At 41.2% G+C, this 288,358-nt stretch overlaps 13 protein-coding genes and 3 non-coding genes across 27 annotated transcripts in view; 10 read left to right on the top strand and 6 right to left on the bottom strand.

Annotated features, from left to right (window-relative positions):
• The first annotated feature begins 16,634 nt into the window (after window positions 1–16,634).
• lzts1 (leucine zipper, putative tumor suppressor 1) lies at window positions 16,635–32,256 on the top strand. 4 transcript variants are annotated; one of them, XM_068703180.1, is made up of 10 exons: window positions 24,127–24,285; window positions 25,722–26,068; window positions 26,171–26,308; window positions 27,565–27,724; window positions 27,829–27,996; window positions 28,096–28,220; window positions 28,347–28,520; window positions 29,162–29,293; window positions 30,135–30,329; window positions 30,848–32,256. In XM_068703180.1, the coding sequence occupies exons 2-10, from the start codon at window positions 25,838–25,840 to the stop codon at window positions 31,394–31,396; spliced, it is 1,872 nt and encodes a 623-aa protein (XP_068559281.1). In that variant the 5' UTR covers window positions 24,127–24,285; window positions 25,722–25,837; the 3' UTR covers window positions 31,397–32,256. The 4 variants fall into 4 exon arrangements, with proteins under 4 accessions (XP_068559279.1, XP_068559281.1, XP_068559278.1 ...); XM_068703178.1 differs by lacking the exon at window positions 24,127–24,285 and adding an exon at window positions 16,635–16,844 and having other exon boundaries at window positions 27,829–28,220; XM_068703177.1 differs by having other exon boundaries at window positions 27,829–28,220.
• A 15,173-nt stretch (window positions 32,257–47,429) lies between these two features.
• hspb11 (heat shock protein, alpha-crystallin-related, b11) lies at window positions 47,430–49,345 on the bottom strand. Its single transcript, XM_068703906.1, has 5 exons — window positions 49,201–49,345; window positions 48,960–49,066; window positions 47,786–47,854; window positions 47,645–47,688; window positions 47,430–47,546 (listed from the first exon to the last, which is right to left on the bottom strand). The coding sequence occupies exons 1-5, from the start codon at window positions 49,290–49,292 to the stop codon at window positions 47,445–47,447; spliced, it is 414 nt and encodes a 137-aa protein (XP_068560007.1). The 5' UTR covers window positions 49,293–49,345; the 3' UTR covers window positions 47,430–47,444.
• A 61-nt stretch (window positions 49,346–49,406) lies between these two features.
• On the top strand, window positions 49,407–53,110 carry smn1 (survival of motor neuron 1, telomeric). Its single transcript, XM_068704210.1, has 8 exons — window positions 49,407–49,526; window positions 50,010–50,081; window positions 50,170–50,289; window positions 50,512–50,703; window positions 51,452–51,631; window positions 52,197–52,274; window positions 52,485–52,592; window positions 52,845–53,110. The coding sequence occupies exons 1-8, from the start codon at window positions 49,479–49,481 to the stop codon at window positions 52,899–52,901; spliced, it is 855 nt and encodes a 284-aa protein (XP_068560311.1). The 5' UTR covers window positions 49,407–49,478; the 3' UTR covers window positions 52,902–53,110.
• Window positions 53,111–56,043: 2,933 nt separating this feature from the next.
• Window positions 56,044–111,219, top strand: rtkna (rhotekin a). Of its 5 annotated transcripts, XM_068703399.1 has the most exons (12): window positions 56,044–56,432; window positions 101,691–101,952; window positions 102,662–102,715; window positions 104,345–104,462; window positions 104,549–104,773; window positions 104,935–105,029; window positions 105,620–105,726; window positions 105,922–106,053; window positions 107,013–107,178; window positions 107,344–107,448; window positions 108,099–108,195; window positions 108,699–108,782. In XM_068703399.1, the coding sequence occupies exons 1-12, from the start codon at window positions 56,322–56,324 to the stop codon at window positions 108,703–108,705; spliced, it is 1,479 nt and encodes a 492-aa protein (XP_068559500.1). In that variant the 5' UTR covers window positions 56,044–56,321; the 3' UTR covers window positions 108,706–108,782. The 5 variants fall into 5 exon arrangements, with proteins under 5 accessions (XP_068559500.1, XP_068559495.1, XP_068559496.1 ...); XM_068703394.1 differs by lacking the exon at window positions 108,099–108,195 and having other exon boundaries at window positions 108,699–111,219; XM_068703395.1 differs by lacking the exons at window positions 56,044–56,432; window positions 108,099–108,195 and adding an exon at window positions 71,952–72,431 and having other exon boundaries at window positions 108,699–111,219.
• Window positions 111,220–111,280: 61 nt separating this feature from the next.
• On the bottom strand, window positions 111,281–115,214 carry mblac2 (metallo-beta-lactamase domain containing 2). The gene is made up of 3 exons (XM_068703400.1): window positions 114,660–115,214; window positions 112,711–112,925; window positions 111,281–112,300 (listed from the first exon to the last, which is right to left on the bottom strand). The coding sequence occupies exons 1-3, from the start codon at window positions 115,099–115,101 to the stop codon at window positions 112,127–112,129; spliced, it is 831 nt and encodes a 276-aa protein (XP_068559501.1). The 5' UTR covers window positions 115,102–115,214; the 3' UTR covers window positions 111,281–112,126.
• A 152-nt stretch (window positions 115,215–115,366) lies between these two features.
• polr3g (polymerase (RNA) III (DNA directed) polypeptide G) lies at window positions 115,367–119,669 on the top strand. Its single transcript, XM_068704031.1, has 8 exons — window positions 115,367–115,606; window positions 115,782–115,913; window positions 117,255–117,384; window positions 117,954–118,019; window positions 118,108–118,167; window positions 118,246–118,310; window positions 118,519–118,638; window positions 118,759–119,669. The coding sequence occupies exons 2-8, from the start codon at window positions 115,803–115,805 to the stop codon at window positions 118,846–118,848; spliced, it is 642 nt and encodes a 213-aa protein (XP_068560132.1). The 5' UTR covers window positions 115,367–115,606; window positions 115,782–115,802; the 3' UTR covers window positions 118,849–119,669.
• On the bottom strand, window positions 119,022–122,949 carry lysmd3 (LysM, putative peptidoglycan-binding, domain containing 3). Of its 3 annotated transcripts, none has more exons than XM_068704028.1 (3): window positions 122,836–122,949; window positions 121,361–121,641; window positions 119,022–120,614 (listed from the first exon to the last, which is right to left on the bottom strand). In XM_068704028.1, the coding sequence occupies exons 2-3, from the start codon at window positions 121,625–121,627 to the stop codon at window positions 119,919–119,921; spliced, it is 963 nt and encodes a 320-aa protein (XP_068560129.1). In that variant the 5' UTR covers window positions 121,628–121,641; window positions 122,836–122,949; the 3' UTR covers window positions 119,022–119,918. The 3 variants fall into 3 exon arrangements, with proteins under 3 accessions (XP_068560129.1, XP_068560130.1, XP_068560131.1); XM_068704029.1 differs by having other exon boundaries at window positions 121,361–121,636; XM_068704030.1 differs by having other exon boundaries at window positions 122,900–122,942.
• Window positions 122,950–123,692: 743 nt separating this feature from the next.
• Window positions 123,693–230,381, top strand: adgrv1 (adhesion G protein-coupled receptor V1). Its single transcript, XM_068703403.1, has 95 exons — window positions 123,693–124,033; window positions 134,904–135,091; window positions 135,928–136,077; window positions 138,584–138,679; window positions 139,748–139,852; window positions 140,337–140,450; window positions 140,708–140,938; window positions 142,211–142,548; window positions 142,679–142,949; window positions 144,389–144,715; window positions 145,281–145,457; window positions 145,890–146,113; window positions 147,310–147,436; window positions 147,597–147,782; window positions 148,004–148,184; window positions 148,594–148,757; window positions 148,847–148,970; window positions 149,085–149,345; window positions 149,929–150,055; window positions 150,210–150,433; window positions 151,007–151,741; window positions 153,724–154,097; window positions 154,811–154,990; window positions 155,630–155,810; window positions 156,106–156,299; window positions 156,433–156,562; window positions 156,886–156,966; window positions 157,763–157,902; window positions 158,052–158,417; window positions 158,591–158,834; window positions 158,928–159,143; window positions 159,248–159,463; window positions 159,545–159,789; window positions 159,892–160,073; window positions 160,199–160,697; window positions 160,794–161,103; window positions 161,239–161,448; window positions 161,848–161,978; window positions 162,145–162,244; window positions 162,355–162,534; window positions 162,650–162,813; window positions 162,929–163,016; window positions 163,991–164,069; window positions 164,161–164,299; window positions 164,595–164,736; window positions 165,356–165,621; window positions 165,702–165,877; window positions 166,060–166,187; window positions 166,338–166,519; window positions 166,809–166,955; window positions 167,068–167,148; window positions 167,302–167,566; window positions 168,255–168,377; window positions 168,506–168,728; window positions 168,830–169,034; window positions 169,216–169,362; window positions 169,498–169,753; window positions 170,281–170,483; window positions 171,334–171,510; window positions 171,736–171,918; window positions 172,043–172,222; window positions 172,447–172,611; window positions 172,746–172,866; window positions 173,023–173,146; window positions 173,279–173,417; window positions 173,555–173,740; window positions 173,868–174,103; window positions 174,287–174,420; window positions 174,598–174,796; window positions 175,045–175,264; window positions 175,392–175,631; window positions 175,818–175,967; window positions 176,421–176,641; window positions 176,718–176,997; window positions 177,097–177,240; window positions 177,874–178,045; window positions 178,389–178,530; window positions 178,798–179,366; window positions 179,477–179,740; window positions 180,156–180,273; window positions 180,366–180,537; window positions 180,688–180,930; window positions 182,182–182,589; window positions 183,436–183,608; window positions 183,737–183,983; window positions 184,109–184,248; window positions 185,473–185,633; window positions 185,844–185,944; window positions 203,232–203,348; window positions 206,997–207,175; window positions 210,113–210,270; window positions 217,573–217,694; window positions 223,319–223,504; window positions 226,006–226,183; window positions 230,124–230,381. Exons 2-95 carry the CDS (start codon window positions 134,906–134,908, stop codon window positions 230,240–230,242), a joined length of 18,609 nt encoding a protein of 6,202 aa, XP_068559504.1. The 5' UTR covers window positions 123,693–124,033; window positions 134,904–134,905; the 3' UTR covers window positions 230,243–230,381.
• Window positions 230,382–251,343: 20,962 nt separating this feature from the next.
• Window positions 251,344–259,120, bottom strand: arrdc3a (arrestin domain containing 3a). The gene is made up of 8 exons (XM_068702881.1): window positions 258,599–259,120; window positions 256,464–256,545; window positions 256,180–256,327; window positions 255,863–255,965; window positions 255,416–255,672; window positions 254,670–254,826; window positions 254,431–254,573; window positions 251,344–254,320 (listed from the first exon to the last, which is right to left on the bottom strand). The coding sequence occupies exons 1-8, from the start codon at window positions 258,876–258,878 to the stop codon at window positions 254,252–254,254; spliced, it is 1,239 nt and encodes a 412-aa protein (XP_068558982.1). The 5' UTR covers window positions 258,879–259,120; the 3' UTR covers window positions 251,344–254,251.
• A 1,450-nt stretch (window positions 259,121–260,570) lies between these two features.
• On the top strand, window positions 260,571–264,267 carry arsk (arylsulfatase family, member K). Its single transcript, XM_068703432.1, has 8 exons — window positions 260,571–260,783; window positions 260,996–261,125; window positions 261,217–261,376; window positions 261,645–261,927; window positions 262,036–262,207; window positions 262,858–263,082; window positions 263,284–263,499; window positions 263,620–264,267. The coding sequence occupies exons 1-8, from the start codon at window positions 260,676–260,678 to the stop codon at window positions 263,892–263,894; spliced, it is 1,569 nt and encodes a 522-aa protein (XP_068559533.1). The 5' UTR covers window positions 260,571–260,675; the 3' UTR covers window positions 263,895–264,267.
• Window positions 264,268–264,390: 123 nt separating this feature from the next.
• Window positions 264,391–278,829, top strand: skic3 (SKI3 subunit of superkiller complex). The gene is made up of 41 exons (XM_068703070.1): window positions 264,391–264,423; window positions 264,782–264,882; window positions 264,973–265,116; window positions 265,254–265,345; window positions 265,507–265,582; window positions 265,671–265,817; window positions 265,994–266,092; window positions 266,239–266,347; window positions 266,492–266,632; window positions 266,761–266,859; window positions 267,058–267,182; window positions 267,591–267,677; window positions 267,860–267,963; window positions 268,457–268,583; window positions 268,795–268,974; window positions 269,163–269,287; window positions 269,384–269,634; window positions 269,737–269,839; window positions 269,979–270,161; window positions 270,322–270,469; window positions 270,548–270,626; window positions 271,365–271,426; window positions 271,516–271,572; window positions 271,663–271,731; window positions 272,080–272,154; window positions 272,400–272,541; window positions 272,646–272,739; window positions 272,862–272,939; window positions 273,044–273,168; window positions 273,245–273,368; window positions 273,480–273,704; window positions 274,183–274,255; window positions 274,421–274,474; window positions 274,969–275,080; window positions 275,442–275,570; window positions 275,667–275,791; window positions 275,943–276,107; window positions 276,827–276,979; window positions 277,457–277,587; window positions 278,352–278,475; window positions 278,660–278,829. Exons 2-41 carry the CDS (start codon window positions 264,793–264,795, stop codon window positions 278,738–278,740), a joined length of 4,707 nt encoding a protein of 1,568 aa, XP_068559171.1. The 5' UTR covers window positions 264,391–264,423; window positions 264,782–264,792; the 3' UTR covers window positions 278,741–278,829.
• A 1,530-nt stretch (window positions 278,830–280,359) lies between these two features.
• gig2p (grass carp reovirus (GCRV)-induced gene 2p) lies at window positions 280,360–282,256 on the bottom strand. Its single transcript, XM_068703081.1, has 2 exons — window positions 282,150–282,256; window positions 280,360–281,683 (listed from the first exon to the last, which is right to left on the bottom strand). Exon 2 carries the CDS (start codon window positions 281,646–281,648, stop codon window positions 280,971–280,973), a length of 678 nt encoding a protein of 225 aa, XP_068559182.1. The 5' UTR covers window positions 281,649–281,683; window positions 282,150–282,256; the 3' UTR covers window positions 280,360–280,970.
• Window positions 282,257–282,299: 43 nt separating this feature from the next.
• Window positions 282,300–282,373, top strand: trnai-aau (transfer RNA isoleucine (anticodon AAU)). The gene has a single exon. It is a non-coding gene; the product is annotated as a tRNA-Ile (tRNA).
• A 1,533-nt stretch (window positions 282,374–283,906) lies between these two features.
• The window catches only part of fam81b (family with sequence similarity 81 member B), a 17,279-nt gene continuing 12,827 nt past the window's right edge, over window positions 283,907–288,358 (bottom strand). For 2 of the 3 annotated variants that reach the window (XM_068703078.1, XM_068703079.1), the window contains 2 exons: window positions 288,067–288,268; window positions 286,790–287,004 (listed from right to left, as the gene is read on the bottom strand). In XM_068703078.1, the coding sequence (XP_068559179.1) occupies window positions 286,883–287,004; window positions 288,067–288,268 (324 nt within the window). In that variant the 3' untranslated portion in view covers window positions 286,790–286,882. Of the gene's footprint in view, window positions 284,115–286,789; window positions 287,005–288,066; window positions 288,269–288,358 lie in introns of those variants that run through there. The other variant, XM_068703080.1, reaches the window with a different exon arrangement.
• trnai-aau (transfer RNA isoleucine (anticodon AAU)) lies at window positions 284,928–285,001 on the top strand. Its single transcript has one exon. It is a non-coding gene; the product is annotated as a tRNA-Ile (tRNA).
• trnaf-gaa (transfer RNA phenylalanine (anticodon GAA)) lies at window positions 286,108–286,180 on the top strand. Its single transcript has one exon. It is a non-coding gene; the product is annotated as a tRNA-Phe (tRNA).

Below are 288,358 nucleotides of genomic sequence, written 5' to 3'. Positions count from 1 at the left end.
AATGTTTGATATAGACTCCTGTTTATCAAGTTTGATACACAGCCTGGATGTGCTGATCCTTGATAAATATGTATGGCATGCACTAATGGCTCTGAAAACCACTGCGATATGAGCTGAGAATAATAGTTATGTCGATGCCTGGGCAGAAAAATAGCAGCGGCATGTATCTTTAGCACTGTAAAACACTGTGAACAATCACAGGGAGAAATATTGGAAAAGAAGAAGGGGCAGCAGACAAATAAAAGTAATGTGTGTACATACACACACATATATATATATATATATATATATATATATATATATATATATATACACAGTATATGTATCAGTGTGACGTAAAATATTACTTTAATGCCAGCACAAAATGTTCGGATGTTTTTGTCATGGGCAGCAAGCCAAGTAATTTTATTTTCTGCTTTCATTTGTTCCAGTAAAGGTGTTACTATTTTACTTTTATGTGAGAAGTCCATTCTGATTGATAAATTTGAAATACGGTATTAATGGCAGCTGTAGGGAATTAAAGTGATTAGAGAGAGACAGATGCAAGACCAGTGAGTCTAGCTTTCTCTGGATAGACTGCAGTGCTCACCTATTAAGTCAACACTACTTTTTGCCTTTCTTAGGTCATTCAGAGAAAACAGAGATGGGAAACATAAAAAAGAGGGATGTGAAAGTTGATTATGTTAAAGCCCAGCACATCACAGTGACATAACACTGGTTAAGTTTATTTTCTCTTAAGTTTGCATACAATTTACTGTAGGAAGAGGATTAATAATACCTACAAATTAAAAAGAACAAATCCAAGGAGTTTATACTGGGCAACATGAGAAGCTCTTGTAGATGTACTTTTCCACTCACTTCTCCAACATGTTTTTATATTACAAAATCTTGCTTATAAGAACATTTATTTGGAATTCCACCATGTGTATTTTTTCAAACACTCATTAAATAAAACAAAGGCAGGCCCAAAGCAGTACCAAAGTGGTGGCGGTTCCAGATGGCGGCGAGAGGTAATTGAAAAATTTGAACTTCAATCCCTTTCATTCCCTCAACCCTGTGGTGGATGTGCACACATATTTCTACCTCTTCAGTGCATTTCCTGTATGACAAGACAAATTTGAGCATTATAAATGACTCATCTGCGGTACAACCTCGTTACTTAACAAACAAGCGTGAAAGGCGGTTTTCTATGTGAAATATTTTCATTTAACCTACACTTCACATCTCATTCCTGAGAGACATTTTGATCACTGTCTAATAAATGGTGTCTAGTTTGAGGTCATTCATGATATAATGACAATAGCACGAAAAAAAAGTACTTTGAGATTCAAATCACTGGCAAACTCATATTAGATGCTCTAAAGGCCTATGAATTCCTCGAAGCAAAATGTGTTTTACGTCTGATGCATCTGAAAAAGTTAAATTGTCTGAGAAGTTGTAAGAGTCCTTGAGACTTTTGTATAACTCTGTATTATTCTGTTGAAACATAAACTTTCAAGGAGGATGACACCTCTTGTCCTTTCTGTCTATTCAGTGTCCAGTGAAGTTGGCTGACCTTGCTAAGACTTTAGTACGCATGAGCTCAAGTATCTCTGATGGACTGAAGTGTTATTTTAACAGTTTCTATCAGTGAGCTTCAGCAAAATGCTATTACGAAAACAACTAGTTTGTCAGCTTAGCGCACTATGAATAGGAGACGCTAGTTTTAGAAGTGACGGATGGCAAAATCTTGCTTGTATGTTATTGGAGAAGAGCCAACAAGGGCTGCACCTCCTTTTATGCTGACATGCAGTAAATGAGCAGAACACGTGCATTTAGATTTTTCTTTAAGAACAAAAAGGTTATATTTTTTCCATTAAATTATGTTCTTTTAATGAATTGTTAACTTGTCTCTGTGGTTGCCACGTAAGAAATGCTGTGTTATACTTATGACACGCTGTTTGACAAGTGAAAATGTTTCAGCGAGGAGGAGAGAAACACAGAGGCAGAGTAACAGACTGTAATTGGAAACCAAAACAAGAGCCATATATATATATTTTTTAAGCAAACATCTTCGTTGTCTGCAGAGGAGAGTGGACAGCAGTATTGAACCAGACCACTTGAGATGTAATTCCTTGCTCCAATGAAGAAAGACTGGACATTTCTATTGTCAAGACAAAAAAAAAGTGAAGGTGAAAGAAAGCAAGGGGGACCGAGAGAGAATGAAAGAGAGGCATCAGCAAGAACAAAGACACATCGGAGAGAATGCAGGGAAGGAGGGAAAAGAAGACTCAAGCTATTGGAGCTGTGAAACAATCCGATATAGATTCTGCCATGGCTGTGCGACTTTGACTGCGTCATGCTCACCCCTCTGCCTCTCACATGTGGGATGGTTATTGATGGAGCCGTCATATCCAGGCTGAACATCTGTAATGAAATTCTACTCTTCTTATTGGATTTGGCGATGGGATCTCTGTCTCTCTCACAGCTGTAGTCTGGCCTTTATTGCCATTCTGTGGAGGGCACATACTGTATGTACACACACAGACCTGCGCGTAGGGATTATGTTGCTGCTCACCACTGTAGCTATTGTTAAGCCTCTCTGGATTGGTCTGTCAACACTGCATTTTTTACTCTATTTTAATACTGTTTTCTTTATTCTCAGAAGAATGTTGGCAATTGAATCAGGAGTTACAATTTGTTTGCGCCTTTTGAAAGCCTATTATTCTTGCAAAAAGAGAGGGCAGAAGGCAAACATACTGGACAGAGGCTCCCAGAGAAAAAAAAAGCATGACTGAAAACTAGAACCAGAGTTGGTATCAGCAGTGGCTGCAGGCGGCATGCAACAATAGTTGGTTGGTGGGAAGAGCTCTGCAATTGGCATTATCGAGGGAAATGAAGAAATGAGGCAGAATACAATAGATTTGAACAGAATGGAATAAAAGAAATGGCTTAATGCAAAGCAAATTTATGAATAATTTATCAATAACTTACTAGAATGGATTCTAAATATTACTGTGGCCCATGAAGAGCGGTCGTGGTCACGGGAGAGGCTTTCAGCCGAATTTCCAAAGGGAGGAAAAACGAAAGGCAAGAGAGCAAGAAAGAGGGACAGCACAAACAGAGCGAGGAGACAGAGTATAAAATTCACATGACAGGTCTCGTTATCTTGAATGCAAATGCCGTCTGTGTGTTTGCCAGAGTGACACATTGGTTCTTTTATTGATAAATTGAGGACCGCTATGCTATAATGCTACCAATATACTTTGCAGGGACCCGAGTAAAGGACCCACTCTAAAGGCATAGATGATGACAGACTGTTTAGACTGCCTCTCATTACTCTTGCACCTCCCGGCCCAGCGAGTTTACATGTTTATGACGTGCACACAGCGAAAGATTCATTATTCCTCCTGTCTGTGGTGATTTAGAATGGTATGGGTGGATTTTTGGATTACAGGAGCCCTCAAAAAAATTAGCCTTGGTTTTTCTCACTTTGCTGAAATATGTGAATTTAGAGCAGATGACCCACCGAGGCACCCCTGCGAATGAAACAAAACACCAGCAATACACCAATGATTTTCGTTAGTTTCACTTGGCTTTTACATTCAACCATTTCACAATTCTGACTACATGATCACAGTATAAATGAGGTGGTGGGAGGAAGGAATTGTTAGACAGCAACCTCTTTGAAACTCTATTCATTACACTATCTACACTTCTTCGGGGATAGCCATTTATCTTGTGCCAACATATTCCACCATATAGCATTTCTACACATTTTTGACCTAATCCCACAACTTCAACCATTTGAACCATCAGACTACATTCATATACTGTGAGATGTGAAAATCCATTATGCAAATATATTCAAGTCATACCTCTGAGTTGAAGGGAAATATATAGGATTGCATTCTCTTTGCGGACATGCACACACTTCACATAACCTGACTTGTAATCATATTTACATGAGCTGTACATATTCCAGCAGGAGTGCTGTATGAGACCCGATCACTAGGGAGGGATTTTGAAGGCCAATCTCAGTAAAACATCACTATTATAAAGCACAAAAGGCACAGCAAGCAGTCCAGCAGTGTACAGCGTAAAAAAAAAAAATGTTCATTGAAAATTCAGAAACTCAGTTCATGCTGCATATCTTAAGGAAATTCACATTTCATTAAATTTCTTTGCCCCTTTTTCTTTCTCTCTGATGAGCAAGTGTTTCCCCTCACTGAAACTGCTGCAGGGCTGCACAACAACTTGCTACCCCTCGACCAATTAGAAAATTACTCAGCATGTGAAATACTGTACACTGTGCTTCATCAATTACCGTAAAAGAGAGTATTTTGCTGCACCAGCAAATCTGCCGCAACTGTGGCGGTGGCCTTATTTATGTCCTGGTGTTAACATTCATATCATAACCAACTGCAAAAGATATTAATGAATTATAAATAATTAAGTGTGCTGCACAACAAAAAGCAGGGGGGAACGTATTTCTCTGGACTTGTTGTTGGAATGAAGTGGCCATCATTGGGATCAGTCATTATGATGACAGGTCAACATATCAAACAGTATCGATAAAAATGCATTATCGTAATGAATGTTACATTTGTTAGTATCAGCAGCCAATGATATATAAGCTGTAAATAGTGATGTAGTGTTTCACAATGTATTAATTAACTTAAAGGAAAAAGGGGTTAGTGTAAGCTTGTTGCATGGATCAATAATAGATAATTAATTGGCAATAAAATTTTCTTCAAGGGAGGTTGGTGCCCTGCAATTCTGTCATTTAATATAAAACAAATTGTTTCTGATAGCCCAAGTTGAGTGCAGTCAGTCTCTTGGATCTTTTGTTTACGATGAATCATTTTGCATCGTTAATTATCATTACATATTTTGGTATTAATGAATTAATCTAGTCTCATAATTTGAAGATTGCTACGACTTCTTGACACACTGTACTTTGGCATAATATTACATGCACAATTCACAGAATCAAGTTCTTTATAACTGAAATATTGACCTGCTGAAAATATTTTCACAATGAATATAACGATTAACAATCTATGAATATAAGCAGATCAACGAGAAGATCGGGTAGAATCAGTAAGCATATCTTTGTTTGATGTTCACCAATTAATTTGAATGTGACTATATTAATGCACCGTTCAGCAGGTGAGTTGCACCAGGGAAGAGTGTGAAGCAGAGCAAGAGGAAGAAGAGTCAGAGGAGGAAGAACAGAGTGATCTGTGGGTATAGTTTTATAGACTTCTGTTCAGAAGTTTGGTGTCACTGGCACTCCCATCATTAACTTTCTGGTTTGATTTTTTTGATATTACACATCTCATTAGTTCATATTTGAAAGTTGTGTTTCTTACCTACGGAACGATACTAGAGACTTGATCTCAATCACTAAATAAAACCTGATGAGTTGAATAACAATGAATAAAACAGGCTTATAGATGGCACTTATGTTATGACGTGTTATAATGACAGTTGAGGTTTGCAATTATTACAACATGCATGCATATATACTGTATGTAAGTGTGCCTATATGGATGAATGAATGGAAAAAGCAAGATGAATAGTCCCTCTAATGAGGGGCAGGATAAGGGGGAGAGAGGGTCACCACCCAGACTTGGTTTCTGCATCAAAATCAGCATATTAAGGCAAAACTTCCTAAAATTATACATGTTAGCTCAGCATAACAGATCAATTAAAGCATCTTTATTTTGAATTGAAAAGCCTCCTGTGTCTTATCTTGTCTCAGGAATGTAGATGGTCATAAAATGAGGGGAATGGGGTCAAAACTTGACCAGTTGGTAGCTTAGCATTCTTTTTTCAGTTTCTTGAGTCAGTGATCAGCATTGTCTGTTGAAGTCACCACTTTATAAGCTACAGTGGGAAGAAAGAGAAAAGAAAGGTTTAGACATTTAACCACATTAATGATTTGTAGTCCAGCTAAGAACACAACAGAGTTATGTTCAGATTAAAAACTACAGTGAAGGTGTGGAGAGAAAGTCTAGCACGGTGCAATAGCACACAGCAGCTCTGGGAATGTCAGTGATATCGCAAACACATGTATGTGTGTGTGTATGTGCGTGTGTAGTCTCATGTAAGGATGTGTTGAAGCCAGTATTTTTAGGTCTTTGCCCAGGGCCGTTGTACTACCCTGAGTCTGTGTACTTTATGTATGCATTGAGGCAGAGAAAGAGAGAGAGAGAGAGAGAGAGAGAGAGAGAGAGAGAGAGAGAGAGAGAGAGAGAGAGAGAGAGATGGGGGAACAGAGAAGGAGGAGAGGGGATGAGAGGGAGAGAGCACATGAAGGTGGGAGGAATGAATGGGGGGAAGAAGAGGTGGTGTTGCATCCCCTCTCCCCCCTCTTCAGAGGTGAGCTCCAGGTTTGTATTCTGAATGAGGGTATTGGCTGGAGAACTGCACTCCACAACCAACAAACCCTCGACCCCAGAGGAGCCCGCAGGTCTTCCAGCAGCTGTGGACTGACGTGCTGAACAAACCCAATGTCAGGTCAAAACACCTCCTCTTACAAGCATCAGGCAGGGCTGAGATAGAGAGAGAAGGTAAAAAAATGAGAAAATTAGGGGGGGGGGGGGGGGCAAGTGGGGGAAAGGTGGAGGAGAGATATAGACAGTGATAGATAACGAGAGAGTAAATGAGAAAAATGAAGGTGGTGAGGGGGGGTGATGTCTTACAGATAGTGATGAGAGGGGGAAGGCCTGTATACAAAGTGTGGATGTGTGTGTGTGTATGAAGTGGATTATTGAATAGAGGGAACAAAAGAGGGATATGTAGGGGGGAGCAGAGACCAAGAGAAAAAAACACAAAAAAGTGAGTTTTTTGTGCTCTCTTTCTCCCACTACAGCAGTTTCTTGGTGAATACTGATACAGTAGAAATACATAGGCTACCAAGTGCTGCACTTAATGTAGTTACAAACTGACAAAGATCTGAAGATGGGGCTGAATAATAACTTGTGATTAATAACTAGTAATAATAACTCCTTTTGCAGAAAAATGCAGCTCTGTAAAGAGGGACGGATAGAAAAACAGTACCTTCAATGATTGTGTCTTCTATAAATCTTTATATATTTAACTGCAAACTGCATGAAATCGCTTGTAGAATATTTCCAGTCATTAACTGGGCACCCTTTGAAATTGTTAAAAAACGCTCGACCACGTTCTTGCCGAGAGTTAGATGAGAATATCAATACCACTTTCATGTCTCCACGGTAAATATGTGGCTGGAGCCAGCAGCCAGTTAGTTTATCTTAGCTCAAAGACTGAAAACAGGGAAACAGCTAGCCATGTTTGTGTCCAGTGATAACTAGATAAATATGTCTACCAGCACCCCTAAAACTCACTCAGAGAGTTTGTTTAATCCATAGCAATATATATATATATATATATATATATTAAAATGTCAATATGATGGGGTTACGTGCTGGTTTATTTCTCAGCTCAGAGCAGCAGCTGGCATATTTAGTTACCTTTGGAGGGAGCCATAGCTGTTTCCCCGGTTCCAGTTTTCATGCTAAGCTATGCTAACCAGCTGTAGCTTCATATCTAGTGGTAAGTGGTCTTAGTGGCATTAACCTTCTCATCTAATTTTCCGACAGAAAGCGAATACGCGTATGTCTCCAAGTGCTGCACTATTTAACTTTAACAGCCTATAATTCATTTCATAACAAAGATTTCTAGTTTAGCACAAAGACTGGAAACAGGAGTAATCATGTAATCATAACATAGCCCATCATAAAATGGAAAATTATATTGTTTATACTTTTTTTTTTATATGGATAAACAATCTACATATATGTTAATTAGTGATCTTTAGAAGAGCTTGACGGATTATGTAACTGTTGGACAAAGCCAGGGAAGATGTTTTGTTGTTTCCAGTCTTTGTGCTAAACCAAGCTATCTGGCTGTTGGCTGAAGCCTTATGATTAAAGGACAGATATCGATCTTCTAATCTAACTCTTGCGGAGAGTTAGATTAGAGCATTTCCAAAAATGTTGATGTTACGTTAAAACAGCACAACTTGTTCATAATGACGCGGATCAATGTGGTATATCTTCAAGAAATCTACATGCCGTTATCATAAATGAATGCTGGCTCTCCATTACCGACATGATGACTACTCCATCTTTTACAAAGATATCACTGGAGACTTCGTGAGATGGAAAGAAATGATAGAGCGAGAAAGGCTGGACAGAGTGGAAGACGGTAAACATTTAATGGAAATTGTAGGGAGGAGCGGTGATTAATTGTGGAGGTCAAGTACACTGAAAGAGAAGACGACTTCTTGTTGATGCTTGCATCTAATGGGGGAAGGCAATAAGACAGTAATGGAGAAACACAAAGCTGATGATTTGTTCTCGTAGAAATGGTTCCTCCAAATGCTTCCTGTCAACAGAAGTGCTGCTGTGCTTCTGTTTTGCTCTGATTTTAAATCGCGATTTTTGGGCAGACGGCAGCATTAAGGCTACTGTTTGAGATCCAAGCATTTTAAAAGCTAATACACTGTAGACCACATCATCCAAGGCCGTGACACTCAAAACCTTTCATAACTCTTGATGGCCTTCTGATCTAAATGATTCATTTAAGTGGCTAAATAACCATTAAAAGTGTGGATGTATGGAATATATTACAGAGTCAGCAAGTACAGCAAAGGTAGTCTGTAGCTTTTGAGGACATGAACTCCAGCAATAAGATGTAAATGTTACGATACAAACTATATGATGCATAATCAGAATGCAGAACTTTTGGCTAGAATTGTCTTTTTTGTGGGTAACTTTTCTTTTAATCTTCTGCCACTTGGGACACTTCATCCACTGATACGGGAATAATGATGCATCTTTGGGAAAGGGATTTAATCTGTGAGGAGGTGAGGAAAAAATCCCAACACCCAAAACTATGGTATTCAAGTGACAGTGACAGGTTTAGCGTGACAGAGCCTTAAATTCATTATGATATTTATTCTCACTCACTGTCTCTCCTCATTTTTCACTCTCCAAGCTCCGACATCAGCAAGTCACAAAAACAAGTGAGTAAAGCTGAAATCCACTATTAACTGTTTTCATTTTAAGAAATTTTAGGTCTCTACTTGCATGAGCTGCAGCTCTATATGGCTCTCAGCTCCGTCCTCCCCGCAGCACTCAGGTCTAATGAGTTGTAACGTAAAGGAGACCAGCTGCTGACGTTAGTGGCTGAGCATTAGCTTGAACCAGGCCTCATGCAGACCCACTTATCTGTATATCACCTGTGTTCTGCAGACCGTGTGGCCAATTATATTGAGCTAAACCAGTACGCCAGAAACAAATCAGAGCAGTGTTGTCATCCGCTTATTCCCGATCCAGAGAGAATTCCTGTTATTTTATTTAACCTTTATCTACTTATAGACGATAACCATATTAGGACATAATGCATTTCTCAAGATCTGGCTTCTTCCTCACTTGCCCGCCAGGGTCAATCATCACTGCAACAGGGAATATAGTGCAGTGAGTATGTCTGTGTGCGTGAAGCTTCTCCAAGACATTAATAATGTTCTTTTGGTTTGATACTATTGAGTTTATTTGAGTTTACCGCACAGAACAGCTGGGCATCAATTCAATCTCTACAGGATTTCTCCAACAAGATATGTGGAATAAAATAGTACATTTTACTTTTTAAGTTCATAGGGCATATGACCGAATTGAACTTCTCTCAGCACTGCTGGGTCAAACTGCTTCTGATCCAGGATCTGTTTTAACTTTTGACAGCCAGCCTTAGTTTTAATGATTACAATGGAGTCCCCTCAAACACAAAGGAATTGGCTGCAGTATTGATCTGCATGTAAGAGCCCGAGATAACACTGACATGACATTATGTCGAGTAAGTTATCTTTCAACTTTTTGATAAAATGATTGACAGTAGAAGGGGATTCTTATCAGGGTCGAGTAGCCTTCCTATTCATCAAAATTATAAGTCAGTGCATGAAAGTGCTAGTGTCTGTGCTGATAAATGGACTCTCTCAGAGCGTGTTTGATGTTGGACTTAACTATGCCTTCTCACAGAGACAATTTAAAGCAACCCACCCAGCCCCAAAGAAGCTGCCTTTAAAATGATTGACTCAATAGGGAGTGAAACATGTTACATTCCTGCACAGCCTCAACTTCTATTTTCTATCAGCGTATTTGTTTGTGCATTTGTGTGTTCATGTGCACCTGTGTTCACTGGTGTGCACGTATTTGTGTTTGTGTCCACTCTCCTGTTCTGCCTAGTGGTCCACTCAAATTACACACTATATCATATTGGTCTCTCCAGCCAGCAAGCTCATTTGGAAATGAGATTTAAAACAACAATAAATACAGAATTATATTGAAAAAATAGAAAGGGGAGTGATTTTTAAATTGTTTTGTCGGGGGTTGGTCCAAATCACAACTGGGTGTCTAGAAAAAAGCACATAGAAAGACGTAATGGCAGTGACTTACTGCTAGCCAGTGTTTTTGTGCATTCAGGCCCCCTTCCTGAAAGCAGTATTTTCACCACAGTTTGAAATCCTTTTCCCAGGATAATTATCCATTGTAGATGCCCATCCTCAGATAATGACTGCCTCACCACTGAGCTAGGAAATTAAAAGGGACCCAGTGTGCTGCAAGCACAATGGAGAGACTGCCCCCTGTATCAGCACTCAGCTAATTTTAAACAAGGATAGAAACGGGGAAGCTGTTGTTAATACTCCCTCCTGCTTATAAGGAATAACATCATTTCATTTCATGTATGATATCATCTATAGAAGGAAGAGTAAAATGAAAAGTAATGTGTGAGGAGACCTTGTTTTATGAAGTGAATGGCAACAGTGCCCCCTTGTGAATCAGATAAAAATTTCTCTGCATTCAGAAGCAATACCGATAAATATTTGCAATGGCTCCACATTTTTCATTTCTTTCCTACACTAAGAAGCTGATTTGTGCGGTTCAGCCTCATACTGTCAACACACCTTAGTTACTTTAGCCATTCTAAAAAGGATTAAATGATCAGGAAAGATCAGGTCTGACAAAATGGCTGAGGAAAATGGGTTATGTGAAGTTGGGTTATTTTAAGGCGCCAGATCAGGAGCAGTTTGTGGCACGGAATAAAAGACGGATAAAATAACAGTATGAACAAAGTGCAAGCACAAGCTGGCATTATGTCTACAGCAGGAATTTTATAAGTGCATTAGTGCAGCAGGGCCTCAGTTTTAATCAGTGTAGCTAGTATTAACACATTTGTTTTGTGCTGTAGTGTGCACAGAGGCTTAATTATATGATAGTTAAGGCCATTTTTCACCAGCTTGACCTCTTGGTGAAGTAATAACTACTGGCTTACAAACCGCTATTTTCCTGATTCAATTGAGACACTTGTTGAAAGCTGGATTGAGGCCCTAAAGTCTGCTATAGCTTAGCCATTATCGCTATTTACATATATAACACCATCATTCTTTAGAAGAAACTACAAAAAGCAATACAACCTGGAGCTAACATTACCTGACTGTGAGGCAAACAGATTTTGGAGGGAGGAGGTGTTTAGTGTATTCTGCTATTCTGTTCACGCTGCCTGACCATGCACCTTGCGACAATTTATGGCTTAGTTACACTCCATATAATCCCTATTAGCAGATGCTTAAGACTTCTGAAAGCAGTTAACTGTTGTTTGCCTGTGAAGTGTTAACCAAGGGGAGAGATGGATGACTTAATTTGTGAAATTTTTATTACGCACGTAACACCTGGGGGGGGGGGGGGGGGGGGGGCAAAATGGCTGGATCAGGGTGACTTTGGCAGTGATCCATCTGTACTACATATGGGCACAGTCACCCTGCGCCTCTTCGCCCCTTCATCGAAGACTTAAATCATCAGCAACAGTTCTTCAATTAACCCTGCAACTTAATAGTATTATGTGCAATCTAGACTGAAAGGTAAAATAAAGGTGAAACAGTGTCTGACAGCTTCAAACTGGGATTTAGTAAGCGCCAGAGGCGTCCCTCTCCTACCGTTAACATCCCACTTCAACACATTTCCAAAGGGTCAAGATAGATATTGATGAGCAGATCTGTACGTGTTTGACCCAATGCTTTTATCTAAAGTCAGTTAATGCTTCTTCGTTTGCGAAGACGATGCTTGCCCTGGCTGTATGCCCAGCACCTTCAACACGGAGAGTCTGTTGATGAATTAAAGCCTCATCAAACCGTAGCTTAGCGGAGTTGAGCAAGGTACATTAAATCAATACTAATAACCCCAGTATGTGTTTGTGTGTGTGTCTTAGTGACAACACCAGCATCTGGGTGTGTAACACGTACTAGACTCCCAACGCGTGCCACTCATCAGGTGTGTGGGACAGACAGACAACTTCATTGTCCTCATCTAACTTGACAGGCTGTTACTGTGGGCTCTGACCGCTTGGTGCCAGGCTTATTTATATGCTGCCGGTGAGAGAGATCTTGGGGAGTGCAAATTGCCTTGCACAGAGAGACAGCCATCACTGCTTTGAAGTGTGAGCATCTCTGTGTGTGTACGTGTGTCTGCATAGACTCACTTAATCTCTTGCAGCGGGCAGGACAAGTTGTACGTATTTATGCCAGGGGAAAATACAAACCTGTGCATGGATTTTATTTATTGATGACAAGTTTATGTTGTCTGTTGTCTGGCAGTGAGTGCTAGAGATTTATCAAGTTCAGCAAGAAGCCATGTTCTTGTTCTTCACCAAGCAGGTGAAGGTCTCTTTTGCTGTCTGTGGTTCAAACTAGCTCTCAGTGGAGTTGTGATGTACGGGGATCGGAGGGCTGCCTTGCCCCTGCTGTACCGGCAGCGTAACACGCGGTCCCTGTAGTGCCTGACTCCCTGACTTGTGTCCCTCGCTGGAGCAGGAGAGGATGAAGCAGCCATATATCATAGGCCAACTGTGTCCTCTGAGGCGGTGGCAGACAAAACCAACTGAATCAATAAAGCTTTAGCTCAAGCCCTAGTTCTGTGCACTCAGACCTCACCTCGGCCTCTTTACTTCCTTTTCTTACTCAAATTCTGCTTTTCTTCCCTACTTACATTTCTTGTCCATTTTTCTCTCTACCTCTGTCTTTTACAGTGTGACATCATTTATCTATGTCTGACTTCAACTTCTGTCAATATTATCTCTATCTGCCCTTCTGCTCGGCCCCAGGTGAACATGCTGATACACAGTGGAGCTGTCAGCCTTGACAGGAGATGAAAAAAAGAGACTGAAGCACTTAAGAAAGAACGAAAAAGACCAAGGCCTGAGTATTACCGAAGGCCATTCAGCTTGTTAGTGCAGCGGCACCTACATCAGACAAATGCATACTTAATTTTTTCAGAGGGGCTGAGTGATTCAAGCTCTAGGTGGGTGAATGTTCCCCAAATAGACAGTTTAAATGATGGAGGGCCGAGTGTAGTACCCACAAACCATTTCAGACAGCAGTGGAAATGCTATTAGAGAGATAGAAGGAGCACTGGGGAGTAGTTCACGGTAATTAAACTGGAGCGTCAATGTCACTGCTACCTGTTTACGACCCAAAAGAGTAGCAGTTTTCTTGAGGTGAAAAGGTTTGGCTTTCCTTTATTTCTGTCGATTATTATTATAATCCCACAAAGGACTTAGATTATATTTTTGGGAAATGGTTGTTTAATTCCTCTAGAAAACATTTCACCATAAAAACGATTCTTCAGAGAGTTGTGTTAAAGTTGTAAAGTATAGATGAATGGTTAAAATATAAAATGTATAAATATATTCTGGAATCATTTTGCTAATTCATATTTTATAATCAGCGTTTATTCAGTGTTTTAAGCATGTAAAACTACTTTAATAGCAGGGTGCTTTGCTTTAGTGCCAGTGATCATTTTGTAACAGTAGGCATGTTATACACTTCTTTCATCTTGTTTGGTGTAAAACTCAAACTGATTTACTAAAAAAGCATTGCAAAACAACTTTAATTTGAAATCAAAAATAGCCGTTGTCAGACATTTTGGAATAAAACATTACTAATGTTTAACATCATAGCTGCTTCTAATTTAAAATGACATACAGCTACTGTGCATTTTAGCGCAACCATACTATTGTGTCTTGACTGTGTCTATTCACATAATCCAGTGTAATATGGATTCAAATTGGATTCACATTCAGCTGCCTACATCCTCCAGTCTGCCAAAAAAGGCATATGTGCAAACATAGAGCAGGCTTACATAAGAAATTGGATTTTGAGATTGTGTATGTGTGTTTGTGTGTGTGTTTGTGTGTGTGTGTGTGTGTGTGTGTGTGTGTGTGTGTGTGTGTGTGTATGTGTGTGTGTGGCTTTCTAGTTCTAAATCCTGAGGGTCTAAATGCATATGTGACCATATGGCTTATGTGTATTAGGCTTGTGTGTGTATGTGTGTGTGTGTGTGTGTGTGTGTGTGTGTGTGTGTGTGTGTGTGTGTGGGAGGGGTATACACGCATCTCAGCAGTGTCCAGCATCTGGCCTCCTGACATTGACTAGGGTCAGTTTCTTGGGCCAGCTGGGTCAACAACATTATGCTCTGCCTTTTTTATTTAACGAGGTATTGATCTTCCTCCATGTTTTTATTTCTGTGGGGGTGTGTCTGTGGGGGTGAGTGAGATAAGCACGGAGATGGGGCCAGGCCAAGAAAAGGAGGCACGTTCTGGAAGAGCAAATTTGACGTAAAATCCAATCAATTGCTGCAGCCAATTCCCAGTGTGACAGCCTGATCTTTTCCTTCAAGTCCAGAAAACCCAAAACTCACATGAGTAATCATGCCGGTTCATTCACTTTGGCAGAAAACACAAACATCTCTTAATTGTTTTCCTGTAATGCAATCTTTAAAGACCTGCTCGAAGATTTATATGACAGTATAAATAAAAAAAAAGAACTTCCCCCCACACATACACACACACACACACACACACACACACACACACACACACACACACACACACACAGGGTGCTGTGGTGCACGAATGATCAATAACTATTTTGAACAACCCTGCACACCATCATTGAGACTTTTGCACTGAGATAGAATAACAGACTCTTTTAAAGCCTGCATGCTTATGAGATAACCATGAAATGATATGTGCACACACACACACACACACAACAACAATCCGAAATGCACAGTCCCGCCCATTCATTCATGCACACACAGGCAGATGCTTTGTGAGGGCAAACAGGATACGAGTCAAATGTAGGGCCTTCAAAGAGTGAACAGACAACGACACACTAACGGGTGTACATGACAACATGACAGTCTGTGTGATAATAACCTGGATGGTCTCAGCCATAGCACCAGGCGGTATACAAAAAGGGGGTAATGATAGTGTTGGGTATCAAAATGAGATAATTCAAATACACTTTGGTCAAATCCAAAGATTACAGGCTCTTATTAAATGGTCAATACACACACAGATATGCACATTTCTGTCACCCACTGAGGGTGATGTCTCTGACGGTGTTCCTGGCCACTGAGTACAAAAAGGGGGGAATATCATTTCAAGAGAAACTGGCACTCGAGGAACACTGAAGGAAGTCTGAAACAGTCATTATATCTCCACCAAACATGTCCAGACAGCAAAAGGGAGAATTGTACATTTCGTTCACAGCCAGCTAAGTAACTTCAAACTTAATTTTGTAACTTTGAGAGAGACTGGAAGTTTTGATTCTTCTAATTGTGATGCAGCAGAGAGTGTTGGGGCAGAAGATTAAGAAGAGAAAGGAGTGTAGACTGTAAAAGAGTGAAGAAAGAGGAAGATAATAAGAACAAGAGAGACAGGTGTACAGGGACATGATGGACACACAAAGACAAAACAGAGGATGTACTTGCATGTCAAATGGGTATACTGTGAATACCGCAATGCGGGGTTATAACCTGCACACTGCCATCCTGATCATTTATTCAACTCATCTGTTACATAAATAAACCAAAACACAACATATCTGGCCCTGGCTTCCTGTATGTGTGAGAGCCAATGGAGTCAGCTAGAGCAGTGAAGCAGGTTCAATTTTCAGCAGCAGAGCATGGTGGGTAACAGCACGCATGAGTCATCAGCCCAGCAGCCACTTACTGGCTTTCTTTCAGGTGCACACACATGCACACATATAGACTGCACTGGTTCACATGAATATAGTCAACAACAACTGGACACACAATAAAAGGAACCGTTGAAGCTGCACACACTCAAACAGACAGATATTTACAACGCTTACAGATATTGTGTGTGGCTTAGAAGTGTGGGCAGGGATGATGTGCTGTATGTGGGCATGCAGAGGCAGTGAAGTGACTTAAAATAAATAGCAGAGCTGCTGGGCATGATGCCAGGAAAATAGAAAAGGAGAGAGAGAAGCAAGGTGCAAAGTGAGATGAAACAGGTAGAGAGGGATGAATGTAGGGAACAAGGGAGCGGTGAAAATACTAAAGAAATAGTGCACAACTAAAAGAAAATGTATGTAAGAGGTGAACGAGGCAAGCAGCAAAGGGAGGGAGGCAGTGTTGGATGTTCAGAGTGAAGGCGAGAGTGGGAGGGAGTTCAGGAGGGAGGCAATAAGGATACACTGTAAAGAGAGGGAGGGGGAAAGACAGAAAGAGCTTGTTTATGGAGGAATGTGACTGTGTTCAGAGTATGGGAGATGGGACGGACTGATTGCACCACACCAGGTGTTGATGAGGGGTGAGAGTTGGACCTAGAAAGATCAGCAACAATGGCAGACATCTCCTCCTCTCCACACCAGCAGCGATAACTATCCAGTGGTTTGTCCACTGTGAACACACAGCTTTGAGAAACAGAGCAGCAGCAGCAGCAGTGACTGTGGGGGCAGACAGACTATGATGGAGGTAAGTCACCTTCAGCTGGACTTGAGGGAAGGTTGTGGCTGTTTGACGTGATGTGACAGGAGATTATTGGCGGTGCAGACTCACAGCTTTGCAACTTCAAACAGAAGTGAGCCTGAGTGTCACTAACAGGTCCCACAGATTTGAGTGTGTGTGTGATTTGTCTTGATGTGGCTTACATAAAAGTGTTTTAGATGTGTTTGTATTAAGTAAGGAACTAAATGTAGACATGGTCCATTTTAGAACCACACTGAGTAATGTCAGTTGTTTACTTAGTTTAACATTCTGACTGAACCAAAGTTTCTCGACATGGAGGCAGTCCCCAGTCTGTTGCTACTTTTAATTTGCAGGCTCAAAGTAAAAACCATCTCTGAATGAAATGTCTGCTCTCAACAGTTTCTTTGTAGAAAACTGCCAATCATGTTCTTTACTTTCAGCACAGCCATCACTGGACACACCATTGTTTTTGACTTGGTGAAATAATAGGGTGCAGCATGGGGCTTTATTGAAATGGTGCACTGTACACAGCAATTTAGAAAAAATAAATGGCATCAGACAAAGAGATGATTGTTATATGTGTTTTAAGCGTGAATTAAGTGTGTCCATATGTCCCGCCATAGTAATTGGCCCAGAAGCTCTTGAATATTCCTATGATTTTTGCATTATAATTAATAGCAACACAAGGAAAAGATATGTGTGGGGAATAATTTACCCAGTTTTAGAAGACTCACACCTGCGTACAGTAGTGTATGTGTTGAGACCTGTGGGGAACATGGTTTACTGTACATTGTGCTGGTGTCAAAGGGAATGGGTAAGTATAGGGCACCTGCTCAGGCATGTTCAGCTTTGCTCTGCACTGTAACTTATTGTACAGAGAAAAACACAGAGGAGAGACAGAATCATAAAGGAGGGGGTGGAGGATGAAAGAAGCAAAGACAGGTCTCTTGTATTGTCACAGCAAAGAACAGCTGAGTTATTTGTTTTCCTTACAGAATTCCCTTTGCTGATGTAAATATCTTGACTCCACAGGTCATTTTTATATATTTTACATTTGCAATTGTATTGTGGGAATTGATGCAGCTCAGTTCCATATCTGTAGCGTGTGACAAACCTTTGGAGCTGTCATGACCTGCTAAAGTAGACGCTTCTTAAAATAACTGTCCCAGATACCCAAATGCAGCATCCTTTCATGAGTGAGGGCTCTGAGAAGTGCAGCATCCCAACATCTTTGTGAGTCTCAGCTCAGGATGATGTTGCAGAGTTTGAAACTTTTCAGCCATGATTCATATAAACTTCCTTAAAAGATAATTATATTCTGATGGTATGTGAATCAGCTGAGCAACTGTGCACAGTAGGTGAGTAGCAGACGTGACTTTTGTGAGTTATGACACGTCAAACTATTGAAAGAAGCATGCCGAGTTTCCCTACAATGATTAATTTAGCATTTCAAGGTCAGGGGGCTTTTATTTTGGAGCTGAGAGCAAGTATCGCATGCAGCAGATATTTCCAGCTGTGTTCACATTATTATAGACCCCTGAAAGTGAGCTCATTATGTCTCCTCTTACTCCCACATTACAGCAGCCACACACACACACACAGACACACACACACACACACACACACACACACACAAAGCCACAGCAGATTAGGAGGATGGTTATGCTCCAGAATGACAACCTTATCACCAAGTCTTCAGCTTGCAGGGTCAATGGGCCCCATTGCCAGGAAAGGCCTCATTCTTTTCCACCTACCTATGCATGTCATTCCACTGTGATACCGTATCAAACACAAATATATGAGACAAAGTTTTAAGAAATGGTGCGGTGACTAAATGTGACTATGTGAGAAATGCAGAGGTTAGGTGAGTTTATGTAAAACTTCTCTTATGCTACGAAGTTAAAAAAAACCCAGTTATCTCTAATTTGTCTTTTGGAACCAACAATTTAATGATCAACATAACACTACAAAACCAGGACAAAACATTCTAATTGAATAATTTTGTGTGTGCCTTCCTCAGTGAAAACTCAATTATTGTACATATGATAATCTGACACTACAACAATTAAAGCTTTTATGGCAATCAATCAAGTTAAAATTGTGTATTGATGAGGTGGTCATAAAAGACACAGCCTGTTCAAAACAAGTGGCGGGTAATGGATGGGCAATAATTCAAAATGTCTAAAAATACTTCCATTTGTAACAATCCATTTTTACTTGCTGTTTTTAGAGCGGGATAAAAGCCTTAGATGTAAATATTTCATGACTATGAAGCTGGCCGGCGATCTGCCGTATCTAACTAAAGACACATACAACTCTTTAAAACAATTTTTGGACTCATTCCAGGGCACTAGATAAGTTTGAAGCATTACAGAAAAGTGCAAAGACATATTGTTATGCAATAATCAATCTTGGATGGATGGATGCAGCTCAATAAAGAAATATAAAAGGACATTTCATATATTTAATTTTAAGGCTCCTTAAATTCATGAGCATCAATTCCCATCCTCGTTGCAGCACTAAAGTCTCCCATTTAGACTCCATTAAAAATACATTTTCCTCTATACTCCAGCTGCCAAGGTTATGCAAATGCCTGTACTACAGGAGCAGCAGTTGGCCAGCCATACAAACCCAGTGAGTAGTCCACACAAACTCCTTATCTATTAAAACATAAGGAGGTTGATTGTTTGGTTGACCTAATGTCTCATTTGGATGAACATAATAGTATCTGCATGCAATCTAATTTTAACAGGGGGTCCTTCACTAAAAGCTGGCCTTTGGTCTAAGATGAGGCCACACGGCTGCCAATAGGAGACACCAAGATCGAATTAATGAGCAATACATGTTTTACTTGCAAAATTCAAGTAAACATGCCTTTCTCTGGATCCAAACCCCTCAAACAGAGGAGATATTGTTTACTGTTTACAGGACAATAAAAAACAGTCATCATTGTATAATGCAATGTTAGCTCCACAGAATCTCTCTCTCTCACACACACACTCAGTCTTTCCATGTCTGTCTCTCTCTCTCTCTTTCTCCGTGCCTGGTATTCCATCTCCTTCATCTGAGGCGGTAATGAGTGTCTGCTATTCTGCTCTTCAACATTGAAGCCCTATTCATGCTCAATCTCCTTTACAATGCACTAAAGGGATTACCCAATTAGCTGCTATTGGATGCCATTGTGCATGTGTGTGTGTGTGTGTGTGTGTGTGTGTGTGTGTGTGTGTGTGTGTGTGTGTGTGCGTGCATGGTCAGTAGATAGATGTGTTAGCAGTGAAAGTGAAAGATAGATGGCTGTCTGTACCCAACACTTCATTCCCAGTTGATGTTCTGCTGGAGGCCACATTACTCATTCCCACAACTCAGTCACAATGAGTAAGACACAAGATGGGCAAGTGTGTGTGTGTGTGTGTGTGTGTGTGTGTGTGTGTGTGTGTGTGTGTGTGTGTGTTGTGTGTGTGTGTGTTGTGTGTGACTGGGGCCTTGACGGGCCACAGAGAATGACAGAAAAAAGTATTACTTCTCTATAATTCAACCAATCAATCAGACTATTATTCCCCCCTTGCTTTAATTTGTGAGTTTAATTTCCACCGTGTCATGCATAGAATAATGGGAGATGCCTGCTTCATTACATGTGAATCATCAGTTATTTTGTGTGAACCACAAATCAATTCCAGTTATCTAATATATTCCATCACACTGGGAGCAATATGTTCAGCGTATACATTTAGAGGATCAAACAGCATAATAAGGATTGATTTTGATGTCTCCTCCAAAGTTAAAGGTGCAATCCAGAATGTTTTTAATCAAAATTTTAGTTAACGTGTTTAATTGTATTCCTGGCACTTTGGTAAATGTTCTTAAACAGAATTTAGAGCATGCATATAGGAAAATATTTGCATGCTATTTTACTTTATCTTTTAAGTTTGAACTACAATTCATTTGGAGAGACTATACCATTGATTTACTAACAACCATTGCTTGTAAAATCACAGTCTGAAATGACTTATTGCTTATGTTGGCCCACATGTTGATGGGCCAACAGGGATGTTGTGGAAATATCAATTTGGTATCTTTTGTACTTCAGTAGTAAACTTCTGCCGAAAATCTCCATTGTCAGACATAACTGCCAGCACTTGAACATACAAAACAAAATGTGATTCCATCTCCATTATCTCACAATGATAACCACCATTTGACAAAAATGACCATGATGGATTAGCTGCCTAAAGTTAGTTTTAAGTCTACAAGATGCTGTAGTTCAGTGACATGCACACCCTCTTCTTTGAGGCAGAGGTAGTGTTTACCTCCTCAGTGCTTTTTCACTGCGGTTTAATGTCAGATCAGCAAGACTAAATATGTTCTACACATATGTGAAATACATTACCTATTCTATGATAAGAAAGGACATATAATAAAAGTGTCTACAAATATTACAGTGGTGACAAACAATGAGAAAGCAAAAGACACGCGCTCAACCCAGTTAGTGAGGCACAGCTCGTCGCTGCCTCACCTCACGTGTCTCCTCTGAACAGGACATGCGCTAATTCAGCGATGTTGATTATAAAAATGCTTGGAATGATTGGAATCATTCAGAAATTACATTTATAGCACAGATCAGTAGATAAATATTAATATTTAATTTATTTTAGCATTATTGTTTTTTACTTGTCATGATGACAGGTGAGGCTCTGCCTCACCTTGCCTCCCCTGACCGCACGTCCCTGCTGTAGTTATATCAGTCAAAGGTATTGGCTGCCTGTAAACATGACAAACAGTTTCAAAATTAAAAGGAAGATAGAATAAGGCATTTATTTTTGCCTTATTGGGAAAATGAATGGGAGGTAATGTTAGAGGACAACTTGCACATCATAGAGAATAATATTTGGCACATCCTGTGGCTCTGGAGGCAGCACACAAGTCAGGAGAAAAATAACCCTGGTGATGTCATCGAGGTCAATTTGGGCTTTGAGACTTTTTTACATTTCTGACATAAATCCTGTTCTCATGGAGTTAAAAAGACATGGGCATTTACTGTGCATGGAGGGTTTAAAAAAACAATGCTATTGAGTTCCATTATGGAAAATGATTTTGGACTAAAAGTCAGGATGCCTTTTGACCATTGACAAGCTTTCCTCACTCGTCCTCCAACGTTATGTTAAAATGACAATAATTAAACCCCATAAAACGTAATAATAAATACACTGTGTATGAAATTCTATGTGCGCTTAAGACGGCACAGATGAACAAAGAACCATAAGCTGTCTGAGACTGACCTAAAAAAACAGACACACTGAACTAGATAGATTTCACATGCATCTGTTCAAAATTACCATAAAGACAGTGAGAATTAAAGCGATGCCATCTGGCACCGTGGCAGTGTAGAGGTACAGTGAGAACAGAGGAGAGTTTCATGGTCATTGTCAGACAGGTATAAATCCTGGACCTTAATAGCACACTGCTGCCTTCCACTGGCTGTGGAAATGGATTGGCTATGCCCTCAGAGAGTGTTATTATGTGTGACTGTGTGTGCATGTGTGTGGAAGGGGGCTGGGGTGTATTGTCAGCTGGTTCTGCGCGGGACAGGGCTTTGTGTCAGGCAGGTCAGCTGGGGCTCGAAAGCTAGGACGACACCCCCCGCTCATACACACACACACCACCCACTGCTTACACACAGACATGCGACAAACAAGCGCACACACTCTATTGTTCACACACAGAAAAAAAAAAAAGATGCAGCCAATCAGATATATGATTAGATGTATGCATGCATCCACACACCAGCGTTCCCATCTCACCAAAGGTCTTAAATCACTCTGTCTACTCAAAAGCCGCGTGGTCAGACCATTCGTACTGCTCATTAAAATTTGCAATGATGGAGCAATGAAAAGACTTTCAAATCACTTCAATATTTGCATCAAATAGAAGTGAAACTGACAGATTCTCTCAAGCAAGGGAGTGGGAACATAAAAGTGAAATGCCAGGATCATTGTTCAGTCAAATAGGCGTGTGGGGCTGAATTGGACCAATTGAAGAACAATGGTAGTCAGCTGAAAGGATGAGTGAGCTCTGCTGCTGAAGAAGATAATGTATACTGTGGGTCAGAAGACTTTGTGAAAACACTTCATGGTAAAAACTTTCAGTCAGTATGATGTAATATGATGTAAACTTTGGTGCAATGCTGTCTGCACATGTTAAATGATCCCACAGCATAGGGTCCTGCTGCTTCCCATTACTTTTATTCTAACAAACAGATTTCTTTATTGATTTTTGTGCGACATCAATGAATCAGTACTGTTCAATCCGTAGATGCATGGTAAAGCTGTCTGTTTTCTTCACATTCCGAGAAAGTATACCTTTACTTGTGACTAAAATGGGGTCTAAGATTTACACCTGTTTTGTCAGCAGCAGAGCTTAGAGGCCATATCTCTTCTGTTGTTGTTTGTTCATTTGGAACACAGTACCTTGTATATTTTCCTGTCATGATGTGCGATTGTATTTCATCCACAAGGTGTTTTGTCATGTACTCTGTGGGTTGAGGAACGCTCTACTGCCTTAGAGAGACTTGTGCGCCAGCAATGAGACTGTGTGAAAGTGTGTGTTGTTTGTGTAGATGTGTAAAAGTGTGTGTGTGAGAGAGTCTGTGAGTGTATGTCTGAACAAACAGCAAAAAGGCAGGATGGTGGTAAATCACTATAAAACCGAAGCTCTCCTGCCTTCTCATTGTGAGGACTAGTCATTTATTTAACACTCAAATATGGTCCTGGGCTGTTTAGGGAGAATACATCAACTGGCACACAAGAGTCCACACAAAAAGCGGCACACTTCAACAGACAAAGAGCAAAAAAGAGAGGGCAAGCGCCTTTTTTCTCCTTCACATGAAGTGTTGTTTGTTCAGGGAGGGTGCAGGGCACCGAGTGGGACGGCTGGATGGAGGGAGGGACTGATGGAAGGAGGGAGGGAAGGAGGGGGCGAGGATGAATGGTTATTACACAGTAAGTTGATGCACAAACGGAGGGTGTCTGTGGCTGATAGTGGGGAGAAGAGGGGGGTACACGGGGGGTGTAAAAGATCTTTTGTGAAGGCTGGGAGTTAATCACTTGAGCGGCACACGCCAGTTCTATGGGAGCACATGTTGTACACTGGCTCCCCCGGGGGGAGCAGGAGGTCCCAAAACACACCCACACACACACAGTTGAATTTACATGTCAGTTATAATGCAAAGCTGGGTACGGGCCGTCTAGAAAGACCCACCCCCTCCACAGAACAGTTAACAGACCCTCCTGGCCGTGGTGATAGTGTGAGGTTTGCATTTGCTGCTGGTTCATTCAAGGGCACACACGCACAGACATACACATGTGTCTGCATGCCTGTTCAATTTCTCCAGGACTGGATAGATGACTCTGCAGGGGCCTTGCTAGAGATGGAAGCTTAGATTGACCTGGCAGTAAGTACAATCTATTGTTTCATTACTTCAGTCCCATGTCAGTGGTGGATGCTAATATCTGAGAGTGATAGTGCCTTCACTGGAGTTTAGATTTAGTGGCAGACATCCAGGCATAGTAGAATAGACATTTACATCACTGGTACTGACTGGGGGACTGCTTTGTAGGTACTCATTTAACATTAACAATACCATTACTCAGTATTTTCAGTGGTTGTTTACTTTCTAGAATATATTTTGAATTCATCCTGAATGAAACAATGAAAAAGGAAAAGTGAAGCTGTGCTGGAAGACTGGCTATGCGCTTCTTTCATGACTCATGCAATTAGGGTTGTCTTTACTTTCCTGTATTCACTTTCACTGTCGCTGTCTTATTCTGCTGTAGAAACCACTCAAACTTTCCCACTTTGTCTCACTTGCTGTCTTTCTCTGATGCTCTTATTATTCTCCTCATGATGGAACATCTATTTTGTACATGTTTCATCTCGCTTATCATTGTTTTCTGGGCGATGATAAGTGACAGCCTTGATCAGCTCTCCCATCAAACACCTCACCGACAAACACTGACAGCAATGCATATCCTTACAAACACCACCGTGCAACAAATGATCATGAATAAGCCTCAAGCCAAATGCAATGTACACTAATATGTGACTTACGGCTGGCCATTAGTTCCATGCTTTGTTGGTGTGGACATTATAACATGCTTAAAGGCTGAGGACCAGGTGGTTAGAGGAGCCCACAGGCCTGATCAGCCAGTATGGAGCCCTTTGCTACAAAGTCACTACTTTTCCCCTGTGGGTTGGAGATCATGACTAGCAGCATCTGGAGTCCGGTTGTCTTTAAAAGGGGGAGGGGGGGGGGGGCAGCAAAGAGAGAGCATCACTAGTACCTCTGTGGATAAATGGCCTTGTATTATAAGTGAGAATGTTAACAACATATGTCCAGTCGAGTTGTGTTCTTAATATAATTGTTATTTCATAATTTGAGCCAATCACATTAATAAAAGTCAATATGTATGTGTGGTCATACTGTGTTCAAGTAAAATAGCAAATCCAAAATGTTTGTATAGTGTTATTCAGAAGGCAGCACCAGCCAAGTGTTGAGTAGTCTGTAAGTAGCCAATTGCCAGTTTGTTTAGAGGAAGGGCACCCAAAGGTTTTTTTGTTAAATTCAACGGCCCAGCCATAAATCTAGACACACAAAGCCAGGCAGAGTGCCAAGATGGACTTTTTTTTCACTTTGTTTGTTTTGCAAATGTGTACACACCTGCTTCAACATTGCATATTTGGACTGAGCGGGAAACAATATAACACTAAAACAGCATGAGATGAAACTATGACATGATTTTGCCCTTTCATGAAAAAAATCTTCTGTTTAAGGATCAACAGCTAATATTCTCTATGTTTAATGTGTATTTTCCCTTTCTTGCCTAGTAGATGGAGCCATTGACAGTTCTTTTCTGGGGTCATGAGCTGGTTCTTCCCTTCACTTCTGTGTAACTTGACCTCCTGGACTTCAGCCACACCCTCCCCTCACCTATGCCTGCAGGACCATGGGCAGTGTCAGCAGCCTCGTCAACAGCAACAGTCTTAACAGTAAACACTGCAAGGCATCTGAACATAGGTTAAAAAAGGGAATAAGTCCTCATAGAAAGAGTGGAGGTTGCAGCCTTGACGAGCTACTGAAGTGTGGCTTCACTCAGAGCTCCTCGTCCACCACTCAGCCCTCTAAAGGCCTGTCGCACTCCCGGACAGGTCGAAGTGAAGATTTTTTTTACATCAAAGTATGTGCCATCCGATGACATTAAAACTATCATCTTAGTTCGTAAGAAATATATTGCATATGCAGTTACAAATCATAACATGTTTATCCTGTTCCCTATAAGGTGAGCCATAAACCGAGGTCAGTATACCATAGAGGGGCATCGATGGAAGATAATGCAGGTGGAAAGAACAGAGATGGGGAATCAGATGGGCGACTGCAACCCAAACTGCTGCTCATGCCAGGAAAAATGACTGACAGGGTGAGCAAAATGTCCATTGTTTCCTCTCTCGTGTACAGCGTTTTGGGGAAATTTGCTTTCCTGTCACGTGTTATTTGAGAAGATTTTGTACAGTTAATACTGTACAAAATCAATACTTAATAGATATATCAGATATTAACTGAGATTATGATTTCATGTCCATTTTCATTGCCTCATCAAATGTAGCTTTGCTGTGCTTTCCTTGACTGGAACAGTTATGGTTATTCTTACAACCATTTAGAAGTCATGCGGCAGAACTGCAAAAGACTTTGAAAATCTCTCAGCGAAGTTGAGGATAAAACATGCACCGCAGGTAGTTTAATTGGTAGCAACCATTCCTCACAACCTGTGTTGAACCTTCCCAGCTTATTAATCACCCCCTCCCAGATTAATGACCTAAGAATGCCTTGATCTTCTCAGTGAAGTCATTTCTGTGCCAAGAATACATAGGCAAATGGAGTCTCCTTCAATAGGTCTTTATTCCTCGGGGGCAGGAGGCTGAGAAAGGAGAGGAATAGGAAGCAGCTTTATAAGAGATAGAGCAGAGAATAAGAGAGAAAAGAGAGAGAGAGAGAGAGAGAGAGAGAGAGAGAGAGAGAGAGAGAGAGAGAGAGAGAGAGAGAGATCGGGGGCCAACGAGAGTTTGAGGGATAGAAAGAGAGAAAAAAAGAGGAAAGGCATCCCAGTCATGAAGTCAGTGAGAAGGAATGCTGAGCTCACAAGCTTTACCTCTTACACTTCAGCAGTAGCTCATATTATTAATATCATAGAGAAGGGCTATTCATCTTCGCTCAGACAGCACATGGGGGAGAGATGTGGGATGCAGAGAGGAGGAGAGGAGGGGAGGTATGGTACTGCTTGTGACATTCTTGGACAGCACAGATGGGGCATGCGGAGTATAAGTTCATCTTTGAAATGAGTTTTCTCTTTTATGACAGTCTAGTGAATTTTACTTGCAACTACTGGCTTTTAATACTGCCAACTTGTAGTGAAGCAATCCTGCACACTTCAGTGGTTCTATTTCTAATATGAAAAGACTTGATAAAAAAGAAAAATCTATCTCTTTCATTTGTACAGACTTCCACTATGTGACAGTATTTATCTCTGTGAATGCCAGTCATTATGATTTTCAAGTTTCAGAATGCGACTCATCTTTGGCTCTCTGTACTCCCAGTATAAGCTAAGAGCAGCCACTGAATATAAAATAAAAAATTGGGAAGAGCACCCCCTGACGATGTGTCATTTCACTCTTCTAGACCTCTGCTGAGAAGTCATTGGTGCGTTCCACTGCCTTCAAGCCCGTGATTCCCAGGAGTACATCCTCCACAGAGACAGGCCACAACAGCCTGGACATCCTTTGTCCTCTGGGGAAAGCAAGGAGCCCCGATAACAGACACAAGCAAGACACCTTCTCAGGTCTTTATCCATATCATATTGATAAACTGTTGCCTTAAAATTAGATCATTACAGGTTGAACTACAGATTACACTAAAGTAAAATGCCTTCTCTTTTCCTTTTAGGGACTTTCTCCGACTCTGGACGTAACTCTATGTCTAGCCTCCCCACCCACAGCACCAGCGGCAGCCTAAGTGCTTCCACGGGCCCTGTCAGTCACAGTGATGGCAGCTCAGCTCCCGCAAACAGCCTCAGCAAGGGAGTACAACCCAATTTCCCTCCATGGGTCAACGGTAATAGCACTAACCTTGACTGTAGCAACAGGGCTGGTTTAAACTGCGGAGGGTTGGCATCTAAGGCTAATGGGGATGCTGGCTCCCTGCTTTCTGCAGATGAGCCAAGCGCTCTCTGTGAAACTGCAGGTGGGATTCGGTCCCCCATTACCACAGATGAGTCACTGATTGAACGTTTGGAACAAAGGCTGCTGGAAAGAGAAACTGAACTGCAGGAGCTACAGGTATCAAGCTGTCACTTCACTAAAAAAAACAGCATGTGCTCATAATCAAGATCAGTGTCTCTTTATCAGTAGTTAGACTGTACAATTGTGATATTTTTTTACTGAGATGTCTTTACCTTACAATAGGTGGGTTTCGAAGACAAGGAAGCAGACACGTGCCAGCTGTTTGAGGAAAGGCAAAGGTACTGTGCTGAGAAGATGGAGGGGCTGAAGCAGCGCTGCTCCACAAAGCTACAGCAAGTGTCCCAAATGGCCGCAAAAACCCAGCAAGCACTCCAGCTGCAGGTCAGCCAGCTCCAGGTCGGCACACATCCTCTTTCCTTTCTTGTACCCCTAATTTCTGGTTCATCTTCATCCCCACCTTTTTATGTGGATGTCCAATCATTATTAATGGCAAGTGTAGTCAATTGAAGCAATACATTCCTCAATATATTGACTGAAGAAGCTGAGTTCTCCTGCTTGAGGAGCCATGCCGGCAGAGCCTACATGTGCATTGAGAACAAGCTTCTGATACCCGGAGGGTTCCCGTCTGCCATATCCTCTTGCATGGCTAATGCAGCCGCAGATATAGCATTGGCCTCTCTCCGCTGCATTTCTTCGGCCATATACTCTGGGTTGAATGATTACGGCTGAATATTCGAGTCAGCCAAAACACGTTTTTGGAAACGTAGCTTGTTTGCAACACTAGAGAAGAGAACAAGGAAGTTCTTATTTTGAGCGCTATCTAGAGCATGTGCGCCCCCTGCTGAAGACAAGAAATCCATGCTGAAATAGCCTGTAATACTTCCTTGCATATACAACTATGTCACTTTCACATCAAATGGAATTTATTGCTTCAATCGACTACATTTACCTTCATTTCATTTGAGAAAAAAAGCAGTAGCACAAGCATTGAAATTCCACACCTTAATGAGTGAAATGAGAAATGAACTCTTGTACAGGCGGAGAAGAAGAGGCTTCAGGATGATGTCTCAAAGCTAACCCGGGAGAAGGATCTTATTGAACTCAGACTCAGGACTTATGCGTCAGAGAGCACACAGCTCGCACCAACACTGGAGGAAACTCAATGGGAGGTGAGTCATGAGTCGAGTGATTTCAGTCGGTAGAATACAATCTGGTACAACCTTGAAGGCTGCTGAGGAGATGTGGGAACATAATGCTCTTCTATCACGAGATGAAAAATCCACCACTATGCTAAGAAACAGCAATCTGTCATAAAAGAGTCAGAAATTCATTTAATAGATTTTTTATATAACCAATGGTTCAAATGACTGTGTGTAATGTGAAAGAGACCACTTGAAGGGATGAACCTACAGAGAAATATCACCAACTCTGCAGTTCTCCTCAACCCAATTGAGCTTTTTAGTATCTTTCAGCTCATTGTTTTGGTTTTATGGCCCGCAACTTTACTGTTTAGGTTCAGTATCAGCGCTCTCATCAGAACCCATTTGCAGCTATTTAGTCACAAACAAACAACTGTTTGATCTGTGTCTGCTGGATCTAAATAGGAAACTGTTTGTTAACACCTCTGCCAACAATGCATTTATGTGTATGCTGATAATATGTCAATTTTGTGTTTACAGCCGGTTGAGCAGCCTGCAGATTGTTTCAGTTATTTAAATATTTAGCTTGCTTTTGGAATTACGTAAAAAAAATTATTTTATTTTACAACGGAATATACATCACTGATACTTACTGTCCTTCATGCCATTAATGACCAAATATTCTGCAGGTGGTATCATTATGGGGAGTGCACAAAATCCATGATTGTACAAATATACAGTATAGGAAGCCTTGCACATAATTAACAGAATAAGAGTATTGGTTGATTTTTTTTCCCTTTAACTGCCAGTGTGAGGTATATCATACACATTATTACTCTGACTGGTTCATCTTCATACTGTATGAATGTAGGTGTGCCAGAAGACAGGGGAGATCTCATTGTTGAAGCAGCAACTGAGAGACTGCCAGGCAGACGTCCACCACAAGCTCAACGAGATTGTCTGCTTCAGAGCATCACTGAAGGAGAACACAGCAAAGATGGAGATACTCGAGAGACAGAATAAAGACCATGATGACAAACTGCGCTCTCGCACCATAGAGGTTGAGGTTAGTCTGTTCATGATTCAATGGCAATTCATTCCAGCATGGCATTCAAATAAGGACGAGATGCAGAGTGCTAATAAGATCAAAGCACTGAGCACAGAGATACCTGCTATTATGTGCTAATGCTACACTCAACTGTGACCTTCAGACTGTTTTCAATGCCCATGTTTTAGCAGACTTGTATAATCACAGTCTAAATAAGTGAGCTTATTTTACACATCATTTGATTAGACCCTGTTACAGCACGCAAAATACATTACATTACGGTCATTTAGCAGACACTTTTATCCAAAGCGACTTATAATTCAGTATCTATCTACACACCGTAGACGCAGCTACGGGAGCAATTTTGGGGTTAAGTGTCTTGCTCAAGGACACATTGACATGAGACTAGTAGAGCAGGAGCCAGGGATCGAACCGCCGCCCCTCTGATTGAAAGGCGGCCCTGCTTTCCACTTAGCCACGGTCACATAGTCTGCTTAATTACTGCCAATATCTGAATAGTTTCCATTTTAATTAAGGTGTGCCAAAATGAACTTCAGCGCAAGAAGAATGAGGCGGATTTGCTGAGAGAGAAAGTAGGCAAACTGGAGGAAGACATTCAGGGAATGAAACAGGATCTTGCCATGGCCAAAGAGCGGAGGCTGAAGCAAAGTTTGCAACTTGAGGCCCAAGCCCAGACCCAGGCCTTGGAAAGACTAATCCAAGGCTCCGACAACCCCGCCCAGGGCCATGAGGAGGAGAGCAGCGGACACATTGCCACAGAATCACTCCAGAGACAAGTGGAGAGACTGAAGCAGCAGCTCAGGGAGGAGAAGGACACACAGGAGAGACTGGCTAACAGCTTTGAGCAGGAGAGACTAACGTGGAACAAGGAGAAAGACAGGGTCATCAAGTACCAGAAGCAGCTCCAGATCAACTACCTGCAGATGCACAAGAAGAACCAGGACCTGGAGAGGATCCTGAAGGAACTGACCGCTGAACTGGAGAGCCGGACAGAGCTCGGCATGGATATCAGCTACAGCTCAGGGTTACAAACGTACGACGACGTTATTGCAACAGAGATTTAATGGGAGCACTCACACACCTTCAGTAAAAGTGAACTGGGAACTTGACTATTTTTTCACCACAGATATTTATATTATAACTGCAGGAGATTATTCACTGCTACTTAGCGTTTTATAAGGGTTATTTAATAGAGTGTGCACAATCTTGTGTATTTTGTTTCCAGGTCACAAAAAAGTTTTAAGATAGCTTTTGTGAGGACACCGTTAGTACTTGTTTAAAAGTAAATACTAAGTTATTTAATGTTCAAATGAGAAGTTGTTTTACTATGTTGTTTAACAGGATCACTAGTTCAAATCATGCACACGTTAGTAGTTAAAACACCATTTATTAGTTGCTCAGTGATAGCTGATTTATTTGATTCATGATTAAGCACTGGTGGCAACACATGATAAGCATGATAGTGGCTTAACATCTGTCCCTTCCAGCATGGCAAATGGCAGTGATGTATCATCTGATGTATCATCTGTGTGTCTGGGGTTCTGAACCTTGATAGACTTTGCCTTGTATATCCATGTTACTGTTTTCTCCCACACTGTCCATTGTTAGAGGGTTTGTGCATGAAAAACTGTTCAAAACCATTTTCATTCAGTCATGAATTGAGTCATTTCAAAGCAATTCACAAGTCTTATAATGTGAATATTTGTTATTTCCACCAATGTAAAAGTGTTTTGCACTTCAAAATACATGTTAAAATAATGTATTTTCATTCAATTCAAATCAACAGTGAAAAGTTAAGTCAATATGCACTATACTGCAGTAGATATATTTTATTATATCATCTGTACGTTTTCGTCATTCTCTGGATGAACTCAAACTTTCTGTACCTGAGAACATTTTCACAGTAAATTGATTCTGCAAAGCAGTGCCATTACATGTGTCAATTCAGGTGCCATGATAGATCCTAATACCACTCATAAAACAACCATCACTCCACTGAACAGATATATCATTGACATATTTCATTATAAATTCAGGCTTGCTGTGTCGATGAGGTCAAACGGTTGTAATCTAACTATAAAATCTAATTTAATCCATCTACTAACACTATGAATATGGACGGTGTTATTGTCTGAGTGTGCATGAAACCAGCACTTTGTTAAAGCAAACCTTATGCCTTGGACCTGTTCATTCCTGATACAGAAATGCACATAATACAGTATATACCAGAGAACACCTCTGACAGGTACCAAGGGCAAGTGCAAATTTTGGGATTCACTTTGTGTTCTGTGTGGGTTTAGAGAGAGATAGAAATAGATTAAACGATGCTAGACAGAATACAATAATACAAATATTTTAAGAGAAAAACAAAGGAAAAAAGAGTAATCTCCCGGAAATTGTCTATCTCTCTCCCTACATTGTTCATCTAACTTTGTGAGAGTTAGCTGGCACTGTTCCACTTGGAGACAAACAATCCTTCCTAGCAGCAGCCCCGGACATTTGGCTCTGCTATTTTGGAGCTATTCCACTTCCCACAAGGGCAAAGTAGTTTGTGAAGCAAAAGTTTAACTACTCCACCCACTCAATACTCAGGGGCTCACATAGACTATCAGGCAGAAATAGATGCACACATTGCGCTGGTCAAGAATGTGTAGCAATCTCTGTAATGATGCTGCTTGAGATTGCTCAGCTACCCACCATTACATTACATTACCACATCAGGTCAGGAGAGATTTGGAGGCAGACAGAATAAATGGAACTATAAGGTGGGGTGCTGTAACCAGGGGCACTCAAACTCAAAAGTCTGATAAGTGTTTTACAGCCCTTACTCTGGTCCTTAGCGCGGAGAAGTGGTCAAATAGGGAAACAGCAAAAGGATGGTTGATAGTGCAGCTTTGGCACTGGTGAAACATTCTTGGAATTCAATTTATGAAATGAAACTCTTGTACATCTTTGGGTAGAAAAGTCTCAGTGAAACAGAGGGGTATAATTGGAAATAAGTACCAACAAACATGCTAGGGTGCAAACACAGGTGATTTAAAAATCAGCAAATGTCTGTCATTTGTGCATCAGTGCTCGTTCTTACACTTTTGCTAATTTACTTTGCTGTATTCTAAAACTCAAAATAAATATCAAAATAAAGAATTTGACATGAATCCCAGGAAACAATATTGTTCACAGAGGCTCTTTTTGCCAGAGGAATACAACGGTCCGATCCATCTGTGTTCAAACATCAAGACATATTAATCTGCATTACGTTGGCTTTTAATGATTGCTAAAACTGCATGCACTTGAAAGTCTTATGGGTGAATACTTTTGATTGAGTACACCACACCACAATAGACATTACTGCGGCTATAAATATTTAGAGGTATTAGATTCTGAAAAATGAGGTTTGTCAAACTACTCTTTTATTGCACAACTTCACAAGCAAATGCTGGATTTATAAATAAATATGAATGCTATTGATATATATTCAAAGCTGTCTTCAACTGCGCTCTTTGTCAATCCCTCATTATCATTCTCCATTCCTCTTGGACTTAAATAATGAGAAGATTGTTTTCCTACCCCGCCTAATCATCTAATTTCTGCCTTTATAGTGTTTCCTTCCTCATCCAGCAGCTCTTTCCAGCTCATCTTCTGTCATTACTAAGCAGATTGGACCAAATCAAAACTGAAATCAAATTAAAGCCCATTGTCAGTGCGCATGGCTCCGTCACTGACATGAATGGAGGACCACACAGAAAAGATAACAAGAAATTCAAAGTCGCTGGTTTGACATGAAAGAAAACAACAGAGCTGACTGGATGAAGGGATTCCTTACTCAAAGTAACCGTATAAGAAACATCACAGAGGGTTACATGATTGTATACAATAAACATAGATCCTTGCTGCAATGTTGTCATGTGCTTTAATGTGCTTTACCAGCAGAATAGATGAAAAGGGGAGTTGAATGGCACATTATAACTTTTATTTAATCCAAGCTTTCAATTTTATTTATCTTTTTCAAAATCAACCATTTTGGGGTTTTGGAAAGGTTATGATATACATCTCTTTGTATGGACTCAGCTGAACATACAGAGTTTTTGTCCAGCAGATGCCTCGGTGCAATTGGAAAGCAGTTAGGCAGGCGTCAGAAGACATGGGGTGATAATTTAGCCCTGCCCTGCAGTGACATGATAATAATGCACTCATATCCTGCTGTGATTCTCCTGATCGGCTGACAGTCAAGCACAAAAGGGCCTGAATTCATTAGTAATGGGGAGGCGCGTTTGCAAACCTGTTCAACATGCAAAATAGCCATCTCTGCTTAAATATTCACAGCAAACAAATGTAATAAATTCACAATATGAACTATTGTGGAAAAATATATAGTTTGCACTTCATTTGATGGTCCGACCCTCACCTCTAACATTATGATAAATATTCCATACGTGTAAATAATAGATGAGTCAATAACACTGTATCAGTTTCTACCTTGCCCTCATTACACACTCACATACTCAAGTGTGCTATATCCCAGCCATACCCCTAAGCAATTAGTTGCTCTACAATATCAGGGGGCTGGTTATTCAGGCATGTATTTCATATTTGTATTGGCTTATTTGGAGCCCTGCATGCAGACCAAGCTACAGCAAACAGCCTCAGCAAATCCCCAAGCTCCTCCACAGTCAGCAAAGTAATTGGGGAGGGAGTCCCAAAGGGTCCTTGCACACTGCTGAACCCTTTGCTACCGACAAGTTGAAATGGCAATAGAGGTAGATAGGAGTCAGTTTGAGTGCGAGTGTGTGTGTGTGTGTGTGTGTGTGTGTGTGTGTGTGTGTGTGTGTGTGTGTGTGAGAGAGATATAAGTACAGGAGGTGGCTGGAGTACTTTGTGTGAATAGGCCCACAGTCTTTAGAGACTTGCTGGTTGGCTGGGAAACCCATCTGGTTGCCCAGCCCCCCCAGCTGCATTCCCATTTCTATGGGGATGTCAAATTCTCCTGATGGGGGGGCTGTCCGGATGCCAATTTAAGCCCCAACTGCTCAAAATTAGTTAATTAACTCTATCTCTCACACAGAGAGAAACTTCCTTTGTAAGTAATTCTACCATTCATCACAATCCAACTATTTTATTGTAAAACTTTGCCAACTATCAGCTTGCGAAATTAGCTAGGAACATTTGAATGTGCAATAAAAAGCCCCGTGAGTGAATCCATAACATTAAATAAGCACAAACACAGAAAATGAGTTCAAGCTCATTTCAGAAGTTGAGGGCAGATTTAAAAATTCACCATAGCTTTCAACCATATGCTTTGTCTGCAATTACAACCTCACTGATAAGATTAAGATGATACCATTCATTTTGTTTAGACATGCACTAATTGAATATTCATGGGCTGAACAATACGTTTCAATAATACTAGTGCGTTTGGAAAATGTAGAAGCTTAAATTGTGAGAAATATAATGTTTTCAGTGTACTTTGCTCAAACTGGCAAGATGCTGTCTGACACGCCCACCCGGGAAACAAAACATTGTACCCTGGTGAGGCGCGCTAAACTAGCTTAGCAAGAAATCCAACAGCAGCACACATGCTACAAACTCTCCCTATAGCGTTTAGCTGTTCCCTACTGATTCAAATAGGACTAAAGCAATCACCACACAATCCGCTTTTCTCCAGACCATAATTATTGCTTTGTAAAAGAAAACAAAACCCTAAACAGAGAATAAAATGTCCGAACATAACCCTGCGATGACACATAGTCACATATATGTATAGGACAACAAAGCATGACAAAATCAATCCAGCAACACTGGAGCGCTACAACAAGTATTTCACCGTACACTGAAGAGCACGAGCCATTCAAATATTATTCACATCAGAGGGAACAATATTAACCGTATCATAAAAATGACACCATAGAAAAATTAACACAGTAGTAATGCTACTGCAGATGTAAAAACAAAGCACTTCACTTACCACAGATGCTGTTTACTTAAAGACAAAATATATCCTCCTTTCTTTGTTGACAAAGAGTTTAATACCACTGTTGTACAGTACATTGGTTTACTTCAGTTCCAGCCAGAGGTCCTCCTCCGAACGTGTTCATTGAGTTGTGGAGACACTCGGGTCTCAGTAAAAGTTTTCAAAAGCATCGTAGCTTGTAAGTGTCCTGCCGTGCTATGGTGTCGTGTTGCTGCCTTGGTTAGCCTAGCGTAGCTCCAAACAGCTCCAAACACCAAGAGCTCAGTTGCAAATAAAACGCATTCTTAGCCATAACATGTGCAACGCTTCTCAGATGCTGTCAGCCAGAAATACCATTCGTACAAATCCTCTTCCTGGCTGGGTCAGGGCTGTTAGCTGTGGGGTTGGCTGACCCTTTTTACTATGTCAAGCTTTTCTGGAAATGTCCTTCTTGAGAAATCCATTTCCCTCCTTCAGCCATTGAGTGTTAAAAAAACAAAGCTAGGTTAAAAAAAAAAAAAAAACACCAAGCAAAACGCTAAAAATGTCATGTCAATGTCATAACTTCTTACATATCTTTCAACTTGAACTGTTACTACTAATACTAACTCCTGATTGCTGCTTCAGCTTCAAAACAGTTATGCTAGCCCACTGACCAATCACGCTGCACGTTAATGCTGAGCCAGCTGCACGTTAATGCTGACGTAATTGTAGGCTACCTAGAATACCATGTCAAAGAATACGCCCAACATGTCAAGCTAAAGATCTGATTGGGTTGAACACCATGACAATCAACAATATCTTCCCCATTTACTTTAATCTGCAAAGGCTATCCAGCAGGCCTCGGGCCTCTCTTCTTACCTATAGAAATAGGGGTGAAATCTGCAGTAGGAGCTGGCTCAAATTATGACAGTGGCAGCTAGCACTTCCTGTTGCAAGCTCAGCTGCCAGGGCAAGTTGTGGCAGCTGTCACAACTTTTTGCGGCAGTTAGCACTCTTTGTGGCAGCTGCCATAACTTCCCTTGGTAGTTACCACTGTTTGGGAGAGGTGCCGTGGCAGTTGCCAGTTTTTAGCCTTTATTTTTTGTGATTTGACAATATGTGACAATGCATTAAGGTCCTTAAGGGTATGATTGTTGGTCGTTGTAATTGGTTTCGTAAAAACATGCCGAATTGTCACAGTATGGCTACTCGTTTTAATTAAACTAACGTAATATAGGCTAACATCAGTTTGCACTTGTTGCCATGGCAACGATAAACATTTTCAGTCAGTGGACTAGAGGAATGCAAATTGTAATTAAAGCTGCAAGCAGCGATGTACGGGCCCTCGCACCTTCCTGCGTCTTGGGAGTACTGCTGGGACGCCAGCAGACCGCAAATGTCTTTGACCATCAGACGTGTCCCGGAGGTTAACGTATTTTTCCCGCTGGACTCTGCGATGCTGGAAATTATGTAGTGCAAATATTCCACCAGTTCCTGTATCCACTATGTGGCGCTAGAGAACACGTGCAAACATGCATTATGTTGCTCTACATCAAGTGCAGACCACATCATGTAAATTTCATGTAAATCGGATTCCGTCTGTCACATAACGCTGACTTCCTGTTGCCTGTAGGTGGCGCTATGACTTTGAGTGAAAATTGGCTTGTAGACATCCTCAGGCAATGACTGTTATCAAGCATGGTAAGTTTGGGACAGGCAAGTCTAGTGGAGTTACATCAGCTTGTTGTTTAATGGCGAAACACGTAAAGCTTTGAGGAAAGTTTAATTCCAAAGGTCTTTAGATTATCCTGACTAAATTTGAAGAGGATCTGACAAAGTCCCTAGGAGTTTGTTAAAGTATAGCGACTAGAAATCAAGGGAAATCAAGGGATAATTAACACAAAAATGAAAATGGCCGACTTCCTGTTAATTTTAGAGCATGGTCCGAAGAAACTTTTTTTTAAGTCTTCATGTGATACATATTCCTATAAAATTTCATACATGTAGGTCTAACGTAGCGCTGGGGCTGCGTTTTGTGGAGTTACATCAGCTTGTTGTTTAAAGGCAAATCACGTAAAATGGCTGCCACGCCACGGCTACGCCATTCCATCAAACGTAAAGCTTTGAGTGACTTTTAATCACAAAGGTCTTTAGATTGTAATGACCAAATTTGAAGTGGATCTGACAAAGTCCCAAGGAGGAGTTCATTAAAGTATAGCAACTATAAATCAAGGAAAAATTCACACAAAAATTGAAATGGCCGACTTTATGTGATACATATTCCTACCAAATTCCATACATGTAGGTCAAACGTAGCGCTGGGGCTGCGTATTTGAATATTTGTAGGGGGCACTATCGAGGCAATTTTTAATGGTCAAGCCAAAAACCCATATAAAATATTTATGTCCATCACCTATGACACCTGTGCAAAGTTACAAGGCTTGTTGAGCATCCTAAGCTATAAAAAATAAGTTTCCTTTTTCATAGCGAATGACGTGTTGCCACGGCAATGGGCGCCACATAAAATGAAGGTCGTTCAATGTCAGTAGACCATTTTAGTAACTTCTCATCATTAATGTCTTTAGATCATCCTGACCAAATTTGAAGTCAATCACATGAATTCTGTGGGAGGAGTTCATTAAAGTACAACGCCTGAAAACAATGAAAATTGACAAAAATGGCTTAACTACTGTATCGCTCCCTAGTGGTTGAATCGAATGAAAATTGTAGGCTACGTAACAATATGCGATGTGCACATATGAGACAAATTTTGCAATTATAGGTTAAATGGTTTTGAAGTTATTCAAAAACAAAACCACGCCCTATGAAGTTCATTGGTCCATATCTTCTAAATGAAATGAAATAATAATGGTATATAGATCAAATAATGATCCACAACAAATTCAGTAGTAATCGGACTCAGCGTGTAGGAGGAGTTTGCAAAAATGTGGTTTTCAAAAAATTCAAAATGGCGGAAAGTTTTTGGTAGGTGGAGCTTAGGATCCCAAGAGGATTTTTTGTAGAACTCATTCAGTTGCTCATGTCTGTAAAATATTAAGTAATTTAGACATACAGGCTGTCGGCGCTTGCCTTTCCAACTTCTAGGGGGCGCCAGCGAGCAATTTATTCATACCCGAGCGTGGGACTCATAAAATATCAAATTTTTCACCAGTCCTGATATGCATGCTGACTTTGGTGAGTTGTCAGATATGATAAAGCCCCCAAAAAGGTGATTCACTTTCAGAATAATAATAATAAACACTACAGTTTCAATAGGGACCTCGCAGCCTGACGTTGTCGGTGCTCGGGCCCTAAATATGGATAAGATGCATTTTACTGTTTTGCCTTTCTCAATATGCGTTCTTGTCAGTACAGTGCTGTACCAACTCAAAAGTCTGCATCGAGCCAAGCATGGTCCAAATGCCTGGATGTGACTTGCTCCGCCCATTTTACAGGGGATGCTTCGGAGGTGACTTGTGTGTACTTGGGACAGCCAAATATCCCAGAATTAATTTTGCACCAGCAACAGGGAACAATGGCGGAGGAGAAAACACACAACTGGAAGTTGAAATTTCAAAATACTACTGTTGTTGAGTCACTGAAAGTAATTTTAGGATGTTTTTAGGTGAGAAGTTAGTTGTTTAAACATCAAATTTGTGGTCGGTTTGTCAAGATTCTGACAATGTCAGAGACGTGAGGTGTTGCTAGCGGGACCGGCAGTAAAGCAGCACGGGTGGAGTCAGGGCTCACGGTACCCGCAGAGAACAGCCTTATCTCGGCAAGTCTTTTTGCCGCTGGTGTTGACATCTCAGTAGCGATGTGATCCATATATACAAGTTTACTCTGGTTCTTCACTGTAAAGTACTTTTACAATCAAACCAAATATGACAAATATATATATATATATGTAGATGTGTGTGTGTATATCTGTAGATGTGTGTATATAGATGTATGTGTGTGTGTGTGTGTATATATATATATATATATATATATATATATATATATATATATATATATGATACCTACGTTTTTAAATGTATGTATGTAAACACATAAATGTATAAATAAACACAGTAATAAATAAATACATGAAATATACAAACAAATAAATAGAGATACAACGATTTGATTTTTTCTTTCCCTATACCGATAATGAAACCTGGGCTTTGTGTATCGGCCGATATCAAGTCGATCTGATACCAGTGTTAGATTAATAAGCTGCCTCACTGTGTGAAAGTTTCTAAGATCATTATTTTATGTCTAAGGCAAAATCAGGCTTGACTTAAACATTGCTTTCCTAACTTCTAACAAAATTAGACAAATAAATACATAGATAAAAATGTACAGAATTGTTATTTATTTAAATATTGGTATCCAATACCAGATCTGCATGTCATCACCGATAGCTGATTCAGCTATTTCAGTCAGTTTTGGATTGAAATCAAAAATATGTTTTGGTATCAATGCATCTCAATAAATAAATAATATTAACAATAATCAATAATATACAAGCATTGGTGCTCTGTGCAGCAGTGTGGGCGGGGCTTCAGGCCTCTGCAGACTGAGTTGATGATGTCGTCAGCGGGTCTTTACAGCCCTCTGCTCACTTCTGCTGCTGGATGCTGTATATATTAACCTTTCTGCTGTGACATTAAATTAACCTTCTTGCCTTAAGTTCATCAGCCACTTTAGGCTCGTACTAAACCAGCAAATTGTTGCAGAAAGTAATGTTCAGGTGTTTTTAATTGAATTATACTCTTTAGATGACCAACATGTAACTCCAGACTAAAGCCACTATATTTGGACCAACATGTCAAATCAGTTGAGCCAACTTACTGTATATTTTCAGGCTGTTAGGTGCAAATGAGAACTCATCAGTGATTGTCCCTAAATGTATACATCAAAATGTATTTTTACACATTAAAATATTAAACATGATAGTAATACAACTTAGAATTTTCAACAACGATTTACAAGCATGACATAATGTTTATGAATTTATTTTTAAAAGATTATTTCAATAATAAATAATCTCTTAATTCAAACATACACATTCAATTCAATTCAATTTATTTTTGTATAGCCCAAAATCACAAATTACAAATTTGCCTCAGGGGGCTTTATAATCTGTACACATACGACATGCTCTGTCCTGGAACCCTCACATCGGAACAGGAAAAACTGTACTGACACTACAAACATGATTTTATAGAATATGATGCATTGCTTTAGATTAAACTAACTGTAACTGTCAAAGAGACATGTGTAATTGTGTAATTTAGTGAGTTTATATGGTACCATATGTGGTGCCTCAAGGTATCGTAGTTAGTCATGAAATGTCGTAAAGTAACGGGCCACACCCAGAGTTGGCTTGGGCATATAACCGTGGCATTTTGGGTCGTTTGCTGACAGAAGCAGAGAGGAGCGAACGACACTAGGTTAATAAGCCTGACGGACCCTAATTCGGGTCCGCTGTAGCATTTACCGTCAAAAAAAGTCCATTTATGCATGTGTACAATTTATGAATATGAATATGTTATATACCAAAACAAATTTAAAAATCTGGGTAAAACAAACAATCTAAGACAAACACCATTCTACACAACTATTATATGCAAATAAAAGATTTATCACAATATCACGTATTTCTAGCCATAACTCTCTAGGCGCCGTGGGGGAAGGGATTTTATTTTCGGAGAATCTTTACGCACTTTTCAGGCGACGCGCCACGGTTTTAATCCTTACTGGCTAACGCTTCTGTCAATCAAAATCACGATGGGTCTGTTCAATAGCCAGGACTCAGACGCTTCTAAGGAGGGTCCATTGACTGAAATCGACCAACCATAGGCTGAGCTAGGAGACATGGACTGGAAGCCAGACGAGAAAATCCCATGGATGACAGACATAAACAGGCTCAGAGAGGATCCAGGCTCTCTAAATAATGCCAAACTGCTGCATATGGATAGATTGAACACTATTAGTCATAAAAGAAGTGAAATATATAATTATATACTATATAAAATTACAATGGAACAGCTGGAACAAAATTACATTTTGGTTGACCTCGGCTGAAATCTCTGTACTCAAACCTCTCCAGCTCTTGAATGCTTCACTTTATCAAAGAACAAATTGTGCAGAAAGACTCTCAACCAATTGGGCTATGATCTGGGAGAGGTTTGAGCTTTCAACTACAACATTAAAAAAAAAATATCTTATCAAAATTGGATTATTTTTTAATCGGAGATAAAGAATTTCAATTTGTGTTGTGTTCCATCTTAATGTACTCTTAACCAGTAACATATATACTGATATATACAAATCTGAACAATTCTCACAAGTGTTAGCTTTCTAAAATACCAAAACTATTAAAATACACCTTATATTTAGATGAAATACACTCTCTTTACTATGGGTATGCAATTTTCAAGGAGAGGCCTACAAATAGGCTTAGGGCTACGGATTCTGCACGTGGTCCAAGAGTTGCACGCGGTAAAGTGTTCATTTGTACATGTATTTGTGTGTACTGTTGTTTACCTGCATTTGCGTTTACATGTGTTGCATTTTTTGAATTTGTAGTCTATGTCATTATTAATGCGCTAATATGTGCTATAGCCTGTTTGGCAACGGACATTTGCCTGAGAGACTCCAGGAAGAGCTCGCAATTTATGTAGAAATGTTTTTTATTTGTAGTTTTCACGGTGTCTGAGATGCAGGAGAGAGAGAGAGAGAGAGAGAGAATGCCTAAAATAAAGTGCATCAAATACATCAGTACGAAGCGTCGCCATTTTTGCTGGACCAGTGTAGCTACACTAACCAACAGTATATAAAGAAGTTAAAAAAAACATGCAGCATACATGTTAATGCAGCAATATATATCCTAAAACATCAGATATAATAGTAAAACACTGACAGGGTACATTTTACTGCACAGGTACTTTTACTTTTGGTACTTGAAGTACATCTTGCTGATTATAACATACTAAACTAAGGTTTTGAACTTTTACTTGTTGTGGATTGTTTCATCAGTATGGTATTGGTACTTGTACTGCAGTGAAGGACCTGAATAATTGTTCGTCCACTAATTACTTGTCAGTGATTTAAGTTTGGGAACTCACTTGGCAAACAGTTAATATAGAAACAGTGGTTCCTAACCCTCTGGTCAGGCTCTAGTCACCAACAACTAATGCTAATTGGTAATTTTATTATTTATTAAAGATGGGTCTCATTGAATCACAGCTTGCTTGTGCCTCCAGAAATAAAAATGAGGATGAATGTTGGACATTTTGTCATATTATCCATCATTGTCACAGTGTATCCTTTAAACACTACTATGTGTGTGCAGTCTTGTTCTGTCCCGCAGAGCGAGACACAGCTCAGAGCAAGGACGAGGAGGACGACTGTGAGTGGACCATCACTCTGCCGCCACACATAGAAGGTGCGGACACTGTTTCCGTCCCTCCTGTCCGGGCCCCTCCTGTCCAGGGCCCTCAGTCTGGATCCGGGGCAGCAGTCAGCCACTGGCTTGTGGTCCCCTGATGGTTCCACCCAGGCTGACAGCTCCACTCTGCTGCACAGGTGACAGCACACTTCAAAAGAAAAAAGTGCTTTTTAAGAGGATTTCTTTTCTACTCAGTTATACATAGTGCGGAAATAATACTTATAATTAATCAATAGAAAACAAAACAGCAACAACTGAAATAATTGATGAAGCGTTTAAGTCATTTATTTATTGAAGCTTGTTCCAGCTTTTCAAACCATGACAGCTGCACAGTAACATGCTTGTTTAATGTTTCTCCAGTCATTAAGTCTAAGATAAGATAAGATAAACCTTTTTGATCCCCAGAGGGGAAATTTGGTCATTGCAGCTGCAAAAGGACATATAGTCAAAGATATCAGCATAAATATAATCAGACAATATAAGAGACAATGTAGAGGAGTGTTTAACAGAGTCTCTGTAGTGTGTGGTGTTATTGAGGTTTTTCCTTCTATTTGTTCACAAAGTACTGACACAAAAAAACACTCCGGGGCTGACCTAGACAGAAAGCTATTAAACTGAATAAATGTACACACATATAGCGCTAGATGTTGTCCCCTGTTGTAATTCAGGTGAAGCAGGAGGCCCAGGAGCAGCAGCAGCAGGAGGAAGAGGAGGTGATCTGTATCAAGGAGGAGCCAGAGGAGGTGCAGGAGGTGATGGCCACCCTTCTGCTGGACTGCCAGATTCAGCAGGGTCATCTTCTAGAGTCGGAGGTAAGGCTAGAGCTGAAGATCAAATCTAACTATGCCAAGTCAGCACTTCTTGTGAGAGAAGATACTTTTGCTTTTAAGAACAAAAGAGTCTGTCTCTGCGCAGTTTATGTGGGTGTTTCTCAGTGGTCAACAAATCTCTGTGGTGTCAGTCCCTCTTACAAAAAATCTTTCTCCAGCAACTATTTTTCACCAGCATTCAATGATTTAAACAGAGACGAATCAATTTCTACAGGGAAAGGAGTGGGAAATTAACACCAGGAAGAATGAGTTCTTAATTAGGATAGACATTCAAACTAAGGGAATTAAGATACCTCATCACAGTGTGTTTAGGACTTCCAGCGAGCCAGAGAAATCACACTGCAGTCTTCAGCTCAGACAGAACAAACACCTGTGAGTAGATCTGTGTGAGTGTTGGCAGACGTCAAGCTTCTAAGTTTATACTGCTTGGTTAGTTGCAAAACTGCATTTATAGTATTGATCTCAAAGATGTGGTTCCCCTACTTATTCCCCCTGGTCAGAAAAGCCCTATTGATCACTGCTTTATTATTCACATGTAGGCATTGTTGCATTTTAATAAAGTGCAACCGATGCAATGTATACTGGACTCCAAGTCGAAGCTTATTTGCAGCCGTTGTTCCTAGTTAGGCTTTGATAACTGGAGGCCAACATTGATTTTCTAGACATGCAACCTGATATATTGATCTTGTCTGTACTGTAATTTGTTGAAACAGCCCCATCAATGCAAACCTCTCCTTGTGTGTTTGTGTGTGTGTGTGTGTGTGTGTGTGTGTGTGTGTGTGTGTGTGTGCTCTCAGATCTAAAGAATGACTTTGTTTTGGTTTTTTACATGAATGAATGGCTGAGAGGTTTGTATTTAAGAGTATATTGTTTGCATCTCGCAATAAATATTGATATGTTCTTGATCACTTTGTGTTGTGTCTATTTGCCTTTTCTGTTGAGAAGACTAGTAACAACTAGTAACTACCTGAATTAATCATGAACTGCAGTATTAATACACATTTATAAAGCATATATTAACATAGTCCCTAACCATTAGTGCATATCTAAATCATTATATATATATATATATATATATATATATATATATATATATATATATATATGCATTAATAATGTACATCTAAATAAGTTCTTAATAATTTACTAACACTTTATAATGGATGTTATTAATCATCTACAACTCCTTAATAATTAGTTTGAAATATATATAATACTTAATTTACCAATGGGGAATCTTCATTCAATCCATCATTCATAAAGTATGAAAACACAATCATGAAACAATAATAGACAAGCTTATTAATCAAGAATAAAACATTTATAACTGTTGTTATGAATTGCATACTAATGAGTGTAGCATTACAGCCTGTGGTCACTTGGTCATGATACTGTCCAGTAAGAAGTACTCAAATTACAGTGTGAAATCCTGTAAATAAACAGAAGTTCTGAATTTGTTCTTACCAAAATTCACAAAACTCAGTTCAAAACTCAATAGAACCGGATTTACAGCAGGGTTGCAGGTGACAGGCTTCTGTCTCAGAAAGATAAATATATTGGTTCACAATGGTCAGGATGGCAGAGCAGTCCAAGGTGCTGCATTCAGGTTTCAGGCTCCTCTGGAGGCGTAGGTTTGAAATCCACTTCTGACAGACGATGTTTTCAACTAATGACGAAACTGTGACGAGAAGTCAGTCACAACCAGTGTACATTAAGCAATGTGTTTGCACAAAACCAACGCAAGATAAACTGTAAAAACTCTTTCAGAAGGTTGACGTAAATTGGCATTACCTATATCGTGGATCCAGTGATCCGAGAACAAATGATGGTGGGACCTGATTTTAAAAGGGAGCACAGTTTGAAGACCACGACATGACCAGCTTTGCAGGTAGGTCCAAAGTCACCTATCTTCACTCATCTCATCTGAGGATTAGTAGTCATGTACACACAACCACCTGAACCTGTGTAAAGTTAGTATGTGTTTGTTTGTATGGAGGCGTGGGTTCAAATCTCACTTCTGACTGCCAATGATTTTAATTCACTGCCGTGTTATTCTATAAACTGCCTCTGAACATCAGATCAACCACTATACTAATTGATACACAATTGTATGTATATATACATATACATATACATATATATATATATATATATATATATATATATATACATATATACATATATATGTATATATATATATATATATATATGTATATATATATATATATACACCTATATATATTCAGAGGGGTAGGGTAGTTGCTGGAATCTACGTTCCAGTCAGAAGGCTCCACCCACTCTTTCAGGAGAGCACTGAGATCAGGTGTGGGTTGTCATCATTCTAAACAGTACAATGCATCTTATCCATATTTACAATTTGCATTCCTCCAGTCCGCTGACTGAAAGTGTTTATCGTTGCCATGGCAACAAGTGCAAACTGATGTCAAACCTATATTAGCTTAGTTTAATTAAAACGAGTAGCCATACTGTGACAATTCAGCATTTTTTTACTAAACCAATTACAACTACTAACAATCATACCCTTAAAGCTGCCACAACTTGCCGCTGCAGCTGAGCTTGCAACAGGAAGTGCCTGTGCTAGGAATTCATGTAGTGTATTTATGAAAAATAATTAAATCATAAAATAGCTATAACTTTGTGATTCTGTTTAGGCCAGCAGAGAAGGCTTTGCTGGTCCTGACGGCCCACAACTGATGGAATATGCTTATCAGATTCTAAGTTACTGTTTGACAGCTGTCTGCCACGAGGGACAAGATCTCAGTGTGTGTGGAGGTGTGTGTGTGCGTGTTATCTAAACAGCATATAATAATGAGATCTACTCATATTAACACTGGTCAAAAAATGCCATAAAGCCATATATACGTATATATACACAGGGCTTTAATTCACAACAATCAAGTTTGTACATTTTGTACACTGACTCTGTGCACTGAGACGAAGTGACCATATCCCGAAGTGATGATAAAACGAAGGTGTGTTGCATTGCTTCCATTTAGCTGAAATATAGGGCAAAAAGACAGCAAGTAGTTGTTTTATATGTTAACTCTAGAATTTTTTATATTTTACATGATTATATTTTTTTAACTGGACTTACCAAAATAGTATTTGACTGAAGATGTCCCTCTGTATGGTTAAATTCTACAAGACATCACTTTGTTAATACCACCATTTTAAATATTTAGCATTAAAACCAAATGTGTTGACCAATGATACTGTAGATGGATGTTCATCTTACCTTGCTCTGTAACAGACTCAAATTGAGAGGCATTTTGTGAGGTGTTCTTTTCTATCTTTAGATGCTTGACTGCAAGAGAAAAAAACACAAAGATATCTATAAATGGTTTTGACAAACTAGGTATATTTTTTTCTTTGAAGAAAAACATTCACTCAGTTTTAGCAACAAAAAAAGACAAATTGTGAAAGTTTTGGTCTGTCACTACTGCCTAGGAACAGATTTATTTTTGCAATGAGCGTGTCGAATGTGGTGAAATTGCTAATTAAACTTTATATGCTTTATTATCAGGCTAGCTTGGCTCTATTGTCCACCACTTTAGTCTAGATTGAAATGTCTCAACAACTATTGGATGGATTGCAATGACATTTTCAACAGACATTCATGGTTTCCAAATTATGTATCCTCATGACTTGTGGTTTTGAATAAAATGTCTCAACAACTGGTGGATGGATTTTTTGCTTTACACTTTTAAGCCCCTCTCAGGATAAACTGTAATCTCTTTGGTAATCTCATCTCCATCTAGTGCCACCATCAGGACAAATTTCCAATTTGTTCAATACTTGGTTTATGACAAATACCAGCAAATATGATGACATTACCATCAGCTGTACTTTGTGTTTATTGCTAATTAGCACATGTTTGCTTCCCAACATGCTAAACTAACAACACCATACCTGAAGCATGTTAGCATTGTAATTGTGATCATAACTGAGCATGTTAGCATGCTGCCGTTAGCTTCTAGCTCAAAGAACAGCACTCACAGTGCCGGCAGCATGGATATAGACTCTGCTAATTTATAGATGTCTTTATTATGTATATTTATTCCATTCATGTTGTGCCTCCTTCAAATGTCTTGTCCAATATCTTTTGTGATTTAAACAATGTAAATACAAGATTCACAAGATTAATTCACATCTATAACCAAAGAGTTTGAGGAAAATAATGTAGTGTTTCTCAACTGGTCATAATATAAAACACATATTTACTTGTGATTACAAACACTACTGATCAAAACAAAACAAAAAACTAGAAAAAAGTCCCAGAAAACTTTAGTCTTGACTTAATCTCAAATCTATCCATCTGTGTTTACAGTACAGACAATAATACTTTGCTTGATTTCCCAAACAATTAATTTGACAGTTACAGTATGTGTGACACTATACAGCCTCCATACCATTATAGCTGTCCACTGTCACAGTAGAGATCTGCGTGGATTCATCAAAGCGAATGATGAACTCTTGAGGAAACATTCCAGTGGACATCCAAAATGTGCTCGTGTTTCTGGGTGAAAGCGGACAAACAAACGCTGATCCAATGGGTTTGAGATTCAGTAGAAATAAAATGAACGCCTGGCAACTTTCACAAAACATATATGGCGTTATTTCACAAACAAATAGCTTTAAGTTAACACTTACCCGTCAATGATGTTTTCTGGTGGGTGGTTCTCATCGCTGGATGCAGCGACGACAACTTTTGCACCCAAAGAACTTAGTGAGGAATCGATCATCTTCGACAATAAGACACAACAGTCTTTGTTGGTCAAGCTAACCTAGCTAACGTTACTTGTGTTGCCAAGCCAACCACAAAGTCGCAGGATATAATACGTCAGTGCTCTCGTCACCATTTCCGATGCACGTTGCACATTAGTTGTTTTAGCAATTAGCAGTGAGCGGTGACATTTACACATCTACACATGGCTAATGGATGCAAAGACGTGTTGTTTTCGCGTGGAGCTGGACAGGTTGGCTATGACGCGTTAGTGAGCTTAATATGACAACACACGTGAACCTTTGTATTACGCCAGAAATGTTTGGTTGGTTTGTTGAGCTAGGAAGCTAAGCTACAAACCAGCGCTGACTGCTGCTTAGTCGGGTAACAAAGACAAAAACAGGAGTTAAAATTGAAACCAGAAATCCTCAGTATACCTGGAGTGTTTCTGTAGCCGAGGTATTGCCATGATTGTATGCAATGTCTTGGAAAGGTTTGCATCACCGGAGTTAGCTTTAGCTGCTCATAGATGTTGCACTTACTGTAGCATCCCTCTCCACAGTGCAATGATAAACATGACCAGTTCAACTGCTAAACTGTAAAATAGATAAAATCAAGAGCAAGAGTAGACAATAACGTTGCATCTTTTCTGTCATGCTCTGCTTTGTATGTGGAAGACATGTGAAAACGTGTATCTTTCAGTTGCAGAGGCACTTAATCTGTTCTCTTTTTCCAGAGTGACGATTCGGATATATGGGATGACACAGCTTTGATAAAGGCTTATGACAAGGCTGTTGCATCATTCAAGGTAAAATAGGTGCCTTGCAGTTTATGTGCATGACAAACGTTTATGTTTGCTTTTTCCACACATATTCTGCTGTTGATTTGTGTGCCAGACTGCCCTTAAGGGTGAAGATGAGCCGGAGGCCTCCAAGAAAAGCCTACCAGGAAAGAAACGCAAGAACAACAAAAAGAACCAGAGCAGGAAAAGAACGAATGCACCCCCAGACAAAGAGGTGCGTAACGGGAATTTAAGAATACAGATGAATATACAGATTATTGTTCAGCAATTTTAGTGACTGAAATCAACATCATAGACATTTTAACACATAAGGCAACACATTTTATTGATCTAAAGCTGTGGTTGGTACACACTTTTTGTGATTCTAGATTTCTAGGAAGACAACCAAAATAGTACGCTTATAGTCATAGTTACACTTTGTTGTGTTGTGTCACAGTGGCAGGTTGGGGACTCGTGCAGTGCATACTGGTCAGAGGATGGCCAGCTCTATGCAGCCACTATCTCCTTCATAGACGAAAAGAAGGGCACTTGTGTAGTTGTTTATACAGAATACGGCAACGAGGAGGAGCAGAACCTTGAAGACTTGCTGTCAGAGATCTCTGAGGGTGATGAAGAAACAAATACCAAGGTAAAGCAGTGCAAATACATTAATTCATTTATATTTATTTATTTTATATATAGATTTTACTTATTTTTTATATGCTTACCTCTTTATTTAACACATTAATAGTGATGTACATTGCATCCTCAATTTGTAGATGGCCCCCCAACTTTACATTTTGCTTACTGTGAACAGGAGCTAGTCATTTTTAATAAAATGATCATCTGGAAATGAGCTAACACAAACCTGGTGTTCTCCTTTTACTTAAGAGACAGGCAGCATCTGTCTAATACAGTCCACCCAAGGTTATGTCTTCCACTCTGCAAATATACACACAGCAAATGAGAGAACAAAATTAGCAGCATGTGAGTAAAAGGAAAACTAAGTAATACACAAGTTACCTGCTGTTATTTTTTGTGTTTGTTTTTATTTGGCCACTATAGACTGAACACATTAGTAGATAATTACTGACAGATGAGGTCAGTTGAGGCAAAGTAACAAAGGTCTATGACATTACTGGATTTGTATCCAAATCCTGGAATTTAATGGCCATAACAAATTGCTATGTCACTGTGTAATCAATCCAAGTTGTAATTAGTAAATCACTTGCATTTTATATGGATTGTAGATTAATTTAGCTACAGATGACTTCATATTTTGTGGAGTTTTTTCTTGTACCTTCTTGAAGGAAAAAATATAATATTTAGAAATTACCTCTCCAAGGTATAAAGAAAATGACAAATTAAGGCTAAACTAATATGCCTCTGCAATTCAGATAAAGGAGGCAGAATCATCCACAGAGGAAAGTGACAGGTCAACCACACCAAACCATCACAAACAACAGCCACACAGTAAACCCCAGAAGTCCAAGGCCCACAGAGAACCTCCTCCTATGTGGGCTCCTGGTTTCCCTGGGTTTCCTCAAGGCCCACCTCCCATGCATGCTTTCAAACAGGTAAGAAGAAAGACCCCTTATCTCCTTTCCTTATAAGTCAGCAAATAAAAATGAACTGGTAAAAGACTACTTTCATACATATTTCTTGAGTTTAAAATGTTCGAATGGTAGGTCATTGGTGCAGCAAAATGAATAATAAAATGAAGCATAAACAAACTGTTTACAATGTGAGCAATAAAACTAGAATATAAACAACAGCCTCTCAGAGTTGGCATTTATAGCTGGGAGATTGTATTGGATTGCAATGAATTTAACTGGCATTTATGTTAATAGGTCTAGCCTCTGTGTTGATGTAGTTCTGTATAAAGTCATAAAAAGGGGAATGGTAAAATATGTTTTAAAAAGAAAAAATATATTAACTTAATCCTTTCTTACAGGTTGCACATGATATATATGGAAGTTAGTGCGATTACAAGAACAGAATGAGCCACAGACTGCACTTATTTAATGTCAGGGATAGTTCACTGAAGAGAGGGATGTTTAAGCCATTAACCTCCCATTTAAGCAAAATGAGTTCAGTGTGTTGTTTTCAACTCCTTTTGTTTTTATCTTTTGTGTCCTCTAGCAGGGAGGAAGCAAACGATCTGGTGGTCACGGGCCTGTACCTCCTCCCTGGCCTCCCATGATGCCTTTTGGTCCACCAGTGAGTTGGGAAATATTCATGTACACTAATTAGAAATGCAAATACTGTTTTATTTTAGCTATTGGGTATGCAATCAAGATGTCAAAAGCACACATTTACTCACTCGGCTGGTAAATTGAGAAACACCTGTCAATTTATCATGTTATTGATGTACGACAAATACTATCAGCTTGCAGCACCTGCATTGTGATCCCACTCTCTCTGCCTCAGATGATCCCTCCACCTCCGCCTATGAGCCCTGACATGGTGGATGACGAGGCTTTGGGCAGCGTGCTCATCTCCTGGTACATGAGTGGATATCACACAGGATACTACTTGGTATGTGCACAGAAGCTAACTGATTCATGATAGGCTATAAAAGGGGATTTACTGCTTGTATTTACAGGTTCAGTCTCTTGCATTATGTAGTGAAAAGCAGTGGGTGTGTATGGTAATTTGGACTCTTAAGTTACTCAATTTTCGATGTTCTTTTTGGCTACAAGAGCCTTTTCATCAAATGCCTCCTGCTGCATCAAATGTGGGAGTCCTTGATTTTAAAAGGAAAGCTATATTAACGTCTTCTCTTTACAGGGGTTGAAACAAGGACGCAAAGAAGCTGCCAATTGGACGAAACTGCACCACAAATGAAATGATCAACTCAACATTTCATAATTTCAGTTTCTCAAGGCGTCACCTGGTGCAGCAGCCATCCTTCCTGTTGTGCCTGTTGTGTTTTTCTTGTTTCAATGAAATGTCATTAACTAAGTGTACATGCTGAGTTCATCGAAGCTCAAGGAGGAGAGTTTTGTATTCTTTGTAAATAGATTAAATAAAGGCTATCAGAGCACAGTTGGTAACTTGCTTGCTATTTTGTTTTTATTGCACTGTATCAAAGGCGCACTGTTATAAAATAAAATTTTATTGGGCAGCAAATGTGTGTAATTATAGCCAGCTTTTTTCACTCATCATAAATATATTTTTCTCATTTGTTTTTCTAATTAGAAAAAGAGGGAATGGTTATCCAAATGTGTATGTGACAGACTCAGTGATGTGTGGTTGTAATGGCAGGTAATGTCCAGCAGAAGTCAGACTAGTATAATGTATTCATGTTTTAGGAAAATGTGGCATTAACACATAATGGTTAGGTGTTTAAACCTGTGCAGAACCACTGCTAACACACTCTGTACGTTTGTGTCTGCTGGCATGCTAAGAATTTGATTGCAAGCCAGACTTGAGTCTTGCTTTAGTCCCTCTTGTGCTTTCCACGCAGTTAATTCAGAGAATCGTTCCAGTGTGTGGATGTGTATACATTATATACAGTATATATAATACGTTAGAGCTCTCTTTTTTTTCTTTCCTCCCTGAGGTGTTCCCTTGTCCACTGCCTAATATAGGATCGCATCCATCATAATGTAGTTTTTTCTCATAAGATGGGTGCATATTCAGAGTGATAATAGTCAAGGTTGCAACTACAGACAGTGTGACACATTATTGTGCAGATACAAAAATTGGATTCTTAAAGTCATTGAAACATTAAGATCACTGAAATATATTTTGTCTTAACATCCTTCACACTTGACAAGCTCAGACTTACAAGCTTCAGTCTTGATAACTTTGGGTCTGTACACTCGTTATTTATTTCCTGAGTAGTCCTGAAAACTGATCCTGGAATTCTTCAAGTTTAATAATGTAAGAACAGTAGAGGATGTAGGATAATAGTTACTATATGTGTGTATATTTAGAATATAGAAAACCACATGTAATTACAGTGGGATCAGCCACAATCATGCTGCTGAAGCCTGTAGTGCTTTCATTCCATGAAAAGGAAACCGAATAAATTTCCCATATTTCCTATACTGGTGATTTGCAGCCTGTATACACCCACTCCTCTGGTTCTAAACTGGTGGGCAATTGATCATACACTGTATGAGTATGTGAGGCAGAGAGAGAAACAATAGGATTTTGTGGTACCATCATGTAACAGCATGATTGTCTCCTGTTTGTTTGAATCATGTGATCTTCCTCCAGCTGCTCCACAGCCATTTCTCTCTGAGTAAAGAGCGGCCCCTTTGTTTGTGTACAGACTGTGGTCGGCACTTTATAGCCCACTGTGACTGTGCCAGTGTTGACTGCTGTATTTGATTCTCACTGTAGCAGTCACTTTTGTTTTGTCCCGTTTGTGTGCATTTGTGTGGGCAAAAGATAGAAAAGAGGGACAGTAACAGGAGAAAATGTAGTTTGTGGGATTTACAAATAGAATATGCACTGTAAACGAGGGGTGATAAACCAGACCTATCTTTTCCCCACAGATGGATTTAAAATCTGCCACGGCAAAGCCTGCACATAAGCCCCATGCTTGCCTGACTCTGCAGCAAACTGAGCTGCCCAAAGGGCTCGATGGAGCCCAGCGAGGAGTTAAAAGGGGGTCAGACCTAGCTTGGGAAAGCACTTCTCCCCTCTGTGACTGTCTACCCCCTACTGTCCAGAGTGGCATGAGGCGTGTAAACATAATCTGCATTTCACATAGTCCCTTCTAGGAAACAGACAGACATCCAAGCGGGAACACATTGTTGCATGAGTTTCAGCGCCTTCAGCTATTTACTCACACTCTAGCATCTCCCAGCATCAACAAACATCCTGCTTTTAAATAAGAGACTTGGGGGGAGATTAGAGAAACGGGCTACACAAGCCCCTTTCTCTTTTTCCATGTGACCGAGTACCACACCCCCATCGCAGAACTACAGACATCATTATGTTTAAAATAAAGTGAGCATAGTGCACCATGTTGGTTGAAATATGGGAAATGCAACACTACTTATACATCTGTTCCGAAGAAAACAAACAAGATTTTATAATTGGCAGACGGAAAACAGATTGCTGTATTAAGACTATTCATGACTTAGTACAAAAAATCAGAAAAAATGCTCACCATCACAATACAACACCATAATGCTAGACAATGGGTTTGAAGAGTTAATTGCCTACCCAGTGTTAATTAAAGCAGTTGTGTTGTAAATAGTAGGACAATCAGAGTGTACAATGGCATACAATTACACATACCCTGATGTAGACTTTATCTTATCGCATTGATTTTCAGGCTTTTTAACCCACAAGAACACGAACCCATTTTTCCTGAAAGGAAAATTATAGGGGATATAAAACAGACTAAATGTACCACATGAAACACATTTCTGAAAATATTTTCTAAATACTACCATAAATAGTTAAATCTTGTTTGTTTGTTTGTTATATTTACTAATAATTTGATCAATTTGACATTATTGTATGTTTGTATCTGTTTAAATGTCTTTTGCATTCAACAACAGAACATATTTTGATTACAAATAATTGAATCAGCTAAATAAATTGAGCAGCTCATTACTATGGCGTTACAAATACGTCACATTGTTTTTTTCTGAGAGGATTATAAGTTTAAAAGCCCGATGTGACATACCTATCACAACAATATTTCCATACGTTTGTTTATATATGTGTTAACCCTGCAAAAACACGTCAAAATGACTGCTGTGAGAAGGGCCTATTAAGGCTACACATGTTAGTAAAACATAATTGGTGGTGTAGTGTCATGCTTTATCCATCTCTACTGACTTGCATAAATAGGCCTACCTCAGATATACAGTATATCGCTATAGTAAATCTCTACACGGCATTCTACGCCGGTAGAGGTCTCCGGATACAAGAAAGGGCAAAGTGAGGTCCCAGCTCCACCGCATGGGGTGTCACCGTGTCACTCACTGCTGCGCGCACAAGGGGCAGTGTTTGGGAAAGTTAAAAGTCAGCTGTGAAAGGAAGACTCCGTGAATCAGTTGTTCAGTCTCGGGTCCTACATCAGAAGAAACGTCAGTGTTTGATTTGGGCGCTTGCCTTAATCTCTTGGGAGTTTTTTTCCTCTGGTGGGGCCGTTTTGTGCCACCTGGATCTGCGCCGGGCTGTTTGGGTAGTTTTTCGAAGCGATTCCTCCCCAGTTTGCGCTCGCTTTAAGTCTAATATAGCTTGATAATACGGGCTGCACAGGGCTATCTGTGAAGTTGGCAGAAGGCGGAGACGATGTTTTGCCGAAATCAAACAGCAAGAGCAACCGTTGCCCGCGGCTCTGCCCTTGAAATGGAGATACGGCGAGGGAAGTTCAGAAAGAGCGTTTTCCTGGACACATCACAGGTAGACCAGATATCACCACCGACCCACCAAACAACACACACACACACACACACACACACACACACACACACACACACACACACACACACACACACACACACACACACACACACACTCACTCACTATGGGGGATTCAATGTTTACAATTTTGACTGATCTCTCTTTCTCTGCAAACTAACTTATTGGCACACATGTATCTAGTTCTGAAGGCTTTTGAGACTGTAGACTGCTTTGCTTTGTGTGATATTTTAATTAAACTGCACTGGAGAGCTGTGCTGCTGCGTTCACATCCTCAAATTAAAGCTCTTAATTGCAAACATTTTCAAACTACTTTGCATTTCACTTTTCTCTAAACAAAACAATTATATCCCCACTGAGGCTTAAAAGTGTGCCTGTGGTACTCTCCGTAGTGTGTTGAGAGTAACTTAAATGTACTTTTTTGTTATGTTCGATCTCTCTTAGGGTTGTTTTAATACTGCTAGTTTAATATTGTATAGCTTTGTTGAGATGCTGGTACCTTCAAATGGTTATTGGATGACATTTGTTTTGCCATACTGGCTGATTTTTATTTCTAAAAATGCATCATAAACTACTCTCAAGAGACCTCTGTTTCCCTTGATAGTCCCCTTGAACAACTGTTCTCACATTCTTTCATTGAATAATATTGCAAAATAAAAAAAATAAAAAGCTCATTGTATTTCTTTTAACTGCCTTGGTTTTGACTGTCATGTGGACATTCACCCTTAAGGGACTAGTCAAAAAAGTCTGCATCCAAAAGTTGAGAACTGGGTAAGTCAGAGCTGTAGCCTTTGTATCCCTCTCAGCTGTGTATCACTGGATTACAACCGGTACTCTTCATGCATGTTTTCCTCTTCCTCCTTGCAAAGCTCCCATGTCAACATCTGCTTCATATTAGCCACTGTTTGTCGGCAGAGCAGACGGGTTCTGAGGCGACTTCTAATCTAACCTCTAATTATTTTTTACTGACGGCCAAATTTAATACTCTTTTGATGGAATGTCCTCCCTCTGTTTATCTCCATTCTCATCCTCTCATTCACACGCAGACATATACATATACACACACACACACACACACACACACACACACACACACACACACACACTTGTATACACACACACACTTGCCTGTGAGCTGTGGGCAGTTTGCACATTACTTTGGTTTCACTTGAGAGTGCTGGTATTTGGTTGTTCAGTCAGAAACACGTTCCAGTTTTAGGGGTGGTTTGTGCTTTTTGTACAGTTTCGGAAGGTCAGAAAATAGTTTTTGGTGATACTAGACAGAAAGAAGAGGGATGTGTGTGCAAGAAGAGAGTATCAAGGAGAGATAATTTAGTTTTGGGATTCAATTGTAAGGAATGTTAATGGTGCAATATAGCAAATGGAAGAGAGAAGGTATTGATTCTGTCTCTCTCCTTCCCTCTCTGAGTCTCTCTCTCCCGTGTGTGTGTGTGTGTGTGTGTGTGTGTGTGTGTGTGTGTGTGTGTGTGTGTGTGTGTGTGTGTGTGTGTGTGTGTAGGCATACGTCACCTTATGTGTACTAGTTGTTTTTAAAATTCAAGTCACAGGAAAACAGCACTAACAGGCACACACATATTGAAGTGCAGTTAGACACCCTGATCTGGTGTCTGAGCAGCATCAGTTCATATCTGACACACAAACTCGTTAAGGCCAGTAAAACATAACACCTCCTGGAGGTGCAGTAGTGCTAATGTGGTGAAGTCTGTTCAGTATCTCAGGCAGGACTGAATGATCTCATTTGTTTTTCGGGTTGATTTTTTTTTTTTCAGATGACTCGAGTTGATGATTATAGCCAGAGCGAGCAAACAGTGTTGTCTTATGTAATATTTATTTATTTATGTATTTATTTGGCCAGCGGGATCGGGTGAGGGTTAGATGAGGAGGGAGCTGAAGTGGAAACGGGAGGAGGATAAAATGAAAAGGGAATAAAAAGGGACTCACCAGGCATATGCCGAACTATCACATTCATCATTAATACAAGCTTCACGCATATTCCACCTCTAACCCATATTACATTCCCCTGTTTAGTCTCTGTATTAGTTATGTATCAGGGTAAAGACTCCCCTTCTTCTCACAACAACAATCATTGCTTCCTTAACTGTGTAATCTGCTCTTCGCTGGTTCTCATACAAGATTAATTTGTGTCTCTGCCTTTGTTGCCAATGCTAATGATCCTCTTTCAGGGACTGAGACTTTCCTCCGGCTCTGTGTGTTCGGACTCTCTCAATGCCACTGTGGAACTGCTCTGTGGCATTTCAATGAAGCAGGCTACCTCAGTGTGAAAGCACCTTATTTTCCCTGTGCCAAGGGATATCACGTTTGTTTGTGTGAGCGTTCATATGGTCCAAAAATGTGTGCCTCTTGTGTAGATGTGTGTATGTGATGGTGGTTTATCTGGAATTTCTGTCGGTCAATGACATGTTATCAGAGAATGAAATGCAGAATGCTCAAACAACTGATAGGGAAAGTCTCCTTTGTTGGACTGAAGCCAAAGTGAGTAGTGCCAACTTTGTTTGCAAACTCATTTGTATGTATCAATGGAAATGTGTGTTCAGTGGAGACATTTTTTTAGGACTCTCCCTATATGCCTAAGTTATCCAACTTAAACTGTTGCATTTGACCATTCATAGCAGTGAAACTTTGTTTTTTAAAAGGATGCTTTTAATATCTTTTGAATGGAGTAAAATGTGTTTTGTGTGTGTGAGTGAGTGAGTGTGTGAGTAAATGAGAGAGCGAACGAGGCAGCAAATGAAGCCAGGACTGCTATTATTAATCTAGAGACTGCAGAACCAGACTTCGGGGATCTCTGTGGACTATGTGCCTAATTAATTAAGACAATCAATTATGTAAATAAAAGATTAAAATGTTACAAATTTTTCCAGGCGTCTATTTTGAAGTTTAGACATATGATGTCCTTGGCTAGTTTTTGTTTTCCTTGTGAATATAATTCAAGTTTATCAGCATCATCAAGAGAAGTCCTGCCAGTCTGTCTTGCTGTGCTCCGACTCCACATCGTCTGAGGTCCGGTTCTGAATCATTCTGCTGTGTGCGCATCACAAATTGACAGGGCTATATGGTGAGAGAGTGGAAGGAGAATGAGAAACCGAGCAAAAGATTACGTGCTCATGAAGCATATGTCCTGAAATCCATTCTGCAGCCGTCTTGTCGATCCTCTGCCTGCCGGTCTCAGTGGGAGCAGAGAAGACATCTGCTTTGTACATCCCTCCTCTCTGATCCACAAGGCCACCAGTGTGTCTCTGCACTCTGTTCTGTCTCAGTCCTCGTCTGCACTGCTGTTTCAGTTAAAGCCACCCAGGCATGCAGTGGGAGCCTGGGTTTGTGCAGTTATTATTATGGAGGTGGGGATGGAATGCCCTGTATTTCTTATGTTTAACTCAAGGATGGTCCCCACTATAGTCCACACCACTGTGGCTACCACTAGCATCAGTATGCAGGGCCAGGAAGTGGTTAGATGTATGTGTGTGTGTGATGACACACCCATCCACCCACACTCTCCCCCAGCCTGCAGGAGTGTATGGCAAGGTCTGGGTGCCTTGTGTAGAGTAAAAGCTTTAACAACTTTTGGCTGTGGTTTGGTTGGTTTTTGGTGCTTTGCCCTTCTCCACCCTGTAGATCCACAAACTCTCACCAGTAAGTATCCAAACTAAACATACTAGTGGCTTTAGTGACATTTTGGATACTATGGTTGTTTCCCTTGCTCAGCATATAGTCACCCACCCCGCGGGTCACACCAGGAGTGCAGTAACCCCTGGAATTTGGGTGATGTGATGAAGTGTTCTGATCTTTCAGATAGGGGGAATATTTTTTGCTTTTGTCAGTGGAAACGTAGCCATCCTTGAGTTATTTCTCCCAAGTCTGAGATAATGTCTAACTGATATGTTTTCTCCAGATGCTTGGATTTATGCCTGGTTCATAGTTCACAGAGGAAGATCATGCACTTGAGACAGCCTTTCAGTGTGGCTTCTGCTAGTGTTTAATGTGGCCTGGCAGAAAAAAAGCAATGAACTAATCCTGTTTATGTAAGAGGGAGAGAGGTCATATAGTTGTTGCCAGGACAACACTTTTGCCAGCAAGAGGAAGCACCTCAAACCATAAACCCATTCGGGGAAAAAGTCGCTTTCAAGGAATGCCAAAACGTCCCCTGAGTCTCCCTCTTAATGCATCTCTGTGTACCCAGAGAACAATGAGCCATCGCTGCACTGGAGCCTAAAACCGAGCCCTGTTCTGGGGCATGAAATGCCAGGCTAAGAGGCCCAGGGGCATGGGGCTTCTTAAGAGTGGATGCATTCTACCAGATACCCCGAACAACTACAGTGTCAAAGTTGCCAAACCTGTCCTGCATAGAGTTCTGTGAGAGAGTTATGATAGGAGATTTGTAGCTCAATCTTCCAAATTGGTTTGGGACTGCCTAGTAGTGCTGAAATCTGTATGAACTCTAAAGTGTGCATGTGCAGCCTCGGGGCATCTTGAACACTGCAGGGGTGCAGGGGAGATGCCAGTGAAAAGTTTACCCCTTCTAAGACCCTTCCTCTCGAACAAAGCTTGGCCACTGGAGCTTTCTGCTTGGAGGCTTTCTTGGTATGCAGAGCGATATTTGAACTAGCAAATGTTTAACTTTTTTTTTATTACACAGGCTTTGTGTATACGTCATTGTGGGGCACTGTTCCCACTCAGCCTCTTAGTGCTAGCACAAATGAAAAAAATTGTAATCTCAGTTTCTTCAAGCCGTGAGAAAAATTAAGCCAATCTCTTGCTATTGTTCCCATGGTAATGACTGGACTGTTTGCCTAATAAGTTTAGTGAAAGAGGTAACAAGGCTTTATTGTTCAAATACAGTATTTAATACAAGATTATTACTTCTTTTACTATTGAATTCACATACACACATTCTTTATCTTTTTATGCAACTAGGCAAGGTTATGTTATAGTTTATTATTCAACACAATAGGTCTGTTGTTTGTAGGAAATTTCATGCATCAAATGTAATTCACGTAATGTCCTTGCTGTGAGGTGGTGATAATCTCTTTCGGTCTCCAATTTGTTAATTTTCATTGTGAGCTATCTGAACAACCGCTGACTATCCTCATATACTGTGGGTTTGTTCACTTGTTGTTGGGCTTCAAAATGCCTGAAGGTCTCTGTTCGTTCCTATTTCATAGGACACTCACTGAATTGTGAATCAAATACACACACACACACACACACATACATTAGTCTCCTAGTTAGCGGATGTCCTCCTACACTGGCCCTTTAAGGACCACTGACAGGACATGCTGGAGAAACCATTTAATGCTTGACTTGCAGCGAAATTAGATTATGAAAGTCATGTTGTTGTTGTTGTTTGTTTGAATTGCATTTAGTAGTTAGTAGTTTTTATGCATTTATGTTTTTACTGTCTTCTTTTACTTATTGCTCTAGTGTTCTGATTCTATTCAGTAATGTATCTCCTGGTCCTGATTGCTGCAAATGGATACAGAGGAAGAGTGGACTGACTCTGTGAGGGCCATACATGTTTTAATGCATAAGTGTTTGGCTGTGGAATGTGGTTGGTGGCCTGCGTCTCTATGTGGAAACTGGAACTGGTGTCGGACCGAGTTTAACAGCTGAGGGTCTTTTGCTGAGGTTGCAAGTGAACCCCACCCAAACAAACCACAGACACAGTACATTTTCTTGTATGTCACAGGACTTCACTCTGAACAATTAGTTAATAGAGGAAGCCGAGAAAGATAATGGACATGTATATACATGTAGGGATGAGCAATGTATTGATATTATATCATTGTTGTGATATGAAACCAGATATTGTCTTAGATTTTGGATATTGGATACCGATGGTCAACCTTACAATATTGAGGTATTTGGTCATAAATATCGTATTTGATTTACTTAATATTGCCTAGCCTATGAACACATACACACACATACAGGAAGTGAGTCATAGCATACTGTAAGTATCCAGTTCACAGATGTCTGCATCTCCATGTATGCCTGCACGTTTCCAACCCTCCTTACTCTTCTGTGTTATGAATGAAAGCTACTGTTCTGAACTCTTCATTAGTCATTCGTGATAACTGCAGTTCGTCAGCCTCTGTTACACACACACACACACACACACACACACACACACACACACACACACACACACACACACACACACACACACACACACACACACACACACACACACACTTCTTCAGACAGTGACTAAGCAGCAGTGTCTCCTTGAGCAAGGTCCATTGCGTATTATCAGACATAGACAGGCTTTGTTCACACAGTGTGCGCTGTCCGAAGAGAGGCTGTCCCTGGCAGTGACAGAGTTAACTGACAGATGGAGAGATAGATGGAGGTGATGAAATCACTGGATACATTCCCACTCCCGCAGATGGGGAAACTTCCTCCATGCATCATCAAACCTGTCTCATTAGGTTACCACCTTGGTTAGTGAAGTGGATAATGCTTTTGAATCAAGAGTAGTAACCCAGAACTGTTGCCATGAAAGTCCCTTGTCTCCCTATTTTTACTGCATAACTCTGGAGAATATATGACAATGGAAGGATCTAAAACAATATGAATACCAGAGTTAAATAGGTTTAAAATAAACTGAGATTAGTGCTTAGATTATGTAATACAATAACACAATGTGTTGTTTCTTCCAGATTAAAGTTGAGGGCAAAGGTTGATATTAAAGAAACATATTACGAATCTTTACTGCCTCTGTGAGCTTTTACGTCCTTCCACTGTTTTATCCTCCACAATCTATCAACCTCAATGCCTCCCTTCCCCAGGAGAGACATATTTTGTGGGCCACACCACTTCTTTGAGGCTCTGGTCCCCTGATATAGCAGGGAAATTGCCATATACTGTAGGGCTAACCCACTTTCCTGATCCAGATTACACAACGGAAGTCGTCCTTTTGTCTTTTACTTCTAGACAGTCATAGACGATTACTGTTTGAGTGATAAAGGGACATAAAACAATCTATTTTCACTGTCTCGCTGTTTCACTGTCTTTGGATTCACACCCCACAAGAGACCTAAACCTATCGAGCCTGGCGCTTACATACGGCAGAACAGAACTTGACTGCCTCATCCCAAAGGTATCTTCTTCCTGTGAACATAAGACCCCACTGTGTACTGCTTTGTTAAACATTGACAAAAAGACACCCACACACACACTCACGGATTCTGATGCGTGTGTGTGGTTTCATTTACAGTTCAGGACAGTTGTTGTCAGCCCCCTTTGACTTATCACACACAGCTTAGAAACATGAGAGGCTTTGTCTCTATGTGGAAAAATACCATTCTCTCACAAACTCACTATCCTGGAGAAATAGTTGCAATAATTGAGCTTGTGAAACACAGATTTTTTTCTTTCTCCCTTTTTTTCTTTTTCTTGTAAATCTTTCTCGTGTTATCAAAATAAGGATGGCTGCTTTGTTCCCCTTGTGCCCCCCGGTTATAACATTGGTAACACACAAAGCAGATGTTTGGGTTTTGTGTACGGACATGTAAACCAAACAGGTCGACTGTGAATTACAGTTTGAAAATATAGGTACTGCTTCACAATAAAGTGACATAAACCCAGATAGTCAGTGACAAAGAGGTCACTTAGCTTTCTGTGTGAATCCATTACAACACTATGTTCTAAGTTTAGCCTGTAACTTCTCCAGGGACAAGTCATTATCCTTCTATTCCACATTAAGGCGGAAGAATATATGGAGCATGTCAATGTCCGCCTACTATGCTACATATTTTCTGCTGTTCTTCATTGGTTTCTGGACATGGAGGCTTTTTATCCCATTTTCCTATACATCACATAACTACCTGACTTTATTATGAAATGGATGGAGTTAGGGCCTCTCTTTCATATAGAGGAATGCACTGTGAAAGGAATCGATACAGAGGAATGTTTAGAGGTGTGTGTGTGTGTGTGTGTGGGGGGGGGGGGGGACAGAGTCCTTTTTTAACCACAGTTAAAAAAGGACTCTATCCCAAATAATTTAGCAAAGAATTGAGTCTAAATTCAGTATCTTAGAGGAAAGAGGGCGAAGGGGCACCACCACCAATGATGTTGCTCTTTGTTTTGATGATGCCGAGCAGGTGTTTGACTTTATGAGAGCAGATGGGTCTATTATGCATGTCTGCCTTCCCTGCATGCTGCATAGTGTACTAGTCCCTGCCAGCATGCCTGTGTTTTAATGTGTTTGTTTACTGGGCCCAGTGGCAGACGGTGTGGTGTCAGATCTTGTTGTATCGTTGTGTTGTTCCTGCTGTCTCAGCAATTACTTTTATCGTGTCTGTTGCTAGTTTTCTATTATTGCCTACCTCAAGAAAAAGAACAATATTGGATATTTACTCAGGTTGATTTGGATGCTTAATGGCCCATCCTGAAAGTGTGTTATGCCACTACGAGCATACCATGAAATATAAAGGGTAGACAAAATACTCTTCTGTGAAAAAGGACTTAAATGTTGAAGTTACAATCATATTACCAAAAACGCTGATAGTAGGGGATCATATTGAATGCCAGTTAGCGTCATTTGTCAGCACTAAAAGAGGTCAGCATTTTAAAATATGATTGTAGCATAACAAGAATCATATGTGTCAAAATAAGGTTCTTCATTTAAAAGCTGTAAAATATATTTATGTTTAATTTAGAACCTTCAAAAAAAAATATTGTGCTAAAAACTAAACTATTTCTAACATTTCTTAGACGAAATTACTAATCCAAAACAGAATTGATTGATTAATTGTCTACGTAACTAGCCTTGTAAATATATAGTGTGTAGTTATAAACACATTATCAAGTACAATATGTATTAAGGGTGTACTGTATGTGTAAATGTAATCCGAATTTAGCTCTCGCCAGGGGATCCCCAAAGTTGTGACTAGCCAGCCAGATGAGAAAACCAGCTGACTAAGGGATGTTTGCAGCTGATTATTTGGGTGTTGTCAAATTTCATGTTAATCAAGAAAACTCAAACGTGTGTTCTTGAAAGCAAAACAACTAAAATACCACTAATAAACATTTTTATTAGATTTAAATTTAGTGTTCTAAAAAATTACAACCTGAACTCAAACATTACTCCAAAACATGTTGTTAGGTAAATTAAAAAGTGATTGGAGGTAAAATATCTCAATTAATTTAAACAAAATCAACAGAGTGACCCACGCATATCAACCTTTCTTCTGCCTTACTCCTAGCTGACCAGAAATCAGTAACCTTTAAAGATGTTATGCTTGTCAATTTGAGATATGGGCTCCCTAATGTCTCCTCTGCAGATGATTACATTCTTATATTGTTTCTGCAGATGTTTACATTCTGATATTATTTCTGCAGATGTTTACATTTGTGGCTCCTGTTTTTAACTTTACCCAGACAGACTTTTACTACAAACAGCAGCTCCTCATTTATTATGGTCTGGCAAAAGTGATGTCACGGCAAATAGAAGTGCTACATTTTGTGGGTTTCTTTTAAGATTGACTATTTATATGGAACAATGAGTTTTGTTCCGTCTCTCTTTATTTCTGTCTTTCTATTTACTGATCAGTTTCATGTCTGTAGAGCTCATTTATGTCATGTCTGGTTCGACTTGGAAAGGAATACTACATACATACTACTACTACACATTATCTCTTTCTATGTCTATTATTCATAGGGCTGCACCCTCTTAGTGCACCAATCGGTTATTTTGGTCTTAGACGACTAAGATTTATATAATCGTTTTTTTCATGCTGAATGACTTATTTCCAAGAAACGTATAAGCACATCTCTGGTAAACATAAGGTTTAAAGTGGTGATTTTGTGTGATTTTTGTGGAGAAACTCACTTTTACTGATCTGTCTATTAGTCTTATAAGAATGTCTTTGGTTGAGCACAGCCTTATCATTCAACAATTAATACTAACACATTTATGTGGGCACACATCTCAACCTAATGTTTAATAATAATGGCTATAATTATTATTATTATTATTTTTTACTGTGTAACTTCCCGGACTGTTGAATTGTGTTGCACACTGTGGCACATCTTGCTGTGATGCTGTTTCTGCTCTGCAGAGGGAGCCATTGCTCCATTTCAGATTCTGCAGCCGCTCAGGAGCCAAAGGCGCACTTTTCTCTCTTCTTAATAACTTTTCCTACAGATTTGACATTCACTTCATATTCACCTTACAGTCATTAATAGTAGTTTAAGAAAAGCATTCATATGATTAGATACTAAATGAATTGCCTCAGTGTACATATCCTCTTAAATCAACTCATATCTGTCTCTGATATTGCACAGCCTGCACCCCTGAGGGTAGAAATCAATGGAGATAAATTGCCTTACGAGTGAGTTTCTCTTTCACTGAGCGGCCCGGTTCCTCAGAATGATGAGATGCTGCAGTCTCCTGTGACAGGCTGAGGTAGAGTTCCTGAAAGTCAGCAATGATTCTGGGCAGCAGCCAGAGTGCTCTGCTTACTCCTTACATGCTGCACAACTGTGTTGTGTGTGTGTGTGTGTGTGTGTGTGTGTGTGTGTGTGTGTGTGTGTGTGTGTGTGTGTGTGTGTGTGTGTGAGTACTCAAGCTTGTTTTTTCCTTTAGGGGTTATGTTAAGAAATAAGATGGCCGCTCAAACCAGGTACTAAAAAGACTCCCTGTTCTGTTATTGCTGTGTGTGTGTGTGTGTGTGTGTGTGTGTGTGTGTGTGTGTGTGTGTGTGTGTGTGTGTGTGTGTGTGGTGAAGCAGGCTTCTCCCCCCAGCTTCTCTAAGCTAATCCACCGACTGTGACACATGCATCCTATTCTTCAATATGGAATTTCCATCTACATGATTTGTGGGTCCATGTCCGACATTTCATTTGCAGTATTACTCAGATTTTGATGATGGATATAGAGTAAAATGTTCTTTATGACATCGTCATAACATCCCCTGTATGTAATCTTCCAGAAGAAGTTGGATCACTCAGACATTACAGACTGAAAGTGATACATCTAATAACAAGGAAGACTGTCGATGAGATTTACAATGTCATTACTCTGTCTCTGTGTCTGACTTATGACTGTGTTGCTGTCAGCACAGGTTTTCCATGCTCTATAACTGAGAACTGACCTCCAGGGGGATTTCTCCATGATGCGTCTGGTCTCACAGCTCGTCACACCTTACTGTCATCAAGTCAAACAGATGTGACCCAGTGCCTGCCGTAACACTGCCATGTAACTGACGCCCTGTGATATTCAAATCTGTTGAGGCTGTTGTGATGCACATTTTACAGGATCAGATTTGTAACCTGGCGCTTTGGAAGATCCCATTTACAGTGTGTGACTATAACTCTGTTAAAAAAGGCCTCTTATTCTCGCACTGTCCTTGTGCAATCAACTGTACGAGAGTGTACAAATACCCTGAGAGACAAGTTCTGTAATAATTCTTATTTAGATTTTTTGCCCTCTGTGTGAAACAACATGGAGGACGTTTGCTTGGCAGGCCATAATCAGAAAGACACTTCTGCCACATGTTCATTGTGTGTGTGTGTGTGTGTGTGTGCGCGCGCTATGTTCACATGGCTCACAGAGTGTTTGTTTATGTGTGTTTATGCCTGGGTGTGTATTTGTATACGTAAGTGTATGTTTGTGTGCATATGTCTCAGTTGGCGAGTTGGAGTCGTGGTGTGGGCGGGGTTCAGTTTTCCGATTGGGTCTAGATGACAGTCAAGGCTCTTTGTTGTGGTTTGGGGCCCTGCTGGCCCGGGGCCCTCTCCTGTTTCCCTGCCCTGTTTTGCTGCCACAGACTAAAGACAGCTTTTAACCTTCAGCAGATGCTCTAAGTTGTGAAGATAAAAGATGGCGTTGGTATCTGAGGCTGTAAGAGTGCTGATTAGAAGATGAAAATGACATTTGCGTGATAATCATCAGTGTGTTTGTTTTCTTTACACTCTGCAGAGTATCATATGGATCTCCTCAGGGCTCTTTTTCGTCTTATGTAGACTGCCTGTCTGAACACTGGGCATACTCTCTATTGTAAAGCATATGAGTCTGGTGATATTAAAGTTGATTAGGATTTATTACAACTAGTTTTTAATAGCTTTTTTAGATATAGTCTTTATTCCTATAATATCGGTAACAATGATATTCAATAATCAAAAAGTTAACTGCAGAGTTCCGGAAGCATCCAGGTTAGAAAAACTTACTTGAAGGCAAACGGTAAGAGTATTACCCAAACTGTGTAATCTACATATCAATCATAGTTTACAGACCTACTTCCGGGTTCAACTTTGACCTTTGCCGTAGTCAAAATATATTGGTTTAGATAATCTGATGAAATGTTGGCCTGTGTACAACCTGTTTGATCGCCTGAAAACTTGTTTTTCTTGCACCATCAGATTCGCTCTACTGCATTCCTTGATCTTGGCAAGTAGTTTGGTGATTAAGCCAAAAGAAAATAATGACCAACACTATAAATGTGTGACGAACAAAAATCATCCTTGGACATTTCTTACAGTTGCAATAAGAAATGTGTAATGTACTTTCATCTTCATTAATACACAAATTGTGTGGAGTCCATTTTGTCTCTGTAGCCTTACCTTCCATGCTCACTTCATTGCCCAAAACATCACCACTGCCATTCTGATTGACCAACAACTGATGCTTTAAAAGATGAAAATATCAATATGTCTTAAAATTAATACATTTTCTTTCCTCCACTGCAAACCCCTTGCTGAGTAACTCTCAGGTCCGACTCCAGCGTGTTTTCCCCCAGCTGATAAGTTGTACGGACAGGAAGTTTTCCGTATTCCTCCACACATCCGTTCAGAAACAAGAAATGCACCGGCTATTGTCTTGAAAGCAGTCCAACCCTCTCAAAAATTGTGTGTGTGTGTGTGTGTGTGTGTTTGGGAGAAGGGATTTTATGCAAATGTTCTAATCTTCTCATGGAACAAGTGATCCCTGTTAATGTTACCTAATCCACCCTGCTTTGATCAAACCTAGGAGTTAGCGTTGGATTAATTGATTGTGTAATATATTGGTTTCACTTCTCACCTTTAGGCAGACAATTAGCACATCTGGCCCTGCTACAGTGAGACCAAACTGCTAATCCACCATCTCATCAGTAGGTAATCACTATTAAACATAGCAGAAATCCCAATCGGGCCTAAAGCTGTTAGGCCTGCACTAACCGCTGATCAACTGTCCCTGAGTACCTGAGCCTGCCTCGTCCTCGGTGGCTCCTGGCCAAGAAGCAGCGATGCTCTATGTTTGAGCTAGTCGCCTGCCTGCCTGCCAGCGTGCCCTGTCATTGAGATAATAGCTGTTTTCTGTCTGTTTTTGTTCAGCCTCTAGGCTTTTGTCAAAAGGTGTCAGTCTTTGTGTTTTACTGCAGGGAGATTTACCTGCAGCATGTTCTGCTTGAAAGAATGGTTGCTGCAGTAAAAGAGAGACTAAAGAAAGACTAAAAGGATTAAGTGACACTGGGATAATACATTGTTGTCCCATTGCTTGTAAATTGTTTAAAACACATCTACTGCATGTGTTTCAACGAAAAAAGGGAGAACAGCTGTGAGAAAAACGGTATCACTTCATTAAAGGCATGTTTTAACACAATTCAGTATAGTGTTCAAGGCGTTTGAGTTCTTGTTAAGTGAATGTTTTTCTAGTTTAGCAGCATGACAGATTCAACTTTCCGATGGGATTGACTGCATTTGAATGTACCCACAGTGAATTGTGAATCAAATACACACACGCACGCACACACACACACACTCACACTCACTCACACTCGAATCCCCGAATGCTTTGCGAGCCCTATAACCCCTTCCTCTGTGCGCACACCTCGACTATTTCTCTTTCCACCTAGAGAGCAATAAATCTCTTCTCTGTGTGTTGGTGCCACAGATGAGCCTTGTGATTTAGACTCTTGAGGGTGGAGGCTTTTCTTGGGTAAATGACCCCGCTCGCTACTGGCCCCCTCTCCTCTGAGGTGAAAGGGCTTTTACAGCTCCTTTGTTTTCACTGTTTGTAAAAGAGTTTGGAGGACGTGCTTCAATGATGGAGTGCCATATGGGCATGTGCGTGGAGAAGGGTCACGTCAAAGTGACTTGGATCAAGAAAATCATCCTATTTCTTAATAATGAAGTATTAGGAGGGATCTTCTTCCTCGTCGTGTGCTCTTGAAATCACGCAGTGATGCTCTGAAATCCCCTGGTCCACTTGCCTGCGTTGGTGTTGGCGTGTATCAGAAGACTGTGTTTTAATGAATGAGCCTCTCTCAGCAGTGCGCATTGTGACGCTGGTTTCCTGTTGAGTTGTCGGCTTGGTTTGCGCAGCGTGGACTAACCCACGCCACGAGGAAGGATAGACACAACAGCTGTATGGGGTTCAGGATTAATGCGCCTGAGAGAACAGTTTTGGTCTCAACGCCCCTACACTTGCCGTGTTATGAAGAGCGAATGCAGATACACCAGAGGCGGAACCATTAGTACGTTTTGTGGCTCAAAGTCACATGGAGTAAACTTTTGGATTTTCTTGTTTTGAGAACAGAAGAGGCTGGTCAGCAAGCAGCTGATGTGATGGGAAGGGGACTGTGGACCTTTTCAATGATTGTTTTTCAGAGTTGGGAAATATTTCTAACATCTTCCTCGTATTTTTGTGATCTAACTATCCCACTGAATGCGTCTTTTAGGAACCGATATTTTTGTTGGGTGTGGTAAGAATTGCCAGGAGAGACTTAAATTAATATTTAAAAGGTTAAACGATTAAAGATTGAAATGATCTGTGACACTGGGGATCTGCTCTATGAAATATGCATTTGGCTTTGGCAAATGCTTGTGACCCTGTGGCATACTAAGGTGTGTGTGTGTGTGTGTGTGTGTGTGTGTGTGTGTGTGTGTGTGTGTATATATACACACAGTATATATATATACATGTATATATTCTACTTGTGCTATTTCAGTGTATACATTTTTAACAGCAGTACTTGCTTTGTTTTTAAAGCGAATCTCTTCTTTTTTCAAAGTTAAACAAATGGAAGGATTTTAATTTCCCTATAATCTCCCTTGTTTTGATTTATCAAACTTTCTTAAGTTACTGCTAGATAACATATCTGGGTGTTCATTTTCACTCCCCTCATGAAGTGCCTGCTGACACGGTTATAATTTCACCATTTATTATCAGCCAGTAAAAAGAACAAAGCTTCCCACCCAGCTATGCTTGTGTGGTGGTGTGGTATTTGCTATTTATTTGTTTAAAAGGGGCGTAGGGGCTGCTACAGTAATCTCTCCCTCTTTCCTCCCCCTTTCTTCTTTTTTTAAAAGTTCATTACCATCACCAGAGGCGCGTCGTAGGGGTTAATTTAGCGCCGAGTTGGGGCGCGTCAGGGCGCACACAGTGGACTAGTTGTGTCGATCACTCACGCAGAGGCGATGCCCTTTTGTGGAGAGGTCTCTTGTCACACAGAGGACAGACGGCATTCACAATCAGGACGCAGGGACACAAAGAGAAGAACTGCATTTTAAAAGGCTCCATTCTTTCCCCGCAACCGCTGGGTGTTGACTGTGGGTGTTTGAGAGGATCTTTGTTGCCCGAAGAAAGTAGAGAGGAAGAATACGCGCCGTATACGGGTTGGGGGATTTTTACGGACAGGGTTACTACAGTGCAGCTGATGCTGTCATCCACTCCACCTATGTTTGCGTTCCCGGAGTCTTGTTTTGCATGAGGAGCTGAACTTTTTACGCGTTGTTTTACGCATTAATTGTACGAGACACTGTCATAATGAACTTTCTCTCCCCGGTACCTGTGGCGTAGCGGTTTGAACCGGATCATTATACCTTCAAGGAGAACAAGTAATTTCGTGGATATCTGCCGAAAGGATGCCAGTTGATAAATTCGCAAACATGGAGGAAAAACTGTGGATATTGGAGGATCTCAATATGATGTACATCCGCCAGATTGCACTCAGTTTACAGGTACAAGCTTATTTCAATTTCTAGTTGACCATCACTTGTCTCTGACCTTCTGCTCGCATTTTTTGTTGTTATTTGCGCTGTCGTCACCAGATTTTACACAATCTCATAGCTGTGGGGTGTGTGGTCATGTCTCGCACTGTTTCATTTTTCTTGATTGATATCCAGACTGAGAACAAGCTGATTTTTTTCACTGTGTTAGTGTGTGCAGCTGTGCTTCTGCTTGTTGTAACGTTTACAGAGGAGTTTTGGTGAAGGATCTTTCTATAAGGGACAAACAAGTAGAGCTGACTCTGGTGTGGTCTCCCCATTACAGATGGCAAATCTTACACTGACAGTAAACAAAAAGCAACACCACATGCCATCCATCTCTCCCTCTCTGTGTCTCCTCTTCCAACTAGGGTTCAGGCACAGTCCACAGCTGCACATATGGGCCTCATAAGTCCATGTGTGTGTGGTTGTGTGTGTGCTAGTATTGTGTATCTGTATTGAGAAAGACAGAAAGGAGTCATTCCATACAACATGACGAATGTCTAGCCACCTTTTTTTTGCTCATGTCAACAATGTTCCTTTAACTATTTCTGTGAAAATAACTAAGAAATGTCTCCATTTCATTCGTAACAGAGTTGAAAGAAGGAGACATGTGGTCACTGGAAATATTACAGGATTGTCAAAGGGAAATTCTATTATACTTGAATTTTTTGGCCCCATAAACTGAAAAGATATGGGCTGTCTGTGCTGCAGCTGTTAAAAAAGGCAGAGTGTTTCTCTTCCACTATATGTCAACTGAAATCTAGTCCAAAAGGCCTTCAGCTGTGTGACACAGGGGCTGAATGAGAGGTGATATCGCTCACTGGTGTGTTGTACCTTCCAGCAGTTTGGCATCGTTTTCATGTGCAAGGTGTTTATTTGTTTATCTACCTGTGCCAAGCGCCACAGAGCAACACAAGCTAATGCCAGCATCAGCTTGTGTGCAGCCTGTAGTCTGTTCTCTTTTTGAGACATTATGGTTCCCAAATACTGGAATCTGCCTTAAAAACACTCAGTAAACTTTCGATACACTTGTGCTGCCAGATTGTCCTGAGGCTTGTATAGCAATTGTAGCCTGAAATGTCACAAAGCAGCTGTCACGAGGTGTTTTTACCAACAAATTGATCGGGAACTAATCAAATTATTGGTTCTTGTCACAGAGCCTCCTTTTGATGTCCAAGTTGTTTACAGCTCGGACATAGATTTGAAAGTGGTACTTTGTCTGAATATTTAATTTGGGGCATTATGTTGGCATGTAGATAACAGGCATTTTTGTGCATTTAAGCATTTATTTGTCATATTGTTTCTGTAAATGCAATTGCAAGGGTAGGAATATAATAACGAGACGATGAGCCCATATTTAGCCCTGTGGGAAAACTTGTCGCTTCTGCTCCTTCACAGGGAGTTCAGAGGTCAGGGTCGGCTGCAGAGAGGCATTACTCTGCAATAACCAGTGAGAATTTCAGATTGTTGGACAGAAAGTTGTGCTCGCCTTCAACTTATATAAGTATTTTTTGCTGGTAAACACTGACTTGTGTGCTCAGTCGCTCGCTCTTCCCCTCCCTCCCCCCATGTCTCCTCTGCCTGGGTGGGTTTATGAGACAGGGATTCTTTGTATGTAGCTGAGCTTCACGGCCCACAGTTTAACTGTAATTTCAGCTAGCTATGGATGTTTTTTTGCTCCAGGGTCTTTCATAAACTTCCTGCTGGATCATCACGACTTGCAATTATTACACTGTAAACCCTTTTCTTCTCCTCTTTGTTTTTCCCTGCAGCAACATATATATATATATATATACAGTATGTGAAAGCCACTCCCACCCAATGCATACACATATACAGTACACACTAAACATTTACAAACTACACAGAACTACATCTTGTTTGCTGCTGTTTTTTTGCACTGGTCATCTCTGAAGATAAGAATATTTGTCATTTAGAAAGAATTAAAAAGTGAGAAGATCACGCATGTCCTGAGGTTCCAGCATTCCTCAGTCTTGTATAATTGCTGTGTCAGGAGGGGAAAGAGAACAGCCATTGGGTTATTTGCAAGCTCAGTAGGAAGACATTTTTCTGTTCTTCAGGTTTTAACAAGTCTGGTTATAATAGGAATGGCTGCATTCTTGGCTCCAATGTACTGTTTTCTTTCGCAGCAGCGCTTCTTCTTTAGTCACATGCAAAGTGTAAAAAGCATTTTGCCCAAAGAATACAGAGGAGAGGTGGCCAATGGGAAACAGGAAATGGTCTTGTGTAATTACTTTTTCCCAACGGGAGCAACAAAATGATGTCATTGAACTTGTTGCCTTTTAAGAGAAGCATACACACCATATCCTGTCACTACAAATCCAAACACAAAGATTTTATCTATTTTTTGCTTTGCTTTTAATGTCCTGTTGTTTTCTCCTATCCTGCTTCTCATCTCTCTTCACCTTCTCAGGCTGTGTCCCCACTGTCCTGTCGCCTTCTCCACATGGGTATAGCCCGAGGGCCGTAGATAGACACTTTCTCCCTGGTCTAATTTTAGCCTGCAGACCGGCCTTGAATGCATGGATCGTGGCTTTAACAAAGTTAAATGTGGACGTTTGTGAAAAGGGTTTCTGAGCTCATTCATTTTTTGCAAGTTATAAAAGCAAGATTTGTGTTGTGTCCATTCTGTAAGTCAGGTATTGTTTCTGACAGTACAATACTTTCTCTATGTGTGTATGTGTGTTGACCTCACTGGGCCACAGTGGCCCTGCTTAACTCGGAAGGGGTGCAGCCTGGGGCATTAAGCTGCTACAGCTCTGGCTGCTACTGATCATACTAATGATATTGTCAGATAAAAGATTTAAGAGATCCCCTTTTTGGGTTCTGCTACAGTTGAGGTATTAAATAAACTAACCCTTCACTATTTGTTGAACCTGTGAAAAACACCAACTTGGAAGTGTAGCTAAATAAATACATAAATAAAATGTTATAATGCTACTGTGGTTAGAAAATCAAGTGCAACATTTCAGCAATAGTCAAACAGGATATCATGCTCCTGTTAAAACTACTGACAAGATTTGTTTTAATCCATAAATATGCAATATTTCCATATCATTTGAATTGTGTGTTTGTATGAAGAAAGACAAACACTAAAGATGACTTTAACAAAGCAAAAGGATAACATTTAATATTTTAATCGGAGCAGTTGAAATGATTTTTGGACTGTGGTGAAAAGTCTGGAGCCTTGTAGACCAGCTGCTATAATGAAACAACAAAGGGAACTGTATCTGCCAATATGGCTCATCAATGATCAGCAGTTAGTAGAGGCGGCAAAACAACTTGATCAGGGATTTCTAAAAGTTATATTTGCTCCCTTTTTTTATGATTCGTTGCACTACTACTCGTAATCAGGCTAATATACTACAACTATGATTTTAATAATAATGCACAAGTTCTATAGATGTCCTGATGGAAATGGACAGATTGACCCTAACATGTTGTAGTCAAGGGAGCGCTGACCCTTTTTTGACGATGAGCTCTCGTGGGGGTTCAGGTGGGAGTTTCTTGCTGCCTCACCCGGGACTCATGTTTGACCTCTCACACGCTCCCACACCCTAAACTTAGCTGTGGCCATGCCTCAGATAGTTCTGTGGATTCTAGACACCACATGCAGGCGTTAAATATCCATTGGCTGGTATTCATGCAGCCTCTTTTCATCTGATCTCAGATCACTGCCGTGACTGTTTGATTGAGTTGGACTTGAGTTGAAGTTGATCCGTCCACCCAGATCAATACAGCCTCTGCTTCTATTTGAAACTGTGCTGAAATATATTTTGTATGTGATTCAGTTTGTTCCCTTTGTCGTATTTGTCGTCATGTGTCAGAAAACATTCACTTTGGCTATTCTGCCATTTCCATATTGTATATAAAGCCTTCTAAGTATCCGTCCTTGTAACAGACATTTCTACCCCGACCTCATGCTTTCTAAATGTAGGAGGTCCTGGAGGGTAAAGGCCAAATTGACAGCAGTTAATCCCTCCCTGCTCTGGCACAGTAAACCAGCATCTTCTCATGCACTCGGGCTAGACTGATGAATCCCAACCTGGATGATGAATTTGTAGAAAGAGCAAAGGTTAATCTTATTTATACTAGGACTGCAAAACGGTGCATGTGAGATGCTTCAATCCCCTGGCTTACGTGGACCTAGCCTCGTGGTTGCATTTATTTTTTATCTGCAATGTTCTGGTCCTATTCTTTCTGTTCTTGTCATCCTCAGTTAAATTCTTCTCTCATCGTTGTCATTCAATTATTCAATCTTTATTTTATTGCCCTTTCTGTCCTTGTGATGAATTCATCCCTTTAGCATTGAAGTTAATATTAATATATCCTTCCATAAAGAATCAGTCAGCAGTTGAAACCTGTGTGTGTGTGTGTGTGTGTGTGTGTGTGTGTGTGTGTGTGTGTGTGTGTGTGTGTGTGTGTGTGTGTGTGTGTGTGTGTGTGTGTGTGTGTGTGTGTGTTAGTTCAGCTGTGAGGTTGTTTAGGTAGCCTAAGTTACACCAGACCTGCTTGCTTCAGTGAAAGGTGTGCTGAAGCTAACAGTGCCCGCTCTCCTGTGATACAGGATACACAGTCACATCTGAGCCAAAACACATTCCTCCACAACAAACTACTTCATCGCACACCGCTAACCTGCTGAGCTGTGTGTGCTTCTGAGAGTCTGTGAGTAAATATTTGCAAAGAGTAATAAGCCAATACTGTAAGCCATATAATCAAGCCGAGTGCTTTGCTTTGATTAAGGACATAAAGTTTACCACCCTGGATTTCACTGTTACTGGGAGTTTTTTTATGGGCTTTTTGCATTTGTTTTGAATTAGATGTAAGAAATTCTGACAGTATTGCAACAGTCTCAAAATGAATGGAAATTGTTTATTCACATGTAAGTGTTCTGCACATGGGGTTTAGTCTGTTTGCTGTGTGTGTGTGTGTGTGTGTGTGTGTGTGTGTGTGTGTGTGGTGTATTTATAAGTGTGTCTTTGGCATCTATTTCACGGATAGCTACAGTCGAGTCCAGTTCTTCCAGTGCTGTAAGCCAAATGCAGGCACAGAGTGTGTGAGGTAGTGGAGAAAGGGGGCTTTGTATCCCATCACATACACCCATCGCTCCCTAAGCCCTCCTCTCCCACTTGGAACCAACCATCTAGCCCCTAACTCTAAGCCATCTCTTCCAAGCCATCCTCTCTCCCCTGCCAGCCTCAAGTCTACTGACTTTAAACCATCTGGTTCCCCACCTCACCTCTGCAGTCCCCCTGGACTTCACCACAGTGCTGTACCCCCCCCCATACCTCAGTCCTCACCCCAGCCATCGCCCATGCAGCGGTTAGGAGGTGCAGTAAAGGTCTGAATGGGCCCACTGTGTAAGCAGGAACCAGTTAGATGCCGCGGCCTGAGCCAAGCTTCCTTTGAAAAACAGCAGGCATGAGCCAGGAGAGTGAGAAGGAGCAAACACAAAGCCAAACCGAGAGATGCTGTTATTGGAACATTGACCTGACTCCCAGCTCCTTCCCAGCCTGTTTCTTTTTGTCATTCACTTCCCTTTCCTCACTATCTCCACCTGGATCCTTGATCATTTCACTCTGCTGTTCTCCTGTGTCACTGCCGCCTCTATCTCAGCTTTCGGCCCATATTTCCACACTCTTTTATCTCACCCTTCAGCATCAACTTTCTTTAATCCTCCTTATCCACTCTTTCGGCTTTCACCTGGGCACACACAAAGACACTTTGGCTTTTTAGTCAAAGGATTCTTTTTAGCAGCTGCAAAGAAAATTGAAGTCACTTAAGCTGTTTGAATTGACACTGCAGCCATTATTCAAATGAGCACAGATTGGATTTAAAGCTATGTTTGACTTATCATGTCAACAGCTCAGAAGTCATCGTTTTGAACTGGAAATATTAAAAAAATGCTGTATTCCTTTGTAAAACATGTAATTAAGATCATCTGAACATGTTCTGGCGATGCAGCTGGTTGCACAGGCTGTTAAATCAGATGGTTGTCTTTCAAAATGTGTGCAAGCACACACTGTTTAAACAGAGCATTTGATAATGTGTTTAATTGAGCCTGTAGATTGCTTTTGTGTTCGTCCATATGGATGCAATTTCTGCTTGCATCTGTGTGATCTATTTGAGTGTGCTTTCCAGCTTGTGAGATAAACTCTGCACAGTGTACAGGATTGTGTGGAAGTTTATGGTTCATGCAGTGACTTTATTGATTTGTGTCTTTTGATGAGGTTTATGGTACAGTATGTGGGGGAGTTTTAAAGTGTGCATGAATAAATTCAGTCTATTTTTGTGTTTCTAATCTCTCTATCCCTCCCAACACTGTTACCAGGCAAAGTTAGTTGCCTGGAACAGAGAGTAGGTGGAAGTCAGAGAGGCGGAGGACAAGAGAAGCTAGGATTTTCTAAACAAGCAATTACCGCCATTAAAACAATCCATTCCCCAGTGAAGTTGAAAGCATCCTTGGCATCACCAGCATCCTTGTGACTCTACAAATTGTACCTTTTGGGCAGTGTGTGTGTGTGTGTGTGTGTGTGTGTGTGTGTGTGTGTGATGTGTGTTAGCAGCAAGCCAAAGTGTCTAATTGAATCACTGCACACTGCAAGATCCTTGGCCACTAAGTTGGCGTGTGTGTGTGTGTGTGTGTGTGTGTGTGTGTGTGGTGTGGGTGTAGGTGTGGGTGCGTTGGCAGGTGGAATAACTCTGTCAGCATTTGGAGGGCTGCCATCCGACCATCCGAGAGTCCATTCTGCTTTCATCAAGGACAAGAGATGATCTCTTCTCTCTTGCATTTAGGATGTAATGATGTTATTGTCTCTGTCTCCATCTCTCTTTTTCACAGCATCTGTAAGAGACCTACTAACTTCACATAAATAGCTGTTTGTGTCACTTAAGTTTTGTATGACTCAAATTAATAAACATTAAAACAACCAGAGAAAGCTGAGCAGATGGCCTTGCAGCATTTGCAGAAGGCTTAATTATCACAGCAACAAAAGATGAGCTTGAGTTTTATGTGACTTCTGTGGTTGGACGCCTTCAGATTGATGGTTGTGCTGCTAAGGAAAACCTAAATGCCAAAGGCAAACTGTCACGGGGGAATTCCAAGGTTTAGAGGCGGGTCAGCAGGAGCTGGGGCTTAAGGCTGAGGTAGATCTGAGGGCCAAGGTTGCTGAAAAGGGGCCTCTTGTTGTGGTACGAGGTGTTGAGAGGCATGGCTGAGCTGTTCCACCCCCAAACAACTCCCCCTACCCAAAAAAGCAACCTCTGTGCCTCACCATGATGAGATCAGTGGAACAAACTCTCCAGCCGGATGATGTCATGTTTGGGACTTGGGGTCAAAATCTCAGGGTCACATTAGGAGAAGATGCGTGTGTGTCTGTGTGGGAGGGGTGTGCATAATACCCTTTGAGAATTTTACATGGGCTGTTGTGTTCATACCATCGTTTTTTCAACTTCCTGCTGTCTCCTTGCTAGGGACAATATAGAACACTCACAATAAGTTGATCGTGGCGAATTTCTAATATCGGGATAACTATTGACTTGATGAAGCTGCCTAGCTTGCTATTATAGAGAAGTGGAAAATAGAGCCTGATTTTAAAAAGAGAGGAATTGTCATAAAAGAGACTAGATTCACACAATGTTGCTCTATATATTTTGTTTTCCTTTTGACCTTATGAGTTATAATTACCTTATTTAAGATTTTGTTTTTCACTAAAAATGATGCTCACTAAAAAAGAAGTAAGATTCAATAGAAAGTATTTGTAAAGTTAAGTAATTCCAATAAATGTTGGTGCCATTTTAAGAGTTTTAATCACATTGTGATGATTACCAGGATAATATTGTTAATTGCAATAATTTTGGCCAGCATAATTGTGACATGACATTTTCATATCGTCCTGTGACTACTCATTCACAAAGACACAAATGAGAACACACACACTTGACTCTATTACCTTCTGTGCCCTCCTTCGTCTTCAACTATTTTTAGAAAAAGCTTGCAGAGCCTAGTCAGAGTTAACGAGTGTCCATATGTCTGTATATGTTTGTCTTCATTCGGAGATGAAAATGTTAATCCATCTTATTGTTGGGATAGACTCAGGAAGGGGACAGGGATCCCTGTTGTTTCTGGGGAGAGGCATAGCTCACTACGATTGAGACAAACAGCTAACAGGAATGACACCCCTATTAACCCCCGCTACACTGAGCCGCTCTGAAACACTGTGTCATTGATCCGTATGTCTCTACACACAGACTGGCTGTTGGTGGTTATGTAACTTCATGTGTAAGTTTATTGAGGGACTATTTTGGGGCCTACATAAAAACACACACAGCTTGTGTTCTCGGCAACCGCAGCTGTCACTGTAAAATCCACCAAGATTGACGGTCAGTATATATAGCTTTGAATGTGATCTCTGTTTATTTAACTTTCAAAAGACTAAGGTATAGGTTGCAATAGCTATGTATCAATGATGACATGTCTCATGATGTTTATTACATTTCTCATGTTGCAGACGTTGATACTGTTGTATTGATAATAATGAGATATGCAGTTTTTGTCATTTAGATTTACAGGTAAACTCTGCAGTGTATTAGTATGTAAACTACACAGCTATGAGATGTGAATAAATAGTGTTGTTATGACAAGCTTGAATCAATCACTCTGTGATGTTGATGTCAAGTCTATTTGGTGTCAGACTCTAGTCTACTCCCAGCATCCCATGACCTTTTCTCGGGGCAGCCTGACACTAGTAGGAAAGCATGTCACTACATGTTTCTTGGTCCTTGCATAAGATAAAACCATGACAGGCACATAATAATACGGTCACAGTTTCTCAGATTTGAGGCACAGTTCAGCAGAGTGGAGTGAATGATCCAGTTTGTGTTTGTTGATGTTGCCATGCCCTTTTATGGCCAATAGGGGGCTGATAGGCTACCCACCATAAAAGCTACCATAAAAGAAATAACGGTCTAAAAATCGGTGGTAAAAGGAAGAGAAAGCAATCAAATTCCTGTATTTTCACTCGTATTCCCGGCACCTTGCAGTAAAGCAATTGAAGCTTATCCGTGTGCTCCAGTGCTTCCTTTGGGTCAGTTTATGTGAAATTACCCAGAGACCTTTATTCAAATAAAGGGCTGTGAAACATGTGGGTAAAATATTTGAAGGAGAAACACGGGCCTGTCCCTTAACAACCGCTGTCATCAGAGGCAGCAGATTAAAATCTGCACAAACTCGAGGTGTGAATTTTGCAAAGCTTATTTTTCTGCGAAGTTGCTCCTTCAGGCTGGATAAGAATTAAGATTCCATTATTATTTACACTTATGAAAAAATTACAAATTAAACAGAAATGGTTTGGGAAGATGTCCTATAATTAGACACAAGGCTACAAAGTCTACAGAGGGAGGAAGGGATCTTGAGGATGTTCAGTAGCAGCAGAGAAGAAGTGAAACACTTTTGTCGGTGAGTCAATAGGAAGTGCTCGAGTCTCGGAGGGAGGGGGCTGAGTAGGTTAGCCTGGCTGGAGGAATGTTCTCTCATTCTGTCAAATGTTGGGTAATGACACTGGGACTGATGGTAATCATTCATTCAATGGTCCCACTGAGTCATTCAGCATGGGAAAACTGAAACTCACTGTCCAAGTATGTTTCTTATCTTATGTCCAGATTCCTTGAATATGTAATGTGTCATTGTTTGGCTACTACCATATTCCAATTCAACAGGTGACAACATAGATTAAGCCACCACTGTTTTGTCAGTGTATGCTGTACATGCCAGCATCGGTATTGTCACTCACTCGTGTTGTTCCCTGAACCTTCCAGTGAACTGTGAGTGTAAATTTGTCTCAAACAGCACTTCTCTGGCTGGCTCTCTGGCACAGCTTCTTGCTGATGAAACCTTAATCTGATTAACTGAAGGATATTTACAGCTCTAAGTCCTGAGTTATCGAGGCTCATCTTGTTTTTGTTGCACACGTCTACTCACATGGAGAGATGAGCAGAGAGAGAGCGGGATGGATTAGAGGGTTAAAGGCAAATTTTACTTTAACATTCTTGTTGGTGTTGATGAAGTGAATGCCAGGACAAAGCACCCCTATCCTCCTCTGTTGTCCTTGGCTTGAGGTTAAGAGCTGCTTTCACCCAGCCAAATGCACGGACGTATTATTGTACCATTGAGGTAGACTTTGTTGCTCTGTTGCCATTAGCCAAGGCTGCCCACAGACTGACTCTCTCCTCCTCCATCCTGATCCTCCTACATGTCATCTGTTGCATCTCAGGACTGTGCACTGTATCTCATTCCACTTCTCAACCCACAAATGACACGCAACAAAACAAGTGTTGTGGTTTTTGTCTTCTTTTGATGAGGTTGTAGCCATTTTGCTCTGCTGATATTCAGGAAAATATTAAAACAATAAAGATGTTTGATGCTCTTCATTTAATTCCTGCGGCGGTATATTTTCATAACGTTCTCTGTTTGCAAAATATATCCTTAACACTCCAATTATTCGTTTTCCAGTGCGGATTTCCTGTAGCAATGCAGGTTTATTCCCAACACTTTTATTCTAGCTGGACTCTTCTGTGTTTTCCGTTTCCACCTGCCCACAAATCACTCTCATACATCACCGGTCGACAAGCCGATACACTCAGCCGCACAGCAACTTCCCAGTGCGCACACAGGGGCCAGGCAATAAGCAGAGGCATGCACAGAAAGAGAGACGGGTGGAGATTTTTATTTTTCCCTGAATGATGACTTGTTCTGTCAGTAGAATTATGTATAAATGCACCAAATAGGCTGATGGCCAATATTGTTTGAGCACACTGTGATGTTTTGATATTGTAATATTTTTTTTTTTCACTAGCCTTTTGGCTAATTCCCTGTCTAATTCCAAGAATTAAAATATGATGATGGCCATATTTTACTGATTGCATACATTATCCCTGGGCCAATCTGGGACTTAAAATGTACTACTCAGAGAGTGTATAGTCCTCTACATGTACAGCATCTCTTCTATGGGATCACTTAACAAAGGCAGACATCAAGGGAGAGGTTTTGCTGTGACTGTATTGTGTATCTAATTGTAGCAATTATTATTAAAAAAAATGTAATAAACTTTCAGCTGCTCATAGAAGCAAGCAAGGATGTGTGGGAAAAGTGAGTTGTTTTGCTTGCACTGTTGCAGCAATGCAACCGGCGTATTGACCAGTGCCTTGTGAAAAAAAGTTGAGTCATAACTTAAAAAAAGAAAAAGGTCTTTTTTTTCCACTGTGGGCGGTGTAAGCAGAGCGACCACAGTGCATTTTATTGACACACTTTGCATCCCACTTCAAACTATGGCCAAAGTCGGGGCTGCCAAATCCTTCTTATGTCAGTTTCTTCCAAATAGCTTTAGACTATGCACTGCCTTTTTGTGAGGGACCCCATGGGACAGTAAACACTGTCTGTGGACTGACAACAACAAACCCCAGAGAAAAATATGTAGCCTTAGTACAATCTAATTTGGTGAATGACAGTGGGATGACACTTAATAAAATTGCTGCCAACACCCCATGGATCCTCCTCAAGGACCACTGGAGGTCCCTGGACACAGCTCTGAGAGCAACTGCCGTAAATGACAGTTCGTTCTCCTCTGCTTGCGCGCAGCTACACACGGATTAGGAACACACACACACACACACACACACACACACACACACACACACACACACACACACACACACACACACACACACCCGCCTCCTCAGAAACGGCTCTCGGTTGGTCCATCAGCCGGTCTGTCTTTATCCTCCCTTGTGCTGGTGGTGTTGTGTGTGTGTGTGTGTGAATCCGGACTGGAGCTCTGGAGCTACTAGGACGACGACAATGATGATGACGATAATGATGAAGACATCACAGAGAGGGGTTGAAAAACATGACCGCGATCGTTCCCAAATTGCCAGGAGTGAGGTTTGTGTCTTCTGCGCGGATACATAACAACTTCTGAGGTTAATAGACGGCAGCTATTTTCGGTGATTATTTCCTTTAGCCTCTAAATGGAGCTGCCTCAGAGGGAAAATCTGAGTTAAGGTATTTCGCAGGGTGTGTGGGACGTTCAACGGACCTTGGTGTTGCGTAAAGCGCCCGTGCTGCTAGTTTTGGAGAGTTGGGAAGCGGAGTGAGCTCTTTTGAAAGGATGAACAACTCAAAGAATCAACGGGTAAGATTTGCTGTTTTTTCCCCGAAAAGATTCAGAGGACTTTATAGGGTTAGATGGAATGGAAAAATGACAGCTGTTGTGTAAAACACGTCACACTTCGGGTTAATTCGTCGCCGCCGGATCACGTAAACTATATGATCCTAAGAGATTTGGAGACCTCCCATTGGATCTACTATCGATTGTTGCAAGTCTAGCTGATAATATGCGGTTTACTCTTGTAAGGAGAAACGCAACGCCACTATTGAAAACCCCGACATTTTAAAGTTACTTTGTTAATCTCCCAAGTCTGCCTTCCTGGTTGGTACTAATCAAGACCTGTTTTAAATCAATAACGTCGTTTTATGAATTTGGCGCGGGGCTTATTTAAGTAGACGATTTTATTCATAAAATTCCATCTTTTAGAAATGGTTCACGCTGCCTTTTTACTGCCCAACATTTGTTATCACAATGGAGATTGAGGGAGTAGATGAATCAGTTAAATTGTTTTATTGGTTGATAAGATGTATGCCGAACTGAAGAGTGGTACCTATTGATCTTTGAAATCTTGTATGTCATACTCTTCAAGTTAATGATTTCTGCTAATAATCATGATTGTTTTAGAAGTCAAGATTTTTAAGGGAGTCTGGTTACAATATATTCTAAATTGTGCCAATTGTATAAGGTGTGCCATAATGACCCAATTCAATAAAGCAGCTATTGATTTTGTTCCTTTGTTTGTCACCTTAAACAACTCACTCTCTATGGCTTGTGCTATGCTTGTGGGTTGCTGGAGGTTACTTTAGGATAGTAACCCTCAATTTTATGTTGTCAGACTGCACTGTGCCGGATCACTCAGCCTCTCAGAGTTGGAACAATGTGACTGTTACTGCAATAATGACTTACATCTCCCAGTCATCACCCTTTCCCCTCTCTTGTGAATAAATGTTTCCTAAGCGCCTTGAATTGGCAGCACAAAAATAGCTTGAGCAGAAAAAACACATTGCCTGTGAGAATATTATGCTTTTCATTTCTCTTTCTTTTTTCCCACAGCAGTAAAATAATATCATTCCATAGTTTTCACATAAAGCGGTTTTGCTCAGAGGATGCCAGTCCACATACCAGAGGCATGTCAATCTTGCATTCATATTGCTATTTTAAGAAGCAGTTTGCCATGCTTTCCAGTTGAACACATGTACACCGAACCACAGAAAAGTGCTGAAAAGAAAGGACGGCTACCAAAAGATTTTTTTCCTCAACATGCTAAACCCCTATAAGAACAGTGGCCAGATGAGTGTGTGTGACTGGCAGTCAGTTTGGTTTCTTAGTATACACACATTTGTCTGACAGACCACTTCCTATAATCAACTTTTCTATCACCACTGAAACTCTATCCATGCACAGATTAACCAAACAACTGGCTGCATCTCTGTCTGTTGATTGCCTTCACTTTACTTAATGACAGGCTGCTTCCTGATGTGAGAGAGACCTAGAGTTTAGATTTTAGTGTCATGTTGATTTAAAAGGTCACCTGCATCAACATCAGTCAGAGATTGAACGAGCCAGACAGATGTGATCTTTCCATTCCTGGAATGCAGCCTTCTGTGTGTGTGTGTGTGTGTGTGTGTGTGTGTGTGTGTGTGTGTCTCAGTGTACGTATGTGTGGTGCAGAGAGCTCAAAGCGTGTGGTGTGTGTTTATTTTGTCCCTACTTCTGTTACAGCCACAGCCATCTCTGATCATTAGTAGTGAAAAGGTTACTTATGTGCCAGAGCTCATCCTCAGTGTGATAAATGGTATCCTTAATATACAGTCTTTCTGATGCTTATTTATGCAACTTTAGCTGTATTCATCGCATGCTGCAGTTGAACCGATATTATTTTTCGTCAGTGCATTTCTGCCTTTGCTTTTCATTGCCTTTGCAATTATACAAGGGGGGAGAAAAGTCAGCATCCTGTGTCAGTTCACTCGCTATGGAATCCTTTGGCCCATGTCTAACAATCAATAACCACTTACTGCAGAGAAGCTTTCCGCAGTCAAGTCTCTGTCTGTCCACACAGCTTTCTGTCTCTCTCTCCTCTTTCTCTACCTATCTATCTGGATAGGTATCTCAAGTGTCTCCTCTGCTTGTATGTGTCTGTCTCCCCTCCTCTTTCCTCCCAAGCCTTCACTCACCTCTGCAGTCACGTGTTTTCTCTTGCTGCCTCTCTCTGCCCCTGCTCTGTGCTGCTGTGTGTCTGCAGTAGAGGTCATTTTGTTTTCTCTGCTGATATTGTCCATTGCTTTTTCCTGGGAGGAATGAGAGAGGCCGGTCTTCCTCAGCCTATGTACTGTATGGATAGCAGCAGCAGTGGAGGAGGAGGGGGTGAATTGGACTTTATGTTGTGTGTGTGTGTGTGTGTGTGTGTGTGTGTGTGTGTGTGTGTGTGTGTGTGTGTGTGTGTGTGTGTGTGTGTGTCTCCTTGAGCCAGTTGTCTTTGGACTAGTGTGAAAAATGAGCCACTTACACCTTGCTCTGCCACAATATTGCTTCACTGCCCACCCAATTATAGATCTTTTAACTCCCACTTTTTCATACACAATCTTCCTCTCTCTAGGGGTTTCTTACTTTTCATATGGAGTCTCTTGCCAGCTCTGGTCCTCCACTGCTGCTTTCATTTTCCAGCTTCATGACTCAAGTAAACACTATACAAAGCCAGCTCAAAATCTGCTCGACATGCCATGGCAGAGCTCTCTCGGTTCTGTCTTATTTATTATTTTTTTCTCCTTTTGCCCGCAAGTGTTGTTGCAGGCAGAGTGGCAGAGTTCTCAATGGGTTTGTCCTGGCATGAATGCCTCAAAACAGAAAGAAAATAAATAGAGAGATGGAAGAGAGAGTGGGGAGAGAAGACGGATAGGGTTGACGCAGGAGGATGTATCCGTGTAATCATACATAGGACACATGTACATTTATGCAGCAGCAGATTGATGGTGTGGCCTCATGATGCTGATACAGTGGGAAAGAAGTGATGGACAGACAGATAAATGGACAGACAGACAATTGGAGAGGAGTGAAGACCTGACGATGCAGAGGGAGATTGTGAATGGATTGATGGTCATTTAGGAGAGCTCTCAGTCCCACAGACAGATAATCAGACAAGCAGCTAATGCAGAGCTGCTGGCAGCGGATCACAATCGGACCCAGTCCACGTCTATCTGTCATGTCTACCCGAGGAAGCAGATGCTGAGCTGTCAGTCATTTATACTGCACTGTTTGACAGGCTGTTTAATACCTGCTACCTGTTGTGTGTGGGTGTGTGAAAGTTTCCCTTCATTTTACAATGCATCCACACTGCCAATACATGATTAGGTCATGTTTGTTTAATGGAATTGCTCTTGTGTTGAGAGGTATGTGCAAAGCCTCAAAATTTGTTCAGACAAACATTCCACTTACTAGATCTGTGGGAATGTGACATAATGGATAATCCATCTAGGCAACCCTCTAGCCTGCTCCCATGGCCCTGTGATGAAATGCTGGCATGGCCGTACAGAATCGATAATAATAATATTAAAAACAGGGCTTTGCATTCCTTCTCACACACATACACTCAATCAGTGCACACATCATGATGCTCAGGTGATACTTTATTGTGGGTTTGAGTTTGATTTTGCAGATAAAGGATGTGAATGGGTGCGGAGCACAGTCAATGCTTGATTGAATAGTCTGCTGCTGTTTACAATGAAACACATTTACTTTTTTATCCGTGTTTCTGTAGACTGACTGAAGTAGAGCCTCCATAAATACCCCCACACTGAGCAGTCAGTGGCTGTCAGACCTCCATTTGTTCCACACTGGAAAAGGACAGCCAATTTCAGGAAGACTTTACAGGATTCCACTCATTGATCACACTTTTGCTCTCTTTTTCTTCTTTCTTTTATTTTAGAAGTTTGATGCAGTGATCAAGTAACCAGGTGAAAAACCTTTAAATACAAACAAAACACCACTTAAAAAAAATTAAAAGCAAGATAACCACATGCAGTTAACAGACTACAATACTTAAATTGCTTAAATTAAATACCCACAAATTAACCTTGTAAATACATAGCAAACAATCCATTTCCAATATTGTGAGTAAATTAATTAAATACAGTAAATACATTTTTAGCTGAATTTGATCATGATTTCATCATTTTAACAGTACAATAAATCAGCAGCTCTTTAAAAGGATAAATCTTCCAAATGCATCACTTTATAAATTGTACTTAGCTCACATGGTTCTTCAGTTTTAATTACATTTAAATCACATGATTTTAAATAGATCACATTTCTAATTATTTAAATACCATGACAGCATTTTAACTATATTTACCCAACATGCTTTTAACCATCAGTATTTGCAGTTCTCAATCAGTTCATCTCAGTCAATGGCTACAAACAATGGGCTACAACAGTTACAATGCATGATAGCTCACCGGCTGCTTCTTCCATGTTCAAAACAAGCTTTGGTTTGCACAAACACTATTTCTGTGTGTTTCTAGCTTCTGTTGCTTCCTCCCAGACTCTCAGTGCTGCTCTGCTGTGATTCTGCAAAGCCAGTTAATTAGCCAGTTAATTAGCTGATCAATCTCACGTGGTGCACTCAACCTGGTGCTCTCAGGCTGGAAGGGGCATGGCCCACAGTTCAACTCAACAGTGTGTGTGTGTGTGTGTGTGTGTGTGTGTGTGTGTGTGTGTGTATATATCTGAACTTCTCTGTGCTTTGTTGACGTGGCCGGGCCGGATGCGCTGTTCTCAGTGCATGTTTGTGCATGTGAGGGTGCCCCACTGGCTAGCTCATGGTAGCCGCTCTGCACCAAAAACGTCCTGCTGACAGAAGGCATCGTAGCAGAATTGTATCGCCCACCCTTTGGTTTTCCCAATAGGTGCACACTGTTAGCTCTGACAGCACTGTCAGCACTGCCGTTGTTTGCACTGGTTTGTTAGCTGCGAGAAAAGATGTATGGCTGTGAGCCTCAGCCGTCGCCATGTTGAGAGCTGTGCGGAGAAAATAGATATGCTCTGAATTTTGTATTGAGCAACTTTATTAACTAGTATTCATTATATTAACACTACGCTATTTTTATTTCAGTATAAACTACCGTACAAAAAAATTGACATTTCATTGCAGCATTTACACGCTGCTGGGTTTATGGATGAACTTCCATCGATATTGCTGCCAGACTGCTAAAATGAATTTCCAATAAGTTTAATGAAAGGCTGTTATTGATCCAATTTATCAATTTCATTCATTCATTCATTCATTCATCTTCGTCCGCTTATCCGGGATCGGGTCGCGGGGGCAACAGCTCCAGCAGGGGACCCCAAACTTCCCTTTCCCGGGCCACATCAGCCAGCTCTGACTGGGGGATCCCGAGGCGCTCCCAGGCCAGTTTGGAGATATAGTCCCTCCACCTGGTCCTGGGCCTCCCTTGGGGTCTCCTCCCAGCTGGTCGTGCCTGGAACACCTCCCTAGGGAGGCACCCAGGTGGCATCCTCACCAGATGCCCGAACCACCTCAACTGGCTCCGTTCCACGCAAAGGAGCAGCGACTCTACTCCGAGTCCCTCACGGATGACCGAACTTCTCACCCTATCTCTAAGGGAGATGCCAGCCACCCTCCTGAGGAAACCCATTTCGGCCGCTTGTACCCGTGATCTAATTCTTTCGGTCATGACCCAGTCCACATGACCATAGGTGAGGGTAGGAACGAAGATTGCCCGGTAGATAGAGAGCTTTGCCTTGCGGTTCAGCTCTCTTTTCGTCACAACGGTGCGGTAAAGTGACTGCAATACCGCCCCAGCTGCTCCGATTCTCCGGCCAATCTCACGTTCCATTGTTCCCTCACTCGCGAACAAGACCCAATCAATCACCTTGATTAAAAAATGCTTCAATATTGGCTGTGTAAATGGCCTAAATGTGTGTTATGTGTTGTTATATGTTTATTTAGCCGTATAGAGGAATGTTTTGTACTAATGCCCTTACAGCACAGACGGAAGCAAGGAAAGATAAATGGGGTTCACTCTGAAATTTTGTGTATGTGAGACCCAGACTAACTCTATTCGTGTCGGCCTGATTACGGTGCATTGTCAGTAGATAGAAGCTGTTGTGCCCTCCCCCCTCCCACTGTCCTGGGGCCTGTCCTGGCAAACAGTGTTCTGTTGTAGCTGAATAAATATGTTGAACTTGTGTCTGTTTGTGCAGTATACTGTAGATAAGTGGTGGAGTAAATAAAAAAAGTGTGTAGAGGTTTTACATTAGTGTGTGTGTGTGTGTGTGTGTGTGTGTGTGTGTGTGTGTGTGTGTGTGTGTGTGTGTGTGTGTAAATGTGGCTCCCTAATCTGTTCTGGAGGGCAGATAAGAACCATGAACACACACACGTGCATGCACACACTTTCAGCAATTAATTATATTCCCTTTCTTGTTCTTTTCGCTTTTCAATCTCACTTGCCCTTGCCTCCTAGTTTTCACGAAAACTCTCACTGAACTGTCACAAATGCTTGTATGCACACGTACGCACAACACTCACACACAGTGACTCCAAGGGTTAATGTGAACCATTAGTAACCAGAGTAGGCTGTAAGTGCTGTGAAGTGACAGATTCAGAGACTGTGAGTGGATCTCACCTTACATGTGTTCCCCATGACATGAATATGACTGTCATTAATCAAAGCCTTGAAACAAATACTACTTTCATTATCCTGTAATAGAAATATTCCTCAAGTCTTAATTCATGGCAGCCATTAATAAATAAAGAGCTGTCCTTCACAGAAAAGCAATGTGCTGTCTTACATTTCATATCCAGTTTAAGTCTCTGTTAGATCTTTGTTTTCTCGAGACCGTAAATTTTGTTTCTGACCAAACAAGGGTAGTAATACTTAGATTTCTGAAATCATTAAACTGTTACAAATTCAAAATAAGTGACTGTCATCAGCACAAAAGCTAGCATCCCCCCACTCCCATGCACACACAATCTCACCTTCCAGCCGTGCCTTATCCGTCCCTTTCTTTGGTTGTTTTGTCCTAAGGGCAGAGGGCTGAGGGTCAGCTCAGTCATATCCGGCTTTGCTTTAACTCCGCTCAGAAGTCCCTGCGGCTTCATGAATATTATAATGAAGCGTATTCTTTTTGCTGGTCGATAGTGATTCAAGGACACACATGAACAGATGCACACATACATTACACACAGCTTTACCATGGAGTATCTGCTGCATTTGCCTCTCTGTCTCATACACCTTCATGATGGACAAAGGCTTCACCTCCACTCCAACGGATCTCACGTGGGGCAGCACATGTGATTATATATACACATGTGGCTATATAGTCTAAATAAGGCAACAGTGATGAATAATAGAGAGTGATAAAAACAGCTTCAACTGAGCTCTTGGCTAGAAATGGGGCTCAGAGAGAGCACACCGAATATAACACATTGCTAAAATTGATACATTTACATGGATTGCAATATCCTTAATGTCTTAATCAATACTGATTAAGACAATAGAAGCTGTAAACAACATTGTCTGATTGCTTTTACCTCAATAAGGCCCAAGTTGTAATACACGTAATTGAATTGTGGTGAGAAGTTAAGTAGAAGAGTGGACACACACAAATATTGAATATGGTGGACCATCTATGTACTTACAAGGTATCAAAACCTTGTTAGCGATGCTGCCAGTCAGAAAAATATTGGCACAACAAGCTAGATACATCTATATGGAAAGTATGAAGAGTTTTCTATTCAAATTAAGATGTTTAAACTTAAATGCCATAACAAAATGCAACAACAACAAAAAAATATTTTCAAGTTAAATGGCAGCTGGCCAAAAATATATATATATATATATATATATATATATATATATATATATATATATATATTAGAAATTTTATCACATGGCAATCACGCTAAAATTTTGTAAAAGCTGCCCATCCATGCTGCGCTGCAAGACTATTGTTTAGAAATCTACACAGGTTAAAGTGCTCTTTGTAATGTGAATACAAGGATACAACTTAGAAGAATAATACACTATCTGCATTAATATGGTATATGTGTGTCTGTAGTATAGCAGAGATAAAAGACAACAGGGAGGACAATTTTGCAGGCTTTAATGCTAGTTAGGCCGGCTGAGCTAATTAGCCTGATTTACTGATCCTGATTCAGATGAGGAGGAAAGCCTCAGATTACTGAGACGAGCATTTTGTGTTTGTCACTGAAATTGTGTCAATCTGTTGAAACTGTTCATCGGCAGGGGGTTGGATCAGCTAATGAGGGCTTTACAAATGTGTTGCAGTTTGTTGCAAGTGTTACAGTAGGATTGGCTTGTGAGATAACTAGCCACCCCTCACCCCCCTGAGGATGAAAAGGAGCTTAATGGTACGGGACTCAGCAGGGATGCTACTTTCTGTCGGGAAATTGTGGCACTGTGACCTCTTGCCCTCTAGTCCCTCTCTTTGTCCCTTTTTAGCTGTTTGTCATCTGCCATTTGTCTGTCCTTCTCTGCCCACTCCCTTGAGTCAAAAGGCAGTGTTTGTTCTGCAGAGGTTCATGTTGATTCTGTCTTTTCTTTGTTTGGACCATGGGAATTCTTGACACTAATGCCAACAGTATGCCCCAAATTAATTTGGCATTTTTCCTAAGCAGTAATGTGCTGTATAGTGGCAGAAGCAAACTACTCAACCAGTCATTTAATATTGTCGGCCAGTCACAGGCAAAGAAGACTGCAAACATATGGGCCTGCCAGCCTGGACACACGGCGGAGATCGAATCCAAAGCCTGTCGTGTCCTACTTCTACCCTTGCCTCCCCTCTACCCCCACGTCTACCCGAGGTGTGAGGTAGCATTCATACTTAGAGCTGTCAGTCACCATGACACTTGCAGGAGTTCTTGAAACATTCAAACGAGGGTTTGTTCATTTATGAGAAAGTAATGTGCTTCGCCCAGCCCCTCACAGCCATATCAGCGTAAGCGATAAGCGACAGCCAACTTCCGTTCACAGACTAACACCTCTCTTCAAACAGTAATTTGATGTGTGAGAGAGAGAACTTGCTATAACGACACGTGAAAAATTCCAGCACAGAGTAGATCACAATGTCACATTTTTGCTTCACGTGTATCTTTTAATGTGATTGAATCCCCTCTACCCTATCTCCCCACTTAGGGAAGCACTAGCAGAGTGCTCTCATTGAGAGAGATCACAGCAGTCTTTGATCAGGGGTTTAGAAGGACCTGCTTCATACCGTACCTTTCCTAAACCCTCCTCGCCTTTCTCTGTATGGGCCTCTGGCTTAGAGGAAAAGCTGGCTAATCAGATAATAATACAGCATCAGCTTGTATAATAGTCGGTGGCTGTGTTCCAGGCCTGCAGTGCACTACACTGACTACCAGTAAAGTTCACTGATGAGGTTACAATGTGGCTGTGTGTATGTGTGTGTGAGTTTTGTAATTCATTAATTGCCTCTTGCAGCCCCCAGACAGTCCGGTCTGCCAATTAGTCTCATTAGGGTTTCTCCATTACTGTTTTTTTATTAGAAGCAGGGGATTGTGCTTTCTCCACTTTAAAGCTGTGAAACATACAAAACTATGTCAGAACTGCTAGTGAATACAATTATTACCATCACACGTTTCTGGTCCTTTTGGATCCTTGAAGGTTAGAATATGTTTTGTTGTGCTTCTTTTTAGATTCAACTGTCAGAGAAGATTTACAATTCAGTTTGTTGTATCTGAACATAGCATTACTGTATTTTTAATGGAGGGGGGGTCATGCTGTTACTAGTGTTTTTGTGCTGTTGTTACTCATAATAAACTATCTTGCAGGTTGAATGTATACATTTTATTCCAGCCCACAGTTATTTATGAGTCTGCTCTGGAACCTGTACGCAGTGTTTCGTAAATCTTTACTCTTCAGGCCTGTTATACGCTGAGAGACCACACACAGTCATACAGTAGATAGATATACCAACACACATGCGCATGTTCTCCCACACTTCTTGTTATTATCACCTATACATTGCCTTCAAATGATTATGAAGTTTTCTTTGCCTGCTCGCAGCTCCTCCCAGCTCCCACTCTGCTACTATATGATAATGCAGACCCAGTATATTAGGCTGAGTGTGCACGGCCGTGTAAGAGCCATCACCCTTTAGTGTGCCTATAAATTGCTGGAGTGATCACTGCTTGGCAGACTCTAAGCTTCCTTTGCGCTCTTGTAACTCTCAACAATTTGTTTTATAGCTTGAAATTCACTCTTCTGTTGCTCTCTTTAGGGACATCGGCTAAAAAAATAAATGCACTTGCATGTACAAAATGCACATGCAGAGCAGATATGCAATAACGTACGTGCATGCATTTGTTTGCACATGCATATTCCGGCACCTCCTGCATGTACATAAAACATGATTTAGGACACAAACACACTCATATCATTTCTCTCTTTAGCACTTTCTGCTCTGACACCGCCCTGTGTGTGCTGGGACCCAGCTGCATTTGAAACACATTGCCTTTGTGTGAGAACAGCTGGCTGCAAAGTCATTTGAACACACACTCACACACACACAAGCACATGTGGACAAGCATTCACATAGTTTTCCATGCAAGGAGAGCTGAATTGGTCTATATTGTCAGCGAATAATTGAATGCATAAGCTGTCTGAAGCTGGGAGATTTCACAGTCTTCCAGTTATAAGGGCGAGTTGGTCCACTGTTAAATCTCTATAGCAATCACCTCAATAATGACATCAGTATGTTGGCACCTAGACCAAGGTACACAGGCGCATTTTGCCATATGAAAGGGCCCAGGGAGTGTGTGTGTGACCTGGCACTGAACAGACCTGGACTGCTCTGTAGCCAGCCTTGCTGTCGTAAAAGGCGAATGCAAACACTCCACCCAGTTACTGTTTCTCTCCCCCGTCCCTCCGCTCTGTCTGACCAGTGCCAAACAAGTTCCCTTCACTGTTATTGTGCCCAGGCTTTCCAGCAGCAGCTGGAGTCTGCGACACTGTAGGGATGTTGTTGGGTGAATTGGATCATTGTTTTTGAGTGATTTGGGGATTGTTGTCTGTTTTCTCCTGATCTCCAGGCTATGTGTTCTGGAAATCATTGTACACATATGTGTACATACTGCGCTTAATGTGTGCTTTGTTATGCATCTGTGGTCATGAGTATGACAGTGACATGTGTTGTGTGTTACTGAAAGTCACATTAGCAATGTGACTTCCTCCCCCAAGATCCCAGCAATTCGCTTATTACTCCATTTTGTCCATTCACCCATATTCTGTCCATATCCTTATTATATTATATTACATTATATTATTTCTTCATTCCCACTTTTCATTTTCTCTCATACGCTAACTCTCTCTCAGCTAATTTGCCATTGATTTCTCTTCCTCTCTTTATCTCGTACTCTTTCTTGCACTCTCAACTGCTCCCTCCATCCTTAACTGCAGCCGTGCTCTGGGTGTGGGAGGGGAAGAGGGTGAGCATGAGGGAAAGTAGCGGAAGAGGGTGGAGAGGAAGGCGAGGCACATAGTTGTGGCTGGCTAATTGAAAGCCAGCAGTTTGGTCAGTGAAATCTGTATGGGAGTGGTCAGGAATTTCCAATTCTTGGTTATGTTTGTGTATGTGAAATGGAGAAAGACAAAAGACAAAAATGTCGAAGGACAATTTCTTTTCTTGTTACAACATTGATGCCTGTTGTGTATGCACATGTTTCAGAAGTGCAGATTTTACTGTGCACATGCTTGCTACGGTAAACCCAGACTTGTCCTCTGAACATGTATAAAGACTGGACTGCGTGAGGCTGCCTCACTGTCCGGTACTAAATGCTAATGCCAGCAGGCTAGAATGCTCACAATGACAATGCTAACATGGTGACGTTTAGCAGGTGTAATATTTACCATGTTCACCATCTTAGTTCAGCATGATAGCATATATGCTATCATGCTGAACTAAGATGGTGAACATGGTAAATGTGGTAAATATATTAGCAAAAGTGTGTATACACACTTTTGCTAATTAGCATTACAGCTGAGGCTGATGGGAATGTCATTAGTTTTACAGGTATTTAGTCATAAACCAAAGGATTGGACGAATTAAAAATTGTACTTGATAATGGCTCTGGATGAAAACAATTCATCCTTAAGTGGAAAATGAATGTCTGTACATGTAATTGTTGTCCATCCAATAGTTGTCGATTTTGTCCTGATTTCAGTGAGCACCAAAGTGACGAAACTGCCATCAGTAGAGCTACGCTAAATGGCAAAATATTATACTGGTTAAAATATGCTTTCTTTTTTCAATAAGTTGCCACATTTTACAAATATACATATGAGTAGTTTTGTATATGTAAACACAATTAGTAATAACTCCTCCTCCTCTCTTCTGTCATTCTCAAGTAGTTTGAATTAATATGGTTCTACTGCACAGAGCAAACTGTGTTGTTTCTTGTTGTGTTTAATACTAATTTGCTGTTAAATCTAACCCCATGGACTAACTCCATGCTGTAACTGCAGCCGTCTGGTCTGCTCAGGGCCTGAGGTCAGAGGTCAAGGGTCAGTGATCTGAACAGAAAAGCCTACTCATTCGTAACAACACATCGTAAACACACCATTACACACCATCTGCAGCGGCGTCAAATCCCCAAACCAGCTTGTTTGTGTGTTTGTGTAGGTGTGTGTGTGTGTGTGTTGGTGTCTCTGAGATCACACCCACAGACACACAAGTGAGGATCAACACACACAGCCAGACAGGGACAGTGAGGTGATGGAGGAAGTGACCATCTGGTATCTACTGAGGCATCAAATTACCTGCTGAATGGTTTACATTGGCCTCATGCATAATACTGTGTGTGACATACAGTGATGCTTTTAAAAATATATTGTTTGAAGCAAATACTAATATTTACTATTGCTTATATTGTTCCTGCTGTTCTATTCTTTGTTACATTATCCCTTACATTCATTTGACAGACTTGTTTAAATCCAAAGCAACTTTTTTGATACACACATTTATTGTCTTGCTCAAGGACACTTCAACATGGGGACAGGGATCCCCCAGCCCTGTGAAAAATGGCCAACCCACTCTACCATGTTTATGATTTAGCTAAATAACTCCACAAGAACAATAATGGTTTGAGTATGAGGTAACCGTATGCAGTTGATCTAAATTATGCCATAACTCTCTTTCAAAGATAATTGCCAGTAAGTAATTAAGAAGTTTTCTGTCTTTAGTGTAACTGTCAAGTCTTTTTTTTTCCCTCTCAGAAAAAGACACTCTCCCAATTATTTCCAAGTCTGCTCATATACAGAGCTTTATGCTTCGTTACCTCAGCAACAGATTTGCTCATATGGAACCCACTACCTCTCTTTCTGTTGCCAAATCTGTCCCTTCATTTCCTGATTGCCATCTCCCTTTTGCCAAAATTGTGTTTTTCCCATCATTGCTGTCTTCTCTTGTAAGTCTAGCGCCTCCTCACCAACCCTCCCTCTGCATCCCCTAACACTATACCCTGCTCATCTCTTGACATTCAGCGCTTTCTCTTTCTGTTCTTCCACTTGTACTTCCCGTTCTCGTCTCTGTTTTACTCCCAACTGCCTCTTACACTCACCCAGACCTTTCGCCCTGTCAACCCGTATCTCTGCCGTTGTTCTCTCTCACCCCGCTCGCTACTTTTTTTTCTTAAGTCCCCCCTCCCCTTGTTTCCTTTGACAGCACCACCTCCCCTCTGTGTCACTGCTTGATACCCAACATGCACTACTGCATCCCCGTCGCTCATCCACCCTTACTTCACCCTCTATCTGGCTGCTGTCCACACTGCCACAATCAGAGGCAGGCAGCCTCTGTCAATGCCCACTGGTCTAACACCTGCCACTCTGAAGACACTGTGTGAGGGAGTCACTGTGACCATGTGTGTGTTTGCAAGGTTGTATTTATCCGTGCCTGTGAGCATTTGTGAAAGATTATAAAGACAAAATGAGTTTATCATCCTCACTAGACATTTCCTTGCTTATTGTAGTTTGGTGTGTTTATCTCTTACTTCGGTGTCTGTGAGGGTTTATGTTAGTTTTACCGACATACAACCAGACATGTGGATTAGAGGTAGATCTAGGCTGTTAGTGTTCTATTCTGAGATCCCCCTTAAGGAGAAGCCTGTTAATTTAGCTGCTCTAAATACAGAACCCCCTCCTAGCAGGTCACTCTAAAACCCGCTACATGAAACTGGACTGTGGTGACAGCTCTGTGCGTGCGTGTCTGTTTGTGCTATAAGTGTGTGTGCGTTCCTTCAAAGTTGGCTGGCTAGCCTCCGGCTGAGTGGTGCATGGACAATGGTTTGTGGTGCCACCATTGACGAGGACATTTGGACACGGCCAGAGCTGGGCTTTCTCTGTTTAATATCAGTTCATATTTTTTCCCCTTTTTCATTCAAATGTATTGCTCACAAGGAATCTTTTTTTCAGATTTTCTGATTGAATAATAACGCAATGATTTTCCCCACAAAACAAGGTGGTGTATCCAAATTGTTATTTTGTCCAAAGTTAATTGGTTCAATTATTAATTTATTTTCTAAGTTTTCATCTAATTTGATTTATCAAAAAAAAATGTTATCGCTGAATCCTGTCTGCATGTGTTGCTCTTTCTTAAAGTTAAGTCAGTTAAGTATTTACTGCAACGAAATCAAAAACATAAATGCAGGCTTGAATGTGCATTCTCCTTTATTCTCAGTTATAATGACTTATTATCTGTTCAAAAACTCTGAGACACTTGAATGAAAGAAAACCAACTCAATCAAACAGTAAACACTCATAATCAACAACACTTGACCTGTAAAATGTAATTCTCCACTTGTACCTCGCAGATATCCAGTAGCTAACTTAAGTGCTACACGTTTATACCATTGCTGTAATTTAGTCTCCTTTCGTTCACAGCCAAGAGTTGTGTAATTGCTTTTCAGTAAGTGAATGTGTTATGTAATGGCAGGCATATTTGTGTAGCTACATTGTGTTCAACAACCAGTGTAGATTTTACACGACTCTATACTGATCATTATCTTCATCAGTATAAGTACACTCAGTCATGCTCTCATTTTGTTTAATAATTCTTCACTCTGGCAGTGTTTCTGAGAAGGAATTTGCTAGTAATCACCGCCGTCCCTTTTAAGGTTATACCATGTTATTGCAGCAAGGGAAACGGTAATGCATGCCAGACTATGATTTGCAGTGTTACAATGTTTTGGTGGTTGGGTTTAGAGACAGAATAGTTGGATCTGTGTGATTCACAGCTCATAGTGTAGCTTTCACCACCATGCAGAGCAAGTGTGGTTATATCCAAAGGAAACAAATTTGTTTTTCCAAGACTACGGTTAATCAGAAACCACACAAAACCTCATCTTGAAGTGCACTGCGTTCAAATGTGGACTTTTGTGTTCAAACTGGATTCATTCCTTTCCCGCGGCTCCTCTGTTGAAAAACGTGTGGGACTCGTGCTAACACAGACACAAAGAGGGTATGGAGGAGAAGAAAGAAAAGCTGATTGAAGACGGTGAAGAGGAACGGATGGAGTGTGAGGGAAGGCGGAAGAAAATGAGTATAAGTATAAAAGCTTAAATCAAAAGAATGAAAAATTCATAAGAATCGGCCAGAGAGAGCTTATAAATGAGAAACATTGGAGCAGAGGAGGAGATGGTGCATTTATCAGGCAAAGAGAGGGGCGGGAAAAGAAGGGCAAAGAGAGCACTGGACTTTATTTGTGGGGAGATTGCAAGCTTGTTAATGTATCACTGAAGAGGACACACACACACACCCATACACACACCCACACACACACACACACACACACACACACACACACACACATACATAAATACATTCAAATATTCCAGCAGTCGGGCAGATGCTGCACGGCATTTGTTTGAGTAACCGTCATATTTTCCTAATTTGTTTCAAGCAGTTCTTTAAAGATCTTACTCAGATTGAAGCAGTTGATGTGCTAAGAGCAAAGGTGTTTCAGCTTAAAAAAGAGCGCTGGCACTAACACTCAAGGTCAACCCGGCTATGCCTTTCCTTGGTCTTTGTTTGATTCCTGGATCTCTTTGTGCTCTCCCATCCCTCTCAGCTCATATGTTAGTTCTTCCCCTCACTGACTATTGTTTGAAGTTCATGCATACAGTGTTTTTGTACTGCTGACAAAGTGGAGAGGGGCTTAGAGATTTGTTTAAACTCTGGACAGCATCATTAGAGGCAGAGCCAGAACCTTTACTGTCTGCATGTGTTTGAGTATGTGTGCATGTGTCCATGGTGTGTGTACTTCTGCTTAAGTGTACACAATATGTTTTTCCCCAGATAAGCCAGGTCAAGTTTAGTTTAATAATATTGTATTTTTCCTTTGAGAAAGTAGCTTGAAGAAAGGAACCATGGCTAGAGGTGTGTGTGTGTGTGTGTGTGTGTGTGTGTGTGTGTGTGTGTGTGTGTGTGTGTGTGTGTGTGTGTGTGTGTGTGTGTGTGTGTGTGCCTGGGGTCTCTTATGAGGTGTGTGTGTAGTGAATAAGTTTGCACTAAATGATTAAGCATCTGCTCAGCAGGGGGGTTTGTAAGAGGGCGAAAGGCCACGTGTGTGAATTTTGTCCATGCCCCTCTCTCTCTCTCTCTCTCTCTCTCTCTCTCTCTCTCTCTCTCTCTCTCTCTCTCTCTCTCTCTCTCTCTCTCTCTCTCTCTCTCTCTCTCTCACACACACACACTGAACAGACTCTTAAGTGCTTTCAGAGACACATCTCAGTATTGTATCCACAAGAGACCTGTAATCTACTGCAGGCTAACACTCTTGATGTCTTCATTTCTCCTATTCTTGCCAAAAAGAATTGCCCTTCTTTGTATTGCTATCTGTTAGAGAAGTCATGCCTATCCTCTTCCTTCCTCAATTCATCTTGTACTCTAGTTATGTCTTCCTACATTTCCCAAAGATGTGTTATTATCTGTCATTTAAGACTTATTTCCCTTACAATAATTTTTTTTACCTTCTCCACCATCCCTTGTGCTTGCAGGACAGCGACATCCAGAAGAAGATTGACCATGAGATTCGTATGCGCGATGGAGCATGCAAGCTGCTGGCCGCCTGCTCCCAGAAAGATCAGGCGTTGGAGGCGGCGAAGAGCCTGCAGACCTGCAGCACGCGTATCATGGCCTACATGTCGGAGCTGCAGAGGATGAAAGAGGCTCAGGTCATGCAGAAGCTCACGCGGAGGTCGTCAGATGCAGGGCCAATGGACGACAGACTCCCGTGCAAAGGAAAAGTGGCCATCTCAGGCAAGTAAAACCTTGTCTAAATGTCTGGATGTGTTGTGTTGTAGGGTCATTTTATGCAGGATTATGCAAGCAATTTGTAAAAAGCACAACTTAATTTATTTATTGTTGTAGATGTTGATATGCACCGCCAATATATAAGAGAACCTTGAACCTTTGTGATTCCTTTAGTGTTACTATTTAATACAGAGCTCCTCTTGTCAGGCAGAGGCTGACTGGTAGATGCTGCCTCTTGCAGTATGACAGTGGGCAGTCAGATGAATAATTATGGAGCTACTCTGTTTGCATTGCAGACGCACTGCAGGTAGATAATTCACACCAGGGACACCAAAACAACCAGTTCTTGTTTGTCTTTAGAACATGATGAGAGGGTAACAAAATATACAGTATGTATGTATGTATGTATGTATGTATGTATGTATATATGTATATGTATATATATATATATATATATATATATATATATATATATATATATATATATTAATAACATGTGATACAGGGAGCATGTGTGATTTTGGTATGGAGGTTTTTTTGCTGCATGTCTGATACCCAGCTGGAGAGATACACACTCACACTCAGATGGTAATTAGCTGTGGGTACTTTAGCCAGTGACTGAGTGCACACACACATTCACATAACCACTTATCAGTTAGACAGTAAGGGTGATTAACATTTTTGTGGTCTAATCCCCTGTCTGTTGTCATTACAGATCTTCGGATCCCTCTCATGTGGAAAGACACGGAGTACTTCAAGAACAAAGGAGGTGAGGAGCCAACTCTGTGTGAAGAATTGTATTGATGGAGTATTAATGATTTATGCCTATAGGATTTATTAATGATTTGCTTCTGAGGGAATGGTATGTGGCTTCACACACGGTTATGAAATGGCTAATTCAAATATGTTGAATGTGTGTCAAAGCTTTGTATAACCACAGGGGTGAGTGTGGGATTCCTCATGACTGAAGAACAAAAAAAATCACATTTTATCATTGGCTAGAGGGCGAAACATTGATGTGGACTTTGAGATTCATATTTGAATCATATTTGACCCATTGAACTGTGCAGACACATCATACAGTAGGACATTTTCTCTACGATATGCGCGGTCCACAGCACAGCTCCTGCAGCTGATTATTACGATATGTTGCAGCTTTACCAGAAATCTCAGTATTTTCCAGGAAATGTTTTTTGTAGACATGAGGAACTCCTGGCAGCACAACCTAACCCATCGTTCAGTCCTCCTGGCTTTGTCTCTTGGCTCTGAGAAGCAGCAGCAGCACACAGGTGCTAAACTGGGTCATTATTAGTAATCTAAGGAACTCACGTTTTTGTTCTGTGGACTATTACTGTGAACCATTTCATAGTTAAACATTTTTATGGCATTTCAGAATTCAATGGTCCACTGAAAATATAACAATGGTCTATCATAAAAATGACTATTTGCTATCCCGCCTCCTCTCGATAAAGTCAATGTGGGTTAACCCCCTTGCAGTCATTATAACAGTCTCAGAGCTCATTCTCTCCCCTGGCAGCTTCAATGGAATTAATCTGCATGGCCTGTGCATATAAATGAACTCAAGAGACAGGTAGTAGACTCTTAACAAAGCTTAATGAGGCTGTTAGTCAAGGTCATTAAGCACACTGAGACATAAACTGAGCCCAGGAGGTGAGGAGGAGTGAAGCATGTTCCTCCATCACGTGACAAATCACATTCTATGCAGAGCGTTGCGCTCATACTTTGAATGTTAAGTGTGAATATTAAGTGTCAATGTGCCGTGTACATAAATATCGAAGCACATAAATAGGAGCGGTCTACGTCTTTTAGCCTTTTCAGTTGAAACCTTGAATTTTGAGAAGTGACAAAAAAATGTTACATACATGTCTCACTGTTATTAATATGTTGGTGTGTCAGCATAAGGGATCACCATAATAGTTACCTATATTCATGCATTCCCAAAAGGGTATCACAGCTTCTTTACAATGCACAGGCATTTTTTCACAATGTATATAGAGGGCAATAATTGTAGCTCTAATTTGCTACTGCAAGGATAAACACCATTGTGCTTCAGTTTCAACCACAAAACATGCTTCATAGGAATTCTTGGCACAGCTGTCCAGTTCACAGATTGCTGAACTGAAACTAACAACAGTAGAAGTGCTTGTCAGCCAGGTGGAGGAGCTGATCGTATTTCACCTTTAACTACTCGGGTTATATTCCCTCTCTAGCCTCTGTCCTCAACACGTTGTAAAAGCAGTTATCTCCATTTTGGAGGTGATGTTGTTTTGGAGCTGAAGATGAGTTTTCAAGTGATGCAAATTAATGAAAGATGTCAAGATATCACATAAGCTTTATTTTCCTCTTTTGTTCTGCCGTTCCACCTCGTCCTTTGTAGAGCTTCATCGGTGTGCAGTATTCTGCCTGCTGCAGCTGGGAGGAGAGATCTTTGACACAGACATGGTGATAGTGGACCGGACACTCACTGATATTTGCTTTGACAACACCATTGTATTGTAAGTAATCTGTCTCACACATAAACTGAAATACTCACAAAAACAAAACTGATATGGTCATGTTCATCATGTGTATCCTTTCGCAGTAATGAAGCCAGCCCGGGTTTTGAGCTGCGTGTTGAGCTGTATAGCTGCTGCTCAGAGGACGACTACTCAGCAGGCAGCACGCCAAGGAAACTAGCCAGTAAACTGAGCTCGTCACTAGGGCGATCAGCTGGGAAGAAGCTCCGGGCAGCCATGGACCCTGGGCCATGTAGTCCTGTTAGCAATGGAGGGGCTGCTCCTCTTCTACTGCCAGTTCCCTCTGTACCGTAAGTTTAAATATTAGCTAGTTTATATGTTGAATAGAGGGAGGAATTATATATATATTCCAGAGAATACAAGTAGGCATCTTTATAGAGACCATTTGTCACTATGAACATGCATTCTCAAATGCAAAATTATTTCAATCCCCTCTCTTGTGTGTTGACAGGGGCCCTAAGTACCACCTCTTAGCTCATACCAGCCTGTCACTGTCGCACATCCAGGACAGCTTTCGCACACATGACCTCACCATCTCAGGCAACGGTGAGTGGCAGCCTCCTTCAATCTGTCTCCTCACCATCTTTCTCTTTTCTCTGCCAATCCAGCCATCTGTCTGTTTTTTTGTGCTTCCCTCACTCCTAACTGTCTCACTTCCCTTCCTTGGGTTCTAATAATTTCCCTTAATTTCCCTCTTCTCTCCCCTTTCTTCCTCCCCCCTCCTCTCTGTCCTTCCATGTTCTCTGACAGACAGCCATTTTCAAGGTCACAATAATAACGGCTGTGCTATGAGGTGACTGCTGTGTAAAGCTGTAATGATGTGGGCTAACAAGGGCCCAGACCCTCAGACAGACAGGCCCCTAGTGTTTTATTCATTGGCTTTTCAGCCTGCTGTAAAGTTTCATTGCTGCACTTCATGACACTCCCTGCAGCTGCCAGTCTTTTATACCCCTGTGCCTTGTTTTGTGTTCTTAAGGGGGGCAGTATGATGACAGCAAAAAGTGTGTGTATCTCTTTGTGTGGATGCACATGACTATACATGTTTGTGTGTGAATTTTGAATGTCATGTGGGAATACTTTTATTTATTCATGGTGTTTATTTTCACCCATCCATCTCCCTCTCTCTTTCCCTGCAGAAGAGTGTTCGTATTGGCTGCCGCTCTATGGCAGTATGTGTTGCCGCCTTGCAGCTCAGCCTCACTGTATGACCCAACAGATGATGAGTGGATGTTTGAAAGTTAAGGTAAGTTGGCAGGTGTGTGTGCGGCAGTGAAGGGAGCTATGAATTTCAGGGATTCAATAGATTTAGTTTTTTGTCCTGGTTGTCCTTTTCTCCTTCTCCACTTTCTTCCTCCTCTTCTTATGTTGCCATCTTTCTTTGTGTTTCTCTCCCTGTCTTTTAATCCACACTTCACTGATATTTTCCTCTACCCCACAGCAGTTGGGAGGTGACCCTCAGAGTTGGACAAAAGTATACGGCGTTCTAAAAGGAACAAGCCTTTTCTGCTACCACCGGCAAGAAGATGTGGAGGCTAACGTCGAGCCAGCTTTCACTATTGCCATCAACAAGGTCAGCAAAGGAATCACATAAATGGAGAAAATATCTGGAATAGAGTAAAGCGCTCCGGAGGTTGAGCCAGCCTGACACAACCCATATAGTTGTGTTGTTTTTGGTAATGCCTGAGGCATCGGAAGCATAGACGGAAAGGATTTGGGCTTGTGGATTGCTGCCCGTTTGAATCTCAAGACAACTGGTTGACTCTAAGCCAAAGTAAATACAGAATGAGCTCTTCTCTTATCTAGTAGTAAAAGTGCCCATGAGCAAGGCACTCAGCCCTCAGTTGTCCAAGTAGAGCTGTTCAGAAGCCAAACATAGAAAACTGTTCCGTGTTAATGTTCAGCAATGCTAGAAAAGAGCAGGCATGTCCTGATAAAAGGCTTTAAAGATTTGAAAATAAAATCTGTTCATCCATCTAGGTATCATAATTCTCTCATCCAGTCATTCAGACAGTCAAGTTCTTGATCATCTTATTTCCTGTGTCTGGGAGTTGATGCCTGTGAGTCTTCTCATTCTTTCCCTAGTGACTCATTCAGTCTTATGTAGCCGCTAACCCTGATCTCCCAGCTCACCTAAAGCCAAGTCAGTCAAATCAGGGCTGTGTGATCCTTTGTCATACATTTAGTTGTCTGTCCTAAAGAGAGCGCAGTGTGACGAATAGATGAATAGAACAACACTGTCATCTAGTGGTCATACACAGACGTAGAGACATTTGGAGTAGAACTAAGATGTGGGAATTGGGAGTCTGCACCTTTTGTTGGTTAATTGCTGAAGGGAAATGGATTGGAAGAGGACTAATTAGTGGCGGTACTAGTGAGGGCTTATATTCAGTGGGGACTTACAATTACAATTGCCGTAATGATCACTTGTTGCAGCACATAATTGTGTTAGTTCAGGAGTGCTGGCATTCATTCCTGATTGTATTCATATTGTGGTAGATGATTGCATTCTTTGCTGCTCCTGTGTTTCAGGAGACCAGAATACGTGCGTCTGAGAAAGACCCTCAAAGTAAAGTTCAGAATATCTGCATCAGTAACCAGTATGGAGGTGAGGAGGTCACGCACACCCTGACAACAGACAGCCGTGAGGACACACACCGGTGGATGGAGGCCTTTTGGCAACATTTCTACGACATGAGTAAGTACTTGCTATGCTCTAACACATGAAATGTGTGATACATACAGGCACTTACATATTCTACAATAACTACTTAAAGGACGCCAATTCAAGGACATACACTGTTGTATATTCTGGATCTGCTGCTTGGTACGTTGAAAGTGACAGTTTGTCTCCAACATACAGGCCAATGGAAACAGTGCTGTGATGACTTAATGAAAATTGAACTGCCATCACCAAGGAAACCAGCTCTTGTCACACCAAAACAGGGCTCGCTCTATCACGAAATGGGTAAACGCTCTCCCTGATTATATCACTGCGGATATGCATAAAGAAAAATGCTTGCTCACTTTTAGCCGAAAGAATAAAAGCGAAAGCAGGGAAAGAAAGCACTGTGCCCGCTTTGCATGTGACTGTATGTAGCTTTAATTCCTTGGGTCCTTGTGCATGAGAGATGCTGTCACAATTACATTTTCCTCTCCGATATCTCAAACTCACACTCTCAGTACTGTAGAATAGAATGGGTCTTATCTCTGACACGCTGACTCACTCTCTGTCTTCTGTTTTCTCTGTTCCTCTTTGTCCTTTCCTATTTTCCTTGTGTGTCCCGAATCCATCACTCCCTGGCTCTGTCTTTTTTGTCCTTCTTTATTATTTCCTTGTGTCCTCATACATTATTCATGATTAACGTCACATTTTTCATCAACTTCCACCATTCATTTTTTTTATGGGGGAATTATCTTAATCCTTGAGTGAATCTTTTTTTCTTCTCTCATCATGCCTTAACATTCACTAATAAACATGAATCAACCTTTATCACTTTCTCTCATGATCATTAAAACACATAAATACTGAACGCAACCGGTTGCAAACATCCTATCCACTCCATCCCTTCTCTCTCGCCAACCTCCCTCTCGGTTTTCCTAACCCCTCCCCGGCAGCTCCTCTTGCCACACCCTCCTCTGAGGGTCTTCTGCTGCAGGATAATGCTGTGTCTGCTGAGATTCGGGCTCTGCTCTCGTCTTATTACAACGACAGGTGATGTAACAAGAGTAGGGCTCCACATAAATTATGTTGAGGTAAATATTGCAGTCCGGGATTTACTGCAAATCCAGGATCAGAACATTACAGGACAGGATATTTTTGTTTCATGATCATTCATCATAATTAAATAAACATTAAGACGTGCAGAATTAAAATTACAAGACTTTTTTTGTACAACTGTACAATGCATTACCAGACATAAAATCTAATTTGATTGCAATATTTCCATATGAACTTAAGAATACATTTCAAAGTAACATTTCACAAACTGCAAGTATGTCTCTAAATCTGCCCATAATCCATACTTCCAGTGAGCTCAAAATTTTCATTAATTTTGCATTAAAACCATGCTAATCCCTGCCTTAACAAAGAATATTAAAAAAAAAACTGGATTACCAGTTCACGTTCCAAATGGTCAGAACTTCCAGTTTGAAAAACCAGACTCAAGCCCAGTATCCATCAGTATAATGAAGAATTTTGCTGCATCTCTCTTGCAGTTATTGAGTCATCCAATGACCTCAGCAGCACTGTGTCAGACATCCTGGCTCGGAGAATGCGGGAGCTGGAGCTCCGCAGCCAGCTGGGAACCTCCCCCACCTGGATGTCTGTGTTTGAGGAGAACAACCCCAAAAGCGCTGGCCGCCCCCTTCCCTGTACTTCTCGCCTCTCTGGCCACAGCCCCTGTACCCCTCATCGACTGCCCCGGAGTCCTGTGAGCCCTCACCGCTGCCCACAGCTGAGTCTGCTCTCCTCAGATGCAAGCCTGACCTCAGACAGCGACAGTCACTGCAGCACCAGTCCCTGCTCTCACCGCCATGGCTGGCCCGAGCCTTCTTCAAACTTCCCTCTCTTGTCATCTTCCCCATCCCGCCTGAGGCCACGCACTCTGTCGCTGGATGCTAAGCTCAGCACCCTTCGAGGGAGGGTGTACGGAGGAGGAGGTACCCTGCAGTGCCCCTGCCAGCAACCTCCATCCTCGCTGCTCGCCCCGTTCCCCATCTCCTCCCGTTCACCTCGGTCACAGCGCAGCACACAGACCACGCTCTCTTGCTCCAGCTCCACTTCCAGCAACAGCTCCAGCAACAGTGAGGGCAGCCACAGCCTTGAGTCATCTGAGGGAGCCCCCTTCTCAAGGCCCTCCCCGGCTCGACGCAGCCTCAGGAACCTCAAAGCCAGACTTGATCCTCGCAACTGGCTTCAAAGTCAGGTGTGAACTTGTCCCGCCTAAGAGACCTTTTACACTGGCCTAAAGGCAACAGTTAAAAGTTCAAACCATGGTTTAACTGGCTTAACATATATGTGAACCAAGCTCAGGCAGTCAGCTCAGCCACATGCACAGCCCTGAGGAGGATAAGCTGCCTTTACTGCCTCCTGGTGGAGGATGGATCATGAAAGACCCTCCTGGGGCAAACTGGAATGTCTTCTAACACAAAGGACAGGTGACAATCACTGCAGGCAACTGCACATTGCTGGGTTGCCGCAATTTTGAAGATGGTCCAATACTAAATGGGAGGTACTCTGCTTGCTTTGAGAAATTATTATGGTCATGCTATTTGGGAGAAAGTGATGCTAAGAGCTAAGGACTTGCTCTAATAAATGTCTGTCCATGGACTCTAATTCTGAAACTGGTTTTGTTTTGACCTTAAGAGCCATCCTGGCTACTCAAACAATGTTTCAAAATTATCTCTATTAATGCACTAGCAATATTTTTGACTGGATGTTTCCTATCTGTATTTTATAGATAAAGGTGTGCAGTGGTTGTGCTATGAAAGCCAGTGAGCATGTGGCAAGATGAACATAAGGTATAATCAGTCAAGAGTTCTCAAATGTTAGAAACTGTTATGTGTGGAGGTCAAGGTTGAAGTCTGTACTGTCTACTGTGTCTATTTCAGTGTATACATCTAATTATTCATACAACAGATAATCTTTGTGGTTCTCCTAAAATTACTATGCACCATTTTGTTTGTTTTTGCACATGATTTGAGTTAAACGTTAAAATGATGAACTACTTGAGATCATTTCAACGATGAATCTGGTGAAAGCTTAACTTTATGCAAGTGCTCATACATACTACTGGTTATTACTGTGATGTCTTCTGGGTAAAAATCTGTCCTCTGGTCTTAACTTTCACACATTTATCTGCACACTAATGACGTCATTAGAAGTAGGTAATAGATTCTACATACACAGAACAAAGTAGAATAAGCTGAAATTAACCAAAGCTGAAATGTTATTTGATAAGCCATTCCTATAATTCTGCTACTCTGCAGTTTTGTAGGATTCCATTAGATTTCCTGTTCCTGATTTTGGAATTTCCAATAAAATGTGTAACATCCAGCAAACAAATATTATGCAACACAGAGACATTTGTTTGAAATTATTTTATAGGGGCTGTATTCTAAGCAACTTTCTATGAAGCTGAGTACTTAAATGAATACCCAGTCAACCATTAGGTCACGATAGTAAGAGCAAGAATAAAATGGTGTATTTACACTGCCATGTATTTATTTAATTCTGTAAGTTATTGCCATTTAGACAACTCTTAACAGCAGTTACTTTTTGTCACAAGAAAACAATCATCTAACTCAAATCTTATAGGTGAGTCTGTCTCTGTCAGTGCAGTAACCTCTTCTACTCTCTCTGTATTGTTTACTGTGGATTTTACTTTAACAGTTTCCCTCATGGGGCTCAGAACTCGGGCAATTTGACTAAGAATTAAAACTGTCAAATGTTTTAAAAACATTTGTTACTGTAAATTCATTTTTAACAAATAAACCTCTCTTTTGTTATAAATGCAGCTATATTGATACCTGATTATTATGTTAACAGATGATGTGCAGATCTTTAACGGTTACATATAGATAACATTGAATGTTATAACCTTTGCAAGTTTTGCATGTTAGCAGGCTTTGTGTTCTGCATGTACACCGTGCTAGAAGGCAAACATAAGATGAGAAATGTGGAAATCTCATGTTTAAATAATATAACATTAATTATAATAAATGTTTTATCATTCACAAATGACTTTTTCTTCCACGTTTTTGTCTACATGAAATATTACACGGAAGTCTGTCTATGGTAATATTTAAAGTTTTATTGATCTTAACTGTATCTTAAAGTATGATTGAATACATCTCTTATTTATATTGATACTGTAGCACAGCATATAGGAGTTCTAACAGGTCAAACATGCAGGATTTAAATTCTGAATAGTAAACTAGAAAAGTAGACTGAGGGAAACTCTTTTTTCCTGCAGTAAGTGCTCTGCACTCTGAGCATATGATGGATCATATTATATCCAATTCTGTTCCTCTCTTTCTCTCTCCAGCAACTAAATCTCAGGAGAGCCCATCTTACGTGAACGACTGAAGTGCAGTAGTTTGTCTTAGTAGATGCATCAAGAAAGGCAGGTAGAACGGAGGCTTTATTGTCAACGTTTCGGAACCAAAGCCTTGGATTTGTCAATAGTACAAAGCACTGTTACAAACGTGGGAGGTAGTCGACACTGAGTCTTCACTGAGCATTGTAAAATGCATAGAGAAATACTATGGCCATACTGACTCTGCTTGCTGTTTGCAGTGCAGAGTTGTACCATCGTTGTGCTATTATAATTTTACAACTGCTACTATAAGTAGAAAAATCATACATAATCATATTCAACCCAACATGTACATATTAATTAGTATAGAACAGAATCACACTATAAATACTTTATATTGTATGCTTCATATGATGCTGATTATTGACTTATGTAACCCAATAGGTGCATTTTACAGAAAATTTGGCAATTCTATGATGTCTGTTGGATTACATAAGTAAATGAACAACGTTACATCGAGTTACAGATAAATGAGGGGTGTTTCCCCTCCATACTTAAACTTTCTTTGTTCACTTGTGCTTCCTTCAGCTCCATGATCTCCTCTCATTAGCAGGCACTCCGTGGGTTGAATGCCCGCAGCGCCACACCAGCCAGAGTACCCCAGGCAAATGTGGAGAACTTTGCTGGGCACGTTCCAGCTCTGCTGATATATGTGGTTGCAATCCGGTGAAGCCGCTTCGCACCAAAGGTGTTGTAGTGTCCTGGGAGCACTTGGTCCACCTGTTTAATGAATTTATAAGTTCAATATGTATCCATAGGTTCATGGCACATAGCTCTGATTTAAGGATGACTATCATACCGCTAAAAAACTAATTCTAGTAAATCTTTTGATTTACATGGATATTACTAATTATCTTTTCTATTCTTAACATACAAATACTACAAAAACACTGTTGCTGGTAAAATCCAGTCGTCACTGAGCATCATGAATTAACGTCTCCTAATATGTACACACAATGGACAACTCTGTCAAAAACATAACAGGACTATGATATTCTCATTATAAACCTAATCATTTTGTAGACAATGGGATTGGATACCTTGTGCATCAAAGCTCAATTAATATGACCCAAAATATTGGTACTATGAGCTGAAATAGTTAGCTACCCTCTGGGGTGTTTCAGTGGTACCTGTTCGCTGTCCACAAGCCCCACCAGGCGCTCACAACTGCTGATGTAGTCACTGACGCGGCTGTAGGGCAGCCAGTCAATCATGGCGCCGTCGTACACTACATCTCCACTGAAGAGCAACTTATTGTCACGGTCGTGGAGGCAGATGCTTCCACGGGAGTGGCCGGGCATGTGGAGCACCGTCAGCTGTCTGTCACCCAGGTTGATGACATCACCTAGAGAGAGATGGTGTCATGTTTTCAAAATCATCACACATATACAGTACACACAATGTTGGAGCCATAATGTGGTTTCGTTGTTTTATTTTGTCTTTGAGGGAAACATGTGGTGGGTTTACACATAGCAGTTCTGACACTGAACACAGGGTGGCGCATTGAGTTAAAAGTGCAAAAAGGTAAGTGCCTGGTGAGGAGAATCAGGTGTGTGGACGGGAAGCTAACAGTTTTTGACCGTGTCAATGTGACGTGTCAGCAAGCATGTCAGCGTGGGTTCTCCAGGTGTTATATTATACTGTCATGCAGTATCCTGTGGTGTTCTGCTATGGTGTCAATGTACAAGCTGAATAAACGGATCATACAGATCGAAAGAAAGACAGCGCACTGGACAGTGAAATGTTTGTGGCATGAACACGCGTCCGAACAAGTTCTACCGTTCGCCCCCCAGTGGCTTTAAAGATAAAATGGATATTTGTTAAAGTCACTACACACAATATAACTATCTTCAATGCCATATGCATTCCACTCCCAGGCTTACATCCAAGCTAAACCATTATGTTCCTCATAATTTGGCAGGCTGGAATAGAGCAAGGATTATATTTGTTTCTCTCATGTCGCCTCATATCACTATGATGTGCAGAGTCAAAGACATTCAGTACATCACTGATTTGGTCCAGATATGAGTTGCACAGTGTGACAGAAGGGTGAAACTGAACCACAGCACTGCAGCAGTGGCTCTGGCACAGCAGAACAAGTCGGTGCATTGACTAATGCTGGCTGCAGTATTTACACTCTGTAAATAAAGACAAAGCTTTGGTCCAAACTTCAACAAAAACAAAGCTGCTAATCCCAAATGCAAAGACCTTTGTGATATAAACTTTGTGCAACACCTATGATGAAATTGAAGAAAAATCCCACAGGAATGTGGCAAAATGTGAGTTTAATGTATTGGTGAATTGATCTTGTGTGCATCTGCCAATAGCACTGTGGGTGAAGGCTAAAACAATGCTGTGAGGTTATTAATACTCTATGGGAAGCCTTCCATAAACTGCACCATATCTGCATTTTCTTCTTATCTTTCTTAGAAGTAACAGTGTCACCAGCATGCTAGCTTAAAATAGAACTGCTCTGCAAAAACACACAAAAAAACAAAGAATATGTACAACAGCTGCAAACAAAAAAAAGATTTGTTTTTGTCACATACTGTCTCACAAATTATCAACACTGTTTGTTTAGAAAAAGAGTTGACAAAAGAGCTGCCTCTGCCCTCTTGACACAGCTCGACCAATGCTAAAAAGACATTCACACCTGTACAAGTGCTACACCTGACCTCATATGTGCCAAAGCAAATACAACATCCTCTGTAACATAAGCTTAGAGCACCATCCATTAAGACCCTGATTAAAAATGTTAGCACCACTCTAGACCTCCACTACATATGTTAGATGCCTCTATATTGTGTAGGAATGTGTGTCTGCATCCATTTAGCAAGTCATTTTTGGTCTTCTGCCAAATTCATTGTGCGGGCAAATCCTCCTGTGGGGAGCGAAAGCATTCTGTATACTGCATAATGTGCAAAATACTGATTCCAGGCGCACCCATTAAATATGGTCTAATGGTATCGACCATGATGCTTATCCATGGGCAAATGCGTTTATACCTTATGACCTGGCCTTGGATCGCATATCTACTCTTCAATGAATCAGATCTGCAAAGGCTGCATCTCCTACCTACCCTCCTGCAGTATGTGCGTAGGCTGCACAGCCTTGACTTTGTAGTGCCTTGCCCTCCATCCCGGACTGGGAGCCTCGACTATCTCTCTGTCGCTGAGCCAGGTGGCCGTCTCGAAGTTGTCTCCGTTGGCCAAGGCATCGACCTCGGCGCTGTGGACGCCCACCTGTTGGAACTGATGAAGACCACCCGAGTGGTCGAAGTGGGCGTGGGTGGCGATGGCCAGCAGCGGATTCTTCCTCTGCGGATCTTTGCCGAGCAGTCCCTTGCCGTCGATGTAGTCAGGTAAGCTCCTCAAACCCAGACCCGTGTCCACCACCACGTCCTGGTGTGAGCCGCGGAGCAGCCAGATGTTGGCCCGGTTCTCAGACTGGTAGAATCGCTCCTGGATCCAGAAGAGTCCGTCTCCGAGCGATTTGTGAGCGTACCAGTCGGCTGCAGACATCCCAGTTCATGCACCTGTCGAGGTGACCTGCTGCGGGTTTTGTGCTTTCGAGTGATTTTGTCGGCGGAGATTTGTATCTAGCTAGAGGTGATATGTTTGTGTGATCGTGGCTGCCGACACACCCTTGTAGGAGGAGAGCGTGCTCATTGGAAGATCAGATGAGTGACGACAACATAAAGCGCGCTACTCTATTGGCTGTAAACAAACCACGTCAAGCAGGGGCGGGGCGAGTAAAGAGTCACATTTACGTTGACTGCTGAGAGAAGCATGTGTGAATAGGTGTCCACGCTGCTCATTGCTTCATTAGATTCAGCTGTAAATTTGGTGATTATAGGAGTTAGTTCACGTGCTGAACAACAGATAAAACTGAGTAGCTGAATGTTTATGTAAAGTAAGATCGAAAAAGTGAAACCATGGAGACTTAGTAGAGGCTAAACGGCTAAATGCCAGTGAATAGCCCTGAAACCCGTCTCCACGTTAGGAGCAATTCACTAACAGTCACATAGTGAGTATGACAACTTTTTAAAAGTGTTAATGAGCATGTGATGTGTCAACGTTGATCAACGCTTCATAGCAGGGCAAAGTCAGGCTTACAGGCGATGAACGCTGTAGCACATGAAGTTGTGTCTACACGTGTTTGACAGCGAGTTGACTGACGACATGTGGACTCTGTGTTGTAGGTGCAGAGGAGGCTTGCAGCCATGGCAGGCAAGGGTCGTGGAATAGGTGCCTTTTCCTTCAACGTCGAGGCTCTGGGCATCGGCAGGGGCAGCATGCCAGAAGCCAGGGTGGGGCCCAACCCGCTGTTTCCAGTAAGTACCGACAACACACACACACACACACACAAATGCAGAGAACTCAGGATGACATATCACATTGCAGTGTATTAAATTCACCTCTAAGCCCTGAAAGCGTTTCATGGCACAGCATTTAAGTGATTTACCGTATTTGTTTACAAATCAGAGAGACATGTGCATGACAGTTCAAAAGTAGACTTGTATAAAAAAATAGATTAATTACATTTAAACAAACGTACAAGTTATGGAAAAAACGATGTTGTCTTTTGCATAAATGTAAAGTGAAATATTTGTAATAGTCAAGGTAACAATAGACAAACTAACAGTTGCTCATAAATGTTTGTTATTTTCTGCATGATGCAGCAAATAGAGGGTCATAGAACAGAAATGACTTTTGTGCACCAATGTACTCGTTTTCCTCATACTTTATGTGCACTGTGCCAATATCCTCTTCAAGCATAAAACACCCAGCTCACGACAAATATGACAGCTTGATTGTATTTTGCGAAGGCTCAGGCCCCAAAGCAGAGACTTAGCTAGAGTCGCTGGTATTAACTTTGCATTTCTTGACACACAGTCAAAGGGCTTAGTCATTAATTTTAATAACAGAGCCCCAAAAGTCCTTCTGCTAAACTGAAGGAATAGGCTAGAAATTCACTTTGAAGATGTCACAAGAAAGCCACCATCATGATTCATATTAGGTGAGCATTTATCCCCTAAGTTTATCTATGGGACTTTAGAGAGGCTGAGTACTGTTTGCAATATATCTCCGTGTCTGGGGGCCCATTGTCTCATGATTTGATGGTAGATATTCCCAAACACTTTACGACAAACCACCTGATAAACCTAATGCTTTTGAGGCCTATTTTTTTTGCATATTAAGCCTCGCTTTGTATGTGACACCTGTGCCCACTTGCTTAGACTGAAGGACCACAAAGGACATGCGTTCAGGATGTTCAGTGGTCATTATTGTTTAGTTTTTTTCTCAACATGAAATTTGGAGTGTATGTGTAATAAAGATATAATAAAACGATCTGTTAATTTTCAAGAACATTTAAGTACTTGAGCTGCTTTTGACTTGTCCTGAAATCATCTTTGTCAATGTAATTGTAGGATCAATTTGGTACGATTCTACTGTACAGTATTTTACTATAATTGCCCAAATATCAGTTAAAGCGAAGATGTATTCTGTTGAAGATGACACTAAACCTGTAAATCCATAAATGTACAGATTTTTCACATCTGCTCTATAGTGTAGGAGAAGAGGTTGAACACAAATGACCTGTGTAACATAGCTGTAACATAACTGTCATACTTAATTGGTATTATCACCCTTCACTATCCATCCTCTTCCAGAACACAGACTTCAAGCCGGTGCCGCTGAAAGCTGGCGAGGATGAGGACTACATGCTGGCCTTAAAACAGGAGATGAGGGGAACAATGCAACAGCTACCACACAACATTAAGGCTCAGTCCAATAAAGCAGGTGAGGAGGAAAGTAGCGCTTTAGAAACCTGATAGAAATGCTATGACAAGACAATTGGCTGCTGTGAGGGAAGATAATGCAGCACTTAGGAACAGACATTTCATTAGGGTCATATCTGGGAAAAGGAGAGAGAGGTATAGTTATTGCAGAATATTGAGTTACAGCTGCTGCCTCATCTGGCAGTTTTAATATTATTTCTGTGGTCTGGCCGGATGGTGTCTTTAGAGTTCCCTTGTTCAGCGATGAGCTAAATATATATTCCTAATAAGTAGATTAAGTTTTCAGAATGTCTAGTTCTAAATGTTATTAGATGCACAATTGAAGTGCTTTTTATTTTCTAACTTCATCTATCATGTCTATGAAAGTCTTTTGTTGTGGCACTATTAAAGCCAAAAACTGATGACTCGATAGTAAATTGTTCAAACTATGATTTATGATGGTGATAACGAATCAGGAGTAGGACCCGGTGGTTTATGTTGATAAAGTCATGGTTCTGATAAACTGCTGACTGCGTTGTATTTGTTTTAGACTATACCAAAGCAGACTTTACTCTTGTTTGCATGAAACAGAAGTGGAGAGATACACTGAGAGATACTTGAAGCAAAGACTGATAGAAGATCAAGATTGGAGTCCAGGTACGTGCATTACATACTGTCATTTGATTACAGCAAATTTAGAAGAACAAAAAGTTAAATAATGGAAATGCTATTCTTGATATTTTAGACTGGAACCTCCTTCCAAAAGAATTGATGCCCAAAAAGAAAAAAACGTGTGCTAAAAAAGGTATGTTAAAGCCATGATGTATGATGCCATTCCATTTTATTCCTTTAAGAATAAAGACAAAATGCCCCAATCCAACAGACACAAAGAAGAAAACTGTGAAGTTATCACGCAAAGACGCAGAGGATATGCTGAATAAATTAGACGTAAGCTTTTCTTCACTTGTTTGTTCAGTTTTAAACTACTGAGCATGAAATGTACTTTTCATTTTCTCTTAATGTGATTTATCAAGTACTCATGAAGTTGATGCAGTATAAATGAGCTTAGGATGTATAGATGTACTTACCCACAACTAGGTATGTCCTTCTGAGCTAGCAAGCGTTTTATTAAAATGTTATATTGATGACGTTTCAGAACCTGGCAAAGAAAGATGAAGGAAACCCTGAAAAATCAGACGATGAGACCGAAAAGAAACCTGGGAATGAGGAGGAAGAAATTGAAGAGGAAGAATGTGAAGAAGAGGATGTTGAAGAGGTTAGATTACAAATCACAACCTGGAATCGTTTTTGGCAAATGTGTCTAACGCAAATCTAATATGGTCGATATGTAAGAAGCTGAGTTAATATCTGACTTCATGTTTTTGTTTCTCCGTAGGAAAACGACTACATTGACAGCTATTTCGACAATGGTGAAGACTTTGCTGCGGACAGTGATGAGAACATGGATGGTGAAGCGACATACTGAGAAAGTATCGACCATGCGAACTTACTGTTGAAGTAACAATTATGTGACGGCCACTGTTGGTTAAATATTGTATATACGTTGCAAATAGTGTTTAGCAGAGTGATAGTTTTGTGTCATCTTGAAGGGCAGGCTTTCCTTTGAAGACTTGTGTAAATAACAAATGCCAAACTATGCACACTGGCAATAATTTATTCAAAATAGATGTATTTATTTTACAGCCTGTGGCACATTTCCACAGGTTAAAAAGGCACATACTGTCAACACATGTAATGCTTTTTCATGAAGTATCAAGTGAACACGGGAATACAATAAATGGGGAATATAACGAAGTCTAAATTCTCACAATTACAAAAATGAGTCGTTGTGGGAATAATGTGCATTTCCCATTTTCCTCACCATGCTGTGAAATAAAGAAACTATTTAGGCAAGCTAAAGGTAAGAGATTCAAGCAAATTTTATGGAAATTTAGAAACAATTCAACTGGTACCTCAATACTGATAGTGTAAGTATCTTAATAGTGTTGAAATAATTTAATTCTATATTAAACTCAATGGCAGCAATCATACTTTCCCAAGAAATAATGTTGGGAAGTACAATTTCCAACATGGCAATAAAACTGCATTTGCACCAAACCAAATCAGAATTATGATTTGCTGACATTGCTGAATAAACAGAGTTTCGCTGTTGAAATCCCTGGATATAGTTTGTGTGTAGCTTACCGAGAACACGGCAGCATAGATAACTAAAACATTACCTCGAGTCGATCGGCTACACTGATGATAACTCGAATGTATCCGTCTATTTGAAAATGTTCAGCAAAGCCCAATGTTTTTAGCCCATTGTTACTCCTCGTTGAAAAGCATGTAACCGTTAATAAACAGACCAGGAATGACATTGGCCACACTCTTATTCCTAGTTTCTCAACCGTATAAAAATGAATGCCCCCACTGCAAAGTGACTGTCCTTGTCGGTCAGATTGCATTGCTGTATAAGTTTATTAAAAAAAATGACTTATCAATGGGACCATCCACCTAGTCTTATTAGGTCTGAGTTGGCAAAGTAATCCCTTTTTATGTTTTCTCATGCCCACCGTGTTCACTGTCTCCTGTTTTGTCCACATGTCCCTGTGGATCTCCATTAACCACATTGCCATCATTGTGTCCAGCTTCTGCTTTGTTGTCTCCTCCAACAGGGAGGTCTAAATTATTGCCTTGGAGAGGTCCATGAGGTCTGTTGCCATGAGCTTGTGTAGGAATGCCATGATGGCTGACGTCAGCTTTCACGAGAACCTCATAGTACAGCAGATAAAACACAGGTGTGACAATGCCAACAACCAGCATAATGGCCACAGCCGTCCACCACCTCATGCCCCAGTCTGCCCCATAATAAGGGTCCTTTCTCTGTACCGGTTTATACTCCACTTCTCCTAGTAGCGGCTGCTGTAGCGTTAAGGAGGACACAACCTCATTTAGACTGCTGCGAGACGGACCTGTGGATTTCACCAGCCGCTCAATGTCCTTGTCCTTCTCCATGAGAAATCCTTCCACACTGTCAGAGGAAGAGTCTGTGGAGGACTCGGTGGGAAGGGAGGTAACAGGTGAGATCTGGTGGAGGCGCCTGGCAGCTGCAGGGGAGGCAGATTTGAGAGGTCCAGTGCTGTGAGTCTCAGTGAGGACACTGAAGCGCCTCACGGGAATCTTGACTGACCGCAGGGCAAAGAAGTCCTGCTCTGTCAAGAGGTTGTTGGCACGCTTTATATCCGCCACCTAACAAACACACAGGAGAAAGATGAATTTACGACGCTGCTTACTGCAAAACTACGATCTTACATTAACTGGGCTGAATATTCTGGATTCAAAGTCAACCAGAGAATGCAGGAACTAATCCAAATTATTAAATACAAAAAAGACAAAAAAGTAAAGCAAGCCAAATAAATATATATAGATAGATAGATAGATAGATAGATATGATTGCGGTGGAAATATATGGAGGGTATGCAATGACAGTTTTCATTAGAAAAATGCACTGTTCTTAAGGAGCTGTTATACAAATTAATGTAATCCAATCAAATAACCTTGATATGTTCTAAAGGAGTGTTTTTGTTGCATGTCATAAACTGAATCATTTATTGTTACAAGTGTGTCATGTATTTATATATTTTTGCCACTAAGAGGCAACTGAACAGGTTGTGAACACAAAATCTGAGCTAGTCGCTAGCCTGCATATGCTGTTAAGTGCTGAGCGGGTAGCGAACAATGGGTTTTTAGGGCAATTTTTCAGGTCTAAAAGCTTAACAATGAGCCGAAACTCACCATAAAGCCCTGTGTAGTCGAGGGGAGCCGCAGATTCATCACTACAAGCGACCCCTTTCACATTATCATTTAATACATTGTTATAAAAATAACAATTCTAGCTGCTTTAAATATGCAACAAGGAAAATGAAGGTGAGTTGAGTGGGTACTCTTCAAGGAGATTAAGAAAGACAGACACACAGGTCTGAGCACCAACGTACTGAGCAATGGTACTGCAGGGCAATGCTGTTCAGGGTGTCCCCCTCCTGGATATCTCTGGTCAGGTAGATAATGTCGTCCATTCTCTCTCTGGAAGTGCTTCTCCGCAGCCTCTCTCTGCCACGCGGCCGCAGCTCATAGCTCTCCCCATCCTCCTCGGACAGGTCATTCTCTGAGCCATTGTTTCCAAACAGATAGGCATGACCACCATTGGCAGGCTGCACCATGGTGGCTGACTGGAACCCATAGTGCTGGCTTATACTGGACATTTTTCTTCACTGTACTGGGAAGAGCAGAGACAGGATTCAGTACCAAAATACCAGCAAGGTATGCTTTATTCTGAAGGAAGTTAAAAAGAAAAAAACTCGCCTGAGCCAGTCAGTCCGACAGTAAGTCACACAAAATTCTCATTGTATAGCTTAAAATAAGAGAGGGCTAAGCTGGCTGGCACACATGCCTCTGACAACTTGACAGATGAGGCATCAACACTTTGGCTATACATCCAGGTGACTCTGTCGTCATTGTTTTTACCAGGATTAGCTGCTTAGGGGAGAGGAACTATCACTTTGTTCCATTGTAACTGTCAATGTCATCCCACTGTTATAAATTGACCATGTCAAATGTATGACACCATTCGAGCCCATGCATTTATTTCCTAAAACCTGCAATTAAGATAGCAGTGAAGTTCAGTTCAGCATTCTAAATGAGAGACTCAAATCAATCTCACGGACAGTCCTCATTCATGTTACAGTTAAAAGTAGATACGATTGATAAGAGACGTTACAGGCAGTACGTTGAATCCTCGAGATGTCAATGTCCTCTGTTTTTGCAATACGTTTGCTTCAATAAGCATTACGACCATGATAACATTACTGTCGACTGGCATATCTTGACCGATAACGTTAACGTCTCCTAACGTTAGCTACTGCCCTATCGCAGCGGTGATGTAAGTTAGCGGCTATGAGCAAAACATAAGATAACTAACGTACTTTAAACGTGAGGTAATGTTAGCCACGTTAGCAGCTGGCAATCTAACGCATTACCTACAACCATCTTCTTTATTAATCACACAGGAGAGTGATTAACAAGCTAATCTTACAAGAGTTTACTGTGGTTAAAATACCATGTTGGCACATTTTTAACTAAGAAATTGGCTATAAAACAACATAGCTAGCTTAATGCTACACCTCAGTCTCTCGCTCCAAAAAAGTCCAGTCGAGAGGAATAACTACGTACTTTAGAAACACAAGCCACCAAAGCAGTGTCTTAAATGAACAGCTAAGTTGGTCTTGTACTGATAAGACTGAGATGTACAGCGCACACAACTAAGACCCATCTGCACAGGCTAACGTCAGGCTAGTGCTAACTAGCGTCCACCTTATGTTATGTGACAAGTAACGTTTGTGCCTTTCTATCAGCCAGTTGTCACAGTTGATGAATGATAAGTTAGGATGATGTCACCAACAATAACCTTTACCTGATAATGTGAACACCAATCAATCAGTTGACCAGGATAATATCCATATTTCCACAGGATTTACCTTCGGTCTCACCTTCCTTTTTGCTTGCTTAGCGTTAGTTTCCTACCTGCTAGTTGAGTTGCTACCGCTCACGCCACGTCAACAAAATGTTTGCGTAGTGACGTTTCCAGTGACGTCTCCAACAGAGTCCTGACTTTAAATCGCGAGATGGCGCTAAAGGACAGGGTCGTTATTGGTGTGATGGGAACCAACAGAGTTGCAACTTTTTAAAATTAGTATTGTTATAGTCAGACATTTGTATTCATATCCGTGGCAACCAAATTAATTGCTTACCGTGTACCTAAACTAATTGCCATGTTAATTAAAAAAAATTCAACATATCTAGTCAGTAGAAAATAGGCTAATTACCATTACTGGGTTTATGGAGTGTATGGCGTAAATGTCATCAATGCCTATTCTAAATTAGAGTAAGCACCGTCCCTCCTATCATTTAATGTAAGCTGGGGACATATTTAGCATAATACTTATTTATAACACAACATGATCGGGTACCCGGGAAAAGATGCATGCACACTTGCATGCATTAGTTATTTAATTTTGTCAGATTTTAAATAACGTATGAAGAAGTAAACATTTGCACAGTGTATGTTGAGTGAAGAAAGGAGAGACCAGCCCTAACAGGACCGTTTATCGGGAGCTTTATCGGGCCACAGGATGGCGCTGTGCACCACCACACTGAGCACCCACGAGAAACAAATGAGATTAAAACATCTTGTCTCATTAGGCAGCCACCGGGAGACGAGCTGGAATCCCGTGGGTAGCTGCAAACTAATCTTCCCGTTGGATCGGTGAGTTGTGTATGTGCTTACAGCAGCAGTAGCTCTCACGTGGCCGCAGGAGGACGACGTTGTTTATAGAGGGAGAGTAGAAGGTCCTGCACAGACCGGGGAACATCTCCGTCTCTGTTATTTCTCCCGGCTCCAGTCCCGTTAGATGACACACACACGCTTCACCCCATGCAGTTCACCGGGATCCCCAAGCCGCCGAAAGACAAATCGAGTTGAGCAGCAGTTATCGGATGCTGTTTGAGAAGAGAAGGAGCTTTTGACTCTGAGAGGACTCATCGATGTTATCGTCAGCATTAAATACATCGTAGTAATTTATCTTGGACGGAGAATCCAAGGAAGGTGTCAGGTAAGTTGGAATGATATAGTAAGTCTCTTTTCAAACATGCTTGTTTGTCATAGTGAGTACGGGCTGATAGTACGGATATGCGGCGAACAGCAAAACTTTGCTGGAGGATTTCATAGAAATACTTGGATGCAATAAATCGCTTTGTGACACATGGTTACACCGACTCTAGGACAATGCAAACGTCTCAGATTTTTTTTTTAGTAAGTCAGTCAGTAATGATTGGTCACTCAAGGCGTTATAGTGGTGTATTGATAGTGCAGCGAATAAAAGAAACAAATGAGTAGCGATACTCCTCATCAATTATGCCAGACAGCTCAAGCAGACATATTGTAGAACACTATAACAAAACGATTAAAAGTGGTTGGCCACTGCTAATTTCTTTTTGCATTGTGCCAAAAATCCCCCTTGGAGCAGCTAATAAAATTGAAAAGCCTAAATATTGATTCAGCGCAATCAGTAAATGAATGGCCGGGTAGCCCATTGACGACGGAGACAAACGCTTCCATGGTTACATCCAGGATCTCCAGTGTGATTACTGCGCTTTGTGTGGGTTTCTCTCTCCCACTGAAATAAAACAACAATTCAGGGGGAACTGCCACACATGGTGAGCTGGAGACCCTCTCATAAAGGCTCCGTTGACTAATCTATAGGCTTACTCGGGCCATAAGTAATCTTGGCACACTTAAAGTTGCGCACATGTGCTGTTACTGTTAAATCAATGAGTGGTGCCTGTAGCCTAATTGTGCTGCTGCTTCTTTGCGTATTTTACGCAGACGTGCAGGCTCCATAGTTCACACCAGTTGATGGGGTGGGGTTTGTCTTTCCTTAAATAATTGAATATGTCCACCTTATCTCTAATTGCCTTGGCATGATGTCATCTTGCTTCGTCCCTTGCAAATCTCTTTTGTTGCCTCCTCTGTTGTGCCTCAGCACAGTTAAATCCTTTTTCTCACTGGGGAGGAAGGGAGGGAGCTGCTTCTGTATCCATTCAGCACTTACACCTGCTCTTCCTTAGCGCCAGCCGCCACTGTTAACTGTTTCTGGACTATATCTTTGTATAAAATGGTGACATTATTGGATCTGTTGAGCAGTTGTCCCCCTTTGTTTGTAAAGAAGCAGCAAAATTTGCCATGAAATTTTTAATTTTTTCCCCGTCCTCAAACCTAAAATCTCTATTTCCATCATCCCAAACCCCTGGGCCACAGTCAGTCTTTTTTTTTGTAGATCTAGATCCTCTAAGATCCACACTTGCTCAGAGCTCAGGTCCTTTGTTTGTCAGTGTTTATGTCATCGCCTGGCAGGGGTCAGCCCCCAGTCGCCTGTGTGATGGTCTGAATGTGATTCACTGGGCGGAAACTGTTTAACTGCCTGCCTCTCTCCGGTTCTGTCTCACCCCTCTAATGGCTGCGCAGTACAAAAGGGGACAGTGCCATAAACAGAGCTTGTACATTGATGAAAGGTGTTGAAGTGTTGCACATTGCAGAAAGGATGAGATTGATGTTTGTCGGGGACGAGAAGGCGTGCCTTCCCAGTGTGTTGGAATAGAGGGAAATTTGCACAGTTCTCAATACTGCCTTGCAACAGGCTGTGGCTGCCTCCGCTGATATGTGCACCATGGATCACTTTTGGGGGCAAGAGGTGTAAAGGATGTCTTTATCTGTTTATAACGTTGAATTCAAACATTGCATGTTACTCTATTTAGATAGTATGATCTTTTTTGTGATCTGAAGTAGTTCTATATTGCTTCCCATATTGTTTATATTAAAACACAAGTTAATTGGTTGCTTTCTTACATGTTTTCTGCAGCTTATGATATCCTTTTTAATAATCACATGAAAATGCAGGCCTGCGGAGGATAACCTTCATTTAGGCTATGTAGCAAATGTTATAACTAGTAAACGCACTGCAAGAGGTTATACTTTGCCTCAGTGAGTGTTCTGCATTTACATTTTTCATGACGTGAGATGAGAAAACCAGCAGACCTACATACTATACACCTCTTATTAGTTATGGTCTGGTTTTTATTTCCACACCTTGAGAGGATAAAATGTTGCACCAACATTCCCACTTCTCCCTCAAATTACCATTTCCCTCAGAAGTACCATGCAGCAGAACAATTCATAATTGTGTGCAAGACAGATGTATACCTTAAACCCGCCTCATTTTCACTGTGCTGTGAGCTGACTGGGCTCACTGAATGCGTGTTTGAGTTTATGAACCGTAGGGCTCGACATTTTTGAAACACTACGTTTGTGCATGCACAGCATGTGGAAGGTTTCAAGGCTGCAAATTAATTTATTACCATTATACATCACAGGGTTGCACAATTAAATATAAGTTGTAGCCCCTAATGCTATACACACATATTACATAATACAAATATTTAAATTGGAATAGAATAAAATAAAATAAAATATAACGATACAGTTACTTGTATACACATCCTTATATACCAAGAGAGATAGACCATACCTTTTAATTATATTTAGGCTATATTAAAATGAGCCCATTGAGATTAACAACAACCATGATGCAAACTGGAAAATAAGTCACTGCTGTGGGCAGACAGGGCAGAGATAGAAGAAGTATGCTATAAGGTCTAAGAAGAAATTGAAAAAGCAGGAAAATATCTGATGAATTGAAAATAATTAGTTTCAGTGTTTTTAGTTGTTTAACTTGTGTACCAACATGCCTGAAAAACCCTGATAAAGCTGATTTTAGATTTAGTGAGTGGACAAATCCAAGTCGTAAATAAGTCTTTTAAAATGTTTTTGGGGATTTTAGTACTTGTTTAAAAAATCATTTGACAGTTCATGCTTACGCACAGGAGACAGTATCATGTTTTAGTAGTTGTTGTTCTTGGAGCTGAGGGAAAGGAAAGTAGTGAGTCCTCAACGATAGCCAACCATCCAGAGGTCTTTTCAGTGGGCCTTAAAAACCGCATATTATTCCCGGTAAGAGGATGTTAGTATTGTCCCTGCAGCAAACCCTCGGCCATGACCTTGCTGTCAACTCTAATAATTGTACTCTCATACATATACACGCATGTACACACACACACACACTCACACACACACACACACACACACACACACACACACACACACACACACACACACACACACATACGTATTGTTATATCTTGCACTCTATAGCGGTGAGGTGTCCTCCCACAACTGCCCGGCATGTCCATTCAAGTATTAAACTTGAACTCTGACCTCTTGTGGTGTTAGTAAAGCCGGTGGCCTCTGACAGGTCAGCCTTTCCTACCTGCTGTGATGAGTACAGACTATCACATTACCCATTTATCTATTGGGTTTAACAATAATACAAGTATAAATATATTTTGATTAACCCATAACATTAATGAAGTTTCTTATATTTTCGTAATATGTTCATCATATTCTATGGTAATTACATATAAGTCTAGTTAAGCTAAAGCAGCTATGTTTCATTTCAATTTGCAAACTGCATGGTAAATCAGCAGGAAGCACACAGAGCAACATCACTCTCTCAAATGTCAAAACATAATGAAAAGTAAAACGTTTAGAAGGCTGTTTCCTCTGGTTCACATTAGCTAGGCTAGACTCTGTAGTTTGTACAAATTAGATTAAGTCGCACGGACTGTTGAAAGTAGGAATTCTTTTTTTTCCTTTTGTGATCATTGAATGACTTATTATTCTGAAGCCATAAACCTGCTCTGCAGCCTTATTTGATAAATGAACACGCTGTTTGGTTGCTCTTCACTGATCCCATTCTTTGAACGTGCAGACCCCCACATGGGTCCCTCTGTAGGGCAATAAATCCCTGTGACTTTGCCTTGCCAAGATGTTTTTGGGGGAGCCACGTGGAACACATCCCATAACGGCCCCTGCTTCCTGTCCTAATTTAGACTGGTCAGGTTGAGTGGGTCACACGTCATGTTCGACTGGAAGGACATCTTGGCTATCCATCCCTATACCCTTCCCTTCTTTGTTAGTACCGCCACTGCCTTTCACCAGGGTCTTTGTGTGTGTGTGTGTGTGTGTGTGTGTGTGTGTGTGTGTGTGAGAGAGAGAGATAGAGAGAGAGAGAGTGAGAGAGAGACACAGAAGGGTCGGGTGCCTATTTAAAACATAAACCTGTTGATGTAGGTCACTGACTCTAAGATCAATCTTTCAAAATCCTTAGTTCTCTCCATTACCCTTCAACCTTATTTATCCGCCACCCCAATGTGCGTGTCTGACCCATTCTGTATTATTTCATCCTCACACACACACACACACACACACACACACACACACACACACACACACACACATACACACACACACACACACACACACACACACACACACACACAAACACACACTCATCTCCGACCCCCCATCTGCCCCGTCCCTTACACCAGCCGCTCTTTCTTTCTTTTCTTGTCTTTCTCTGTTTATCTCTCACTTCCCTCATTGTACTGTAGTTGGTCATGACAGAGGAATTCCTCCAATCGGTGGGGGTGGTTGATCTGAGCATGGCTGAGAGGTGACGGGGGGTGTTTATTGTTGTAAAAAGATGTATTCATCCACTGGCTTTGGGTGCCTTTTATTATATCATAGCTTTGTGAGTAAAATATCTCACAAGATCAGGATCAATTGATGCTAAATAGAAAAGACACTCTGCATTGTTGTCTTTCTTTGTGTGATATGTGAAGCACTGCAAAGGAAAAATGTTTGGATTTGATGAAAATGTCATTCAATGCAAGATAAGATAACTTTCAAATTGACTGTTGTGTCTATGTCAGTGCATGATAGGATCCAAACACATGTGTGTTTTTACAATGTGTAAGCACGTAAGTGCACCCGCTCACATTCAGAGCTGCATAACAAACACTACTGTTCTGAATCTGTGCGACCGACAACAAGCTTTATGACCAGCTAGATGAGAGCAATGTGCAGCACAACAGTTCTTATTATTTTTCTGTATGATAATAAGGATCTGTAGACCACACTTGTTCAGGGATTTGTTTCCTCCTCAATCCTGCCATCTGGCCCTTAGTTTTCCAAAGCTGCAAAGGCCTGAAAGAGGGGCTCTCCCACACCTACTGTACCAAAGATGTGTGTGCTGTGTATGTCCTTGTTTAGGAGTGATAAAGTAGAGCCGAGAGAAAAGAAAGGAGTCTGAATAGGATGGTTTGGATTCTGTTGGAGAGGAGGCCAGCATGCCAAAAAGTGGGAGAAACAAAAGACTAGAGAACTGTGGCAATTTTCGAAATGCACAGAAAACACAGAAAGGAGCATGAGTGAACAAAAGCCTGCTCCTTAAAATTGTGTGCTGGTCAGTGAATCGTAAAGTCCTGCTTCTTCTCCAGTGAAAATACTCCCCCGTTCTCTGTTTTGGGAACTCTTTTGAAATGCAATTAGCATTTCATCCAGACCCAACTAGTTACATGCAATGAAGTAATACCCTTGCTAATTTGGCCCTTTGGTGTGCGAGGCTGTGGAGAGCACAACCTTGTTTAATCCCCTGAAAGTGCCTTTCTGTCGGCCTCCATCACTGTGTGTCGTACAGGCTAATCAGTCAGCCAATGCTCAAACTGGAAAGCGCTCTGAATTGCTCATGCACTGGTTCCTACTCAGTTGGAACCACTTTTCTTTTCTATATTCCTTACTTCCCACTAAGAAGAAGAAAAAAAGTCCTGTTTTTAGTTAGGGATGCGAGATGCCATTGGCTCAACTTAAGAGCAGCCGACCACGGCCCTGAGGACAATACCTCAGGAAAACTCTCCCTCTCTCTGTTTCTTTTTTCACAGTAAAATGCACACTTGATTGGCAGCCTCTTGCCCCTGAAGGAGAAATGCCTGGTTGAAAAGTATCGGCTGACAATAGCTGGGAGGCTGACCTCATGCGTTTTTGTTCTTTAGAGAATTCATTCAAGTGTTTTTTAGCTCCCTTTATGTGGAATGGCATAATTTGGCTGCAATTCAGCACATTGCCATTCTCATTTCCCCTCAAATATTTCTCCCCCTCATGTTGGACTAATGGTAGGTTTTCTGTTTTTCTCCTCAAAATAACTAGAATTCTGTTTTGGGGTAGAGCTCTCCAAAATAAGCCAAGTGAGTAACAAGTGAGTTTTTTGTCAGATTTAATGATGTATGTTTTAGCTCTACTCGCTTATTAAGGTTCTTAATTTCTTCTCAACAACTTCTCTGTATGGCGAGAACATTCACTAATCTAAAAATACTAGAAGGAGAAACTACACGTGAAGTGCAATTATGGGCTCATGAGTTGACCGGGTATGGCAGCCGCGGCTTCGCCGGGCTGAGAACGGACGGCGGGTGGTTTCTGTGGTAGGGCCCGAGACACATTGGGCTGGTGGCATCGCTTAGCGTGAAGTGGAGCTCAAACAGAAAACAATCCAATAAACAGAGCAAAGGAGGCACCATGGTTTTAGGCCAAACACGTATGCTTATAAATACAAACTGAACTAATACAACAGCCTTTCTATGAAAAGAGACAACATTTTGGTTGTATCCATTAAATATCACAATAGCATTTATTTATTTATTTTAGTTAATTAGATTTGCTCTATTTCCTTTTGTGTTTAAAGTATCAGTGGCTTTAATAAAAACTTTTTGGAAAGATATTTTGAGCAAACTTCTGCCTGCTCTTATTAAGCATTTTTCATATTTAGTCTGACTTCTGAATAATAACCAGGCCATCTGACCACAAGGCACTTCCATTTTCAACTGTTTATATTCCTGAATAATTGGCTTAGCAGTCACAACATACATTGTATACAAAGACAGGTTGATACACAAAGGCAAATTCCCTATCTTTCTGTAGCTTTTTCTACCTACCACACCATCTGCCTCTGTGTTGCTGTTTACTCATCTGTTTATCTCAGTGAGTATCAGGCACGCACTGTACTGTATGTTTTTGTGGTTACTTTTTAGTGTGAATGAGGAGACACACAAACGTTCCAGGAACCCCGTTATATTAGCTGATGTTAATGACAGAGCAGTTTCTTTTTGTGGCCAGACTGACTCCAGATCACCGACCAGAGCTGTAAGATTGATGAATGAGATCCCACTGAAGGCCTGTGTGTGTGTGTGTGTGTGTGTGTGTGTGTGTGTGTGTGTGTGTGTGTGTGTGTGTGTGTGTGTGCGGGTGTGTCTGTGTGTGTGTGTGTGTGTGCGTGTGTGTGTATTTATGCGGTTGGTTGTGACTAACTGCCAGATATAACCACAAGCTCTTCACCAAGGGGCGTCTCAGGACCAGGGAAGCCTCAGGGCAAGGATGCCTCATGGGAAAGCCCTTGATTAAAACTCTACAGATTGTTATCCTACACACCCTACCAAAAGGGAAGTAAGAGTCTTGCTTTTCCCTTTTGAAGCTTCCAATACAGATTATTCTCAGTGAAATAGCAAGGATGAAAACAAAGTCCTTGGCTGTGATTATACAGTAGAGGCTGGTACTTTACCTCGAGAAGCTTCCAGAGAGCTAAAGTGGCAAAACAGGATGACAGATTCTGTATTTAATGAGACAAAAATAGAGGCATATTTTTTAGTTAACAAGGAGAAATTTAAATCACTCAGTGTAAAACATGACTGCCTGTGACAGCTCACATGATTACATACTTATGTCAACAGCCCGGTTACCTGACTAACCACAGACGGCACAGGACACGTGCTATGCAGTGAATTCTGCAGTGTCACACTTACTACCATCCTCTGACTGTTAAGTCTTGGGCTTGTGAATAATTGATGCTAAAGATTGCGACACACAGACCACTGTCAGGAGAAACCCTAGAGGCATCAGCGCCGAGCACTGACCCGAGGAGCAGCCCTGCAACCAGACACCTCCTCGGCACCTCTGACAGGGATATCCAATAGATCAGTGAGTGAGTATGTGTGTGTGTGTGTGTGTGTGTGTGTGTGTGTGTGTGTGTGTGTGTGTGTGTGTCTGGGAGTTATCCAAAGTTGTGTTTTTTGTGAACCAGGCTCCTTACACCAATAGGCTGCTCTAGGGCTGGCAGGTGACCAGCACTGACCAGCACTCATGTTATCACTGTTGCCTGGTCATAGTGCTTATCATGTTTGAGCCTGTCGGGAAGGCTGTGTGGTGATGAGCTATCCATCACAGAGATACAGGAAAAGAGGTTAAGATCATCGATAAGATGTGTGACGGAAAGATATCAGAGGATAGAGAGGAGTGATTGATTGGAAGCGGATATTGAAGGGGTACTCTACATGAAGTATACATGCTATTTTGTTTACATTTACATATATTTTTGTATTGCCAACATATTATTCCCTTTGCTTTGATTTGAACTCAGCCGGTGAAACGAGTGGAATTAGTGGCACTCCTGTTGTAGCTCAATGCCCAGTGCTGAGATACTTTCCTGGCAAGCACAAAGCCTGCTTGTGCAAGAGGACCATAATTAAAAAAAACTCAGCATATTGAAAAGAAGAAAGAAGTTAGTTGGAATTTATATTTACTGGACAAAAATTATTACGGTGAAAGCAGGTTCAAGGTTGAGGTCTATTAAGATAATAACTGACTGTGGTTAGAGTCACAGAATAAGTCAATAAAAGTAATTTGGGATTGTCAGAAAGTGAAGTCTCTTTGTGTTATTGTCTGTGGCTTGTTAGAGCGCCATGTCCTGGAGCCCTGGCCCCAGCCATCAATTTCTGTTTGTTTGGCCCACAATATTTGTGATGGACAGTGTGTTTTCATGCATTTAAAAACTCTCCAGTGTCCTGGCCCATCAACCAGCTGTCTATCTTGCATTTTGGTTGCATATGCTGACTGTGCCAGCTCTGGCGGATGTATCCATGTATGCAAACGTGTGTGTGTGTGTGCGTGTGTGTGCGCATGCATGCAGCAGTGTCACTGTGGACCTCTCTACATGGACTCTTACTCCCAGCCTTATCAATGTCAGAGATCTGTGCCAGGCACCGCATGCCACCTTTTGCTTTGACAGACAGATCATTGGTCCTCCTGTGACCCCCGGGGTCAGGGTTGGCACAATGCATGATGCCAGCATAGAAACTGCATTGACGCTTATGAAACAGACCTGTGCCATCCACACATCATCTGTTTTGTATTAGGCCCTTTGAAGGAAGTGCAGCATCAGTGGATACGAAAAGGACCACCCCTCAGTTTTGGAATAGGAGGACGTTGTTGATCTAGATGGTTGAATGCTTGCTACCATCCATGTAGAAGATTGTGGTTGAAGCGATGTTTGGGGAGGTGAGGTTTTGAGGCTCAAAGATTTACTTAGGAAATAGTGCATGGGAAGTCAGACCCTTTATTCTGAAAAACGAAATCAGACATGACATAGAGAGACTGAGATTACATTTAAAGAAAATATTCTGTATGATAAAAAAATATATGCTGTGGTAAATTAGATTTTGCCATAACCAAAACAGACATTCTGTGCCTTTACTCTCCAATATGACTCAATTAGGCAGGCAAGTAGTCACTAGCAGGAGTCCAGATACTATTAAATAGCACCTACCCTCCACCTATGCGATTACCCAAGAGTATAGCCTTGACTAGTGTGGACTTACACTGTAAGGCAGTTCCAGTGAGATGATACAAGAGAGAGGGTTAATAGCTTTTCACTCAAGCTCTCAGTCAGTGGTGCAGGAAGTTCCCAACCCCAGGAGAGCGAGCAGGGCGAATAACAAGATTTATTCTCTTTGTCCAGCGACACACTCACCTCTCGGCCCCCTTAGCCTCACCCTATGTTCCCCACTGTCCAGCCCCACCAGCTCTAAATCCTTTTTTGATGGATTTTCCAGCAATCTCTCCAGTGCTGGCGCCATGGACACACACACACACACACACACACACACACACACACACACACACACACACACACACACACACTCTCACATCACATCTGCATTAATTGTTTCTGACTGTAGCTGTCAACCAACAACTTTTAAAGCTGTGTCTTGTTCTCCTAGCTGACAAACTGATTGATGGATGGTTGCTATTTAAACACCCGCCACTACCGAGAATAACTCAAATTGATATAACAGTAACGGAACATGTGAAAAAAGGGATATTTTCAATGTCCAACTTTCCTAAATGATTTTTGCTTTCGAAAGAAGAACCAAACAACATGACTTCATTCACCGTAGCTGCTGATGTTCTTTTTCAACCTTGTAATTAAGAGCTTTTTTTTTTTTTTTTTTTTACAGACCTTACGTGTTTATACTATTGGCAAGGCATCGTGGTGCAGATTATGAATGGGATGGGTAAGAGGCAGCAGGAAGAGGAAAGACAGGACAGAGTGGCTGCAATTTAGCGGGCTCCACCCCATTTGTCATGCGGTGCTGTTTTGTTGCGTTAACCATGACAACTGTCTCCGTTTCTTCATCCAGCTTTAGGATTATTCTGGGTGAGAGAGCTGAGGGAAAGCAGACAAGATGAGAGGAGAAGTGGAGGGAAAGGGGTGTAGAAAAGAAGGGAGGATGATTGGAGGGAGCAAAGGAGCAGAGAAGATGATTAGAGAGAGAAGAGAGTGTTCACAGAGCAGAATTGAATAGGAGGCTGTCTGAACTACTAACACATGGCATGACATAACGTTAATGTGGTCAAGAAGAATAAACTCAACAACAACTGCTTTAACAGTTGTGACAACATGAGGACAAAAGCTGTTGAATTTTATGGAATAATGTTATGAATCAATTAGACCACAATGACCAGCAAGCCTGCCAGCCTGCCAGCCAGTATGGCTGCACATTTTCAAAAGCCAGGCCATCTGAACATCTGAACACTCGATAATTGCTCGTATATCATATTACGTTTTTTCAATACATGCATTGTGTCAATCTTTACTGCATTTTTTAATTTTTTATATTTCCTCCATGTGTCCCTTTTTATAGGAATGCTCCCTGTCCTCCTGCTAGCTGGGTTGATTCTGGCTCTGTCCATCCCTGGCTCTACGTCTGAGTCAGCCACACTGCGGTTCCTGGGGCAGACTGACTTTGTTGTCAACGAGAGCAACACGGCTGTGATCCGGCTGGTTGTGGAGAGAGTGGGAGACCCGGTCAATGTGACAGCTTTGGTTCTGGTAGGACCCGGGTCAAACTTTTCCTTTATGGCTCATTGTGTATCCATACTCATCAGTCTGTCAAGTCATCTATTCAGTCTGCATCTAAGCATCTTACTGTATTGCTGAGCTTTCACCTTTATGTCCAGTGAAGGAGAGAATCAATGAACCTTTTTATCTCTGGCAGACCAGTAAGCAGACCCAGCGTGAAAGTAGAAACTGTTTGTTTTTTTAAGCCACAGAGTGGATTTTTGCTTTACGTCCTCCTTGTGGGGGCTAGTGTCAGCTGCTCACAGTTGATGTCTGATAAGAAGAGCTGGATGCACAGTGCAGTGTGGTTGGGGGGTTTCTTATGTTTCTTGATATTTCATATTTCTTCTTACATGAACTATTATACTTTAGTTGCCGTAATACTATCAGTATTAATGTGTGTGATATCAGGCTTTCATCCAGGAAACTAATGGGCGTTGACAGAAGCGCAACTCAAAATCAAGCAGATAAAGGCACAAGTAAAAGGGAAGGAGAGAGACAGGGACACATTTTCTTCTCTCTGCTGTTGAAGAGCTGAAACATCAAAAAACATCAACCAGCCTGAGGCATTCTGTTGTCTCAGTTGTTTAAGGCACAAACCATGTACCTGCAGCATCCTGGGTTCAAAACCTTCTTTGATCTTTTGTGCCATGCCGTCTCCATCTCTCTTGTGCCTTTCCTGTTTCTGTCCATTTTACAATATCAAATAAATACAAAAAGTATTTCAAACAAAGAAAAAAGAAAAAATGAAAACACACAAAGAAGCCTAAATGTTACTTTAGTTAAATGGCAAGTGATACAATTGAATGTTTGCTTGTTTCACCCAGCTAGAGGGAGTCAACACAGGGGACTTTGAATCCATTAATGCTGCGGCCTTCCTGCTGTCCACTGAGTCCAATAAGACCATCTTCATTGCTGTGAAAGATGATGACTTGCCTGAAGCCGATGAGACATTTACCTTCAACCTTACACTACAGGTACATGCCCATTGTTTGTGTGTGCTTACTTTTTTTTCTCGATGTCTCTTTCTGGCTTGCTGATGACTCCTTCTCCTCATCCTCCCACACTCCCTTCTCTCTTCTCTGGAGCTCCAAGCTTTCTATCCACAAAGTCCCACTGTTCTAGTTCTGTCCCTGACCATCCTAAACCCTAACCCCATCTACTAAGCAATAGAGAGAGGGGTCGACAGCCATTGCAAGCCTGGCAGGCTCTGAGCTACATGGTCTTTGATGTGTGTGCTCTATAGGACTTTTCCAGAGCTGCCTGGGTGGGGCCAAATGTTGTGTGTGCCTCTGAGGTTTCCTACTAAAAGACACCTTTATGAAAAGAAACTAACTTTGACAGCCAAAGCCCCACCACACAGTAGATAAAAGTGATTCACTCATTCGCTATCCCCATTGATTTCAATGGGCATGTCCGTTCCGAGGATTTCATTTCTGTATATGTTGTGTATTCGCCATTACAATTGACACACTATTGTTGATGAAAGCCCAGTCTGTTACAATGAATCAATGGCTTCACAACTTACATTCAAATCTCATCAGCATTTTGAGACTTTTTTGCTGGCACTACCAAACACACCAGATCTAGTCCAGTTACTGTTAGATTTTTAAAAAAGACAGATGGCTTGCATTTTTTTTTTTGTAGAATTGTGTTGTGCTTTTACTATTATATAACAGCTATATATGTTTTAAAGTTTGAGTTATACATTGTAAATCCTTGTCAAAGGAATCATAGCCCAGGATGCCTTACACCTAGAGACTATCTCCATGGTTTCATGTAGCCTTTAGCTGTCAAGTATGATTGATGAGCTAGGGGGGCCTGGTCTTGCTGTCTTATTCCATACTAAAAGACCTAAGACAAAGGTCAGTGTGAATTTCTTATTGTATATGTACATTTATAAAACGCCCACAAGTCTAAACAGCTGTCAGCAAGAGTGACTTTCTCCTCAACATTTTGAGAAGATACTGCATTTTTGTGTCATCTGATTAAAATCCAGTAGCACAAGCCCATATTTAGCCGTCTACCAGAGTGAAAGACCAGATGAGGCCTACTTAGCCCTTCTATTTACACTACAGGGGAGACAAAGCGTTGGCCAAATGCTACCCTATCAGCTTTCTAAAGGACTGTCAGGAGGATGGATGTGCTCTACAAGGGGTGTCATAGATCAAGCGCAAGTAATAAATAAAGGGTTGATCATTGTACATTTGTCTTTCTGACAATTCAATATGTAAAATCAGTTTCAATAGAAAATATTGTACTAACTTTGTTAAAAGGGATTATGACAGAACAAAACTTATATAGATGTATAGTATAGAAACTGTGTAGAACTGTTGTGGACCAGAGCAGGTGCAGCCTACCAGTGCTGTGCAGGAACAGAAAGTAGAACCACACAGTGGGTTGTTGCATGTTAGATTGGGGGGGACAGGATTTACGTAGTGCTGCATATGTATAACAAAGCTGGCTTTTAAGCAACAAATTTGTGTGCGCGAATCACTGTGTATTTGAGTTTGGTTTTGTTGTCGAACACAGATGAATGTGCGCGTATGTGTGTGAGCTGCTTCCTGGCTCGGCCAGGGGCTTGGCTTTGTGAAAGCGTGTGGATTCTGTGTCTGTGAGTAGACCGCTACAAGAGCTCAGTGGCGGAAAGAAAGCTCTGTTACAGCTGGGAAAAGCCCTGTTTGAATAGGGTGATGAATGCAAGAGGCCTAAGCACTTACTTGTTTTTCATTTTCTCCTTGGCCTGTTCTCACCTTAACATGCGTACACGCTTGCATGCTGTAGAGCTATCAGTTGGATTGTTTTGGGAGAGCAAATTATGTTTCTGTTTATCATACAATGTCAAGGCTCTCATAGCTGATCAATATTCATAATGCCTGAACATATACTAATTAGTTTGCACATTGCAAACGGATTTTGGAAGTTTTGTTGGAAGCCTGTGCACTCTAGCTCAGACATGGTGGTTGTCAGCACGGTTGGTCCATGAGATCCTTGTGAAACCATTGCTAAGCTCACTAATGGAAACCTTGGAAAGTTACGCCAAATAACAAGGCTGTGGTCTTTCTCTTTAATAGTGTTCAGAAAGAGGAAAACCTTCTTGCACCGTAATGGTTCTTTTTGTTGGGTTAAAAACTCAGAGTATAAGCCTACTAGAAGTTGCGATGTGATTTTAAGCTCGGTGAGATCACTGTGAGCTTGTCAAATCTTAGTGCCGAATCACAGAGCACAGCACAAGTCCTGAGGAGGCGTCCTGCTGTGAGCTAACCTGACAAATCAAGGAGGCTGCGACCACTACTTCCTGTCTTAGTGTCTTCTCATCAGGGCCTCTCAGTGGGAGTAGAGAAATGAAGTGAAGACAATAGATAAGTAGGGCGTTCTGGTTTTTCACATGAGCGCAAGTGTCAGGGGGAGGTTGAGATGTGTTCAGGTACATGCTCTATATCCTGGTTTTATTTAACCTCTTTAATTCTCCCTGCTTTCCAGAGCTCCTCTAATGGCGTGACACTGGGAAACCCAAATAAGGCAACCATCACAATCCTGTCCAATGACAATGCCTTTGGAATAGTTGGCTTCAACTCAGTAAGAAACCCCTCTCATCCACATGTATCTTGTATCAATTTGTTTACTCAGTTTTGTCTCACCCATTACAGTCCACCACGTATACAGTATATTCTAACTAACATTGATCCTTCCTAAATGTATGGATCAGTTGTATGCCTGTGGTCACCAATATTGTGAAATTTTGCTGTTGCCACACCAACCTGCACTTGCATCACAATCATGCACTTGCATTTGTGACTAATTACCATGTTAGTAAGAAGTAGTAGAAAGTAAAGGATCGGGGGTGGAGTAATTTGGACCCACTAGCATTGAGAGGGGTTTAATCATGCTTGTATTGTGGTAGAAGTGATCATCTAGTGGTGGTGGGTTCCAGAGGTAATTAAAACCACAACACTCACTTATCAGTGGCAGTTTATAGCGTTTCCATGGTTACTGTGGTATAACTGTTTGCCCTACCACCCCCAGATGGTCTCAGATGCTGCATAATGATTTGGCTTGCTTAGAATCAATAAAGGCCCGTTTTGCCTTGGGAGATGTGTTTATGTTAGAGTAGTAAATTAATTCCTGTATTGCATTCATTTGCTTTCTCTGGAATTTCTTTGGTCATGGCAAATTGAAAATACAAATAAAATGGGATTTAACTTTCAAATTTGAAGACCACGATAAGGACTTCCAAAAACAGTGAAATTGAATGTGATATTTACTCCATGTTGCCTTTAAATGTAGTTTTTATAGCTGCTTATACAGCTGCGATCACTTTGTGTCTGTGTCTCTTTCAACTAAACGTTACTACTTTACGTTACGTTGTACTGCTGCCAAAGCTGTACACACAGTAAAAGATGAATTAATTCAAACACATTGAGATTAGAAATGATTTGTTCTCTATTATGTAATGATGAAGTTGTTGCACACAAAACTCAAATTTACACAACAACAAATACTTTGTGTTTTTGTTTGTCAAATATGACATTTTGCTTTGTATCAGATTTTCATTTATTGTAATTGAGATAGATAAACTGTGTTGAAATTGATTCAATTGAACTGACTGGGTTTGTCTGTTTCACTGTCCCAACCTTTTCATCTCAGACTGAAGACATTGTAGTAGATGAACCAAGAGGAAGGAACCATTATGTGCCTTTCACCCTAACGAGAGAAAAGGGAACATATGGGACTGTGAACGTACACTTTGAGGTGAGAGGGCAATGAACTGTACATCAAACCAACCCTAAGACAATGAGTTGTATCGTATTTAAGGACAGACAGTGTTATAGATATGTTTATGACTTGAATATTACATTACATTACAGTCATTTAGCAGACGCTTTTATCCAAAGCGACTTACAATAAGTTTATTCAACATAGGTATTCAAGAGAACTACTAGTCACCAGAAGTCATAAGTACATCTCCTGTATAGAATGTATTATTCTGTAGAATATGATCTTGTTAGTTTATCCCATTGGCAAAACATCCCCTTTTGAATTTTGTTAAAGAGTTTTGAGAATTTAGATCTAAATAGGAACATGTAATTCTTTCGATACATATAATTCTATGGTAGGAAATAGTCTTTACTCCATTATTTATATGCAGCATATTAGAGTAATGATACATTAAAAGCCACATAGAGCACATGGGCATGTTGAAGTATAAACATCACTGTGACTTCTCCTGTTTTAGATCTCTGAAGGTCCCAACCCTGCCATTGAGGACCTCAGTCCAGACAGAGGGAACATCACCATTCCTGTGGGACAGGCTGTTGTACACTTTAGTATCCTCATCAAGGATGACCAGGTATTGCACAAACTCCTTATTTACAGCTGATTGCGACAACATGTCAAATATACAGTATATGGATGAAGCTTGTGCCAATCACTCCATCCGTCCATTCATCATCATTTCAGACAATTTTATAAATAGTATACAAATTGCCTTCATGGGTTTGACATTTTTAAAGGTCAAATATTTGAAAGGGGCAAACAGGTTTTTTGAAACAGCTGCATACAAGTTACAACTGTATGTGAATGTGTTTCCTTTTCTTTGTTGGCCAGATCCCAGAGGATGATGAGGTGTTTTCAGTCAGGCTAACGGCCGTGGCAGGTGGAGCCCTCATCAGGCCCAATGCCAGCAGTGTCCAGCTGAGAATCCGGCGTAATGACAGCCCACTACGGTTCTCCCACTCTATTATGGCAGTACCAGAGTCCGCTGGAATCATTGCCCTCAATGTGACCCGTGGTCGGTTGACTGAGGATGGTCCACTCATCGGCTCTGTTGACACCGAGGTTCCTTTCTTTCAATGCAGTCATTTATTTACCTAGGCTTTTGACTGTTAAGAATAGGGCACAAAAACTTAAATGATATACTGTAAATACAGTATACTATGTACTATATATGTGTATATGTGTGTGTTTATATATATATATATATATATATATTAGGGGTGTAACGGTTCACAAAATTCTCGGTTCGGTTCAATACGATACAGCGGTGCCACGGTGCGGTATGTTTCGGTACGTTTTCAGTTAAGCAAAAAAGCAGAAATGCCAAATCCTCCCTGGTGAGACTCTCAAGTAGTCTTTAATAATGAAAGGTCGTGTTTGATACTTAAGATCTTCTCTAAAATATTCCTCTATAAACTCAAACAGACACATTTCCTGGAAAGTTTTAGAAGTTTTATTTTTCAGACTTAGTTACAGCACTGCGGGTCTTGCTCTATCTCTCTCTCACCTCATATTTACATTAATATTAACACTTACACACAAAGGTTTACTAGATTATGATCCATAAATGTGGTCAACACTCATCTCTCACGCGTTCCCTCGGTGTCGTTGTTTCTGTTCTCACTCGTAGCTCTGCTGAAGTCTCTGTCTTCTCTTCTAGAGCAATCCATGTTTTGTTCCTTTATAGTTTATGTGTGCTAACTTGTTGTACATAGTTGTACAGAACAAAATAAACAATAATAAGGAAAGTCCTCCGTTTTGTGTCCGTCCTCCCTAAAGGTGCTAACGAGTCTTCAGACGGCCGCTCGGTAGGTCTGATACCTCCGCTGGTCACGCCGCTCACTAATCGCTCCAATAACAGCTGCTTCCTCCGTAATAACGCAGACTTTAACTGAACAACAGCTGCTAGTAAAGACAACACGGTCAACAACACCTGTAATCAGTTCTCCATGTTGAATGAACCTGGTAGTCGATCGGTAAGCAAGACAACTTGTTGTTGTTGAACATCCGGTCACGTGATAGGAGCGTGGCGAATCAGGGAAGGACATCGCGTTACGTCGGGTGGGTTGCCATGTTTGAGCGCGGTGGCTCCACCAATTTCAGCTATATATTTTTATTCCAAAGCAGTTCAATCTTATTCAAACGTATTGTTCGGTTCGTAATGTGTACCGAACCGTGAGCCCCGTACCGAACGGTTCAATACGAATATGTGTATCGTTACACCCCTAATATATGGCAGACAGTACATTTGTATATATACATACAGTATATTGATGCAGAAAAAACAAGCATAAGGCAAATGTATATAAACCATCTGTACTATTCTGTCTTTAGGTCTCTGTAGATTACATGGTGGTGAGCAGTGGAGGACAGGGCAGCGCCACACCAGCTGTGGATTTCCTTGACCTACAGTCAGTCAGAACAGTTATATTCCCTCCATTTGTCTACAAGACCAGCCTGTTGTTCCAAATCAGTGATGACATTGTGCCAGAAATTGCAGAATCGTTCCATTTGGTCTTGCTGGAGCAGACAATCAGAGGAGATGCTGTGCTAGTATCACCCAATGCTGTGCTGGTGACCATCGAGCCCAATGATAAGCCTAATGGTGTCCTGTCAATCAGCAGCAGCACAGTCATTCAGCCTATAACCATCAATGAAGACCTGACACAGAGGTTGGATAACTTACAAATGTTAATGAGTGTCTCTTAGTGTCTGCCATTACATGGGTACAATATGGGTGTCATAATAAAAAAACATCCAAGATTTTTGCATTCTTTAACTGTCCTCAATCGTTTCCCCCAGATTTGAAGGACTCATTATTGTAAGAAATGGAGGCAGCTATGGTGCCGTGTCTGCTAACTGGTCCATCGGTAGAAACTCCAGTGACCGCTCCCCAGTGTCGGATGATTTAGGGCCTGCAGCGGGGACGGTGAGATTTGCTCCGGGTCAGGTGACAGCTGTGATTCCCATCAACATTGTGGCAGATGAGCTACCTGAAGAAGCAGAGGCTTTTGTTTTCAAGCTGCAAAACAATACTTTACCTGGAAATGCGGAGGTCGACGAACCAATGGAGGTTAGTTTAGAGGAGATCTTTGATAGGCCAATGATTATTTTTTAATATGTTGCTTTAAAGGTTTTGCATCAAAGAGAGAGAGAAGAGATCGAGAAGGCTGTACTTGTTAGGGAACATATCCTCCAGAGGTTGTGCATGTGTTATGCATGTGTGAGTGTTTGTGTGGGACCTACTGTAAGGCACAGTGGCAAACTTGGCACATTCTGCAAAAGTCGACCCCTTAGTGTGTCACTTTGCTCTGTGGGTGTTCCTTTAATGTGGCTGAATCAAAACAAAGCGGAAACAGCAGGCACACTCTGTGTGTGGTGTCTGTGTGTTCTTTTTTAGAAAGCGTGGGTGAAGTGGTGACAGGTTTTTTATAGCTTCCATCTTTGTCCAAGCCTCTTGGCCATGTGTGAAGGCAGTGGGCAGATCTGAGTCTTGTTTATATTGAAGGCATGAGATGAGACGCATAAAACCTCTGCTTTGGCCACATACAAATGCACACCAGATCATCACCTCAGGTTGTGAAGTTATAGGGTGTTTTTGCCATCCGTGCAGAGACAGTAGGCTCCGCAGAAATTCCTTGAAAAATGACTAACAATAGGACAAGTTAATCAGCGTTAATTGTTTTTAAAGTTAAGTTATATCACAGACATTACACTGAGATGTAAATCGTCTATTGTGAGCATGCCAGGCAATGCATCAGACAAGTGTAGGTTTCAGGGAAATGAATGAGCCACAGTTGAAATGCTCATAAAAACTACTCTAGCAGTCTTAGCAGAGTTAATTAAAGAGGATGCCACTCTAAAGTTAGCTCAGGGCTCTTTTTTACTACTTTCAGTCTCACTTGTTTTCTTTCCTCTCCCTGTTCCTCACCTCTCCTTTCTTCTTCTTGTGACCCAAGATGCAGTCTTAGTAACACAAAAACAGGATGCACAACAACATCCTCCAAAGTAAATGTGGGCTTTATTGCAATTATTCCCTCACACCCTAAAGATCAATCAGCTTCCTCCTTACTGCACAGGGGACAGACTGCACATGGCCCGGACCTGCTCCCCATAAGCAGTGCAGTGCAACTAAGGCCCATCTTTCAAACTTGTGAAAACTTATTCTTTTCCAAGGCAAAGTATATAGGGCTAATTGTATTCAATTTAAATATGAGCATACTATAATATTAATCATCATTAGATTCAACCTAAGCATTCATTTCATTGTGATTTTGGGGGGCAATTTGCAGACTAACAGGAACTTATGAGGGACTGTTTGAGGGAATAAGTAGCAAGGTTATAGTTAATCAAAATACCTTTTCCAGTCCACAACAAAGTTTTGTGTTTTCTGCAAGATACGGAGAATGTGTTTTTCAGTCATCAGTCAAAATGTAACATATTCCCACCTTTTGCTGTCCTTTTGCTGATTTGTTAATTTTATTCCTCCTCTTCATCTTGTCTGCCCCCCAGATTGTGTTCTACATCCAGGACAGTGACAATGTCTATGGGCTTTTTCGTTTTGACCCAGCAAAAGAGCAAAGCATCCAGAGCCAACCTGAGGGTCGTTTCCTGTCGCTAAATTTCCTGCGAGAAGGTGGTACACTGGGTGATGTGTCTATGGCCCTCACCGCCCTCTACATTCCTGCAGGCCCTATAGACCCAGCACTGGCCGGTGACCAGGTTCTGAATGTTAGCAGGTCCGTTAAGGTGGTGTTTACCCATGAACGGATGATCCACGTCATACTACCAATCAGGAATGATGCCTTTCTGCAGAATGGAGCTCATTTCTTAATACAGGTAACAAGGCTGGAAACAAAGTACAGAGCAACACATACAGTTATGGCAGATGGCACACATGTGGATGAAACATAAGTGTTTTTACAACTTTAAAAAACACAGTTTTTTAAAGTAATCCAGGCAATATTTTGCTAGCACGCCCAAAATGTGCTATTTCTGTTTGTGTTAGCACTTGTGGCCAAATCCGTGCCATCCAGACTTTAAGTGCCTCATTTGCATGTGTGAACTGTTTGACACTGGCACTCAAATCTGGCATGTTGCTATGGGATTTGCCCAACTGTCCAAACTAACAACACCACCTAGCTCTTGAAGCAAGCAAAAAAGTTAAAGAAAGGCCTCCTTCGCATTCTTTAGAACCATAATCACGTCATACATTTTCAGTAAAACTTTAATTATAGGAGTGAATGGAGCACTGACAGGTCATTTAACACATCTTTAAAAGCCACAGAACAGAAATAAATAGATGATGAAGAAAGAGCTATATATTTGATGAATGAATTATTTTAGTGGCATGCTACCTGTTTGAGCCTTCAATTAATTGTGCTGTTTCTTCTATTTCCCCTAGTTGAACACGCTGGAGCTTGTTGATATAAACCCTTCAATTCTGTCAAACAGCCCAAGGTTTGGAGGACCTCTTAACCTGACCTTGACTGTCACCCCTGACATTGCTAATGGGGAAATTGGATTTACAAGCAACACCACGGTGGTGGTTTATGAACCAGAGGACAGCAATACCAGCACAGTAAGATATGACCCCGATTTTAGCAATGTAAATAGTATCAGTTCTATGATGCTTGTCTCTATTGACTTTCAGTTGTTCACTATCACATAAAACAGCATTTAACTATAATATACCATAATGTGTTTTAACTTTATGCTCTTCACATTCGACAGTTCAACTGTTAGAGATCTAAATTTGGATCAAAACCCCTTAGTTGTCATGCAGTCTCTAAAGTGCTAAATTAAACACTACTGTAAAAGCAAAATAGATGTTTCCTATTTTGCTACTGTGACTCAGAAGAGTCTCTAATCACTGACTTTATAGCCACTCTGCTGCTTGTCAGAAAACACCCTTTGTCAATGCCGATTTTTAATTGATGTTCAGAAAGTGATCCTTCTGTATGTGCATACAGTATGTGCAGGTGGTTAATTCTATTGATGTTTGGTGCTGCAGGTAAGCCTTCCCCTTCGCCGTGATGGAACAGACGGTCAGGCTGAAGTTTTCTGGAGTCTTCAGCCACTTGGAGACAATATTGTCGCCATAACTGTTAAAGACTTGGAGCCTCTAAGTGGGTCTGTGGTCTTCCTCTCCGGGCAGAGTGATGCTTCCATCAACTTTACCATCATGGCTGACAATATCCCAGAAGTCAACGAGACCTTACTGCTTACGCTGGATAGGTAGGGTATTAAAATCCAGGAAAAGTTATCGTTAACCAACATAATAGTTGTTTTTTTGTTAATTATCTCCGAGGCATATTAGACCCTTCTGTTCTGCCCATAAACACCAATGTAATACAATAACCTTTCGGTGTTTAGAATGTGAAGATGATATTATGTAATGTCTTAGACTCATCTTATACAACGAACGAGTCCAGTGGAATTGGAAAGGCTGAGTCGGTGCTATCTCATCCCATCCCTCCTTTGGTTTTCTCATTTGGTGTGTGTTTATGGTAGTGGTTTGGGGGTGGGTTCATCTGTTAGTCTATGTTCTGATGAGAATGGCAGCTTTCTCTCCCTCCCACTCCTCCCTTGTAGGGTGGAGACTGCACGCTTTATAGTGTACTTTGGGTAAGTGGAGAGTGGAATGAACCTGGGCCTTTTGTGTGGCGTGAATCAAGACTTTGTTTTTCTGGAAAGGGCCTACTTCAGGATTTCTGGGGTCTTTGGTTGACCAGGGGATGAGGGGGACAGGGGTGGGGGGGTGGATTCAGTGATGGTGTGAAAAAAGGGAACCCAAAGGAGAGTGGTTGTTGGGGGTAAATAGAGAATCTTCTTTATGTGTTTCGCTCTAATTTAACCAGGCTTGATTGTGTACCACTTTAAAGATGTCAGTGTTTGTATGCATGCAGTGCCTTGGCTGTGACCTTTTATTTGGAGTTGTTTATTTTGTCATCTCTTTGTCTCTAATTTACTCGTTATGTGATGCTTTCTTGGCTCCTATTTCTCTCAACATACACATACCCCACCCCCTTGGAGCAATAAAGATGCAAGCATGCTCTTGATTGACATTGTTATTAAAAGTGGCCTAAACAGCAGGACTACAACATATGGAGTGAATAATGAATAAGCATCACACAATACATTACATTTACATTACATTACAGTCATTTAGCAGATGCTTTTATCCAAAGCGACTTACAATAAGTGCATTCAACATTGGTAATACAAGGAATGCATAACGAAGTTCAGATCAAAGTTGAGCTGTTTTCTCATTTGATATCACTTAATGTTTCCGAAGCTCAAAACACACCACAAAAGCAAAAGTCTAAGAAACTTCCATTTCAGAGTTTACATCTACTGCACAAGGTGCAATGACGTGAGTGGTCACTTTCTATTATGATCTAATACTGTTTATTTGTGTGTATGTGTTCAAGGAGTAATGTTGAGAATCAGATCCTGAAAGCTGGCTTCACCAGCAGAGAGATTGTCATCATGGAGAACGATGACCCTGGGGGAGTCTTTGAGTTCTCCTCATTCTCCAGAGGTCCATTGGTCATCAGTGTAAGTCTTGAAACTGCAACTTCAATTTTCTTTGAGTAATTCAAATATCTATCCAGCTACAAAAAACAGTATGAACCGACTCTGACATTAAATCCACATTTTGTTGTTTTGTCTGTTTTCTCTTGTTATGGTCACATCTGCAAACTTCAATCTGACCTAGGAGGGTGAGGCTGTGGAGCTGAATGTGGTCAGAGCCAAGGGACAGCTGCTGAAACAGCTGGTGCGATATACTGTCATGCCTGTTGGCAACACTGAATTCTATGGCGCCACTGGCATCCTGGAGTTCAAACCAGGAGAGAAAGAGGTGGTAGTGGCACTGTTTGCAAGGCCTGATGGGGTGCCTGAGGTGAGAACATGGTCAATTACATGCTGACCTTTCAATTTTATATAATAACTTTTTAATTAACTTCTAAATGAGGTATTCTCAGTCTGATAGTGGTCAACTTATGTTTTAAGCTAGTAAAAAAATCTAAGAAAGAACTAGGCTTTATATCTGTATTTGCAACATGAAAACTGTGTGTGTGTGTGTGTGTGTGTGTGTGTGTGTGTGTGTGTGTGTTCATACAGCTGGACGAGACCTTCTCTGTGGTACTTAGTAGCCACAGCACTCCACCCAGTCGCCTAGGCAACTACAGGGAGGTCAACATCACAGTGCGGAAGAACGACGACCCCTTTGGGGTCATAGAGTTCATCCAATCAGGACTGACGGTGGTTATCAACGAGAGCAAAGGGGACGAGATGCACCGGGGTACTTAGTAGTCCTTTAGATAATAGTTTTTCCATGTCAAGCGGTATCTCATTGAAAATGGACCTAATTGTAGTCAAACACAGAATGTTTTTCTCCATGGGGGATGAGCTGGACTGTGATTAAAGTTTGTATTTTAAACGTTCCATGTTTGTATAATGATTAGGAATGTGTTAAAGAACATCAACTTGTAAAACAGGAATTTTAGGCCCCACACAGTGACGATGCAGTCCAATATTCAATCTGGTCCTGAGAACAGGGAGAAGAAAAAATCTTCTCTCAGTCTTTAGTGAATGTATCACCAGTGTTTCCAGGCATAAATGGGAGCTGTACAACAAAAGAGTGAATGACTTGAAGGAAGGTTTCAATATCTAAATGCATCATCTTTGTCTCATCATCTTTGTCCCTTCAGCGGTGTTCCCTGTAGTGAGGAACAGGGGTCATTTTGGAGAAGTGTCAGTTTCCTGGGTCTTGGAGCCAGCCCTGTCAGAAGACATCAGTCCCCTCCAGGGAAACATCACTTTCATGGAAGGGGAGTATCTCAAAAACCTCACTGTCTTCTCCATACCTGATGAGGTAAAATTATAAAGTAAACTCAAAAATGCCTGTTGTCCAAATTTGAGTTACATTTCTTTGTATCAATCTTTAGCAATTTTTTATTTAAGATCCCAGAGGACATGGAGAATTTCACCATCACAGTGTTAAATGCTACAGGTGGTGCGAGACTGGGAAACATACTCAGTGCCAATTTACAGATAAATAAGAATGATGACCCCATTTACTTTTCTGGTAAGGATACTGTTCAGATTACTGTTTATGAAGGATCCTCTAAAAGATTGGAATAATATATTGATATATTAAAGCCACAGTCATTGACTCCTCCACACCTTGGCCTCTCCTCAGAACCTGTGGTTGTGCGACTTCAGGAAGGGGGCCTGGCCAACTTCACTATTTTGAGGGCAGGGCGGGCGGACTATGTTGCCACAGTGATGTACCGTGTGGACTACGGAGAGGCATCTCCAGGTGACCTCACCATGCTGAGCAATGACACGTTGCTGGTGTATGATGTAGGTGAATGGATGAAGAACATCACTGTGGCTGTGGAAGATGACAACATACCTGAGACTGATGAGCCCTTTAACATTGTTCTCTACAATGCTACTGGTGAGTACATTGCCTCATTTGAAACAAAGGGTTAGTACAGCAGTTATATATATTATAAGTTATATATATTATAAGGATATTTTCTGTGAATCAGTGCTTTGTCAGGTAAGATAGTGGGTATCATAGTTGGTCCACTGAGATAATGAAAACAGTATAATCTGCATCCCCTCCAAGGATTAAAACATCTGAAAGTAATTTGCTTTTGTCATTTCAAAGCTCTCTCCTAATACCAGTATTGTGTGTCAGGGATGGGAATGAAAGAGCTGTGGGCCCCAAAAGGACCTTAATTACCATACTCCAAACCAAAAACTCTCCAATCGCCTCTCTCTGTCTGTTGATTGACTACATTGAGTAGTGTAGAGTAAGGGTTAGCCTCTAGTTCATGCCAGGGGATGGTCTTTCATAGAGATTGTATTAAAAGTCAATAATCCTCAGGTTAGAGGTCAAGTACATTCTGGGACTTAAACACGCTTTACCTTTCCCGTTTAATTAGAAGCAGATTTGCATGCTACTCGTAGACCAGCAAGTTGAAGTATGTGCTTGTAGGTCCTGATCCAGCCTGACAACATGAATGTGTACACAGGTGATGCCGTTGTGTATGGAGCGAACACAGCTACTGTGGTGATTGAGGCCAATGATGATGCCAATGGGATTTTCTCCCTGGAAGCAATAGAGAAACCTGTCGAAGAGGGCAAGACCAATAATTTCAAGTAAGAAACTGATTCTTTTGTGCAAAATATCTGACTTCATGCTCATATACACTTAATTTGAACAATTAATTCAGATTGAAAGTATTTACTATGCATTGACAAATCGTTCTCCTGTATTTAATTACTGAAATAATTACTCTTTTCACTGTCCCAGTATCCTGCGTGCTAGGGGGCATTTTGGTAATGTTACAGTCTTCTGGCAGCTGTTTGCCAATGACTCAGTGACTCCTCTGGAGGAAAACCAGGAGTTTACCAACACATCTGGCTCCGTCACCTTCGCTACAGGGGAAGAGTCCAAGCCTATTGTCCTGGAGGCCATCTCAGATAAGCTTCCCGAATTCAATGAGTTCTTCTTCCTCAGGCTGGTTAATATCTCAGGTAAATTCAAGAATAAGTGAAATATTTGTCAGCTTTGAGAGATAAATTGAAAGATGCAGTGTGTAGGATTTTGCGACATCTAGCAGTAATTTGGTAGATCACAACCTACTGAAACTTCTCCTGTGTGCCAAGCGTGTAGGAGAACTATAGTTTCCAACACAAAAATGTGAAAATGCAAATGGTCCTATCTAGAGCCAGTGTTTGGTTTGTTGCTCCATATGTAGATACAAACGGCTCATTCTGAGGTAACGGGAACTCAGCAATTCTTATTTTCAGGTGATTATACACTGAAGAAAACATACTTATTAATATGATATTCCATTTCTGCCAATAGATCCCCTTAAATGCTACACACTGTTCCTTTAAGAGATGTGAATAATTGAATTAATTTATAAAAGCGGCAGCTGTCATAACAAATAATTACTGTATTTGAGTTTAAACTTGACATGAAATTTCATTTAAGTCATCAGCTTAAAAATCGCACTGATAATTGTAAAAATGACAAAGAAGGATTCATTTAATTATAATGTTGTCTTGAAAACCCTTAAGATATTTTTCTATAATTTCTTTAAGGTGGTTATCCAGGGGAGGGTGGACGACTAGCCGAGACTTCTCTGGCTGCCTCGATTCTCATCCCTTTCAATGACGACCCATTTGGTGTATTTGCCATCGCTGACAGCAACTTGGACCAAGAAATAGCTGAAGATGTACTCTCAGAGGATGATATGGCTGATGTCACTTCCTTCACCATCCTCCGACAGCAGGGTACTTTTGGTGATGTGCGGGTTGCCTGGGAGATTGTTTCTGGACGCTTCCCAGAGGGCCTTCCTCTGATGGATGACCTGCTCCTTCTAGCCTCCTTCCCAGACGATGTTGAGCTCAGGCCTCATGCCAGGCGGCACCACTCAGCCACAGACACATGGTTTTTCTCCGGGCTTCCAGGAGCTTACGGGACTATCTCTCCTGAAGATGGGCCTGCTGCTGTTGGAAACTTCACCTTCTCTGCTTGGCTTGTGCCCGAACTGGACACAGACGGCTTCATAGTCTGCAAAGGAACCAGGAATGGGACCCTGTATTATGGAGTGAAGGTCCACACCAATGAGTCTCATGTCACGGTGATGCTGTATTATACAGTGATAGGATCAAACAATTCTCAGGTGGCCCGGGCCACTGCTGAGAAATTTGTGGAGAATAATTCCTGGTTACATGTCATCATTACTGTTGATGATGGGATTATTGAGTTCATCCTGGATGGGATCCCTATTCCCGGAGGACTGAAAAGCATCAAAGGAGAGGGCATCACTGATGGTGAGCTAATTTATCAGATATTTATCAAACATATCAGAGTGGTCAGGTTGTTGAGCATACAGTGTCCATATTATTCCCATTTGTTGCGTTCGGCTTGTGTTTTTAGCTCCTATTTGTCTGCACAGTTTGTCTGTGTTTAGCATATGTTGTCATGATTTTCAAACATGTTAGTTATCTCTGAAAACTCCATATCAAATTATAATGCATTTATATATGAAAAATGTTGCCCATTGGAATTTACACTAATTTCACCAGTTGGAATATGAAGCTGTGATGAGGTTACTCTTTTTAATTCTTGCAGTGTCTAATAATCTTTAACATTTACAATCATAATGTCAAAATGTCAACTAAAGGCCAAAACCTATTCAGGCCAAATGACTGGCCAGCTTCTTTTCTCTTCCTATAAGCCCAGAGTTTTTGTTTACTGCTGTCTCAGCACCATGGTCAGGGTCAAAGAGGAACAAATGCCATGCTCATGGTCCTGTAATGATGTCTATGTCTGAGTTTGGGAATCTGCTTGTTTGTGTGTGTGTGTGTGTGTGTGTGTGTGTGTGTGTGTGTGTGTGTGTGTGTGTGTGTGTGTGTGTGCGCACGTGTGTGTGTGTGTGTGTGTGTGCGTGTGTGTGCGTGTGTGTGTGAGAGGGACTGTCTAGGGGGAGAGGGTTTCAAGCTTCTCTCTCATTGTTCCCATATGAAATGAGAACAAGTCTTAACTTATTACAAACATAATGCAAATACACTCTAACACACACTTATGCACATTCACACACACGCACCCTCCTCTCAGTCACTTCCTCATTGTTCAGGACTACTGGAACTCTGCTATGCTTGAGTGGCCACTTAGCCTCAGCACTGCTGTATATTGTTACTGCTAAAGGGAATCAGTCGGCATCTTCTTTTCTTTCAATGCTCTCTAATTAATGGAGACAATAGTCACAGTCTGTTCTTGCAGAGGGGAAATATTCTGATGGTTCTGTGGCTAACTTCAATCACAGTAGATGTATACATTATCATCAATCATGTCATGTGTTATTGTCTGCTACTGGTAACTCAACCCACAGAGGAATTGTTTTGTGTCAGGGCTTTATACTTGCTCACTGTGGCGGATTTCCTGCATTTGTCCCATTTTGTACAAGTACAGGAAGCGATAGGCACGAGAGGTGTAAGTATATAAATGACTAATGAGAAAGAGCCGGATCAGGGCATTTGGTGGCCTTAATCAAGATTCTGTTTGTGGTCCCAATACACTCCAACATAGCAACCAAATTGTATTCCACCATTAACAATAATATGATTGTATGACCCTTGTTATTGTTATGTAAATCGGCTTATGGGTCAAATAAAGTCTCATTAGTCAGTTAATATCTCACCAGATCTCAAGTCAACTAAAATATTAGGTTACAAAATGTCAGGTGTGAATTAATAAAACAGAAAATTGAAAACTCAATAAAATAATGGAATGTACTAGGGTTATTCTATAAAACAAATGTCTATATGTGGTTTTAAAGCTTGTAAATAATACCAGAGATATAAGATATAACTATGTAACAAACACAGTTATTTTCCAAAAGTGAGAGTTTCAGGATTTAGCAATAATAAAATCTGTATTTTTTCAAACCACAAAAATGGGTACAGCAGCTTTGAAACCTCTATAACTACATTGAAACTTGTTCTTGTTTGACATGTAGATAACATAATACAGGGAATGCATACACAGTTAATTAATTGGAATAATTAGTTATGATATCTCTGGGTGTGCTTGTCAATCTTTGATGGCAGTTTGTGACCAAGCACCACATTCATCTACTGAATTACACCATCATGTCAGTCGTGTCATATCCTGTACATTGTGCTTGAGGCAGTGATAGTGATTTGTATTACTTGTATATCCAACCATTTATACAGCTTGAACATTAATTATTTTTGGACATTTTCTCTATGAAATATAATGTACTGTTTTTTTCTGTGTCTTTTCACTCCAGGACCTGCGTCTGTGTTTATAGGGTCGGATCCAGAGGGCGAACAGCGATACACAGGCCTTCTCCAGGATGTTCGCTTGTACAGCACAAAGCTGAACCGCAGCCACATTCACGAGCTTCACACCCAGCCTGCTAAAACAGACCTGCGTAACATCTCAGGTTACCTACGATACTGGCAGGAAGAGAGGCAGAAGTCGTTTGTGGTGGAGGCCAGGGATGATAATGAAGAGGAGGGAGAGGAGGTTTTCTATCTACAGTTGGTAGCAGTTCACGGTGGAGCACGCCTCCCTTTCCCCAGACCCACTGCTACTTTGCAAGTCATGAAGAGTGACAATGCCAACGGGCTTTTTGGATTCACCGGTGCCTGCATTCCTGATGTAAGTGCACAATATTTAGGTGGTGGAATTTGTTGGACCATTTTTGTTGCATTGAGCGTCTATAAGCACCTCGTGAACACTGCATTTACGACATTTTGTATGTAATGTAAATGTAAACCAGACTGGTTATCAAAGGAATTAATACTCCTTTGAATAAACTACATGACCACTATTACAGTAGCATTCGTTAATGTCATGACTCAGTTTTGTGTATGCATAGAAACACATGTAATGTAAACCGATTGGTTTGTCAGTCCCTGTCCTGCTGCATATTTCATCAGTCTCCATGCATGGCTGCAGGGAGAGCATGCTCTCAATTTTTAGTTGGGTTGGCTCTCATGTTGACCCCTCTCAGGTAGAGTGACAGCTGGTTGGGCTGCAGAAGGTCTGCCAGTCAGGGCATTCCTGTAGAAGTGGATAAGGAGTTCCAGCACTGGAGATGGGAGATCTAGTTCCTCGTTGCCATCAGCACAACAGGTGTCAGGGCCGGGGATGGCATTCCATCAGAACTAGGGGATCTTCTTTATATCCTTGATCCTTGGATAAATAGATGTAGAGGCATGTGGACTATCAGGTGCTTCCCGTCTAAATCAGATTATTACTGTGCTGGAATTATTTACATAGTTTGTAAGACAATGTATTCATTTAAGCATTCAGTATTTGTCATTTTGGCCAGCGGTTCACAATTTTTATTCCGTTGTTTGTCCTTTCAGACCACTGTGGAGGGCTCCACTGTCTCTTGTGTGATTGAGCGTATGCGGGGATCTCTGGACCACGTTTATGTCAACTACAGCGTTACACAATTGGATAGCTCAGACAGTGAGATGCCAGCCCATCAAGATTTTGTTAATACCACTGGAGCTGTGCTTTTCCTGCCTGGACAGCGCTCTGAGGTGTGTATGTGTGTGTGTGTGTGTGTGTGTGTGTGTGTGTGTGTGTGTGTGTGTGTGTGTGTGTGTGTGTGTGTGTGTGTGTGTGTGTGTGTGAGAGAGTGACTCATCAGTTGCACCTGTATTAATGTGATCTTACACGAGCTGGGGAAAACCCCTCTGAGTTTGCACTATTGTTTAGTTAATTAATTTAATATTATTCTATTTTATATATATATTTTGCATAACTCTGTTATTTTTAGAAGCTCTGTTATTTTTATTGCTTTACCTGTATTGTTTCCCTTTGCGGGATGATTAAAGTCACTATCTTTCTATCTATCTCTATCTCTCTATCCAGTGCAGACACTCAGTGGTTACAAACAAGTGTGATGTACCTTGTGTGCACTGTATTTACACATCAACATACTCATTTCAAATAAATACTATATGTCTAGTTTAACAACAGGATTTTACACTCTCATAAATGCAGATGTTTTAGACAACCAGCTCCACCTAGTGGTTTGTTTGTTTGGTAATTCAATCAGTTAACAGGTGTCAGTGAATAATCAAGCTTTTACATTGGCTACTGAAATATAGACTATTTTTTCAAGGGTGCAGTCTGGACTAGGAAATAAAACTAATGTATGCACATTTTTCTGTTAGGTATTGAACCTGTTGGTGTTGGATGATAACCTCCCAGAGCTGGCAGAATCCTTTCAGATTACATTGGTGTCAGCAGAGTCTGGTGATGGAAAGCGTGGCTCCACCCCCACCAGTGGTGCAAGCATTGACCCAAATAACTCTGCTAACACTGTCACTGTCACAGCTAGTGACCACCCCTATGGTATTCACTCACATGCCCAAAAAAACATTATTGTTGTTGTTTCAACATTTCAAGTTTTAGCAATGAGTGTTTATTTGTGTATTTATAAGAATATGTTGTGACAAGTGGCGTAATGGCTCAGCTAAATAAAATTACAATTTTCTCTCTCTCTTTCTCCCTCTCATGTGCATTATTCCTCCCCCACTACCTCTGCCCTCCTACTTCCATCGGACCTCTTCCTTCCTTCTCATTATATTCTCCCCTCTGTCCTCTCTTCTAACTATAACACACAAACACACACCCTTGTCTAATCCAGGCCTACTGCAGTTTCAGCCCATCCGTCCAGGAGAGGGATTGATCCCTCCAGCGGTAGAACCTGCCCACATAGCTGTTAACGAGGAAGATGGACAAGTCCGTCTGCTAGTGGCCAGGGCCCAAGGCCTTTTAGGAAGGGTCATGGTTGGATACAGGACAACCCCATTCACAGCATCCAGCCCTGAAGACTACGAGGTTTGTTTCTACTAAGGTTTTTTTGTCTTACGGGTGCATACACGTCGATGATAGATAAACTAATAAGCAGATGGTGAGATAATACATTTTGCCTGCTTCCCTGGTTACCTCTTTTTCTGTATTCCTCTGGCAGGACTCAGAGGGCATGCTGGACTTTCTTCCAGGGGAGAGGTTAAAGTTCATCACTGTGACCATCATAGACAATCCTGTCCCTGAGCTGGACAAGATTTTTAGAGTGGAGCTCTACAATGCTGATGGAGGAGGTGAGGAATTTGATCCGACTATCATGACGGAACTGTTTTCATTAGTTTGAGTCACATTTTGCTGTATTCAGAGCCTTAGAGATAATTTCCAGAGGTTTTTGCAATGTTTTTTTCATTCTTTACCTATCTTAATTAGAACTGAACCAATCCTGTAATGTGTTTTGTGTGCTGTGCTCCTGTGTGCTTCCCTCTACCCACCTACTTACGTGACTACCTACCTACCTTCCTTCCCATTTCCCCTTCGATCTCTACTCTACTGTACTCCTCCGGTGTGATTCTAACCGTGTGTGACACTTGCTTGATCCTCGTGTGTGGTCCATCAGTGGATCAGTTTCTACGTAGTGAAGGAAGTGGTAGTGGAGAGAGTGACTCTGACTTCCTTCTTCCATCCTATCACCACCATGGTAAGTACACCCCTCCTTCTCTCCCCAAACTGCCTCTTCTTTCCATTCCTTCACCCCCACACCCACATAATTTCTCGCCCCCTAAGCATATGCATATCTCAAAGTCAAGTTCTGTTGGGGATCAAGTGACATGCTGCTGCAGCTGCTGCTACTGACAAGCAATAAAAGTAATAATAATAATAATAAGTACTTTGCCTTTCTTTAATTTTTCCTGGTTGGATAGAATTGTAAAAAAGATTTCAACTCTCCTCTGAAAGCTTAGTCTTGAGTGCATATACAGTACACGCATATATGTGTGTGTGTGTGTGTGTGTGTGTGTGTGTGTGTGTGTGTGTGTGTGTGTGTGTGTGTGTGTGTGTGTGTGTTAATTGTGTGTGGTATTTACATTGTACTGTGACCCCTGTGAAAAGTACCCAAGGAGACAGGATGTGGGAAAAACAAATAGCCTTTCACAGACAGCAGGGGTAAGTGGTTGACATAATAGTAGTCAGAGGCCCCAGTGTTTTACACTAAGATGGGCTACTGTCCCCTATTCTGACATAAACCCCACACACTGTCATTTCAGTCTGATTCTCTTGACCATAACATCACTTTATTTGGTGGTAAGAAGGTGTGTATTATTATTGGGCTATCTTTATTAAAATCACTGGCTTGTTGGATTAAAAGATGATCGTCACAATTACATTCCTTTCCATAGGGTTTTTTTCATCTACTTCATACTGATACTCTTAGAAATGCAACCAGAGTGGCTCACTAAAAAAGCAACACATGGTTATTTTTGGTATTTTGTGTGTAGCCAGCTTGGGAGTTGCGTCCCGCATCACAGTGACCATCGCTGCATCGGATGATGCCCATGGAGTGTTTCAGTTCAGTCCTGAATCCCTGTCTGTTAATGGGACAGAGCCTGAAGATGGACGCAGCTCTGTGGTCCTGCAGGTCAGTGTCATATTAGTGTAAAATTAGGATTTCCCAGAGATACGTGTTTCCTTATATTTGCATGAACAAGTCACATTTTTTAAAACACAGTGTAGGGTTAAGTTTTGTTGTTCATCATCATGCTACGTTTTTTGTTTTTTTTCTCCTAGGTGGATCGGGCCTTTGGTGACCTCTCCAATGTAACTGTGTACTGGGAGGCTGACCCGAGTTCTGAGGGGGAGCTACTCAGCAGGTTTGGGAACATCACCTTTGGTGTAGGTCAGACGTCGGAGAACATCATCATCAATGTGGCCCAGGATGAGATCTCTGAGTTGGACAAGAGTTTCAACGTGTCTTTGGTTAACGTCACCCATGGTCGTCTGGGTGTCCAGACATCTGCTACTCTGACTGTGCTCACCAACGACGATCCTTACGGTGTTTTTGTATTCGCTAACGTAACAAGGTCTGTCCGACTTTCTGAAGCTGACTCAACTGTCTCCCTCACCATCCTGCGACAAAGGGGCCTGATGGGTCAGGTGGGTCCTTTTGTAGAAGGTTTTTAAACTTAATTGGAAGTATAGAATTTATGTAATAAAGCCATCTGTGATTCTGTTTCTTTGGCTTTTGATAAATAAATACCAGAATGACGGATGCTCATATGTAGTCGATGTAATAAATAATATGACATTTTCCATTTTAATATGTCTAGGTGCGAGTAACGTATGGGACACTGAATGAGGCAGATCCGGAACCTTACAGAACCCCTGGGGTGGGCCGAGCAACTGAGGGGCGGGATTTCGTTCCCCTCCTGGATTCTGTTGTGTTCTTGGCCAATCAGAGTGAAGCAAACATCACCCTCCAAGTACTGGATGATGAGGATCCAGAAAGAGATGAGTCGGTGTTTGTGAAGTTGATCAGTGTTCAACTCATTGAAGGAGAGCAGGAGAGGCTCAGTAAGATACTGATACCCCCACAGATTTAGATATAATGATACTTCAATCATACCATACTAAACTGATGAAATATCTTCTTACTCTTCCTTCCAGTTTCTAATTCTCCTTCGCTGGGCCTCAGGGCTGACATTGTTGCCCAGGTGATAGTGGAGGCCAGCGACGATGCTTTTGGAATCCTCCAGCTGTCAGCTTCTGCCGTCAGTGTAGCTGAGCACTACGTTGGGCCCATAATAAATGTTACACGTGTTGGGGGGATTTTCGCCGACGTATCTGTCAAGTTCCGAGCAGTGCCTTTGACCGCCAGAGTCAGTAAGTGTTGGCCATGGAGCATGGATTTAAATATTTCTCTCTGTGATTTTTGTGTGAGCAGGCAGGCCATGTCCATATGCATGTGCATGTGTGTAATCCTATAGGTGAAGACTACAGTGTAGCCTCCACAGATGTGGTCCTCTTAGAGGGGGAGTCCAGTAAATCTGTACCCATCTATGTCATCAATGATGTGGTCCCTGAGCTAGAGGAGACCTTTCTCATCGAGCTGATCAACCAAACCACCGGTGGAGCTCTCCTGGGGGAACTCACGCGTGCCATCATCACCATACTGCCTTCTGATGACCCTTTTGGTGCCTTTGGTTAGTAGACATTATCCAAGATTTGTTCTTTTCATCTTATTTTGACGCTTTCTAAATGTTCTTGATTTTATGTCTACGTAGTCTTCCAAGCCGTTCCAGTTACCATAGAGGAACCAGGGTCCAATTCCATGGAGGTCAAGTTGCCCATAGTCCGTAATGCTGGTACGATTGGCACAGTGGTAGTCCAATGGCAGGCCACTGTCAATGGTAAACTAGCAGTGGGGGACAGCCAACCTACATCTGGAGAGGTTACATTTGCTCCTGGAGAGACCATGAAGATGCTCCGGGTGGAGATTTTAGCTGACGATGTACCTGAAATCACTGAGGCAAGAAGCTGACAGTGGGAAATATGTGACATGATACAGCCTTTGAAGTATTTTCCATAATTTTAGTTGCAATGTTTATTAATCCCATTCTGTCTTTTCTAGATAATTAAAGTGGAGCTTATTGGTGCCAGTAATGGAGGAAGCCTCGGAGTTGATACATCAGTTAATATAATAGTGCCTGACAATGACAATCCCTATGGGACAGTGCACTTTGAACAGACTGTTTACCGCCTTCAGGAGCCACTGGAGGGAGTTTATAGAGCCAATATTACTGTCCGCAGGAGGTACTTTATTATTATGCTTTTCTTCTGTAATAATGGTCTTATTTGAAGTTTTTTATGTACTCTTATGTACTCACCTCTTCCTGTCTGCTGCCTTTTCCCCATCATCCCCATTGCCTTTATTCCAGAGGCGGTCACTTTGGTTGCTTGGAGATCGTGTACAGCACTTCGGAGATGGACATTGTTGGCTTGGCTCAGGCTGATGGCCAGAATCTGCTAATGTACTATGACCTCCCAAAACCAGGTGTTCCATCCACTGCCGCTCTGAGGACAGTTAACATCACTGGGCAGAGAGACCCCTTGGCTGCATGTGCTGCTGCCTGTCTGAGAGAGCGTGCCTGCCAGGCCTTCTCTCTGTCATCAGGGGTGACCTCACCATCCTGCACTTGGGTGTCTTCAGGGGTTGACCAGCTGACCTCTAAATCTCAGGTTATGACATATGTAAAAAACATCACTGCAGCTGCTGTCCTGTTCAGTGCCCAGGCTGTGGCAGGAAGTGATTACACCCCTGTAACAGCTCAAAGGGCCTTCATGGAAGATGGATCAGGGGTCGCCAACCTCACAGTCCCAATCTTGACTGATACATTTCCTGAAATGGATGAGAGCTTCTCCATACAGATCTTAAAGGTAAAACCCCTGTGTTAGCTATGGTTTAATTTGTATTATATGCCTTCTGTTTGAACTTTATAACAAATTTAATGTTTTACCTTATATTGTTTTAAGGTGGAGCTGATAAATCTGACTGTGGCGCAGAAGAACCTGCCCTCGATTGGCCGGCCAGACAAAGCTGTGGTCACTATAGGGATGAATGGAGATGCGTTTGGCGTATTTTTGATATACAGCCTCAGTCCCAACACCACTAATGAGGGGCTCTATCTAGAGGTTCGAGAAGAGCCAATGGTTGTGGTGCCCCTGGTTATAGAGAGGAGAGGAGGGAATCTGGGCACTGTCACTGTAGAGTGGAGGTTTGTTGGAGGAAAGGGCACACCAGATGCTGACTTCACTGGTACTGGAGGAATTCTGGTCTTTGATGGTATGTGGATCACTCACCGATCAGCAATAGTATTTATTTTTATAATTCTCTATTAAGAATTGTTTCAAAGCCAACATCTTCTCAGAATGAATCCTATAAAACAGCATGTCTTTACTTTATCCTCTCTGCATACAGGTGATCTAAAGAAGACAATAGAGATTTTAATCAGAGATGATATTGAGCCAGAGGACAATGAGAGCCTCATGATTGGTCTTGTTAATACGGAGGGAGGAAGTAGGATCCTGCCCAACTCTGACACTGTAACCATTGTGATACTGGCTAACGATAATGTGGCTGGGATAGTAGGATTTCATCCAGCCTCACGCTCTGTCATCACCAGAGAAGGTGGGTAGCTATTTTTGATGATTTCTGAGCACTTTTCGATATTCAGTCTATTCAGTCTGTATATTCAAGCACATTATCACCCACATACTTTACATTCCAAACCCTTTACACTGTCCCTGTCACTAGAGATGTTTGCTAATTATGTATGAGTGCAAACGTAAGGGAATGTACTCATAGTAATGGTAGTATGTAGCAACAGGTGGGTTCTGTGGTTGTCTGTCATTGTCTTAAATTATGTATGCATGAGTGATTGAAGTCTCCCTGAGTAATAGCCATACAATTAGGGGCTGTGAGTTGCCTCCACTGTCATCTACAGCATAAGAAAACAGTTCACATCAGAAGTCCATGAATGTATATATCTTTACAAACCTATATTTTAACATATATTTCATGTTACAGGTGAAAGGCTGTCCTTATTAGTGTTGAGAACAGCTCCAGGTCTGGGTAATGTCACTGTCGATTGGAATGTACAAGGTCCCCTTGTACACCTGACCTTCACCCAAACCTCAGGGACACTTTTTTTTACTGAGGTAAATACTAGATGGAGATCATCGAACATCTTATCAACTTATTTATTGCACAGTATAGCGATGCAGACTTTTGCATGGATCAGTATATTGTTATTGAGCTTAAACGGTACAGCTGTAATTTGCTGTCTCTAGCAGTAATTATGTATTTGGGGGGTGTTTCCTACAGGGAGAACTAAATGACACCATAGTCCTGCAGCTTCTTGATGATACCACACCAGAGAACAAAGATGAATACAAAGTTTCCTTGTCCAACATACAGACGTTTGGTAAGGCATCTGCTCCTTGTATCTTTGTGGTCGATAACAGTGCATGAAACCGCAAAATATCCCTAGTCAGAATTCTTACACAGATTAACATTCCCCTGACTTCCACACAGGTGTTGTGGTGACAGGTCATGCTACCCTGGATGTTCAGGGTAGTGAGGCAGTGCTTACTGTGGACACCAGCGATGAGCCCTACGGGCTGCTGACTCTCGCCCCATCATCCCTTCGGGTGACCACAGAGGAACGGGACAGAACTGTAAACATCTACGTCAATAGAGAGTTTGGAGCCTCAGGTTAGGGGCTAAGTGTCAACACAAAAACTTGTACTAAATGAATGGGTTCCCTTATAATTAGTTAATTCCATTATTTACATTGTAACTGATATCATACCTAAATGTTTGTGTACAGGAGCAGTGAATATCACCTATGAGGTTATAAGAGGTTCTCTACAAGACATGTCCCAGGTGGAGGGTTCTCTCGCTGATCCAGGACAAGACTTCATCTCTGGTACTGGTTCCGTAATCCTTCAGGATGGACAGACTTCTGTCGCCATCCCTGTCATCATACTGGAGGTAAACCTTGGCTTTCTTGCTTTCTGTCATTTGTTCTCCGCAAGCTCTACTTCCGTGATGTGGATTTGTTTGAATCTGGAATTTTAAAGCTTTTATTTTTACATTCTTTTATTAGGACAACATTCCTGAGGTGCAGGAGTTCTTCTTGGTCAACATAACATCAGCAGTACTCATCACAACTCTTGCCACTGTTCCCAAACTAGGTATGGATAAATTTAGCAGCGTAGAGCTGATCTATCGTTACTAAATTTGTTCTATCACCTTTGGTCATCGTAGACAGTTGTGCTATTATAGTGTCAAATAACATCATTTGGTAATTCCTGTCATTGTTTCTTTTTTTATTTATTTAAAAAAAAAATGTATAGGCTGTGTTCATGAAATCTCTCCTCTTCTTTCCTCTTAACAATTTCTCATAATTTTCTCTGGTTGATGAGTAGAAGTTGTATATTGCAAATTGCCAGGTAAAATATACATCCATGTGTTCTCAAGCTTAAAGTGTCATGTAGTTTGATGTACAATACTCCTGTATGGTACATTAAACGACAACATTGTAGTTGACTGTCAAGATGCACCATGGAAAAGCTTGGTAGTTACTGCTACTGCTTTTGCATAATCACAAACCACTGTTTGATTTATGAATGAGTAACTTTAGAAAGTGATGAGTAGACAGAATACTACAGACACAGTTGCAGGCTCCCAGAATACCATCGTACTTCTGCGTGGAGACACACAGTAAACACACGGCCGCTCTTTTGGCAGCAGTCATTATGTGGCTTGGATGGGGAGATTGATGTTTTCTATGATTGAGAAAGCCTGGGGATTTGGTGGGAGCTGAGTAGCACTTTGGGGTGAAGAAAGAGAACGCCAAACTAAACCCATAGCTGGCCTCCCAGTGTCTTGGCCATAAAGTGACTGGGAGCAGACTATTCAGGGGGTCATAAATTGGTCCACCCAAAAGACTTTGCTGATCAGCCTCCCAAGCCACTTACAGGAGATGCTTCTTAGCTGTAATCTTTCGCTCAAATGTGCCATGACGGAAGTTAGATTCTCTACAGTTTCCTCTTGCATATCTTTCTGTTTGTGCTTGTGCTGCAGTTACAGCCCTGAAGTCACAGTAAACAATTTACAGCATTAAGGTCATCATATGTTTTCTTATTGTATGATGTTATGTCCTCAGACACCCAGGGTTTGGTGGCAGAGATTAGCATTGCTGCTAATGATGGAATTAGAGGAGTCATTGAATGGACAAACACTATGTAAGAAATGCACCCACAAATAACACATTTCTTATGTTGAATTGTACATGCTCTAATTGTGTTTCTCATGCAAATATGTTCTGGTTTCCAGGTTTGAAGTGAATGAAACAATAGGAGTACTGACTCTAGTGGCTTACAGGAACAAGGGGACATATGGAAATGTCTCTCTCTTCTTCTATGCTCAGAACCTAGAAGCTCAACAGGGACTGGACTATAACACCAGTGAAACGGTCAGCCATGCTTAGTATTCAAACATTACTCACAAAATCACAGACCCACACATACATACTTACACAGTACATCATATGGTACTAGCAGTAGCATGAATATCCAGGGGGGTCATTTCGCTTTTCATCCAAAAGGACTGGAAGATGATGAGATTTGATGAGAGCCAAAAGGTTTTCAAGTTTCTTAAGCAAGTCCAGTTGCCCCTGATTTGGCCACTCCACTGAGTGACTGAGAGTTGTCACAGACAAGTATCAGCATGAAGTTTTTAAACAAAAAAAAACCCCTTTGTTCACACAGATGCTCCATTTTGTTGATGGCGAAAGGCATAAGTTTGTAGAAGTGCAGATCATCGATGACGCCATTCCAGAGGGAGCTGAGAGATTCCAGCTCATCCTGTCTGAGCCTTCCCCTGGGCTGGAGCTGGGAGCTAATACCACAGGTAGATATGAGGGCAGAATAGAATACAATAGCATTTCTGAAATTCCTGAGTAAAACAACATAAGACAGTGAAACATGCCCTTCCAGTACATATTCAGTTAAAATACACAATGTGAAATTCATGGTCAGAATTTAATGGAGATCTAACAACATGTGAGATAAAAAAAGGTCTTGTATCATCAATTGTTGTACTCCGTTGTTAATGTTCAAGAGATGTTTTTATATTGGATGACACTTGGAAGAATAGCCCAGTTGGGGTCATAGAGAATAAAAAATTCAATAAAGGTAAGAGTAAACAACAAGGTGACCTGGTATACGAAACAACAGACTGAGTGGAGGCCTCTACTCTATCTGTCATTTACATAACATCAGGTTACATTAGAACACTTTGTTGTGTAATATTGCTTATTTGACTGCATTCTTTACAATGGAACAATAAATCATACACAATGATACAAGATTGTGTACTATACCTTTCCTTTGGGTCCTGTCTGTCAAAGAAACTGAAACACCATACAACAAAAAGTGAAAACTGTGTAATATGGTGGTAGAGAATAGAATCTCCAATTTAGTTACTATGATATTATCTTCCTAAACTACATGTTTCTGTTTTCTTATAGCCACCGTGAATATCCTGGCCAGTGATGATGGACATGGTGTCATTTCATTTAACACCAGCGAGCATTTATTATTGAGGGAGCCGACATCTGTGTCTGGGCTGAGTGAGAGTGTGGCAACGCTTTATGTGATTAGGAACCCTGAGAAAGGCACATTTGGTACTGTGACTGTTCAGTTTACCATTACTGATGCCAACGGCAGTCTAGCAGAGGGCGATTTGATGCCAGCACAAGGGTTTGTGGTGCTTGAGGATGGAGACAGATTTAAGGTGAGGGAAAATAGATTTTTTGTGGCTAACAGCATTCACACACATACATCAGAAAACATGGATATTCTATTGTATTTCAGATGCTGGAGATATGGGCAGTACTGGATGCTGAGCCTGAAGTGAATGAAACCTTCACAGTGACCTTGTCCAGCCCAACAGGAGGTGCACGGATGGGTGACCAACTCAAAACTCTCATCACCGTCTTGGAGAACTTAGCTCCCTCTGGCTTGTTCCGCATTGGACCTACTATCAACAGGTCTCAATACAGATGTACTAAAGAATCTGAAACTTGGAATATCATAAACACTTGCAGTATACAATGCTATTTATATGCGTAGCTGTGAAATGTGTACCAATCAAAAGGGCACACACAAACATACAAAACCTCATGCATAACTGTGTTTGTGTGATCTTATTCTATGTGTGTTTTCTGTACAGAACTAACACAGAAGTGATTGCTGATGAAGGTGGCATAGCAGTCTTCCTCACCGTGTCTCGCAGTAATGGTCTGGAGTCATCTGTCAGTGTGGAATGGGAGATGCAATCAGACACAGCTATTGCCTCTAGTGAGACCAATAAATGTCTTAATTAAAAGTCACCCCAACTTCCTGAACACTCATGAATGTCCCTCCTTTCTTCTGTTGTTCCTTTAATCCCCATTTCATTCAAGTAAACATGCAAATGTGATTCCTTTTTTAATTATTTTTTTCTTCTAGAGGGTCACCTCCCAGTGATGGGTGTGTACCAGAGCTTTGAGGACAACCCCACCTCTTCTTGGTGCTCCCTTCCTGAAGGGCCTTCCATCCTGGTCATGAGGCTGGATAGGAGGCCCATTGTTGGATCCTCCCACACCTTGGCCACTCTTTATCGGTGGCAGGGGTTTTTTGTGGCAGTAGAGGTAGGCTAACAACAGCACTGTCTCTCAAAAGGCACATGAAGAACCTACTGTAAAGACATATACTCAAGATTGAAATTCAGGAGGAAATCGATTAGCAGTGAGCCCCAAACTAATTTACGGCAAATTACATTGTGAGCATAAAAATCTCTCTCTCTCTCTCTCTCTCTCTCTCTCTCTCTCTCTCTCTCTCTCTCTCTCTCTGTCTCTCTCTGTCTCTCTCTCTCTCTCTCTCTCTCTCTCTCTCTCTCTCTCTCTCTCTCTCTCTCTCTCTCTCTTTTGGTCATTGCAGTCTGTTAGGATTCAGGACCCAAGCTCTTGTGTGGGGTTTGCAGTGAATGGCTCTACCTACATAGGAATTACACATAGTGGTCCTCCTTTTTACCCTGCTACCAACCTCAGCATCTTCAAATTGCAAATGGACCTCAATATCACATTGGTAAGTACAAACCCAATCATGTCATTAACATCAAGTTTTTGTATGTTACTTTAACACTGTAGTGTTGTCTTGTATCATTTTCAAATGATTTGAGGCAATCTGTTTTTTTTAGGAGCAAACCTTAGCAGTTGAAACTCTGGATGTGAAACACTTCTCCACTGAAGGCAGAGATTATCTAATAGCATCAAGCCAGGTGAGTGTGCAGGTGTTTGGACACATTTTTAATTGTTTGCATTTATGTCAAGATCATTAAAAGCAGGTTAAGACTTCTCATTGGAGAAATGTCAATTAAGCCTTACACGACTGTACTCAAAAGTTTTGTTATTTTGTTTGTTTCATGCCACAGATTTTTGTTTGGGCGGGAGGCTCCTTCACCCTCCTCCAGACTCTTGACTTCGAAGAGAACATCCTCAGTGTAACTCCATTCACTCGCGCCGCTGTTCCCTACCTGTTAGTGTGCATAGACAGACAGACTGTCAGCTGCCTCCTGCTTCAATGGACCAATGGGAGATTTCAGAATCCACAGCCTCTCCTACTCACTGGCAGAGCCATTCACGTGGAGCCAATCAACACCAGAACAGAGGACACTCTCCTGTTGGTTGTTATTGAAGGTGACCTGTCTTGCTTTGAAGTCACATAATATTAATGAATTATGTTATCAGTTAACTGATGTGTTAAACAATATTAGTACATTTAATTAGATGAGTTGTGTTTGTTTGTTTTTGTATGTTTTTTCAAAGGATATGGTGCCAAGATTACATATTTGAAAGTGGCCTAAAATTGGAGACAAGTGCACTTAATCTACGGTATTCTTAGAAGATAGTTGTGTTTTTGCAATAATGAGATACTATTTTCTCTGGTTCTACTCTTAAGTGTACTTTCTAGTGGATTTTGCAGTGGTTAGATGTTGGTTAGGATAGTACAAACAAATCAGTGATACTTTAGAAGACACACAGAAACTGTTTCAGACAAAACAGCCTTGTTCTGTTGTCTGTTTGATGACAAAATGTGCAATGTAGGCCAGATCATATATTTATACTACGCTCTGTATATTTTGATGAGACATAATCCCTCTGAGTCTGCAAAAGTGGTGAATTTTCCTGGTTCGGACCTGTTGCGGGTTTACGGGAAAGGCCTTAGTGTGGAGCAGAGCAGAGCCACAGAGGGACTGAGAGGTTGTAATTTGTCAGTCTTGGGTGTGTCAGTCAAACCAGCCCTCACTTTACATAAACATGCTATTCTAGCATGAAAGAACATAAATCAATGTGTTTTTCAGTGCATTCCTGTATCTTTCTCTAGGTCCTTCTCCATCCTGTGTGGTATTACAATGGAGCTCAGGACAGCCTTCACCACAGCTTTATCAGTCCATTCCTCATCCAGGCCTCACCTCTATACACCCCTTCACGTCTTCTTCTGGCATCAGTAAGCATACATGTCATGAACTGCTTTATGTGTTTGTAAAAGTAGCTTTTTCATTTTTATTATTTAGTTGTGTTTGTACTTTTATCAATTGGCCAGACAACTTAATTAAATATTTTTCTTCCTCATAGCTTATGTCTTGCTAGCTGGAAGAAATGGCTCGTCACTCTACTCCTGGAGATCTGATGTCAACCTGCTTACCATGATCCTGAGGGCCCCTCCAGCCATTAGCTTTTTCTCTCTCGTGGTCCCATCCCTCAACACCAACAAGACCCTCTTGGCTTCTACTGAGGAGAATAGCTCCACTGTTTATGAATTCACTTCTGTCTCCAATCAGTCTGATTTCATACCCAGGTACCCAAATTGTTTCACAGAAATGCCAGGTCTTACCCAGAAAAGCAAATCCTGAAAGTTAAATAAATCATGTTGCATTTTCTTTAATTTCTCACATTCAGTTTCGGGAAGTTGCACTTTGCACCAGGTGACAGCGAGCTACAGATAGCAGTGAACATCATAGATGATGACATCCCTGAGGAGCAGGAGTACTTCCAGGTCAGTCTGAAGAATCCAAAGGGCGGTGCTGAGATTGGATTTGGTGGTCAGGTGACTGTCATTGTCCCAACCAACGACGATGCCCATGGAGTCATCGGCTTTGCTCAGGTAAACAGATAAACATAGACTTTAGACAGCCATCTGCATTTGTCCATAAGTAGTAATTTAATTACAGCCATTTTGTTAAACGTCAATGTACTTACACCATATTAGCATAATTTAAATGGCATATTAAGCATTACCACAAGCTATTGGAATATGGAAATATACTGTCATTACCTCTTTGCAGAACTCTCTATACGTGGAGGTAGAGGAGTTGGAGCAAAATAATCTGATTTCTCTCAGTATGGAGAGGAAAAGAGGGACTTTTGGCAGACTGACCGTTCACTGGGCCGCCAATGGCAGTCTGGCAGACATTTACCCCACTTCAGGAGTGGTGAGTAATTAAGACATTACTGTATGTATTGACAACATATTTGAAAATGAAATGCTTAGCAAAATAAACAATGGCAAAATTATAGATTATACATAACAAATTCCTGCAAGTTAAAATGTGTTTTCATATCTGTAGGTAACATTTTCAGAGGGACAGTCGGTGGCCATCATCTCACTGACTGTGATAGCAGATGGTGTCCCAGAGCTGAGAGAGAGTGTCACCATCACCCTTGTGGATGTCACCACTGTGGGGCTGCAGGACTTGCGACAGGCTGCAGTTATTGACAAGCAGCGGGCACAAGCTCTACTCACAATCCTACCAAATGGTTCTCCCTATGGGGTGATTGGATGGCATCTGGACTCCCAATTTACACTAACACAAGAACCACAGAGTAAGAGTACAATTTATGTCGCAGGAAATAAATAAATTAGTGATGATTTGTAATGTGTGTTTTTACTGGATCACAGTGCAGAGGAGACTTATTTACTGTAATAAATTGAAATTAGGTCTAAGCTTTTCGAAGATGTCCCAAAATGTAGCTTTCTCTCTGTTCCAAAAATAGTTGCTGTAAGTTTAGTTGGTTGCTGAATACCAATCATTCTTTTTTTTGCATGAGGTTTCGCAAGTAGCGTTTGCAGTAAACACACTTTGAGATTTACTGTCAAGGCAATCTGCAGTGATTTCCAGCATGTTAAGTAATTTGGATTTGTCTTGATCGTGTTAGAGGCCAGCCCTAAATGTCAGAAAAGTCCAAGTAGTGGAGTATCATACCTTTATACTTCCCTTCATGTATTATTCAGCTTAACTTTACAGGATTTTTACTGATTTAGGTTGTTATTGCAATCTTCCATGACATGACAGGTCTTAGAAATATAATCTTGTGCTGTGTTTAACATTGTTTTTTCTCCATACTCACAGGGGTTCCAGTCAATGTGACTCTCTCTATAGTTAGGGAGCAGGGCTCTTCAGGTGAGGTGGAAATCCATTACCAGACCAGGCCGGCCCTGTACCAGCCCCCATCCAACCAGGCCACTGCAGGACAGGACTACACTTCCAAAGACAACACCATCATCATGATAAATGGTGCTACAGTGGCCCTTGTCACTGTCACAATCCTACCGGTGAGGAGACAGTGCTGAGTAATAGAGAAGTTAATGAAATTTACTTGAGTAAAGAAGAATATGTCAGGAATAGGACATGTTTTACTTCTCCCAACATAAGAGTTTATTTGTCTACTAAACATGTAAAACCAAGACAGCAAGTATAAAAAAAAAACGACTGAGAGCATACAAACTTAAAATGCAGTCAATCTCCCATCTGAGATAAGGGATAATAGATTTTCTTCCACAATTTTACACCTCCCACACTCACGCCCATTCAGACTGGTTATGCAGATCTACTCCTGTTTGTTGCCTTCAGGATAATCAGCCCTGTGACTGTTCGAACGCTAGCCTTTAAATGCCAGATGCAACAGCCTACACACACCTATAAAGGCTAGTCTTGGGACACAGTCTGGTTACAGTTTGCATGTTTTATCCTGAAAGCAAGAAACAGGAGTCGATCTGCATAACCTCTAAATGGGCATGAATGTGGAACTTTTAAAATAAAATTGTGGCTGCGATCGTGCAAAAACATCTATTACTTTGAATCTCAGATAGGAGATTAATTGCATTTAAGTCAGTATCAGTCACTCTTTTCTTTGTAATTGCTTTCTTAGATAAAAGCCTCCAGTGGCGAAGCAAATTCATATTGCGTGAAGTTCAACTTTGATGAACTTTCAATGCAGAAGTCAGAGTCTCAATCCATAGCATAGCACTGTGTAGTTGACACCACTTGGCACTGCCCACATTCAACATGAATACTGCCTTATCAGCTCATATAAATTCTGAATGCATTTCTATGATAGAGAGAGAGCATGTATGTTTTTTCCATTACTCAGTGAACTGTATATGTACATGTGTGTTTTCTAAGGATGACGTTCCAGAGCTGGCAGAGAGTTTCCTGGTAAATATCACCAGTGTGGAGCTAGTTAAAGGGTCAATGGGAGCAGGGCAGCCCAGTGTGAAGAGGCCTGGTATGGAAGTAGCAGAGGTCACCATCCAGGAGAATGATGACCCTCGAGGGATTCTGCAGTTCAATGTGTCTGAGGTGAGCACAGGGTCATCTCTGTGATAGTGACTTGGACATGAACATGATAGAGATGCAATCTTAATGATGATATAATAATTTCCATCTTTGATGCAGTTTGCAAACCTCTGGTTTTGAAACCTACAGAGCCCCATCAGAAGCTACTTCTCAACTGATGCAATATAGACACATATTCTTAATAATATTCAGTCCTAATTAAACATTATTCCCTAATTTTTTGTCCAGGATATCACTGGACGCGTGCTGGCATATGAAATTCCCCCACCAGACAACATCCTCCATCTGTCAGTGGTGCGACTCGCCGGTACAACTGGAAGACTGGTCATCTACTGGGAGGCTCAGCCAGTCACTGCTGATCTTAACGATTTCAGCCCCTCATTTGGGAACATCACCTTTCAAGATGGGCAGGTAAATGGATGAATTGTCTTTATTTGAAATCAACCTGCCTTTGATATTACATCAAGCCATGATGTGAAGCTGCCCACAGGCTATTTCAGGTTGTTAGCTTGTGTTTCACTTGACTGATTTTTAGAGTAATGCTGCAATTGCCATCACCATCTCGGATGACGAACGGGTGGAGACTTTGGAGACCTTCAGAGTGAATTTACTGCGTGTGATTGGTGGTGCTCGACTGGGAGAAGCTACCTCTGTTACTATCAGCATTCCACCCAATGACTCCCCTCTCGGGCGATTTGGATTTCAGGAACTAGAGGTGATTTTAAAAGACTTACTGTATACTTTGGGACACTTTCTCCATCAACAGATTTGTGGTCCACCAGGACTTAAACAAACTTACCTCACTTACATACTTAACATCACCTCAAATCCCTCTAATGATTCACAGTGATTCTCAACTTATCTATAACGACCTATTCATTTTTATTTATTGTACTTTTTCCGTTTCAGAAATAATTATCTTACTCAATCCCCTCTTAGGTTACTGTCAGCGAGCCAGAGTTTGTGGATGATCCTGCTGCTGTGGCGACACTATCAGTGCTGCGTAGTCCAGGAGGCGAAGGGTCAGTGACTTTGGGGTGGCAGCTGCAAGACCAGGCTACAGATGACCTCTCACCTTTCAATGGAACTCTTGTCTTCACTGAGGTACAGTTTGAAAGAAGTGGAGTCACTATCCCACATATTGTAATAATAACATTGGACAATACTCCATCTTTTACCTTTATGTGCCGTCTTGTACGTTGCTTCATGAAGTCTGCTATACTTTCCATACCTCCCAGGCTGAATCTATGAAGTCGTTTATGATTAGAGCCCTTGCTGACACAGCACTGGAAGGAGATGAGCATTTCACTGTTCGGCTGTTTCCTGCTGAGAGTGGAGCTGTCATTGACCCCTTAACAGGTCAGTATTTATGATAAAACCTCACCCCGCCAGTGCATCAAGTGATTGAAGAAATGTGAAGTTTTGACTTTCAGGATTGTCTTACATTGATGTGATAATCATATCCATCTTCCTCATCTGTCTTCCCAACCATGGTCTCTTCATCTACTGCTCTAGGCATGGCCACCATAACTATCAGGGCAGACAAAGCTGCCCTGGGGATTATTGGAATAGAAGAGTCCTCCAGGAACATCCTTATTGGAGAACCTCTGGGAGATTACAATGGTAGTGCAGTGGTTAGGTGAGATAAACATCAAATTGTATCACTAACCTGGGAAGACAAACAAGATAGTGCTTTAAATTCCACTGCCTCTGTTTATTCATCAAAATTGTAATGTGAAATTCCTTTTGTATATTTGTATGTATCCCCCAGCCTTGTGCGAGGGCCAGGTGTTTTTGGAGAGGTCCAGGTGTACTGGAATATCACTCCAGCTGTGGTCTCTGAGTTTGAAGCGATCTCTGGCACCGTGACTATGAAAGACGGACAGTCTTTTGCCACGATTATTCTGAAGGTACTGAATAATATAAATTGTAGAATCATGTACCAATGCACTGCAGTATAGGCATATGCAGAACAAAATGTATCATAAGAATGCCTTTTAATGTGCTTTCTGTAAAAATGTCCCTGTCATATCCATCATGATGGCAGGCCCTGGATGATGATCTCCCTGAAGAACGTCGTGAGTACCAGCTTACTCTGACCTCCGCCACAGCTGGAATGGAAATCAGTTCTATAGCCAAACATGCCAAGATTATTATGGCGGCCAGTGACAACCCCTATGGCCTGTTCTCCTTCACCAAGCACCAGATCAGGGCATTCGAGGAGGAGGGAATGGTGAGGTCAATAACATGAGGCTGGTACATATATAGATCTGCTATATGGTGGAGTAAACTCATTAACAAATTAGGTTGTGTATACAAACCTAATCCAAGGCCATATGATTTTCTCTCTTTCACCGCAGGTGAATGTGACAGTTAATCGCTCCTTAGGCAGTCTGGGCAGTGTGTGGGTGACCTATCAGACCTCAGGGAACACAGCAGTCAGTGGAGTGGACTTTGCTCCAGCTTCAGGACGACTACTCTTTACTTCAGGCCAGACCTCACAACAAGTCACACTGCACATCCAGGATGACAGTCTTGCAGAGGATACTGAGATTTTCTTCCTCAACATCACTAAAGTGGAGCTAGTCAATGTCAGGTAAAGTAACTTGATACATTGGAGTAGATTGGCCTCTTTGTTGATTGATGTGTTTAAAATAGCTTCAACAGGTCATGGTCATTCATAAAATTGGCATTGCAAAAGCCTTCATTTAGTGTTGGTGTGACTGTCAAAGATTTCATGACAATGACTCTTCATTCTGTGTCTCCCTCTGGTGGTCAGTGCTGTTGTGTCAGGTCTCCAGCTGGACCAGCCTCCAGCTATAGGCAACATCTCTTCTCTTGCTGTACTCATATTAAAGAATGACAATGCTGAGGGTATCCTGGAGTTCAGGCAGGATTATGTCAACATTACAGGTAAGAGGCAAAACAAAGGCAATTTGAAATCTATCTTGTAAAATGTGAAATGTTCAAGCCAGGCAAACACGTAAATAGAAATGTCATACAAAATTAGCTATGACACCATTTGATACAGAGAATATATTAATAGATGATTCACTACATGTAAAATCCATCTGACTCTCTTTCTTACAGTTGAGGAGGATGTGGGCACTGTGTTGATCCCAGTGGTAAGGAGAGTGGGCTCATATGGACCGGTTTCAGCTCAGTTCACTTCTAGAGGCCTGAGTGCAACCCCTGACGTCGACTACATCCTGAATAATGGCTCAGCAACGTTTGTCCATGGCCAGAATACCAGCTACATCAATGTCACTATTATCGATGACCTGGACAGGTGAAAGAAGAAATAATTAAAATACATGTCCAGCTCAATTCCTAAAATGTTTTTATTTATATAGGATGCCTATTTATATAGAGTGACCCATTTTTACACCCTGGCTTTATGTGGTGTCCTCTTTTTGTTGTGGAGAAAAAATCAGAAACTTAGTATTTCACACGATTCAATAGCTCAGACTTGAAATCCAAAACTATGAGTGAAGACATTGTTGAATTCCAATTTAACACTGAAATTGTCTCCCCCAGTGAATATGCAGAGGTATTTGAGGTCCTGCTGGTTGGAGCTACGGATGGAGCAGTTCTGGGCTCTCAACAAGTTGCCAGAGTAACCATCGCCAAGAGTGACTCTCCAAGTGGGGTGGTTCGTTTCCTGAACGAGAGCCTAATCACTCTGGTCAATCCTAACTCCACCCTCAAATTGAGTATTGTTCTGGAGAGAGCAGGAGGCCTAGTGGGCAATGCAACGGTATGAGGAACAATATCATCTTATTATACCACTTCAGTTCTCTCAGCAATTGTTGCTTGCAGTTAACTCACATAAGTTATTTCTATGTGGACATCAACTCATTCAAACTGGTTTTACCTTTTGACAGGTTGCTTGGATCATCTTTGGCCCTAATAGCAGAGAGGTCCTTCCTCCATTGAATAAAGACATTAGAGAGCCTGTGAACGGGTCCTTCTTCTTCAGGGATGGAGATGAAGGTACACGCGTCATAGAGCTGCGGATTCTCCCCCATGGGGAAGTGGAGGTGGAAGAGACATTTGTTGTAGAGCTCAGCATTCTGTCTGGAGAGTTGGATGTTGACCCTCAGGCTGGTTCCATAACACTGAAGGTACTTGATTGTATAAGTCCACAAGGTTGAGTTCACCATCATGAATCAGTTGAGATTGTTGAAAAATAGTTATCTGAATTTGATTTCCAAAGCATTTATTGCTGTAGGAAATCTAATGGGATGTAGCCCTTCGCACCCTTCGCACCCTACTCACCCGTGTTCTCTTCTAATGTGTTTGTCTCCCAGATAGAGAAGTTTGGTGACCCAAATGGTATAGTCCAGTTTACCGAGGATGCTCTTCGAGAGCGTGTCTACAATGAATCCACAGAAGCAGAGGGCCCCTTCAACATTTCCCTGTACATTACACGCAGAGAGGGTGTCATGGGTAACATCACGGTAAGATTTCATTATTATACATTTAATTAATCTGTCAAGTTTATCCCTCTCAATCACCACATATGATCCACTAAAAGTGTGTGGCGGGGTCTGTATCAGCAGTTTCTGGGCATTGACCTCTATAAAAACGTAGCAACCAGGTGCCAGATTGTAAGCAGGCATCGAAGAGGAAGCTACGAAAATGGCGGACACAGGGCCTCAAAAAACACAGAAATAGCACGATGAAAAGCCAAGCGGACAGAGCTCGTTCCAAAGCAAGAGTGAATGTGGGGTTTGCTTTCACCTATTGGCGAGCACCCTAACCACAGTCAGGGGGCTTTTGCTTCTGGTGTCGTTGAGCGTCAGACAAACTGGACAGACATATACTACTCATTCTGCCTAAACTAACTGAATTTAATTCTTTGTTGCCACTGTTAAAGTTTAAACACAACCCTACTTTCTCTCACACCTCAGGTGCGTTGGCAGATACAGAGTGATTTTGATATAGCAGGTGACTTCCTAGCCTTAGGTGGCTCAGTGATGATCCTGGAAGGCCAAAGGGATGCAGAAATTGTCCTCAGCCTGATGCCTGATACAGTGCCAGAGCTAGAGGAGCTCTACACTGTCCAGCTCACGGCTGTGGAGGGTGGTGCCACTCTTGATGCCAACCAAAACCTGATCAGGACGCGTATCAGGTTTGTCATATTGACTTCCAGGTAAATAGTCTAAATTTGAATTACTGTGAAATGAATCTTCCTCTCTCACCCTTAGGGTACGTGCTAACGATGAGCCCCACGGTGTCTTTTCCCTGAACCCTGACCAGCAGTCCATTATGATAGTGGGGTCAGAGTCTCAGGTCACCAGAGCTCTGGTTATGAATGTGACACGACATGCCGGGCTGTTTGGCAATGCTAGTGTGGGCTATAGGATCAGTGGAAGGATGGATGAAATTATGGACATCAAGGAAATACTGGGAGGACAAGCTGAAGGAAGGCTGTTCTTGAGAGAGGGACTGACCTTCAGTTCTATCACTGTGACCATCAGCAGTCAGGTAATGATGAGCAGGCTTGTGCAAAGACATGCAAACCTTTTCGAAATACCTTAGTGTATGTTATTTTTAACACTTGTTTTCTTGCTTTTCTCTCTGTAGGTGTTTTTGTCAGTGGGTGAGAGCTTCACAGCAGAGCTGACTGATGTTAGACTAGTCAGTCCTATCCTCGGCTCTCGGCCTCGCCTCCTTCATGAGGCCAGCATTGCTACGGTGACTGTGCCTGAAGAAGCTGCCAGCTCAGAGGTGAGTTGTGGTTGTTTTTTTTTGTTTTGTTTTGTACATGATTTATCTGTGAAGGAGAAATTATTTTTTAATTGTTGTTGGAGATCTCTATAAGGATCAATAAACATCTGGTTATTTATGTATTTCTCTGCCACTAGGTGACAGGCTGGGATCTATTGCACCCTTACACTCTAGAGTCTCTTGCCTCTCACTTTCATATAACAGATAAACTGTCAAAAAAAAACTCTGCCTCCTATTAGTGCTTCAAATGGCATTTTCCAAGACTCACTTTCTCATTTTACAGCTAAATGGTACACTAAAATATGTTCCTGAAAGCATTTGAGGTAAGAAAAGAAGTAATTCGGTAACAGAATCTTGATTCATATTTGATCAGCGCTGCCTAGTTTGACCGTTTGGTCTTAGTTCACAAGCGTCTTTGCTGAATCTTGAAAATGGCATTAAGAGCATTAAAAGGAGACAGAAGAACCCCATCACAGATTATCTGTCTCGTGTACTACTGTCAGGATATGGTGACAGTTTGAACACATATGACATAAAGTTATTTTTATTATAGTTACCAACTGGAGCTTTAATGGTAAATGAGGCAACAAGATAACAGCATAATTAACGTCTTCTCTCACATATGTTGCGCAGGTTGGCTTTGCCTCTCTGGCTCTGCAGGTTTCAAGTATTGAAACAGGGGCATGTGAAGCAAAGGTGACACGAAGAGGGTTGTTTGGAGACGTCAGGGTGCAGTGGAAAGCTGGGTATCCTTCAGAACAAGCTCCGCCCGGGCTCAGTCTAGGAGCTATCGCCCCACGTTCAGGTAAAACACCCATAGAGGGAATGATCTTTGAAAAACTGAATAATAGCAGTGTATACTCACACATTATATCAAACCACTTGCATTATTTCCTTCAATCAATGATTTGATATAATTCGCAGCTGTTTCGAATGTTAGCCATGTATGACTTTCCTTTTAATAATCATGAATACCCTTTTGTTATACCTGGAAGGCAGTTACCCAATCACTGATAGAATGAACTATCCTACAAGTATATACTTATCTTTTCCTGCAGACCAAACACTTGCAATTTGGTGTTCAGGCTAACATGGACTAACAGCCTGCATTCTTAATGTTGGTAATGTGCTACTTTCCTTATATTCAGGCTCACTGACCCTGGTCCATGGAGAGAAGACTAAAGCCATTTCTCTGACAGCTGTTGCTGATGCATCTGAGCCGGCTTCCTATGCTATACACCTCACTGCTGCTACCTCCAGCACTTCTCCAGCGAGTACTGTCAAGCTCAGGTAATGGTTTCTGAAGTTTTAGTAGAGTAAATACACTTTAACTTGAAAACCTTCTGCATGTTACAGTAGTTAGCTACAGAGCAGGAGCATAGCGTTTATGTATGTAACATCTTTTTTTCTGTATGTACTGCTCCTTCAATTTCCTTTGCTTATTATTCCAGCACCCTATGGACAATTTCCTAACGTTTCCATTTAAATCATGAATACAATTCATATATTTGTCTATGTCAAATGCAGGCTCACTGTAACGTCTGTCTTCCTGTACAGGTCAGGATTTACTGTAACAGAAGTGGAGCCATTGGGAATCTACCAGTTTGCCCCCGATTCCCGCCAGTTGGTGATTGCAGAGGACATCCAGATGATCACACTTTATGTTCAGAGACTCTACGGTTCTCGTAGCAACAGCACCCACCTGTCCTATACAACAGTAGCTGGCAGCGCAGCAGCAGGAGAGGACTTTATTGCAGTGCCAGATGGCCGTTTGGTCTTTGACTCACCTCTCCAAACCAACACTTCCTTCCGCCTTTCAATACTTGACGACTCGCTCTCAGAGGCTGATGAGAACTTTCATGTCAACCTTACAGATGTTCAAGTCCTTACACCAGACTTAGCTTGGGCAGATACGTCTCCTCGCCTCAACCTTCAGCACAGTGTGGCTACTGTCACCATTCAAGCTAGTGATGTGACCGGAGGAGTGCTGAGTATTGGACCTGGACTGGTCCAAATACCTGAAGACAGGGATGATGAGACCCAGCAAGAGCAATGGGTAGTTCTGAGGGTCCGCAGGTCCGACAGTGTGGCTGGGGCTGTGAGGGTTCGGGTTCGAGCATATGGAGGTGTGTGTTGGTTTTGTAGCACTGACTTAATTCTCCATTGTACTATATTGTCATTTACTGTGATATTTACAGTTTTGTTTTAAGTTGTGTCGCTGTGCACTGTTATCCAGATGGAAGTACAACATCTCTTCCCTTCACTCTGGACCCTGTTGGGACCCTTGCAAAGGAGGAACAGGACTTCCGCTTGGAGTCCACCATAGTGTCATTTCAAGCTGGTCAGAATGAGACAGAGATTATCCTCTTCATCCTGGATGACCCCGAGCCAGAGGGACAGGAAGTATTCTTCATTTACCTCAGTGATCCAGAGGGAGGAGCACAGATAACAGACAGTCCATACCAGGGCTTTGGAGCTTTTGCCAAGATCACTATCCTTGGTAAAATATTTTTTTAAAGATCTTTGTTTGAGTCAGCCTCAAATTTAAGATAAAGAAAATAAATAGTATTTATAGCTGTTTTGCTCACAGTGTGTTGCAACATATTTATTTATTTGTTTGTATTCTGGACTCTATCTTATTATGTTCATAGATTAATCAAATTGACCCGCAGAGATGTTTGTTATCTCAATGAGTGATTCAATGTTCTTCTCCGGTTTCACTTGCATAAGGTCACTGCTAAATTAGTCTCCAGCTTCTATTTTGGTCCTCACTTCTCACATAATCACTGCAGTGGGCAGATCATTTGATTATTTTGCATGTATGATTCATTACAAAATACATCATTATACTAATGTAATTAATTTGTACTTTGTTTCTGTTTTGTTCTCTTTATCCTTGCCTCTATCCACACCAGGGAGTGACTTCCATAACGGCATTGTAGGGTTTAGTCTTAATTCTCTGCTGGGCCAAGTTCTGGATGAGGATTCGGTGAACAGAACTGCCCTCCTCTATCTTCAGAGACAGGAAAACAGGTAATAAAACAACACACTTTTTTAAACCTTTTTGGACAAAAGTTGAGATCTTGTTTGTAGTGAGTTAGTATGCTCTTTCTCCCACTGTTTAGAGCCTTTGAGGATTTGCAGGTCTTCTGGAGAGTGACCTTCAGTAAATCAGCTCTAACTCTTGTCAACAATGGAGTCAACCTAACCAGACAACTACTGCAGACCTCAGGAACTGCACTGTGTAGAAGAGGAGAGATACTCTGTGCTCTCGCTATAGAGGTCCAGGATGATGAGGTGAGAGAGATGCAGTGGTATTTTGCTGATTTTTAAATCCTCAATCCTTCAGTATAAGGATAGATTACAAATTTGGCAGAATAATGATTTATTGGTGTTTTCATAAGAAATGCTGTGGTGCACAAAATAAACTCTTCTTTGTTGCTGTAGGAACCAGAGCAGCAGGCGTGGTTTTTGGTGGAGATTTATCAGGTGGGTGATGGAGCTACCATTAATGAGACAACCCGTTTTGCCAACGTCACTTTGGCAGAGAGCGACGATCCACAAGGCATTATGTACTTTGCCGCTGGTCACAGACTGCCCATTGCCACCCTGACGACCATGAGGCTGAGTCTCCAAGTCTACAGACGGGCAAGCACAGCTTCAGTCATGTCTGTACAATATCGCACACTGGTAAGTAACAAACACGTGTGGTAATTAAACATACAAGCATTACATTATAAAGAGCACTCATGCATTCATATCAATACAATTGGGCAAATATATGCACAGTAAAATACACAAACAAGCATGCCCTCTGCAAATGCTTGAAATAGTATTTGTAGTTGGTTTGAATATGTTTGACATTGCTATTTGAGTTATTTATTGGTGGCACTTTTTGTTCATTCAGCTTTGCCTTGGAGGTGTCATTCTGTGTTGAAGCAAGTCTCATTTTCAATCTAGTCCAATGTGATTCCAACCATTTACTATCGGAAATAATATTTGTTTTGGTTTGTTTATCTGTCTAGTGATGAAAACATCTAATGGTTTACTGATCTAAATTGTCACTTTCCTAACACTTATCACTTTAGGCCAGTTAAACTTGATAACCTGACTTAATTTAGGGTGACTGTGGCTCAGTGGTAGAGCAGGGTCATCCTTCAATCAGAGGATCGGTGAATCAATTCCCCGGTTCCGCAAAGTCCATGTCGATGTGGGCAAGACACTTAACCCCAAATCGCTCCCGACTGTGAATGTTAGTTAGTTCTGATGGTCAGGTGGCACCTTGCATGGTAGCCTGTGTCATCAGTGTATGAATGGTTGAATGATTACTCTTATTACTTGCATTTAGTAGTTTTGTATTTTCTTCTGATTGTGGTGTTCCCTTTCACCTGTTGTGACATTAATATTGTTATATTCATAATGGTCATGGTTATTTGATGTTTATGATACAAAAATGTTTCTACCTTACCTTTTGATCTTACCACCATCCTTTTCTCTGATCTCATGATTAGAGATATCTTGGCTACATGCAGTTTGGTGGGATTTCTAAGCATTTACTGACACTGTAATTTTTTTTATATTGAAGATCAAAGTAAATGAGTGTCTAGTGCACTCAACAAAAAAGACACATGGCCATGTCGTCTGCTTTCATCTCTCAGAAGCCCAGCATATTAGCAGACAAAAGGTTTGATGCATAGTAAAAGCCCATTTGGTTGATATTATGCTCTCACAACTTCAATGTGCTATTGCAGGTGGATGTTGTTTATCAAATGAGAATCATGCCTTTAGTCATCCAGAGTAGTCTGACATACAGTTGTTTCTGTTGACATTGTTTTTACATTTTGCAGGTACATCAGTATATGTGTTAATCATGTCTGTTTATTTTGCCAAACAATGCTGGTTAACATAACTCCATCCAACTCAAAATGTTTTTTCATCTAGGAGCTCCCCAGAGTGGAGCTAGTGGGTCCCTCTACAATCTGGCCTGCCAAAGCAGGGATGGATTTTCCAAAACAGGAGGGTAGGCTAACCTTCGATGTGAGCCAGCGTAACACATCATTGGACATTTACCTCACACCTGACCTCGCCTCAACATTACCCACACCGAAGCGCTTCCAGGTGGAGCTTTACAATGCTACAGGGGGAACCAGAGTGCACCCATTGTATGGGGTGGCCAATGTGACTCTGGTGTCAAATGCAGCAAGTGAAGCTGTGTGGCTCTTACTGGAGCAATTACATCAGCCTCTCGATTCAACTATATTGAACCAGGTGCTGCAAGGACTGATCAATAAGGTCTCTACACCTCTATCTCGTGAGCAGATGGCCGCCGTGCTGGAAGCTCTGGGGAAGGTGAGACTGAAGACAAAAGCATTTCCTGTAAACTAGTACCCAAACCTTATTTTCATGCCAATTCATTCATTGTTATTGAAGGTGGAGCAGCAGATAAAACAATGTGATAATATGTAATACCTAACTGTTGTATTTGCTGATCAAAATCATGGTATGAAACTAGAAACTATCGTCAATATTGGAGTATTTGTTAAAGCTTAATTTTTGTCAAATTTCTTTAGTATTATTACTTTTTTTTCTTCTTAAACTACAAGTTATTTTATCCATCATGTCATTACATTATCCAAAGTCAGTAATGATAGAAAAACTTGTGAGTCAGTGTAGTTGTCTGCGTCAGACAGATCACCCCCTACTCTGGCAGATCTGAGGACCAGCTTGTCATCTGAAAAGGTCTCAGTTGTCACTCTAGAGTGCTGCTATCACTAAGCTGCTTTGATGTTAGAGTCTTCATATTGCACTTTCTCAGCCCCCAGACAAGAGAAGACTCCGGAGTAATTGCATGTGAAGGAGTGTGCGAGGAAATAAAGAGCAGAGACAGCATAAATGAGTTCCTTAGCTCGAGGATACAAAGACAGAGTAAGAGAAAGGAGACAGGGTAGGGAAAGTGGCATTCATTCACTATAAAAGCTGCATTACATTAAGGCCTAAACCAATGAAAGTGACAGTGACAGAGCCAGGAGGCGTGGAAAAGATAAATGCAGCACTCAAGTGAGGCTCACACATACAGATTATCAGAGAGATATATTTGCAAACAAGAGCAGAGCAAACCGTTCCTCAATACAATGTTGCTAAATTTCTCTATCCATCTATCTCTCTCTCTCTATTTGTCTGTTTCCTCTGAGCCAGGTGCTTGCAGAGGCAGAGAGGGCTCCTTTACAGGAAAGTAGCCGCAACTTGACTTACAACCTGCTGTGTGCCTTGGCCAATCCCATCAGAGTCGACACCCGAGGCCTCAGCCACCTCGCTGAGGTGGCCGAGCGATTTGCATTCTCCCTCCTCACGCGAAGTCAGTGTGAGATGTGAGTGTCCCAGTTCTAAAAGAGTGGAGAGTAGTACATCAAAATACCAACAAGTTTCCTTTTAAATAATGTTTGCATGGTTTTCATACTTGGTATTATAAATGCTTTTCTTTGTGTGATTTCTCTAGAAGGGGTACCATCCTGGAAACATGTCCGTATATGTCCATCTCTGCCTTCCAATGGTATCCCACACAGATCAATGGACACAAATTCAGGGGCCTTAATGCAGACTTCTTCCAGCTACCATATACACTGCTGGCGGTGCCAGCAGTCTCCACTGCTGACTGTGGCAACCTCAGCCAGATTCAGCTAACCGAGTTTAGAACTGAACACTGGTTTCTCACCAATGATACAAACACTGCTCTCAATGGGAAGGTAGGGAAGAGATCGTTCAATGTAATTTTTTCCTCAGCAGGTGGCAGTATTACTCCAGTATAAACTAGCCATATTTTTTTTTGTTCCACAGCTGAACCCTCTTCTCTTCTTCTGTTTATATCTAGGTATTCTCAGCCAGCCTCCAGGACAGAAGGTCACAGCCCCTAGAAGATGGCAATGAGGTGGTGTATCGTATCCACTCCCCTGGTCAGCAAGTAAAACCAGGCCGGTCTCTGTGCCTTCTCTGGAACCAGACCACTGCAAGGTAATCCACAATAGACACACCAGTACAGATGAATGCTCAGCCATTCTAAAACAGCAAGTTGACACTCAAAATCTATTCTTCTATTCTGGATAACACAACAGTGTTATGTTGTTATATTAGTGTCTGAGGTTGTTTATTTTAGTGTATGCCTACTGAAACTTTTATTTTATTTGCTAATAGTTATTGATAAATTTCAACTAAGTTGTTTATAGCCTATCTCTGACGCTTTCACACACATTTATAACCATCTACCATCCATCTGATTCTGATCTAAAACTCTGAACCCGTGGTCACCTCTCTGTCATCCTCAAGCTTACTGGGTTAGTGAAACCGGTTTGCTAAGTGAAGGCCAAAAGTTCACGTACAGCCTCTCAGTAAGTCCTATCTGTGGCCATGGGGGAAGTCACATCATTGTGTTTAATATGGTGGTGACCGTGGCTAAGTGGAGAACAGGGCCGCTTATCAATCAGAGGGTCGGCGGTTCGATCCCCGGTTCCTGCTCTGCTAGTCATGTCAATGTGTCCTTGAGCAAGACACTTAACCCCAAAATTGCTCCCGTAGCTGCGTCTACAGTGTGTAGATAGATCCTGAATTGTAAGTCGCTTTGGATAAAAGCGTCTGCTAAATGACTGTAATGTAATGTAATATAATATCTGCACATTCAGTCTGCCACACGCTGAGTTCTCCCACTCGGTAGTCGGTTTGTTGAGGACATTCCTGGGGCGTGGAATGTGACTTGGCAAGAACACTCTGTTACAAGTTATGAATTGGCAGGTTTGCTTGGGCCGGAACAGCTACTTGGACGATGCATTGCAGAAAAAACAGATGAGATAACTGATAGGGAGGTGGAGAGAGAGGCAATGTCACAGGGAGAGGTCAATGTTGCAGTATGACGTTGGATGGTCAAAATACAAAATGTTCGAGAGAGAGGACTTTCTGCTTTTCAAAAGCTGCTCACTCAATTCCTGTCTGTTAGTTGTGCAATGGAATCAGCACAAACATGATTATGACGTTGTGGTTTGTCCCACAGCATCTTTAAAGGGTAATGGTTACCACAGATAACAACCACAGAAGCAAATTGGACATACTCAACATGATGATACTTCAGGTTCATTGCATTGCCTTGTTGTTTTCCTCACCTGTGTTTTGTTGCACTCTGTTTAACAGTAGTCTCTTTACTTTCTCTCTTTTCCTGCATCCTCTCCTCTCTCCTCTATTCTCTAGCTGGTCATCAGATGGTCAATACTGCAGGGTTGTGAAAGAGAGTGGGAACTATGTGGAATGTGCCTGCTCCCACTTGTCTATCTATATGGTGTACGCAGAGTTTGCTACTCTTGCATCCTACAACGACGCCTTCTATGCCTCGGGATTTATCTGCATCTCGGGTACAAAACACACTCTTTCTGTATTTTCTTTTTCATGTTGTTTTACTGTGTGTGCCCACAGCCAATTTGCCTTTCTCTTCAGCTTTGTCTCTGATGCATTTTGTCCATATTCCTCCCACATTGTTATAAATAGCCACTGTTGATTAACATGAGTCAATTGTTAATTTCACATTAATGTTCGTTCCGTGTCTTCTACTTCTCCCTCTTCAGGTTTTGCATTGGCCATTATATCCCACGTGCTATGCTCCCGTTTCCCTATGTTTGCTGCCAAACTGCTCACTCACATGATGGTGAGCTGCCTTGGAACCCAGGTAATACAGTTCTGCTCTGATTTTGTTTAGTACTGAAGTGCTTTACTTGAAAGGCTACAATGAGCACCAACACCCACAATTCACAGCTCATGAAAGCTGAGACAGTCATACTCCCACACCATCTGCATTAATTTGTTCGGCATTGTCATCTAATCCAATCTGCAGATTCTCTATATGGCCTTAAATGTAGATGGATAGGGAACCTTTGGGAATTGTTATAGAGTCATTCATCTCTCTATGCTATATGGATCCGTAGCTTCCACACATAACCATGGCTGTAATGTGTGTAGTGCAACACACACCTTCACTTTCATACTGACAGAAACATAAAAAACATACATGTATGCTTTATATTAGAATATTTTTAACCTTTACTGAGTGCACACAGAACACACACACGCACACACGCACACACACACACACACACACACACACACACACACACACACACACACACACATACACACATACTGCTTGCTGCCAACCCTTTGTGCTAGCCACTAGACATGTCTCAGGTGTTTTCTTGGAAATGTGCATAGACGTGAACACAACACACATCATCGAATGTCACTGGTTGCGTAGTTTGCGGGCCAGCGCGTCCTGACAACGCAACCATGCCCCCCGCACCCTCGCCCATTAAAAACGCAAGCTGTCACATAAGCAATGAGCGAGATAGATATGTGGCTGCAGGTTAGTCTCTCAGCTGGTCCTGGCCATGTATGTGTGTGTATGTGTGTGTGCATGTGTGTGTGTGCGTGAGCGAGTGCGGGACTGGTAATTTTCCACTGGTCCCCCCTCTCTTTGGTTGACAAACACGAGCCCCTACTAAAGCAGACTGTCATTGGGGGCTAACCACCTTGGGCTCAACCTGTTTATGGCCCAGGCAGAGCCCCTGAACCTAAAAGGGTTTTGGATGGAAAATTCCATCCTGTTCTGTTTCCTTGTTGGTACTGTACTGCATGTTACGGCCTTCTTCCTTGGATGCCCACGTGTCTGAGATTGTGCAATAATTTATCAAATACATGGCTGCGTCTTCTAGTCAAGGCCAGTCGATGAAGGCCTAGTCTAGTTGAATTCCAGACAGTGAAACTAAAGGTCTAGCTGGTATTAAGATGTACCCTCTGAGTGGTCGTCTGTTACTGCTGGGAATGTTTTGGAGCTAATGATGGGCTCACAGTGCAGGATGTTCTGAATTAAAATAGACCAATGGACGTCATTGTCTTCACTTGAGTATGTACGTCGTCCTAGATCTGAGATGGCTTGCTAGAAATAGAAGGAAAAAGACATAACTTCCTTTTTATATAAATGCATGGGAGCTGTTTCTCCAGTATTCTTTTTGGCAAACAAATAAGTAGGTCAATCAAGAAGACTTAATGGGCCTTACTGACTGGTGCACTCTTCATAAAGATTGAAACATGCATGCACAAAGTGTGCAGCGGACTTAATTCTAAACCATGTGATTAAGTTGTCCTTATGATTCAATGTTGTGTTTTTTGCTTCTGCAAATCACCTGCCTTGCACAATGAACATTATGTCCCACATCCATTGTTTTAATAGGAAGTAGCTTTATTTGAGGAACTACATGAAGAGGGTCCAATAATATTTAAGAAACAGTAAGTTGGGGTGAAACATTTACTTTCTGACAGTGTTGCTGACAGGTTTGTATACCACATGAATAAATAATGATAGCAAACAAAATGAATGTTGCCCTCGGGATACAGAATGTAATGTAAACAGCCCTTGTTAAAAGCATCACTGTAGAGATACATTTTTATTTTTGTGAGTGTTTTCATGATGCATTTGGAGTTTGTAGTTTGATATCTACATTTTAGATTCTTATAAGCATGTATTTGACTTGAAGGATCATTCCATCTTTCCACAGAACCAAATCACCATTATGGTCTACATTCAAATATCTATAAGGATTTATGTGGAACCAGAATCTCTGTAAAACAGAGTCTATAACTCTTGTACATTACACAGTCAGTGAAGTGATATGTCATAAAGCCAAGTCCTCTGTTGTAGTTGAACGTATGCATATTTTGTCTTTTTGAATTTGGGATGCATCCCAGCTTTATATTTACAGTTGACTTTAGGTATTAGGAAGTGAATAGTGATACATTTCTGTATTAAGAAGGCCAAAGATCTTGCATCTTTAATAGAAGAGATATAATTAGTGACAGAAATGTCTCTTGTGGGTCTCAGCCATGCTCGTGCCTCGCTATTGATTTGACTGTCAGGTCCATTTCCAACCACCTGTGACTGAGAGGACTCTCCATCTGGGGTGGCTGGGCAGTAAGTAGTCACTGACGCTGCCCTCTGCGGAGAGAAAATTAAAGCTCCCGGTTTGATTTATTCTCTCTGCAAAAGCTACACTCAGCTAGAAAGAACTATAGTAATAGCCCACCCATCTGTGAGAGTCTGAGAATTCAGATCAGGTGGATGCCAAAGAGGAGGTGAAGGCATGTGGTTCAATTTATGTACCTTTATTTCATTAGTTTGTAATTAGAAAATTATAGTATGTTTAGCTGTTAAACCACTAACGAAAGGAAGGCCATTGCAAGCAAAAGAGGAAGGTCAGCTTGGATTTTTAGTTCAAAGGATGGGGAAAGTGCTGTAACTCATTGTGTAGGCTTACATAGTTTTAGTAAAATAGATTTAGATAGATTCAGATTTAGGTTGTTGAAGGTGTCGAAGGTCACTTCTGAAGGCCACTCAGTGTGTGTGTGTGTGTGTGTGTGTGTGTGTGTGTGTGTGTGTGTGTGTGTTATTGTCACATCGGAGGTTGTGCAGTGACAGTCTATGGCTCTGACCAGCAGTTTGTCCGCCCCTCAGCAAGACAACTGAAGATTGTCTGTGTAGAGTGGAAATTTACCCAGTGCATATGTGCTATGTAAGTGAGCCTCACTTGGTTCTATGTGTGTATGTTTGTCAATGTGCATGGGATTTTTAGTATGTAAGTATAGTCTATATATGTACAAATGTACCTGCAAGTCTTTGTGGGTTATTCCTTTTTTCCATCCACATAAGCTCCATTGAACAAATACATTAAAACTGAGGATTGTATGTTCACATTGTGAGTCCTTCAAAATTAATCATATTGCACAACTCTCTCTGCACTATTCTACAATATACCATGCTTTACTCTCCAAATGTTTTCAGTTATCTTGCTGTCAACATGGTAAAGAAACTTTGAAACTGAAGTTTATTGTGAACAGAGCAAAGACACACATAATCAGATTTTTGGATGTGGACTACAGTTGTGGCCATAAATGCAATACAACCATTGTAAACTCATAAATCAGTATTCATGCAGCTTTGCTGTGCCTTCAGGGGAGAGGTCATTCATTTTACCAAAACATAATTAGTGAAAATAATGACAGCAAGGTCACAAATTTGATGGATTAGAGACCTTTAAGACACAACAGATGGGTTAATTTCTCTTTTTTTTTGGAATCTCCTCCTTCTCATTTTCTCATCTTTCAGCTCTAAGGGCACTTCATCATCCCATTTTAAAAATAGTTGTTTGCATCCTCACAGTTAAGGAACAGAAAAACTGATTTGATTTTATATTAACTTAATTGCTTTTCACCATAACTGACGGTCTCCCCAGTAAGACCCTGCCAAGCCTTTTGGATATGTACTTCAGATAGTGTGGGTCCTACTGGTGCTGGTTTTGTTTCACTCAATAATTCCTTCATTCCTGTTAGGGTTACTGAGAGGCAGAGTCCACGCAGAAAGAATCTCATCACAGCCACTTCTTCCATTCCCTCTGTTGAAGCATCTCTTGTCTGATTACTTAGTAAAAGATCCCTGAAAAGTCTTTTATCTGCCAGGATTTGTCATAACCTCACCAGAATTTTTATCTTTCAACTACCATTGACAGGGTGAGGAGGTGGCCTTGCGTTAATACATAGAAATGTAGTTGTTTTCCAGTATGATTTGGCTGTTTTTCCACTTTTAGGAGTGTTAGGTAATTTTATGTATTTAGATCTACAGACCCCCTGAAATTAGTTCTTGTTTTAGTCAGAAATTTTCAGACCTTTTATCAGTTATTTTGTCACAATATGTTACAGTGTTATTCTTGGTGGTTTTAACATCCATGTTTGTTTACCTCTAATTTAATTACACTTTTAGATTATTTTAATCTTACCCAATGTGTCAAGCATCCCAGCCATTACAAGCCATTACAAAGGATATACACTTGACATTGTGCTCTCCTGGGGTCTCTCTGTGAAAAATGTGAATTTGGTCATCAGGCAGTGCTCCTCCAAGTTCCATTTCTCTCTCCAGGCCCCAAACCACCAACACTGATTTATTACCACCCTTTAAATTCACTCTCTTTTCCTTGTTTCTGTCAAGCTTTTACTGCATCAAACACATTGCGTAGTACCGATGAACACAAGGTACAAAAGGAGATTGTCAGAATTGTAATTGTTCTTGTAAAAATATTTAGATTATGTAGCTCTTATCAGATGGAAATATGAAGAAATTAGGAATAAAAAAAAACAATATAGGAAGGCAGAGTATCCTTGCCTCTGCAGTGTATCCTTGCCTCTCTTACAGATGTGGTGTAGTGCAATCACAGGAGCAAGGATCTGACTTCTGACAACCTTAAGCATCAACCCACTTAAGTGAAATCTCTTTGTCAACCCTAGAACGCACTGTTGCACTTTCAAAATCCTCTATTTGCCCTTCAGACTGCATTCCCACTAGGTTTTAGTAGGATTTAACATTCTGAACTTTACAAAGCAAATAGTGGCTTGCTGCTATTTTAAAGATATAGTGGAGTCATGTCCCTGCCGCCTGTGTGTGTTGTTATTCAAAGAACTTCAGCCTGGTCAAATTCAGAATTGTATTTTGTATAAGTGTGAGTCCTTGAACACACATATCCAGGGAAAGGAAAATCTAATCTCTATCTCTGTTGCAAATAAAACACTATTTCATTTCTCATCCATTGTAATGAAACCGCTCTCCTCATCCCAGACAGCCATTCCCCCACACTAAGTGAACTGTTTACCCCCGTGGTCCCACTGCTTTATTCCAGTATCTAGGAGGTGTTAAGGTTACTCTTTGCTCTAGTTATAAAGGATTTCCTGTTAGCTCTGGGCCTGGATCCAGCATTCAGAAATCCCCCCCCCCCCCCCCCCCCCCTTATACACCACCCTCACTTCCGGTCCCTGAGCAGAATAAGGAAGCTGTCCTATTGTAGTCCAAGACCTAATTGTGTCCTTGACTGGAGAACGTAAGATCAACACAAGTTTTTGTAAATTAAATGAGTGACTGCTTTTCCTGAGGAAGTTTTTTCTGTTCCCATCGCAACCAATCAATCATTATATCAATAAACATCAATAAATAATCAATGTGTGTCTACTTACTTCTCTGGTTGACGTCAGAGAATATGCTTCTTATTGTATTCTATGCTTATTCCCACAAGTGTTTGGAATCAAAATGAGAAAGCAAAAGAAGGGAAACAATGATATTCCTTCTCCTGTCCACCCTCAGACAATAGATTATTCCAGTGTATTTTACTCAGATAGAGATGTATTTCATTCTTGATTGCAGTTGTTGAGTAATAACAGAGAGATAAGGTATACAGCATGTCCTTGATAAGATTGTATTGCAATTCGAAGGTCTTTGCTGTCTGTCAGCCCGAGCTAATGTCAGGAAAGTGATGGAAAGGTATAAAGTATTAGCAGGCTTGTGTGCGTGTGTGTGTGTGTGTGTGTGTGTGTGTGTGTGTGTGTGTGTGTGTGTGTGTGTGTGTGTGGAGACAGTGGAGAAGTTAAGACCTTCTCTCTGTTGCCTGATACTGAAAATGCAGGCTAAACGGTACAAACAGCTTATTTTTGCAAATTATCTTTTGTGTCTACTTTTTCCTGTTTTACTTCCATCTGGCTTTTTGCGCCTCTGGTTTTTCCCCCTCTCCTTTCACCCAGCCTTTATTTCATAAAATGATGAGTAATGGCCCGGTTTCTATTCTCTGTCCCCTTTATTATTCTGGCTGCTGCTGGGTTTAGCTGGGTGCTGTGACATTACGAGCTGTAAAAAGACTGTCTCACTCTGTCTCTCCCTCCCTCTTTCTGTCTGTGAAATTTGCTGGGCACTGCCTACGTGACTCATCAGTTTGACCAAAGAAAATAAAAACACGTTGTTTGTCCTGAAACAGATTACAGACACTTGACTTAGCCTACTCTAAGAGTCTCACCAATGTCTGTCAAGACCATTTATTTTAAAGTACAATAACGTCATCAACAACGGAATGACTGCTAGTCCCTAAAAGCACACTGCAATTTTCTTGTAAACACTAGGGATGCGAAACCAAGTTATCTACTGGAGTGGTCAAACGTTAGTCTTGCCTGTCCTTACTATTAGGTTGCCATCAGGATGAAACACATGTACGCACATACAATATTGAACTAATGTGGGCTATCCTTTTCGGTCTAGTGCAGTTTTTTTTTTTTGGTAAACTATTGACTAATAATACGAAACTAGTTACGCTCAGTCATTAACTCATTTTGTTCAATGGTTAAGGACATAGTGCCATTTAACTGTAGCATTTGCATTATTCATAATGTGCATTTCCTTTAGATAGGTGACAAGCAGTTTTGTGTCTGTGGTCACTTGTCTGCACCTGTGACAAATGACCTTTCCCTAAGCCCCGCCCTTGATGTTACTCCAGCTAGCTGTCTGAGCTGCCATGGAGCTAGTAACACTGCCACTAACTGCACTCCCTGAATCTAATTTCTGGGAAAATGAAAAAGCAATTTTAGAGAGAAGCTGACAGAAAGATCTACAATATCAAACGACTGCATGAGAGTCTATGGAATACACCCCTCATAGTTGTCGGAGCTGGTCAAAGCTACACTATGATTGGCCAGCCTGCATACAAAGAGCGGGACTTAGCGAAGGGTCAATTGATTTGCTAATATCTGCAATGAAAATTGGATTAATGGTATTTGGTTTTTATCACATATCATTGTGCAGCAGCAGACTCTGTCCTTTCTGGACTCTGGAAGTTACACTCTCACTTTTTGCCAACTGTGTGTTGTCCAAGCAGCTGGTGACCCTAGTAACACTTCCATGAACTTTCCTCTATTTCCAGAAAAAGCACAGTAAACAGCAACAGGAGGCCACAATAACCATTCTCCCTCATCAGGGCTCTGCAGTTAGCTCTCCCTTGTCTGGCAGCTGTGAGACACGAGACAGAACACATTCTACAAACTGTCAATGCCTATTGGGCCATTATTTCTGAGGTGATGGGATATTCCAGTACCACACAACTTGAGACGGTATAAGAAGTCACTGTGTTAAATCTATAAATACAAATTCACATGAACATGGATATTCAGCTGCAGTGTAAATTAGATTACTTTTATATTAAATGTGTGTTTCAAAGGCTCACTGTGCACTTACAGAATCTCTGAATTAAAGAAAATGTATATCCAAACATATATGACATACTACTCCCCTTGAGCTGTAACACATTGACTTCCCATTCATTACCTGCTTTAGTGGATAAAGATAAAGATAAAGATAATACAATCAGCAGATAGATATCCGTGCATAATATCACTTGTGTCAAGTCAAGGGCTTGTATCATGTATCACTTGCTGTACTATGATCTTTTATTATTTATATACACAAATGAAGACCAAGGTGTAGTAAATGTACTGGCACACAGATATCTGTTTAAAATGTAACATTAGTAACTTTTGGTCTTCTTAATGGTGTCATTTCTAAACTCTCTGCGTAGTAGCAGGCACCCTTCACCTGATTCAGTGGATTAATATCAAGGTTTGCCATCAAGGACTTTATCGAACACGCTGTTTAAACAGTGAATGATAAATAAAGTGTTAGCCAACAATTGTCAAAGTCCCCAGTGTCCCCTCTCTATTTTTGGAGTTTTACAATTTGTCTTTGAAGAACTGTGTGTAGAGTGGAGTGAACCATGGAGGTTTACAAAAGTGAAAACATGGTTTACCCTGAAGCTGCTGAGTCAGTGATGTTGCCGTTCTAGCTTGATGTTTGCACTATTTTCTAGGTCAAGTTAGGTTGACCAGGATGTTTCCCAGTTGTAATGTATATATGTACATACATTAATGCTGTCTCTTTTTACCCATAGTGTTGATATTTATATTGACACAAAGTAATTATTTGTGACGATTCTGATCCTTTAAAGCCATGAGATGTTTTCTCATGCCTGGCAAACTGCAACAGAGAGAGAGAGAGAGGAATTAAGCAAACTCTGTGATGTCAGCTCAATGGCATGAAATAGAAAAAGCAAGTCGCCTAACTTCCTCAAAAAATCAGGAAATGTTGAATGGAGGAAGGAAATGGCCAATGGTAATCAAATATAACTGTATCTACCATAAGGTCTTTTGTTTTTCGCTTATCATCAGATCGTAATCAGCCTACTTTGTCAGTTTGTTTTTTGTCTTGTTTGAATCTGGAATCTCTCTTACCCTGAGGATAATTTGATTGATGGAGTTTAAGATGATGACAAAAGCAGGCGCGCTGCTGATTGTGAGTGCATTAGCTCACAAACAAAACATGTTAGCAACAAAAACATTAAACACAAGGCAAACATACATAGATAAACACATACATACATTCCAGCATATACATGTGAATAAGCTTACACTCACACACACACACACACACACACACACACACACACACATGCACACACAAATATTGTTCACAATATTGTCAAGAAACAGGGCCAACTCCACAATGTCATAGTTGTGAAACACATGCATATGCGTTAATGAAAGCACAAATATACATAAGCATACACAGATGGCAGTATGTGCACTTGCATGCCCACTCATTTACCTCACTTCACCCTATGCACACACACACACACACACACACACACACCAACACAAACGGAGCCCAAGCCTTCAGGTCTCATGGTGACTTTGACCTGTAGGGGTCCCTGTAGCTCCACATCTAGAGCCAAGTTCAACACCAGATGTGAATGAAGTGCTTATCAAGGACTCCCCTGAGCTCTTCTCCTTTTTATGACGAGTCCTTTTTGAGGAAGACATTGCTGTGCAGATATCCAGAAGGAAACAGTTTGAGTAAAATCCGCCATCTCTTATTCTTTGAACAAGTTCAACTGTAGAGATGTTTAAGCTGTAAACATCGTTCCCCTGTAGTATACAGAACACAAACAAACAGTCAAGAAGTGCAAATTATGCGAAGCAACTTGATACGAATTGTAAAACAGTTTGCAGTTAAATTACAACTGTCGGATTGAGCCACAGTCTTCCAAGCAATTGTGTAATTTAGTCTAGGTTGGGCCATCTGAGACATTAAACAGTGCATGATAGTACAGCTGTGGCTCTGATTAAGTCTAAATGACCCAGTGTGTAACCAAAGCACAGTGTATAGTGGGTTTGTGAGCAAGAGCAGAATGAATGGAGCATGCAGTATTTAACTTGATCAGACTCTTTACAAATTGATTAGCTTTAAAGCGACCAATTGAGAGACACTGAGAGCTGCTGCAGATCTGCCAATTTGCACGGAAGGGTTCTCTCCTCGATCAATGGCCTGTTGGACAGCACTGGATGAGGCTGCTTTAGTGGGTCTGTGTTATTTTCTGTAGGCTTTTCAGATCAATATGATTAAACTTGCCCTCGTCCTTCTGATGAGCTGGAAGTGATGCAACAGGTCACCATAATGAAAAAACACAGATCTTAAGTCTCACATGTGATGTAACTCACATGGCACTGTCATAATCAAATCAGCATACATATGTTAGAAAGAAATGTTACATATCATTTAGACCACCACCCCTGTGCCTCTGATTCTAAATTTCACATAAAGATGGAGTTTTGTGTATCTTATTGACACTGAAAGACCTAGGAAGCCTTGGAAGTATTTCACATTTGTGAATATAACTGTGTTTCATGATGTTGCATCAGACCGTAGAAGTCTATTTGTAGGGTGGTGCACACCCGCGTCATGTATGCACAAAAGTGCATACATACACAGGGGTTTCTGATGGAGCAAAGTAGACCCATTGAGTGTGTGTGTTGAGGGAGCTGACCTTGTGCAGCTGGCTACAGTGTTTTTATAGCTGTAGCTGGTCTCGTGCCTCGCGGCCCAAAGAGTTCTCTGTCTGGTCTCCAAACTGGATCACACCAGATGTTGAGGAAGGAAATTCAAGAGGCTCCTTGAAAGCAGCTCCGTTGTGATCGAAAGCAGCTGCAGGTTTCCAGCAGCAGACGCTCTTTGACTGAATGGAAGAAAAGAGCGAAGGCGTGCTGGAATGAAGCTAACTGTTGGTGGTACTGCTGAGATTGTGTGTATGGCCGAGTTAGCATGAGCATAGGTGAGATGCAGCAACAGCAAAAATGTATTCCGAGAGTCGGGTTGTAACGGTATGAGAAAATATCACAGTTTCACATTATTACACTATTGTATAACATCATATTATTATTATTAATGTTATTAAGTTTATTATTGCAATATGTTACAATTGACCTTAAAGGAATTAAAACATATTATAATAATAAACAGAATGTTAGTTTAAATGTTAGTGTCACTAGCATGTTAAATTAACTACTAAATGACAAATAACATCAGCTGGGAGCTTTTAAAATAATGTCCTATGATTATCAACACTGCAACAGCGCAGCTGGACTGCTCCTGTCTGCACCCTTGAGGCACACACACACACTCACTTATGTCAGTTTTTTTCAATACCGTAGATAAGCAAATGCATGTGGTACAATAACTGGCAATTTTAATACCGCAGTATACATGATACCAGTATACCGTTAAATGGGAGTCGTTTTTATTTGGGCCTGCATGTTCTATCACTAAATAGGAACGGATTATGATTAGCCATATTACCAGGAGTATTTAAGAAAATAAAAATGAAAACTAATCCTAGTACAGGACATTAAGTATTATACATGTAGTACAGGACATTAAGTATTGTACAAAAATATTTTATCACTTATTAGTTCCACTTATTAGATCTTCCTTCAAAGATTTTCATTGCCAGAATATTAGGTAAAGTCTTTTGATAATGTTCCTCCCTGCTTCACAGATGCACATAGACATTATAACTGTATGATGCAGTGTTGTGGTTGTTTGAATGTGAAACAGACTGAAGGGGAGTGGTTGTTTATTTGCCAACAGCTGGCTCAGCAAGTACGCCTCAGCCTGAGGTTCAACACAAAACACCTGTGAACTTTACTTCTACACTCTGACCTTAATTAAAGCAACATGCATTTCAGAAAAACATTTGAGGTAGCTGCTCTTTTCACACAAGCACAGTGTGTTGAATTGTGCAGTGAGGCTTAAAATATTGAAAATATAGCAAAAGTGGCTCTGTGAAAGACTTGAGCGTTCCTCTCAAAATGTGACATTAGACACTTGACACCAATAAAGATGTAATCATCCTCCAACTCAGAGAGGTGCAGCGGCTCACACTGGGCTCGTCTGATTTTGTCTTCACTTATTTTTATTTTTTATTTTAACAACCTCCTACATCTTGTTAGCAAATGTGAAATTGTCTTATTTATCTCTCCTCCTTCTCCACACACACTGGTCCACTAACCCACCTATCAGCCATCCCCATGTGACCTTCTTGCAACTAGCTTTCCCCTGTGCCTCAGCACATAAATAACACACACTTCAACTGAGAGGCTGGGGCACATGAGGAGACTGATGGCGCTTGCACATACTTGATAGCGTAAGGCAAGGAAAACAATGCTGTAGTGAGTGCAGCCAGTAACATAATTCAATTTAAAGCATCCATGATTGTACTTCATGCATAAATATGTAATTTGACATATTTAAGATGCCTTTGCTACTGTGAGATTACAAGATTAATGTGAATTGCTCAGCTTTGAATGAGGAGAGATGATGTGATTGGTTGTGAAAAGGACTGAAGTTGCTTGCTGTAATGGGAAGGCAATGCTTCCGTGAGAAAATAATAAAGGGAGTGAGGGTTGAGTGATATCAGATTTCTCTTTCTGCCTTTCTTTCACTTTATCTCTTTCTGAACAAAGGCATAAGAGGAAACACCCTGAGTGCAGGCTGAGGCTGGAACCAGCTAGATCAGACCGGTAGCTGTTAGAGAGAAGGGGGAGGTGAAGGAGAACAGAGAGGGAGGAGGAGGAGGAGGGGGAGATGAGATGAAGGGTGGAGTAGAGGATGGAGAGTTGGGGGTAGAGGCAAAGGATGGGATAAGAGAGGCTGGAGGAGGGGAGAGGTGGAGGTTAAGTGTTCTGGACACGAGTCTAGATGGATAGTCTGGCAGGCAGACAGCTCAGGCCCCATTCCCTCAGTGATGTAATGCATCAGGCAGATTCTATTTTTAGCCACACTGATACACTTAGCTACCTTAGCATCAGCACACAGGGCCATCGATCAGCAGAAAAACTCAATGGGAGGATGAGAGCTGCAACCAGCAGCAGCACAAAGTAGCTGCACCAAAATATTATGTTTCCTGTGTGCAGTTTGTTTTTGCAGCATTTCTCTGGACTCCCTAGTCAGGCTTTCTCTCTAAACAGCGGTGTAGCTATTTGATATGGGTAACATTATTTTGTTTTTTATTGTATGGTGTTTTTTTCTTACTTATTTTTTTAAGTCCCTTCATTGTTTAGTTTTTTTAGGCCATTTGCCGTTATGCAAAACAGCTTCTCTATCATTTACCACCACTGAGCTTAGGTTGGGAAACAAGCATTTTCAGACCTGCTTATCATATCAAAGTTAGGTTATATCTTGCCTAAAGAAAAGTAGAATCATTCTTAAGGCAGCAGTAGATCTGTAACAAAAACAACAACAGCGAACTGACTCCTATACTCCTCTGGGTGCGTCATGGCCACAAAACAAAGGGGAGCTCTCTGATTGGATATTTAGCTTAGTCGATGCACCAATAGTGAACAAAAACAGTGGAGGCCACAAAAACAACAGAAAGAGCTGCTTTGTTTTCTACTTTTTTATATGTATTCTCAAGGACCTTTTCATCGCTTCTGTCTCCTACAGTAATATCCCGTTTTATTTATACTGTATGTCTTACTCTCTCCCTCTCATTTGCTCTTTGGCAATATCCTGGATGGACAAATTTTTGGTGGCTTCTGTTTTACCAGACACACACTACACTTATATGACTTGTATTTAGCAACACCCGTCCTCTGCTTTGAATACGTTTGTAGCCTGCGGGTCTAGACAGGTCGACTCCTTGTGTCTTACACAAAAGAGTAGGAGGCCTTGGGACAAAGGACAGAGCAGTAGATAAGGCTCTGATAAGTTCCACATCCGCACCTGTCACCACCCTACTAACCTATCCCTGTGGTAGGTCATCATTACTATAATGCTGACATGTACCCGCGTTATTGTCACGATGGACTGATCAATGACCACACGTGTAACTGTGACCTCCCATCCTACTTAGCTAAACTCAGCCAATGGGCCTCCACACGAACGCCATATCCATATCAATCCCAGCACTGTAACATAGTTTGCTGCTGACTTTAGATTCCTTTCAAAACCACAGAGCTTGACCATAACACAGATTTATGGCGTGAGTCATAGATTGCTGTGTTGTCTCTTTGTGTGTGTTTAGTGGTAGACATGCAGTTTGTTTGTGTATAATTAGTATAATTAGCTCGAGGGAGGGAGGGAGGTTACCTCCCTCATCCTTCTCACAGCCCATATCTCACACTAGTTTCAGAATAGAAATTGTCTTCACTGGTGTAGTTTCATTAACAGGTTCCAGTTCATGTCATGCTCAGATTACAGGAAGTTTGAGATGATATCTTCCTCCAAAAGTTGATTCCTCACAAGCAACTGCTCATGTTGACACTACTGCAGCGAATAAATCAGACGGTTCTTCGAGAGCTTCCGTAAAGTTTCTAATCCCAAATTCACCTCATTTATTACATTTTTCTTTTAGCCTCATAGCATAGTAAAGCTAGATTAACATGAACATATAAATGACAATGTTTTTATGCCTTGGTACACACCATATCAAATAATAAACGCTGCAGAGGAACATCAGTTTCCTGTGTATTTATTTGGAGGCTTGTGTCTCTCCTCCCATGACAGTGTTTCTACACTGCCCCAGCTACTAGTCACAGCAGCCTAACATGTCTGTTTACAGAAAACTTGATGGCCCGGTTTGATTGGAACCACACTGGACCTACACTGCACAGTGTCTGTTTATGTATTTGTATGTCTATCTACCAGCTTCTCCTCACATAAAAGAGCCATATAGAAGTTTAAATAACGTTTAATGCCCTGTTCTGCTATTTACGCCATAAACTAGCCAGACTGTAGCTTTAGCGGCGACAATAGAGTATTATATAATCTGCACAAAATCAGTAAAAAGCATACCTGTAAGAGTTTGTGTGTGTACCTGCCTGTGTGACTACTTATGTCAGAGCCTTATGGAAAGGCAGATGACAACCAGCTTTAATCAAATTCAACTTTGTGAAATCTGCCATCTTACCTGTTGACTCACCCAAACTGATTCACCATACCTGTTTTCTATCCTTGACCTGAGTCAGATAGTTCCTATCCTAGCTCCAATGAGGGCACAAACATACAAACATTTGAGTGGCAGACACTTGTCCGTTCACACGACTGAACACAAGCACTCTTTTCTCTCCTTTCCATACAAGGCCATTTCTCTCTACCTGTTATGTCATTGTTTCACCACAGGTCAGCAGTTTCACTGGTTCAATAGTGATCCCTGTTATTAGGGTTTGTCACAGAAACCTACAGTAAATTTGGGTGGGTTCATTGCTCAAAGCTGTGCAATGTTAAGACCTAGACTTGTGTTTCAGTATTTACAATGTTGTTGCATGTGTTGGAGATACAGCCGAAACTAATTTAAATCAAGCCAAATAATCATTAAAAAGGGTTGAGCAGAGACAAAGTGAGTGGCAGGAATTGTTAGTAGCCCCTAATACACCCACTGGTAATGTATCCCTCTTCAATTCTCTTGGTGCGCACAGCCACAAAAATTCGTGCCACCCTCTTTGTGCATGCCGCACTTGACTGTGTGCTATGCTTGATTTGATAAAATTAGAGCCTTTAGTGTTAAACCAACATGTGTGTATGTACTGCATGTTTGCCTATGATTATGTGTCTGGCGTCCTGCAGTTTATTTAGCATTTCTCGCTTGGTAGTTTCCCCATTGTTTTGAGAGGATAGATGGTGTGTCATACTTTGCCTTTGGCCAAATGAGGCTAGCTTGCTGCAAAAACTACAACCCGGCTGCGTAATATTCATTCCCATAAGCTACCTGAACAGCTTCTCCGCTCAGGCACAATTCCTGGCAGCTCAGGCACGAGTTTCCTTCCTGTGCCATTCCTCCCACTCACAACCTGCATGGCGTGAAAAATGGACGGGAAACTGACTCATGATTCTTTCTTTTTTTTTTTAAAAGGCTCTGACTTTTCCCTTTCCTCAACAGGAGGATGCAGACAGGGTTAGTAAGAGCTGGAAAATCCAGGAATGGTTGTTTAGGGATTTCCCGATGGGTTTTCTTAATGTAAGAAAATAGGAGAGAGGAAAAAGAAACAAAAAGATGAAGCAAAAAACAAAGAAAGTTTGTAGAGAAAAGACATTTGAGGGGTGACTACGTTGTTATCACCGCGCTCAAACATACCAGATTTAAGGGCCTTTTCACACAGAATGCTACTACGAAACCACTGCACTTTGAAACCAATTATTTCCAATGGCTGGTACAACACCACGACGGCTTTATGCTGCGCCAAGCAATGCGTGGTGCACCGCGATGTGTGCAGAACTTAGCGGCGATTGCAACACTGCATTCTGTGTGAATGGCCCATTATAGTGTCATCTAAAGGGAATGCCACTTAATAACATTCTTTATTAGAAGTAAACCACACACAGAACACAGGACAAGTCAAACAGATATAAACTGCATATATAGGAGTTACTTTAAAACACACACCCAACATCAACACAAACCTCCACAGTCTCTCACAAACAAACAAACAGTTCAAGGGTTAATTGTTTTCTGCTATTTTCTTGATGTTATTTGTACCTTTTTATGATTCTTTTTATTGATGTCATTATTACTTATTGTCCTCATTACGCTCATGACAATAAAGCATATTGAATTGAAGTTAATTGAAATTGTGTGGAAAACAGGTAACGTCACAGCTCACAATATCTATTTACCTGGTATGTCTAATAACTGTCTATCTAAGCAAATTAGCCGAAACCATAGGGTGGTGCCAACAGAATACATTAGCTTATTTTGGATATATAAAGAGCTCATCTTGTCAGTCTTCAGAACCATTTGCGTGGCTTTGTTACGTCAAATCAAATGACAGTTGAGGTAACAGAGATAATTACTGTATGTGGTACGTGGGTAATAAGACTCTGTTGAGATGCTGCTTAAGACTCACAACAAAATATAGTCTGGGTTTTTACCTGGTGCGTGCAATGAATATAATCTAAGTGACATTTTACACCAAGTTATTATTCTCCCCACATCCCTCAGCTCCTACTCTCTTCCACTCACCTTTTTTCTGGTCCATGGCATTGGCATCGGGCCGACAGGCTGCTGGTTATGTAACAATTGCCCGGCTGTGTTGGCACCACATTCAGTGCCGGAGCTTAATGAAGCTCTCTGATGGACAACAGAGAAGTATTTTCTGCTGTCCTCATGGGTTTTGTGCTGCCTCCAAATTGAATTTTGGCCCTGATGCGTTCCCACCTCCAAAACCCCTCTCCCTTTCTCTCCTGCTAGCTCTCTCTCCCTGTCTCTCTCTCTCTCTCTCACACACACACACACACACTGACCACACACTGTTTTTTTGCAGTAATTTTGCAATGCCCTTTAGTTTGTTATTTGGAGAAGTGTCACACCCACACATTTGTACAAATCTTTGTGTGGGATGATACGAGTACTTATTGGTGTTGTTGATGTTTTTATTTTTGCTTCTGCCTGCATAGCTTGCTGCATGGTGATGTAACAGGTCTGCAGGATAGGATGTCTCTCTTTGGGAGGAGGGCTATCTGAATTCTGCTGTCTCTTTTAAAAATCTATAGACTGTAAAACAAGCAATAAATTGCCTCCTATGCAGTTTGACCTGCTGACACTGCAAGGAGTACTGCACCTGTGTGTGCAAGTGTGCTAGGTAGTCATACAAAATGTCACTGTTGTCCCTAAACAGAGCAAATACGGTGCATTTACTTGCCATGAAAACTTGTTGGTTCATAGGCTCATTTACACACAATGGTAACTGATTCTAAATTAGTTTTTTTCTCTCTTTCTCTACAGATCTGTTTCCTGGTGTCAGCTTTCCGTGGCCGAATGTTTTCAGAAGACAGCTGTGCTGCTTTGGCGCTCTTCTCTCACTATTTCCACCTCAGTCAGTTCTTCTGGATGCTCATACAGGTAATAGCAGGTCAACAAGCATTACACCTACATATTTGTACATAAAGATTATCATTTACATTTGATTTCTATACAGGCATGGCATCGAACAGTGGACATACCTGGATACACAGTTTTTGCTGTAATTGTTGACATGCAGCTAGATTACAGAAGGCACATTATTTTCCTGATATAAGCAGAGATATTTTCTCTCTCTCTCTATTCTTTGACCTGGATAAAGAGCTGAGGTTTGGAGGCTATTTTGCTCTGCTTCATTGTAAAACTGTATCTGTCTAGTCTGAAAGGCAAGCCTCAACAATGATGTCTATTCACTAGGCCTTCAACCAGACAATGGGGCCAAGTGTTGAGCTGTAGCTCAAGAAAGTCAATAAAGTCAGTCTATTCTTTCAAATATATTTCTTATTGAAGGGCACCTGTATGTCAAATCTCATTTCATTCTCCTGCTCATTTTCCTCATGACTTGGCATAAACAGGGTTCCCATTCTTTTTTTTGTTCCTTATGTGAAGCATGTGGTTTTTTTACGTAATAACGAGTGAAACTTCATTCCTCCACCATGTGGGCTTAGCCAGGTTTTGATTAGGGAGTGAGATGGAGGTACCAGACTGCTGCATGACATGATCTTTGGCCCTAGACTGGTACCACTTAGTAACACCTCAGCCCAGCAGCTCCTAACCCCCTTCTTTATGACCATCTGCCCTCTATTTCTTTTTTTTCTTTTTTGTGACATAACTGCTGAGAACAAAGCCTGGCAGGCAAAATCCCAATTTGCAGCTTAACATGCACACTAGAGAAGATATTAAGACTTGATTTATACAGTCACAGCCTAACTGAATGTGAACAGATGTTTTCATTACTGCTTAAACAACAAAACAGCATTTTATCGATTCATTATTATACAATTATAAAAAAATACATCCCACACACAAATTCCCCCCCAAAAAGGTATATGTTTTTTAGCGCTCAATGTAAACCTTGCCTAAGCCAATTTTAATCCTTAAGAGGGAATATAGATTACTTGTGACCTACTGATAGAACACTGGATTGTGGTGAACACGGGCCGGAGTACTTCATTCGCCCCTATAGAGAGGAACACTGGCCTGGGGATGGATCCTTTTCCTCAACTGATCCTCCCTTTCCAAACAAAATCATTGACTTAATTAAAATATCTCTTTGTGGATTTGTTTAGGATTTAAAACTTAAAAAAAATATAGGCTTGTTAACAGATTTGATAAATGTTCCATAAACCATAAGAAATCTGCCTTATGGTTTATGGAACATTCTCTTCCCATTGTTCCCCTCTTATGTAACTAACTTTTGCATTGTTTCCATTGCTTCTCAATCTTTGAGAACGTGTGACGTTCGTACTGTAAGTGAACATAATCGGTGTTTATGTAGTGGATATAATCTCTCCTGGCACATACTTTATATTTGGTGAAGTATTATAAGATTAGCATTTATTCACATCAGAATGTTTACCAGCTGACCTGTGAGATATCTTAAGGGATGAAGGCTGAGACCAAAGCTTTCATGTGGCCTAAGAAGTGTTAGAATTTGGATGACGAGAATTGGCAGTGAGATGAAATGGGTATTAACGTTAAAAAAAAAACGGGTTTGGACACACATGGTAGTAGTTAGTATGGTGGTAGAGTTGATATGATCTAGCGGAGAAAACATGAACTATGTTTCACCCCAGAAGGAGTTCACTTAGGATTTTCAGTTCTTTATTCAAACACTCACTCCCTCATACTTTTTCTTAAATTGCCCTTGTTCTTTAACATCCCTACCAAAAACGACCCTGGACATTTCTTTATTGTCAGCAACTATAGCAGCTGACAATGAAAATATTACGGCCACTCTGATTGATGTGTAACTTTAAAACCTTTCGGTCCTCACCAACATCTCAGTATCGACCCCACTGATGTCTCACAGCTCATTTTCCCCTCCTATCAGGTAGAACTTTCAGCTAAGTAGCTGATATGAATGGGCGCCAGCAACCCATCTCAGACCATGAAGAAGACTTCAAATCAATAACTGCAGTGTGTGTGTATGTGAGGATGTGCATGCCCAATAGTTGGTCAGAGGAATAAGCTTTGGCATAATGCCAGACAACCGCCAATAACTGAATCACGATCCAGACCAGCTTTTTCATGACTGCAGAGGCTCGCAGAGGCAACCTCAGCTTTCTGAGAAACTGCATCATATTACATAACAATACTTTACAGCTTGTTCAGCCTGGACATACCTGCTAAAGCATTAGTACTGGCCTACAGTGTATTTCTACCCTGTTTTACTGTACTAGTTAGCCAGATGGGGGCCACTTTCACTGATTTGTAGTCAGGCGATACCTGCCAGTGTTCTGTGAGAAGACAAATGAATTTGATTGTGATAATGGATTTATAAGTGGCCTCTAATGGCCATCAGTATTTCATCAATAGGAAGTAGTTCCAGTGAAACTTCAAATTCAGTGGATTACTCTGACTAACCAGGACATTGTATTTGGAAGGACACATTGCTGTTAAAACCAAAAGCAAAGTTGCATGGCTAGGTACCACTAGATAAAAGGAAATTTATATTGTAATTTGGTTGAACCAATTCTTATACGCTTACAAGGCAGTAAGACAAAAGCATAACCAATCATCATGCCACCTAAACAGCAAGCAAACATCACACTATTGTCTCAGTGCAGTGCAGTCAAGCTGTTAGACAACTTGTGTGTAGTTCTCTGTGCTGCATATGTGTGTCTGTGTGTGAGTGTGCACATTCTTGTGTTGTGTGTATGTGCAGCAATGTTTGTTGTCAGTGGTTATGCAATATGGTTATTTCCATGGTTATGGGGAGCAAGAGGTTATCAGAGGGAGAGGTCAGTGTCCCCTAACCTCCTTTCCTTTGCCCGCTGTGCAAAAAGAGTTCATTGACAGAAGGACACAAACATCATCAGCTGTTATTCATTATAGCTGTTCTATAAATAAGTATTGCTCTTAACAAAAGAAGGAATTGCATTCTTGACAATTCTTATATTATTAATTTTCTGCTTTTTTAATTAAAGTCAAATCCTATAGGCTGTGTGGTGGAAAAAAATCCACCACAGCTGTAAAAAGTTTGGTCTAAATAAGGCTGAGTAGAGTAAAGGTTATCAATTTGTAACCCCAGCCATCAAGATAGACTGGAAAATGGAGAGTTACTTCATTTTTCCCTTGAGCTTAACTTTAAAATTCAAGAGTAAACTTTGCCTTTTGCTCTTCACCAGTGCTAAAATTGCAATTTAAAATGTTACTGCCTGCCGAGGTCTTCACAAAGGGATAAGACATTGTGTTGCAACCAACAGGTGTTCAGAAAAGCTGTTATGTACGTAACAGTGCTGGGCTCATTGTATCGGATGGATGAGACTATCAAAGCCTGCTAGATAACAAAGCAAACAAAGCTATTGTGGGTGTGATAAAAGTGTGGTTGTATGTGTGTGTTTCACTCACTATGAAGACCAAATGTTCTCAAAGAAAGATGAAAAGAATCTTCCAAACTCCAAAAACGTTGTCTTTCCTCACAACATTATTGATTATTATTGTTATTATAGTTCATGAAGGTGCTGCTTCTGTTGACATGTCCCTGCTTTCGTGTTTATTAGTTGTTTTCTCATACTCTGTACCCAGGCAGTGAACTTCTGGCAAGTACTGGTGATGAATGACGAGCACACAGAACGTCGATACCTGCTCTACTTCCTGTTGGGCTGGGGACTTCCTGCTCTGGTCATTATTGTCCTGGTCATCGTCTTGCTCGGCGGCTTTGGATGGACCATACACACTGTATACGGGCTGGTTCAAGGAGATGTGTGAGTGGACATTGCAAAACACTTGCGTACAACAACTACACCCACAAGTGGTCTTTAGAACTGAGGAGGTGGAATTAACCACCAACACTAACGTAATCTGTTTTCATGAGAGGACTCGTCGGCCTGTTTTTTAAACCGGTCTGAGTCAGTCGCAGTGACTTCACTTTCTTTTTTAAGCTTAGGTAAATTCCACTTCGGGTTAGAGCAGAACAAACAGAAAACACCTGAGCCAGTGACATCATGTGAGGAGGTAGCTTGCCCAATCAAATAAATGAATGAATGTGTCTCCACTTGATTCTTCAGCTTAGAGGTCGAGACTTTCAAACTGCAGGGTGGAAAGGAGGAAGGGAGGAACCTTAAATAACCCATATACTGTTTGGTTTTGTGTGTGTCTGTATGTCTGTGTGCTTTAGCTAAAAATAACTGGTTGCCATCTATGTATAGAAAACCTAAATCCTAGAACATAACAGATGAGGTCACCTTTTTAAAAAACTGCTCAACGGTTCCTGATCAGATGTGTCTGTGCATTAAGTGTGTGTGTGTGTGTGTGTTTGTGTGTGTGTGTGTGTGTGTGTGTGTGTGTGTGTATGTGTGTGCGTATGTGTGCGTGTGTAGTAATTGCCAAAGTAAACTTTTTACATTGAGTGAATGGAGATTGAACCCTTAAATCACATCTAAAGTTAGCCAGAGGTCTTAGGTGTGGCTGTTATCCTTGGGATAGAGTGTGTGCTGTGTGCGTGTTTCCTGAGAGTGGGTGTGTGTGAGACAGTGAGTGTATACATGAGAGATTCAAGGATACAGAGGAGTATTCAGTTACCCTGGAAGCGTACCTTCCTCTTACAGGGAATGAGGCAGCCTTTGAATTCCCTCTCTCTCCTCATGCCGTCTTGTTTTCTCAAAACTCAAGTTGTCTCAGTTTCACCCTGCCTGCGCACAAACAGTTGTCAACCTCAGACCTTGCGTCAGTAAGCATTGTTGTGCCATACATATTCCATTTGTATGTATTTGTGTCAACAGAACCCTTGTTTTTGTCATGATTTTATATTTGTGTTGTCACCCCTTCTATCACAACTGCGTTGATGCAACCATGTCTTCCATATAGTTAGGACTTACAGTACGTACTTGGCGTATGTCAAGGCATGATACAGAAAATAATTTCATAATGATTACCTATTCCAAAGCCAATACTTATTATGATGCAACACTTCAGCTTTGAATTTATTGATTTTCATGTTACTTACTTACAGTATGTAGTCCTCTCCCACTTACGTCTAGCATTACCCACGCATCGCTGATAAGCAGAAATGATACTATAGATCTTACAACAGATGCATCACCCCTTTGACTTTTACCACTGCAGTTAATCTCATAACTATAATTTGGAGTGGAAAAAAACAATGTATATACAGTTGTATCCTACTAGTTCTTATTTGAGTCTAATATGATAATCTACCTGGACAGACTGATTCATGGTTAGTTTGACTACTTTAAAGCCAGGTTATAAGGTTGCTCAAGTAATTTCCCATGGAGGTGGACATGTAAACCTGACATCTATCTATTTCATGCAGGCTGTTTTATAGTCGTACCTGCGAAAATGTAAATTTACAACTTTATCGTATCATGTGAGTCGAGGCTACCATGGCAGAATGTATGTCTCCCTAATGTAGAGTTGATTTACACTTTTAACTTCAAATTAGGCGTTCCTTAAACAAGGCCCTGTTCTTAAGTGACCCATTACACTCCACACTTCCATATGGAAAAGACAATACCAGCAGTATTTCAATGAAAGCCCCCATAATAGGCATTACTCACTTTATTTATTCTCTCCCAAATTATAAAGTTAATGAAATGTTTTCTTCCTTCACTACAGAAATCCCTGTATTTCACTTTCTTGTGAGACTTTCCTTACAGTAGGATCTCATCCTCTCACAAGGCCACAGCCATACAAATATCCATATTCCAGTATGTTTAAATTCTCATAGTCTGGCTGTCTTGCTGGTAAATAGTGATGCAATGCTTTATTTGGCATACCTCATGTTATGTTATGGCTAGCATAGCTCCAATTATTATCTGTGATTACTCAGGCCTGCAGTGAGGTCCTATCTGTATTTCATGCTCCCACCAAATCAGGGGCTGAACTTGTTTTGTGAAAAGGACAAAGTCACATGAGTGTTTTGATAGTTGTTTGGCAGTTAACAGTTTATATGAGGATGTTGATTTTCCCAGAGAAAAATGTTCAGTTAAGTTTTTTTCCTGCTTCTGTCCTGATTGGACAGAAGCTGGGAAAGGACTCCTGAGATTTCCCAGGAAAAAAAATTAGGCTGGCTCACACCAATAGACAAATTGTAGAAATTAAAAGATAACTTGATTTAAAAAACAAGAAAAGAAAAAAAAGCTTCCTTTTGACCTTTGCCTGTTAGGCAGGATCAGCATATGAACTTACATAACCACTCCATAGTCTTCTCCCTTTCTAAGCACAAGACATGTGTATCATGTTTTTTGTTTTAACTGTTCTTTCAATTTTTAAATAGAAAAACACTTGCAAGGGTCTTTGACTTAAGATATTATCCCTGTGTAGCTGCAGATTGACCTAGTTGCTCAGAAGATTTAAGAACGTACGTATTTTGCTGTTGAAGGCAAAAGCTACTGTTGAGCAAGAATGCTGTGAGTCTTAGGCCGACTCAGAGGCCTCACCGGCCACAACCTGTTTGTGAAACTTGAAGAAACACAGTCTTAACTTGAGTAAATAAAGAGCAATATTGGCATGTGATATGTTTCCGTATTTTAGAGCATACTTTGCGTTGAATGCACACTTTACTCCCCACCCCTTTCACTCCTTAAATTTCCTCTTGTATTCACATACATTCTGTGTATTTCTACATACACTGAAAAAAAAGAAAAGACAATCACTTTCAAATGTGTCCGTCCCCTCTCTAGGTGCTTCATCCCAAACATCTATGCAGCTCTGTGTACAGCGGTGCTGGTGCCTCTCATCTGTCTGGTTGCAGTCATGGTGGTGTTCATCCACGCCTACCAGGTCACTCAGCAGTGGAAGGCCTACGACGACATTTACAGAGGACGAACCAACAGCACAGGTACCCAATACAGCATGTGTGTTCACAAACATAAATGAACCCAGTTATGCATAAGGATAGATATGAGTTAATACATCTCTATGCACATAAAAACATAAGAACAAGTGTTAAGTCACACAATCTCTCGATCTGCACCACAAAAACATGTAACCTGCTGCCAGGATGCCCTCTGGAACTAGAATGCATCCACCCCTATTTTTGGCTAAAACTTTCAGCCCCTATTTTGCTCAGCTTACAGGCTCTGTCTGTCTGCTGTGTGTGTACCCAAGGGATTAATGATACAGCAACAAAACAATACCTGCTTCCCTGAATGAAATAATGCTGACAGACACACTTTTGTTCAGCCATTGCACTTAAATGGACATGTATTTTAATGCACTTTATATGCACTCAATGCAGTGCAGAAAGATGTGTGGATACAAGCCCAAACTTGTACTTTAAGTAATTCTTGTTAGCAAAGGAATACCCGTCATAGAGTTGTGGTCTGTATGAATCAGTAGTATGTTTTTAGTGCAATCGGTCACTTCGACCACACATGAAGATCCTAGCCAAACCACTTTAATGCCTCAGTGTCATGGCCATAATCAGTGGCCATCAGTGAGAATCAGCTGGCTTTAGCTTGTTTTACTCAGTCAAGGCCCTCCAATGACAAAGCAAAGCCTGAATTAGTGCCAGTCCTTTGGCTGGCAAGCGGTTTGCCCTACACACTGTGTGTGGCCTCTGAAGGAGTGTGGGAAACCAAAACAGTGCTTTGCTGAGCTGCAGGTAGGGGTGCATTAATAATGAGAGCAACACGTTCTCATTTAAAAACCAGGCTGAGGCTAAAGGTCAGCCTGTAGCCTGTAGTACTGTCCTGTACTATGATGGACAGTGCAGACAACAGAGATCAAAAGTAGACAGGATAGGTTTTGGGTGAGTTTAGGGATAAGGAGACTTGGAATATAGTATTGTACTGTGTGTTGAATGAGAAAAACAGAGGAAGCAGTCAACTTGGCAAACAAGGCAGCTTCTAAAACTCCTTATTTACACTGAGAGAGAAAGAGAGAACGAGAGAGCAAATGCCGGGAAAGGTAGGCTCAGCTAATTCTATTCAAAGCAGCAGTCTAAAGTGCCGACAGGGTGTGTGTGGCATAAGCACAGAGGACAGAACAACCGTTGAGGTGTGAATACGTGTGTTCAATTTTGTGTAGAACAGCTGCAATATTGGACAGCAACATTCTTTATCAAAGTCCATGCATGGTTCAGTGCTGGTTGCACCTTTAGTCTTATTTGGATGCACAATGACACAATACCACCTTACACAAACATGCACATACATACCTGTATATGAGCATGCAACAACATTAACAGTGTGCACTGCATTTAATCGCTGTTTTCTTTTTTTGTTGTTATAGTAGTGTTATGGCAGAGCTCAACTCTGTTCAGCCCTTTGCAGTATCTAATATCATTGTAGGCGTTGTCTCAACGTGTCCAGAGTCCAAAGCAGATCAAAACAAATCTGTTCTCTACCATTTAAAAGGTTTCACAGGTTTAAAAGCCACAGGCACTGTTACAACAGCCGTGATCAGTTTCAGTCCGGCAATGTGTGGTAGTCAGACAATAGACCAATCACAAAAAATCTTATGATATGCTTCACCTTGACTTTCCCATCCAGCTGAAAATAACATAAATAAACTCAAATGAACTTATAAAAGTACTATTCAAAGCACATCAGTAAGGCCTTATCACTGTCATCATTGAACACATAAGGTGTGTTTGTGCAAGACATGATGTTCTTTTGATACAGAAATGAGCAGACTTTCAATTATCAACAGACCATAGTTGAATGAATAACTATTATTGTTCTATTTTTAACTGTAGTTAAACGCACCGCTGCATATACATTCATACATCAGTATTAATAATTTAATAATCTATTATACTGCATAATTATTTCAATAATTGTGATACTTTAAAGACATTTTGTTGCTAATACATCTTTTACTTAAGTAAGATTTTGAATGCAGGGATTTTACTTGTAATGGAGTATTCTTAATTTGTTGTATCGTTACTTAAGTAAAGGATCAGAGCACTTCTTCCACCACTGTTTGACTTATTTTCCTTCGGAAATTGATGAATTTACATGGGAATTCTTTGTACATCTTTTTCTGCTATAATGAAAGCACACAAAAAATACATATCTTTGCAACCTTAGTACTAGTATTGTCATTACTCTTACCAGAATATTCTCTGCAATTAAGCAACATAAAAACAAAGCTTTTACTGTGCCTAAATGTTCACACTTAGTTGACACACATAATACTTGTGTGTGGGGTGTGTGTGTGTGCTCAACATACAATTATTACAGCTTGTTGTTATTACAGCTGCTGACCTCTCTGTGACAGTGATATCAGCACTGTATCAAGTTTCTACCCGGGCTGTTTTTGTTGAACTGACGTTCTCCTCTCAGTTTGTCTTCTCACACCAGGAACCAGTTCTGGTCAAATGTAAACTGGGGCCTGTGCTCCTGTGGAGAGAAGTAGCTCCTTCATGTCCAGAGAAATGACAAATGGTTTTGAGCATAAATTGCACTGTTGGAGGTTTACTTCTTAGCTCCGCCAGGCAGAAAGATGCCCATGACATCATTTAGCATCACCCTGAGACTTTCTCATGTGTTTATGCAAAGACATATTCATGCATTCATGCATGTTCACACACATCACATACAAGTATATGCACACATGCATTAACAGAAAATGTGTGCCTGCTCTGCTTCTTTCTGCTTCTTCTTAGTGGTATCAAGACACGTAGTACGTCAGCATTTGGCTCTAGGAACCAGTTCTTACTGTGGGAGCTCTGCCCTGTCCACAGACTAAAATGTGCTTACATGGTTGGAAAACTGAAACCAAGGAGGGTGCAGATAGACAGATCTGCAAAATAGAAGAAAGAGAGAGATATATAAAAAAGTGTATGTTGCACTGACTAAAAACAGTAGAAAGTTTGAGAAGACTAAGAAAAAGGCTGAAAAGCAACGGTTGAACGAGTTTATGAAGCAGATTAATCATCTCTGAACAAACATACACCAAAATCACACTGAATGTCCAGAGTGAGTGTGAAACACAAAGAGACTAGGTGTTAAATAATAATGCTGAAGCATCGGAAAACAATGACCAGAGTATTGGCAAAATGAATAAAGACTTACAGGAAATAAGCCTCAAGGGGAAAGGGAGAGGCATGAAAAGCAACAGTATGAGAAGAAGGAAACCAGGAAAGTACAAGAGAGTTCAGCCAGAGGAAAGCTGCAGTGAGATAAGGAGCAGAACTTGGAGCAGAGTGGAACTGACAGAATGGTGGAAGTGGCACCTTAGTGAGGGCTTTTTGTGTAAACTTGGGGCCAGTGCTCTGTGTTTCCATCCTACTTGTGAAGTGAACTGTACAGTATGTCCTACATAACACTAGCCAACAAACTACAGAGTGACTCAGCAGTATAATTTTGAAGTGGTACATTTTCTTTTTTTATGTGTGTCTGGGATACAGATGATGTAGAAGATGATGCCTTGACCCTGTTTCCAATCCTGTTTCATCAGCTTAGTACGTATCAGAGCCAGGTCAGCAGTGTTTTTACTTGTCATCCCTCATTTGCGCCACACATTACAGCCATGTTGGGTGTGGTGTTCATGATGTGGGTGTGTTTTGAATATTCTGCTGACTGTGTATAACTAGTGTATTATACCCAAGCGGCAACCTCCGTCTATGAGAAAATGACCTCAGTAAACATTGTAAACATGAGTTTCTGGTCTCAATCGCTCAAACATGATCACCATATAGTAATTAAGGTCCCATTTAGAGTAAAATAGAGAATAAAGCAGAGTATTCTTTAGAGTTTGCGTAGCTACCTTCTGATTGACAGGTCGCATGGCATTGTCAGGTCAATGTGTTGTCGTTTAGAAATGTCCTATTCAGCATTCGGTATACTTAGCTCCTCCTTAGCTCCATGTCACTTCTGGTTGCAAAAAACAAGATGGCAATGGACAGAATGCCAAACTCCAGGCTTCCAAACAATAGTCCGCAAACCAATGGGTGAGGTCGCGAGATTATGTCCACTTGTTTTACAGTCAATGATTACATTTGTGACATTCATCTGGCAAACAAATCTCTTCCCCTAATTTGTAAAACAACTCTGATGCTAACACAAAACCTGAACAAGCAGGTTATAAAGTTAATTCATCAAGTGGAGCCTCTTTTTTAATTGTATGTAAAACGCTCATCTTTATAAGGACCACATTAATTTAAAAATAACACAGTTTTTAGTCTTAGTCATGTCCTTGATTATGTTCTCCTGAATGAAACACGATATATAGTAATGAGCTCTATTATTTACCAGGCCTCTTTCTCTGTTGGGATGACTCACTCTTGACAGTTGATTCAGTCTGCTCCTGAATGGCAGTGCTCATTTTGTTTGTCCTCTAATTAGCCATTCCAACAATAGGTGAGGGAATGATTTTTCAAGATAAGAGGTACATCACGACCTGATGTAGAGGAGGTGCAAGGATACATAAGTGACCCTAGTTCAGTCTCCACTTCAGTATGAGACTGAGCGTGTTCTCTTGGACTCTCACACTATCAATCATGAATAGCGCAATGGGCAATGGCTAAAAGGATTATAAATCCATCTGTCCTTACCTTTATAGATCAAATCTGAGGTGCAGTACTCAGCTCTACTTGTGTAGCGTAACATACTGTAAAACTATATCGCCACTGATGGAAAGTGGGTTACTAGTTGCTACAGAAGAGCTCAGTTTAGAGGCATGTGCAGAGAGACCTCTCGCTGGTCTCCTCTTATCTTTGCAGTCCAAATACAGCAAATGTGATTCAGCGTTTTTCTGCATGCTGTGTGCAGAGTGGTGGATGTTCACTGTAAACAACATACATGAGAAAGAGTGAGCATTTTAGCATGGGGTCAACTGTTTGTATGCTTTTGTGGCAAGTGTGTGTGAGTGTTTTAGGGCAGTATTTACTCAAGTATGTGCTTATTACTGAGGTCAAACTCAGACTTTTAAAGTATGGAGAGGAGCACACCTATCTCCAGAATAGTGGTTGATTATGATGTCACTTTTTCAGTCGGACTACATGAGTCACAATCGTAGCCTCACTCCCCAAATTACTGAGAGAGGTTAAGAATATTACTAGGCTACTAGTATTCATTTTAATGTCATTCTCAAACATAAAAACTAATTATGAAAAAATAAAAAAAATAAAAATTGTCCACCAGGCTGTTTGTTTCGAAGCCTGTTGTGGCTTTAACTAAATAACACGGCAGCCATGATGTTCCTAACTTGAGAACTTGTTCCACCTCTAGAAGATTAATACCAGCCACAAATACATACCGTTTATTTTAGTCAGTTGATTAGAGTGATTTCTATTTCTCATTTCTATGTCCATGTCCATGTTCATCTTAAGATATACAGTGTATATAAATGTAGCTTTACATGCTATATATGTCAGTTGTCTGTGTCATTTTCACAAGCAAAGTGATTGTGCACACTGGCTCGTAGATCATTAACAGCATTATTGGCAAATGCTCTGAAGATGAAGCACTGAGTGGGTAAAATGGAAGTGCGGCTCTGAGTGCTGGCTTGTTGGCATACATGAGTGCTTGTGTGCACGCGAGCCCTGAGGAGGATGTTTTTGCTCTCCAGCAATGTATAGCAAGCACTAGTTTGGGCTTTAATCAGGGTCCACATTACTCTACATGTGGACCACGTGTGATCATTAAGACTTCTGGAGCAGAAAAGGCTGTGTTCAGCAATGCTGAATTGGGGCAGTCAGGAGTGGTTTGTTAAAGAGCTCCTAAGGCTCGCTCCTGGCTCTAACACACCAATCCTGTCTTTTTACTGCAGAAGCACTGCAACAAATGAGGATTACTCTATACTGTATATCACCCAGAAACTACCTACCAACCTTTAAACTGTATAAAGTAGTAAATGCATGTGTGTGTGTGTGTATAATCTTACAAAGAATACCGTAGCTATTATTAGCTTTTACTCATCTAGAGTACTATAAATAAGATAAAGTTTGCAGATGACACAACGGTCATGGGCCTCATCAGGGACGGTGATGAGTCTGCATATACGGGAGGTTGAACAGCTGGTCCTCTGGTGTGGTCAGAACAACCTGGAGCTAAACAAGCTCAAAACTGTGGAGATGACAGTGGACTTCAGGAGGAGCCACCCAACACTGCCCCCCCCCCCCCCCCCCCCCCCACCATACTCAACAGCACTGTGTCTGCTGTGGAGACCTTCAGGTTTTTGGGATCCACAATCTCCCAGGACCTAAAGTGGGCCTCCAACATCAACACCATCACAAAAAAGGCCCAGTGGAGGTTGAACATCCTGTGCCAGCTCAGGAAGTTCAACCTGTCTCACGAACTGCTGATTCAGTTCTACTCCGCTGTCATCCAGTTTGTTGTCTGCACTTTCATCACTGCCTGGTTTGGATCGGCCACCAACCAGGACAGGAACACACTACAATGGACTGCCAGGTCTGCAGAGAAAATCATTGGTGCCAGCTTGCCCTCCATCCAGGACTTGTACACCTCCAGAGTCAGTAAACGGGTCGGAAACATCACTGCAGACCCATCACACCCTGGACTCCACCAGTTCCAACTCCTCCCCTCTGGTAGGCGCTATAGAGCACTGTAAGCCAAAACAACCAGACACCAGAACAGCTTCTTTCCACTGGCCGTCACTCTGATGAACACTTAATCAGTCGTACAGTGTCAGAAACAAATCTGTGTGCAAAATACATTCTAAATGTTATGTATATATATATATATATATATATATATATATATATATATATATATATATATGGAATATGCATATTCCGCCTACTTCATGTAAAGTATCCTGTGACCATCTTTTCATATTTATTTAAGCATTCTTTCACTCTGCATCCCCATTTCATTGTCATTGTTTTTGTTTTTTATGTTCATATATATACTTTTGTATATATTCTTTTATATATATATATATATATATATATATATATATATGTGTGTGTACATAGTAGTTAAAAGTTTATGCTTACATTTGTTCTATTTTTTTTGTCCTTGTTTTTTGTTTAATTGTCATTTTCTGTGTATGTACATTGAGAGCAACGGAAAAACCGGAGTCAAATTCCTTGTATGTATACACATACATGGCCAATAAAGCTGATTCTGATTCTGATAAAATCATATCAACCAGATTTAACAGTCATAAAATGGATGACATTCAGTTATGTATTTTATTTAACCTCCGCTGTTGTTATTTTTTGCTCCAGAGGTGCCGCTGGTCCTCTACCTGTTCCTGCTCATCTCCCTGGTCTGGTTGTGGGCAGGACTCCATATGGGCTACAGGTACCTGTGGATGCTCATCCTCTACGTCATCTTTAACTGCTTGCTGGTGAGCTCACTGACTTGTTTGTCTTTTTGTTTGTTGATGTGCTTTCGTACTTATCTAACATGTCCTTGTTTATTTGTTCATTTACACAGTTATTTTACTCCTACACTGAATCTACAGCAGCATCTCCCCACTTGCTTTCCTGTCCTCTCGGCTATACACTGTACCAAAAAAATGAATGTACTGATTTGCTGTTAATTTCCGTCTTCTTAAACACTCTCCCTATTACCTATTACTTCCAAGAAAATGTTGCTGTTTTGAAACTATGCACACTGAGCCAGGAGAAAACGCAGGGATATATCGGGGCGCAATAATAATATAGGTAGTTTGTCAATCTGTTTGCATTTCATGGATTGTAATATCAGAGAGCTTCCTGGAAGTTACCACAAATAAAATATGGATGATTTAGGCTAGTACGTGTAAGTGCGTGCGTGCGTGTGTGCATGTGTGCGTGCTTGCATGTGTGTATGTGTGTGTGGATTGTTGACTTAGAGAGCGAGAGAGTGATGAAGGCTACTTCATCCCACTTTGAAGCCCTGCTTTGAAGTGTTGGCCGAGGCAGAGGAAGAAGAGCCTTAGGAGTGGAGAGAGAGGAAGGGTTATCACTGTCACATCTCTCTGAAGCCTCTCATTGCCATCTCTCTCTGTGTCTCCACTTTCCATTTGTGCTTTTGTCTTTTTGTTGTCTCTCTGCTTGCCTCTCTCTTAATACGCTGCTCCCTGTCTTCATCCCGACTCTGTGCTCCATGTATCAGAGGAGATAAAGAAAGCATAGAGAAAACTCTATCACCAAATACCGCCCAGATTGTATACTGCAATCTACTTCAAACAGTTATACAACAGAGAGTTATCAATAATTATAGGTTGGACTCAGCTAATACCTCTGGTTTCAGTATTTGATAGCAATCTCTTTTCGAGAATAGATTTATCCATGGCCAAATTTGTAATGCAATTTATAGACTCACTGTTTGGATCACAGTGTGCATTATGACTATTAGGATTATATTTACCCTATTTTGTATTGTAACAATTTTTTCAAAATTAGTTCCATTTCAGTGTCGCTCATATGATCAATAATCATTAGTATGACATGTTGTTAGTGTTCTTACTATTCTTGCTGCACATGGCTGATCTGGTGTTGAGTGACAAAATTTCACTAAACTGTCGCTGAAAAAAAGCCTGAAAGAGCTGACGAACCATCTGAACACTTTTATAGTCATACGGTGTCACTTGATGGTTTAATGCTGGTTTGCTAGCATGGCTCCAACATTGTGACCATCACTGGTGTAAATCCAATATAATGTTTGTCTTAAAAGTGCAGGAATGTAGTTCTGTTGGAATGTCTTAAACAACTAAATAATGTCTTCTTTGCAAAGATTCCCAGGAAGCTCTCCCGACCCCACACTCTTTGGTACAATATGCTCTTTTCTTTCATGTCTAGTCTGTAAATGTTGTGGTCTCTTCTGTCATCTTCTGAGAGACACCATCTGCTTGTAAAGTGTGCCATCACAGGTCTGTGGTAACCGGTGGTGATATGTGGCATCCACATGCTAAAGACAACAGCGTTGCACCAAAGTAAACTTCTCCTGTTGGTAAAGTGACTAATGAAGAGAAGTGATGTCAATGCCAACAGTCGATGTCGCATTTAGCACTTGTTTATGAGCTCCAATAGAGTTTGCCTCACTCTGTGACATCATGTGGTCAGTTTCTTCCACTGACCAATAGTGTGATGGTGCTCTAGTCAGTGGTCATCGGTTATATGAGCAAGTTTGTGAGTTCTGTGACACACGTTTTTTCCTAAGGGATTCAGTGAACATTCATTTCTTACATTCCTAAATTTGATTTTTTTTAGATTGATGTCTGTTTTTTTTCTAGACACAAGCTTCATTTATCTTTCAACTGAGGTAAAAATCCTGCCTTAATCCTGTAGGAACACTTCAGATGAAAGTCCTTTGTTCCCTTGTAGTGACCTTAATGTGTTCTTGTTTTGATTTTAGGCCCTCGAGGCCTCCCAGTTTTCTGCCTCTAATCCTCAGATGTCTGCCTTCACACAAATAACACACAAGCATGCATGCACTTACACAAGATCACATATAAAACACCCCTTCCTTCCTGCTGCCTCTACGGCAATCAGCTACATTTCTACTGAGAGAGGAGCAATTCAACATAAAAGGACTTCATGCCAGCCTAATAGATTGCCTCTTATTACACACAGTTTGTCCTTGGTTTCAGGTGGGACGAATTCTGTGGACAAGTTGACCATCGCAGCCAACTTTTCAAACTCACTAAAAGAATAACAAGCCTTTAAAAAAAAAGAAGGAACTATGGCAATTGATTTTCAATCCTAGCTCTTACATCGCAACCTCAAAGCTCAGACTAAAACGGGAGCCTCTGGGATTTGGTCTGGGTCTGCTGTAGGAATGAGGAAGGATTCATCAAAGTGGAACAGACAGGTGAAGAGCCCCAAAGCCAAAATGTGTCCAAGGACATTGATTAGCAGTAAACAAACTTGTCTGACCCAGTTTTCACAAAACACTGCTTTGCCAAGATACTCTGTGTCGATGGAGATGCAGTTGCCATGAACCAAGCATGGTTGCAATTAGATTTTTGTGTGCGTGCACATTTTATGGAAAAAGCTTAATTTATTTACCTGAGAAGGGGAAAAGAGTTGCAGCAAGAGGGCTGACATTTTGTGTTATAGTGGGACTTCTATTAGGAATGAATACAAGTTTGATGAAAGCAAATGGGATCCTGATAACGAGACTAAAAATGTACTTCTCATCAATACACCTTGAACAGCAATTAGATTATGAGACTAATTACAGATCAAAGATATTAAAATAGTTCATTTCTGTGGCAATGTTTTCTGGTGCCATTGCAGGAAGTTCTGATTAAAGGAGTATTTAAACAATGTTTTTTTTTTAAAAAGTTGCGCAAGAACACTTCAAATATATTAACAAACTTACCCTTACTAGATCTCTTCAAATTAGATTTCATGTTTAAAATCTTTGTACTGGCATATTGTACAGGTAGGTGCTGCATAACAACCTAATTCTGGCAAGTTATTATTCCACTGGCTGCTTATTTTAACACAATATTTGATCCATTCTAATCAGATCTGTAACGCTATCATTTTATATTTTGTTCATTGCCTTGAGGTCGGAAGTCATTTACACTGTAGGTCTCTGCAAAGTATAGTGGAACGGCTGTTGTTTCATTCATGCTGTTAATTTTCCATTAGGAGAATTTTCCATGTTTACCTTGTTGTTGTTATTGATGTGGTACATTACCCAAGCTGATTACTGAACACCGTTAAACAGCTGCAGATGTAACAACTGTGCACAGCTGTGTTTGTGATGCAGAGTACAGATTAGGCTTTGCATATTGAGCGCTGTGTTCGTAGAAAGTAACCTTTAGTCTGCAGCGGGTTATTTGTTTGAACCGATCTGTGCAACTGATCACATTTGCAGTAAAATTAGGAACATTAGACTGTTCAAAGGATAGACCACAGTTTTTTTTTCTTTGACTTATTCCTTCCATTCCTCGTTTTCCATTATTCCACCCTGTTACTCTGGACCACATCTGGACCACATCTGGACCACATCTGTGCCACATCCGGCTAAATTTGATGACAATGATCTTATCCCCGCAGCACCACCCCTCATTATCTCCTCCTGCGGCATCCCCTCTGCTGGTGAACCTTACCTCGTTGAGTCGCCACAGTCACAGAGACATCCACAACAGTGAAGCAGCACCATGCTCCATTAAGATTCAATTCCACCCACGCTTACTCATGCAACCTTTGTACTCGCCTATAAATAGGACACAGGATGTGTGTTATTATGGAGAAGGAGACACAGACCCACTCATGTCCACACACATGAAGCCTGCAGAGAATTAGGATGTAGGGGAAATAGATCTGTTGCTTCTATAAGTTCAGAACATTTTTTCCACAAAATACTTTAAGGGAATATTGCATCAATTATGCAGTTTAAAACAAGAAGGACACTGTTTCCAACAACAAAATCATCACTCTCACACGAGTCAGATCAGAGGACTTTGTTGGCTTTTATTTCCTTTCAATTACCTGTACTTTTTCTGAGGACAATTACCGCTTTGTGTCCCTTTCATCTATCACAGACGACACACTTCTCTAGCTATTCTTTCCATCTTTCCCTGTTGTGTATATACACTTCATCCAACTTTATTCTCATGCTTGACCCAAAATGGCTCTGCTCATGGTCCCTCTTTGATTTCTCTTGATCCAAGCTTTGCTTCCCCCTTTACCCACCACCTTTCTTTTCCTTCCTGCTCTCGTTATGTTCTGTACTTTTCATCTCTAAAGACGTGGCCTCTCCAGTGATCAGAGAAGACTTACATAACAGGCCTATGGTAGTAAAGCCTGTTCCTTTGTTAAATACAGGTCATTAGCTGCAACATACACACCCGTACATGAAAACACACCTGGCTGCTTTTGTTCACTGTTTTATGTTTTCACACAAAGGAGGTTCATTTCTTTCTTAAACTTGATAGACAGTAAAACAACTCTGCACAACACTAAACCCAGCTCTTAATCCTGAAATGTCCCATATCTTAATAGACATACATTTCTCATTTTGAAGCTCATTCACACTTGTCCTCAAAGGTACATTAATGCACGGAGATGTATACATTTTTTGTGGGTGTATGACTATCACAGAAAGTTTATGACTCAGACAGTTAACTGACTTTTTAAGAAACACCTGGCAAATGCACAGCTAAAGACCTCTGAGGTGTTTTTATGTGTTTTATCTATTTCCAGCCCTTTTTTTCCGCCTTACAAGCTGGATGTTCCTTTTTTTTACAGTGCGCCCATAAACACAGAGTTTCCAGATATGGTTCCTGTTGTCTTCCTCGTAATGTTGATCGTAACCATCAGCGCTGTTTGTAATCCTTTTTCTGTGTCAATATGTTGTCACTTTAAACCAACAGTATTTTCAAATGTGTAAAGGTCTATATGTGAGGCTGGGTTGTGTGTTTGTGTGCACCTGTATGCACACACATTCACACATTTGTGCCCTGCCCTCTTGTGCGTTCCATCTCTGTCTGCCGTTATCGCCCAGTGATGGGTGTTGTGAAATACAGGAAGAGCCTGTGGTATTTGACACGCTGGTGTTTTAGGGTAATTCACAGCCTGGTGCTGTTGACCAAGAGGATTCGGTAATGATGGAGAAGTGGAGGAAGCAGACATACCAGGGTGCCAATGATGTCATGATCCATGATGGAGTAATTCTCCATTAATCGTGCTGGAGGAGAGGCTGCTGCTAATGATTGCTTAGTAATAATGCATCCTAATGAAGTAGGACTTGACAAAACACAATTTATTTTGATGTTTTCCAATTTTAACATACAGTATGTACATTCATATCTTAAGCATTTAGTTATTGGATCCCTGACATTACAAACAACCATGAAATCTGCCAGCATCAGAGACTTTGTCCAAATGAAGAGATGATCCCAACAATGTTACAGATTCCTTGTCTGAAACAGGCTTTAGATTGATCTTATATGATACAGAGGAGCTCTGACAGAGGAACAGAGACATGAAAAAGGTTCCTAATGCTGATTATTTTCTTCTTTCTCCACAGGGCTTGTATGTGTTTGCTGTGTACTTCGTCATGCACAACCAGCTGTGTTGGCCGTCTAAAGCCAGTTACACAGTGGAGATGAGCGGCCATGACAGTCCTGACTCTACCTACCAGGGAGGGGGACCCACCACTGTGGGGGGCGACATCAGCAAATCAACTCAGAATCTCATCAGCGCCATGGAGGAGGTATAACACACACACACAAACAAACACACACACACACACACACACACACACACACACACAGATCTAAATAGGCCACCAGAGATAAACACACACTTGACACACTAGATTATATGGATTTAGAGCATTTATCAACACAATGTTCTATACCCTAATGCTTAGCAGTTTTATTTTAGTTACAGTGCACTTCATTTTCTACTACTAACTATATCCTAGATATGGAAATGTGTTTTTCTGACCTTCTGCTTGTTGATTTGCCCAACATTTACACTGTTTGTGTAAACATTTTGGCTACAAATGTCTGGTATTCAGAAACTATTCCAAAATACACTTCCTGGTTCAACTTAAACCTGCCATACCGACCACAGTTGTGAGCACATGCTGTTTTTCTACGCAATGAGGGGTTAAAACTTACATTCTGGGTGCACTCACTTTTGGTTTCACCACTAAATAATTTAGGTTGACCTCCAACCATTTAGATAATCTGGTTAAACTGAGAGTATGTTCATCTGTGCACTCAATGTTTATAGCCCCATTGGAGAGATGGTGCTGCATAATTGAGTTAAAAACATCTCATATCTTATAGAAATGATAGCAAAACTATGGAATCTAGGCCCAGCTCATGAAAATATATGAAACTTCCTTTAACTTCCCTCACTGTTTTCCACCTGTCAGTTTTCTTCTCTCCCCTCTTTTTCCCATGCCCTCATTCCCATGGCTCTATTTGCCCATTCCTGGTCCTCCTTCACACATTTCTCACATCAGCTGAGCGTGACTCCACAGAGAATACATACTCACTCTTTTGGCCTGTCTGCTTCAGACTGATTCACATTATGTGTGTGTAAATGGTCAACCTTAATAATCCCACATCAACTGCAATCATTCTGTCAGATCTGCACATCGCATGCAAGCGCGAAAAAAAATACTGTATACACACACATGCAGTGTTTTAGTGGTGAGTCTGTGTGCGAAGCAACTTTGTCCCTGGAGAATACCCTATAAGGTCTGAGCTGGTAAGAGGGAGAGAAAGAAGAAGAAGGAGAAGAAAGGGAGCAGGTTTAACTTCATTACTCCTGGGAACTCCCCCTTCTCTCTCGCTCTGTCTCGATCCCTCTCGACACATAGGAATCCAGTAATCTTGTTTTATTCATGAGAGCACACTCCTGCCTCTGAGATTTGGCTACAGCCCAGTGAGAAAAATAAGGCCGCAGATAGAGACCGCGATAAGAGTGTTCGATGAGTGACAATTTGTGGAGTGGATTGGTTAAAAGGAAATTGAAACGAGATAAGAATAGGGATAGGAGCATACGGTTTTAGGGTTGAATAGCTTATTGAGTCATCCGCTCACTGCCTCCATTTAAAGTGGATATGACTGATCTGAGGTGCCTGGTGGCACCTAATTCACCTCACTGGGACGCTGTGTACCGGTTACAGCCCAGCAAGCTTCAAAAGCTTGTACAACACACGCATTAATCCATGTACACGGAGCGATGAGGATATATAAGAAATGAACAGAGTGGAAAACGTGGTTTAGTGGGTTGTTGTGGAAAAGACAGCGATGCACACATAATGTGATATTCTTTTGTTGTAAGAAAAATCCCTATCGTCAGTTTCCTCTTTTTATTTCACTCTCTGCCATCTTTTTTCTGTCCCATCACTTCCATCTGTTGCTCTATGGATGCATGAATATAGTCTTTATCCCCCACAAAAAATACTACTTTTGGACTCTAAATAAAATGCTTTCATCTGCTCACTGTGCTGGCAGCATAATTTAGGCTAATTCAGTATGAAACCCTAAACCCAATGACCTTGCTCTCACCCCATGAACCCACTGTGACCCTGTCCGTTGGCCTTAACCCTTCGGGGTGCTGGGGCAACATGCACTCTGCCTGACCCTAACTCATCACAGACATGGTTACATGGCTGACAGACGTAGCCATTCTCTGAATTAAGTATGTGTGTGTGTGTGTGTGTGTGTGTGTGTGTGTGTGTGTGTGTGTGTGTGTGTGTGTATGCGTATGTGTGTGTGTGTGTGTGTGTGTGTGTGTGTGTGTGTGTGTGTGTATTGATGATGTAAATGGTCGACCTGATTTTGCCCTGCGTTCATGTGAAGTTAATGGAGCGTTGAACTAATCTTTATCAACAACTCTTGAATACAGTATTGTTTGTACTGTGATATGTAGCTTAAAAACTACAAGTACATACATTTACTCTACATAAAATGTTTAATTTACTGGTTGCAAATCTCTTGTCAAATTATTTTGAAAAGTGCTATATAAATGATTTACTATTCATATTACTTTGCGGCCATCAAGGAAAATGGTCCCATCTCATAAATAGTTTAAAACAAATATGAGGAACTTTTTTTATCACAATCATGTATTTTTAAGTTTTATTAAGTAGGGTTTAAAAGAAATGTATTATGCCAAACATTGCACAGTGTGTGATTAAACATAAAAACATAACAATACAAACACATTTATACGTGTATCTGTGTGTTTCAGGTGTCAGCAGACTGGGAACGAGCGTCCCTGCAGCCCAGCAGTCAGCCCAGCAGTGTGTTTAAACCCAGTCCTGTGATGGGAACGTACACCACCGAGGGAGGCTTCATCAACAGCAATCTAGTCATCGCAGATGAGGAGTCGCAGGAGTTTGACGACCTTATATTTGCCTTAAAAACTGGTGAGGACCCCACAAAAACACAAATGTTTGACAAATCGTTATTCTTCCTCAAACAGGCTCTTTCTTGTTAACTATTTTTTCAGCATCTTTATCATAACACTATTATGACCATCTATTATTTCTCCTAAACATTGCAAAGACGCATACAAACTCTGATATTATATCTCATTTATATTGCACATTGGTTTTAGTTTATTAATTAGTTTCTCCTACATTCCATCAATAGGTCCTGTTGAGGTTTATTGGGGACTGGCCAAGCTAGGCAACAGCACGAACAAAGATCTTTCCAGCAGATTACACAGCAGTAAAAACACATGGCTGGAATTCAATATGATATTGAATTTTCTCTTTGGTATCAATAGTGCTATCACAAAATTGTTAAAGAGTTTACAGGTTCCTAGTTCATTTTTGTTCACTTTTCTAACAACTTCTCCTTCAGTGTTTTTTTTATAAATAAGACCATTTAACAAGAATAATTTGTTACGTAATGAGTCAATCAACGTTGCTTTAGTTAAACTCTGACTGAATGCTTAAAAACATCCTGTGAACACTTCTGTCCAGTACTTTTCCAGGAAATGTAAAAATAAAGGCACTGTGTACTGTGCAAAATGGTCACCACAATCCAATACAGTGTGTTTGCCACAATACTATTTTAAACATTTAAGGAAAAACACAACACCCTTTTTAAAGTTTTTAATCAGGCGTGCCACATGTGGCTTTAGGCAAATACAAAGATATATTATAAGTTTATAAAAGTTAGACTGAATTATAACAGAGAGAAAGAGATGATGAAACTTTTGCCTTTGGTGGTTTAATGCCATTATGTGTGTCTGAGTATTTCATTATTCCACAGTGTGCATACATACAGTATCTATAATATCTACTGTAGTAAGTTCAGCCCTACTTAGTCATTCATCTGCTTACCCTAAATCTCTCTGCTGCCATGGAAACCATTCTTCCTCTGTTGCCATTAATGTTTAATGAGCTGAGGGCCCAAAACAAACTGCTCACTGATATATCAGCAACAGACACACTCAGAACGTCCTCCCCCCACTCTTTGAAATCACAGAGTAATTGCTTCACAGTGTCTGAATGAGAATCAGGCCCAGCTGGACAACAGCCAGCAACAGCCTCCGTCCACCGGGACACTCTTCTGCTGTTAATGTGAGACATTACCAGAAAGAGACAGACTCCACACCGGAAAAATAAACGCTTTAAAATGAGTACAAGAAAGATGGGATGCAGTGGCGCTTACGTGAATTTATTTCGAGAATCTGCTGTAGCCTCAAAGTTAGAATTTACATCTTATTTATTTAGCTGTTTGGCCCTGTCCCAACAATAGTCCAAGCATCTCAAAATGTGAGCCTTATTTGCCAACGTATAAATATTATGCCTTTAACAGTTCAAAAGTATCAACTTTTTTTATATTTTTTGACAGTGATGCCGGTGAAGATGTAATTTGCTGACATGAAATTGGTTTTAGTGTCACATCGCAAAATGAAGAAACTGTGAACCATTTGAGGCATGCAGAAGTTCTATTATAATGTGATGAATGATCTTGCATGCATGTATATTTCTGTGTGATTTTGGTGAAATAGACTGTAGTCATAGCTGTTTGCTAGCAGTGTCCCATACATTCAATTTATACCATCAAACTTTGGCTATAAAGTATATTTTACTTGATTTTTTAGGTAGCTAGCGTTTGCAGGATAGCTAAATAACTGTATACTGTAAAAAATCAATATATCAATAATGGAAATTGTGGTGTGGTGCTCATCCTTGGGTTTGAATGCTATTTATTGGCTTACATGTCATTGTCAGTCCCTGATACTCCCCACTAGTGAGGGCTCCTGCTGATCGACAGCTAACCATTTAAAAGAGTCAGACAGGTCAGCTTTGAGCATATCCCAGTCAGCGTTACTCTCACATGGAAAAAGTCAGAGTCTGGTCCTACGTACGGTGGCCGCTCTTGGAGAGATAATAGATATGTAGTGAAGATAGACTGAACAACCTGAAAAGACTATAAAGCTAATGGGACTGAGTCAGGTCACATTAAATGTCTGAATAATTCTCTTGGGATTCTGGAGTCGAGAAATTACTTTTGAGAAAATATATTAATCGATCATCATTAACATTATTGAGCAATGCAAGTCTTGTGATGGCTTTGAGCCCATTAAAGCTACAATTTGATTTGACTTAGCAGAGACGTTTCACCTGTTTGGGACACAGAAGGCTTTAAATCTTGAAACCGACATCAAACTTCTTTGCTGGATCTTTGCTGGAGCTTAACAGAGTCTGTTCAGGTACCTACGTGCAGCATAGGCCTATATGCAGCAGCACTTGATACCTGCTAGCATGCATCCCAGAAAAACAAAACTTGTAAGAGGTGTGTGTGTGTGTGTGTGTGTGTGTGTGTGTGTGTGTGTGTGTGTGTGTGTGTGTGTGTGTTGCTCCTCGTCGAGTAAACTAACAGTTTTTGCAGCAAGAGATTTGTCTCTTCTACCAGGGGTGACCGTGGCTAAGTGGAGAGCAGGGCCGCCTTTCAATCAGAGGGTCAGTGGTTCAATCCCCAGCTCCTGCTCTCATGTCAATGTGTCCTTGAGCAAGACACTTAACCCCAAAATTGCTCCCGTAGCTGCATCTACAGTGTGTAGATAGATCCTGAATTGTAAGTCACTTTGGATAAAAGCATCTGCTAAATGACTGTAATGTAATGTACCAACCACTCCCTGCCGGTGTGGTGCTCAACCTTAAATAGGCTCCAGCAAACAAGCCCCTCATCAGCAAACTCAGCAGTATTAAGTTATTGTTTAAATTATTCAGTGTAGCAAAGAGGCAGGTTTGCAAGATTTTGTTAAGTGAAATTGGATGGCTCTTCGCAGGTCATATATGATCTTTTCTGTGTGGAAAATACAATGTTAACTTAAAAGTTTCATAAAAACAATCGTCTGATAATCTTGAGATAATATTCTGTCTTTTGCAGTTAAAATTTTTCAACTTGTTGTTCTACCAGTCACAAGGACATTTTTTCATTTCCCAATTTCCCTGCTGATCTCTGACCTTCTCTTTTCCAGTACGTGTCACACTGAGGGTATAGCATAGTTTAAACTCAATCAGTCAGTCAGCAGTACATAATTATACAATAGGGCATCACCTGACGGGGGTCAGTCAGTAAGCAACGCTGTAATGAGGGTCTTCACACTTCATTTGGTAATGAACCATTAACACACACACACACAGAAGCACACTCATACTTTCAGCACACGTACTCTACACAGTACGACTGAGAGCTGATCATTAACACGTTGGTTTTACTGTGAAAGGGCAGCTTTTTCTTATCACTCAGTGTAAGAAGGAGCCGTGAGTTCACGAAGCAGCATAGGTCTGGATGCCCCTCTGGTTCTGTCATAGGAGTCATACGTCACCTCATTCTGTAAGTGAGTGTTCAACCAAGGAAAAGGAAGCTGACAGCACCTAGCTTTGGTTTGCTTTGCTTTATTGACAACACAGGAAATGTGTCTGCTGTATGACGTTTATACCTGTATACCCTTTGTCTCCTGATGAGTTATTAGGAGACAAAGGGTATACAGTGCGTTTTACTGCCTCTTTCTACTCTCATATCAGAGTCTGTCAGTCGGCTGATACCATACTGTACGCTGTTTGATAACACAGTGACTATGACATAGAGCACATGACAAATGTGACAAATAATCAGCACTGCAAACGATTAGTTGTGTTGATTTGTTACACTGAATTGATGCAACTCTGTATTAGGTGGTCCACTACTGTTGAGTATTAAGTTATATGTAATATATGAAGAACTCAAAGACAAAATACATGCACATGTACTGCAGAAATTCTTGCACATAATGAATAACTACACCAAAACAAATCATGTGTTTAGATGGAAGTGCAATCTGACCTTTTCTGTCTGTTTTAGGCACCGGCCTTAATGTGAGCGATAATGAGTCCATCCCTGGAAGCCACGACGGAGGGAGCATATCCAACTCCCAAATAGTTGAGCTGAGACGAATCCCCATCGCCGACACACACCTCTAACCTGTTTACCTCACACGGGTCCCGAGTCCTCTATTCTTCAGAAATAAATTACAACACAGTATTTTTATATTATAAAATGGTTTTGCACTAAAACACTGTTTTTCACATTTTCATATAGATGTTTGAATCTGTATGGAATTTTTACTGTACTGTTTTTTATATATATATATCTATTTATAGATATATTGATATATATATATATATATATATATATATATATATATATATATATAGATAGATAGATAGATAGATATATGAACCTATACATAAATGTTTTACTAAATTCATTTTTTAAGTCCTTGATGGAATTGTTTTCTGTATGTATATTTGGATTTTTTTTTTTTCTGTAGAATCCTAGCAAATGAGATATAGCCAGATGTGTACTCAGCAGAACCACTGCTGCTGAGGATGGACATTGTGTAACATTGTTAATAAACAATTTACCATATATTTTATATTTGGCTGTGCTGATTCCATTCTTACAACTCATAAGCTCTCAGAAAAGTCGGTTTACCACCGGAGGATGCCTCTGACAGTTATGTAAGTGAGTCACTGAGGAGTAGGGGTCACACCCTCATGGAGGATGGTTTGTGTCAATGATCACTGGCTCTACAGTGGCGAGGTCTTGCTGCTCTGCAACGGATCTGAAAGTAAGACAAATTAAAGCAATGCCGATCACAGCGTGGAGAATATTCAAAATACTGCAAAAGTTGATTCGTATAAGCTCTTCAGCAATATTTGAATCCGTTACACTGAACAGCATACATTTTTTATAGCAAAGGCTCGTCTTTGATCTGCGCCGTGAAGAATCGGCGGGTGTAAATGTACAAGCAAATATTCCCCTTTTAACTTTTACGGAGCTTTGAACCTCATAGAATCCAAAGGTTATGACCCTTGAACCGACTTTCAACCTCTGTCTGCCATCAACAGTTACAGTTTGCACATGAGCCTGTTACTTTTACTGCTCCAGTAAGACCAAGACTTTGAAATTTGCTACAGAAAATAACGTTAAAAAAAAGAAACACACTCATTTGTTGCCACTGATGCAATGGCTTGATCGTCACAGCTCCCAGGTTCATTGTGGACGGTTGAGGTCGAGATCCCAACAGATAATGAGAAAGCTGCAGCAGCAGGAGATGAATGTGCTTCTTGAAGATATTTTGACACTAAGGAACCAGCTAGAAAATGTTGTGTCTTGACATACCTCCTTGCCACTGGCTAATGACTTAATTCTCCCTCCTGCAGGCAAATGAGGGCGAGACTGTAGACGGAATAATAAAAGAAGGGAAGAAAAAAAAATAGTTTTCTTCTTTTACACTTGAAGTAGTGTAGTTTCATTTAGGAGGTGATTCAGAGTCATAGTTTCCTAGCTCCCTGTTTTGTTTTTCAGTCCACCTCACCTCTGTGGAAATTTCTTACCCCTGAGGCAACCTTTATCCAGAAAGGGTGGAGACGTTTCTGAAACACCACTATCCTTAAACAAATCATATCACTTCCCCGAACACAACAATGTTTGGTGTGCGTGTCTCCTCTGTTTCCTGCATGATTACATCACTTTTCGGGCCCATCCTCTAACCGTCAGTAGGAGTTTTTCCTCAGGGATTTAAAGGGAAAACAAAGCTGTAATGAGCAAAGGAGAGCAAGGCACTATTGCACTATTAAACGCGATAACACGTTTGGGTTTGTTTTCTCCAGCAGCAAATGAGCTTGCAATAGTGCATTAAGAACTTTTGATTGTGATCTAGTATTTTCAAGGGACCTGTTTGATTTTTATCCTCCTAAGAAAAGCTGTTAAGACACAGGAATTAATTTCCATGCATTATTGCAGCCTGCCATCATGATGTATCCATTAGAGGAAACTGCATTGACTGTAGACCGTATTCTGTCATCGAAGATAATGAGACATGGTGAAACCAACATCAGTCATTTCTGAGGCAACAATAGTATAAGAAAAATGGATCCGCTACAAAAGAAACACCAAGGCTTCTAGACCTTTGGTCCAGCCTGCTGATAATTAACTGCTGCACAAAAACTGATTACTACTAGTGAACTCCGTGCACATGGCATAAATTACAACATATTTTAGTTATGTAGTTAACCACAGTGTACGCCACAATCTTATCTCATACTGGGGGTCAAGTGGTTGGCGTGGTACCAGGCTTAGATTAGAGAAATTGATCTGTCAAGTCTTCAGAAAAGCTCATCACAAAGTGTGAAGAAAAGAATGACGAATGCTAATAAAGAGATATAATTGTTTACAGATGAACAGGTGGTTGTGTACGGGGGAAGATGTTACCACCTACCAGCACCTCTTAAGCTCGCCAATTAACACGTCACATATCGTTTATTAAACGTCAGCGTAAAACAACAATTTCTTGTTTTTTTATGATGAGATAAACATGCTTGTCATCCTTCTATTCCCAAAGTCAAGAATGAAACCATCTCAAGGATTTTATATGAGAACACACCACAGTAGAATTGGTTCTTGTGAGTGCAGGATGTCTCAAAGAGACATTTTCAGATTTGCGATGCACTGATTTGATGGCTGATATAAAAGTAATGAAAATTTTCTGCACTTCACAGAGTCACAGATGAGCTGTTCACAGCTTCAGTAAAAAGGTTCACATTATCTAAATCATCTCTCTTAGCTTTAAGGGGGAAAGCAATTAAACAGCCACAGCAAACAGCTTGATGTCCCAACCCACCAGCCTCGGTCCCAGAGACACCAGACTGCTGGGAAACATGTTTATGTTGAAGTCCTTGGTCTCTTCTCATCTGTGTGCACCTTGCCTATCAGTCTGTGCCTTGGGGGAACAACAGTGATAAGACAGCAGACAACCAGGCAACGGCTGATTCTGACACGTTTGTCTGTGTGAATACTCAGATGACGACTCTGCACTTCTAGCTCTCAGTGAATCAGAATGACTATAAATCCAAGGTTGTCTGACAAAATAAAGGAAACAGCAAAAGCCTGTTGATGAAAGGAGCACGGATTATGAATCACTCATATCCTATTTTATCAACTAACAGTGGTATCTCTCTTTTTATACATTGCTCTGCCTTGTTTGTTCAGAATGTTTTGGGGGGGAGACTTTCGCAGTCTTTTTCAGAACAGACGCAGGAGATGATGTTACACCATCAAACATAAAAAATGTCATTGTGTTTATTTATATATTTTCAATAAAATTCAACATTCATTTAATATGACAACAGCAATCTCTATGGGTTATGTCATCCTTTAACCCTCATAAGCCCTGTAGCCCTAAAAACACTTACGATAACGTGCCCAAAATGAATCAGGAATAGCTTCTTAACTAAAAGACTCATATCCATATTTATTGGCTCCTTGATAGTAAAGAAGCTGAGGAATATGAATCCATAGGCAAAACTATTTATATTACCATAGAGTAAATGGAGAAGCGTTAAAGGAAAAAATATTATTTTTATCTTCACCCAGTATATTAGCTAAATTTCAAAGGCAATACCACCATTATATCCATGGATAATGAGGCAACTGAATGTATTCTACTACTTTTTGCTACAACTATAACTGTAAATTTGTTTTGTTTTCTAAATACTCCAAAATACACCATTTGTGATGCGTTTTATAAAAATATACTCAGGCGGTCTCCATGTTTTGGCCATTTTTACTGTTTACATGTTGACTGACTGAAATCTGGGTGTTTTACTTAAATTATTTATTTCCATATAACTATGTTACAAATAATATAAATCTCCCAAAAACATTAAAATACTAATAAACACAATGAATACTGATTAATATACGCTTGAAGCCCTCCATGCTACAGATACATGGAGATTTCCAGGGCCCACAGAGCTCTTTAACATTTCACATATCCCACCAGTGCAAGTCAGTCAAACTTGACGAAGATGGCTGTTGCTTCCTGTTGGCCCAGGCTTTACTTCAGAACTGTAAGTAAATAAAATATGTCGTTTTGTTGAAAATAACACGTGCCTTGATGAAATAGTTTGCCAAATATGTCAGTGTGAGTGTAAATGTGTAGTCTGACTGCTTCGTTTCTATCTTTTGTTCTTTTTTATGTCTGCCTGTGATATGTGTTGTATAAATAAACGTTATTATTATCAATCACACAAGATATGTTTTTAGATTAAACCATCGTTGTTCAACATGACACTAATAGCCAACAATTGAAGGTTAAATATTACAATTACACAGAAAAATAGGATTTTCTACAAAACGTGGTGTTTGTTGTCAAATCTAAGAGCCAATCAGCTCTCTGATCTGGCGACAGCCAGGCGTTTCCCATCATGCCCATGCTCGTGAGGTTATCGTTGACCACGTGTGCATGACGTCAGAGGAAGTCGGGATCAATTCTGTGCAGAACTGGCTCATCTCGAATGAGCCTATTGTAAACTGACTTGGTCTTATATTTTAGGCCAATTTGTAAGACTTTATTGATAAAATACGTCGTAATAAGACATAGTTTGGTCAAGACACCGTTGGTTTATGGATTCTTAAGACTGAAGACCCTATGTTTTCAAAACAGTATAGTAGTAGGGCCATAGTATATTTGAATAGCAAGCCGCTCTCGCCCACACACTTGTTTTTGCTTTCGACATAATTACAGATATCTGCAACGTCATTTCACCCAGTTGTAATTGTAGATTTCTGTAATGAGAATCCCCACGCAAAGGAATGTCAGAAGTAGTTTTAATCTACTTGTGAAAATGTAATAACAGTATCTTATATTAAAGCATTGACTGGGCAAAATGATGTTGCAGTTATCAGTCATGAACATCCAGTCCAGCTAATAAATGTTATAAACGGCTTGCCTTTTCATTTTTTAGACTCTGAATAAGTACATAGTTTAGGTGAATAAACTAGTAAGCTTGTAGATGGAATGCGCAACACCTCGTTTCAGACTACAAAAGAGAGACCCAGTTTCACACATAAAGCCTGGCGGGAACAGACTTCATCACTTAAATCAATACAGCCAGACAATGAGTCAGAAGTTTCCGTGGTGCTAAGGGATGGGTAAAAGAAGAAGGCAGAGGAGTAGCAAACAAGCAAAATGCTACCTGTTGCTTTGGTTAACATCCATTTCTTTCTGCTTTCACATTCTTTAAATGTTCTGTGCTGCATATAATCCAGTCTTCTTGAAGAAGGCTACTGCAGTGCATGTACATCTTGTGCTCTCAAAGTGCAGCAGATTGTATCTAATCACTGTAAACTTACCTCATTAGAAGTATCTCAGCAGTGTAGGCTTAATTTGATCAACCAATCAACCAGCTGTGACGTCTGTTGGATAATCTTTCACTTGTTTGCAGGTAATTTGAAGGGTATGGAAGCTGATTTTAGGGGCTTATCTCACTATAGAGATTACTATAAGACATTCAAGATACTTTCTAATTGAGAAGTAGTAATGCTTCAGATGCAGACAGATGGACGGTACATAACACACTGTCATGCATCCATACTTTGCTAAAGTAAGGCATGCATGACAGGCCTGACTAGACCTTGTCTAACAGTACTTTTCTTTCCATACAAGTACAAATTATTTACGCTGTTAGTACGCGTTTGGGAATCTGTGTATTACGCACATGTGCTCCCGTTACATTCCCCATGCTGCTGTCAGCCTTCCCTGAAACACGCCACAGACAACAAAATGGTAGGACGCCAAGTCAGCAGAAGTTTAATCCATAAAGTTGCATAATGTGAAAAGAGAGTGACTCACACAAGCTTAAAAGTAAAATGAGGAGTGTGCTTTTATACATATTTGCATATGTTTAAACTATCTTCCCATCTTTCCTCATGTCTGTGAGAAGAAACAGACAATAAGCACATTGAGGACATGATGCAAATGTGTGCGTGTGTGTGTGTGTGTGTGTGTGTGTGTGTGTGTGTGTGTGTGTGTGTGTGTGTGTGTGTGTGTGTGTGTGGGGCAATGATGACCTTTCTATAATGAGACCTGAGCTTGCTTCTCTTAAGACACTTCAACAAGCCAAAGTGACTTAGACCATCTTGTCATCAACGGTCAATTACATCACACTACGCCACTGTAGCTGACATCACCAACAAATCCTGGAGGGTATCTGGTGGCTTCAACAGTGCCAGCATTGTCACACTGCTTGAACATTTGAGTGTATGTTTATTCGTAGGAGATTGGATGAAAACTTTAGCCTTCTACAGCCCAATATGATAGTATTAAAGTATTCGTGAAGTGTCAGTCTCTCTGTAAATATCATATATAGAAATGAGTGACAGAACATAGTGGGGCGGCACAGACCTACAGCGCTGTTAGAAAATAGAACACGTGAGTTGGGAGGCAAATGTAAAGGCATTGCATAATATATACCAGATACACCAAACTGATATCAAAGAACTAGCAGCAAAGAAGGCTGACTGTTGCAGCGCTTCAAGTCGCCATAAAGTTGCACTTGAACACATTAGTATGTGTGTTCTGTTCCTGCGTGAGATTAAATAACTCTCTGTACCAGTAGGTGGCGGTAGTCTGTATTCGTAATGAAAAATAGGAAACCTGAAGAACTAGCATATACAAGCAGTTGTAAGGATACATACATGAAACACAGCAGCATTTGCCATGTCATTGTGTAAATAATTGTGTATTGGAATGATCATATCAGATAACAATGAAACATTTTGTGTGCCCTCTGGACTTTAGTAGTTTGCTTGCTTTCCTCACTTGCGTTTCTCTTCTTGTGCATGATTCACTTTAGCTGAACAGCCAATCAGAGTAATTTCTCTCACCGACAGGCTCCGCCTCTTATTCAACATGCTCAGTCAGCCCAAAAGGTACCTTCTAGTGCCAGCGGTGTGCCCCGCAAAAAGTTGGACCGTAGATGCTCACCGACAACTCAACATTGGTCAAAGTTCGGGGCGGTTTAAAGTCACAATTTCTTTCTGTTTCAAGAATAGTTTGGCAAGTTCTCTAAAAAGAACAACTCAGCAGCTGTTTTGTTGAGCACTCGCCATACACAAAGAGATCCGAACTGCTTTGCAGTGAAAGTTGTAAACCAACAACATCATCGAATTCTCATGTTTGCAAAAGCACATTCTAGCTACTTGAAATGAATGGCTCTGTATTAACTTAATTACAATAGATGAGATGCACATGAGCTGCTGAATGTCAGTTGTATTTTCGGGGAGCCTGACATTGGCTCAGTTTTTATTTGAAGCTGCTGACATGCAGGTCAGATAACGTGACCTTTTGACTCTTTCCGTCCACTGAATCCAAAGGTCAGGCACATTAAAGGAGAGCCTTGTGGAGGTGTAGCCAGGAGTACCAGAGCAAACAGATCAGTGCAGCATATTCACTCAAATGTGCAGGTTTATTGATGGAAGTTGACAGCAGGGTGTAGCAGTGCAGCCTGTGGAGCAGTGAGACCTCTGCTTGCAGGAGGCCGCGGACCTCTTGCTCTATCGTTGTTGTTTGAGCAACGAAGTCACGCCAAGAAAAATCAGCTGGATCCGGCTTACAATGAAAAAGTACTTAATAATTCACAAAAACTGAATTACACTGTCGACAGCAAGGAATCGCGAAACCGAGTTCAAACACCCCCCCCCAACCGGCCGACAAACGCCAGTTTACAGTAAAAGAAGATCGCCAAGAACTAAATAGTTTCACTCCGAACAATGCTTTTATACCCGAAAGTCAGTGGTTTACTTTCAAAATCTAGTATCAGCTTCAGTGACTGGCTAAAATTCAATTGTCTCCTCCTGGCCTCAGACAATGCTCTCTATTGGTCTAAGCGATGCTCCTGATAATGTCCGTTGGTCCACCTCCTCGTAAAAGCTCTGTCCATCCGACCCCCCGCTTGACCATCGTCCTGTCTCCCGCGGCGCCAATTCCACTCCGACTCATCTCATCTCCATATATGGTCATGAAAAACTGTGAAACTCTCGCCTTTCCTCTCCTTGCCCTCTCTACTCTAAACAGTCAATTACTATACTTCTAGTCTAATACATTGGATTGATTAAGATTGTGTGGTTTAACACTTTTGTAAGTAATATATGCTACACTTATACTATCCTTTACAAGTGAATATACTGTAAACCTATTATACATTCCCTAAGTGAATATTATGTGACATGTAATATTTTATACTTTCTTTAGGTGTGCTTTTAATCATACTAATATACTTCTAAACTTAAATTCCTCACAAGCCCTCAATGGTAAATTCAATTGTAGTAAAGAAAAAAAAAGGTAAACACTCTAAGACAGACTTTGGTCATCTTCTAGCTGTTTCTTTGAAGCCTTTTGTTTCTCTGCCACATTACAGTAGACAGTGTGTTGTAACTGCAGACTGTAGCTGCTCTACGAAATGTGATTCTGCAGAGTGAAAGGCAACGCTGTCTGTTGTGGCCTTGCCAGCATGGCTGACCGAGGGTTGCAAATGCTGGGTTGTTTGTGACCAAGGGGAGTAGATATATCATGTCTGCAAATGACGCCCTGTCCTGTTCTCACTATGTTGTCTGGTTGGCAGGAAAACTAGATCGTACTCTCTGTGGCATGGGTTTGCTTGTGCTTATCGGATGTACTTTAGTATCTGTCTATGTGTTTGTTTGTTTTTTATGTGTGTCTACTAATAATGTATGAGGGCATGCATGTGTTTTTGCGCGTGAATGTGAAAGTAACAATGTGGCTCACTATATCGCCCTCAGTGCATGCCTGTGCGTGAGTGTTGATACGGCATATATGCTTTTGTGTGCCTGAAAGTTGACACTGGAGCTAAAGCCTGCTGGCTGCCATATGTATGTGTATATCTATATATATGTATATATTTAACCCAGCAGCTTGAAATAGCCGTCACGTTTGGACAGATGAGTTGTTTTCCTGGAAGCACAGGCCTCAGTTAGAGCCACTAACCATCAGAGTCAGATCTGAAACTCGTTGATAGCTACCTTTTTAATCCCATTCGTATGAAAAAACATCTAAACTGTGTGTACTGTCATTGCGTTTTGTTGTCGTAAGCAATGCTATTTTCCAGTGCAGGTCAAGTCCATGGACTGGTCTCTGCTGTGCTGTCACCACCACCGTACCTTGTGCCTGAGTTGGGCGCCACGTTTGTGTGTGTCTGTACAATTTGCGCACACTATCATGTATATGCAGTGATGCAGATTACGAGCTGAGCCTTGATAAAGTATTTCAGAGTTGCCAGCTTTCTGTGGCAAGGAGTAAAGTCGGTTACAAACTCTCTCTGATCCCCTCCCTCTCTCTCTCTCTCGCTCTCTCTCTCTCTCTCTCTCTCTCTCTCTCTCTCTCTCTCTCTCTCTTTCTCTCCCTTTCTCGCATTGCTCAGTCGAGCAGGCTGAGACCAGTTTTTGCTTATCACCCACCAGGCGCTTTTGCTGTGACAGCTCAATACATGTGAGGGACATGATGCCCTCCTGTCACACTCTCATGGCTATTTATTGTGACCACCACGTTCACTGCCATGACTGCCTCATCAGTATCATCTTTATAATCAGCAACGTGACCAGCAACAGCCCCATTCTAATCATTGTAGTACATTTTTAGTCATTTTTATTTATATGACTGAACCTTAAGCGATTCTTTTAAAAGAGCACATTGTTACTAGTCACTGTTATCAACTTTCTAATCACATAGCTCATTGTCTTGTTTGCTTCAATTCAAAGTAAATCAGGGTGCCTCGCCTTGCCACTAAAATGAGTAAATGTCATTTGCCTGGAGAGAAAGCGCACTTTCTGACCTCAGTAGTGTGGAAGCACTCTATAAATACCACAATCTAACCACAATAAGTGGAAATGCGGGCTATCTTGTTTGCTGTTATCACTTACAGCACTTCTATTAGCATCTCATGGCTTGCATAACAGATAACAGACCGCTGGAATAGGACAACAACAACGCAAAAGAGCAAGGAAGTAGGGAAACAGTTGCTGGACTGAAGCGACACGGAGAGAAACCAAGGGTGACCTCAGTGGAGAGACGTGTGACCTTTCTAAACCAAAGGAAGTGACACATCAGAGAGAGCAAGTCTTCATGTCATCCTGGTTCCTCTGTGCGTGTTCAGCCAGACACAGCTAGTTTGATCCAGCGGTTCTTCTGCACCAACAGCAGCAGCAACATGAGGCAGAGTTAACCGGCCCGATCAGGCTCTGACTGCATGCAAGAACAATATCAGTTATTGTTGTGTGTCTGTGATGAAATGTCAACTACAAGGCAGACAGAGCAGGACCTGAGGGTTGGTGGTGGGGAACCAGACTGGCCCACCCAACAATGGAGTTACTGTGATAAGGGGGGGAAAGACGTCAGACATGAATTGCCACCATCCTCATGACTTTCCCTCAGCCACATGCTCTCAGTCCAAGCTCTGCATCAAAGACGTGTTTAAAGACAAGTTTAAAAATTAGGGTAAAAAGCAGGTAAGCCTAATTTAACCTTAAAATGTGTACTCCAGTAGATGTTGCACCGTTGATAGTACCTTGAACATCTTTACCAGGAAGCGTCTATTCAGAGTTAATGTGATCTTTTTATATGCTGCATGCTTCGTAGGTCATATTGTTTGCAGTCGCCCACCTGTTGGTACATATCGGCAGGGGTTGAGAACACTAGTAGGAACAACATGCAGAGTGTGGTCTTAGCAGCATTACACTTACACTGTCTGGAATTTCAGGTATTTTAACCGACTATAATAATGAACCTGAAATGTGTTTTTTGGGGGGTAAATCACACTTCCATTAATTGCATAACAACATACAATGACAAATTAAGACATTCCCTTTTTCATCATGATTTAATTCTGTTATGGTTATCAAAGGTTTAAGTTGTTCGGCGAGAACCATTCATCCTCCAACCTGAATTTGAACCGACCTTGTAAATATATACTCAGCAACAAAATAACTGAAAAAGATATTGGAATTAAGATGACAAAATGCAACAATGTTCAATTAGGTTTACTTCATGAGAAGCATGAAGTTTGCAGGAACGAAGGCTATTCAAGACTTCAGCTGGCTCTGTTGCGCTGTATCGGCCCCAAGATCACTTTATACCTCTCACCACTTAAAAATGAGTCTTGTGTTGAACCACATTTGTAGTAATTCACTAAACATGTTCATAGCTACTTTTGTAGTGGATTACCAAGATGTAAAAATCATCTTACTGTAACAGGTTGTTTAAAAAGTTGGACAACAGAATATTACATGCTAAGATAATCATAAACAATCCATATAACATTTTGTCGTTGCTCAGTTTGAGGTGAAAAGGAGTTGTGCGCAGGAAACAGTCGAGCACATGGTGAACAGAGAGTGAACTGGTCAGAAGACGAATGCACTAATATGTGTCACACATTCCTCTCTGTCTGCTCAGCTCACAGTCATAATGAACGCAGCCCTTTGCAGCACTCTCTGCTGCAGCTCCACTTATTTGGAGGGAAAACAGACCGTCTGCCAAAAACTGACTCAGATGAAATGAGAAAGGCCTTTAAGTTTCTCTTTTTCATTGTGTATCTGCTCCAAACGATTAAAATGAGTCACAGAACTGGAGCAAGCCGGACCGGCCAGGCCTTGTCCTTAAGTGACTCTCGTGTGTTAGTCACTTATTGAAAACAGCTGTGGACTGACAGGCAAAACCAGCTTGTTTAGAGAGGGAGGATCATGCAATACGTCGGGTGTGTGCATGCTTTTGTGAGTGAGTGACTGAGCACCACTGTGTCTGTCCAAGGCTAACCTTGCATTTTGCTGCAGCAAACTGCATTATATTTAGGGTGCTCAGTCATGAAAACTCACAGGCTTAAAAGAAGACTTCTTGCAATGCGCCTGTCACTGATGTACAGTAGCTTGTGGAGAAAATAGATGAGAGCCGGTTGGGACAGGGGGACAGTTGGGACAGTGTCTTTTTAGCAAGTTAGAAAACAAATATGCCTATGCTATACACCCTCTTCACTTTAAACCTCAAAGTGGAGACCTTCTGACTAGTTCTCACATTTTATTCACAGTTTTGAAATCTACATGAAAGTGAGTCTCTGGCTCTTCTGTTATTGTCTTCCGTCATACTGTTTTTAGTTATACATACATATTGTTGGAAAGCTTATTTTCTGGCCTTTCAGTTGATGCTAGTGTTAGCTGCATAGATTTTTGTATAGCACATAAGTCCAAAGTGTGTCTCAGCTGACAATACCCGCATTGCACATTTACATTGTACATTGGATACATTTAACAAAATGTTGCCTTTCACAGTTGGTTTGGGCTCTAGAAAACTTGATAAATTGTTAGCAGGCACCTGTGTCTGTTCGTGGAAATAAATCGTGTCATTACCACTCAAGTAGACTGTGAGTTATTGAAGATTATTTTGTGTCAATACAAAAGTTCTCAACTGACCCTGCTCAATTCTGTTAATACATCTCAAAGGCAATACAGAAGAAGCATAGTGTTTTTGTGCAACAGCAACTATTGGAAAATATAGTGTAATAATTTGTTGGCAATTTATGTGTTGTGTAACGCTGCTCTGTTGTCACAGAGCCAACACAAATCCCATCAACATTTCAGCAGCTCCCACTTTTGCTATGGTTAATATCCTTTGTGGCTTTCATCAAATTGCCATTTGGACGCAACTAAGAGTCTTGCGAGGCGCCAATTTGGCCACGCAGCTCAACTTTGTTAATAATCCGTGTGCGTGCGTGTGCGTGCGTGTGCGTGTGCGTGCGTGCGCGTGCACGTGCGTGTGCGTGCATATGTGTGCGTGTGTTTGTGTGTATGTAACCCTTAGACTCGACTGTGTGGTTCTGTGTAACTGTCTATGCGTCCTTACATCTTGTTCAGCCACCTGGTCATTCCTGTCCATTCTGCTGGATTCAGCTTTCCAGACACCAGCTGGGGTGATCGACCATGTTGTTTACTTGTCAGTCTGACCGAACGAGCAACAGACTCGGGGAAATGCCCACCGGTCCAGTCCGGACCAGACCAGACGGATGGTTGGAAGCTTTGGGAACATGAGCTGAAGTCCAGGGATATCTGGCACATGCACATTTAGGAGCGGGAAATTCAAGGGGTGTCAGCAGTGAGCCATGCTACACCTGAGATGTTGATCAAATGTTGGATTGGTTGAGTGTTTTTTGATATTGTGCTCCATTAATAGCTGAAGTCTTTAAAACAGGATTACATTGCAACACATAGCATCTTGGGTCTTGCAAAAGATGTCTTCTTGGAGATCATAAAAACACTCAACAAACTCTAGCTTGAGATGCTAATATATAACTGAAACATCAGAAAGAACAAAACAAAGGAATGGCATCTGGAAAGGCGGCTATCCCACACAGATATTTTTGTGATCCGATTTGAAATCTTTTATCTATAGTGAAATGACAAAGGGAAACAACTTAATGCTTTATCATCACTGATCTCAGGCTCACTACAATCACACTGCTGCTGCTGCTGCTGGGTCATTTTTAATGTCAGCTCATATATAGACTAATCAACAACAAGTGACCCAGTCCTATTTTGAGCAAGGCCAAAGACAGGTTTTTTATTAGTTATACTTACCATAAAGAGGGATTATGTCTTGACAGTGCAACAGCAGATCTAAAGGCTACACACAAGTATAAACCCAAAATAGCAAGGGAGCAGAGTGCCTCATGGCCGTCAAGATATTGAGAAGTATGGGCATCAACAGTGTGTTTTTAAGTATGTTTTATGATGCAAACTGACAATCAGAAGAAAACACAGCGTTTACTGCAGGTTTTAATTCAGCTCCATAGTTGATATAGTTGAAGCTTTTCCACAATTAATCCACTAACAAAACCCCTCTCAGACTTGAAAACGTGTACTTTCCCCTCTGAAGTTGTATTGTACAACTCGCCCCATATCACTGTGTGGATAAGGCCCCCATGCTATTTTGGGAGTCAGTGTGCTATCACTTGAAGGTTGTTAAACAGAGGGATCTGGGTTAGAGGAGAAAAATCCTGTGCTATTTGGAAACTACTGTGTGCATAACCCCAGTGATGGCATAGAAACCGTATGGGCTGCGCACAAAGAGCAAATCTTTGACCCACAAAATAGGCGACTGAAGAAGCTTGGGAATGTGACACGACAAAAAAGCATGGCCTTTTTTTTAGAAACGTCTGCATCACACACCAATGAGGAGACTGCAATATTTCTTAAAGAAAATAGAAATGTATGAGGGACAGAGCAAGAAAAGGGGCATGGGGACAGGGAGTTATATATGAACTTTTTTTTTTAGGAAAAGCTACTTTTGAAACAGAGGGACATCTTTGTGGTATACTCAATGCTGTGTAGGCTAGATTGTAGAGGACTACGTATAATTTTCCTGGAGAGAATGTGTATCCAGTCGAGTGGAAAAAAGCAGGAGTTTTAGATTAGAGGCGCAGAGTAGTGGCAGAGGTGGTAAAGTGCGGAGATAGAGGTGGAGGGATGGGCGGACAGGGGTGAAAGGATTTAGAGAGATAGGGTGAAGGATGGGGAAGAGGTGACAGATTGGATGTTTGGAGGCAGAGGGGGTGAAATAACAGTGAGAAGTGACTTGAAGGCTTGTACACGCTGCCAACCAGACAGCCCGCCCTCTGCAGGCCTCGCTGCACCTGTTGTTTTTCAGGAGCGAGATGCACCAAGGGGGGGTGAATGTCTGGGGTGGGGGTCTGAGTGTGAAGTAGGGGTGTCTTTTGTTCCCTGTGACTCAGGAGAATCTGAGCAGGCATAGAGAGGGAGAGTTAAAGCTAAGCAGGGACATTGCGAGAGAGCTGAAGGGGGAGGTGGGAGCTATGCTGTGAGTCAGCCATTGCTAAAAAAGGAAACTGAGCGACTTCCACGGGGGACCAGCAGGGTAAAATAAGACAAGTGGTGAAACAGCACTCCTCAGCCCAGCCCCCCTTGAAACAGAAGATAAGGTGACCAAGGACTTTGGCGAGGGAGTTGCATAGAAAGCAAATGAGATTTCACCTTGTATAATCTTGCTTGACCTGGTGGCTTGCAAGTAGAAATCATATTTTATATTCCATAAATATAGCACTTGATAACAATCATGATAAGGGACTTTAAAGAAACAGAATCACCTGGAATCTCAATTTCCAAGAAGTGCTAACATAATTTTGTTGACCACTATGCATCTGTTTTACAGATAGAATGTTCTTTGATGAATAAGTGAGTTTGATACTATATTAAGACAGCAATTTATGTAGACATATAATCAATTCACCACATAACAAGGTATCAACTGCTTTGCGGTTTATATGGTGGCATTTCATAATCTTTATTTAGGGCTATAACAAAATTTCACCCACTCTATGTTCTGGAGCCGAATCCTCTATGACATAACAGAGAGAGAGAGAGAGAGAGAGAGAGAGAGAGAGAGAGAGAGAGAGAGAGAGAGAGAGAGAGAGAGAGAGAGAGTCAATGGTGAAAGAATCTCACATTCCTCCCCTCGAGCTCTCATAATAGAGCATAGCACCCTCCATTGCTCACCATGGTGAGGAAATGCAGTAATATAAGTTGCACAGCTTCACTTTATGTTGTGTGGTACATTCTGAGGACCTTAGGTCCAAACGTTACGCAGAGCCATCCACCTTTCTCGCATGATTATGATAAGAAATGCTAGCTCATGTAGTGTTGCAATAGCCATCAAACAGCTGTTTCTAACACAACTGGTGAAGAATTAAGTCTTAAGATGGGTGAAAGAAAATGATGTGGATGCACAAAATACAGCAGATGACAAATGCTGGAAAGAACAGAGAGAGAGAGCAAGAGGGGCATGTGTCCAAATGAAATGTGCCAAAGCTGAACTCAACTTTTTCCTTGTGGCCTGGCTCTGACAAGATTTGAAAGTATTGGAATCAAGCCTTAAAAAGCGTTCTGTTTACCTCTGCTGGCTGGTACGGTATAAGCAATGGCTCACAACCTACGTAACAGTATAGCTGTAGGCTTTCTAATCCCTCTGCAGCCTGAATAACAGAAATTAAATTGACGTCATTCTCCACTGTGCACTGAGCTTGTTTTTTCATGCCTCTGTGAGCTCATTTACACGGCCAGATGTAATGCATTTAGACATTAAGATGGCCCAGTTTTGTACATGCAGTATTTCTCTTTGGACAATTAAAATTACATCTAACATCATCTTCAGTCCTCTGAACCTGACCCCTTCCTTAACTACGTCTATTTTTGCCATTGCAAAAAAGAGGTGCAAACTATATAGGACTCTTCCCAACCGTGGTGGCGGCAAGGTCTTGAACTTGTGGTGCTGCGTAAGAGCTGCAAACATGCCAGTGGAGTGCAGCGTTTGTGTGTGAAGGATGGTTGGAGGTGGAATGCTGACCATGCTGGGACTTTGGTATGGCAGGGATGGGAGTCCTGGCTTGGGAACATAGCACAGTGTCGCTCTGGCTATCAAGTTCCCTGTCCATGCTAAATATGGAGGGCCACAACAGCCCATGCAGCTCCACTGAGGATATTTAAAAGGATTTTCAATTAGCACCGTCGTCATAAATCACTCTCCGTCCACTTATCAAGGCTGTAGTGCTATTGCAACTGTTAGCCACTGCAAATTGTCCCTCTTTCTTTAAAGAACAAGAATAGTATTTTTGCTCGAAAACACAACATTAGTGAGGTGAGGACTCTGGAGACTTGAGACTGAGATTAGCAGAGGAATCTGACATCTGTCTCTCATGGAGGGACTAACTAAAGCTTTGTTTATACTTCCACCAATGGTGCACAAGCTTTGAGCGGGCACAAGGCGTTTAAACTCAGTTCGCTGTTCATTGTAGTATTCTCCAAAACGCCAGAGGGCTTACAAACAATGTATTGTGAAGACAGCGAGTGTAACCGGCAAAACGCCATAAACCGAGGAGGAATTAAATACATAATAAAGAAACAAAGGTTGAATCTCCTGTAAACAATTTGAATCGACCGCAAATTATAAACTTAGACTTTTAAGCATCTAAAAACGAATTGGCCTACTTCGTTCCTCAGACATGTTAATAATGCTTTCATTAGTGAACTATTTGTGACAGCCATGTCTGAAAAGCTCAGAGCGTGTGCGCAGCGAACGCCTACAAAAATTCAGAGGTGCAACACCCAAGCAACGCGACCACTTGCGGAGCCTTTGCTCTCAACGCGCAACCAGTGATGGCGTGATTTTCCCCTTGCACTGATTCCACTCAAGCAGTCTGAAGACTGACAACTGACAGATACTGTTTATGTGCAGCAGCTGCTGTTGACATGCATGTATTGTATCAATATTAATTTAAAATGTTTTTGCAGTGAAATTACATTTTGACACTTGTCAGAGAGAGAGGATCCAGGGACTAAAGGTCCCCGGTTCTTCTTAATGTTCTCTAAAGTAAAATTACAGCAGGGTAAACAAACAAAGTGAAAGGTCTTGCGTTGTGTCATGGTAAGGTATTCTCTTGTTTCAGCTGTCCATTGTGGTGCATTAAGTGAAGGTAAACAACTTGTTCCTGGCAAGATCAGAAAACAGTTTAGCTTTCAGTGACGAAAAAGCAGCAGCCTCTGTTCACTGCCTCCTCGTACAGAAGTGCTTCAAACTGGAATGAACCAGCTGCTGAAAAAGATCATGAAGAAAAGCCCTTGAAAAAAAACAAAACGATTGCTCTCCCCCCTCCGCCTCTCCGCTCAGTAGCTCTATCGGTAGCTCTATCTCTGTTCCTTTCTTTGTGCCTATAGAGAAAAACAGAGCGAGTCTGTACTCGGGACAGATGGCAAGCTGGCTGCAGTGCTGTTACTGAGTGTGCGTGGTGTGTGTGTGTGTGTGTGTGTGTGTATGAGTTTATATTAGAAACGCCTAATAAAATGGTTCCGTGACTGGTGTTCTTTGATGTACTTACCTACAGGCTGTATTAACTACATGCCTACAAATGCAGCTCTTTTAAAAGTGATTCTGTATCGTTCCTCATTCTGTGATGTCCGTGTTCACTCTCTGAATGTTGTTTATTGCTCCTTTAATAAGTGAGCAATGTTGCTGATGAGTTTGCGTGGGTAATATGATGGACTTGAAGACAAGCTATGGCCTTCGAGGCTCAGCCAGTCGATGCCGAGGATGCTGGTGGGGGTGCCGGGAAGGAGGACCATAGAAAGGCTTTGATGAGACAATGAGGATAGCTTATTGAGTGTTATGGCAGGGAAGTTACAGTTTGGCAGTTTGGAGAAGAGAAGAATTGTACTGTATGGTTACATGGAACTAACCTTTAAAGACTTATTGGATAGATAACAATTGGTTCAGTAGAAAGCACAGAAAGAAAGGTGAATAAATTGATATATTGAGAAATATAATGTGTGTGTATAATGGGAAGTAGTGGCCTTCCCTGTTGAACTTTTCTTGTAGATTGATTTGGTAAATATGTAAGGAACAATTAATGTTTGAAAGTGAAACATTGAAGCAGTGAAATTTACAGAGAAGTATGTGTGTTAATTATAAATCAACAGAAGCTCAGTTTTGTCAATTATTCAAGTTATCAGCTGCAAAGGTCAGGCTGTGTGACCTGGATGTGTGTTCAAAGCAACTAAATCACTACTTTACACTATTTTAGGAAATATTTTATGGGACTTACAATATCTGATATTGTTTTTGATTTGATCTTATCTGGCTTAATAAAACAGCAGTGATAGATTACAACTTTTTACATACTTGTATTAAGTCATATCCCTCTGGATCTGTTCCTGCATTACATTTTCAGACCTGTAGTACTATTGGTTGTTCCATTGTTTCGAGGAATGTGTGGGCTTGCATCGATGCTGCGCTCCATGCCTCCGGGCAGACATGTGTGTGTGAGTATTTCTATTATGTCACTGTGATGAGATGGCACTGGCAAGCAGGCGTACGGGGGCCTCAGTCCAACCCCCCAATCATCTATGCTGAACGTGCCTGGTCACAGCAAGCTGCTGAGAACCTCTGGATCACAGGGGCTTCTGGGTAGTGGGATTAGCTGGTGAGAGGAAACAGCTGAGGCCTGTGTAGCGTCAGCACTTGCTAATCAACACACACACACACACACACACACACACACACACACACACACACACACATATATGCACGCTGCACCAATCTATGCCCTCCCTCAATAATCCCCACCTTCTTTTTCAGCAGGGGTCAGACACCCACAAAGGCCTGGGCCCACAAAAGCCAAAGGGAGCCGGGGGGACTGAGGGGAGGACAGGAGGGGACAAAGGCGCACTAAAGTGCTTGGTCAAAGCTGACAGGGCTGCTGAGTCATCACTGATGCTGGCTCAAATTGATAATTTGCAAAGATCCCCGATAAAGTTGATGAGCTGTCACTTTGTATTTAACATGTCAGTTTTGGGTAAATGTTTAGAAGCTTTATTCCTTTGTTTATGATACAGTTACTGCAGGATCATGTGTCACAGAGGACATTTATCAACAAACAAAAAAAGCCAGGTTCAATGACATTCATGCTTTTTCAGAGATCATCTCGTTCCAGCTTGGCCTACGAGGCATCAGTGCAGCACAATGTATTCATTCACATCCGGCATGATCGAATTTGCTGAGCTCATTTGTGCATACAAGTCAGTCTTTTCCAACTTAATCAATTCGTTAAAATGGCGTAGACGTAGTACACAAGTCGATACACTACGAGTAAAATTGATTTACTCACGAAACAGACTGCTATGAATAGCTCATGTCCCAGAATGACACCTGTTTAAAGATGGACCATGTTAAATATTTACTTCAGCTTGAAACAAATCAAGCAACAACAATTTCAAAAACCCTCCAGGATTGGTAATATGTGTCAAAATGTTCAGTGCAACTTCTACAGTGACAGTAAAATAATAACTTGCAAGCACAGATAATACTTTACAAAGGCAAAACAAATACGACTCAATAGAAGTGTTATTATTATTATGATGCTTGAACACTGAATTTGAGATTAGAAACGATTATAGAAAATTGTGAGTATATTTAAGTCTCATGCTGATACCTCCTCCATCATTACTCTGCAACAGACCAGCGTGTCCTTTCTTGTGCATGCATCTTTCAGCAGTGATCAATAAATCATGTGTTTTGTTATATGTGGACTGGTGACTGTGGCTCACTTGGCCTGTAGCCATCAACTTCTATCAGGTTTCATTGAGAGTTTCCTAGAGAGGGGTGCTGTGTGACTCATCCATATTTCTCTTCAAAGAGTGTGACAGATAAATTATAATTCAACTTTATTCTAATTATTATTTTGACACACTAGGTCATAATAAGCATCTGATTTATGTGTTAGTTTAATATGATGTCAACAGTTAACGCATTAAAAGATATGCGCTGCAATTTGAAAAAAAGCTCTTTTCATACACAAGACACATTTGAGGGACGTGGCCTTTATTATTTTTCTCCACCACTAAAATGAGCCTGTAAATAGGTAAGAACACTGAGGTAATTATTTGGCACTTATTTGTCTGAATCACTCAGACCGTAGGTGGTACTCAAGCACAGAGTGAAGTGCAGCTTTTCTTACAGGCTTTGTCCCTCCTTACCTGACCTGAGGGATCCCCACAGTAAACCCCTGGAAACTTAAGCCAATAAAGACCAGTGTGGACATGTACAAACAGAGTGAATGTTGTCCTCTGTGCCACGTTTTTCTCAGATTTGGAGTTGATAACAAATATTTGTATTCAGGGGGGGATGAAAAACTGACACATACCCTACAAACAAGCTTAAAATATAACTAAATTGTATTTTTCAACGAAGTGGCAATGATTTGCTTGTGATGAAGTAAGATTTATTCAGTAACAGTATTTTGCTTTACTATCATGTAAGGCCAGGTGCACTTCTTAAACCACCTCCAGGGGCAGTGTGGTACTAATTTTCACAGGATAATCTGGGTCTGGCAGAGTGGCAACCTGTTTGCTTCTAATCTGAAACTGTCATGACCCAAATAAAATAGATTTGGGGTAAAGCAGTGGGTAGTGATTAATCATTCGCAGCTTCATTTGAATGCTGCTTTTCAGTTGAAATGATGTGTTGTTGTAATTCTGTCAAAGACGGGTGCTCAGACAAAACAAAGAGGAAACTTTATCTTCACTAATTTATCAATATGTTTAAGTGTGTACTGTATAGGGTGCAATTCTGTAATTGTGTTAAATTCTTTGCAGAAATTAACATCGCAGGTCATTTTCATTTTGAACAAAACGTTTATTCAAATCAAAAGGAAGAACTAGACATAAGGTTAAACCATTCAGAACATAGTATATTCATAGAATATCTATACATTGTGACGATTAACAGACAAAAAAAAGTTAAAAACAAACATACAAATGGAGAATGAAGAAAATTCAGTGAGTGATATTGCACTTTGTTTCTAAAATGTTTCAGATCCCATTTCCCAGGTTCTTTATCTGTGAACATTTCAGTTCCTGCCTTTTATTAGGTCAGGAGTTTAGCTTAGTTTTGACACTGGACTACTCTGCGGTCCAAGCAAATGGACTATGGAATTGACCAACCTGAAACAAATATGTAAGCTTATTCATTATCGTGTAGCTTGATTCAATTTCCCTAAGATAAAACCCAAACAAAGAACTGCAAACAAATATATCGGGATAGTGGAAGAAGCCGCATATCTGCTATCCCATGTTACCTAAATGTTTGTCAGACAGGGGGGGAGGGTGCTGATCAACAGCTGCCCCCTCCCCAGGCCTGAGGGGGATCAGACTGCTCAGGGAGGTTGCTTGTTAAGCTAGGAAGCAAACTATATATTAATGCCCAGAAGTACATGAAAAAAAAGAAAAATAGTCAACCCTCATCAGCTTCAGAAAAATAGCACAATTGAGACGCCGGTCCAGGATGTCATTTTCTTAAAAACTTGCTTCTAAAAAAGGACTTTTTTTCCTCTTCCCTTTTTGTCCTTTTGAATAACATGGAAAGGTCTAAAACATACAGCTGTGTACAAACATAATAAAAAGGAGAACAGAGTTAACATAGACACTGAAAAATGAAGACTCATGATCAGGTCTTTTCTGTATCAAGGCCACTAAGATAAGATCACTTTAATAATCTGCAGTTTGTCGATTTCTGTCAGAAGCAGTATATTTAGTCGCCAGCTGGATCCCGATAAGAGCGTGCACACACACAAACACAACACATACAAACTTGTGTCAGCTACGCTTAAAAATGTAAACTTTTTTTTAAAAGTCACTAATCTTAAAAAAAAAAAAAAGGTGAAATAATGCATCAACGTCCTACACAACACTGCTTAGCTTGAAAATCCTCTAGAACAACATGGTTAGTACCAAATGTTTTTTTCTCCAGACCTTCTCCATTGAACGCTTTTTTAAAAGTATTTTCTTATCAAAAAAGTGCTGCTTTTCTTTTATTGTCTTGACGATGTCAAACCTCTGTTACAGCTGGTCTTTTGTGTTGAATGAGTTAGAAAACCAATGTATTACTCATGTCAACCTACCACTACTTGTTCTGAGCAGTCTAAACAGAGGTTTAGCAACGTCTCCAGCTCTTCATTTGTGCTGGGTTTGCTCCTTTAATGCAGGAGCACTCCTCTTTTTCCATCTTTTTTTATAGCTAGCGTTCTGGCGTCACTGGTCTGGTAAAATCTAACTGTTGGTTGGATGAACTGGGCAAGTGCAGCAGGACAAAAAGGGAATGTGATTAATCTCAGAAAGCTGCCTCGTTTCTCTGCAGGTCTATTCTCTTGTTTTGGTAGTTAAAAAAAAAAAAAGTCATTCTTTTTTAACAGTGCAATTTAAAACAAAAACATTTTTTCTCTTTTTTTCCCCAACCGTTTGGCAAGTGAGACGACCACCTGAGACAGTGCTTTTTGGGCAGTTATGCAAGTCTGGCTTGCCCTGAGATTGGGAGTAGAGGGGCTGCAGGTAATTAGGGTGAGGCGAGTCCCTCCACAATGTACCACCCTCTCTGTTTCACGCACACACACTAACACACAGGCGCAGACTTTTCTCCGTAGCTACAATTTGAGTGGCAAATGCAGGTCTGCAACCCTCCTAGTCCGAATCCAGAGCAACCTCAACACAAGAAATGCTAAAAGCTATTCTATGATTGGAGCTAAATACAAAAACAGAATAACAGAACTAAACTGAAAGAGAAGGAAAGCCACACTTGGATCAAAGCTGAGGAGACAACATCTTAAAGAGCTTTAAGATGGAGATAGTGTGCTGCAAAAGTCCAGTCTAGTTGTTTAAAGTCACTGAAGAAATATGATAAGGAGAAAAAGAAAAATCTTAAACAAATTCAGTGCAGTGTTCTTGTCCTTGTCAATCTTTTTTCCCCCAAAATCAAATCCTGTTCTCAGCGTTGCTCAAAGTTATGCAGATGAAAGTATGGAAAGTTAAGCTTGTAGTCTCATATTCGTAGTCTGGCGCATCCTATTTTTTTTTTCTTTTCAATTCTCATTAAACAGAGCAACACAAATCAAGTAAAGAATAAAGTGTGCAAAACAAAAATCCGAAATGAGGCAGGAGGACCTAGTCTTTGCTCTGTTGTTGACTGCCGAATGCTCTCATTCATACAGACTGTGGTGGTTAGAACATTATTTTTCTCTTTTTGTCGAGTTTTCTTTTGGTGATTCTACTGAAGCCGGGACATGATCAGTCCTCCTTTGTGTGAGGAGCCATGTCCGTATGTGCCACGAGTACAGAAGAATCAAGAGTTAAAGAGAAGCTTGGCAGGCCGAGCCTTGCTGATTCTTCATTGTCATTGTCAATACTATCACCAGGGCTCTCGCTACCAGTGGGGTTATTCATACAGACTGAATATGTGTTCATCTGTATGCCTCCCACCCTCAGCAGGCTGACACAGGAAGGAAGCAATGCCCCAAACTAGTGGCTCCTGTTTCTCTCGCTGAGGGAAGGCAGGAACAGATTTGTCCAACCCAACGCAAGTGTAGGTATTTGTCCAAGTCTTTGTTGGTTGGTTGGATACTTTGTATTTCTCTTGATGTCAACAGCATTGTGTGAACCTTGTTGTTGGAGAAAAATAAACAAAGCTGAGCCTTGCAAGCAGGTTTCTTTAGAGATCCCCAAGTCGGTCGGGGGACTTTCAGGAAAACCCTTCAGCGTGATGGACAGGCGTCAAGCCTGTGCTCCTCTGTACGTCTTGCATGATCTGGATTAGGATCGATCTGGAGAGGAGACAAGAAAAAGAGGGTTTATTTATTGAAGCGGCTTTAATTTGGTCTGTAATAGAAATATAAATGAACAACTAATTTGCCCTATGTTATTTAGTACTTACCTCAGAGTACAGAGGAGGAGGCTGGAAGCGGAACTCATGAATGTAAGCGAAGAGAGGTCCGTCCAGCTCCTCGCGGCCTGCTGGGACATCCAGACTGCTCTGCCTCTGCGCTTCTGTTGCAATCTCTGCATAGCTTGGAGGAGCTGCAGAGGAACAGCGAGCCACATATTAGCATTGTCAATAAGTATACTCAGAATTCAGTTATACATCTGAAATCATGGGCGTGAGATCCAGCCTACCTTCAGGCCTCTCAGGCAGTCCCATGCCCAGCCAGCTCATGCTGCACTGGCTGCTGACACTGGAGGTACGGGAGCCGAAGGGGTGGAGAGGGATTGTCCCGATGACCAGGGGCAGGTTCAGGGACAGGTTTATTGCCCCGGGTATGTCCACGTAAACCTGAGCGATCACCACAGCAGGTTAGAATATGCAAAGCATTCTGAGGTGTAATAAAAGTGCTGCAATGAGCTGAGCATTCAACATGAAATGAAACAACCTTTTAAACCTCTATAAGATTTTTAAAAAAACATGTTAGTCTGGGCTAAATGGGTTGTGCAGGTGTTCAACAATATGTGGGTCAATGACGGTTGCTTATGCAGGTTGAGCCTGCGTCTGGTGGCTGTCTGTTCCCGAGGTAAAGAGGTTATAAGCACCCTCAAGGCAGGTGTTACGAAAGATATCCTGGGCTAATGCTCTTAGCAGCATGTGGAGATAACACCTGGTGCCATCCAAGGCCCAGATTTGGCAATGGTGGCTGAGTCAGCCAGGTCCTTTACCAGGAGAGAGAGTTGTTGGCTTACTGGGAGTTATTGATTCTGTACCGACAATGGTGCTGAGTAATGGTGACAATAAGGTCAAGAGGAGACTGTAATGAGGGCAGAAACACCTTTTTGTCTATGCAAATGATCTCTGGATAGAGGTACGGTGGCAAACAGATTATGCTGAATGGGGTGTGAGAGCAGCCCGAATACAGTAACACTGTACTTACCATAAGGGAGTACTCCACTCTGATAATGCTGCAGTCCAGGATGGAGGGTGAGACAGGTGGGATCTTCAGCATCTTGCCGCTCCAGGTCTCTGTTTTGCCCGAGGACAGAGACTCTCCCCGCAGGTTGGCCACCAGCTGCTTGACCTCCTTCATCTTCCCTTTGGCGTAGAAGGTCTGGGTCTGGTAGATGGCTGCCTTTGGCACCACCATGCGGGACGAGCAGTTCTCAATCTCGGCAAAGATCTGGATCGACTCTCCTACAGAGTCAGAGAGGGTAGTGGGGAGGTTAATTGACGTTTCTCTACATTTCTATCACTGGTAGTCACCTTTGTATCTCGTGTGTCATTACTAATAAATGCAATGATCTACAGTGTAATACTTCCATCAACTCATCTACATGACTAACAGTGTTATCAGTTGCGTTATGAATCATTTACTTATTCTCACCTGGGGTGTATCCCTTTCTTTCTATTTTGGCACTTAGGGAAATAGGACCTGAGGTGCAGAACCAACAGCAAAGCGTCTTGTCTTTCGTGCCGGCCTGTGGTGACTGAAGAAAAAAAGAACAAACAGATGCATTAGAAAAACTCTGGAGGTTTCTCTTAAATATTGCCCACCTAAATTGAAAAACAAGGTGAATAATAATGCACATACTCTGTTCTGTTCTGAGTCTCATCATACTCCCATGCCCTTAGTACAAAGCCTCCCCCAATTGAAATATTATGACATATTAAAAAGTTAGGGGCTTCTTCAAAAGAACTTACCAGCAATAATGGAGTGTTGATGTCAATGTGCTCAAAGACTGTGAATTCCTTCTTGGTCTTCATGGGCAGGAGCCATGGCCTGTGGAGTTCTGCCTTTACCCAATAGCGCACACTGCCATGCTTCCCTTCGAAAGAGGTAGCCAGAGGTCTACAGGAAAGAAGACAGGAAGAAAAAAGGAATAGAAAGGGGTTATTTAACTGTCAAAATATCATATAGGCTACAGCTGAATAATAAGGATATTGCTTTTTAATGTCTAACTCAAATTAAGTATTAAGACACTTACGTCTGTGGAAGCTCGAGGCTGAATGCATACTCATGTCTTCCTGAATGGATAGTGGTGAGTCCTTCCTCAGAGTTGTCATCGTCTGAAAGACAAGGAGGACAATATTCCAAACACATGTATACCATACCTGGGTAAAATGCTCTACGAAGGCATCTGAAAGTCATACCAAAAACACAGGGTGGGGGAGACAAAAGAGAATAAGCGGATTTTACTATCATATCTGTCCGTAAAAAAAAAAGTATGTATTGAGAGATGAGCAGCAGACTAATATTAAGAGCACACCAAAGAAGTTGATTGCTTAAGGTACGAGAAACTGAGCGTGCAAGATGGTGCTTTTGTTTGAACAACGACCTACATCCCAGAGATCCCATTGTGGCATGATGGAGATACATAAGCTATTGTGGGGGGGAACTGGGCTCTATGGGGCAACAATGAAATCCTAATCGGTAGATAAATCTATCTCGCCAACAAGGACCAAGTTGTTTTCCATCATTCATCTCTAAAAAAACAAAAACAAGAGAACATCTTTTTTTTCCTAAAGGAAGGAGAAGACCTTTTCGCATCGTCCGAATGCTCATAAAATGTTGTAAATTATTATTATTTTTCATCTAAAAACAACAAGAGTGTTTTCTGAAGAGCTGGGTCGAGAGGCCGGGTATGCTTCTGCCAGCTCAGCACTCCCCCCCCCCCCATAGCAGCAGCAGTAGTGTGGTAAACAAGTACGGAGCTGTCAGTCAAACGGCAGACTCCAGCAGGAGGAGACCGGCCTAAACCGGTGCGAGCAGCTTCCCACAGCCGCTCTGCTCTCATTACGCATTCACTGTGCGACACCGCAGATTCACTAACGAGACTGTTCACCGACTGCAGCGGCTTTCGACCGGTTTATCCACCTCCGCGTCACAGGAAATGTTTTATAAAAGAGCTCGTGGCGAAATGAAGTAACATTATTGGTGAAGGACGTTGCGTATCATTTTTATCTGCAACAATACATCTCCTCAATTTAAACCTCAGCTCTTGTGATAATGCACTATTTGCTGTAGGCTGACGTTACAATTTGCCTTAACATGCAAAATGCCTCGACAGTCTGGCGTCATGACAGCTAGTCAGTTCACCTGCTACACTTCAGACGGCTGCTGCAGAGTTCACCAGAAACTAGATGTCAATTAAATGGTGAGCAAAGATGCTGCAGATGGACAAAAACACCAAGCTGAACCCAAACCATTAAAAAAGGCACACATATACTGATACAGGCGCTCACAATGGGTGATTTCTACTCGCAAAAACATCCACCATTCTGCGGATGAAGTTACGCAAGTATGTCCGAAGCACAAAAGCTGCTGACAATAACAGCAACGCATCGTCATATTCCAGCAAAACACATATATGTGTGCAGGGGAAACGTATTTTCAATCAAAGAAGAACGAAAAATCAGCTCTGCAGCTCTACCGCAGTTTTTTAAAATATATTTAGAATCAAACTACAGGTACTGCTATCGATTTATTCTATTCTGCAGGTGTTTTCTTAATTAAAAAGTTGCAGAGTCTTCTGTCACTCTCTGCAAGAAGGTGATGTCATTGGCCACACATGAGCACCTCAGCCAATAAACTCACGGGTGTGGGAGGGTCGTGCGCTTTGCCCCGCCCTCCCCTGGTCCAGTTTTCCGAACAGGATTGAACCGCTTTGAACAATGGGTGGAAACTTAAGAAAAGCTACAAAGAAACGCCAAATATGATGCGTTTCTGCGCTGAAAATATCTCACAAAGATGCAAGTGCATCGCTGCAAATCATTACTCTACAGATGTGTCTCAAAAATGCTTTTACACTTGAAATACAGTGACAAATACAGATGCCCGAGCTGCTGTCATTCATTGACACCTTGACACAAACAAGTAACGATGGAGCTCTATGGAGAGGATGTCACGTATGTCCATTGTACCAACACCATCACTTAAAAGACTCCACACTGGGAAAGATAACCAATTCAAACAGTGTATATTATAACGTTATTACCACTGTTTCTGACGTTCAGGGCTGCAGCATCCTCCAGATAGCCTCATCCTCAACCAGCACAAAGAGCATCTTATATAGTCAGTTCCTCTAAAACTTCAGAATTAAAAAAAAAAACACTCTCTTACCTCTCTCGTGCCCAATCAAAATATCTTTGTGATTTAGATATTCCACTTCTTCTGTGTAGTTTTGCGTGTAGGCAGTGTTGGATCCAGCATTTCTCGATTCAGTCCAACGAACTTTCGCAAATCCTTTTGCGTGGATTTTGAGAGATTTCACGCGGATTTCTCCGGTGACTTCAATGATCACCCTCCCTGAGACGCAGTCCCCGCTGGAGAAGACGGGAACATTGCTGTCATTGAGACAGTCGTAGCTCACTGTGAAGCTCTTTACCTTTCCTAGCACCATGGTGGAAAGAGATACAGAGACCTTGAAATAAAAAAAAGTCTATGAAAAAATAATTTCATAAGAAAAAAAAAGGGATGCAGTCTTTAGACACTGATCAGTATCTCTGCCCTGCAAAAAGCAGGAGGCACGATCAGTGGCTTCTGTGAGAACAGTTCATTGAGATGTGTGATGGCTGAATAACAGCAAAGGATGCTGTTATCGTCCGCCTCTCTGCTAGTCGGTCTCCAGTCAAAGACAAGGAAACCCCCGTAGCTCAGCTCACTTTAAGCGACGGGTTGTGTGAAAAACAACCTTGAGCGCATGCGCAGGGCTCCGCTGCCCCCTCCTTCCGCCTTCTGGAACAAGGCAGAGAAGTGTGGCTCTGAGCCATATGACAAGTTTGGTCAAACAGCTGAAAGACTGCACTAAAGAAATGTTCACCACAATAGTGTGGCAGGTGAGACTTCACGAGTCATTTGTTGTATTGCAAATAAACGTTTACAGCTACCTGGAAAGTCTCCTTTCTAGTGATTCCCAGATTTTTCATTCAGATATTGATTTAAGGAGTATGTTCAACTGACTGCACTAGAAACAAAAAACGACTCTCCATAATATATGATGATATGATAACCATTCAAACACGGTGCATCACCTCTGAATATTTATAGGCATACAGCTACCAGCCATATGTCTAGGCATCTACACATTCATCTGTGATATAATCCACACATATGGCCTCATCTCACATATATCCAGGCCCACTACAGCCTCTACATCCATGTAATCAACATCAAACAACTGCTGAAATTTGCAGGACTCCTGCACCATAGACCATGTAGAATTGCTGGATACTGTGTATTCCTGCGATTTAAGGACGAGCAGACTTCTAGAAAAGCTTCCTATTTATTCATCTATATCTTGTTTTTGTGTTAAGATTAAAATGCTCCATGCACATATGAGGGGGGTTGGGATTTCTCATTGTGTTGAACTCACAGTTTACAGGAAAAACAACTGTGAGGCTCAAAACGCCATCTGGTGGACCAGCAAGGCTTCTGAAATGAGCTGCAGCATCACCTGTTGAACAGCACGGTAACTCACCGCGCAGTACTTTCAACCAACACATTAGGACTGAAAAAAACCGACCACTTCAATTCCAATTTATTTTGATTATTTACGAGGCGCCACATCAATTTAGCAATAAAATTCGCCCATAATGAGCATTGATTTACAGGTGGGTGTATAATAGCTGTAGCTGTGGAGGTCCATGTTTGCAAGATCCTCATAAAGCATCAACGCATGATTAACATTGGATGGCGATTGATTAAAACCCTTAATGAAAACAATTAAAAAACAAATCATATTCCATTCTACCTCCTATAATTCAAAAAGTGCATCACGCGCAGTCATATGATATCTGATTTCATAATTTATTAGCAAGTATTATAGCAAGATATTTAGTATTTTACAGACATCTTTGTGATAAACAATGCGCCACAGTGGCTGTAGTTGAAGTTGTGGTCATGACATAATAGACAACTCAACAAAATTAAGCAGCGTAGATGTATTATTAAAAGATTAGTGCTGCCCCCTAGAGTTCCCAGTTTATCATTACATGTAAATCCTCTTCATTTCAATTTAAACTAGAAAACTCTTATTTTGAAAACGTAACCTGGATGTTTACGCAAGTCCATTATGACTCGAGAGTTACCATCACTTACAGTCGAAGACAAACACTGTAGGGAAGTCTCACCCGGTCCAGAGAAATCTCTTCTTTTACGACAGCTAATCACCGAATCGGAAAGGGGGTGAAGCTCTGACATGGAAATAGAAATGTTTGCTTTGATATTCCTTTTTCAACTTTATGGTCAAAGTTTGTGCCAAAATGGAACCAGACCCAACATCGTGATGGTGATGAGTGATGCATTTGTGAGTCTGAATAAAGTTACAATGCTTTACAGTTACTGCCTCAGTAATAGTATCTTTTGTTTATTTTAGTCTTGAGCACTATGCAATGACAGACCTACAGCTCGAGAAGATTAAACACCATACAGAGATGTTTATTTTTTAAAATCTAGTCCTTGTTTGACTTTGTACCTCTGTGGCTTTGGATCTAAGTGTTAGTTTTCCTCTTTCTGCAGGATGGGCGATTGACTTTTGATCCTGGCAGCAAAGTTGTGCAGCTTCCATATGTAAGCTACCTCAGGGAGCTTGGTACCACATTCCTCAATGCTTACACCAACTCGCCCATCTGCTGCCCCTCAAGAGCAGGTAAAAGAAAGGCACTGGGGAGAAGGTATTGTGGTAATTAGTAAAGGTGGAATAATAAATGTATTTCAGCTGTTTAATATTTGTTTCGCAGCAATGTGGAGCGGTCAGTTTGTTCACCTTACTCAGTCGTGGAACAACTACAAGTGCCTTGATGCTAATGCAACAACATGGATGGATGTGCTGGAGGCAAATGGATATCTTACCAAGTCGATGGGCAAGCTGGACTACACCTCAGGGAGTCACTCTGTTAGGTAGGCAGCCACTGTCACTGTATCTGAGATAAGAAAACAGCTTCACCAACCTAGTCTCATCCCTATTCACCTAGGATTAATAATAACGCATACACTCAAAAGAAGTGTTGGTGACTAACTGTATGAGTAATAAACAATAGCATACTGTGTATGTGGGCAGCTATTCGTCACAACAGTGTGAATCATCTTTTTGGGTTCTTGTCCTATCCTGTTTCTTTCCACTTCCCATTTTTTTGTTGTAAATCAATTGTTTGTGCAACTTCTGCAGTAATCGAGTCGAGGCCTGGACACGAGATGTTCAGTTCCTCCTGCGCCAAGAGGGCCGGCCTGTTACAAAACTGGTTGGCAACATGTCAACAGTAAGGATCATGAGAAAAGACTGGGAAAACACAGACAAGGCTACACAGTGGATCCACCAGAGAGCTGCATCCTCACATCAGCCCTTCGCACTTTACCTTGGCCTCAATCTACCTCACCCCTATGTAACAGAATCCCTGGGGCCCACCGCAGGAGGATCCACCTTCCTCACCTCACCATACTGGCTGAAGAAGGCATGCTGCTTCTTTTCTCGCTTCTTGAATGTTTTCTATTGCAGAATCACATTGTATGTTTTTATATAAATCACTATAAAGTCTTATGTTCCTATTTTACACTCACAGGTGTCTACTGAGCTCATCATTGTTCCTAAATGGCTGCCTATTGCTGCCATGCACCCTGTCGACTACTACTCCACCTCCACCAAAAACTGCAGTGGTGTTTTCACTGAGGAGGAAGTCAAAAGCATAAGGGCCTTCTATTATGCCATGTGTGCTGAAGCAGATGCCATGCTGGGTTAGTTGACAGAAGTAATTCATCAGGGGACGGACCCTCCCAGCAGGAGGTAGTAGGTTTGACAGCTAACTTAAAGCTTAACCCATGTCTTTCAAATTTGACAAAGATGGCTCAAATTCAAACCAAACTTTGTTGCTGTGATAGCTAATGAAGCAGCACTAAACCAGCAAGGAGCCGTTTGTATCTCAGTTTCACAGATCCAAATATATACTGTAGGAAAAAAAGTAGTGTGAGAGAGAGACTTTCTGTGATCGTGTTGGCAGCACAACCAACATACCGCTCCAGCTATTAAAACAGGGGCGTAGCGTAACTGGCAACAGCAGTTAGCTAGATTTTAAGCATATCAGTAATACTAATATATCAAATGTACAGTGCTAATTGCACTGAATTTCTTTAGCTGTATTGCTGTTGATTCTGTGCAGCGTGTTGGAACATTTGGCTACTTTACTTGAATTATTCTCAGTGAAACTTCCCTGAATAAATAAAGGCTAAAAAAGTAGTAACTAACTTTTAAAGGCACAATGGGATGGTAAGTATATTTATACTGTATGGATATAAACATTTTCTCTCTAGAGTGCATCTCTACCGCCACTTAATGTTTGAATGAAGTCTTTTGAGCAGCGGTGCAATGGTTACTCTGTCTTCACCAGGCCAAGTGATTTCAGCTCTGAGAGAGACCGGTCTGCATGACAACACTGTTGTGATCTTCACGGCTGACCACGGAGAACTTGCCATGGAGCACCGGCAGTTCTACAAGATGTCAATGTTTGAAGGCAGCTCCCATGTTCCCCTGCTGGTCACGGGGCCTGGGCTGATGTCCGGCCTGCAGGTCAACGAGCTTGTGTCCTTGGTTGATCTCTATCCCACTGTGCTGGGTAAGGAAGTAGACAGAAACATGGGATTAAAATGTCTATTAAAGACTTGAAATGATTAAAATGGCTGTTGAAAGGTGTTATAGTCGTCAAAATGTGGAGGGACGACAGGGACGACTGTCTGTAAAAGCAACATAATAAAAGCATTAGTAGATTTAGATTTTAGTATTTTAACTTGATGTAACACACTTGTGTTTTTTGCAGACATTGCTGGTATTCCAGCAGTAGGTATTCTCAGTGGCCACACGCTCCTTCCTCTGCTATCCAAGGCAAGTGCATTTTCCAAGAAGCAACATCCAGACTGGGTTTTGAGTGAATATCATGGTTGTAACGTCAATGCCTCTACATACATGCTGAGAAGTGGCCGGTGGAAATATATTGCCTATGCAGATGGACTGAGTGTCCCCCCACAGCTTTTTGGTGAGTTCCTAACTTCAGAAAGTAAACTTCAATCACTCAATCCTCCTATGTTTTCAAGAACAAAAACAAATCTTAAAACACTGGCACCCTTTGATTTTTCTGTACTCTCTGTGTTTGCAGACATGACGAGGGACAAGGAAGAACTTCATAATGTAGCCCTCAAATTCCTAGATGTGCAGGCACATCTGGACAAACTATTGCGTAGTATTGTAGACTATCCAAAAGTCTCTACTACTGTGCATCTCTACAATAAAAAAGCATTTGGTGCCTGGCAACATAGTTTGGGGAGAAACTACAGCCAAGTCATTGCTAACCTCAGGTGGCATGTGGATTGGCAAAAAGATGCATTAGCCAATGAGAAAGCTATTGACAACTGGATCTCTGACTCTTTGTGATATTGTTTTTTATTGTTGTAATGACGGTTATCTTTAAGGTGTCTTTTTTAATGAGCTGGACTGAACCTTTGATTAAACATGGGTTATCTCACATCTATGACAATGTGAGAGACTTTGATGGATGGCTCTATCGCTCTTAATGATATTTATACTCAAACAATTTCATTGATGCATAATCTCAGAGTATGATTTACAATGTACTAGGTTCACACTTTGACTTAATCTGGATTTTAATTTTAATTTTTATATTTCACATATCTGATCATTTCGCACAAACTTTCAGAGGGACTTAAATGTAACATGACATGACTATATTCAAATATTTCCATTGGTAAATTATTTTCTTTCCCCAAATAAATTCATATTTAGTTAACGTTTTTGTCGTTTTGTTGTTTTTGCTTATATCTGCACTCTCTCAGTGGACAGAACTGCAGGTCATTTTATTTTGAAAATACAAGGGCGGATGTAGTCACTTTTCTTTCACTTCCGTGTCACCCAACAGGAGCAGAGCCACTTCACGACGTAAACAGTGGGTGTTCCCCCAACATTTGCAATACTTGCGTGTGTAAATGCCGAACTAACTTATTAAAGAACGTTGACCTGTTATGTATCAATGAAAGTTTGAAACCAGGTCTCATTCTGAGGCTGTTACTTAGTTTAGAGGCTCTGACAAGCTCACAGCTAGTGCTACATATACTTAGCTATCCAACACTGCTAACAGTTAAAGCCCAGCTGGCTAATTTAACAGTTTACTATCAAGTCAGCTGGTCCTAGCGTAAATTATCTCATCAAACAGACGCCTTGTTCATCCACCCATAACGTTATGCCTTAAACGTGTTATCTGGGGGTTGGTGATGCCATTTTACATGTGTCTTTGTTCCACCCAGAAAATTGCCAGATGTCTAATAAAGAAGTGAAAGCAGCACTGAAAAGTGCCAGAGAGGCCATAAAAAACAAAGAGTTCAAAGACGCTCTGAAACACTGCAAGGTAAAGCATCTCTGATACACACACTTACCAAGGACTATGGTCACTGGTTTTTTGTATAGCTGACTTTGCTCTTTTTCCTTGTGTTTTTAGGCTGTTTTGAAACTTGAGAAGAACAATTATAATGCATGGGTATTCATCGGCTTGGCAGCCAGCGAACTGGAGCAACCAGATCAGGCACAGACCGCCTATAAAAAGGCCGTGGAGCTGGAGCCCGAGATGCTGCTGGCATGGCAGGTGAGGTGGGAAGATGTAGTGGTTGATGCTTGCAGGTACTTCCGGGCTGTTATGTCACTGCTGTGTTGTTATGGTGTAGCATATTATACTACATCTCTCCTTGGCCACAGTAATTATGAACTGCGTTTTTTTTTTAGGGTTTGGCAAATCTTTATGAGAAGACAGATCAGTGGGATTTTAAAATTGAGCTACCCAACATTTACCAGAAGCTCGTTGAGCTGTATGCAAGGTGACGTATGGAAAAACCTCTTCAAGATGTTTCTTAAAACTACACAGGAAGTTGTGATGTATTTACTTTCTCCCAAGTTAACTCAGAACATGCTGTCGTTGTGACTGGTTTAACATTTAATTTGCAATGTTATATATTCTCATTATGTTCTCCATTAACAGCTGTGACAAAAATAAATGTTACGAGATGATCGGTAAGCTGTCGGATATCTATCAATCTGACAAAGAATATTTAAAGGTATGTAATTTAAAAGCACATTTGTTCAATGGAAGAAAATACACTACTTTTTACACATTTGAAATTAATTTGTATTGTTTGCACATAGTTGGCAAAGGTTTGGCTGCAGCTCATTCAGGTGAAGGAAGAAGAGGCTGTGGACAAGAAAGAGTTACTGCAGCTGTGGCAACAGATGACCCAACTCCTCTCAGACTGCCCCAATGAGGAAGAGCGGGACAATGAAACTCAACAGCATGTAAGATGTCTGCAAATGTGGACTTAAACTCAGCAACATGTGTGTTTCTTTGCTACACATTAAGAGTCCCTCACCTTCGGTCTACTAGTTAGATCATATGTTTCTGAATGCTGCTCGCAGTGCAGATATTTCTACCCCATTTGTCTTTTGGTAACTGTTCTGTTTGTGTTCATCAGTTAATCACAGCATTCGAGAAGGCCATGGTTCTCATGGACCCTGTACCAGGAGAGCAACACAAGAAGGTCTCAGCTGATTATGTCAAATGTCTCTCTAAAGTAAGCGCACCTTATCTGATGTCTATCTCACCACCACAGAAATTCAAGGATAATTAGAATGTGCCTCCTCATACTTACACATACTTACATCCCTGTACATTGATGTCCTTAATCCAATGCTCATTATGAATCCTCTTTTACTATAGCTGCCCAAAGAAGAACCCAAAATGATAGAGGCATGTGAGTCCATGCTGTCCCTCTACCCTAACCAAAGTTATCCTCTTGAAGTCCTTTGTTCTCACTACCTCAAAACAGGTAACAGACTGTTGTCTTGCTCAATGCTATGATTTACAAATATTCATATTACCTTATACTGTTGTCCTATTCAAGCATTGAGGGGAATCTTAGGCTTTTGGACTCAGTATCACTCTCAGTATTCAATATATATTTTGTTTGAAGGTGTTCAGAATGAGGACGCAGTCAGCTGTTTCTCCCGCCTCCTTGATCTGGCTCCTGACAGTGGACTAGGTCACTTGGGTCTGGGCACCAAAGCACTGCAGGAAGGGAGGTTTAAAGATGCCATTAAGGACCTTACACAAGGTTAGTCTGTGCATCAACACAGAACAGATTCTGTTCTCACCTGGACATTTCATACTGAGACATGCACTTTGTTACATATCTGTATTTTAGTGCTAGCTATACACAATATGTCTCTTCTCTTTTATTAGGTCTGAAGAGAATGGGCTCCAGTACAGGATGGTGCAGTCTGGCTGAAGCTCAGTTTAAAATGCAGAGATACTCAGACTGTGCTATGTCATGCTCCCAAGGTATGTTTAGTCTGCTGTATCACTACGTTATCCAGATGTAATGCTAGTGGTAATTAATATGTCCTAACAGACTTCCTCCACAGTTTGTTTACCAAAAAAGAAATAGCATTTGTGATGTTTTCCACCATTTTCAAAGGGCAGCTATGTTTAGACCCTGAAGCAGAAGGTGAACTTCACTGTGTGTCTGGTTTCTATTAGGTCTGACCGTGTGTGTTTCCGGAGACAAGGAGCTGAGGGTTAAACTGCTGAAGATGAAGCTTGAGGCTTTAGTCAGGAGTGGGGGAGACACGGCTGCAGACCAGGCTTTGGAGACATTCTCACAGGTAATTCAAAAGAAAAATATTGAAAATATGGAGTAAAGCGAAATTATGTTTTGTGATACTGTATAGATTTAGATTTCTCAATAAATCTCAATATATTGCCTTGCTTACAGTATTGCTATATGTTGCATTGAATTGTAATCCCTGTATCATGATAAGCATAGTATTGCTGGATTCTTGCCAATACACAGCCCTACAGGTAATGTCATTGACTAATACTCTGTTCATTCAGCATGTTGTATGTACTGTAATTTAGATTTTTCCTTTTTGGGTATGAAGCAATTCAGCAGTTAACATTTTTTTCTGGGTTCAGTATGAACATATTTTACAGTTGTAACCTTGGATATACATGCGTTGCACTACATGATATCAAAGTAAATGTCTCTGTGTTTATTGTTTTTCTTTTTTTAGATCCCAGGTGCTGAAAAAGACCCAGTTCTAGTCGCCCTTAAAGGACGAGCATACCTTAACAAGGGAGACGTTGATGAAGCACTTAAGGTTGAAAACCTTTCACCTACTGAACTCTGTCTGTGAAGATGTCCGATCTATTATAACACTTGGTGATAACAGCTTGAGATACAATGTTGTCCTCTCTTTTACTATAAGGAGCAAAAGAAAAGGATCTCTTGTATTAGACACAAGATATATTGATACGTGTTAAACTAATGTGTCTTCTGTAGGTGTCATCAGAGCTGGTGGTCTCTAACCCTAATCTGGCCCAGGGGTTTGTACTGAGAGGACTGGCGCAGTTGGCTCAGGGCCAGCAGCAGCTGGCAGAGGAGAGGTATAAACTGATTTATTTTTGTGTGTGTGTGATATTTTAATCTGTGGCCATGCATTCTCTTAAAGGGCCAGTTTGTAGCATTATGGGGGATCTATAGACAGAAATGGAATATAATATTCATATCTATGTTTTCACAAGTGTATAAAGACCTGAAACTAAAATCGCTGTGTTTAGCTTAGAATGAGCCCTTCATATCTACATAGAGCGTGGATCCTCTTCACGGAGTCAGCTGTGTTGCACCGCCATGTTTCTACAGTAGCCCAGGACAGACAAACCAAACACTGGCTTTAGGGAGAGACTTTTTAGCATTTTTCTGTTCCCTGAAGGTCATCATAATGGGTGAGCAGAGGGGTGTTTAGTTGGTTGCAATCTGCAACCACACTGCTAGATAGATGCCACCAAATCCTGCACACCTTTAAACAATCAATTTGTGTGGTGCAAGAAAGTGAATTCTCCGTGGTGAACTTTTCTCGATTGCTCCTCTGTTGTTTAGTTTCCTAAAGGCGGCTAGCCAGAGCCCAGACTGTGGAGAGTATTATTTCTTGCTGGGACGACTCTACTGGGCCATGGGAGAAGAGACCCGAAAAGATAAAAGCAAAGTCCATACGCATTTGCTTAAGGTTAGTACAATTATTGATATTTTATAATTTTATATTCATTAAAAAAAATGAATGTAATCTCTAAAATATTGATGGTTCGTTCTATGAAAGATTAGTGTTAAAGGACTTAACTTACACACTTGTGAAATGTCACAGTATGGTTATTATTGCCAGAAGTCAAGTGTGGTGCTGAATGGCGTCTTAGTTTGAAAGTTTCATTTGTCCATTTCAGGCTGCAAAGTTAGACCCACACCTTGGTTGTGTATTCCGCTACCTTGGGCATTACTACCGCCAGGTGGCAAATGATCACGGCCGCTCACGAGGATGCTATAAGAAGGCCTTTAAGATGGACAACGATGATGCTGAGTCTGGAGCGGCCTCCGTGGATCTCAGTATGGAGCAGGATGACATGGTGAGTGGATTAGTTGGCGATCAGACACAAACGCCAACGCTGCAGTGTTCAAATTGTCAAGATGTGGTATTGGCACTTTGTTGGGGTGTTTCTTTACAGGTGCATCTCTTTAGTCTTGACCCTCCCCATGCTCCTCTTTTCCCTATTCCCTATTTTATTCTCCAATCCTTTTCCCCCAAATCCCATAGGACACTGCTTTAGCAATACTTCAGTCAGTGATTGAGAAAGCCACTCCGGGCTCAGCTAAATGGGCTTGGATGAGGCGGGGGCTGTACTACCTAAAGATCGGAGAGAATCAACAAGCTGTAGCTGAGTAAGAGTTTCAAATCTCAAACAATGGTTATTTTACTAAGTCTTTATCATTTGTATTATTAGAATACGAGCATGACAATTTCATTTATGTTTAAAGTCTGCAGGCAGCTCTGAGAGCAGATCCAGAGGACTGGGTGTGTTGGGAGTGTTTAGGTGAGGCCTACTTAAACTGCCGGAGTTTCACAGCCGCCCTGAAGGCCTTTGGTAAGGCCCATCAGCTTCAACCCGCCTCCATCTACAGTGTCTACCAGGCTGCTGCTATCAAACAGACCCTGGGCAAGTTCAAAGAGGCTGTTGCAGAGTTCTTGCAGATCACAGAGAAGCAGGACTATGTGCCTGCCCTTAAAGGTAGGTGTTTCCATTAATGTATCCGAGACCTTACCTTTGTTTTAGTCAAATAGTCGTATGTCTGAATATTGCCATTTAATCAGATTGTTATGATCTGTTCAGGTCTTGGGGAGTGCCAGCTGTCTCTGGCAAAAAGTTTAATGGAAGACTGCAGAGATGGGGGAGCCATTGACCTCATTCAGCAAGCCATACAGAACCTCTTCAGGTAATGACTAGACAATAGTTTAATCTGTAAATCATAAAGATAAATAAGGCTTTGTCCTTAATTCATTACAATTCAGTGTCACACAGACTCTTTGTCTGATTTTTATTGATTTATCATTTCACATTTCTTTGCTCTTCAGAGCTGTGGAGATGCGTCCAGACCTGTCCTGTTTGTGGAAGCTGCTGGGAGACGCTTGCACCGCGGTCTGCACCGTGTCCACAAACGGTGCTCAAGTTTTAGTGCCAGCCCCACTGGCTGGTTTAGACCCCAACACCCAGAGTCACGCACTGACCCAGGCCCAGACACTCAAAGTTGGTGAGAGGTAAGACCACAAACAGGCATAGATGTTTTCCAAGCTGCATATACCATTGCTACTCTGTCAAATCAGCCATTTATAATGACTTAATGGTCCAGGGTTGTCCCCTGTTGGCCAAGCTTAGAATCTGAAACACTGAACATTAAGTGCATGTTTTTGTCTGCAGGTGTTATGGCCGTGCTTTGAAGTTGATGTCTGAGGTTCCCAGCCTTTGGAATGACCTAGGACTCAACTATTACCATCAGTCCAGCCTATCCTGCTCAACAGAGGATGACAAGAATGCTCCATCGCTGCTTCTGGAGAAGGCCCAGCAGGTATTTCACACAAACCTGCAGTTGTGCATTGTTTCCTCCCAGATGTATTTTTAAGAGTTTTTTTGTATCTCTTTTCAGTGTTTAAAAAAAGCTATCATGATGGACAGTGGGACCCATAGCTACTGGAATGCCCTGGGAGTGATTTCCATGAGCAAAGGTAATAATATATTAGTTAATGAATAATATGCCACCTCAGTCATGTTAATAAGAGCGGTCTATCCCATTGGGTGTATAGATTGATTGGCTGGTCAATGTGTACTTGACCCATCAATATATCATTGGTCAAAAATAAGTGCAGTATTGACTGATTCCTCTAACTAGATTAATTTATTCTGTGTGGGATTGTTGCTCTCGTTGCTTTGCCCTCGGAAATTAGTGCAAAGTTTTATGAGTTTTTGAGCACCCCAGAGAAAAATCTGCTTCCATTTTCATGGTGAATGAGGAATTGCCACGCCAACTGCTTTCAACAAAACTCACAATATTCAGGTTCACATATCATCAATGTCTTAAGGCTGTTTTACTTATTTTAAATCTAAGTAGGCGGAGCTTCATGGTCCAATTGGCTTTGTTGTAGAGCAGATGGAGCTGGACATGTGTGTTGAATTTAAAGTCAACCGGACATATGGGTTTAGGGGCGTGGCCTATCAAACAGCTAGGGGGCGCTAGCGGGTTATTTTGTCATATCCGAGCATGGGACCCATAAAATATCTAATCTTTCACCAGTCCTGATAAGCCTGCCAAATTTGGTGAGTTTTTGAGTATGATAAAGCCCTCAAAAATGGGATTCCATGCGTGAAATAATAATTCTAGCGAAGCCAATAGGACCTTTGCGGCCCGACTGTTGGTCGGTGCTCGGGCCCTAACTATATATGTAAATGTACTTCTTTCTGTTCAGGTCTTGAGAACTTCGCTCTGGCTCAACATTGCTTCATCAAGTCCATACAAGTTGAACCAAATGTATGTAATGCACATTTGTTCAGGGGATGAATAGTATTTTCGGAAACTATTCTAACGTTCTTATGGGACTTTTTAATATTTTGTTACAGAATGTTGTTGCTTGGACCAACCTTGGTACCCTGTATTTGAAGAACGACAATATCAAGGTTTGTGTGTGTGTGAGATACATTTTTTTAATATATGTTTACACAGTTGACTGACGTTTTCTTTGTTAAAGTGCGGTCTTATTTTCTTAGCTTGCACACAAGGCCTTCAAGATTGCCCAGTCGCTGGAGCCGCTCTATGTCAACTGCTGGATTGGACAGGTACAAATACTAACAAGGAAAAGGATAATTATGTTTTTTTGTTTGGCCATGTTAAGGAATATGAAAGACGTGTAAGCTGGGTGTGAGTTCTCATGATGTTTTTGATAATTTTTTATATTTCTTGTATTTCTTTAGTTATATACACATTTCATTGAGCAATGCAAGGATTTCAAAGTCAGTGGTACATTAGAAATACTATGTTCTTGGCTAATATCAACTGTAGTTTGATTGTTGGTCAGTACAAATTTGAAATACATGTACAAATGTTTGATTAGACTAAAATAATAATAAAACACTTGATGAATTTCTGTCTAAATTATAGTTTTGTCCCTTTTGTCCTCTCACCAGGCGCTGATAGCAGAGAGAGTGGGAAGCTATGACACCATGGATCTTTTCAGGCACACCACTGAACTCAGCACACATGTGCGTGACCTCCCAAAACCACTGGGGTTGCTTTTGTAATTCTCACTCATTAGCTGACATATAACAGTTTAATCTTTTTTTCAACTGCGTCTTTGTGACTCTGCTATATGTTCAGCTATAAGCCTTTTGCTACTACAAGCAAATGATAAGGAGTGATACCTTATTTAAACAATGTGTATTCTGCCTTTCTCTGCTTTTTTTCCTGCTCTCTCTCCATCTCTGTACCTCTCCTCTTTCCCTGGCAGATGGAGGGAGTGAAAGGTTATGCCTACTGGGTGTGTTCCACCCTGCTGGATAAGAGCAACAGAGACTCTGAACTTTACCGCTACAACATAGTCCAGATGAATGCCATCTCTGCTGCTCAGGTGGCACTCAGCAAGTACACAGGTACTGCATCTATTTGTGTGTTGATGTGCCTTGGAAGCATTTGGGTCATGTGCAATTAGAGCCTGATGTTGTGTGACATGAAGTTTGTTTTGCCTCCCTCCCAGAGAGGATCCAGTCTGACCCTGATGCCTTCATTATGCTCGGTTTCCTGAATGAGCATCTGCAGCTGAAGAGGCAGGCCTTAGCGGCTTACAAAAGGTGCCTGAATCACACCGACTGACTCCAAAAGCTCACATTTGAGGCAGTGTACCAAGAAAAGAACGAGAGACAAAATATTTGTATTTAAATCACCTTTCTTACTCTTAACTCTCTTTCCTCAGAGCCGTTGAACTGCTTAAGTTCATGTCCTCGACCGAAGAGCTGGCCTTTGCTCTGGGCAGCTATGGACGTGCTTTGTGGTAACGACCAGCTTTCTTATTACCATGTACTTAAACCATTTTTGATAATACTTACAGAATACCTCTAAATCCATTCTTTGTATGTCCCACTGTGTCTTTTGCAGCACCTCGGGTCAGTCAGAGGAGGCGGTGCGTGTTTATAATTCCACTCCACTGCAGGAGCTCAGTGATCTGGCTGGGCTGGCTCTTGCCTACTGCAGGGCAGGACTCATCCCAGAGAGCATCAACAGTGAGCACTGACATCAGAGATTGTGCACGTGTTCATTAAGAGTGAATGTGACTAAATCGTTTTATGTATATTGTAGCCTATGAACGTGCTTCGACTGTGGCTTCCACTGAGAAGGAGAAGGCTTACATCTTGACAGCTCTGGCTCTGCTTCAGCACCGGCAGGGTAACCTAGACTCAGCCAAGACTCTGCTGTTTAAATGGTGAGTCCACATAGTTGTATGGACCGTACCGGTGGTTCTGTAATAATAGTACTTGTACAATGCTTGCTTCAAAGCTAAAAGTATATATCTCTATGCTTTCTGTCTCAACAGCTCGATGTTAAAGGAGCCAATCTCAGAGTCTCTGCTGTGTTTGTGTGCCCTGGGGTTAGTCCACAGTGATGCGACACTAGCTGCTGCTGCCCTGACTGAGTTGCTAAAGCAAGGTTCAGCCTCTGTGAGTGTTATAGAGCAGCGATGTCTCCTCACCTGCGCCTTGCTCGCCCTGCAGGGCAACTACAGCGCGGTGCAAAGAGAGGCTTCCAGAGCTGTACACAGGTAAAATAAACCGCTTGTTTAAATTGTTTAGCGTACGCTGCTTAAGTGCTGTGCCCTACAATACCCCCATTTCACTTTTAGAAAATACCAATTATACATTGGTGTGATCAAACTGCACTTTTGACACTGAAGGCCAGATTTACGGAGCCTTTTGCACCTTGTTCTACATACATTTCGTGGAGGATTGTGCACGAAGTGTGTTTGATTGCATGTATCATTACATTTACTATCATTAGTTTTGGGTCAGTTCTGGATTGAAATGTCAGGGATATTAAAGTAAGTATGTGGTTGAAGAATGAACTGACTTACAGTGTATTCGATTGAAATGTGCAGGTATCTTCTCTGTTGCATTTGTGCATTTGTGTAGTTCCCTAGACAGTGAAGCAACATATCATACACATATTAATTATTATTTTTATGGGAAAAGCCTATACATGAGGTACAAATTGTACAAAGGTTCCATATGTGTTATTTACAGCAATCCTGGAAACCCATCTCTCTGGGCCCTGCTGTCCAGGCTGGTACCACAATACTACCCCAAGAAGGCTAATGTAAGGCTGCATACACACACAAACGTTACACACATCCCAAGCACAAACACAGGAAATCTGTTTTACTCACACACATTTAACTGAGCAGCCTCATCAACGTTTGCTGCAGTGCTGCTGGACAGTTAGAGAGGAAGGGATCATGGTTTTGTCTGCTGTGTATTGCAGGGCGGCGCGATGGCTGGTCATGTTGCCGGTCTCTCCGGTATGACCCAAGGAAAGGTGAGGGACGGGCTGTATATTTATGCTTACAATGGCTTTGTGTATGTTTTTTCTGTTTGTTTGCCTCAACTTTATATAGTCTGTCGTTTACTATATAGTGTTGAATCTATGTTACACTGTAGTTAAGTCAGCTGCCCTCTCTTAGACTATTAGTCGTTAATCACTCTTTTTGGTCTGAGTCTACTTCTTTAGTCGATTAGTTGTTTTTTATGATTTTTCCATGCTGAACAAGAAATGTACAAACACATCTTTGGTAAACACAAGATGGTGCTTTTGTGTGCTTATTTGTGGTTTTATAGATCTGTCCATTAATTTAACTCATCAATTATTCAACAAAATCCAGAGTGTTAGTCGACTAAGAATGTCTTTGCTCAAGGATAGCCCTAATCCAAACTACTCGCTACAATTTAGTCCACAACACTGTCAATGTCAAGGTATATTTGCCACGCTGTTTGTATATGAATCTGATCTGTTGTAACATTTGTGTCCTGCAGAGGGCATTGTTGTACAGTGGAGTGAACCAGCTGGCTAGTGGGAGACATTCTGGAGAGGACAGTCACAGGAATGCACTGAAGACTATGCAGAGAGCTGTGATGCTCTGTCCTGGTATAAACACACACACACACACACACACACGAAGGCCTTAAACTACCTCACAAACAACCACATACTTATCATTGGAAATTGAATAAAATAGATGTCTGGAAGAAGTGAGACAAAAGTCAGTATTAGGTAAATTATCTAATTTAAATGAAATCTAGTGAAATACTGTGTATGGTAAACCACTGTGTCTTTTAGACAAAGGTGTTGCTATAGACAGTAAATTCACGTTTTACAGCTTTGTGGCACAGAAAATCTTGTTCTTGTTTATCCCTATTCTCTAAATGTAAAGCTACCTTTCACCTACAAAAGTGATACTGTGAAACGTCCGAGGGATCTGAGTCTCCACTCTTCTCTTTACTTTCAGATGATCCAGCAACATGGGCAGGATTAATGGCTGCCTGTCACACAGAAAATACTTCCTGTTATCTTTCAGGTTCTGCTCCTAGCAGACGAGGACTGGAGCAAACACTCATGTCAGTGGTTTCTGAGAAAGGTGTGTGCATTGGCGTGTTTGTGTATGTGTGTGTTTTATGGTCTTTACAATTTTGTGTGTGTTTGAGTGTATAACAGACACTTTTCTGTATCCCAGTGCATAACGTGGAGGAGATAGAGCGCCCCCTAGCCCAGGCTCTAGAAGGCTGGGTACTAAAACAGGCGGTGACTGCTCTCATGTTGGGTGGCCAGCTGGAGCAGGCTGAAGCCCTCTGCTCACAGGTGGGATACAAACACACGTTCACACACAACCTCAATATCATTATCTGATTTGCTTTAGACAGAAATGAACACAGGGGAAATCATACAAGTTACATGTGGGGCCTCCTCTTTCCATTGCTGGGTTCCTCATGCTCTGCCTGCTTTGTTCCAGGTGCTCAATGTTTCTCCAGAGCACCCGGCAGTGATGCTGTCACTGAGACAGGTGCAGTGTCAGCGCCTCCTACTGGCCGGTGGTGGTACTGTGCTCCCAGACTCTGTGCTGGAGCAACTCCACAACACGGTGTTGATGAACCCCACCAACCCTGGGGCGTGGCATGTAAGTGGACACTCGCATCCTTTCAATACCATACCAATATTTGATCGCAGTAACTTAATGAAACGCTTTTAGTCTGTTGTTTAATGGCACAACATTTTAAGCAGCGCCATACCACATTTTGGTCGCACAGACAATTAACTCTGTTACATAGCGAGACTTGAAAATAATGATAGTTTCAGTCTTGGGTAGTCATTAGTTTAAGTGTTGAAATGTTGTTTTTTTTTCAAACAGCCATGTTGTCTTGCTTCCACTGGCCGAATGAAGACCATTTCTGTGCCTTATTTGAGACCTCATAGTGCTGCACTCATCATCAAATGGCAGCTACCAGCATGGGGGAAGCAGCAACTGCGCCAGGCTCACTCTGTAAAAGTGTGAACATATTGGCGGATAGCCTTGGATAATGACCAGAAATGTTGCAGCATAAATGTGGAGTTAAAATGTGTAGCAATATCACAATGTCATAGACCAGTTACATACGTCCTTTCTGAATCAACACGCAGTCGACCGTTTTATGAACTGATTGCAAATATATTGTCAAAGAAAATCTATCTTCAAATCTTTATCTCACATTGCCTGAAACAATCTCTTCTCCGCCCCTCTTCTTTCCTTCACCTCTCCTATTTCCTCTGCCCCCACATCCTGCTCTAAATCTCACACTCTCACCTCCACTCCCACTCATTCTTGATTTCCAATCGCTGTCCTATTCTCCTCCTCCCCAGTGGCTGGCTGAGGTGTTTCGTAGCCAGGGTTTGCTGGTTCAGGCCGTCATGGCTTACAGGCAGAGTCTGCAGCTAGCCTCACAGCTCGGCCTGCACAGCAGCCAGGTGGCCAGCCTGCTCCGGCTAGCACTGCTAGCTCTAGGAAACTGTATGGTGAGTTCCTGCGTAGGCCGTGACATGAATCTAGATCCAAAATATAAGGTGATAAAGTACAGCTATCACAGCACAACTATCTGAGACATCGACATCCCCTGTCAGTGGGCAGAAAGTAGGTTGGTGAGATGAAAGATGGGTGAATATCCAGCAGAATTATTGGATCAGCAGTCAGAGCCAAGCAGAAATACTAGCAAGCCAAGAAGCTTCCTTTGTGATTTATCTGAGGGGTTTTTATTCCACTTCTCAAAGGACACCAACTCCCAATACAATTCTTTTTTTATTTGACATTTTGCTAACTTGATGAAAATCATCTAATTATGATTACAGCCACTGCTCCTCTGGAAGCCGTTACTTACGCAGTAGGCAGGACATATTGTTAGCAACAATATGGTTAAACACATTACAAGTTTAGTAGCTGAATAATGCTACTCTTTGCTAGTTTTAGTCTTAACTTTGTGTGATCTGACCCCTCAGGCGGGTGTCCCAGGAAATGAGTGGAGGGACATGATAGTAGAAGCCACCACTGAAGTCTTGAAGCTGGGTTCATCTCCTATGGCCCTCCTCTTCCAGGCCCTGCTCCAATACGGGACCAAGATGGCTGCCAGGTCAGTGATTGTCACTGTGTTCTTTTTTCAACTGCAGCAGCTAGTAGCCACACGAGTGTTGCAGGTGTGTGGGTAGGTATGAAAATGATTTAATTCCATCGGCTTGTAAGTGAAATATATAATCTAAAGTGATTAAATGATTCATAACATACCTGAAACGTCAGATTTATGCCCCCCATCTGTCTTTTCAAGATGTTGGTACTTTTGAAACTGCAGAGCAATTTACAAAGCAACACATTGCAGCCTGAACACAATAGCCTTCTGTCAGTAGCTCACAGGCCTGCCAGGAGGCTTAATCAGAATGTTATATTCATCAGAGAGCTGAGGAGAACCATTGTGCCAATCATCAACTGGATCATTTCTTTGAGAGATGCTGCACAACTCCCCTGTGACAAGCATAATTGCAATATTAAAGGCCCTTTCATGCCTGAGACATGTTTCATTTGATCATATATAAAACAGAGAGAATGGTTATAGATTCAGACAGAAGTACATTGGTGCCAGCTCATTTCGGCTAGACAACAAACCAGATCAGCATCCATCCCATTCCATTTGTTTTTGAGAAAAGTGTTGTTTACATCAACACAGGCCGCACAATTAGCAACACTCACACACATGTTTCTTCCCATTTAATTCACACGGTCCTCTTCTAAATGTTTGGCGTGTATGAGACATCCAGAGAATGACATTGAAGTGATTTTGGTTAACGAGTAACACGGCTCATGTTATACCTTTTTGCCCATTTCTGCCTGTGCCTTCTGCAGGGAGACGAGGCGTTTGTTGGAGAGGCTGGCTTACTCTCCAGACGTCCCCGTGACAATGGTGCATGTGTCCAGCTGGTACCTCCTCAGACACCTGCATGCCAAAAATGACCAGGACCTAATGAATGTGAGCACACAGCTGCCTCACAGCTCCACTGGCACTCAATCTAATCATATTTTGTCGAAAAATGTATTAATTTGAAGTGCCTATTACCCAACATGACTTCTATGGAAAAAGACTGAAACTAGTCGGCCTTGCATTTTTTTTACTAACTGTGATAGTGATCATATTTTCTTATCTTTTTTTGCAGGTCCTTTTGCAGCATGCCAAAATGAATGGTGATAAAAGACTGCTGGAGTTTCATTCACTGCTTGCCTCTTCTTCATCCTGAGTCTACAGATTCATCACTATGAAATCATGGAGCGGGGATTATAACGGGATTATACATACGATGCCTATAAAAAGTATTCACCCCCCTTGGATGTTTTCCCCTTTTGTTGCTTTTATACATGAAATCATGGTCAATATAATTTGGCTTTTTTGACAAGAATTTGCAAAAAAAGCTTCTTTCATGTCAAAGTGAAAACAGATTTTTACAAACTAATGTCAATTAATTAAAAATATATAGTGTAAAATACTCACCCCCTTTAACGTGACTGACCTAATTCAACAGAGGTCCAGCTAGTTGATGCCAGCAGTGTCACAAGTAGTGAAATGGAGATCACCTGAGTGCAGCTGATGTGTGTCAAGTGATTGTAGTATAAAAACACCTGTGTCTGGGAGGTCCAGTCTCTGGTTCATCAGTATTCCTGCTACAATTGCAACATGAAGACAAAAGAACACTCCAAGCAACTCAGAGAAAAGATCATTGAAAAGTATAAGTCAGGAGATGGCTACAAAAACATTTCCAACTCACTGGACATCCCCCAGAGTTCAGTTAAATCCATCATTAAGAAATGGAAGGAGTACGGCACTTGTTTAAATCTGCCTAGAGCTGGCCGTCCTCACAAACCGAGTGACCGGGCAAGAAGAAGACTGGTGAGGGAGGCCACCAAGACACCCACGACCACTGTGAAGGAGTTAAAAGCTTCAGTGGCTCAGATGGGAGAGACTGTACATACAACAACTGTTGCCTGGGTTCTTCACCAGTCGAAGCTGAGTGGTAGAGTGGGCTATTTTTTTCAACAGTGTCTTTCTCTTTGCCAAAGGCATGTGGGAGACTCCAAGGTCATTTGGAAGAAGGTTCTTTGGTCTGATGAGACAAAAAAATTAGCTTTTTGGCCATCAGACTAGACACTATGTTTGGTGAACACCAAACACTGCACATCACCACAAACACACCATCTCCACCGTGAAGCATGGTGGTGGCAGCATCGTGCTCTGGGGATGCTTCTCAGCAGCAGGCCCTGGAAGGCTTGTAAAGGTAAAAGGGAACATGAATGCAGAAAAAATATCGCCAAATCCTGGAGAATAATCTGACTCGGTCTGCAAGAGAACTACGACTTGGGAGAAGATTAATTTTCCAGCAAGACAACGACCCCAAGCATACAGCAAAGGCTACACAGAAATGATTCAAAGACAACAAGGTGAATGTTCTGGAGTGGCCAAGTCAAAGCCCAGATCTCAATCCAATCGAGAATTTGTGGCTGGACTTGAAAAGAACTGTTCACGCCCGATCCCCGAGCAACCTGACAGAGCTTGAGCTGTTTTGCAGGAAGAATGGAGATAAATTGCAGTGTCCAGATGTGCCAGATTGAGACATATCCACACAGACTCAGTGCTGTGACTGCAACCAAAGGTGCATCTACTAAATACTGACCTGAAGGGGTTGAATATTTATGCAATCATTTACTTTACCTTATATATTTTTAATTAATTTACATTATTTTGTAAAAACCTGTTTTCACTTTGATATTAAAGAGGTTTTTTTTGCAAATTCTTGTCACAAAAGCCAAATTATATTGGCCATGATTTCATGTATAATAGCAACAAAAGGGTGAAACATCCAAGGGGGGTGAATACTTTTTATAGGCATTGTAAACTGAAATAATCACTTTTCTGGGTCTCTTCACCACATAAGAAATCATATCAAACTGGACATTATGGATCTCATATCATATTTATTGGGGATGCATCATTATTTGGTTTTACATCATACAGATTTAAATCAATTAAATCAATTCAGCAAATCAAAATCATTGTGTTTTCACATATGTCTAATGAAATTCTCACAAAGTAACTAAGTAACTATGTCCACATTGAGGCTGAAATAAAGGATTGATCTTGATCAAAACTATTTTTTTCATTTTGATTGCATCCTAACGCACGTTGGTCCAACAATATAACAAGAATGGAGTATAAAGTAGATCATTATAGTATGAAAAGTACTAGAAGATGTACAGCAGTAACTATTGTAAACAATTACAGTTAATTATTGATAGTTCGTTTGTGAAAAAGGAAAAGAAAGTAACGGAAGGACAAGTAGAAAATGTACACCCTGAGATGTGAATTTTTACTCTTTGGTCATCTTGAGCTTTCATTTTCAATCCCTTCCTCCTCCACCTCGTTAGAAGGCCATACAGGTGTGGATCTGTTTCTCCACACCACTGTTTTTCAGGCCCTTACTTGCTAGCTGGACACACATGCTTGGTCATGAGAGTGCAGATGTTTTGCCCACAGCCCCAGCACGATTGCTTGATGTGTGGAGAACCCTGCTGTGTCCTCCTCTTACACAGTGAGCACACATCCACAGCACCACTAAGATGTGATGTTGCACTGCCAGGGTTTCTTAGACTATTAGCTACAAGCTGCTTAAGCTCGGTCAGGATGGCGTCTGGTGCCTTTGCGATGCCCCTGACCGTCACTCTTTTGGGGTCAAACACACAATCCTCCTCTAGACCACTGGGCACGGCTGCCATGCCACACATGGGGGGCACCCAAGCAGTGTCGTAGCCCTGCGTGCTCCAGGTGTACTGCATAGGATGGCTGTCCTTGTCAATACGCTTGACGCGGCCAACACGCACACGTAACTCAAGGACCACACGGTCTGAAGCGTTACTTTTCAATGGGTAACGTTCCGCTTTTTTCTTATCACGACTGACATACACGCCCTTTCCCAACATGCCACCCGATGACTGCTGAAAGCCATTTGCAATGATGGTCCGTGCACTGGCCTCGCTGGTCCCGTGGTACATAGTGTAGACACCGCTGTCTTTGGGCTCCTGAGACGCACCCAGCTCCACACGAGGAGAGTCGTCATCGTAGGTCACCTCCCAGCCAAAGAAGGGCAGTGACGTCATGTTTTGACAAGGGACGACGTTCAAGAGCAGCAGCCCTGTGAGAAATTCATACAAAAATGACATAATCCTCTAACAGATCTGACAGTATTTTGGTGCAGAATTAGAAATTACAGCTAAGTTATCAACATTCCTGACCCTATCTAAATACTATAGGATGCCATTTTTAACCCTTTAAGTTAACCTTAAGAGTTAACCCTTTAACTCTTAAAGTTAAAAGTTAACCCTTTAAGCTACGTAGGCTATTGCTAATTTTAATAAAAACGTTACCTGAACGAATATCTGTTACATTTACAGGAAAGCCACCAAATTCTTATTAAGCCAATTTACGTTTTTACGTTAGAATGTGGTGAGACAACTTATGTCAACATTTTTATGCGAGTAAAACGACGGACGTTGACTGACTTCTACGTTAACATTTAAGTTAAAAGTATCGTACTGCTCATGATCAACGTTAGCGTGTCAAATCTAATGAGTTATAATGTCGTTGAAGCTTTAACTTACCGTCAGCGAGGAGTCGTTTTCTCTGTATGACTTCGCCAAATTTCACTTTCTGTTCAGTAGATGGCTCGAAATGATTTATGTATTTCTTGCTTCCACCTGTATATGCTGTAGCGTTAAGATATACCTAGAAATGGTGTGACGTGTACTTATGGCCGGTTAGCTCAGTTGGTTAGAGCGTGGTGCTAATAACGCCAAGGTCGCGGGTTCGATCCCCGTACTGGCCACTTTGATTTTTTTGACCCTTTGACATTGTATTGAGTATCACTCGAGTATACAAGCTCTTTTGCATTGATATACAACTGAATTTATGCTTTTGTACTGTATTACATTTCAGATGCATGATTTTCAAGGAGGCTGGATTATCAATTGGGCAATAGCAACTGCTCCCAGGTTCACTGTGTATTTTGGTTTTGGTGATATGATCAGTTGTAACTTTGTCTGGAAATATGTACAACAAAGACTTTATACCAGCTGACATGTTAAGAACCTTGAGGCTGCAAGTGGGAAGCTGTTCTCCTTTTTCCTTCTTGTATAACATATAGAGTAGTGGAGTCAGAACGAGGCCTTTACATTGTGTAACTCCTATTGCTTTGCCCATGGAAATTAAATTACACACGTTTGTGTCATGTAAAGTGTAAAACCTGGCATGTCTGTCTCCCTGTAGCACATGAATAAGAAGCTAAACACAGGCACTTGTTACTATCTGGCTGTTAAGCTTTCACCACAGCTTTGATTTAAATTATCTTATCTTATCTATATTGCATGTCCTTTTGTAACTTGCTTAAATGCACGTTTCAGTTCGTTCAACTGTTTAATAGTCCTGCACATGCAGCTTTTTATAACAGCAAAAATTATGTAATTGTGAAACTAGGACAAAGACATACTGGGTCTGATAGTTTAGCAATGACATTTATTGGCTTTAGTTCTGTCACTTCAGTCACACATTTCAAAATTTTAATCACAGATGTTCACTGTCAGACAGTGGAAAAAGTCATTTTACATTGCACGTGATCATAATGCATGCTGATCAGAGTATAAAAAGCTAGTGTAGTAAAAATAACAGCTATGGTTCACTGTATACCAATAATTATTTGTAGATAATTTACAAAGAACCCCAAAACATGTCCAGCAGCATTAAACATGTTGCACCTATTACAGTTATTGTTTCATGTAAGGAAACCAAAAGTATGATAACATCCTAAATTTAGAATAGTTTTTCTAATCTATATCATCTTCCCTCCCCCCGGTCAGGGTTTGGCTGGACACACATGCTTGGACATGAGAATGCAGATGTTTTGCCCACACTCCCAGCACTGTTGCTTGATGTGTGGAGAGCCCTGCTGGGTCTTCCTCTTACACAGCGAACACGCATCTGCAGCACCAGCGCCACCTTGTCCCGGTTTTCCCGACGTCTTTGAAATAAGCTGTTGAAGTTCCTTCTTTATGGTGGCGTTCGGTGCCTTTGCGATGTGTACCACCGTCACTCTTTTGGGGTCAAACACACAATCCTCCTCTAGGCCACTGCGCACAGCTGTGAGGCCACACCTGGGGGGCACCCAGGCAGTGTCATAGCCATTAGTGTGCCAGGTGTACTGCATGGGATGGTTGTCCTTGTCGATACGTTTCACACGGCCAACGCGCACATGCAACACAAACACCACACGGTCAGTAATGCTACTGTTCAATGGATAATTAGATGCCTTTTTTATGTCACGACTGACATACACACCCGTTCCCAGCATGCCAACCGATGACTGTTTAAAACCATTGGCGAGGATGAGCCTTGCGCTGGCAACACTGGTCCCGTGGTACATGGTGTAGACGCCCCGGTTTCGTGGTTTCTGGGATGCCTTCAGCTCCAAACCAGAAGCACCATCGTCGACCACCTCCCAGCCAGAGAACTGCACCGACATCCTGAGTTAGAGATGTGGGTGATAGGGGATCCTGTCCAAGTCCCGTGAAGTTCTACAGTTCGGGGAGAAATGAATACAGCAACGTGTCATCATGGTATCATTATTATTATACTTAACAGAGACAAGTAGAAACATTTGGCTAGCTTAGACCTTTCTGTGGTGCACTGCATATATTTCTCAGGTTGTCTTAATGCCAATGTTTTACTTTAAGCACCTCTAATAGCCTTGTTGTTGAGAGGTGCTTTAACAATGAACTGGCCTGTCTTTGTGTCTTTTGTTGCTTTCACACTGAGTGACATTTTTGCTCACTGAATCATCTGTTTGGTTTCTTTGTCAGAAGTCTGTTAATCTTGTACAAGATGCATTGTTGTCTCAATAAATGATGCTAACTTGAATCGTGATAGCCTTGCTAGTTTCTCTTATTCGGTTACTGTTCTTTCTTTCATAAGATAGATAGATAGATACTTTATTCATGGGGACATTTGTTCGCTACAGCAGCAAAAAGATCCTTTCAACTATATTTCAACGTTATGGCGATCATGGCCTCCATGTTATAACTTATATACAATAAGTTATATATATCCGAAAAGTACATATCAATCAAATAAAATACAGGATGATTATACACCTTCAACTGTGTCAGCCTAAACTCTATGACTCTATCTTCTACTTTGTCATGACCACCCTGGCTATTTCATTGACTTTTTTTCTATAAAACTAGCAAAATACAAAGCTTTTCAACGTTAAAACATTGAGACCTCACCGTCAGTTAGCAGGCGTTCCCTCTGTTTGCTCAGTAAGTTTTACTTTCTGTTCGTTAGGTTTCATTTACCCTTCTGATTACGTCATATTTCTCTTCTTTCGTGGCCGGTTAGCTCAGCTGGTTAGAGCGTGGTGCTAATAACGCCAAGGTCGCGGGTTCGATCCCCGTACTGGCCATTGTTATCTTTGCACCGCTACGCTTTTATGGAATCTTTTCACTAAATACCTGAATTGCTAAACAGTTCGTTTGAAGATTGATAATGGCAATTGCTTGTAGTGGAATTAATGTCTTAAAAATAATTTTATTTATGTTTTTGTCATTGATTTTAATCAGATATATTACTGTAAAGTGTATGATGCTTATATGATATATATATATATATATATATATATATATATATATATATATATATATATATATATATGTGTGTATACTTTATTGATGTATGTATTTAGTTATGCATGTATTTATTAAATATTCGGTGTATTTATAGCCTAAATGTATTTATGCATGTCATTTATTGTATTCAAGATCTACTGTTATTGCACTTATTGCACTCATTGTCACTCCCCTGCACATCCCTTCTAGGTTTCTTATTTAAATACACTCGACACTTTTACATTACACTTACATCTCACTTGTTTATAGTCCTATTATCTGTTCGTTTGTGCACTTTATTTTATATTTTTCTTGACTTTATATTTTACTTTATTTTATATTTTACTTTACATTTTATATTTTACTGTACATTTTATTGTTTAATGTTATGCACCACCCGCCATGTCAAATTCCTTGTATGTGCAGCATACCGTGGCAAATAAACGGTTCTGATTGTCATTTGAACCTGCATTAACAGATTTTGACCACTTGAGGGCATTAGGAAACAGTCGTGAACACTTTCCGTCACCTTTTAAATCGATATGGCGAATTTGTTGGCAAACGTTTACACGTGGAGTGGCGGAACATTACCATTTGTTTGGAGTCGTGTTTCAGTCCACCTGGCAAAAGTAAGTCCAATACTTACTCTCTGTTAGCTTTGTTTTTAGTTTCTACTTACTCCTGAGGGGAACATCTGACTCTTAAGCTGCTAACGTTGGATCCTGCACTATGTTCACCTGTTGGGTAACTGTGTCTGTCTTGGTAGTGTGAGGTGCGGTCACAAACAACGCTGCCAAAACAGTAGTTACGGTCCGTAAAAACACACAGCTTAGTATCGTTGGAAAGCTCCATAAAACTAGGGGTAAGTGCAATGTGACCCAAGCTGATTCACTTAGACATAGAAGCCGAAATAGCTCAGTTGGGAGAGCGTTAGACTGAAGATCTAAAGGTCCCTGGTTCGATCCCGGGTTTCGGCAGGACTTTTCCCGTCTAGCGATGTTCTGTGGCGCAAAATAATTGAACAATCCTGCTAGGATAAACATTTAACACCTAGTGCTTTGTTATTGATATCCCAATGATATTTCATCGTACATCATGTGAGCAGGTTTAGACTCTAATAGTAACCTATTGTCTTGAAACATGATGTAACGGACAATTCTATTCCCACCCTTTTTACACAAATTACGTGTGTGTGTGTATGTGTAAGGAATAAATAATGAATAATAAGAGAACATTTAATATATACTATTACAATTTATTTTGTTAAAAATAAAAAAGTGTTAATATTGTCACAATCTTTACACAATAGTGTTCTCATCTCAAGTGACAAATCTGGAAAGATCAGTGAGATAAAGTGAAATTGTAGACAACAAATCTTACCTTTTTCAAATTGCACAAAATGAAATGTCATTAACAGATCTGCGTGTAATTAAGTTCCCGAATATTTCACAAAAGGTATTGTACTTCAAATCACAAGGTAATTTCTCTGATTTTCAGAGTGATTGAGTTAAATATAGCCACGGTCTTAATAACTGTGGGCTCATAGAATATGATGAAGCCAGTGATGAAACAGACACAGTGGCGTGCTTTTTGGTTTGAAAAGAGTTTGATTCAAGCTATTGCTTCAGTGTAGGTGTGACAGTAACAAGGAGCTCCTCTGCAGTTAGTTATGTCACAAGTCATGGAGCCAGCTTGCTGCAGACATGCCTGATATCCTTCTGAAGCTTCTCCGTGTCAAGGCGGGATTTGATGTCACCTATCTGTCTCAGGGACTCAATTGCATCATGCACAGACAGGAACCCTGTTCCAAAGAGAAGCAGGGTGTACAGAGGATCCATTTTAATAAAGTCCTACTGATCTCTTTCTGATCTCTGGTTTAAATGATTTAATCATCAGTTATCATGACCTTATAGTAGTAGTAGTAGTTAAGAACATACTGCCTAAAATGGAAATATTTTTCAATATTGCGTGCACTGTAAGAAGTAATTGCCAGTGTCTGCCGTGATGTGGACAGATAAACTTTCTTGTACAATGATGGGATATTAAATCTCTCCCCTTTCTTTTTCTGACTTCCTGCCTGTCTTGCCACGAATATTTATGCCACTCATCAAATATGTATCGCTCTTCTCCCCTCTAATACCATCTCCTTCCATCTTTTCATCCTACACTTAAAATAGAGTGATGGATGGCTCTCTCACACTGAGAGAGGTGGATGAGCGATGATTCATAGAGCAGTTTACTCCTTCTTTTATTTACTGGAGGAAGCCACTTCCCCATCTTCTATTTGTCTACACTTTAATAAGCGCGGGAGTCTGAAAGATGTTTACAGAAAGTGGGGAAGGTTTGAAATCTTTTGCCAGAGCTCCCAGGAGATGAGCTTCCAATTGGCAGTGAGGATGGATGTCAACAGCAGCTTGATGCAGAGCGAGGCTGCTGCACCGGGCTGCCTGGGTGTATTCCTATGGCTTGTCTATACTGTATGACTTATTAGCTTTGTGGTAGCATGAAGCAGCGGTGGCTCACATCTGTCTAATTTAAAAGTCCTGCTGTATTTTCATTTAGGACTAGGAGCTAATGTTAGTTATTGTGTTAGCTGGTAGTTTTCAAAAAGAGAGAGGCTTGACTGAAAGTAATTTTTTGACATGATGTAATTCTATATGCTTGATAATTGAAATCTATATAGTTCAGACCGTTATGTTGCTTATAAACAGTTATATATTAGTGGAGTCGTCGGGTCACTTTAATTTATGACTAATTATGGACGGTCTCTATTTTTCTGACTCTTTTGTGAAGCTTTTCTGCATGTGCAGTATGTGTGTGTTTACTCTCTGATGACAGCAAGTTATAGACAGTGATCACCCACCTTTGTGGTATTCCTGTTTGAGCAGCTGCAGCTCATGGCGAAGGCTGCTCTCCACTGAGGTCTCTCTTTTACCGAGTTTGGTTTCAGAGCGTTTCAGCTGATCTGCCTGACGGCGGTCTGACTGATCCCGCTGGGCCTCAAACTGCTCCACACGGGCCTCCAGAGCACTTAGCCGGACAGTTGATCGAGACTCTGCCTCTAACTGAATACAGAACACACAACTAAGATTTCAAATGTACAGCAATGCTGTATATGTGACCAGTCCTGAACATTGTATTTGATCCTGATGTTA

This window comes from Cebidichthys violaceus, unplaced genomic scaffold (genome assembly GCF_023349555.1).
Source record: "Cebidichthys violaceus isolate CVI_PGR_0920_01 unplaced genomic scaffold, fCebVio1.0.p SCAF_9, whole genome shotgun sequence".
Classification (NCBI taxonomy): Eukaryota; Metazoa; Chordata; class Actinopteri; order Perciformes; family Stichaeidae; genus Cebidichthys; species Cebidichthys violaceus.
This window is presented reverse-complemented; position numbering and strand designations above follow the sequence as displayed.

Bases quoted from the DNA above. Each gene is read 5' to 3' on its own strand.
- lzts1 (XM_068703178.1), top strand. From the start codon at position 25,838: ATGGGCAGTGTCAGCAGCCTCGTCAACAGCAACAGTCTTAACAGTAAA. The intron at 28,221-28,346 runs GTATCAAGCTGT...ACCTTACAATAG, and splicing joins CTGAACTGCAGGAGCTACAG to GTGGGTTTCGAAGACAAGGA. The intron at 30,330-30,847 runs GTTAGTCTGTTC...ATTTTAATTAAG, and splicing joins CTCGCACCATAGAGGTTGAG to GTGTGCCAAAATGAACTTCA.
- hspb11 (XM_068703906.1), bottom strand. From the start codon at position 49,292: ATGATCGATTCCTCACTAAGTTCTTTGGGTGCAAAAGTTGTCGTCGCT. The intron at 47,689-47,785 runs GTAAGATGAACA...GATGTCTTGTAG, and splicing joins TGAGTCTGTTACAGAGCAAG to AATTTAACCATACAGAGGGA. The intron at 47,547-47,644 runs GTAAGTCCAGTT...CCTATATTTCAG, and splicing joins TTCAGTCAAATACTATTTTG to CTAAATGGAAGCAATGCAAC.
- smn1 (XM_068704210.1), top strand. From the start codon at position 49,479: ATGGCTAATGGATGCAAAGACGTGTTGTTTTCGCGTGGAGCTGGACAG. The intron at 50,082-50,169 runs GTAAAATAGGTG...TTTGTGTGCCAG, and splicing joins AGGCTGTTGCATCATTCAAG to ACTGCCCTTAAGGGTGAAGA. The intron at 50,704-51,451 runs GTAAAGCAGTGC...TCTGCAATTCAG, and splicing joins ATGAAGAAACAAATACCAAG to ATAAAGGAGGCAGAATCATC.
- rtkna (XM_068703394.1), top strand. From the start codon at position 56,322: ATGTTTTGCCGAAATCAAACAGCAAGAGCAACCGTTGCCCGCGGCTCT. The intron at 104,774-104,934 runs GTAAGTTTAAAT...GTGTGTTGACAG, and splicing joins CTGCCAGTTCCCTCTGTACC to GGGCCCTAAGTACCACCTCT. The intron at 107,179-107,343 runs GTAAGTACTTGC...TCCAACATACAG, and splicing joins GCAACATTTCTACGACATGA to GCCAATGGAAACAGTGCTGT.
- mblac2 (XM_068703400.1), bottom strand. From the start codon at position 115,101: ATGTCTGCAGCCGACTGGTACGCTCACAAATCGCTCGGAGACGGACTC. The intron at 112,926-114,659 runs GTAGGTAGGAGA...ATCTCTCTCTAG, and splicing joins TACGCACATACTGCAGGAGG to GTGATGTCATCAACCTGGGT. The intron at 112,301-112,710 runs GTACCACTGAAA...TTCATTAAACAG, and splicing joins GGCTTGTGGACAGCGAACAG to GTGGACCAAGTGCTCCCAGG.
- polr3g (XM_068704031.1), top strand. From the start codon at position 115,803: ATGGCAGGCAAGGGTCGTGGAATAGGTGCCTTTTCCTTCAACGTCGAG. The intron at 117,385-117,953 runs GTGAGGAGGAAA...TGCATGAAACAG, and splicing joins GGCTCAGTCCAATAAAGCAG to AAGTGGAGAGATACACTGAG. The intron at 118,639-118,758 runs GTTAGATTACAA...GTTTCTCCGTAG, and splicing joins AAGAAGAGGATGTTGAAGAG to GAAAACGACTACATTGACAG.
- lysmd3 (XM_068704028.1), bottom strand. From the start codon at position 121,627: ATGTCCAGTATAAGCCAGCACTATGGGTTCCAGTCAGCCACCATGGTG. The intron at 120,615-121,360 runs GTACGTTGGTGC...TGTGTTTGTTAG, and splicing joins CCCTGCAGTACCATTGCTCA to GTGGCGGATATAAAGCGTGC.
- adgrv1 (XM_068703403.1), top strand. From the start codon at position 134,906: ATGCTCCCTGTCCTCCTGCTAGCTGGGTTGATTCTGGCTCTGTCCATC. The intron at 148,758-148,846 runs GTAAAATTATAA...TTTTTATTTAAG, and splicing joins TCTTCTCCATACCTGATGAG to ATCCCAGAGGACATGGAGAA. The intron at 161,449-161,847 runs GTGGGTAGCTAT...TTCATGTTACAG, and splicing joins CTCTGTCATCACCAGAGAAG to GTGAAAGGCTGTCCTTATTA.
- arrdc3a (XM_068702881.1), bottom strand. From the start codon at position 258,878: ATGGTGCTAGGAAAGGTAAAGAGCTTCACAGTGAGCTACGACTGTCTC. The intron at 254,574-254,669 runs GTAGGCTGGATC...GTTCCTCTGCAG, and splicing joins ACTGCCTGAGAGGCCTGAAG to CTCCTCCAAGCTATGCAGAG. The intron at 254,321-254,430 runs GTAAGTACTAAA...TCTCCTCTCCAG, and splicing joins CTCCTCCTCTGTACTCTGAG to ATCGATCCTAATCCAGATCA.
- arsk (XM_068703432.1), top strand. From the start codon at position 260,676: ATGGAAATAGAAATGTTTGCTTTGATATTCCTTTTTCAACTTTATGGT. The intron at 260,784-260,995 runs GTGAGTCTGAAT...CTCTTTCTGCAG, and splicing joins TGGTGATGAGTGATGCATTT to GATGGGCGATTGACTTTTGA. The intron at 261,377-261,644 runs GTAGGCAGCCAC...CAACTTCTGCAG, and splicing joins TCAGGGAGTCACTCTGTTAG to TAATCGAGTCGAGGCCTGGA.
- skic3 (XM_068703070.1), top strand. From the start codon at position 264,793: ATGTCTAATAAAGAAGTGAAAGCAGCACTGAAAAGTGCCAGAGAGGCC. The intron at 267,964-268,456 runs GTATAAACTGAT...TCTGTTGTTTAG, and splicing joins CAGCAGCTGGCAGAGGAGAG to TTTCCTAAAGGCGGCTAGCC. The intron at 273,705-274,182 runs GTAAAATAAACC...TGTTATTTACAG, and splicing joins GCTTCCAGAGCTGTACACAG to CAATCCTGGAAACCCATCTC.
- gig2p (XM_068703081.1), bottom strand. From the start codon at position 281,648: ATGACGTCACTGCCCTTCTTTGGCTGGGAGGTGACCTACGATGACGAC.